The sequence below is a fragment of the Pituophis catenifer genome, unplaced genomic scaffold, assembly GCF_029215685.1.
Source record: "Pituophis catenifer annectens isolate HBS135680 unplaced genomic scaffold, rPitCat1.0.hap2 SCAF_2, whole genome shotgun sequence".
Classification (NCBI taxonomy): domain Eukaryota; kingdom Metazoa; phylum Chordata; class Lepidosauria; order Squamata; family Colubridae; genus Pituophis; species Pituophis catenifer.
In genome coordinates this window covers 272,031,588-272,319,945 of record NW_027256882.1, presented here as the reverse complement: position 1 = coordinate 272,319,945, position 288,358 = coordinate 272,031,588, and the positions used below count along the sequence as shown (strand labels likewise).

Here is a 288,358-nt window from a genome sequence, read left to right as displayed (position 1 = left end):
ACCCCACTTCAGGGGAAGGATACTGCAAAATCTCCATTCCCACCCCACTCTGGGGCCAGCCAGAGGTGGTATTTGCCGGTTCCCCAAACTACTCAAAATTTCCACTACCGGTTCTCCAGAACCTGCTGGATTTCACCCCTGTATAGTTCCCTTTAAATGGTTTTGGAAGCATGCGGTTGCTGAGCTGAACAGAGTTGCTCCTAGTTTAATGGTCAGCTCCTTTTAAGCAGCTACTCATTCATTCAGATGAGCAAGGTGCTTTCAAGGTACATGAGTCAACATTGACTCATTCATGACATTTATGGGAGATAATAATGGAGGAATTTCAATCCAGAAGATGCTATCAGTCTGATGCTATGGCAGAATATCTAGCATTGACAGTGAGAAATGGTGTGTGGTATCAATGTGAGGGGAAAGATAAAAACATCAAAGAGATTCCTATCCTAGGATTATAAATTTTACTGTACCAGACAAGCAGAAGAATACCAGCTTCATTGACCTTAAGGATGAATAATAACAATAATGATACTTGCGACTTGCGACTTGGCTGCCTTCACATGTTACAAATCTGAGTCAATGATCCACTTGCAAGTTGTCTATCATTTTAGCAGTTTGAGGCAATAATAAGTGGATTATTTCACTGATTTCCAAAGAACCATTACAAGGTTACATTACAAGTATATTTTTATACTCAATTTGGTATAAGAAGTTAGTTTGCCTCATGAAGCAGTGCCTCCCTATTCTTACAGGTGATTAACTAGTCCCAACAACTATTCATACATCTTCTGACCTACACAATTCTGACTCGAAATCATTGGTTTAATTTATCTCTACAAATGCAGAAATATGCAGTGTTCTCAGTGGTGGGTTTCAAATTTTTTTACTATCGGTTCTGTGGGTGTGGCTTGGTGGGCATGGCAGGGGAAGGATACTGTAAAATCTCCATTCCCTCCCCAAACCAGGGGAAGGTTACTGCAAAATCCCTATTTCTTCCCAATCAGCTGGGACTTGGGAGGCAGAGAATAGATGGGCGGGGCCAGTCAGAATTTTTACTACCGGTTCTCCAAACTACTCAAAATTTCCGCTACCGGTTCTCCAGAACTGGTCAGAACCTCCTGAACCCACCTCTGAGTGTTCTGTTCAGGTGAAGATTATATCAAAAGAAGGACCTATAGACCACTGATAACCTCAATGCTATATTCACACAAACCCTAACAGCAATGTGAAATAAGTTGCAGTATTTTTATACTCAAGTATAGTATTTAATGTATAGTGTAAGTGTTTAAGATAAGGTTTAATAAAATCCATTATGATGAAAGAAATTTCCCTGTAGCCAGAATGTCCCTGACATCTTAGCACATGCATTTCTTCATTCTCGCTATCTCTTCTACTGGAGCTACTGGCATACTGTACAGTGATGAAATCCAATTTTTTTTACTACCAGTACTGTGGGCATGGCTTGGTGGGTGTGGCAGGAGAAAGATATTGCAAAATCTCCATTCCCACCCCACTCCAGGGGAAGGATACTGCAAAATCCCCATTCCCTCCCCACTCCTGGGGGAAGGATATTGCAAAAACTTCAGTCCCACCCCACTCTGGGGCCAGCCAGAGGTGGTATTTGCTGCTTCTTCAAACTACTCAAAATTTCCGCTATCGGTTCTCCAGAACCTGTCAGAACCTGCTGGATTTCACCCCTGATACTGTACCTATAGCAATTCCTGGTAAAGATCAAGCTTTCATTAAGGGAGATATTGCTTATTTTCTACACTCAGACTGGAACCCTACTGTTAGAATCAGGATTACATTTTGGACCCCAAATGTGGCATAATCTTTCTATAATTACGTTTATCTACCTCTGCTTGAACTGTGATCTCGCTATAGGTCCAACAGATTGGAATAGGTCTACACCAGGGGTGGGTTCTAACTGGCTTTACTACCGGTTCTCTTTGTGCATGCGCTTTGCGCGTGATCACCTCTTTGGTTGCACGCTTTGCGCAAGCGCGTTGCGAATCTGCCCAGCTGAGGTGCAGCAATCCGCTCTGCCGCACCTCTCAGCTGGGCGAAAAAAGAAGAAATATAAGGTCGGAATAACGTGGGGGCGGGTGGGAGGGCCCAGCTCCCGAAGAAAGAGAACCGGTTCGGTGACGTAATAGCATTACAGTTACCGGCTCGGCCAAACCGGGCCGAACCGGGAGCAACCCACCACTGGTCTACACAACTCTTAAAGGGAAAGGACCACAGTGATCAATTAAAAATAAATATTGACTCTTGTTGGAAGAAAAATCTGGTCCAATTCCAAGCCAGGAGAAAGACGCTGGAAATAAAATGGAGAAGGGCTGCAGGAAAGGAAGTCTTTGTTTATTTGGTAACCAGAAACTAGTGATGGCACCATGTTTCTGGGTGGCTGACAAAATGGGGTTGAGAGTAGGTGGGTTTTTATACATTCTTTATACATTTATGATTAAAATGCCTGTTCCTGTGTAAGAATGTCCTTTAATATTTTAATGGCTGTTGCCAGATTACTATGGTGTCATGTAGGGGTCATGGCTGGCTCTTCAAGCAAAAGGTGAAATGCAAATCCTAGATGTTTGTCTGAGCTAATCTTGTCAGTTTTGTCTTACCTAATTGTGTTGCTTATTTGGAGTCTCTTTGCTTATGAACAGATTGGCCCAATCTTTCTGAATGGATACAAAATCTTCATTCCTAAAGACCAGCCTCGTCAAGCTTCCGCTTCAGGTTGTTTTCCTATGGCGGGAAGACTGGGGTTGCTTTCTGCCTTTGTTAAGATCTTCTCCTTTGGGGGAAATATTCTCTCCTGTCTCTTTTTAATATTAAGAATAAATAATATTTTAATTTGGGGAGGGGGCGGTTCCTACAATTCTAATAGAATATTTGGTGTGCTGATCAACTGTTTGGCAGTTAGCAGAACAGAGGTAACATTGGAGTTAATGGCACTGGTAAGGCCTGGATATATTGGTGGAATTGCAGAGTATCCTTCAGGGCTTATCCTTAAATGGTGGTAGCAACATTTGGTGACAGTGAATTTACCACACAAGGCTGTTTGATGAGCATCATGTTGTCCAGGCCTGGTGCTCAGCTAAGTACAGCTGGCCTTTGAAAATTCTACAGCAAGTATTTGGGGAAAGGAGCATTTCTCAAGGACAATTTATCTTCCATAGCAGCAATAGAAAGAATTGATTCTGGGAAGGGGTGGGGGTGGGGGTGGGGGTGGGGAAGAAGAAGCTTTCAGGTGAAGTCTTTCCTCATGATAGGAGGCACAGAGAAGCTAGAGAAGCTGAGAACTATTGGAGAAATTACTGACAAGTGAAAAATAGGACATCCACAAGCAGTCCTTGGCTGTGCTTCAACTAAAGTGCAAGGACAACATTCTCCACTCAAGCACATTTCTGCTAAATTCTCTTCATAATTAAGGTCTAAGAAAAACATTTCTCTTAGGATCTCTGTTCCATTCTCTGTTTATATTGAACATAAAAAGAAGGATTAGTTTAAGTTCGAATATGTAAAGCAAGAAATGAATCCTTGATGTTCTCCTTACACTGAAACAAGATAATTGTGACTGCTTTAACTATTACTTCCTTCTATTTCACAATCTTTTTCTCTCCTGCCTTTCACATGGGATTTTACCATCATCTTAGTCTTATAAATTCTACAGCCTCTTAAGGCTTGTCTTATAAATTCCCTATCATTTCAACATTTCTTTGTTTGGCAAATATTAATCTCTATATTTCCATCTTTTTGTATCCAAGTTATTGTAGGATAATGCAAGTTATCCTACAAGAAGTAGGACATTGGCCCATGTGGAATGGGACAACTTGCCACAATCAGCTTGCCATGGCCAACATGTAGCAGCCAATTTACTGCAGGACAACTTGCCATAGCCAATTCGCCACCAGAGAACTCTCCATTAAAATAAATTAAAGCAAATAAGCAGAGGCCCTGAAGACATGATCAAATGATAAGTGATAAAGTCTAATAAAAACAGAAATTACAGTGGCAATAAAGTAAAGAAAACAACGCTTCAATGGAATGTGGAATCAACGCAAGGCAATCTGGAATTTCTTTCACATGGTTTCCTATTTTGTCAGGTTACACTAATGTTTTACTAACAGTTTGCACACATTTTTTTCTAGGCCTTCTGTGTAGTCTTCTACAGAAACAGAAATAACAGCAGCTGTGAAAGAGATGTGAACTTCTAAGACAGGGACCAATTAAGATTCTCTTTACATGAATTTTAAGAAAATATGGTTTCAAAGATTTAGGTCAATATTTATCAACCTTGATAGGATTTAAAATGTGTGAACTTTAAGATGTTGGCCTTCAATTCCCAGAATTCTCCAGTCAGTCAAGTTGACTGGCACATTCTTGAAGTCTACACGTCTTAAAGTTTCCAAAGTTGAGAAATATTGATTAGAATGTGCATTTGCCCATCAAACATCTTTCTGCCTTAATGTTAGCCAAATATTCCTGAAACAACACAATAGTAGCTGTAAAACATTTCAGTTTAATTTTTTCAAACACATTTATAGTTGGTGTTCATGCATCTACATCCATAAAATAAATTATATTCAAATGAATGCATAGTAGAATGGCTTCATTTGATAGCCTACTTCACACAACCCACTGAAAAAGAACTAGCCAATCCCATTTTAACCTAGCCCTTTGTATTGTATAAACCTAGGGTTAGAATGGCTTTGGATGGAATGTGATTATATCCAAAGTTATGCATGCTTTTTCCTCTTCATATTTTTCTGTCAAATGAACTTTTGATTTGATTCTTCTTGTGAAAAGTATCTTCCCTTCCTTATATAGACAGAAACAAATGGTGAGAGAAATTAGAATACAGAATAACAAGAGTTGGAAGGGATTTTGGAGGTCTTTCAATCCAACCCCCTGCTCAAGCAGGAGACCCTATATCCGTGATGGTGAACCTATGGCACGTGTGCCACCGGTGGCAAACGAAGCCATAGCGGTGGGCAAGCAAGCATTGCCCTAGCTCAGCTCCAACATGTGCATCTGATTTTCGTGCCTTCCGGGCCCACTGGAAGTAGGCAAATGGGCCATTTCCAGCCCCTGTGGGGGTGGAGAAGGCCCATTTTTGCCCTTCTCAGGCTCCTAGAAAGCCTCTGGAGCCCGGGGAGGGAAAAAACCGGGGCTTCTGGTCCCACCGGAAGTCGGCAAATGGGCTGTTTCCGACCTCTGGAGGGCCTCCGGGGGGCATTGGGAAGGCTGTTTTTGCCCTCCCCAGGCTCCAAGAAAGCCTCTGGAGCCTGGGGAGGGCAAAAAAACGGGCCGACTGGGCCTATTGTGCCATCGTGTGCCAAAAGTGGGGGAGCGTGGGGGGCATTTTGAATTATGGGTATGGGCACACTTGTACATGACTCCCCCGCCCTCCCCCTGTTTTTGGCACACAATGGCAAAAAGGTTAGCCATCACTGCCCTATATCATGCCAGACAAACGGCTGTCCAATCTCTTCTACTGATTATAATTGTTCTTACTGACAGGACATTTCTCCTAAATTCTAGATTGGATCTTTCTTTGAAGTAACAATATTTTTTACTTCTTATCCTGCCCTCAAGTGCAGGATAGAATAGCTTGACCCCTTCTTCTCTGTGACAGCCCCTCAAATATTGGAAGACTGCTATCATGTCACCCCTAATCCTTCTCTTCATTAGACTGGACATATCCAGTTCCTGCAACTGTTCATTGTATGCCTCTAGTCCCTTAATTATCTTTGTTGGTCTTCTTGGTTCTCTTTCTAGAGTCTCAACATCTTTTTTTTTTTTTTTTTTGGTAAACTCAACAAATCCTGAAAATCCAGCTAGAATGTTAGCTGAATGTCTAATGTTATGACATGAGGCAGATCCAAACTTTCTGCTTGACCGGTTCAGGTTACTCATTACTGCAGTGATATTTTTTCCATCATTACATGAATAAAGTCCTTGGTCTCCGTTTTTCGGCCCATTACAAGCGTACTCCATGCCTGTGCATTTCAGCTTTGATTCAAAAATGCTGTTTTCTGTCTCAATTGTCTTAAGCATTTCAGAATGGATTGTATTTCATTCTGTTTTAGTAGCAGTTCCAACTCTGATTGATTTGCAGTCTGTGACATGCTCCCGTCTCACCAGGGCTGCCCACAACAGCCATTTCATCCTGGGCTGCCAAGCCACTATGCTGTCTGCTGTTGCTCTTTGCTGTTTTTAAAATTAATCTTGCTGTAAATCCAGCAGGCTGGTGGCCTCTTAGTCAGCTATCTTCAACCCTAGAAGCTAACTACTCAACTCAGGCATCTTCCAGTGGGCACCTTTTCTTTTCTTCTGCCCAGACTGGATAGTCCATGCTCATCTTCTTCATCTGTGTAAAAGGTAAAGGTAAAGGTTCCCTTCGCACATAGTCCTAGTCGTTTCCAACTCTAGGGAGCGGTGCTCATCTCCATTTCAAAGCTGAAGAGCCAGCGCTGTCCAAAGATGTCTCCATGGTCATGTGGCCAGGATGACTAAATGCCGAAAGCACACAGGACGCTGTTTCTTTCCCACCAAAGGTGGTCCCTATTTTTCTACTTGAATTTTTTTAGATGCTTTTGAACTGCTAGGTTGGCAGAAGCTGGGACAAGTAATGGGAGCTCACCCCGTTACGCGGCACTAGAGATTCGAACCATTGAACTGCCGATCTTTTGATTGACAAGTTCAGCATCTTAGCCACTGAGCCATATTCTGTATAGAATATGGCAAAAGCTTCTTTTCCCTCTTCCTTTGTCTATGTTACTTTATTTTCAACTTCTTCATTTGCAATGTAGCAGGATATATATTTAAAAAAAAAACAAACCCAACCACTTCCCAAATCAACTTCTCTGCTTTAGGGACTGAAAGAAATGACATTTTCAAACATTAAATTAGTCCAGTACGGAAAATGGTATGGGATGCAAGCTAAGTAAATTAAATGAAATGAACCTAAAATGAAATCTAAAATGTCCCACTTGAAATAGCTGAAAGGGAAGATTCACCCTGCAAGAATAGTTAAAGATGCAGACTGGAGAGCAATTCTGTATACTTTCGGGATCAAATGTCCCCGCATTTGATCTTAAATGAACTGATCTCTTACTCATAGCTGCATAACTAAAGTTTGTGCAGTTTTATTTTCATTTTTAAAATGCTGCAGCTTGGGCAATGGCTAAAAGAGCCTGTGCTATGGTCTGATGAGGCAGAGTTGGCCACTATGGTGGTTCCTGTCTAGTAGGAAATAATGAATCATACTGTGGGTGCATGTTAAACACACTGTTAAGAAGAAAGTCAGGAAAAAAAGGACTGTGGAAAATTTAGAAGAATGGTGAAAGGCAAAGTTTTCAGCTACACATCATCTTTCAAGAATATGGTAGTATCAAGCCTTGATAGTACAGTGGTTTGGTGCACCCTGTCATTAACACAGCTGCCTGCAATTTCTGCTGGTTCGAATCTCTCAAAGGCTCAAGGTTGACTCAGCCTTCCATCCTTTCTAAGGTAGGTGAAATGAGGATGAGGACCCAGTTTGTGGGGGCAATAAGCTGACTTTGTATAAAATATACAAAAGAATGAAGGCTATTGCTTAATGCATTGTAAGCCGCCCTGAGTCTCCGGAGAAGGGCGGCATATAAATCAAATTAATCAAATTAAATTAAATCAAATTAATCAAATCAAATTAAAAAAAAAAAGAATATACCAGTCTTTCTCAACAATTTATTTATTTGGCTGCCTATCTCAGCAAAGTCATTCTAGGCAGCAAACAAAGGGAGAAGAGAAAAAGAAGGACTAGGGCTGTCACAATACCAGCATTCCAGTATTTGAGGGGCTGCCACAAAGAAGAGGATGGTCATCCTATTTTCCAAAGCACCAGAAGGCAGGACAAGAAACAATAGATGGAAACTGATCAAGGAGAGAATCAACTTGAAATTAAGGAGAAACTTCCTAACAGTGAGAATAATTAACTAGTGGAACAACTTGCCTTCAGAAGTTGTGGGTGCTTTATCACTGGATATTTTTAAGGAAAGACTGGACAGTCACTTGTCTGAAATGGTATAGGGCTGTGATGGCGAACCTATGGCGTGCGTGCCACAGGTGGCATGCGTAGCCATATCAGTGGGCACGCGAGCTCAGCTCGCCAGCTGATTTTCAGGTGTTCTGGGCCCACCAGAAGTAGGGAAATTGGCTGTTTTCAGCCTCTGGAGGACCTCCGGGGTGTGGGGAAGGCCATTTCGCCCTCCCTAGACTCCTAGAGAGGCCCTGGAGCCAGGTGAGAAAGAAAAACGGGCTTACTGGGCCATCACGTGCCAGGAGCGGGGGGAGGGGGGTCGTGCGCGCATGTGCGAGGGTGAGGCATATAGAATTAGGGTTGACAGGTCTGCTTCCAAAAAATAGCGGACAAGCGGGAGGGGGGGTTAAGTAGTAAAAAAATAAAAAAAATTTTTACAATTAAATTATATATTTTCTTACAAACATTTTAACACGTATTAAAATAATCACTTCAAAACTTTACTTAAAATTCAAAACATCAAATATATTATAATAATATGTAAAATATTAAATTACATTTTACTTTGCTGTCATGTGTATTTTTTATTTGACTGCGCAGCTTTGATCAATTCTTTGTGTTTAAGGAATAATTCTTTAATTTCAGTACAAGGTTGAGAAATATTAAAAAATATACAAAGTTCACTTCGAACTGATGGTACAAGCAGTTGATTACGTTCATCAGTCCACAAATTTCCCATGATGCTGAAAATTCGTTCAACGTTTGCATTTGATACCAGAATTGATGCACAATACTGGAACAGTTTCAGTAAACTCGGAGCTGGCTCTTTCTTGAAAAAGTACATCCACTTATCAAGGGATGAATCGCCCTGCAGATGAACATAAACTTCTTCTAAGGTAGAAATTTCATCGAAGACAGTGTTGGGTGGAAGTTCTTCTCGCCATGGTGATAATAACCAGATGTTCGTCATTTCTTCTAAAGTTGGAGAATTATTGCGATCAATTAGATTGAAACAACTTAGCATCTCATATACTGAATCGGTGAAATTATAACACTTTTCTAGGTACGCAATGGCTCTTTGATACACGTTGATGGCTTCTTTCTTGAACTTTTGCACGGCATTCTCAGGCCAATGTTTTTTACATAAGGCAAATAAAACTTTCATTCCAAAAAACTGCATATTTTTTTTTGCAAAGAATCACGCAACTTACACATGATAATGTGAAGATCACATGCAAGAATTTTCTTGCTTTCCAGCTTCAGTAGAGTGTCTTGCATTATTGACATGAAGAAGTGCATGAAATATAAATACAATTCTGAAATTGTTGGTTCATCGTCCTTTGCGAGTTCATTTTCCTGATCTGAAATAAGGTTCCAGATAACCTTATGGCACTCATCAGATCCAAGAGAAATAAAATATGATTTTAGAGGTATCCAGTTTAAAAGAAGTCTTTCGACTGCTTTAAACAAACTTAACCAACGTGTTGGAACATGGCGCAAAACTTCATGGAATTCTGACTCGCAAAACTCAAAAAATGATTTCAACTCTTCTCGTTTCTTTGCAGAATTTGAAAATTCGGCAAAAACCTTCAGCACTACATTTTCGATATCAAAAGATAACTGCTTTAATGCATTTTTTGCGCTGTTGTGTATGCACACGACCCCTCTCCCCACTCCCTCCTGGCTTGCAATGGCAAAAAGGTTAGCCATCACTGGTAAAGGGTCTCCTGCTTGAGGAGAATCCCAAGATTCCTTCCAGCTCTATTCTGACACAGAAGGCAACAGTGTTCCAATACTGTTTTTGTGACTTCCAGAAGCATTTGTGGGTCGAATCAAAAAATTCAAGATGGCAACTGCAATCATGCAATGTTTGTGTTGGAGCTTTAATCATGCAACCACACCCACTTCTTCAGGTTGTTGTTTTTTTTGTTATTTTCGTTGTTGTTATTGCTGTTTAATACCATCACCTCCACCCTGCAGAATCCAGAACTTCCAGTGCAGTGTTTCTCAACTTTGACAACTTTTAAGATGTGTGGATTTCATCTCCCAGAATTCCTCAGCCAGCCAGGGAATGTAAGCAATGCTGAAGATTTGAGTGGATTAAGGGGTAAAACAGCTACTTTAATCCTTGCAGAGATATTTGGGCCACTTGTTCTATTCTTAAAACTCCTGAGCTTTTTTCTTCAAATAGGAACAGTTTTCCTATTTGAAGTGGCAAATTGGATACCTCCCTGCAAGGCCTTAGGCACTCACTACTCAGAAAACGGTAAGTAGACAAAAAGAAAAGAGCAGGGATAAACTATTTATGCCTCATCCATTCTGGTGATGTCATGACACTATTTCACCCTCCCATGTATTTACAAACTTTCAATGCTTAATTGCATTTTCTCTTCTTGGTACCATGACTCTTGGATGATCCTTAAGAAGCTTCACATTCATTGTCCAGCAAAGAGATAAACAAGGTTGAGAAAAAGAGGATGGCTCCAGCAGAACTTCCAGTTTCTCTTCATATGAGGTGAAGGAGAAGTCCAACGACTAAAACATTTGCAGGCATACTCCTAGTGCCCCCAAAATACCAATGTAATTCTAAAAACTGAAATATGCAAAGTAGCTTGTGCCCATTCGAAAGATTCCATACCAATGTATCACATGCTTGTGGTACATGAATGGGTGTGTGAATGCATTTGAGTCAGTTTTGACTCCTGGCAACTGTCTGAATTGATCCCAGCAGTTTTCTTGGCAAGAGTTCAGAAATGATTTGCCCCTGCCTGCTTCACAGGGCTAAAAGAGAGGAACTGGCCTAAGGTTGCCCATCTGGCTTTGTGGCCAAAACAGAAATCAGTTTCCCAAGTTTTAGCTTAATGCCTTAACCACCACACTAAACTATCTCTCTTAGTTTACTCCTGTTTTCTTCCTAGGGCTGAGAGAGGGGACTGGCCCAAGAACACCCAACTAGCTTTGTGCCTAAAGCAGGACTGGAATTCATGGATTTCCAGTTTCTAGCCTGATGCCTTAACCAGTATACCAAGCTGGCTCTCAGTATGTAAATAGTACAATAAGAGTGTGTATGTAAATGTGGGAGCTGGTGAAAGGACATAGATTTTGTCTGTTACCTAACTGCTGACTGGCAGGCACAAAGTTCAAGAAAGTTTCTGGCATGTATTCCCATATTTATTCTAGTTCCTGGGTCAAAACCTTTTCTTTATTATGGGTTTTTTTAAAATACAGTGTTGGACCAGTAGTGGGTTGCCCCCAGTTTGGACCGGTTCGCAAGAACCGGTAGTAAAACCGGCGGGAGGCTCCGCCCACCAATACCGACGTCATCAGGAAGCTTCTGCGCATGCGCAGCCCATTGCGAACCGGTAGTAAAGTACAATCCACCCCTGTGTTGGACATAGGCTGAAGCAATAGATACATGATGGGTACTCCGGCCTCATTTAAGTGGTGGGGTTTTTTTTGTTCTTCTATTTGGATTGGTGCCTTCCAGATGTGCTCTGAAGATGTGGTCTTCAGAGAATAGAAGGGGAAATTTAGGTCTTGATTCTAATCTTCTGCTCAGTGCAGGTATCCAAAGCAAACCAATCCAATCCAATCCTCCTTGATAGAGGATTGCCTAGCCTATGTTTGAACATATAGGGTGAAGAACAATTCCCTACTTTATTCTAAGAGGTTCCCTAGTTGGGAAGATTTTATTAACATTCAAGTGGAATCCAAGTTCAACATTCCCAAAAAGAAAACCATTATTTTCTGTTCTGCTTTGGAGCACCAGACCAGAATCCTTGAATCCTTTGTTACTTGAAAGTTATATACATATATTAAGCTTAAATATGTTAAAGATTTAGCAGCTAAATGCACATCAAATGCCAAGCTTTATTTGTATTAACCTTAGTGTGTTGTGCAAACTAAGCCCATCTAGTTAATTTATGGTTCAATGATTTATATAAAGAATATGGCTTAACTGAACGACCAGATTAAGCCTATGATGTGATCAGAATTAAAGACTGATTTCCTATCTCCCACTCTCTACTTTCCTGAGCACTAACATTCCCTCAATCTCTTATAAAAATTATTTCCAGTTCCTGACTCATCTGCAATGCTTTTTTCCCTCTGTCTGAATCTTCTTAACGTGACAGAGGAGTGATAGTGAAATCTGACTAATGCAGAATATAATAGAATTATTGCTTCTAAGATTGCAAATGGAATTTTATTAAATTTGCATTTGCTTTCTTGGCAACCACATCACTTTGCAAGTTCTTTTCCTGACTTTCTGTTGAAACCATCGTGACTGTAACTTGCCATTATTCCATATCCTATAATCTGGGGGGATAAAGAATAGCTAGTGATCTATATAAACTTCCCTCAGGTTTTTGAACAGGGCCACTTCAAACTCAAACTCTCCTAGTAGATACATAATGTGGGAAGTCTCATAGATGATTGTGTTTGTTTTAATTATAAATTAGAATAAATTGGGTTGGATTATTCTTCCTTCTCCCCTTGTGTATTTTGAAACAAGACTTGCAGAGAAATATTAAAGTGTCTTCAGCAGCATATTCAGTACATATTTGTCCAAATCCTAATATGGTGGTTTTTCTTGTATCTGCCTTGTTGTAAAAATAATGAGCAGCTATATAAATTAGACAAATAAATAAAATAAGCTTTTTTAAATAAAACCTATAGGTCGTGAAGGCATACCACAAGAAAACAAGGACTCTTACTCCACAGAAAAAAACATTTAGGAAACTTTGGGGTTTAGTTGGTAATCAAAGTTGGTAACCCTTCTGGAATAATTCCAACAAGCCATAGTGGAATCATCTACACACTCAGTCCATCTTGAACACTTAGTATTTAGTATTTATTAGTTTGTCAAACATGTACAAGATAGCAGGTACAAATATAAACATGGATATGAACGAAAGAAATGAATACAAATAAATGCGACCAGTAGGACAGGAATGGTAGGCACGCTGGTGCGCTTATGCACGCCCCTCTACGGACCTCTTAGGAATGGGTGTAAGGTGCACGGTAGACAGTTTAAGGTTGAAGCTGTGACTTAGCCACAGCAGGAACTCATGTTTGAGGCAGATGTTGATAGCAAGGTTTTCAGTTTTCACATAGCACTTCTCTGTTTGAATTGTATTCTTGGAGGTCCAGCTGGGACAGGAAGGTTGCTAGAGGCACAGATGGTACTAGGACAAAGACCATCTTTGATGGCAAGACATAGAGTTTCAAGAGGGGCAGAGTACAGGATCCCACTATATTACTTACTGAAACATTGTGGTCTATTATCCATGAAAAGTGGTCACTGCCTATTGGAGAAATGGACCTGGCGTATGAACCCCAACCTTTGGCCTCTTTGCTGGCTATGGCTTTTGGCATAAACTGCTTTAGGTTATTGTCTTCCAGTAATGTAAGCCATTCAAATTTTTTTCCTGGAATAATGGACTGTTAAATCTCTAAATTAATGAGTAGATACAGTATTTATGTAATACATTGGTGCATTACAGCATTAAAAAGGCAGGAATAATTTATTAATTCTTGGCAAGGTAGATCAAAAAGAGAAAAATAAAAAAGAATGATGCATATAGTGATTTATTCCTGTTTCACCTTTCTCATTCTACATCTTATGGTCTGAGATTCACATTTTTCCTCCCTGCATAGAAAAACAGGTTTAGCTAGGAGTCTTCAAACTTTTGCAAGAATACTGTGGACCAAGGTATCCAAAGATTTCCATTTCCATTTCCCGAGAACAAACATGATCCCCATACAGTAATCTCTGGACACAAGAAAGGGAAACAACATCTAATCTTTTCATGGTATCATTCTTTCAGCAAGCTCTGGATGTTCTAGTAATGCAAAAGCTGTGGTGTACCTGAGGATGTGATGAGGTAAGATCCATTCCATACCATCAACCTGGGCTCTTCTGATGGATAGGAACATGGATAAAAAAAAAAATCAAGATGGCAGCTGCACATAAAAAGGATAAGTTTTCATAGTGTAGTTGTGGTTGCCATCTCAATTTTTTTTTTTTGATCCATCCTCAACTAACTAATTTGGAGATAGCATTGGGTGGCAATCCTAAATTGCATTAACAGAGGGATACAATCAAGATCAAGTGAGGTACTAATACCACTCTATAAAGCCTTAGTAAGACCACACCTAGAATACTGCATCCAGTTTTGGTCACCACACTATAAAAAAAGATGTTGAGACTCTAGAAAAAGTGCAGAGAAGAGCAACAAAGATTAGGGGACTAGAGGCTAAAACATATGAAGAACGGTTGCAGGAACTGGGCATGGCTAGTCTAGCGAAGAGAAGGACCAGGGAAGACATGGTAGCAATGTTCCAATAGTTGAGAGGCTGCCACAGGGAGGAGGGGGGATCAAGCTATTTTCCAAAGCACCTGAAGGCCAGACAAGGAATAATGGATAGAAACTGATCAAGGAGAAATTCAACCTAGAAATAAGGAGAAATTTTCTGACAGTGAGAGAAATCAACCAATGGAACAGAAGTTGCCTTTGGAAGTTGTGGGAGCTTCATCACTGGAGGCTTTCAAGAAGAGATTGGATTGCCATTTGTCAGAAATGGTGTAGGGTCTCCTACATGGATGGCGGGTTGGAGTAGATAACCTACAAGATCCCTTCCAACTTCAATGCTGTTAATCTGTTAGCCTGTTAATCTTCCAGCAGGCATAAGGTGATCCTCACTTTGCCATCTATAACTACAGCAAGTATAAAATTAATCAGGACATAGATGTAAAGGTACATACTTTTTAAAAATAAAACTGTTATGCAAGTTAATAAGAAATGTATAAAATGCATATATTCACAGTAAAAGATTGGGATAATCACAATTAATTAGCATTCCAATAATAAAATAAAAAGATGCAGGAAAGGGGGTAGGGATGATCATGAAATTATTTTATTTTTAGGGCTTATAACCCTAACATAGAAAAATAATACTGGAACATACAAGACGGGCCATTGTTGTCTCATGTATACAGAAGGGACGATGGGTATGTTTGAACTGAATGCTAATATGATTCGCGTAGTGGAGTTGGAGGAAAGGAAAAATGAAAAGTGGAGCTTTGTGGCGGCCTTTACATGTAGTCCTCAACTTACAACAGTTTGTTTAGTGACCATTCAACGTTACAACAGCACTAAAAAAAATGACTTATCACCATTTTTCATACCTACGACCGTTGCAGCATCCCCTGGGTCATGTGATCAAAACTCAGACGCTTGGCAATGGACTCATAATTATCACAGTTGCAGTTTCTCAGGGCCAGGTGATTACAATTTGCAACCTTCTGACAAGCAAAGTCAATGGGGAAGCCAGATTCACTTAACATGTGAAAGTCGTAAAATGGGATAAAACTCACTTAACAAATGTCTCATTTAGCAACAGAAATTTTGGGTTCAGTTGTGGTCGTAAGTAGGTCCTCTGTGGAATGAATGCCTGATTTCTTGAATCATTGTCCCACCACTTTATTCTGCTCATTAATAAGATTACAGAAATATCAAAGTTTACACATAAGTACAGCACATTGCCAGTGCTGAATCCATCACTTAGATCTGTCACAACCACTCTATGTTTTAAAATTATTGACCACCATAACACAGCTTAGAAACTCTTAGACCTGAAATTGTTGAATAATGCTTCAAAGTAGCAGGGATTCTTTAATGTTGGATTTATTTGGGATACAGTGTAATTTAACCTGTATTTATGTCCTGGCCATAAATCTTTTCTTATTGTTTGTATTTCTCTTCACTTGCAAACTCAATAGAATTAAAGTATGAGAAATAAATGTACACTGCAGTTCTTAATCTTTGTAAATGCTTGTCTAAGAAGAAATCCATCTGTGTTGTAACTCCTCTTCTAGCTCCAAGCTGAAATAATGTTTTTTAAAAAATATTCTTTAAATTAGACCTACACATTTCAGTTCTTCATTTTCTTTTTAATACTAAAGCACTAACTTTTCAGGAATTACACTTCTCTGATCTAGCAACAACACAATCATGTTTACCCACTTTGGCAGAATGGGGACAATTTGCAGTTTCTAACAACCAAACACAGATAACAAAATATCAAACTTTCTGGTATGCATAGAACACTTAGTGTTTTCCCATCCAAATAGTTATCTCTCTTTATGTACTTAAATAACTCGTGCACAATTACAATCCCCTGCAGTCAGTATTGTACAATTGCCACACTGATACTCTTTAGGTATTAAAACAAAATATGTGTGCACGCAATAAAAACAAAGATTGGGTTGAAATGTGTTGACCAATCAGCTCTGACCAAATCCGTGAAGTAAACTCAAAGGAAGTAAAGCATGAATAAGAATAAATGAAGCTAAACATACAGTAATTAGTTTTACGTTCCCTTTTTGCTCAATACTGTATCATTTCATTTATTCTTATTCATGCTTTACTTCCTTTGAGTTTACTTCACGGATTTGGTCAGAGCTGATTGGTCAACACATTTCAACCCAATCTTTGTTTTTATTGCGTGCACACATATTTTGTTTTAATACCTAAAGAGTATCAGTGTGGCAATTGTACAATACTGACTGCAGGGGATTGTAATTGTGCACGAGTTATTTAAGTACATAAAGAGAGATAACTATTTGGATGGGAAAACACTAAGTGTTCTATGCATACCAGAAAGTTTGATATTTTGTTATCTGTGTTTGGTTGTTAGAAACTGCAAATTGTCCCCATTCTGCCAAAGTGGGTAAACATGATTGTGTTGTTGCTAGACCAGAGAAGTGTAATTCCTGAAAAGTTAGTGCTTTAGTATTAAAAAGAAAATGAAGAACTGAAATGTGTAGGTCTAATTTAAAGAATATTTTTTTAAAAAACATTATTTCAGCTTGGAGCTAGAAGAGGAGTTACAACACAGATGGATTTCTTCTTAGACAAGCATTTACAAAGATTAAGAACTGCAGTGTACATTTATTTCTCATACTTTAATTTATATTCAGATAAATGTAAAGAATTGTTGTGATGTTAGAAAGGGGGATAATAGGTCAAGAATGGATTGGCATTGTATGAATGTGCATTGAATATAAAAGGTGAATGATTAGAACAAACAAAGTATGTTAGTGGTTGATCATGTAGAAAAAATGCACAAGGATGAAATCAGTATGTATGTGTGTGCATGTGTGTATGCATGTACTGTAAGTTTTAAGAGTAAATGAGTTGAGAAGAAGACCAAGTAAATCATGGCTAGTTGGAAGTGATGAGATCATCCAAAGAAAGGATACTAGAAGCTGAACAAGCAAAAGACAATAAATGAATCAGAGTGAAGGGATGTAAGGAGGATTGTTCACAAGGATCAAAAGACACAAAGAAGGTCTATAGAGTGGTGTTAAGGTAAATTAGAATTAGTTACTTTCATTTTATTTTCTCTTTTTTTTATTACTGCATGCCTTAAATGTTTAAGTCTTGCCATTGCTTATCTTATTAATAGCCTTTCATAGCTCCCACCTCCCGCCCCCAGCTTAGAAAAATTTGATAAGCATATAATGATGCCAACTGGTGTTTTGGTACCCCAAAGGCTAAAGAGTGACTTCAAGCGTGCCTAATTTCTATGCTTTGTCTTGTGAAGAACTGATGAGTAGCAGATCCAGGGGTGAAATCCAGCAGGTTCTGACAGGTTCTGGAGAACCAGTAGCGGAAATTTTGAGTAGTTTGGAGAACCGGCAAATACCACCTCTGACTGGCCCCAGAGTGGGGTGGGAGATTTGCAGGATCCTTCAGGATGGTAATGGAGATTTTTTTTTTTGGTTTGATTTATATGCCGCCTTCTCTGGAGCTCAGGGCGGCTTATAATGCATTAAGCAATAGCCTTTTTGCAGTATCCTTCCCCTGCCACACCCACCAAGCCACACCATGCCCACCAAGCCACGCCCACAGAACTGTAGTACCTGTTTTACCGGTAGTAAAAAAATTTGAATTTCACCACTGAGCAGATCAATACCTGATCAATATTTTGGGTCGGGTAATACCAGACCAATTCCAGCTCTTTTCATTACCTTAATGCTTCTTGCTTGACATGGCTCTAGTTAAGCAGCTTAATTCAGGCTTGCTAATATTTTCCAGGGCAAGGATTGATTAATTAATTGATTGGTGAATGAATCCCATCTAGTCTGAAGTTTAGAAACAAATCTTCAGTGGACAATATTTCTTGTCTAATTGTCTTTTTTCAGTTTGGTTTGAGTCTAACCACAGACATACAAAAGAATATCCAGACATTATGCCATGCTTATCATGGGATCTTTTAATTAGTGGAAAGAATGAGCTATGAAAAATGTAATTTCGCTAAATCCCATCAGCTTCCAAAGCTTTTCCTGTTTAATTACATGAATGAAGCTTGAATTTGGTCGTATAACTCAGTGCGGTAAGGGAACTAAGTTTTTGTTTTGATAACTATAAGTACATATATCAGTATTTTTTTTAATAGTGTGACTGTTGTGTAATCTATTTTGTTATTTTTTGTCACTGTCTAGGGGATGGGTGGCTGTATAAATCTTTTAAACAAACGAACTTTGCTACATCCTACTGACCAGTGCACCGAAATGCTTTTTATTTCAAATGAAGAATAGAGTTTTCATTAGAAGGCTGAGCATCTTGTTTGCCTCTGAATTGAAAATGTTTGCACATCATTTCTCAGATGGAAAGTTTTCAGAGTCATTTACAAGGAAAGCAAACCAATCTGCCTCTGAACAAAGATTTGCCACAAGGAAAGGCGGATGTGGAAGGGAAGTGAGTTGTTCAGGATAATTCCAAATTTCCTTGCTGCATTAAGCACACTTTTAAGAATTGTCACTTCCATGTTCGTGTGTAGTTACTTGCCTTATAGAAGCTAATAGCAATTAAATCCAACTATAACATTTAAAGCCTGTAAGCAACATAATAAAAATAAGAGCTGGTACAGCCAAAAAACAGTCATCCATCTAAAAAAACCCCCTACCTGTAATTAAATAAATACCCAGACAGATTTTTAATATATGGTACAATGTCATAAAATAGGAGAAGGCAATTCTAAGCTTTTGGTTTGGTGACATCTTCATTGTCATACTCAGGAATCAGAGGAACCCATGTTCAAAGAAATTAAATTTGCCTCTTTTTTAAGGGTGGCATTAGGGTGGCACTTCAAAATTTTATCTGCCTTTTAACTGGTATGCATCATGTCAGATGGATAAATTCTCCCACCCATTTGCTTCTGAAAGTTCTCTTTTGTATTGCTTGCAGTTTGCTTTGCTTTATCTGCATGCAGATATAGCACGCAGCCTTAGTATATAGCACTTAAGTGCGACATATTTTTCCTTGGTAGACATGTTTCTTTTTCTTTTCTTGCCACATTTCCAGTGACAGCAGGAACCCCTTGCCCCTCTCTGTGGCACAAATATGGGCCTGCATAGCAGAAGTTAAATCCTGCTTCTCCCTCAGTTCCATTCTTTGGCAATCCTTTGGAAAGCAATACAATTTATAAAAGTTCTTAACCGAGGCTGACACTATTGTCCGATTTGATTTTTCATTTCTGTTGGGCAGAAAATTTCTCTTGATTTTCTTCCCTAGCAGTTCTCATTACATCTGATGAAAAAACATATTGGAAAACATTCTCATGGATCGAGGGTACTGTTCTAGTATTTATCTTAAGCAAGCATTGTATGATTTCACTGTACAATCTTTTCTTAGGGTTCCTGATTGTTCAAACTCTGACTTCCAGGGGAACATATCATGAGGGAATTAATGCTGAATAGCAATGTTTTTTTCCAGATGTCCTTCCTGGAAATCCTTCTAGAATGAACTAGGAAGATCTGGAACCTTCTGGGTCTTGCTTCAGGTCTACCTGCCTGCCTGCCTGCCTGCCTGCCTGAATGACTTTCAAAATGCAGACTTAGGCTTTATCCTCTTTTACAGTTGCACAATGGTTATATTTTGGCCTCCAATTGTTTCTTTATTTATTTAAAACATTTATATGGTCACCCATTTTATAACTAACTCTGAGCAGCTCCCAATCAAAAGTTAAAACAACATAAAAACCATATTAGAATATGTATATTAAAAAACAAAAACCTGGTGCCAAGACAAACTTCTGATGGACATTCATCTAATCTTATCCTAGTATTTGGGATAAAACCCAGGTGTTTGAAGCTTTCTGGAAGGTTTAGAAGATTAGAGGCTCACTGAACTTCAGGAGAAAGAATGTTCCATAGGGCAGGGACTGCAATGGAAAAGGCACTTTTTCTAGTTACTATTAAATGGTTATATTTAGGGGAAGGGTCTAAGAGCATGCCTATCCTACTTGGTAGGATGAATAGATGTCCTTGGGGAAAGGCAGTCTTGCAGATAACTTGGCCCATATTACTTCATCTGTTTGTTTGTTTTTAATGCATTGACATTCCATTCATCTTAGTTTAGTTTAGTTTATTGTCATTGCACATGGTACAACAAAATTAAATGACTACACTACAAGCTTCTGCTGTGCAGGAGGAAAACACCAACCAAAAATTATTATTTAATTTTAGTTATATTGTTCATCTACCAAGATTCAATTGTCATAAGGCTAGTAAGAATCTCAGGCTTTTATTCACCTGTGATCTCAATGGACCCACCAGTCAATGGAGAAGCAGAGAAACGCCTAACTCCATCTCTGCTGTTTTTCTTCCAGATAGTTGCTGATGAAGTTCCAATTATACTCACTGGAGTCTGTCACATCTAGTCACATTCATGCACCAAAGATGGGTAGTTGCTTCAGCTCTTGATCTTTGGTATATCCTACTGTTCATGACATCTGCTCTGTTTCCCACACTCTTAATGGCTATGTGGCACAAAACATGTTTAATCAGTTCCATTAAAGAACTCAGAGATATTTTTATTCACACAACTCACTCTTAACTTTAGGGTTTTTTTTCTGCCTTGGTGTCAGCAAGTCTGTAAATGAAGTCTGTATGGTTACTTTAGGGTATTAAATATTGTGTGAGCCAGAAAATAGATTAGTGTCTTTTACTGATGTTATTTTAGAAGCCTTATGCCCAGACCTTATTTGTCTGCTTCTGCCCACTTTCGCTGTCAGATCCATAGACATATTCATTACCACAACAAACTGAAGTAAATATATTCATCACTATTAATAACACTTGGAATCACCCATAATTCAAGGCCAGAGTGGGCATGCTGAGATTTCTATTTGCAAAAGAATTCTTCCACATGACATACTCAGTAATGGGGGAAAACAATATGTAAGTATGGATTTGTTAGAAAGGACTACGAAATGCTTCTGGGCTGGTGTTTGTTGTTGTTGTTGTTGTTGTTGTTGTTGTTGTTGTTGTTGTTTTGCATTTGTATCAACATTAGACACTTATTTTACAGCACTGACAGGTTATCCCTCCTCAAATAAAAGCATTAACCAAATCCCATATTATTAATTAAGTAATTTTTAATTAAGTAATTAATTAAGTAATATTATTATTAAGTAATGCAGTTTCTTAACATAAAATATGTTCCCACCCAAACTTTTTAAAGTGAAGGATCCTTTGCCAGCATGATTATATTTTTAAGTATACATAGCATGCAAGCTAATAATAGAATAATAGATTTGGATGGGATCTTAGCGGTGATCCTTTGCTCAACCCAAGATATATTAAAGCACCTCTGATTGATTATCATTCAGGCCCTCTTTGAAGTCCTCTAGTAAAGGACTCACTATTCATGACCGGACTCACAGCTCATAGTGTTATTAAGTTTTATTTGATGTCTAGCTTGAAATGTTGTCATCCGTGTAATTTTACCCCATTAACTCTGGTTATGTCCTTTGGGGCCACAGAGAATCAGTTTACTCTTCTGTGGACTGAAGTTTGTTATCGTATATCTACTCAATCATCTTCCTTATACCCAGATCCTTCATGTAGCCTGTTTTCATAACTTCTTCAGTTTTACTGTACACAGCAAAGGATCCCTAAACATCCTTTCCTGACTGTTCAATGGGACATCATCACAAGCCAAACTCCACACTTTCAAGGTTGCTTTGATGTGTCATACACAAGTCCATAAGAGGTGGAATTTATATCGCAATATTGCAATATGTGTTTGTGTTTGTCACTGGCTCTGCTGGCTCTGCTTTATGTACATTATGTACACTTTTATTTACATGATTTATATGGCTGTCCATTTCACAGTTGTGACTTGCCCTCCAAGGTTCTTCCTAGCGTATTCCTGCAAGTGCAGGGTCTACATTTCGGAACATTGAGTGCCACTTTCCACGGTCAGTTGTGTCTCCAGGGTGCAGGCTCGCAGCTTGCATATCTTTGTTGATGGTGTCTTGCCATCTCTGTTTTCGGCGCCTGCGAAGTCGCTGGCCATTGACATCTAGTTGGTAGGCGGTCTTGAACGGTGGAAGGTGCTGCTCTCATCATGCTTATGATGGCTAAATCAATATAATTTGTGACATCCATATGTGGGTGAGAGCAAGAATGAATGAGGAGTTTTGACTCAAAATGCAGTAAAACAGCATCATGGTGGGCCAACTGGACTTTACTACTGAACTACTGAAGGAGGATAAGATAAACATGAGGACACCTATTTGATCCTTCTGGAGAACGAAATGCATCTTAGAGGGTGAGCATAAATCATATTTGAAGACAATCTGGTTCTTCCAAATTCTGAAATCCTTTGATTTGAATTATGTTGTTTTCCTTAAATGGCAAGATGGGAACCCAGCATCAATGAGTCACATCATTAAAAATATATGCAAAAGAATGAAAGGAAGGCACAGATGAGGAGAACATTCTGAATGACTTGCATACATATAAAGAGGAAAAATACTGTCACTTGATACTTCTGAAGTTTAAAGTAATAAAATGCAGAGCAATGATGCCCCCCCCCAAAAAACCCACCAATTTCCATATCAAAGAGATTACCAGTATTTTATCTACTTTTATCTGGCATCCAGTTTTGGGTTATGACAATATTAAACCTGCAAAATGTGCTAAATTTTCTACTTTCATGTAGTCTATCCTGCCTGCTGATTGAGCTTATTATTTAGAAGGAGTTTAGAAGCAACCGACAGTAAGTATGGCTAATGTTTTGTATGACCTGGCCACAAAATCAGATTCTGGTAATTTATTGATTTGAATTTCAGAGGCTATCCAGTTTAAGGCCTGTTGCGAGCTGGGAGCTTATTTCAAAAGCTTGATCCACATCCGAAATCTTCATGCCTCATAGAATTTCATAGTTAAGACAGATTAACAGAGTTGGATGGGAGCTTGTAGGTCATTTAGTCCAACCTCCCACCAAAGCAGGAGATCCTACATCATTTCTGACAAATGGCAGTCCAGTCACTTCTTGAAAGCCTCCAGTGATGAAGCTCCCACAACTTCTTGAAGCTGTTCCCTTGGTTGATTGTTCTCACCGTCAGAAAATAGCTCCTTATTTTTATGTTGAATCGCTCCTTGATCAGTTTCCATTCATTGTCTGGCCTTGTCTGGCCTTTGGGTGCTTTGGAAAATAGCTTGATCCCCTCCTCTCTGTGGCAGTCCCTCAAATATTGGAATACTGCTGTCATGTCTCCCCTGGTCCTCCTCTTCACTAGACTACCCAGTTCCTGTAACCGTTCTTCATATGTTTTAGTTCAAACCTGCTTGCCCAGTTGGTACTTAATGCCAATTTTCAGACACTTTTAGAATATGAAGGTTTCCTTTAAAAAAAACAAAACCTAACAGATCTACCCTGTTTCCCCGAAAATAACACATCCCCTGATAATAAGCCCAATTGGGCTTTTGAGCACATGTGCTAAAATAAGCCTCCCCCCAAAAATAAGCCCTCCCTGAAAATATTTAAATGCAGAGATGGAAATCAAGTAATACGACAAGAGGAGCCCCATTTTGCGCCCCAAAATAATAAGACCTCCTCAAAAATAAGGCCAAGCGCTTATTTCAGGGTTCAAAAAAATATAACACAGGGTCTTATTTTGGGGGAAACACAGGTATGTAGACTCATTTTTGCTTTTATTTTCCCCCGATATAATTAGATGTCATATCCCAGCACAGGGCTTCATTCCACATGAATGAAGCTGCTGAAATCTAGTAAAATTGAGCAGATGTCTTTGTGCTGTGGTTGTTACAGCTTTGGGGTAAGAAAAAAATATTCTAGAACAACTTCCTGGACTCAAACATGCTTAATTATAGAAAGATAAGGTTTGTGCAGTGGCTTTTGTGCTAGGCAGCAACAAAAAAAGTTCACCTTGTAATGGGGAAGGAGGAAATTGGCTTTGGGAGGCAGAGTGCCAATGAAATACAAAATGCACATTTTCATTGAACTGTACCACAGAAAAGAAAGGTGTTTGATAACAAACACTAAGCTGAGTAGATAGAAATCATTTTCTCTTACCAACACTGAAAACTTGTTAAATGTGACGAATGAACAGTTCTCTTGAGCCTGTTGGATGCATTTTGTTGCAAAGTGTTTGTGTTTCAGATGGGTAGAATTTTATGTTGGCTAGAAACTACTGTACTGGGTTTTAAATGTGTGGGTTTTTTTTTTTGGTGGGGGGATAGGAATCTGCATATGCAAATTCCATAGCTCACTCACCGATTTCTTTTTATGCTGTAATCAGAAATGTTATTTAGGATGAAAGCCTTTGCGTAAACATGCAAGAAAATGTGGCACTATTAAAAGCAATCTATATTTACTTTATGATCTCTTCCTAACATCCCCCAGAGTCATATTTTCTCTCCAGAAAAAGGAAAGACCATTGATTAAAGGCTAGAAAGCATTTATCAGAAATAAAAAACATTCCCATGCTACCCAAGCCTTTAAAATGCTAGTGCTAAGTGCTAAAATGGTCTTATCCGGTGTCTGTAGAAGTCTATTTGCTTTGAAGAAATATTTTTGGTGTATGTGTGTGTATGCGTGTATGTATGTGTCTATATATACACAGATATTTGTGTGTGTGTAACCACACACACACATACACCAAATTGAATTATAATTGAAGATTATAATTTTGTCACATTATTTAGCCAAATGTTCATCTGGCATTTTTTTATTCACCTATCAAGCCCTTCCAGGGTGCTATTCAGTAGGTTCTGACAGGTTCTGGAGAACTGGTAGCGGACATTTTGAGTAGTTTGGAGAACCAGCAAATACCATCTCTGACTGGCCCCAGCGTGGGGTGGAAATGGAGATTTTACAATATCCTTCTCCTGCCACGCCCATCAAGCCACGCCCACCAAGCCACACCACACCCACTAAACCACGCCCACAGAACCAGTAGTAAAAAAAAATGAATTCCACCACTGAGCCCTTCCCAAGGACCTGTGATAGACAGATGTCAATGTTTTGTAGTGTTACAGCAATTGTTGCAGAATGTAAGCTGTTCCAAATAAAGCTACCTTTTGCAATGGATTGATGGGGATTTTGTCAATGCTGATGTTGTTTAAGTGGTGCTCCAGATGTTTTTGAATTGTACACAAGGCCCCTATTATTTTTGGCACTATCTTTGCTTTCTTTTGCCACAGTCATTCTATTTTCATTCACAGATCCCCCCCCCAATTTTGTGATTGTCTTCAGTTCTTTCTCTTCTCTTCTGCTGTCTCCAGGTTCTGCCATGTTCACTCTTCAGACTATTTTGTTTTTCTTATCAACAATGGTTAGGTCTGGGTATTACAGGTGGTATAATATCACAGTATAGGTGGTACCTCGCTCAATAGTAGTAATTGTAAGAGAGATCTTGGAGTCCTAGTGGACAATCACTTAAATATGAGACAGCAGTGTGCTACAGTTGCCAAAAAAGCCAACACAGTTCTGGGCTGCATTAACAGGAGGATAGAATCAAGATCACGTGAAGTGTTAATACCACTTTATAATGCCTTGGTAAGGCCACACTTGGAATACTGCATCCAAGTTGCCATGATGTAAAAAAGATGTGGAGACTCTAGAAAGAGTACAGAGAAGAACAGCAAAGATGATTAGGGGACTGGAGACTAAAACATATAAAGAACGGTTGCAGGAACTGGGTCTGTCTAGTTTAATGAAAAGAAGGACTAGGGGAGACATGATAGCTGTGTTCTAATATCTCAGGGGCTGCCACAAAGAATAGCTATTCTCCAAAGCACCTGAGGACAGTGGGTGGAAACTAATCAAGAAGCAGTGGGTGGAAACTAATCAAGGAGAGAAGCAATCTAGAACTAAGGAGAAATTTTCTGACAGTTAGAACAATTAATCAATTGAACAACTTTCCTCCAGAAGTTGTAAATGCTCCAACACTGGAAGTTTTTAAGAAGATATTGGATAACCATTTGTCTGAAGCGGTGTAGGGTTTCCTGCCTAGGCAGGGGGTTGGACCAGAAGATCTCCAAGATCCCTTCCAACTCTGTTATTCTGCATTCTGTATTTATATGGAAACAATATAGAGAAATGTTAACCTTAGGGGGAAAGAGTGATGCATTTTTTCCCCTTATATCTGTAAAAATCTGAAGAAAGTTGGACAATCTTTTTTTCATGTTCAACTTTTAATTATTAAAATCGCTACTTGAGAGCGATTGCACGCCCCGGTCCTCAAGGCTCCCCTTGGATACTAGGTGGCTCAGATACTCAGGACCTGGGCCTCCGGCTGATGCTGTGCAACGCCAGGTCCGTGGTAAATAAGGGCCCCCTCATTTACGATCTTATTCAAGAGGGGGGAGCGGACCTGGCGGGTATTACGGAGACCTGGTTGGGCCCGGAGGGAGGGGTCCCTCTGGTTGAGATGTGTCCACCAGGCTTCAGAGCATTCCATCAGCCGAGGGCCCAGGGGAGGGGCGGGGGGGGTGGCGGTTATTATTAACGAAGGTCTGGGTCCGAGGGAGACCACTGTGCCACAGATTGCCGGGTGTGAGTCCCTCTTTGTGAGATGGGGTCATGGGGTTCAGATGGGCTTGCTGCTTACGTACCTGGCTCCCTGCCGCGTGGCAACGGCCCTGCCCGAGCTACTCGACGTGATAGCCACGGTGGCAGTTGATACACCCAGGCTTATGGTCATGGGTGATTTCAATCTGCCGTCCGTTGGTGAAACGTCAGAGATGGCTCGGGAGTTCATGGCTTCCATGACGGCCATGGACCTGACCCAGTTAGTTCATGGCCCCACTCACAGGGGGGGACACACGCTGGACCTGATTTTTGTCTCTGGCCAGTGGTTGAGTGGTCTTATTATAGGGGATATAGACATGAAACCCTTGTCATGGTCAGATCACTCACTCCTTCGTCTGGACCTTCGAACCGCTACACCCCGCCGCAGGGAGGCGGACCCAATTAGATGGATCCGCCCCAGGCGCCTGATGGATCCCGATAGGTTCCAGATGGAGCTTGGGCCAATTCCTGAAGATCTGGCACACGACTCGGCCGAGGACCTGGTAGCTGCCTGGGATCGGGCGGCTGGTGGGGCCTTGGATCGAGTCGTGCCTTTGCGGCCTCTGACCCGGTGTCGATCCCTCGCGGCTCCTTGGTTCACCGAGGAGCTGAGGGAGATGAAACGCCGGAAAAGACGCCTAGAGAGTGGTTGGAGGGCCAGTCTCGCTGAATCTGACCGAACACTGGTAAGGTCGCATATTAAGACCTACCTAGTGGCGATAAAGACGGCAAAGTTTAACTACTTTTCCGCCTCTATTGCGTCATCAGGGAATCGTCTGGCCGCCCTGTTCAGGGTAACCCGCTCCCTGCTCCATCCGGGAGCGCGGGAGGATCCCTTGGAAGGCAGGGCGGAGGATTTCGGACAATACCTGTATGACAAAATCGCTCAGATCCGGGGGGATTTGGACTCTGACTGGGTAGATCAGGGCAGGGTGACGAGGAATAGTCTTGAGAATGTTACCTGGGAGGAGTTTGATGCTGTGACTCCGGATGATGTGGACAGGATTTTGGGGAGACTTAGTGCGGCCACATGTTTACTGGACCCGTGTCCCTCCTGGTTGGTACTGGCCTCCCGGGAGGTTACACGAGGCTGGCTCCAGGGTGTTATCAACGCTTCGTTGAGTGAGGGTCACCTCCCCGCCGCTTTGAAAGAAGCGGTGGTGAGGCCTCTCCTCAAGAAGCCGTCCCTGGATCCGGCAATATTGGCCAACTATCGTCCTGTCTCCAACCTTCGCTTCCTGGCGAAGGTTGTTGAGAGTGTGGTCGCGCGACAGTTTCCACAATTCTTGGAGGAAACATCCTATCTAGATCCGTTCCAGTCTGGTTTCAGGCCTGGGCACAGCACGGAAACGGCATTGGTCGCGTTGGTTGATGATCTCTGGAGGGCTCGGGACAGGGGTTGTTCCTCTGTTCTGGTCCTGTTAGACCTCTCAGCGGCTTTTGATACCATCGACCATGGTATCATGCTGCACCGGCTGGAAGAGTTGGGGATGGGGGGCACCGTATTACGGTGGTTCTCCTCCTTTCTCTCCGACCGGTCGCAGTTCGTGTTGGCAGGTGGGCAGAGGTCGACCTCAAGGCCTCTTATATGTGGAGTGCCTCAGGGGTCGGTCCTCTCGCCCCTCCTGTTCAACATTTATGTGAAGCCGCTGGGCGAGATCATCCGTGGCTTTGGGGTGAGATACCACCAGTACGCTGATGACACCCAGCTGTACATCTCCACCCCAGGCCACCCCAACGATGCCCTTGAAGTGATGTCCCAGTGCCTGGAGGCTGTGCGGATCTGGATGGGGAGGAACAGGCTCAGGCTCAACCCTTCCAAGACTGAGTGGCTGTGGCTCCCGGCATCCCGATATAGTCAGTTGACTCCATCACTGACTATTGGGGGCGAGTCGTTGGCCCCCACAGAGAGGGCTCGCAATCTGGGAGTCCTCCTGGATAGGCAGCTGTCCTTGGAGGAACATCTGACAGCTGTAACCAGGGGGACCTTTTGTCAGGTTCGCCTGATCCGCCAGTTGCGGCCCTTTCTTGATCGGGATTCCCTGTGCACAGTCACTCATGCCCTCGTCACCTCTCGCCTTGACTACTGCAATGCTCTCTACATGGGGCTCCCCTTGAGGAGCACCCGGAGGCTCCAACTGGTCCAGAATGCAGCAGCGCGGGTAGTGACGGGAGCAGCCTGGCGCTCCCATGTAACACCGCTCCTGCGCGAGCTGCACTGGCTCCCAGTGGTCTTCCGGGTGCGCTTCAAGGTGTTGGTTATCACCTTTAAAGCGCTCCATGGCATAGGGCCTAGCTATCTTCGAGACCGCCTGCTGCCACCGACAATCTCCCATCGACCCGTGCGCTCCCACAGAGAGGGCCTCCTCGGGGTGCCATCAGCCAAACAGTGCAGGCTGGTGACCCCCAGGGGGAGGGCCTTCTCTGTGGGGGCACCTACCCTCTGGAATCAATTGCCTCCAGAGATAAGGAGAATCCAAGACCTCGGTGCCTTCCGCCGTGCCCTTAAAACCTTCCTTTTCCAGCAAGCCGGGCTGGCCTAATTTTTTTAAGTGTTTTTAAGTGTTTTGTTTATTGTTTTTAATTAATGGGGCCAAATTTATATATGTATATTTTAACTGTATTTTAATATTTGTACTTGATGTTTTTACTTGGCTGTTCACCGCCCTGAGTCCTCAGGGAGAAGGGCGGTATACAAATTCAAAATAAAATAAAATAAAAATAAAATAAAATAAATAAAATTATACAGAAAAAAGGAAATTTTTCCAATGCACATATTTTCTAAGTACTGTCCAAGATTGGTTTGTATGGCACCCAGTGTGCCGATAACCACTGGGATCACCATGACTGGTTATGACATTTTTATCAGATCTTGATACTTTGTGATCTTCTCCAATTGTTCATCTTCTATTCTACTATTTCCTGGTATTGTCACATCAATTATCCACACTTTCTTTTTTTCAAGCACAGTTAAATATGGAGTGTTATGAGCCAAGTCTCTATCAGTTTGTATTTGGAAATAGTTTAACTTGTATTCCTTTTCAGCTATTTTTTTTTTCAACTCTATTTTCCTACCAATTTTTCATTTCTGGCACATAATAGTTTGGATAGAACTTCCAGTGAACATTATTGTTATTATTATTTTAAATATATCCATTGCTTTCTGCTTATTTGAAGTAGCAGAAGTCGATTATAACAATCAAATAAGACAGAAGATAGAACATACAAAATTTAAATAATATGTATGTTATCAAAATGGTTAAACTTAATGAACAAGCTTGGCGAAAGAAATTAGGGTTAGCCATTTTCTTAAAGACTTGGAGCATGGAGGACAAATGCAGTAGCCTTGGGATACATTGAGTACCACCAAGGGATAAAATATTTTTGTTTCAGTATGCCTGAGGGTTTTCAAATGTAGGTAGCCAGATGTTATTCTACAGTGTTTAAACCTATGGGGAATTGAAATCATGGACCCTTGCATTTTAAATAACTATATATAGTGCATTAGCTGTAAGAACTGTTCAGATCCTAGCATTTAGGAGTGTTGAAGAAAAAGCTATAAAGTCTCTATCCAGATTTCTTAAGCTGTCAGAGCAGAGAGACACAAAGGTTATGTTATGTCATAGTTCCATATATGGGGTTTGACACAATTTCCTTCTTTTGGAAGATGGAGAACTTCTCTGGTTTTGCACAGTGCCTATCCTGAGTGATGTTTTTAGTTATGTAGACAATCAGGATGAACTATGTGACTGCCAATTTTATCCTGTTTTGGAACTTAGGCTGGACAGGTATCAAGAGTTTCTTTTGGGGGGATCCGATGAGGAACTGTTCGCGGCCCATACCTAGGCATTCCAGCTGAAGTATTGCAGCGAATAACAACAGCGCCTCAGAGGGACCCCGGCCAGCATTTCTGCACAGCCAGGGCTGAGCCTCTGGGCTCCGCCTCATTGCGGAAACGAGATGGCAGCCAAGAAATCAGCAGGTTGAATGGAGGGTGGAGGGTGGTTGGCAATGCCTGGACCATCACCCACACTGCTGAAGTTACCTCGGGGGGGGGGGGGGGTTGATGATGGGCTGGGCACCCCTCATCCACCTGCAGCCTCTCTTGGGGATTGAACCCCTCAAGACACCATCAGGTTCCTCCTCCCTTCATTCAGGGATGAAAGGGCTTCCATCCACCTCTGACCTCTTTCAGGGTTGGAGGGTGAAGGGAAAAAAAAGAGTTTCTTTTGGGAAACCGCAGATGCAAGTTTTTTTTAGGCTCGGCCTTATAGGAAGTTCTATCAAATATTGTCCTAAAATCCTGGTTATCTGAGTGGATGTGTGGCTCCTGACCCTGGAGACAACTTGGCTCATGTGTCAACATAGATCCACCATTCCTTCTATAGAGTAAACAGGAATGCGGTCGTTCTTTCCCAACATTTATTGTCCTGACCAGAGTATGCTATATTATCATAACAGGCAAAGGAATAAAAAGATTAAAGAATGTTCTTTTTTTAATCAATCAGAATCTTTTGAAAGAGGGGAAAGCAAGATTTATTACTGCGGAACCAGTTTCTGGAAAGTTATACCGAGTGATCACATGGTTTATCTGAGTTAGTGAAATAGGAAGGTTCCATTAGGACAGGCTAAATTACCACTATTGAGAACTATGACAGTGACTGTAGAGCAATTAGCATTTTTCTAATTTGTGAATGATTGTCATCAGAAGTTGGAAGACATGCCAGAGATCAACAAAAACGGGCAACATTTCCATAAATATGAACTGTAGATGGCCTGGTGCCCAATGGCTTCCCTCATGTTTGCATCTGTCTTCATTAGTTATTCTTTTCTCTTCCTCCCTCTCTAAAGTTTTACTGGAGTTGCTCTAATGCAGTGATGGCTAACCTTTTTGCCATCGCGTGCCAGGAAGGGGGGGCGGGGGAGGTTCGTGCATGCGCATGCCCACACCCATAATTCTATGTGCCCTGCCCTGCGCACGCACGCTGAATCCCCCCTCCCCCCCACTCCTGGCACGTGATGGCCCGGTAGGCCCATTTTTCTTTCTCACCTGGCTCCAGATCCTCTCTATGCATCTGGGGAGGGCGAAAACAGCCTTCCCCATCCTCTTGGAGGCCCTCCGGAGGCCTGAAACGGCCCAGTTCCCAAATCCCAGTTGGACAAGAAGTGACATTTTTTGCTATCCCCAGCCTCCAGCCTGTCTGGAGGCTGGGACAGCAAAAAATGTCACTTCCTGTCTAACTGGGAGTTGAGAAATGGGCCGTTTCAGGCCTCGAGAGGACCTCTGAAGGGGTGAGGAAGGCTGTTTTCGCCCTCCCCAGATGCATAGAGAGGATCTGGAGCCAGGTGAGAAAGAAAAACAGGCGTTCTCCACCCACCCCAGGCCCTCCGGAGGCAGGAAAGAGCCTGTTTCTGGTGGGCCCAGAAGGCCCAAAAATCAGCTGGCTGGTGCGCACATGCGCACCAGAGCTGAGCTGGCATGCCCACTGATATGCCTACACATGCCACCTGTGGGACACGTGCCATAGGTTTGCCATCACAGCTCTAATGTATTCACTTGAAGTGCTTCAATAAAATCAGAGATGCTTTGCTTGAGATCATGAACTTTTTAATCATTCAAAAGCCCAACCGTTGGCTGGGAGAAAAGAAAAAGGGTAAGGCCGGGTCTTCTCTGCTCATTTTTATTTTCACAGAACACAACATAAATGCTTACACATCACTAACATTGAGCTGAATGGGGATATAAGCCTCAGAAACGTTTTGTCATTTTCATTAAATCTGGCTTTTCCCCCAAGTAATTTCACCGCCCCCCACCTCCCCACCCCGCTCACCATTATACAAAAGACCCTACAAAGCCATGTTGAGGATAGAAATGTTTTCCCTAACAGTTCTCAATCAATTTGATATAAGGGAATTTGCTGTAACAATCTGTTTCAGCGGAGAAGACAATTTCTGGGAAATTATGAGGTTCTTAACCTTATTTCGTAAGACATTGGCCAAGGACTGTGCATAAATCTCACGTCTTTCATGGCACAATCATTTCCATTGTGATTTGCAGTCTACATGACTTCCTACATTTTAATTCAATTTCAATCTTACCTTAGGCTATTTCAGACCCAAGTATGAAAAGCCTGGAATGATGCAAACTAATTAAAAGATCTGTGATTGAAAACAAAAGACCCTCCGTGGCACCTTTCACACTGCCAAAAGAATTTGAAAAATATTGAGCACTTCGAACATAAAATGTTCTTTCAGAGAAGAAAATGTTTGAGGAATTGTAAGCCTTGGATATCTTAAGTGACCAGGCAAGCCAAGTCTTTTTAACATGTCTTGGCTCTCTATAAAAAAAGGGCCGGAGCCAGTGGTGGAAACCTACCGGCTTAACAACTTCGTGCGCGCCCACACCAGAAACGTGGCACAATCTGCTCTGCCACGCTAATCAGCTGTGAAGATATAGGTAAATAAAGCGCAGGGGCGGGCAGGCAGGCCCAGCTGATCGTTGGAGCTACCGGTTCGCACGAACCGGTCCGAACTGGTACAATCCCACCGCTGGCCGGAGCTACAGTTGCTTGTTAATACCTGTCATTTTGAAGCCAGTGACCATTTTTGTGGACACCCCCCAGCAAGAAAACTTTTAGAACACAATAAATGAGATGAATACAGGTAGTCCTCAACTTACAGCTGTTCATTTAGTGACCATTCAAAGTTACAAAGGCACTGAAAAAAGTGATTTACGCCCTTCTGGTATCCCCATGATCATGTGATCAAAATTAAGTTTCTTGGCAACTAAGAAACTGGCAACTGGTTCGTATTTATGACCGTTGCTGTATCCCAATCCTGCGATCCTGTCACAGATCTTGTGATCTCCATTTGTGACCTTCTGACAAGCAAAGTCAATGGGGAAGCCAGATTCACTCAACAACCGTGTTACTAACTTATCAACTGCAGTGATTCACTTACAGTAACAACTGAGACAAGAAAGAGGCAAAATTCACTTAGGAAATGTCTCATTTAACAGCAGAAATTTTGGGCTCGATTGTTATCGCAAGTCTGTACTCTGTATAATAATGTTTAGAACAGAGGTCCTCAAACTTGGCAGCTTTAAGACTTGTGGACTTCAACTCCCAGAATTCTCCAGCCAGCTCTGCTCCCAGCTCTGCTGGCTGGAGAATTCTGGGAGTTGAAGTCCAGAAGTCTTAAAACTGTCAAGTTTGAAGACATCTGGTTTAGAATAATGCACTTATATTTCTCTTCATGTACCGAACATATACTTTGGTTTGGCCTTAGGCAATCAACTGTTGGGATCTCTTTTAAAGGGATCTTCACACATATTCTCTAGAGAGACAGTGATCTTGCAAAAGCTAGACTGTGTGTCTGATGTGAAAGCCAGCATTAAGGACAAATGGTAGCTTGGCCATTCTGAATATTCCCATTATAAAAGAGAATAAAAAAATTTCCCATCAATATCCCAAATTCACACAAGCAAAAACTATTTTTCCCACTTTGCTATCCTTAGCACACAAGAAAAATGCTTATTCTATTGACAATTACCAAACCAAGAATAATTAGCATCCCTTCCATCCCCGATTGGATAAATGCAAAATCTGGTAACATAACTTTCCTGTGTTAAACCAACCAATTTGCCAATCCCTTCACAGATTCTATCTAAGCTTCAGTAGTGGGTTGCCCCTGGTTCACACCGGTTCTATAGAACCGGTAGTAAAACCGGCGGGAGGCTCCGCCCACCAACCCTGATGCTATCAACATCTTCTGCGGATACGCAGAAGAGCGCATGCGCGAGTGAGCAAAGCGAGCACGCATACACGGCCCCATTGCAAACTGGTAATAAAGGTAAGTAGAACCCACCCCTGCTAAGCTTGCAATTAAAAATGTCTGCTAATGTCTTTTAGAACTAACAGTTTCACCGGGAAGACTCTGTGCAAAACCATTTCCTGGAAAAAGGAAGGATTTTTCTAAGAATTGCCAAAACAGCAGTCAGTCAACACAAAGCTCACAAAACGAGCAACCCATTGTGCTACCAGGAATCTAATTTTCGATATAAATTTTCTTGTCACTTTAAGAGTGTTCCATTTTTCTCACAAATTGGAACCAGATAATCATTCCTATAATAAATTCACAGGTTTCCTTTTATCATTGATTGCCTTTTTACTTTTCCCATAGCACCATCCTGCTTGCATAAGCCCATGATAGCACACCCTTATCCATACTATCATACTGCTGGATTGTGACTGGCATATTTTTGTGCAGCACAAAAAGCAAGCAACTCTTTGTGATTCAAGTTTCTATATATAGAGACACTTCTTAGCTCTCTTTATATTTCCAGCTGTAGATATGGAGAACAGATGCTGGATGACAATAGTAATCCTGTTTTTATTTCTCTTGTGAATTTATTGAACCAAACGATGAATAACATCTTTGCTAGATGAAAGCCTCTCTCCATTACATCCTAAAAGTACTGCTCTGTCATAAATGTGACTGTATATTTGGCTCCAATCAATAAGTTTGGAACAGAAATGGCATATTTGTGTGAAAGCAGTATACATATCTGACAATGCATACAGGGGGAAAAAATCGTTCTTTAAAAAGGGATATGAAAAAGAGATATATTGAATGGAAGTTTGAAGAAATGACAGATTAAAAACAACCAATAATCATGGATTCAGCCATTGCCAGTGGTGGGATTCAGTCAGTTCGCACCACTTCGGGAGAACTGGTTGTTAACTTTCTGAGCAGTTTGGTGAACTGGTTGATGAAAGAAATCACTAGGGCAGAGAACCAGTTGTTAATCATCATCATCATCATCATCATCATCATCATCATCATCATCATCATCATAATTTTATTTCTATACCGCCCTTCTCCCGAAGGACTCAGGGCGGTGTACAGCCTACTTAAAAACACAAGACAAAACATCGATTAAAAATTTAAAATAATTAAATAAATTTGGCTCAATTTAAAACCCCACAGATTTAAAATACCCCAATTTAAATTATTATGTTGATAACCCAGCCTGGAGGAACAACAGGGTCTTCAGTGCACAGCGAAACACCCGGAGGTTGGAGATCTTACATATTTCTGGGGGCAGTTCATTCCACAGGACTGGAGCTCCCACAGAGAAGGCCCTCCCCTGGGTGTCGCCAGCTGACATAACTTGGCTGATGGCACCCTGAGGAGACCCTCTCTGTGGGAGCGAACTGGCCGGTGGGAGGCTATTGGTGGCAGAAGTCGGTCTCGAAGGTACCCGGGTCCTGTGCCATGGAGCGCTTTAAAGGTGGTGACCAACACCTTGAATCGCACCCGGAAGACCACTGGGAGCCAGTGCAGCTCGCGCAGGAGGGGTGTCACGCAGGCACAATGAGTTGCGCCCATAACCACCCGCGCGGCCGCATTCTGGACCAGTTGGAGCCTCCAAGTGCTTTTCAAGGGGAGCCCCATGTAGAGAGCATTACAATAGTCCAGCTGGGAGGTGACAAGGGCGTGAGTGACCATGCACATGGCGTCCCGGTCCAGAAAGGGCTGCAACTGGCGAATCAGGTGAACCTGATAAAAGGCCCCCCTGGCCACAGCCGTCATATGCTCTTCTAAAGACATCCGTGCATCCAGGAGGACACCCAGATTGCGAGCCCTCTCTGTTGGGGGCAAAGATTCACCCCCAATAGTCAGCGATGGCACCTGCTGACTATATCGGGACACCGGTAGCCACAGCCACTCAATCTTGGACGGATTGAGTCTGAGCCTGTTCCTCCCCATGCAGACCCGCACAGCCTCCAGGCAGTAGTAAATTACTTGAATCCCACCACTGGCCATTGCTAATTGTAACTTCTCTGTTCAATACAAACAGGACCTTAGAATTCATACCTATGAAATTACCTGGTTGAGCCGTGAAATGAAAGACATTGAATTTCTCTTTCCCCAATGGACCATCATCTTTGATAGTGTAGGTAGGTAGGCGGGCCATGACAGTGCAGTTGAGAGGGGGTGCCTGTTACACACAACTACAAAATTTTGTTGCACAAAGGTAAGTAAATGTAAAAAGCATTTGCTCTAGTAGCTGTGTGTGCTGTGAGTGCATGCTTTTCAATTCTGTGACGTTGAGGTTCAGGAAGCCTTTATATTGTAGGAAGTTAGCACCCACCACTCCTCTCCTACTAGGAAAATGAGATATTTTAGGAAATATTAAAAGAGCAGAATATTTTCCCCAAAAGGGAGGCAGAAACTCAGCCCCCCTCCACCTTTGTCAATGGGCCATTAAGGCCTGAGCCAGTCCATTCTACATAATCATAATCATAATCATAAGTTTATTTGTCAAGCATATATAAGACAACAGGTAAAAGTATAAACATAATTTGAACACATGAAAAGAGTAAGTAAAAAGAAATATTAGGACAGGGATGGTAGGCATGGTAAGCGCTTATGCGCGCCCCTTACAGACCTCTTAGGAATGGGGTGAGGTCAACAGTAGACAGTTTAAGGTTAAAGTTTTGAGGGTTTGGGGAAGAAACTACAGAGTCAGGTAGTGCATTCCAGGCATTGACCACTCTGTTGCTGAAGTCGTATTTTCTGCAATCGAGTTTGGAACGGTTTACCTTGAGTTTGTATCTATTATTTGCTCGTGTATTGTGGAAGCTGGATTCATGGAAGTTGCTTGGAAAGAAGGTTTATTGATGAACAAATAACAAAAAAACAAAGATAGGATTAGCGCTCTACCCATCTAGCAACACCACATGGCACCTGGGGAGATTGCATCATCCAGCAAGGCGCAACCAAGCTTGGGACTCAGGACAGTTGCCCCTGCATGGCCCCATGGGAGTCTGACAACCAATCAGAATACAAGCTCAAATTCAAAGCCCAACAGAGGGGATAAAACCAAAACACTCTCAGCATCTGCCCTTTTCTTTCTTTCTTTCTTTCTTTCTTTCTTTCTTTCTTTCTTTCTTTCTTTCTTTCTTTCTTTCTTTCTTTCTTTCTTCTTTCTTTCTTTCTTTCTTTCTTTCTTTCTCTTTCTTTCTTTCTTTCTTTCTTTTTATAAAATTTGTAATTTTATTATAACACATATATGACATTCACATAACATACAACATATAAATATCTTATCGTTTTTAAGCATCGTTTCATCATGGTCTTCCTTCTGTTATTTTGTGACTTCATTTCATTCCTCTCTTCCCCCCCCCATTATCCTTTCCCCCCCTTTTCCTTCCCCTCTATACAGATCTATATATTTTACTTATATCTTTAGTATTATACATTTCTACATTCTTGTTATATACATTTTATTTCACTCCATACATTTGTTATATATATATTTTATTAGTCATACTCTTCTCTTCTAATAATCTTTATTCTTTGTTTCTAGTCTTAAGCCATTTATACCATTTATTCCATATTCTATAATAGTCTGTCTCTTCTTTTTCTTTAATTTCTTTTGTTAATTTGTCCATTTCAGCACACTGCCCTTTTCTGCTCAGGAACTCAAGCCATGTGATCCTGTTCATCAATAAATCTTCTTTCCAGGCAGCTTCCACCAATCCAGTGTCTTTTTCCTCACTTGGAACTGAACCCAGAAGGATATTTCTTCCGACTATATGTACAGTGTATATAATGTATATAAAGTGTGTGTCTACGTCTTTAAAGGAATGCCACAATCAGAAGGGCAGAAAAGCACACAAATAGGATATAAAGAAACAGTAATCCAATAAACCATCATCAACAAAGTTGATCCCCCCCAACCCCCAGTATCAGTTCTATGCTGATGACTTCCTTTGATTTCATTGTATGCTTAGGAACATCTTACTTTGATGTCATTCATTCATCCTTCAGTTATTTTAACACTTTAAATGTAAAAAAAGAAGAATCTTTTTGCCAAACACACACACACACAATGTGTGCCTGATTCATGATAGTTCTTTTGTTCTTTGTGCTGTAAAGTACTGAGGATATAAACAGACTTTATGGGGAAATTCTGACATCATGCTAGTCTAGTACGATGTGGCTTGGTTTTGCCTCAGTAAGGCACTTCATCAAGGGAAGGACTGATGTCAAGAAGATGTTTTACATTTCCTCACAGTCTCCTTGTTACTCCCTCTAAGATTTGCAAAAGTCAGACAAGACTTCCGTGCATGTGCTATCCATGTATAGAAGCCTTTTCTGATTGGCAGTATCAGAAGAGTCCAAACCAGGGGTGAAATCCAGCAGGTTCTGACAGGCTCCAGCAGGTTCTGACAGGTTTCCAGTAGCGGAAATTTTGAGTAGTTCAGAAAACCGGTAGCTGAAATTTTGAGTAGTTTGGAGAACAGGCAAATACCATCTCTGGCTGGTTCCAGAGTGGGGTGGGAATGGAGATTTTGCAGTATCCTTCCCCTGCCATGCCCACCAAGCCACACCATGCCCACCAAGCCACACCCACAGAACCGGTTGTAAAAAAATTTGGATTTCACCAATGGTCCAAACTATAACCCTAACACATCCTAATTGTTGCTATGGTGCACTCCTAAAAGCTTTTTGCTGATGCACTCCGAGAAATAAGGTGGTGAACTAGGATTAACATTGGATTAACAGAGGGATACAATCAAGATCAAGTGAGTTATTAATACCACTCTATAAAGCCCTAGTAAGACCACACCTAGAATATTGCATCCAGTTTTGATCACCACATTATAAAAAAGATGTTGAGACTCTAGACAGAGTGCAGAGAAGAGCAACCAGGATGATTAGGGGACTGGAGGCTAAAACATATGATGAATGGTTGCAGGAACTGGGCATGGCTAATCTAGTGAAGAGAAGGACAAGGGGAAATATGATAGCAGTGTTCCAGTATTTGAGGGGCTGCCACAGAGAGGAGGGGGTCAAGCTATTTTCCAAAGTACCTGAAGGCCAGACAAGGAATAATGGATGGGAACTGAACAAGGAGAAATTCAACCTGGAAATAAGGAGAAATTTTCTGACAGTGAGAACAATCAATCAATGGAAGTTGTGGGAGCCTCATCATTGGAAGCTTCCAAGAAGCGACTGGACTGCCATCTGTCAGAAATGGTATAGGGTCTCCTGCTTGGGTGGAGGGTTGGCCTAGATGACCTACAAGGTCCCTTCCAATTCTGTTCATCTGTTAAGGTTACAATATGTTCCTTGATCTTTCTGAGCTGTTCTTATATTTTCCAAAACACTATGAAAACAAACAAAATAGCCCTAATATCTTGTTTTCAACACTTCATTCAACACTTCATCTGCCTACTGGTAAGAGTTAATGTGGCATGAATAACCAGAGCAAAAAACGATTTTCAGCTCCCTGAAACGATGTAAAGCTCCCTGGAAAATCTTTGCCAAATAATAATGCTTTAGTTCCATCTTCTTTACAGGAGACAAGAAAACACAAGAGGACTTTCTTTGGGGGAAGGCAAAACTACCAAGCATAAAGTAGAAAACAAAGTCATGTAACCTATAGACAATCTGCATGCCTGTCCACAGAGAGATAAGTGCTGTAATGAATACCACGTCACTACAGAAATGATACATAATCTGTATCATTTGCACAGTTACATCAGTATCACAATCTATCATAGTTTTTGTTGAAATGCCCATGGTTTCTAGCATCCCCAGCCAATTTTTTACAGCTCTGACAAAAGGTTGGAAAATCAAAGGTATGCCCATTGAAAGTGGATCAAAAAAAGTCCATTTCAGTCTAATAATTCTAAAAAGCTGTCACTGAGTCTATTGCAGTTCAGCCCAGAGGGAATTTTCTGTACCTCAAATATAATCGTCTGAAAAATGGATAACGGGAAGGATAACGGAACTATCCGTTATTAGAAATAACATCGTTTCCTAGATTTGTATGTCTCTTAAAGACTGCAGCTTATAAGTCTCATAGCAGAGGAGACAAGCTGAAAAGAATTAAACATGGAATAAAAATTGTAACAAGGTTTGAAATCTGAGCAGTAGCCCTTTACTGAGGGCAGGTGTACTTTAATAGGCTTTTTAATGGTCCCTTATTCATAGTTTGCTGTAATCCATCCATTCAGATAAAGAAGGATTCCCACTTGGCCAATGTAAAGTAGAATATTCCATGAATTGGTTACATACACAAAGCGATTCTATCTCTAAAGGCACAAGATCAAAAGTCTTCTAAAAAACATTCCTATCTTAATCCATGCCAGGCACATGCCAGCTGATTAGAAGGAACAGAGGAACACTTTTCTCCCCTATTCATGTTTTTCTTTGATGATTTTTTTCCTCCAAGTGGAATTCAATTCTCACCACATCAGAACAAACCTGATAGCCAACAAGCCCTTTAGTTGCCCTTCTTGGGTTGTCCTCCTCCAAGAGCAGATCTCTCTCTGCCCTTGATCCATATAATTGTTCTCTCCCTGTGATGCTTTCTCAAGAGTTACAACTGAAGTGAAGCTAAATTCTGTTAAATGTATGCACATAAAGAACAGATTAAGGGATGTGGTGGCTCAGTGGCTAAGATGCTGAGCTTGTCGATTGAAGGTCAGCAGTTCAGCGGTTCAAATCCCTAGTGCTGTGTAATGGGGTGAGTTCCCATTACTTGTCCCAGTTTCTGCCAACCTAGCAGTTCGAAAGCACGTAAAAAATGCAAGTAGAAAAATAGGCTTAACAACTTAACAATAGACCACCTTTGGTGAGAAGGTAACAGCGTTCCATGCGCCTTTGGCCTTTAGTCATGCTGGCCACATGACCACGGAGACGTCTTTGGACAGTGCTGGCTCTTCGGCTTTGAAACGGAGATGAGCACCGCCCCCTAAAAAGACAGAATATTATATTTTCCCTAAAGGAGAAACACTTCTAAAGACAAACTCAGAACCTCAGCTCCCTGCAGATATTTTGGTGCCAACCTATCTACAAGACAAAGACTGGGCCAGCTTATCTATAAAACAAAAGACGTGGCCCTCAGGACATGATAGGATTAGCCCTCACTCAAGATCCAAACCAGAACGAAGTCATTAAACCATAACAGGAATTGCCCAAAGCCCCTTCATTACATCATCACCCAGCAAGATTCAACCAGGCCTGGGATTCAAGTTACCCCTGCATAGCCCCATGCAAGTCTGACAACCAATCAGAATACATTTCTTACACAGGAACAGGAAGCTCCAAGGCGGGGTATAAATCTCTCTCTCTGTCTCACCCATGTGCTCTTTTTGCCCAGGACCTCAAACCATGTGGTCCTGTCCACCATTAAACCATCTTTCCAAGCAGTCTCCATGTTTCCAGTGTCTTTTTTTCCGCTTGGAATGGAACCCAGATAGACATTTCTTCCAACAGAGCTAATTTAATATCAGAAGGGAGGGAATGTACCATAAGGCGACACATCCACTGGGGCTCCCCAAATGCTGATGGTGCACACATGAAAGACCAAATATCTCAATCATATCAAAACCAATCAAATCTCAAGCATATCCAGGGGCTTGATTGTTGACGCCGAATTGTATTTATTATTTACCCATTTAAAGTGATCAGATTCGCTTTGTTCAATATAAATTATGCATAAAAAGAAAGGCCAACTGCTGCATTATTTTTTTCCTTTAAAACATCCCACTGTAAAATTAAAATACTGCAATCAAAAAGACATTAAACTTCAAGAAATAATTCAATTCAGTTAAAACCATTTCTGTTTGACAGCTCATAAAGCATTTTAAAGCCTGGTCTAAAGCTCTGTGGTGGGAGGAGCTATGAATTCTCATTGGTAGTATATTCTGTGAGCTGAGCCCTCTTTCCCCCTTTCCTTCCTCATGGGAACTTCTCCTCCGGAGCCGCGCAAGCTGGTACACCCATATTACACCAATTCTCCGCGAGCTGCACTGGTTCCCTATTGGTCTCCGGTCATAATTCAAGGCGTTGGTTATTACCTTTAAAGCCCTACATGGCTCAGGGCCAGGTTATCTTTGAGATCGCCTTCTGACGCATAGCTCCCAGCGACCGGTAAGATCCCACAGAGTTGGTCTCCTCCGGGTCCCGTCAGATAAACAATGTTGGCTGGCGGGCCCGCGGTGGAGGGCCTTCTCTGTGGCTGTCCCAGCTCTCTGGAACCAGTTACCTCCTGAGGTCCGGACCATCCCCACCCTATTGGCCTTCCGAAAAGCAGTGAAGACCTGGCTTTTCCGGCAGGCCTGGAGCCGTTGATCTCACTCTTGTGATCTGGCAAGATCTGGCCATGAATGGTATGAATGAGTTTTTAATGTTTTTAATGTTTTTAATTTTTCAATGTCTTTTTATAATGATTTTTAAAAATGTATTGTGAGCTGCCCTGAGTCTTCGGAGAGGGGCAGCATATAAATTTAATTAATTAAATTAAATTAAATCTGGTTCCCCCCACTTTGGAGCAGAGGGCATCATCTCACCCTCTGTATGTGTATGTAATGTGTGTGTGTGTGTGTGTGTGTGTGTGTCTGTCTGTCTGTCTGTCTGTCTGTGTATATGTGTATGTGTATGTGTATGTGTATGTGTATGTGTATGTGTATGTGTATGTGTATGTATATGTATATGTATATGTATATGTATATGTATATGTATATGTATATGTATATGTATATGTATATGTATATGCAAGTTTTGGTGTATTCGGGTCTTTTCCCGTGAAAGATTGAGAGTATCTTGGCGACGTTTCAACGAGATCCCACTTGTCATCTTCAGGCTGGTGGGACCTCGTCGAAACGTCGCCAAGATACTCTCAATCTTACATGGGAAAAGACCCGACTACACCAAAACTTGCATACCTCTACCCATGAAAATCTACGAAAACAAGTATATGTATATACTTTTATATATATGTAATAACAATACAAAAACTATCAGGAAAAAGCAAAAACACATGATACTACATCTTTTTTTTTTTTTAATGTGCTGCCCAATTTTTAAACAAATCATTAAACTTTGTCACAGAGAATAATATTGCTCCTTATTTCCATTATAGTTTAACTGGGGTCAGTTTATAAACAGAAAGTGATCCAGGAGTGTATATTTGAGAATCTTTTGTCTAATACTGAAAAGTAATGCTGTATTTTTTTTCATGGTCCCCATACAAATAAATCAGGCAAATAATCTGGCTTAATAGATGGTCTGATCTGTGGCTGGGTTTTCCACAAAACATGCTGAACCATAGACCAGGGATTCACAACCCCTAGGCCATGGCCTACTATCTAGCTGTGACCTATTCGCAACTTGGCCATGTGAATGGTGGAACCGGCATGCATGCACGCAACTTGATTTGCATGAGCAGCATACTGGTGCACATACACACGCACAGACAGCTCAACTTGTGCAAGTTGAACTGTGCGTGTGCACCGGCTCGTTGCTCGTGTGGCCCAGTTCCCCTCTCTCCCTGCTCCGCAGGCCCTCCAAGCCTGAAAGTTTGGGGACCGCTGCCATAAACTATTGTATCCCATTTGAGCCTATATTTCACTACGTTCGGTTGAATCACACATGTCCCAGGTTAAGGATGAAGTCATTCTGTTTGTATTCTCGTTGCAAAAAGTTCAGGGGATGGTAACTGTGTCATTAATGGTGGGAGAGATCTGTTTTTTTAAGGGATGAATCTTTCATCAGCAGAGCTATTAGGAATAAAATGTACTTAGGCAGTTCATGGACATCATTTCCTCTTCCTAATGCTGACTTCCTAATAGCATCTAGACTCTATTTGGGCTTCTCTTAATGTCTATTAGAAATCTTTCCACAGTGATATTTTCCCATAACGCAGCAAATGCATTCCCTCAAGGTTAATCTATTAAAGCAGGATACAAGTTGATTGTGATTAAAGTCAGTTGCGGATAAAATCAGGGTCTTTATTCGGTGAAGCCATAAGCATAGTACATAAAACTATCTGCTACAATGTCCTACCTGTCAATGACTACTTCAGCTTCAACCACAACAATACACGAGCAAATACTAGATATTAACTCAAGGTAAACCGCTCCAAATTCGATTGCAGAAAATATGACTTCAGTAATAGAGTGGTCAATGCCTGGAATGCCCTACCTGACTCTGTAGTTTCTTCCCCAAACCCCCAAAACTTTAACCTTAAACTGTCTACTGTTGACCTCACCCAGTGGTGGGATTCAAGTAATTTAACAACCGGTTCTCTGCCCTAATGATTTCTTCCAACAACCACTTTGCCAAACTGCTCAGAAAGTTAACAACCGGTTCTCCTGAAGTGGTGCGAACTGGTTGAATCTCACCACTGACCTCACCCCATTCCTAAGAGGTCTGTAAGGGGCGTGCATAAGGGCACCAGCATGCCTACCATCCCTGTCCTAATGTTCCTTTTTACTTACTCTTTTCATGTATTCAAATTATGTTTATACTTTTACCTGTTATTTTATATATGCTTGACAAATAAACTTATGATTATGATTATATTCTCTCCATCCTCTTCTTCCCTGTCTTTTAATTCCTTGGGAATGTGATAGATTGTAGAACTCTGAATGGATCGAAACTTTTTGAAATTAGTCTTTCTGTCTTACTGTTACAGTTTAAACTCCCCCTTTTTAAAAAATAATTTTCAAACAACAATAGTTCTGCCCAAACAATTACAAAAGGCTGGAAATACAATGGTCAGCTTCCTATATGCCCAGAATTGATACCATTTTTGGGTTGTTTATTTAATAGAGTAATGAATTATATATCTTGTGTCTGGTCTATACACAGTAAAACAATAATAACAGATATTTCTATCTGTTCGTTACATTGCTGTGTGGTTGTAGGTGTAAGTGTAGATAGCAAAATTAGGACTTGCACTGATTTAATAACATTTCCAACAATCCAACATCTTCAGAAGCAATCATTTCATTAATCCATATTAGGTTTTTTTAAAACTGCTGGAAACATTTTTGCATTTTTTTTGTGTTAGGAAAATAAATTTGGGGAAAAGAAAACGTGGGTGAACTGTTGCAGTCTCATAACTATGGTATATTATGTTTTGAAGTGATAGGTGGCAGGACAAAAAGTGTGAAGTTGTGATAAATGTTGCTGAAAAGAAGCAAAAAAAAAAAAGTTTGCATATCTAATTTTCTCAATTCTTTCATAATATTCCCTAAAAATGCTTGATTAAGCTCTCCACGGAACTATATTCTTTATGACTGAAAAATCTTGAGATGCCATCTTCTATTCCAAACAAAGACCAAGACAATGTGAGTGCATTCAAAATATTCAGTCTGACTCATAGCTTACATCAACTGATATCTAATGATACTGCAGAGATTAAAAAACAAAACAAAACAGGGATATTTCTGCAGATTCCCTTCGTCCATGAGTTAACAGTAATGCCAAAAAGTGTCACTGCATTCAACTACCAAAGCTGCCAGTGATGAATCATCATCTGTGGAAACCAGAGCTTAAGCTCAGAATGTTCGAAATGCAAATGGGAAAAGAAGACAAAAGTTAAAAATAACTATTCCATGCATGGTTCAGTTTTGCATTTCTGTAGAATAAGCCAAGGAAGATTTTCATTTACTATACATGTATAAGTCTGATTATTCATTAACATTTGTTACTTACTAACGTGTGTTATAGTAATTGAGATGTTGGTCTAGGATCAGGAAGACCGAAATTCAAGTCCACCATTAGCCATGGAACCAGTGGTGGGTTTCAATTTTTTTTACTACCGGTTCTGTGGGTGTGGCTTGGTGGGTGTGGCATGGCTTGGTGGGTGTGGCTTGGTGGGCCAGGAAGAATCTTGTAAAATTTCCATTCCCACCCACTCCATGGGAAGGTTACTGCAAAATTCCCATTTCCTCCCAATCAGCTGAGACTTGGGAGACAGAGAATAAATGGGGGCGGGGCCAGTCAGAATTTTTACCACCGATTCTTCGAACTACTCAAAATTTCCACTACCGGTTCTCCAGAACTGGTCAGAACCTGCTGAAACCCACATCTGCATGGAACCTGATTGGATTATTTTGGCCAGTTGCACTTTCTCAGCCTAATCTACCAAGCAGGATTCTTATTGGAAAAATGGAATTAATTCCTCTGTTCCCAACAAAAAAAAAAAAAAAAAAAGGCAGCAGATAAGTATAAAAACTTACCAAAATGTCTAACCTCTTTGTTAACAACTAATAGCAATCACAATAGCACTTAGACTCTATATACTGCTTCATAGTGCTTTAAGCCTCTCTAAGAGGTTTACAGAGCTAGCATATTGCTCACAACAATCTGGATCTGCATTTTACTGACCTCAGAAGGATGGAAGGCTGAGTCAATCTTGAGTCGTTCAGGATCAAACTGCTGGCTGTGGGCAGAGTTAGCTTGCAATAGTGCATTTTAATCACTGCGCCACCACGGCTGCTGATTGCAATAATATGAACAGAACTGCATTGTTTTACATAATTTCATTTTGCTACTTTTAATTTTTTAAAAATATTCTTAATCCCCAGGCACTCCAATCACATGCAAATTTAATGGGAAGCAAAAAGGTTGTTTATATCAGTCAGTTCTACCAACCAAATTCAATTTCCCATTTTCTGGAATAAGTGATGGAACATCATAGGAGCTAAGGTGATCATTGAATTGTAATTTAATATAATTTACTGAATGAGACTGGATGGTTACATGGTAAAAGCTTCATGCTGAAATCCCATAGAGTTCAATATATATCAGAATAGAATCCTACCTGAAAAATCAGAAGGAAGTTTAGCTTGGACACTATTTATTATAGTTAGTTATATTTGCTACTTCATGTATTTCAGTACATTACAATCAAGACAACGAAGGTTTCTTTGCAAATGGATTATGCAAAAGCATTCCGCCTACGCAACAGGATAATTAGCTGAAGGGATATGATGATGCAAACATACTAAAGTTCAGTTTGAGTTAATGGTTGCTATCCTGGGAATGTTAAGAATGCCACCCAGATCTCCTGGAACAAAGGCAAAATATCAAGGAATCAAACTTTAATCTATGAATATATATATTTAGTATTAGACTTCTATGCCACCCATCTCACCAAGGTGACCCTAAATGCCATAGTAATTTTCCAGGATTTTATCTGCTTACTTATGCCCACTTTTTCAAAAATGTTCCTCTGTTAAAATTGTTAGCTATAATTAAAGGAATGACCTATGCAGAAAGGAGGTCTACGTTTTCAATCGACTCATTTGTGAGACTAGACCAGGAATCTGCAACCTTAAATACTCAAAGAGCCATTTGGACCCGTTTCCCACCGAAAAGAAAACACCGGGAGCCACAAAACCTGGGTGGGTTTGGCCAACTCGATGTCACTTACTTCCACCAGTCACATGACCCCCCCCTAGCCACGCCTACCCAGCCGGTCATTAGGGCAGAGAACCACAAAATCCTTTTGACATATCTCTCCCCTTCCTCCCTCTCTCCCTCCCTCTCTCCCTCCCTCTCTGTATCTCTGTATCTCTCTCTCTCTCTCCCCCTCTCTCTGTATCTCTCTGTCTCTGCCCTGGCCGCTTCTCCATCTCCTGCCGTCGCCCTTACCTTCTCAGGCCAGGTGAGGAGTGACTGGGAGGAGAGGGCAAGGGGTAGGGCCAGCTAAGGGTGAGATTACCTGACAGGGAGCCACAGCAGAGGGCCCAAAGAGCCGCATGCGGCTCCAGAGCCACAGGTTGCTGACCCCTGGACTAGACCATGTAAGATATCTCACTTTGTGATCAAGGTGAAGACATTACACAAGATGACACTGGGGCCTTCCCAAAACACTGAGATTTCATGGTTGTTCTTTATTCACCAGAAGGTTTAGCCTGCTAATTATTTTGCCATGCAGTTTGTAATGCTACCAAAGATAGAGAGACAGACAGATAGAAGAGCATTCGGAATTACAGAATAACAGAGTTGAAAAGGAACTTTGAGATCTTTTAGTCCAATCTCCTGCTTAAGTAGGAAATCCTATATCAGTGATGGCTAACCTTTTTGCCATCGCGTGCCAAAAGTGGGGGTCACGCGGGGGGGTGCACTTTCATGCCCACACTCATAATTCAATGCGCCCCGCTCCCCCGCGACCCCCGCTTTTGGCACATGATGGCATGGTGGGCCCATTTCTCACCCTCCCTAGGCTCCAGAGGTTTTCTAGGAGCCTGGAGAGGGCAAAACAGCCTTTCCCACCCACCATCAGAGGCCGGAAATTGCCCGTTTCCTGACTTCCGGTGGGCCCAGAAGGCCCAAAAATTAGCTGGCCAGCGTGCGCATGTGTGCTGGAACTCAGCTAGGGCAATGCATGCGTGCCCACCGATATGGCTCCACGTGCCATCTGTGGCACATGTGCCATAGGTTCACCACCACGGTCCTATATCATTCCAGACAAATGGCTGTCTAATCTCTCCTTAAAAGCTCCAGTGATGGAGCACCCACAACTTCTGGAGGCAAGCCATTCCACGGATTAATTGTTCTCACAACAGAACATTTCTCCTTAAATCTAGGTTGGATCTCTGTTTGATAAGTTTGCATCTGTTGTTTCTTGTTCTGCCCACAGATGCTTTGGAGAATAGGTTGACCCCCTCATCTCTGATACAGCCTCTCAAATATTGGAAGACTGCTATCGTGTCATCCCTAGTCCTTCTCTTTGCTAGACTAGACATATCCAATTCCCGCAACTGTTCATCATATGCTTTAGCCTCTAATCCCCTAAATATCTTTGCTGCTCTTCTCTGCACTCTTTCTAGCGTCTCAACACCTTTTTTGTGTCTCTGCTTTTTTTCTTATTTTCTGCTCCTCCATTAAGGAAGTGGAATCAGGCAATAGATCGGAGATGTATATACCATACATTGTTTTGGGCACTTGAAACATGATGATGGTAAATTAAATCTTTTAAATTACATTAATATGCATTTTCTTTAAAATGCATATTACAAGAGCCTTGGTAGTACCGTGGTCTAAAGCACCCTGTTATTAAGACCAGCTGCCTGCAATTACTGCAGGTTCGAATCTCGCCAGGCTCAAGGTTGACTCAGCCTTCCATCCTTTCTAAGGTAGGTAAAATGAGGACCCAGATTGTGGGGGCAATAAGCTGACTTTGTATAAATATACAAAAGGATGAAGGCTATTGCTTAGCGCATTGTAAGCCTTGATAAAGCTATAGTATTCAAAACAAAGTTTGCAATAATAGTATATGATATGATAAATATATGTATATTAATTCCCCTAAAATGATCAGTAAAGTTATTAATGAAGCACAGTGTCTGTTAGTATACATTTTTGTGAGTAAGTTTCTGTTTCTTTCAAACCAGGCTATAAATAAATAAAAGACTTAATAGAACACAAATTACTTCATCAGGCTACTATGATTGTTCTTTATGACTTGTGATATGATACAGTATTTCAATGTGTATGATAAAGCTAACTTTTCACTAAGTTAATGTATTTCAGTGTAAATCCGCATAATGTAGAATGATTTTTCCATCCTATTGCTGTTAAGATGTGACACTTTTAGTGTATTCTGAATTTATATCTGGATATTAAAAATAAAAAGGAGGCAGGAAGGAAGAAGGATTTTCATTGCTTTCTCCCCTTCTCCATTCCCTTCCCTATCCTTGATACTCCTTTAGCTTCTCATATTAAATATGTATAACTTTCATTCAGTTATCATAAACGGTCATGGTATCAGTAAAGCCAAGACAGTTTAAAAATCCTAATCAGAAAATGAATGAAATGAAACATTACAATATTAAATATTAAAATGAAGATTTTAAAAATCTAGAATACTATAGGATGGACATGGGATCATCTTCCTAGTTCATTAATCTTCAACATGACACACCCTCACATTACATCACAGCTGTCAAACTTGTGGCCATCAAATTTGAGAGCCATCAATATGCCAAGAAAGCCATCAGTAACAATGGCCAGTGTTATGCAATTAATGTTGCAGACACATGCTTTAGTAGGATAATGTATCAAATAGAAGGTAAGTTGTGTGAGTTGAAACAAGCTATGAACCTGAGTATATAATCCTCTAGGACAGTGATGGCTAACCTTTTTGCCATCGCATGCCAGGAGAGGGGGGGTTGTGTGGGTGCGAGCCCACATCCATAATTCTATGTGCCTTGCCCCTGCACATGCACGTGTCACCCTCCCATGGGATGGCACCCCTACCGTGCCATTACGTGTGACCCCCTGGCACGTGATGGCATGGTAGGCCTGTTTTGCTGTCCCCAGGCTCCAGAGCCTTTCTAGGAGTCTGGGGAGGATGAAAATGGCCTTCCCCACCCCTCCCGGAGGCCCTCCGGAGGCCAGAAACAGCCTGTTTCCCTATTTCTGGTGAGCCCAGAAGGCCCGAAAATCAGCTGGCCAGTGCGCATATGCACGCCAGAGCTGAGCTCATGTGCCCACTGATATGGCTACACATGTCACCTATGGCACATGTGCCATAGGTTCGCCATCACGGCTCTAGGAGCTAATTAGCAGTGCTGGAATAATATTCTAACAAATCTGACTGTCAGATGATGTGATGCAAGGGTGTCAAACTCGCATCATCACGGTGTTGTCACATGATGTATCACAACTTTCCCCCTCTTTGCTAAATGGGGAGTGAGTGTGGCCAGTGGGCCACAAGTTTGACAGCCGTGATGCAATGTGAGGGTGTGTCATGTTGGAGATTAGTGAACTAGGAAGATGATCCCATGTCCATCCTATAGTATTCTAGATTTTTAAAATCTTCATTTTAATATTTAATATTTTAATGTTTTGTATCTTTGTTTTTATGATGTTTGTAAGCTTTCCAGAGTTTCTTGATAGTGAGGTGGGTGGCAAATAAATTTAATTAGCAAAGAAAGGGAGAGAGGCAGACAGACAGATAGACAGATGTCAGAGATTGAGAAGCTGTCATAAAATTTTTGCAGCTATGATCAACATTTGGGGTCTTCTCACAAATTTAGGGGCAAATTTCATTTGTGCACAACTTTCATCTGGATATCTACAATTCTCCAATGATAATTCCTAAGAATGTAAGAATATTGTCTTAAAAAGTCACAGGAACTACTGCAAGAAGCCTCTGACTCAGAACCTCCATTCCATAAAAAATACTGACAATTCCACTGCATATTTTGAGCGAGTAACTTTTTAAAAAGAGACACTTTATTAATGTTAAATGTTGAATCTATCAAATAGATAGTAAAACCATCTTCTAAAAATATTGTCTGTTACATATTTTTTTTGTTTATGTATAGTACTGCCCAGTGATGAAATCCATTTTCTTTTACTACCAGGGTGGGCGTGGTGTAGCTTGGTGGGCGTGGCAGGGGAAGGATAGTGAAAAATGCCCATTCCCACCCCACTCTGGGGCCAGCCAGAGGTGGTATTTGCCGGTTCTCTGAACTACTCTAAATTTCCACTACCGATTCCCTGAACTGCTCAAAGGTTCCGCTACTGGCTCTCCAGAACCTGTTAGAACCTTCTGGATTTCACCCCTGGTACTGCCCATTGTAATGCCATGGCTTGAACATAAGAGCCCTTTGAAGGTGAAGGAGTGAATAAACCTCCGAAGAAAAACTCTGTTGCCAGGTCCAAGCAGGGAGCTGAGCCAGCAACTATCCCATCATTCATGTTTGGGGCTCAGCAGACCTTAAACTAGGCTAGAAGTCACATCTACCCTGTCCTCAAGAATGCTGAAGTCTGAAGATAGCACAAAAATCACATAGATATACAGTTGATGTGTTTGGCCATATCAGAAGATTACTGGATCTATCAGAAGGTACTCTAGATAAGCCATCTGAAGAAAGCCAGTCCTGCTTTCTTCCTACTTTTCTGCTCCAAATTTCCTTTGGAAATTCCCTACAGTAACTTCTGGGGGGTACTACCATGATAACTATTTGCAAGCTGTTTAAAGCAGCTGCATCTTTATCCAGGTTCATGTGTCTTCCCTCACATTTTTCAAAGCATGTTTGGCCTTTGAATCCAAAGCTATGACAACCATAATAAGCACAGCCATTGATATGGCCTGGACATGTAATCATGTCCCAATTTACATGTCCCAAAACAAATAAATAAATTAAGAGACACCCAAATATCCCAATAGCTCATACTAATTGGAAAATATTTTGTTTTACTGACTAATAAGATGGCATTTTGCTTTCCCACTGGAATGGAACCTACAGCTGTTGTGTGGGTTGTGATTAACCGATGATTGGATACACAGATGCCTTGAAGAATGTAATTTCATGTCTGTCTCAGAGCTTACGGTGGTAGGTAAATTAATGAGCATACATTAGAGGCAGGAACAAGATTTTACCAATTTACTGCTGGAGCTACCTTTGTTTTATGGAATCTCAGGATTACCTTTACCAGAAATGGATGCACTTTTTAACCATTGTTTTGTGAAGTTTGTATTGCATGCTCACATTCATTTTTAAAGTTCTGGCAGCATATAATAACAGTAAAAACTCATAATAACTAAGCCCAAATCAATATTAAACACACAAAGTATGCCACCCCAAGACGAAGGTAAAACCTCAGATAAATATGAGTCACAGTCAGTCAGCTGAATGTAAACCTTTCTCTCAGTCTGGGAGAAGGAGCAGTTTCAGAAGAAGATCGCATTTATGATGTTTTGTCTACACAAAGAAGCATTCCATTGGCTTCTTCTGGAACTGCCCGTCTCCCAGACTGAGAGAAGGATTGACATTCAGTGCATGAAACAATGCATGATGGTACACACTATTATGGTGCACAGTCCCTATCCAACAAATTGTTTCCTCCTTGGGGCAAAATAGATGGGGAGTCACCTACTATCCTACTTTCCATCTCTAGTCTGCTGCAATTGTGTACATCCTGCAAAACTTCACATATTATTTCCTTGAAATGTCATGATATATTAGACATGCAAACCATAAATGCTTCCTGCTAGGAATCCACTTAGCAAGAGAAGTGACAAGAATGCCAACCATCTTTTGTTATATTCAACATATGGCAAAATCTGTGCGAATTAATAACGAAGCCTTCACCAATTAAAATCAGACCAATTTTGAGCACACAATATCAGGAAGTTTTCAAATAAGTATATCAAAGCTTTGGGCTGGGGGTTGGGATATGACACTGTAGATGTAATAGCTGGGATTAAATGCCCCCTACCCCTTTGTATACAGATCAATATGAAGGGGTTTCACTTCAAACTGAAAACTCTATGTGGGAGATATTTGTGTATTTATTGTTTTGGCTACCCTATCTCTAATGATTTCTAACTCCAGCTCATATATTATAATATGCAAGATAGGAAACCATAGATTTCTTTCCTGGTGTCACGCATGCATACATTCAATTTCAGGGTTCTAGGAAAGGATCAAGCATGTTTAATCTGTGGAAGGAAGGAAGGAAGGAAGGAAGGAAGGAAGGAAGGAAGGAAGGAAGGAAGGAAGGAAGGAAGGAAGGAAGGAAGGAAGGAAGGAAAGAGAAAAAAGAAAGAAAGAATGAAAGAAGAAAGAAGGGAGGGAGGGAGGGAAGAGTAAGAGAGAGAGAAAGAAGGAAGGAAGGAAGGAAGGAAGGAAGGAAGGAAGGACGGATGGACAATATTTTGGTGAAATAATTCTAATTAGTTAAACTACAAGAAGAAAGAAAATGCAAGTCTCAAGATCATACAGATGGGGAAAAAACCCTCTGCTTGCTTGATCTTTATATACTATGAAACTACATCCATCACTTTTATTATCTATTTGCATATTGGGTCTATTTGTGACATTCTTGGAAACAAAGTGTTATAAGCTGGTACTTTTTTTTTTTTAATTTGATTTATATGCCACCCTTCTCCAGAGACTCAGGGCGGCTTACAATGCGTTAAGCAATAGCCTTTATACTTTCGTATATTTATACAAAGTCAGCTTATTGCCCCCACAAATGGGTCCTCATTTTACCTACCTTAGAAAGGATGGAAGGCTGAGTCAACCTTAAGCCTGGTGAGATTTAAACTTGCAGTAATTGCAGGCAGCAGATGTAAGTGGATGTTAATTAGTCTGCTGAGCCACCAGAGCTCCTTGGTTTTGCAGCATCACTGCTTCTCATTTATTTATTTTTAAAACTAAAATAAATCGCAAGTATAAAGGCATAAAGTATCAAGAGTCTCCCAACTGGGACTGTCTAAAATAGAAATGCGATTATATGACTAGTTAAAATATACTCAAATGTATCAGTTTATTTCCATGAGAGGCGTTAATGGGCAATTAATATACCCTTCCATAATATATATGATTGCTTTCATTTATTTGCTATAAAGTTTAAAATAGCTTTATAGCAAATACAATTCACGTCTAGAACCATACCTGGCAGTCATAAACACTGATAGAAGCCACATATATCTTAAGTGATTTGAGGATTTAAAACAAAGTTGTGCTCATGGGCCAGATTACAATTCTTTATCTACAAGGGGAGAGAGAGAGAGGGAAGGAGAGAGGGAGAGACATAGAGATAGAAAGAGAGAGAGATCAAAATAATGGCTGCATTGTATAATTGAAGCCTACTCTCTTTTTTACAGGTATCACAGCTGTTGGTCATGACATTTTTGCACTCTCTCCTGTGGACCCCTGGGAAGTAGGAAAATTAAAACATTGAAAAGCCTGATTTATTGGCCTCTGTAGGGTCTGATCCAATCATTTCACCTTTTGAATGTGAAAAAGCATCCAGATACCATGACTAAGATATATGTATTTTAAATAGCTGTCTCACAGTAAACTGCACAGGTTCTCACTGTTTTTCTACCTAAGAGAGAAATACAACAAAATTAACAGTGACATTGCCTGAGGGTTTTTAATTTTATTTTATGACCACTTTTGATTCTATTCATGGGATCGATGGTTTTTTTGTTCCATCAGGGCCCAATTTTGTTCCACGTTCTGGTCCCAATAAAAGTTAGCCTGGCTACCATACCATCCTGCACCAAATATATATATATGTTTTCTCAGGTTTTATATATATTTGGCTCCCATCACACAGTACAGATAAGAAGGGGTGTGATTCAGCTGGAAATTATTGCAGGACAGAATGGTTAAAATGCCAGGATCCCACCAATATTTTCCAAGCCTGCAATTGGCTTTCTGGGGGGGGGGGGGAAAGTCACTAATTTTAATTGTGTGCAATGAGCCTGACTGAAAATTTGACCTTGACTTTGACTGTTGCCTCGGTGAACAATCTCTAAGGATTCCTTCTGTCAAAACCTTTTTCAATGAAGTTGTCTTATGAAGATTCACGTCTCCTCTGGGAAGGAGGAAAAAAAAATCTAAATATAGATCAGGTATTTATTACATAGGGTATGCTAGCATTCAAATTTTGTACATATTCCGAGGCATCATGCGGAAAAAGCCAAAATGGTTGCTTTTTATCCATCCAATTGCTGTGCTTTCCCAATAACCTTGTTTAGAATAACATTGGCCCTAAAGACTTCCATATAATTAATTTTCATATAAGAAATTTCCCTAATGTGATTATTTGCTCCTGCAGCGATAAGCTTTATTCTCCAACAAATTTGTGTGACATCTTGCACTTATTTCTTCTCCTGCTGTTTCACACGGAAGAAAAGGCATATGTTTAGTCAGAAGGACCAGCTGCTAGATTGCTCCCCAAGCCATGGATGTTAAAAACCACCTTTAAAAAGACGCATATATAATCTTTAGCAGATTTTGAAACATCTTTCCAATCTAGACCAGCCTGGAGAGAGAAAAGTTGAAAATCAAAATTAATAGCAGATTCTTATAATTCTTCTGGCTCCAGGGGTATCCATAGGATGGATGGGGACAAAAAGTTCAGGATAGCAGATTTACAACCATGTGTTAGTGTCCCATCCTTTTTAAATGTATGTTATGATATAAAAAAAAGGGGGCCAGTCCATGAGCTGCTGGGCAGCTCAGCAATGAAAAGAAACCTCCTGATAATCCTTTTCATTTACCATAATAAGGAAGTTAGTATTTACCAAAAATTGAAGTTATCCATTGTATGGGAAGTTTGGCAGAGAGGATGAATGTATTGTTATGACAGATCAACTATTTTACCTTGGACTGCTGATATAAGTTGGTTAGACAGCAGAAGTCACTGTGGGGAAATAAGATGCCCTACAGTTTTTAATATCTTTATCTGTATAGATTTTACTATAGTTTAGGGAGCAGACATATTCTCTATTGCCCCAGAAGACAAGATCTGAAACCAGTTGTCTAAAATTACAAGAAGTGAAGGTTAAGGCACCATACTAAAAACCAGGACTTCTGTGAGTTCTATTTCTGTCTTAGGTACAAAGCCAGCTGGGTAACATTTTGTCCAGCCACTCTCTCTCAGCCCCAGAAAGGAAGCAATGGCAAACCACTTCTGAAAAACCTTGCCAAGAAAACTGCAGGGATCTGTCCAGGTAGTCACAAAGAATAAAAACTGACTCGAAGGCATGAAAACAAAACAAAGAGAAAACAATAAACGATAGACTGTGTTTAGAGGGAAGATTTATATTTATGATATATTACACTTATAATATTCACTATTTAGGTCCTTCTCAGAATAAAATAAAATGATAAAATACAGAATACAGATAATAAAAACGTCATCTTTGGGCTGAGCTGTTACACGTTTAATCTTTTCATCCTTACATAACACAAAAGCTGTTTTGTGTTGTACTGTCTGGCCAACTAGCAATTGCATTTTAATGCATTTCTTTTTCTTCTTCTTTTTCCTGTAAAGTAAATAGGGAGGAGTGACTCCCTCCTTCTGCAGTAGACTGAGATCCTGATGGAAGAAGATGATCATGGCTTTAAATTTTGCCCCTGTAGTCACCTGGGTCTGCACTGAGTATTGAAAATCTCTATATGCCTTAGACAGGGTTGCTATTCAACAGCTTCTGACAGGTTCTGGAGAACTGGTAGCGGAAATTTTGAGTAGTTTGGAGAAATGACAAATACTACCTCTGGCTGGCCCCAGATTGGGGTGGGAATGGAGATTTTGCAATATCCTTCCCCCAGTGGTGAAATCCAATTTTTTTTTACTACCGGTTCTGTGGGTGCAGCTTGGTGGGCGTGGCGGGGAAGGATACTGCAAAATCTCCATTCTGACTCCAGGGGAAATCTCCATTCCCATTCCAGGGGAAGGATATTGCAAAATCTCCATTCCCATCCCACTCTGGGGCCAGCCAGAGGTGGTATTTGCCGGTTCTCTGAACTACTTAAAATCTCCGCTACCAGTTTTCCAAACTGCTCAAAATGTCCGCTGTCAGAACCTGCTGGATTTTACTTCCCCAGGGGTGGGGAGGGAATGGGGATTTTGCAGTATCCTTCCCCTGCCATGCCCACCAAACCACACTCACAGAACTGGTAGTAAAAAAATTTGAATTCCACCACTGGTAGAAGGAAAAGTTCCATTGACATAAAAAGAAACCTTGTTTCAATCCATGAAACTGTGATCTAGATTAGTCCCTCTGCAGGGAGCAAAAGGTGAAAGTTCTTCACACTTATAGTAGGGTTCTTATCTCATTTTAAACCCAAACCCTATTTATTAATTGCATGACACATGCTATTTTTAATTTTCCTCTGAAATACAAAGACATGCACAGCAGTACATTCGACCAACAAACATGTTTTTCTTTCTCCCCTCATAAATTCTATCACTATCATGACAATGTATAGAGCCTCAGAGGTTTTGTTTCCCCCATCACTTGCTACCTGAGATTTAAACTGTGGCCCAACCAAAAAACCCACCTCTTTTCTATTCAACCCTCATGTAACTCTTGTTTTGTTTTTGAAGGACTGTTGCCTTCTCACCCCTTTTCTTCCATCTGAAGCAGTGGTGAAATCCAAATTTTTTTACTACCGGTTCTGTGGGCATGGCTTGGTGGGTGTGGCAGGGGAAGGATACTCTAAAATCTCCATTCCCACCCCACTCCAGGGGAAGGATACTGCAAAATCCCCATTCCCACACCACTCTGGGGCCAGCCAGAGGTGGTATTTGCCAGTTCTCTGAACTGCTCAAAATTTCCGCTACCGGTTCTCCAGAACCTGTCAGAACCTGTTGGATTTCACCCCTAGTCTGAAGTGAGAAACGGAAGGTGACTGCAAGGTAAACAATCAACTGAGTGCTAAACATTTCTGTCCCAACCCTTGATGGGGGGAAAGTGCCAATATGCCCATGTGACGACTCAACAATTGTGGTTTCTGCCCTTTCCAAAGAAAATCGCTTGGGATTATAAAAGGCTTCCCAAGCTGTCATCTCCAGGGAGATCAGAATTACATTTAACTTAAATTGCTGAGAATTCATTTATTTTTCCCCAGTTATATCCATCTGGAATGACAAGCTGCATTCAATGCACTTGCAAGGGGCGAGAATGGGGGAGGCTACATTAGAAAGGTGATGTAGGAAAGGGCCAAGTGGAGCCTGAGGGAGGGGTCAGACACATCATCAGTCACGAATCCCTTCATGTCCACAAGAGATCTAAGATCAACCCACCTTGAATTCCATTAACTCTTATCTATCGGAAATTTGCTTGTACAGTTAGTAGTTCATATTCTTGGAGAGAGCGTTAGCTAGCAATAAATCTTTATACCCATTTGAACTTCCTGGATCTTCTGATTAATGATTGCAGGAACTGGGCATGGCTTGTCTAGTGAAGAGAAGGACCAGGGGAGACATGATAGCCATCTTCCAATACTCAAGGGGCTGCCACAGAGAGGAGGGGGTCAAGCTGTTCTTCAAAGCACCTGAAGGTCAGACAAGGAATAATGGATGGAAACTGACCAAGGAGAGATTCAACTTAGAAATGAGGAGGAACTTTCTGACAGTGAGAACAATCAACCAATGGAACAGCTTGCCTTGGGAAGTTGTGGGAGCTTCATCACTTGAGACTTTCAAGAAAAGATTGGACTGCCATTTTTCAGAAATGGTGTAGGGTCTCCTGCTTGAGTGGGAGGTTGGATTAGATGACCTATAAGGTCCCTTCCAACTCTGTTAAAAAGGTTACAACTTCCAGACTTGGAGCTCAAGTTCCAATAAGTGTATTCAGTTACACAAAACCAGCTGTTCACCAAGCTTAATACCTTCAGAAGCATTACCAGTGGAATGATTATGCCCTTTTTAATGCATGCCCACAGGCTGAAGTTCTTTAATAATACAATATCTAGTTCTGATATAAACTCTCCTTTCATTTAATTGATTAATTGGGGCTTTCTGCCAACATGTAAATGTCGGAATCCCTCTATCTTTTTCCTCCCGAGATCTGAGCAGCTAATAGTGGAACAATAGCTAAAAAAATGTGTGGAACAAAAGAGGACTATGAACTCTAAACTGTCCTTCAATTTTTTTAAATTATAATAATATGATGGTATCATTCCATTTAGAATGTGGATAAAAAGGCCTACTGTTCTAAATTTTTATCTACTTCAGAAAGAATTATAGAAAAAAAATCAGAACATTTCACTTGGCAGCAAACACGACAGATATAAGAGCAAAAATTACCTATCCATTATATCAATTAATGTAATTGTACATATAGTTGAACATTGATGAGAAGTGTGTGCCAGAATATGAAGATAGTGGACAAGCAATGAATTTATTTTTAGTAGACATAGGTCATTTAAGGGAAAGGACATCTGTAAGATGGAGGAAGATAGCTAAAAAGGTACAAATTCAGGAACTGAGGCTAGGATCACATAGTAGAGGGACTTTTTAGGTGGAACTATAAAGTCAAATTCAAAGAATATTTAACCCAAGGGAACAATTGGTGATAGACAACTTTTCAAAGGTAAGAGAAAATTAACCCAATTCTCATTTTCAGCCATTACACTGAAATTCTAAGCAATTCATACATTAAGAAGGATCATTTAATTCAATCTCTTGGTGAAAAGAAAACATCTAAACTGAAGTATCTCCAACAAAACCCACCATTCTTGTAGACATTAAGAAAACCAGCAATACCAATTTCATAGTCATACTATTTAATTTTTGGGAAAAAAAATTAATTGGACTTTATATCTTGCAATTCAGGACTGTTAATCTGGTCCTTCACTTATTTATTTATTTATTTATTTATTTATTTATTTATTTATTTATTTATTTATTTATTTATTTAGTCGCATTTCTATGCTGCCCAACTCCCAAGGGACTCTGGGCGGCTCACAGAATAAAACAATGCAACAATACCCCATACAAAAGTTAAAAGAAGACATTAAAACGTTAAAACACATATACTCCAATTTGTGGCCAGGTCTTGCAAGATCACTATAATGAGATCAACGGCCCCAGGCCTGCCGGAACAGGTCTTCACCGCTTTCCGGAAGGCCAATAGGGTGGGGGCGGTCCAGACTTCAGAAGGTAATTGGTTCCAGAGAGCCGGGGCAGCCACAGAGAAGGCCCTCCCCCGCGGGCCCGCCAGCCAACATTGTTTAGCTGATGGGACCCGGAGGAGACTGACTCTGTGGGATGTTACCGGTCACTGGGAGCTATGTGGTAGAAGGCGGTCTTGAAGATAGCCTGGTCCTGAGCCATGTAGGACTTTAAAGGTAATAACCAACACCTTGAATTGTGCCCAGAGATCGATAGGGAGCCAGTGCAGCTCGTGGAGAATTGGTGTAATGTGGGTGTATCTAGGTGCACCCACTATAACTCGCGCGGCTGCATTCTGAACCAACTGTAGTCTCCTGTACATTCTGGACCAACTGTAGTCTCCTGATAGAAAACTGTAGTTTTCTATCACTTCAATGTGATAGAAAATAGGTTTTCTGATATGTTATATTTGGGTGGGGAATATTTGAAGACCGCTATCCAATTTCTCCCTCCCATCTTCTCTTCCCAGCTAAACCTATCCCATGTCTCCAGACTATCCTTACAGCAAGTCTACGTTTAACTTGTACTTCTATGAAAAACTGACTTAGAATCTCAGTTTCCATTGTAAAAGAAATAGGCAACCGATACAATCACTTCTCACAGAATCACTTATATCTCCCCTTAGGGGGTGGGGAAAGAGTTGCCCATTGTATGCTTTCCTGAGTGACGAATTACAAATATGACAGGACAGCAAACTGCAGAAAGCAGCAGGCATGTGTACATAATACATAAGAGTAATTCCACCATGAATACTTATATTTATATTAAGAAAGACAGAAGGACAGATGGGAGGAAAATCTCCTTTTGAACATTACTGATTCAACAAGAAAACTTGTCATAGGCAAACACAACTAGTCAATTCACAAAAGAACATTTTTCACTAGAGACTTTTAAAGGACTCCCCTAGTTTTATCTAGCCGATGAAAAGTAATCATAAAATCAATACATTTTAGTGTACTATACAAATTAGGTGCTATATCCAAAACATGTATTCTCCAAATGAATATAAAAGTCATCAAGATACAGGAGAAGAGGGAAACATTCTAATGAAATTTTTAATCCTTGCTGCTACTTTAGAGACAGCTCAGCAATGTAGCTGTTGTAAATGTTGCCTAATTATTAATAATAGACAACAGAAAACATTCTCTAAGACAAGGTTTCTTTGATGACCGTGATGAGAAGTAGGATAAGAACAAAATGAGTGTACCCTTGGTAAATAGTAAATTTTGCAGAAATAAACTGTACTCTCTTGGGAAATATTCTTGGGAAATGATTCTCAGCCTATCAAAGGTACAATATTTTAGTATAGCAATATAAACAAACTCTTGAACTAATTTAGGAATAGCTTTCCATCACAGCTAGTTAGACATTTTCTCCTTATCACAAAGGAGGAAACCTTCGTGAAATTTACGCGTCATGAATTATGAAATGAAAATGGAAGTACATTTTGATGAATTGTGTGGTGAGCTGTGTTCTACCTTCTGTTTTTGTAACAAAAGATCACCTGATTTTCAAAAATGCTGCCAACAGCTTAATGAGTTCACCAACTAACATAAGCCAGTGAATAAATGCCAACTGAGCAAAAGGAGGAAAAAAGAAAAGCTATTTTTTCTCCTTACTTACCTACCTATTTTGGGAGTTCTTTGATCCCCAGAGATCATGGGCTATTTCTGTTTCTAGCTTTGCAAGTGTGGCTTTTTGAAAAGCTCACCGTTTATATGATACATAGATCATCCAGGTTGTGGAGTCCCAAATGTGTCTTATTTTAAGTACTAAAATATATTTGCAGCATTGCAGTTTATTATTGCTGAGTGGCCTAAGACCATCAAAGGTAAAAGTTCAATGAGACTTATTAAACTATTGTATAATTTAGTTCTGGCATTATGTTTTATTTATTTTAAAAAAAATTATGGGAATACTTAATGGGGAATTCTGTGAGTTGGGAGTCCACATATTTTAAAGTTGCTGAGTCGCTGGTCTACAGCCATTGAGGAGGGATCTGAACTGGGAGGAAAGTATCAATAACATTTCTTCTTGTTTTCAGCTACTGAAACCTCTGATGGATCATGGTTTCATTTGCTTCATCCTTTTCTGTGAAGCAAATCTTTGCTTTCTAAAAAGCTGTGCAAAACATTTGAAAAGGCCTCATGTTCAGGCATGAGGAGAACATTGTCAAGGATAAACACATTTTGCCTACCCCTTTTCCCTTATCACACGATGAAGGGTTTGAAATTCATAAAAAAGATATTCAAATATGTAAGCACCCAATTCTCATGTATATTTTAGATTTTTTTTTTCTAAATACCGTGCTTCCCCGAAAATAAGACCGGGTCTTATATTAATTTTTACTCCAAAAGATGCATTAGGCCTTATTTTCTGGTTAGGTCTTATTTTGGGGGAAATACAGTACTAAATGCATCCATCTGGCTGACAATCTTAACTGGGGCTTATTTTGGGGTAGGGTTTATATTATGAGCATCCTGAAAAATCATGGTAGGACTGATTGGGTCTTATTTTCGGGGAAACAGGGTATTTTGTATTAATTTTCAGTATGTCCTTAGACATACAGTAACCAACCCTTGGTTCATTTTCCCCACGTGGCTAAGAGACGTATTCAAAAGTAATTTTAAAAAGCTATTGGAAATATATACTTGGGTTAAACCTGTGTGTTTTCCGTACCAGGTATTATTGTTTAGGCATATGGAGAAGCTGTTATTCCCTATATTTCCCATTCCACCTGTTTAAACACAAGAATCAAAGCCTTTTCCTTTTTTAATGTGGGTTTTGTGGGTGCACATAACAAAGACCATTTTGATGACATGGTCACGGCCACCATCTTGATTTTTTTTAATTCCTTGCAGATGTTCCTCAAATAATTCCTCTGTAAATGTGATATCCTTACCTTATCCTTACCTATACCTTTCCGGTCAGTCTGTTTCCCTCTCAGGATAAATGCATGCTGTATCAGTGCAGAAAAGGAAATAGAAAGTATAAGAAATTAATGTCATGAAAAATACTGGATAGCAATACCCTTCGCTATACTTCTCCATAATTTTGTACCCTTCCAAAGCATGCATGATTCTACCACTAGTATACACAGTGGCACAGCAGACTAAAGCACTGTTAAGTAACACCAGCTGCCTGCAATTACTGCAAGTTCAAATCTCACCAGGCTCAAGGTTGACTCAGCCTTCCATTCTTTCGAGATAGGTAAAATGAGAACCCGGTTTGCGGGGGCAATAAGCTGACTTTGTATAAAAAAGAACACCGCTTTGGGGGGGGGGCGAAAGCCCTACTAAGCAGGTATATACAAAAGTATGAAAGCTATTGCTTAACGCATTGTAAGCCGCCCTGAGTCTCCGGAAAAGGGCGGCATATAAATCGAACCAATAAATAAATAAATAAATAAATAAATAAATAAATAAATAAATAAATAAATAAATAAATAAATACAGTGTACATTACTTTATACAAAATTATACATTACTTTTAGTTTTATAAATTTATCATGTTTTCTTGATCTTCTTATTCCTTCTTATTTATTTTGTCTCAACCATAAAATATACTTTTATTTTATAAGAAAAAAAAAAGGCTTTCAAAAAGAGATTGGACAACCATTTGTAGGATCTCCTATTTGACCTTAACTAGAAGACCTCCAGGGTCCTTCCAACTCTATTATTCTATGTATTTCTTTACATGAGGCGCTCACATTTGCATTAATTCCACAACATTCATTAGCAGCCATTCATTTTCTTCTTGTTTTATTGCTCATACTTCCTAAATAATTTATTTCTAACTGCATTCTATGTACTTTGATGTTTCTCTTAACATATCTCACTTCCATATAATAAAATGGACAGAAGTACCACTTAAACACAGCCATTTCCACTTCTTTCAGTAAACACTGATTCCTTATAAAAGACCAGAAACTATGCATTACACTATAATATTTTTTCATCTTTAGCAAGTATTCCATCCTGGATAACTGAGACTCTCTACAGACATTCCGTCAACTAGCTCATTTTTTTTGCCCTTTATATATATCTTAAACTATGCTGTCTAATAGTGGTCTCTGTGGATTGTGTATTTGGCTTGTATCAAAATTAACAAAATGGCAGACAAAATATCATCATGACAATTCTGCCCCATTTGAATTTATGTATTAGGAAGTATATATTTAAGGCCAGTCAAAATAGGGTTGAACTAGCTTCCTACTTCTGAATTTAAAATAGGGTCATTATTGTGCTGAACTAGCTTCTAACTTTGCATCTAAAAGAATTACTTTTTTTCTAATACCAGTTGAGCCACTATCCACATATTGAATGCGCTGTCACAATGTCATGAACCAGGTATTTCAAGAAACCTGGAGAGCCAAATTTGTAGCATATTATTCATGGATTAAGGAGGTGTGCTTAATTCTGGCTTAATCAACCACATAATAAAATAAAATAACCTAAATTTCTAGATATTCCATTGAGAAACTGTGGAAGGACACTTCTACACTGCATAAAAATACTGGAAATCTATTGACACATAGTAGATGGTTTCAATAAAAACAGGAAGGTGGGTAAGGAGGACCAGAATACCTATCTCACAAAGATATTGTTTGTTCTTCTCAAAACAAACAAGTTGCAAATGGATTGAATACTTATTTTGCAAGTCTTATGAAGCTTATATTTTTCAATATATGACTTGGGCTTTCTTTGTTCAGAGATATCATTGTTTCAGAATAGAAATGCTAAATCTTCTGACTTCCACCTTGTTAGTCTCCCATAACAGTACCCTCTTTTTAATGAAAGGTTATCTGAATAGATTTATTAAATGTTAAGGTGCTACCACATCTTTGTGGTTTTTCATCTTTCTTGCATGTGGAGATGAGACAAGCATTTTGTCACTTATGCACACAAGTATGAGTTATATTTTAATTGAACCTACCAATCTATTTCTTGGATGCAATTCAAGAAATGAACCTCTGTTTATCTGATTAAGATCATCAAATACCATGTACTTCCAAGAGGAAAGATTGGATCAAGGCAGAACATTCAGTCACATATTTGGATTTGGTATTTGGATCATAAAATGTCCAGGTTCACATTAAAATAATATGGTACGTTGGGATGAAAACATTACAAATGAAATAAAATATTCACATTTTATTGTTTTATATTTTTGTTAAATTTACTAATAACCATATATATATTTATTTATTTATATATATATATATTTATGGCTTGAGCAAAGACAAAAGAAAAAAAGTTTAACTTATCCCTGATTGTGCAATTATCGTAAGAATCAGTTTGATGTATTGTGGTTTTTTTTTTTCAGCAGCAACATAATCCAACATTATTGTAAATACATTTCATCCTATACAGATGTAAGGTTCCATATTTCAGGGCTTATTTATATTCAGAGAAAAATAGGTCAATTCTCAAAATAGCAATGCATAGTCTTTATATTACAGAAATGAGTGGACTGTTTTGTATACATATATGTATAATATGTATAAATACACACACACATTCTTATATACATAATTTCAGTTTTATACCCTGTACCATTTTTATTAACTTACAAATCTTAAGATTTTGCCCATTCTATTATAAAGTCATTAAAAAGTTTTTTAATGGTATTACTGAAAGATCATGTATGTTAAGTTTTTGTATAGTACATAAAATAAAATAAACATATGTATAAAAATAGTTCACTACCAACTCCATTATACTCCTATCAAATGTAAACCTTGAACAATTTTAAAGACCAGGATAGGATCATCATTGTTTGGATAAAATTTGTCATCAGTATTAATATATAGTCAGGGATTTAGTGTACTAAAAATAAATGGACTTGCTGTTTACCTAGAATACTTTAAATATTATATCCCTTACACGGGATTCATGACCATTCTATTTTAACTGTCGGCAGCATCATATTCATGGAATAAATGACCACATTCGCTTGATTTGGGTTGGGAAGTGGAATTATTAAAATAATATGTACTGTACTTTTCATTAATAATTATGTCTAATTCACATAGTCTTTTACAATAGCATTGGAGGGGGAAAATGTTAACAGGCAGCAGTTTGTTCTGGGTTTCAGCTGCAGGGCAAAATCCAAAGTAGGGAAGGAGTGCCTTAAAAAATAATAAGCTATCATGAGATGTAGGTTCAAAAGGTACTCTGTTGAACTCTGCTGTAGACATTACATATTAAAGTAGTGCTACATTATGGATTAGAGAAAATCAGTACATTACTGGAAGGGGTTAAGGTAATCCACGCTTTATATATTACCAACAGCTGCATGACCATTCTCCTGCTTCGATAGCTGCTCCCATTAATGCCTACAAGATGGCTTTAGTTGAATTTCATGTCTCTCTCAATCTAACTTCCAAGTTCCTTGGAAGTCACTAGTTCTGACTATGGATAAGAGTAAACTTTGACACAGGAGTGTCAAAAGGGGGAAAAAACCCAACCCAAATTACAATTTCAATTCAATGACTAAGGGAAAATGTCATATAGATATGTTCCATGATGACAACATGCCCCTAAGAGCACTGGCAACATAGTAGGCCATGAATGAATGGCCCTAAATCAGTACATTGAGCATTTGAAAAATACTCCTTTTGGAGGTATCTGAAGTCATAAGATGACATGACAAAGCAACTGAAAGAAAAGATTTACAAAATACCCATACCCACACTCGATTACAATCTCCCTTTCTTTTGTGTAGACATTAGAAGTCAAAAAGAAAGAAAAATATTGTTTCTATTGTCAATGCTACATGGTGTAATAGAGTATGTTGTTGTCCAAATTATTACACTATACACTGGAATATGTGCTTTCCTAACAAACAGGATGCTATAATATACTTCTTCTTTAAAAAAAAAAAAAGATTGCTACAATCAACTATAGAGTTATAGTGAGGACACAGTACACATATGAAAGACTAACTGAAGCATTGTTAAAACAATTCATTCAATCAATTGAAATAAAACACTTCTAATCTTTAACTCTAGATTCAAAATCAGCATAAAAAGGAAATGAATTGTAAAAACCATACATTCACATTTCTTTTCTCCACTTCTTGTAATATTGCTGACTGAATCTTTTAGTTGTATTGAGGGCACAGGATATTTCTGGTTCATCTTTTGGTTAATTTTCTGTCCCCGGCTTTCCCCATCTATTATGTCCGAGCATGCATGGAATATTTCTTACAGTGTCCAAGACAAAGAAGAAAAAGATAATAGCGTTGCTGAAATACACATAGCAGGATCAAACATACAAATTTGCATAAAAACACTGCATGTAAAAGTAGCATTTTAGAATGCAAGCCATTGCATTACAATTATATTGTATTTTATATCTTGTAAAAATGTTTAAATGTTTACATTTTGGCATGAGTAGCTGAAACTAAATTTCTAAACAAATACTTTTCAATGATACATCACACAGGAGCTATTTTTTTTTCTTATTATTACTTGGGTCTAAAAAGTTATTTACAACAAGATGAGTGAGTCTTCACTATTTACTGTTCTTACTAGTTTTTGTAGACAGTAAAAATTTCATTGACCCTTCAATCTAAGCCTTAACGTAAAAGCACCAAAAAAATTAATCTGGACCTCTAAAATAGGAATTACATCTCAATTATAGTTGACTAAGAAAGGTTAAAAATCACTGTTTTAGAGGCGCTATTCCAAGCTAGCATGTATTCTGAGAAAGCTGTTCTTATTTTCTGGCTTAGTTCCTGGAATTCATAATACTGTCATTTCTTAAAAAATATAGATTCAAATCAGGAAACTTTATATTTTTAACTAAGTTAAAAATAAATATTACAACTGTTTTTAGACTCTGAATTGTTTATAAGAAACAAAGACAAGAGACGCCATTTGGATTTCTCTCTTTTTTTCCCCCCTTCTGACTGTCTGTCTTTACATTGTACATTCAATTTTGTGGGTTAAGTTTGTCTACAATTTTCTTTTCTTTTCTTTTTTCTTTTTGTAGACAGCTGGGAACTATGCAAAATTAAGTTCTAACAAGTGTCCTTGAATAACTTCAGTCTGTTTCAATGCTTCAGCTTTATTCAGTCCACATGAATCATAAGTTTGAAGCAAACCGTGGTTTATCTCCCTCTAGTTCAGGGTTTAAGACTGTGGACGTATCTCTTTGTGGCCCAGCTGTGGGTGGCATCGGTCCTCGTGTTGGTGGAATTGCTCCTGAAGACATTTGTCGGAAGAGGGACACTCTCTGGGGGACTGTGCCTTTACTCCCACTCTGGATTCCTGTGCTTTGAAGAGCAGACACTGGTTGTGGAATGGAAGCTAAAGATTCTCCCACAGTTGGATGTGGCCTTGTAATCATAGTAGAGACCTCGTGGGGCAAAGAAGGCTGTGAGGCTGACAGGGGCCGTACTTCTCTTGTCAGGCTAGTATTGTGAAGAGTTTGTGTACTCTTATGGATGTCGCTCTTCTGTGACCCACTGGGCATTTGCTGTAGCTGCTGTGGTTGTTGCAGCTGCTGTGGTGGTTGCAGCTGCTGCTGCTGTAACAGTGACAACTGTGAAGCAGTAGGAGTTGCATATTGAAAAGTTCGGCCAGCTAAAGGACTCTGTACTGAAGGACTACAGACCGCAGAAGGGTAGGAGCATGGTGAGAAAACTACACCCTGTTGAGGTGTCTGTGTGCTCGGTGTTGATGAATTCAAGCTCCCATGGGAGAGGTTGGTCACAGCATAGACAGGTGTTGTCTGTGTCCTCATTTGCATTGATGAAGTGGTAGTTGAAGGGCTTGAATTCAAAGCAGGTGTCTGTGAATAATTTGCTGTCCCAACAGTCTGTACCATCTCTCGGTCATACTTCACTATCTGTTTCAAAATTTCACTCTCTTGATTGTTGAAAACGCCGGTATTGAGGTCTTTTTGGAATTTCTGGAGTAGAATTGAATTCTTCTTTCCTTTAGGGAGTGACACACCATGCAAGTTAGCAGCTATTCAGCACAGGAATACATTTCTGCTTCTCTATCTCTAAAATGCATCTTTGCATCACGGTAATGATAATTTGTAATGGTTATAAGAACAAAAGAGAAGCAATCATTTAGTTCTAGCTCTATTCTCCATATAAGGTTAATAACCTTCATTTTCAAGAACACATACTGAAAAGCCCTCCTGGCTTGAGAAAGGTCCACCCAGGATCTTGTTTCCCACACTGGCCACCAATGTAACTCAATATCTACAGGACTGCATTCTGCCACCGATTGCCTCCCACCGACCAATACGCTCCCACAGAGAGGGCCTCCTCAGGGTGCTATTGGCCAAACAATGTAGGCTGGCGACCCCCAGGGGGAGAGCCTTCTCGGTGGGGGCCCCGGCCCTATGGAATGAACTGCCCCCGGACATACGAAGGATCCCCGACCTCCGCGCCTTCCGTCGTGCTCTGAAGACCCTATTATTCCAGCAAGCTGCTCTGACAGGATAAAGGATTTTAAATTGGGTTTTGATAGGGGTTTTAAAATGATTTTAGTTGGGTGTTTTAAATTTGGCCAATGATTGAATTATTTTAATTAAGTTTTTAAATTTTTGTTGTATATTGTTTTTACCATGGCTGTTCACCGCCCTGAGTCCTTTGGGAGAAGGGCAGTATATAAATATAATAAACTAAACTAAACTAAACTAATAAAGCATAGGATCTAGCCATGAATATTGTTCTACTTATGGATCCAATAGTGTTCAGTGACAAGAGAGTTTTTATTTAGCTATCAAGACTAGAAGCAAAATTTGTCAATCCCTCTGTCTTCTCTTTAGCTTCAATTAATTCAATTTTTTTTTAAAAAATAAAATACTTAAATGTATTAGCCACCCAACTCCATGGACATTTTAAGGGGAAGAAGAACATGGCTGTGGAGAAAGCATCATATCCATAAGAATATTGTAATTGTATCACTGAGTGACCTTGCTCTCAATCATAAGAGCTACATACACATTTTTTTGTATGCGGACAATGTTGCTTTGTGTGCAATATGCAGAAATATACTGCAAATGCCCTCTGGAATAATTTGGTTGCACCCAATGAACTTGAAGAAGACTCCTGAATAATTAACTAATAAAGACTAATGTGAAGAAATACTTGGGAGATTTTGCATTTGTAATTTATTTATTTATTTATTTATTTATTTAGGAAATTTATATTGCCACCTATTCACACAATTGTGTGTGCATGCTTGCTTGTTTGTTAGTTAGTATCCAAATATATTCTACAAGCCAATAATGGTATGTTACCAAAAGGCATGCAAATGGAATAACTAGATTTTATAGATTTTTTTTCACTTGTTTTGTCAAGCTATCCTAAATTCTGAAATGCTAAACATGTTAAGTAGGTTATGAATGCATGTGCCCATTTAACATGTTTCTTGAAAGCAGCTATTCAACACTGGTAATGAATAACCAACAGATTGCAAGGAGTAATCTTTCTAAATGTATGTGAATAATATGAAAATAGAACATATTATGTAACACCTGACTATAATTTCACTAGTATTAAGTGTTATAGGCCTGTGTTATGAATTTAATCCACCGCCCAAAAATAAATGTCCCACTTCAGAAATAACTGGATTGTTTCTTGTAACTAACATTTTCTGCAAAGCCACAAGCATAACAATTGAACATAAATTCATATACTTATATGAATTAGTGGCAATTCCTAACCTTGAAATAACCTAAATAAAGACTACTGCTCTGTAACAGCACAGAGCTGAAAATATTTAGAAAGGATTACGTTTATGTAAACTTGGTCAACTGGTTTGATAAGGGATCATGAAATGGAGACTTGAAACTGAGTACTAGATCCTCTCTGTTTTGTTGGGATTCCATTTTGTAATGGAAATAGGGAAGTCTAACTTTATTAGAGATTGGAACAGGAATTTGTATATATGCTTCCTCATAACATAGATATATACATATATCCTTATCTGGATTAGCCCTGATTAATACTTGGATAAAAGACTACTAAGAATTCTAGGACCATAACTTAGACGGAGAAATCAGAAGAAGTGTCAGGAAGACAATAGGAAATCTCTTCTCTTCTATGGTCAAGAAAATGGTATGAATGTCCTCATATAGTCACCAGGAGTTGAGCTTCATTAATAGGCATCCTTACCATTCTCGCCCCTATCCATACCTCGATCTACATAGACATCATGTCCAAAAGAACACAACAATATTATGATCATGGTGATGATGATGATGATGATGATGATGATGATGATCATCATCATCATCATCATCATCATCATCATCTCAGATATAGTTATTTATACCCAATCATTCAAACAAATCAAAATGGAAAACTATGGCCTATTCGGTTTCTTGACCTTAAAGAGAAAAAAAGCTTGATGAAAAATTGAATACCTACCTATCCTGTCTAATCTGTCAATGGCCACTGTTTCAAACGCTCGCCTCATCATTGGATATTCTTCCAAAACTTCATTGAAGTTGTCCACAGAGAGAGAATATAGGCGGCAATATGTGTCTGCTCTCACGCTGGCAGTGCGACGGCCCTTTGTCAAAAGGCAGATCTCTGCAAGAGGTTAAAAAAAACATACAGGAAAGAAGGCAGAGGAAATATGTCAGAACAAATTCAAATCTAGTTAAGAAAAATTCTTTTCCAGTCTACTCAGTGTCAATCCAGGATTCCTGGGAGTGTGGGAATAAAACCTGGGTGATAGAAGGAAATGAGCAAACCTCTTTAACCTTTTTTAAGGTTCCAGATTATGCATTTCAGACAGAACAAGAGCTATGGGATATTCTTGTGCTGTAAGAACAAAAGTTCAGTCTTTGAGAAAAAATTTTTTAAAAAAGTGCTTAGCTAATACCCAACAGTTTTCTCATCAAACCTTAATTTGAGATGTGATGTAAGAAAGGAAATTGATAAGGCATGTTTCTAGTAACTGGGAAGATAACAGAGATGCTCTGGAAACCAGATTATCAAAATTCAGAAATTGTATCACTGTCTTACTATAAAGCTTAGGGTCTCCCAAGTTTTTTTTCTTTTTAATTCTTACAGCAGAATACAGTTCTCTGATCCCTTTAAAAGGATCAGCCTTTACAGAAGCCTATTTTTAGGACCTTCAATAACCAGACATAAAAACCAATAACAAAGGGATGAATATTGGCATGATTTTACTGTATAACATTTTTCCCTTGAAACTCAACTAAAAGATAAAAACATATAGATACGTTCTGTTTATAATTATGCATCAATAGCATTCATATCTAGAGATTTCTGTAATTACTTGGTCTTTCTGAAAAATTATTCCCTTTATGATTTTTTTTTAAAGGAAGGCTAATTATCGTTGTAATGAGAGCAACCAATCTAAAGTCATTCCAGAAATACTAAAACCCTGTAAGCCAAGCTTCACAAAATAGACTTAGAAGATAAAGTTAAACGGAACAGGCTTGATTGGTGCCTCTCTTAAAATAGATGGCAATTATGAGATGTAGCATTCGGAAAGCAAATAATCATGTGTAGTCATTAAACTATTCATGTTTGAGAAGATTCAATAAGAAGACTTACATATCTGCAGTCTTCTTAATTCACAAATGAAAATTTTCTAAAGTGAGAACCCAGGAAACAAATAGACTCTATCCAGAGGTGGGCTGCTGTTGGGTTGGACCAGTTCAGACGAACCAGTTGTTACCATTCTGCGCAGTTTGGCAAACTGGCAAATCCCACCACTGGCTGGCCCCGCCCGCTCTGTCCCACCCCACCATATCTCACCTCACCCATCTTGGCTGGTGGCTAGAGTCACACCCGAGCCCAGCTACTCTGACTCACTCGCCCAGGCCCAGCTGATCTCTGTGCCTCGCGCACTTGCCTGCCTTTGCTGCGGTCTACCATGCCGACCACGCAGCCCAGCTGATCTCCGTGCCTCGCCTCGCCCAATTGCCTGCCTTTGCCACTGCCTACCATGCCGGCCATCCAGCCCAGGCATCTCGCCCACTCTACTCGCTGCAACTGTCCAAGAAGGTAAGCCACCTTGGGATGGACATGGCAAGGCTCGGACACCTTTCGGGCCTTTATTTTTTTTATTTGATTTATATGCCGCCCTTCTCCGGAGACTCAGGGCGACTTACAATGCGTTAAGCATTCCTCTTGCCATCCTTCTGTCTGCATGCCACTCGCTTGCCCTTTGCTTCAGGTCAGGGCCTGGGGGATGCACTAGTCCCTCGCTCTGGCCTTCCCCGGGGCCTCTGCCCTCAAGCCGCCCACTCACCCTTTGCCTTGGTTCAGAGGATGCACCAGTCCCTGGCTCTGGCCTTCCCCAGGACCTCCACCCACATGCTGCCCGCATGGCCCCTCTGACTTCAAACTATGGCCCCTGGCCAAAGCAATTTATCTGGCCTGTGGTCTGCCACAGTTGGCTGAAGGGCCATGGGGGGGGGAGCATAGCACAGGGGGGATGGTGTGGGTGCAGGGGGGCTGAAGCGGTTTTGGGTGAAACTTCTTACTTGTAAGAAGTCCCATCCGGAATGCGCTGCAGCGGAGAGAAGCAGCCGGGTTGAATCTCCAGCGTCACTCAGTTCTTGCAGCTGCTTTTTCTGGCCCTTAGTGTTGGGTGAGCCTCGGTTGCTCGCGGAGCCGCTCCACACACTCTCAGGGTTGGTGGCTGCTTCTCTTCACTGCTGTTCTTGCTGTGAGAGTGCAGCACAGCGAAATTTAGCAGCCATGAGCCACCGCTTTGAGTCCTATAAGTCCTATCCAGAAAGCGCTGTGGTGCCGCAGCACTTTCTAGGTGGGACTTACAGGACCCAAAGTGGTAGCTCACGACTGCTAAATTTCGCTGTGTTGTGCAAAATGCTCTCACAGCAAGAGCTGCTCTTTCTGTTCATGTGGCAAGTAAGTATCCTAATGGCTGTCAGTGTTGAGTTGAGCATGCCCATCCAGTCACATGACCATCCAGCCATGCCCACCTAGCCACGCCCACCCAGCCATTCATTAGAGCAGAGAATCGGTTGATAAAAAATTTGCAGCCCACCACTGGCTCTATCCAAGTAAATAATTCAACACCCAGAAAAATTTAATGGATTCCAATTCTAGCACACTTCACAGAATTGCATGATTTCATGTGATAAATTTCCCACCATGCAAAATTCTAATTTACTTACCTATTCAACAATCAACAGTACAAATTCCACTGCCTGAGAAACATCTTTAGTTAATCTAAAAGCTCTTTAGATAATAATGCTCAATACTTGCTATAGCAAAATTTTGGGTAAATCTTCTTTCAGTTAATATAAGTTTAAAAATTGACTCAGGACCATCAGCAGCATACAATCTGGTATGCAAAATTTTAACTAAACAGGCCATTTGGGACTTGGGGCCAGAGAATGCAACTTGATTGGGAATATATTGGTCTCTGTAATCCAGTACCATCTCCTCTGTCTGGTGGAAGATTTTTGAGTTAGTGAGTTTGGTTTCGAATTATTCATCTGAAATAAATTTTTCAATAAAGATATGTAACTTTATTTTTTTAACTTTCAATTAATACAACTTGATAGTCAACTGCAATTCTTTTCCAAGTCAGATCATGAAGAGAGGAAAGGATACCATATTATATTGCACAGCTGTCTCCTAAAGACCAAGATGCTTGTGTGTTTTCCTGATGCAGATAAGTTAAGTGAAATTATGAAACTATCCTAGATCAGATGAAACATTAGATTCCTTTATTTAAAATTGTCTGCATTCAGTTGAAGGAGATTTCAAAATCCATGCTGCCACAAATTACATTCATACAGCTGGGGACAGAAATAGACACTGTGGTTCCCAAGATTATTCTTTAGTGTCCACCAGGCTCAATGTTTGTTCTGAGTTCTTAAAATATATAAAATATATAAACAGGAACCCAGCATGCTGCAAAGTATAGAACTAGGTTTGAGTGTTCAATGTACATAAAAGAATATCATAGGCTTGTAAAAATCCCAACTGAATGGTAAAGAACCTTTTTGGATGGGTACAGTTTATTTTGGTAAATGAGTATCTTTTGACTGGCCATGCTCACCATGGTAATTACTTTGCAACTAACCAAAACTCTCCTAGCAACCATTTTGTAAAATGCCCCCAACCTGCTCTCAGAGTTCCAATATATACCTAAGAGGCTGTCTAGTCTGGAAATGAGTCAGCTGAGATAATGCTAAGGAAATCAAAAGGAGATATGAGCTAAAAGAGTAGTTAGAGTGTAAGGCAGAGGTGGGTTTCAGCAGGTTCTGACCAGTTCTGGAGAACCGGTAGCGGAAATTTTGAGTAGTTTGGAGAACCGGTAGTAAAAATTCTGACTGCCCTGCCCCCATCTATTCTCTGCCTCCCAAGTGCCAGCTGATTGGGAGGAAATGGGGATTTTGCAATAACCTTCCCCTGGATTGGGCAGGGAATGGAGATTTTACAGTCCTTCCCCTGCCATGCCCACCAAGCCATGCCACACCCACCAAGCCACACCCAGAGAACCGGTAGTAAAATATTTTTGAAACCCACCACTGGTGTAAGGATAATGTAAGGGGCCATTACACTAAAAATTGCTTTACATTCTAAGATGTCCATATCATTTTTCAGATGAGATTTGAAATATCAGGGTCAGATTCTAAACAAATTCTACATTTGTTGTAATTTTACTGACTGTATCTTTAAGTTGAATACATCTTTGATATGATTATTGCCCATGAACTTAATACAAAAATCGCAAGTTGTAGCATATTTGGGGGTGTCCAGATGCCACTTCTAATGTTTAGGGGAGCTGCTTCTTGTGCTTCCTCAATATAAGGCAATAAGACGATAAGTTGTCCTTGGCACCAGAAGTCTTACTAGTCGTATTTGCATATTATATCCTCTCCAAAACTGTTTTGAAATTGGTTCCACTCTATGTAAAGCATATTTAATTGATTTTGCTCCACAAAGTGGAGTAAAATCTGACACAGTAGTCTGAACCAGGTATGAGAGAATTTCTCCTTCATTCCCAATTGCTGTTGTTTTTCTAATAAGCTGAAATAAAAAATGTTCACTCTTGGAGCAATATAATGCCTAGCTGGCAATGCAACATTGATCCAATTGTTGCCAGATAATTGTCCACATAAAACTACACCTCACAATGTAATTAGTTATCGTGTAATGTCACATCAATATTTGATTAAAAATGGAAAATAAATGCTCAGTGAAGAAACATGAAGTCATTTCGAGGCAATGATCTGCCAAACCTTCTGAGCCTTGGCAGATCTGCATTTCCCTGATCTACTGATAACTGGCATCAAGCCTCCAAAGTAATAAAGTTTCATTTCTCCACTTTGAATGGGAAATGGATGTTGAAATAGTTTTATGAGCAAATAGCAACATTCTAAGTGTATCCCTTTCGCCTCCAATTAAACATTTAACTTTTCATTCAATTAAAAGCCTAATCTCAGATAGGCTCCTTTTTTAAGTAAGATAGCTAGCTGGACTTGATTTCTCTTTAATGATGTTTCTAAAATAAATTACAGGTAATCAGTACAAATTCTAAAGGAGTATTCTAAACTACAAACTAATAAGTCTATAACAATATTGAAGAACTGCTTGACCATTGGATACAGATCACATGTTTTTATTACAGTTCTGGATAAAAATTGTCTACTCTCCATCATTCCATTTTTGTAGAAAGTTAATGAAGCTAGGATGTAGCTTCTACAGGAAGCACCATAATTGGATGCTTTTTCAGTCAGATTTCAGGTTCCATTTTTGAATGGAGATTACATTGATTGCAATTGATGATTTCTAGGAGACCTGGGATTGGAATACTGTGAGTATCCTTGTTCCCCTTGATTTCTTGAGGGCTTTCTGTACCGACAATCATGCTATTCTTTTTGCCTGATTGTAGAGATTGGAGAGTACAGTATTCTGGTGGTTCTATGGCTGTTTCCAGATAGCGTTGACAGAAAGGAAGAGATTAAAACCAAAACCAATGGTATGTGAGTTGCCAAAGTGTTTAATCACTTTCCTTCTACCAACTTGGAGTAGAAACTGCTCAAGCATCTAAACTTCCATGTGTAACATTTGTTATTTTAAAATATTGCAGAAATCATTGTGAAAAGTTAATAAAATGCTGTCACTTTACTGCTTTTTATTGTGTTTACTTTTTTGAATAAGCACCTTATCAAATAAATTGATTAATGCTGTTGATCACCATTTCTAGTGTTTTGTTGCCCAACCAGAGTGGGTAACTTATATGAAATCAGTCTGATTCATATGTTATTATGCTTGTTTACTTACATTTTAATAGCCCAAAGTACTCCAGATTGAATCAGGTCTGAGAGTTTTAGAGTAAATTGATTTGAAAGTTTGGACTTAGTCAAATCCAGGGGTGAAATCCAGCAGGTTCTGACTGGTTCTGGAGAACTAGTAGCGGAAATTTTGAGGAGTTCGGAGAACCGGTAGCAGAAATTTTGAATAGTTTGGACAACCGACAAATACCAACTCCGGCTGGCCCCAGAGTGGGGTGGGAGTGGAGATTTTGCAATATCCTTCCCCCAGGAGTGGGGAGGGAATGGGGATTTTGCAGTATACTTCCCCTGCCACGCCCACCAAGCCACACTATGCCCAGCAAGCTACGCCCACAGAACCGGTAGTAAAAAAAAATTAGATTTCACCACTGGTCAAATCAATCTTCTGAACTGATTAAAATGTTTGAAACAATGTTGGATCCATTTCTCAAATCATTTTGGCTGCTCAGATTAAGCATAATACATACATGCCACCTTCAGCTATTCTGTTCTGGGTGGGAGAAATATATAGATGTCTCTGTGTATGTGTGAGAGAGAATGAACTGACAGAAAAACAGTCCTATTTCCTCTTTAAATTCCCACCCTTTGAGGATGTTTTCTGCTGTAAAAAAAAGTGGTCAGGTGAAAGATACATGTAACTACGTATCCTATACCTGTAAATGAAACAGCAGGAAATGTAATAGAAAAATTGCAGGCTGTATCTGAAGCACTTTGTAGTTGCAAAAATAGAACCTATTGCTTGTTTGACTATAAAAATTGCTATTCTACAGAGTCCCAAATTAATGTGTTTAAAATTACACATCTTTTAGTTAATGAACGCAAGAGGATATCCTCAAATAAAAATATCAGGAATTCAAACTAGCAGGAAGTAAATGGCTCTGATAAAGGATAAGCATGAGAGGAATCAAAATGTGCTTCCATGGTGTTATTATCACCATTTCCCTTATACAAATCCCCATTACTCTAATTTACTCTAATCCTGAAGGTCCTATAACTTCTCAGAGATACTGAGCATCTATGGAGAAATGGAATTACAGTTTCTTGTTTCACTAACTGAAGCAATTGTTAGTGAAATGACTCACTTCAATTCTGTTTGACAAGCAAAAATATTGCATCATCCATTTTGATAGGTTCTGTGAGATGTTGATAAATTACTTTTTAATGGGAGGAGAAGTGTGCTCACTCTTGTATCATATCCAGGGTTAAATTAGGCAGTTGGATATAAGGAAATATGGATATGGGAATACAGATTCCTCTACATGAGATAATGTTGAAAACCATGAAGAAATATGTAGCCATTACAGGCTGAATACAATAGAGATAACCATGTCGTTTTATATGGAGATTCTCAGTCATCCAGGTCATGGTTGTTCCAAGTTTCTTTTTAAGAGGCACTGGACTTTCTGGTTTTTCTTTGAAAACATTTTGCTTCTCATCCAAGAAGCTTTTTCTGCTCTGGCTGGATGGCGGACAATGGAAGGATTTATACTCCTTGCAGACAGCTGGTCATTTGCATTCTTTTAGCGAGTTATTAAGGCCACCTGATAGGACACAGGTAAACCTCCAGGTGGCCTTAATGACTCGCTAAAAGAATGCAAATGACCAGCTGTCTGCAAGGAGTATAAATCCTTCCATTCTCCACCATACAGCCAGAGTTGAAGAACCTTCTTAGATGAGAAGCAAAACATCTTCAAAGAAAAAACAAAAAGTCCAGTTGCCTCTTGAAAAAGCAACTTTGAGACAACCATGTCAGTTAAAGAAGTTTATTGTATACACATGCAGATCTGTGTCTATCCATATGCTTTTTAATGACATTAATTATACATTCAGCTATGAGTTTTCAATTGATGGGAAATCAAAGACTATACATGCTTAGTTTATCTGGCTCTAGGATAGTGGCTGATTAGGAGGCAAGACAACATGGGGCATGAATGGGAGCTGGGTGACAGATAATGACATATTCCTGGTTATCAAAACAGTGTATCAAAGAATCCTAGCAAAAACTGCTTATGATAATTTTTTTAATTACTGTATGCTGCTATCACCATACTCTGTGGTGAAAGAAAAAGAAGAAATGCCAAAAAGACATCTCATAGTGTCTTCATAGCCTTTGTAAAGCAATTCATGTTCAATAAATTCAGTCTCTGCATCTTTACCAACCAAAAATTTCCATTGTACTCACCTCCAAAGTAGGAGCCATCAGTCAACTTCATCTCTTTACTGGATTTAGTGATAACACCAGCGACCCCATGTTGAATGAAATACATCTTTTTTCCCACAGCCCCTTCTCGGATAATGTAATCTCCAGGTTGAAACACTTCAAAACGCAGCTTGCTTAGCATGGCTGTTACAAAATTCGGGTCAGCATTGGCAAACAGAGGCATGGTGGCAACAAGTTTACGACAGTTAAAGTTGACAATCTCCTAAAATGGAAAAAAGGATAATTGGTATGATGACAAAGGCATCTTGGTAGAATCTAAGGAAGGTAGAAATGAAATATTACCCTACTCATGGATGCGGATGACCTTGGGGAAAAGGGGAAAGAGAATTGCCTTAGAAATTCTTAGTATTTTTATTTGGTAACAAGCAATATGTATTTAGTAAGTTATAGATAGATGTTGTTTATTTAATGGGAATATTTATTGAAGTATTAATTTTAAATAGAAGTAAAAGAAATAGCACTTCTTTTACACAGAAACATTAATTGAATTACTCAGTATAAATCTTTAGTTAAATATACTAGTCGTGTGCCAAATTTTTACCTCTGTAACAGTTCCAAGATCATGAAATCAGTGGTAAGTATAAGACCTGTACTTACCACTGTTCTAAAAACAGTCTTTCCCCAGAGCTACATATTCTGGTGGGAGTGGGACGCATATAACATCAAGAGGCTTCAAAAAATATTCAGATGAAGCATACACGAGTCTGGCTAATTTACATGCCAACAGTTTGACATGGATTTAATGGAGAATCCCATTTCTTCTTTAATTATTTCACTTTTTTAAAAAAAAAATGATTCAAAAATGATCTCCATGAGAAATAGACTTCAGAGTCATAGCCAAAAATGGTCTGAATTTTAAAGAAATGTCTCAATCACTGCTGCAATGAATATATTTCAGTCTTCTTGATTTGAAAGCACTTAAGCAATTGCTGACAGCAGCATACTGGGAATTATCCCTTTAAATGTGTGGCTCAGATATGCTGAAGAAGAACTGAGAAAACATTGGAGCTGGTAGGGAGATTTATGGAGAACCTGAGGAAGTTGCTGTCCAAAGCACTGATATTATGTGAAGATTGTGTAGATTTAGCAGTTCATGGTCGAACAGACAGCTGTTCTATCCAAATAGAATCTTACAGAACAACAATAGCCCAGTGGTTAGCAGACAATGTGCCTACTTAGAGGCATTAGACTAACGTCTCCAGCTTGTGCTGCAGATATCATGAATTACAATTCTCAGAATTCCAAGCCAGCATGCTGTTTAAGTTCTGAGAACTGAAAGTAAGATAGCTGAAATATACTGAATGTATACTTGTTAAAACAATCAGTTAAAATTGTACAACAGGGAAAAACTTGAATTCAACTCCCAAACTTGAATTCAACTCCCAAACTTGTTTAGAAAAACTACATTTCAAGATTCCACCTCATTGTTATCCTGTTGTATTGTAAGGGCCCACACAAAATGTGTGTCTTTTGTAGAAATATCTCTCTCTCTCTCTCTCTCTCTTTTTTTTTTTGCAAAGGTTTGAGAGCACAGTGGTTATATCCCAAATACCAATTATGTTCTCTGAAAATGAAGTGTCTCAATGTTCTATATTCTACAAGGAGACATGATCTGTATCTATTTTCAGCCAACCTCTTCTCACACTACTGTCTAAAAATAGATCAGTGCTGAACTTTAAATAATAGCTCGGAAAGGGTATTAACCTCTTTCTCAGAAGTTAGCTTTGCCGTAATGCATAATTTTCAGGGTTGCAATCTACACTCCAAGTCTGCCTGCTGAATTCTGCTTTTAAATATCAACAAAATTATAATTTGCATTGGATTGATCTACTTTGCATATGTAGTCTGGAGCAGGAAGTAAATGTCAACACAATGCACAGGTATCTTTTGCAACGCAAAATATTATGCTACATGTTCAACCTATCCAGGAAAATATTTTGCAGAGAATGTTAACACCTGTTTCCTGTTGCTCTTCAGGGCAGGATACTGAATTATGGGTTTATTTTGCATCAAGGCAATTTTTTTTTAAACATTTAGAAAAAAATAACAAATACAGGTAGTGCAGACACTTTGAGGAAAGAATAAATGAATAAGTTAGGCAAGTGGCAGTCCTCGTCACTGAATATGTTCAAGTTCTGGTGGAATACCAGCCAAAGGGGAGGGCCGCCCACCTCAGAGAGTAAAGAGACATTATAATTTAGAGTACATTTGGGGAAGGAAACGTCTGAGATCAAATCCTTAGGTTTCCGTTTCCCAAGAGAAGGCAGTTACTCTGGTGGGATTCTTGTAAGATAGGCAATCAACAATAAAATATCTGCTTGGGCCTGTCCATGAGAGGTTCTGATTGCTTGTGCCTGACAAAGTATACCTTTGTCAAAGATGCTAAATCTAATTGAAAGATGGACTCAAGTTCCCAAATCTTTGTTTCAATGCTTTTTTTAAAAAAAATAAAGCCCCTGCTAGATCAAATGTAACCTTTTGTGTGTCCAAGCCTTCATGTCAGAATTACTCCATGCAGTTTTCCTGGCAAGATCTTCAGAAATGGTTTACCCTCACCCTCTTTAATAGGGTGGAGAGAGAGAATGAGTGGCTCTGGGTGCCAAGGTGGGACTAGAATTTGTGCCTAAGGTGGGATTCGAATTCAGAGTCTTCTGGTTTCTAGCCTGGTACTTTGTGCTAGCTTCATGCCTAAGGTGGGACTAGAATTCAGAGTCTTCAGGTTTCTAGCCTGGTACTTTGTGCTAGCTTCATGCCTAAGGTGGGACTAGAATTCAGAGTCTTCAGGTTTCTAGCCTGGTACTACTCCAAATTGGCCCTTTCAGATGTACCATAATTAGTCCAGTCCTGTTTCTTAAATCAATTAGCCTGGATGTTACATGAAGACTAATTCCTTTTGACTGTTAAGAAAAAACACCAAATGGCCATAAGGAAGATGCAAAAGACATGCCAAGGGCCCTAAGGATGATTCATCAGGCAACAGCTTTGCCTAAAGAAACCTAGATTGAAGTAAACTACCTTTGAACATTGCTATTTGAAAAGATGAATAATGTTTCTAACATTTCTAGTTAAAAAACATGGCAGAAAATATTGTAGCAAATATTTGGACAAATATTTGTAAATTTCATATTAAGATAATTCTGGGAGTCTTTCTACCTTCTTTTCCTGGACAACCTTAAGCTTTTTTTTTCTTTTAAAAGAGATAAAGAAGCATAGCCTTTGTGTAAGATTCAAGGGAGAGGGCTAGCATTCCCTTGAACATGGAGACTATAGAATTGCAGAATTGAGGCCATTCATGTCTTCAAATCCAACATTCTGTTCAGTGCAAGAATCCAAATTAAAGTATTACTGAAAGATGGCTATCTAGCTTCCATTGGAGCACTTACAATGAAGGGAATCCCATCACTTATCTGAGCAATTGATTCCACTGTCAAACTGCTCTTATTATAAGGACATTTCTTCTAACATTCAACTGGAATCTTATCTTCCTCTAACTGAAATCTATTATTCCAAGTCCTGCCCTCCAGACTGAAATATTGGGTCTTGATATATATCTTTTACATAACATCCTTTCAGGCATTTGAAAAGCATCAGTTATCTTTTCTTTAAAGTAAACTTAACCAGTTGCTTCAAATACTTTTGGTTTATATTTTTTATCTCACCTTTATTATTTTTATAAATAACTCAAGGCAGTGACCATACCTAATAATCCTTCCTTCTCCTATTTCCCTACAACAACAATCCTGTGTGGTGAGTTGGGCTGAGAGTGTGTGACTGGGCCACGGTCACCCATGCTTAAGGTAGTACTAGAACTTACAGTCTCCTGATTTTTAGCCTAGTGCCTAACCAACTGGCTCTCTTAATTAAACTGTGCTTAATTACTACTTCAATCCTTTCCTGTCCTTCCAGTGTTGATTTAATTTTACAAAAGTTGTATGTCTTTGGTTTTATTGTATTTTTTTCTTTTAATGTTGTTTTAATGAATACTATCATTTGATTAATAAATATCTGTGCTCATGTTGTAATTTTTACCTGTTTTTATATTACACAAATATTAGATTCAGTGGTGAAATCCTGCCAGTTCTGTCTGGCTTGCACAAACTGGTAGCGTCGTCATTGTATGGTTCGGCGAACCAGTAGTGGCAGCAGCGTGAGGCTCCGCCCACCCGCCTGGACGTCATTACTTCCTGGTTTTAACCAGGAAGTAACCCATTTTTGACCCTCTTTGTATGCGCAGAAGGCTTTGTGCATGCGTAGAGGGTCAAAAATCGGATGTGATGATGGGGCGCTCACTTCCAAACCAGTAGGGAAGGTAAGTAGATTTCACCCATGATTAGATTAGATTACATGTTGATTCAGTTGTCATTTCACACTTCACTGCAGCACGAAGCAAAATTCAATAAAGATTTGCACTTGGATATTTTCAGAGATTTTACAAAGTAGAAAAAGCATTTATTTTTATTCTTTCTTAAATCTCGAACAATATCTAAGACATCTTGTTTTTCAAAATGAAACAACATTGTTCCTTTGGCCCTTTTAAATGTAATAATAGCCAATCTGACACCAAGACAGCTGAAAACAGTGATTAACTGGACAATCGTCACAGGGTGCCTGAAACCCAAGCTATGGAGGCCTTGCCCTTTCTAAAGCAGGTCCTGTAAAAGAACTCTTTTGCAATAGCTCCGGGACTAAGATCAATATATTTCTGCTCCACACATGATTCTTTAGACATAGGAGAGGGAGGAGAGGATATACAATGGTGAGTAACGAAAAGGTCAATGTTTCCTACAAGACATTTTTTTCTAAATTGGAGACTGCAATTTAAGATTTGCATTGCGATGGCTCAGTGGTTAAAGATGCCGAGCTTGTCAGCTGGAAATTTAACAGCCCGGGTTCAAAGACCTGAGTGCTGTGCAATGGGGTGAGTTTCCATTACTTGCTCACCTCTGCCCACCTAGTAGTTCAAAAGCATGCAAATGCAAGTAGGTAAATAGGTACCACTTCAGTGGGAAGGTAACAGTGTTTCATGTGCCTCAGTGTATAGTCATGCTGTCTACATGATCATAAAAAAAAAACAGATGAGTACCTTCAGTCGGGCACAACTGGACAGGGGAAATCTTTACCTTAATTGATCATGTCAGAAAGGAATGCTGGGATTTCCCTTTTTAATTTGTCTGGAAGACCTCAGTAAAATGGGCTCAGAAATGGTACATCTGTGATTAAAACTACACTATACCACACACCAGCACAGGTTCTACTTTTGCTTCTATTCCCTGGTCTGAATTTTAAGTCCTAACTGAATGGCACTTTTGTGTAACTTACAAACTTGCTCATAATTAGAATTGCTTATATAATCAGGTACTTGCTTATATAATTAGAAAATTGTATCTAATATCCATACATATAATGGCAGTAAGATAAAATTCTGGAGATGGGGACGGTGTGGCTTCATGTGGTTGGGGACCCAGCCACTGCAGTTTATAAACCGTGGTTGACAGCTAAGCGGCTGCATGGACATTGCCAGTTAACCATGTTTAAACAACTTCACATGATGCCAACTAGGCCTACTGAATTTCAGCTTCAAAAATAAAGATGGCAACAAAGACGCAGAGATCTCTAGGTCTCAGCTGCCATTTAGTGTTCATCCAAATGCTTACAGCCAGGATTTGCAATCTTAGTACAAACTGATTCATGTTGCTCCCTACTTTACAATGGATGTGCATATTATTAAAAGGAAGGCTGGTCATTATTATGAGAAATTAAATTATGACGATTTCACTAAGAAGGCTACTGAAATGAATGTGTTTTCAAGCACTGTCTCTAAAAAGTACGGGGCAAATAGAATCTATTTTAGTATTTATACTCAATGCATATTTCTGTATGCTTATGGTTGCATATTTCTGAAAACCTACAAGAAATGCATTTGCAATATATTCATACATTATAACAAATTGATGAAATAAAAAAATGATAGCTGAAGTCATTTGAGAAATCCTGCAGACTGATTTAAAAGCTGTCCATCCATGCAGAACCAGCATCTGCCAGCAGTGTCTTACCTAATTGGTGTTGTGATTACAGAACAAAAGATCTGCTTGACTGAGTTGGTTTGTGTGGTTCTGAGATCGAAAGAAGCCAGGCTTAGGGTCAACACTAAGATATCTAATGTTTCATGTATCTGAATGAAATAATTAGTACAATAATGTCTTGTGTATTTAATAACTGTTCCCTTCTGATACTTTATCATATTAAAAATTTCAATTTAATCTAGTTTTTGTTATGGCATTATTTTGTGTGGTCCCCAGGACTCTGGTCAAAGACTTCCTTCTCCTCCTCTTATATTCCTCCTCTTATATACTATTCCAGCGATCCCCAACCTTTGCATCTTGGCGGCCTGGCAGAGGTGAGAGGAGAGGAGACCTGGCCATGTGAGTGGTGGGCTGGCGCGTATGTGCATGTGCACACAGCTTGACTTGTGCAAGTTGTGCTGCTTGTGCATGTGCATGCATGCAGCCTGCCGCTTCTCACGCAAATTGAGCTGTCCACACATGTGTGTACACCAGCCTCCCACTCATGCAACCTGGTTGCAAAAGGGCCACAGCCCAGTAGTGGGCCATAGTCCAGGGGTTGGGGATTCCTATACTACACAACTCCCAGCAAATCTAAGATGCTTTATAGAACTGTGATGGTGAACCTATGGCACACTCCGTTGCACCAGTTCAGCTCCGCCATGCATGCGTGTGCACCTCCCACCAGCCAGCTGGTACTTGGGTCTCTGCCGCGCATGCGCGGAGGGTGGGGCATGTGTGGGGGTGAGTGCACATGTGAAGGGGGTGGGGTGTGTGCAGGGGGGCACATGTATATGCAGGTGGCACGGGGACTGTGTGCACATTGCATTTTGGGGGTTTGGGCACTCACATGAGTATTCGCGCATGCACGCACTTTGGGCACTTGGTCCGGAAAAGATTAGCTATCACTGTTCTAGAGTATTAAGCAAGCAGATACAACTATCCACCAAAGGCTCCACCAAAAATATTTGCAATGGTTGGTTTTCTTTTTTTTTTCTCTCCCAATACTTTTTTTTTAATTCCACAAAGTCATAAATATGCAATGACATCTCCACTGAATGAAATATTTGATGAAGTCCAACTGAATGAATTTACTGAGTATACACATTTAGATCACTTGAAAACACAATTAACGAAAGAGTTGCAACGACCAACTATAATTAATGGTGCATGATAATATCCACTCTTTTGCTAATATTTCCAGCTGCCCCCTTTTTGTGCAAAGCAGTCCATCATTTTCATGTTTGTTTGTTTTTTAATGTTTTCTTCAGTGACTGTTAGCTCAGTGGCATTTTTCTAAGTGCAACTCTAATTAATTGAATTGCCCGCCCTCATCTGAAAGGGAAATAAAATTCATTATCTGATAAATAGAAAACGGAGTTTGAAAAGGTTAAAAATTGTGGAAGTTGTAACATTTGTCATTCTTTTATTAGAACTTTAAAATTAATGAGCGTGGTATTTCAATAATGCTAATAGAAAATTATTCTTGCAAGCGAAAAAGAAATTTCCTTAGCATTCAACATTAGTCAAGTGAGAAAAACTGAACTTGTCCAAGTTGCACAGTCCATCAGTTCTTAGATGAGTTAAGGTGGCCTAGTTTCACTTTATACTCTGTGCTTAATGATTTCACAGGTTACTGCTTAGGTGACTGCAAGTCTAAATACAAAGGCAGAACCTCTTTTTATGAGAAGCATGCTTCCCATTCTATATTATGAGACTGAGCCTTTAAGGTGCTTTTTACCATATTACCTAGAAAGAAGATGAGAAGGTTGAAATTGCCTGGATTACTATAGATTTTCTTCCTGGACACTGGAGCTACACCAATAATTTTCCAATTCAATGGCTTAGCATATAATTTTATTGACCATAGCAATCTTCCTACAGAAGAAGCACCAAACTCATCTCAAACTTGCCAGTTCACAGCTAGGCTAAGTAGGTGATCTTGCTGGATTTAATACTTGCTGAATATTTTAGAACTATTTCTCCACTGATGGTGGTGGCTGATAGAAATATGCTCACTCCAGAATTGATGTGAATGACTAACCTAGGCTAAAATTATCAGGGCCAATGAAACAGCTCTTGTAAACGGTTTATTCTGTCCTGCTGGCTTCTCCTTATGAAGGAACTGACGAAAAGTTTCTACCAACAATATCAGAACCATTCCAATGATGGTCTTCTTTACCGATCTCCAGCAAATAATACTGGAGTGGAATTTGAATGGTCCTCTGTAATTTAAATTCTTCTGCTATGGAGCTGTTTTTAAAAAAATAAAACTAAGGCATATAAGAGAGCCACTATGGTATTGCAATTAAGGCATCAGGTTAGAAACCAAGTAACTATGATTCTGCTAGGTGGTCTTGGGCCAATCACTCTTTCTCACTCCTAGTAAAAAGACAATGGCAAATCTTGTCCAGAAACTCCAGTGATTTGTCCAGGCAGTCATTGGTAGTCAAAAACTAACTTAAAGACAAATGTGTATGCGTGTGCACACCAGTGGTGGGTTTCAAATTTTTTTACAACCAGTTCTGTGAGTGGGCGTGGCATGGCTCGGTGGGCGTGGCAGGGGAAGGGTACTGTAAAATTTCCATTCCCTCCCCACTCCAGGGGAAGGTTACTGCAAAACCCCCATTTCCTCCCGATCAGCTGGGACTTGGGAGGCAGAGAATAGATGGAGGCGGAGCCAGTCAGAATTTGTACTACCGGTTCTCCAAACTACTCAAAATTTCCGCTACCGGTTCTCCAGAACTGATCAGAACCTGCTGAAACCCACCTCTGGTGCAGACGCACACAGTGGTTACTTTAGGATCTGTTTATATAAAAGATCCAATTTTATTTGGAAATAAGATTTCATAGGAACGCAGTTCTAGTTCTACCTGCACGTTCCAGGAATCAAATATGAGACATTCTACATGTTATCCAAGTTCGATAAGTAGTTTGATACAATAGTGGCACCAGGTTGTAAGCCTAGGAGGATCCTTGAATTCTAGTTTTGCCTTAGGCACACAGCCAAGTGAATGGCGTTAGAAAGAAGGCAGTGCTGATCTACTTCTAAAACTTTTGTCAAGAAACCTGCTCAAAGGCACAAAACAAAAACAAAACAAAAACCTTAAGAAAAGATGAACTTTCTGAATTCTCCTGCAGTTCAAATTGAGAAAGAATTTTCTTTCCTAGGACATCATCAACACCATTTTCTTACCTCCCGAAGAGGGTCATTGAGTTCATTAAGAATGCTGTCTTCATCAAAGATCTTGCCTTGGTAACGGTGCTCATAATAATCATGGATTTTTTGACGCATATCTGCAGGTAGCTTGTGAAAGGACATGTACTGTTCGACTTGTTTGTACTAAAAGAAAAAAAAATACAAACAATTACTGCAAAGCATCTAATAATAATATGAAGACCCATATATAATGCATTCATATATTTTTAAATTATGGTTATTAAAAGAAAAATGAAAGCATAATAGCTTTAACATTCAGAGTCCTTAGGATTGTGAATGGAAATTATTTTTCCTAACACACTGTGCTAGAAATATATTTATTTTGCTTTTATTACTTTTTTTGTTTATGAAAGTTGGACTCAATGGTTATGGGCGCAACCCGTTGTGCCCACGTGACACCCCTCCTGCGTGAGCTGCACTGGCTCCCAGTGGTCTTCCGGGTGCGATTCAAGGTGTTGGTCACCATCTTTAAAGTGCTCCAAGGCATAGGACCCGGGTACCTTTGAGACCGACTTCTGCCACCAATATCCTCCCACCGGCCAGTCTGCTCCCACAGAGAGGGTCTCCTCAGGGTGCCATCGGCCAAGTTATGTCGGCTGGCGACACCCAGGGGGAGGGCTTTCTCTGTGGGAGCCCCTGCCCTTTGGAATGAACTGCCCCCGGAAATGCGTAAGATCTCCGACCTCCGTGTATTTCGCTGTGCCCTCAAGACCCTGCTGTTCCACCAGGCCGGGCTATCAATGTAATGATTTTAAATTGGGTGTTTTAAATTTTTGGGGTTTTAAATCTGAGCCGAAATTATTTAATAATTTTAATAATTTTTAATTGATGTCTGTCTTTGTGCTTTTAATAGGCTGTACACCGCCCTGAGTCCTTTGGGAGAAGGGCGGTATAGAAATAAAATTATTTATTTATTTATTTATTATTTATTTAATCATGACATTTTTCCAGTCATGGATTGAGGTTTGTTTTTTTAATGGAAAAATGTGAAATTGTTTTCTTTATACTTATCAAAAATATTTTTGATTGCCATGTTGATCCATGAGAAACAGCACTACAATGGGGGGTTTCTAAGCACAATTTTGAAAGAAGACATGTGGAAGACATGTAATAGCCTTAATGGATTAAATCAAGTTCCATTATGTATACCATTTTGTTTCTAATAGTGACTAACCAGATACCTCCGAGGTGCTAGCCAGTGGGAGATGTAGGCAGAGTCTCCCCCACTTGTTGCAATTGGTGTTCCCATCATGGAGATGACATTCAATCAAGACATAATAAACTTGTCCTCCATGACTTTATCCAATCCTCTTTTCAAGCCATCAAATTAATGGCTATCACTATCTCCTGTAGCAATGGATTCTATGAGTTAATTATGTGCTGTTTGAAGAAGGATGTATGGGATTCTTGCTGAATCAGAAGATCAGCTGATCTTCTGAATCATTCATCAGCTGAATGAAGAACAAATGCATTAAGTAGTTTCCTGCAGCTGCATTTGTTGCAGCAGAAAATTGTTAGTGGAAAACAAGCTATCTAGAGGCATAGTAGCACCAGCACTTGAATTTCAGATGGCTGATTCATAGGAAGATAAGAATCCCTATCTTTCTTCTCAGACAATTTTTATTACATCTAATCAAATTTCATCTTGCAATAAATGGCTAAAAGCAACAACAATCTTCTGATACTTTCCATAAAGGCTTGGAGGTAAACTTATTTCATTCACTTATTATTCTATATAGCTGATTTTTTCATATTTATAATTATTGACAATATCATTGTCAAATGACAACTACCACAAGGAAGCAGCAATAAACATACTACTGTGCTTAGTTCGTCATGTCGTTTCTGACCCTTGCTCTTGATATTATTTTTGCCAGACTGGATTAATTTCACTCTTCCCCTCAACTCAGCACGAAATTCCACCAGATTTACAAAACTATTTACCACCAATTTTTGGTTTAAGATAACTTGCTAAGACAATTTTAAAGAACCCCAGCATCTGGGATTCATTCTCCCCTCAACTCAGCACCAGATTCCACTATAGAAATTCATTGTTGTTAGTTGCAAAGTCATATCTGACCCATTGCAACCCCATGGACAATGTTCCTCCAGGCCTTCCTGTCCTCTACCATCCTCTAGAGTTCATTTAAGCTCATGTTGACTGCTTTAGTGACTCTATCCAGCCACTTCATTCTCTGTCATCCCCTTCTTTTGCCCTCAATCGTTCCCAGCATTAGGCTCTTCTCCAGTGAGTCCTTCCTTCTCATTAGGTGGCCAAAGTATTTGAGTTTCATCTTCAGGATCTGGCCTTCTAAAGAGCAGTCAGGGTTGATCTCCTCTAGGACTGACCAGTTTGATCGCCTTGCAGTCCAAGGGACTCGCAGGAGTCTTCTCCAGCATAGTAATTCATATGTTGTTTTTCATAATTTCATAAATATGTCTTTTTCTGATTATAATAATTTATTCAAAAATTCTTGAGAAATTAGGTCATATACTGAAATAGCAATGCTTTATTCTTCCACTTGCATTACGTCCACTTACTGTCACAAATAGTTGCAAACACATAAAGATGGTGCTTGAGTTATGACTGCATGGGACTGGAATTACTGTTACTAAGTGATGCATTCCTAAACTGTTGTGTCAACTGACCACATCATTTAGTGTCAGCAGTCCAGGCAGTCTCAGTTGTGTTGTAATGCAAAATGTGTGGGTTATAAAGCAGGAAACAGAGAAAGTTCCAAATAAGAAGTGGGGGTGATGCCACACAAATGGTGAAGGAGTTCCTTTGAGGCCTAGTGCAGGCTCTATGTCTGGCTCTATGTCTGGCTCTATGTCCAGGTTCTATGGAGAGGGGGTGCTCTATGTCCAGGTTCTATGGAGAGTGTGGTGTGCACTCAGAAAGGCTAGTGAATGAGGGCGTGTGGTGCATGGAATCATAGGCAGGCCATAGAAAGGCCTATGTGTGTGCAATTGCAGAGAGACTGTGGAAAAGAGGGTGCAGGATGTGTGTGATATGAGGGAGACCAGGGAAGAGGGCACAGAGTGTGTACACGTTTCTGATTGAAGGGAGGTCATAAAAAGAGAGTGTGGGGTGAGCAAGGGGGAGGGGGAAGAGGGACCAATTTAAGTGAGTGAACAAAGGCTGTGGGATGATGGGGGGGTGGAGACATATCCCCTATTTTTGACTTCCCTTGCCAATTTCCCATTGACTTTGCTTGGGGGTAGAGAAGTTGCAATTGGTGATCATGTGACTGTGGAGTATAGCTATTGGCAGCATGTGTGAGTTGGTTGCTAGGTTCATGTGACCACAGGAGTAGTGCAAGGACTGGAACTTTCCTTCATTTTGCACTGTCATAACTTCCAATGAACATTGAATTTGTAGCTATGCAACTGCAGAAAACACATTCCACTCTAAAAATAAGATTTCCTGCACCTGATCGATCGCTCACTCATTCATTTGTCCTGTCCACTTGAACATTTTGGTCCCCTACTAATTTTACACATGTATGTGTAGGATGTATGATACACACATTTATACCCATATACCCCCCACTTTTTTTTAAAAAAAAATCCATCTGATACCACAAATTCCTTGTTATGTCACTAAACAAGAACTATCAGCAAGGCATATCCTAAGACTACCAATATACCTCTGTGATAGCATTCTCTTCCTATGCAGACATGAGAGAGAGAGAGAGAGAGAGAGAGAGAGAGAGAGAGAGAGAGAGAGAGAGAGAGAACACATATATTATGTGTGTACACACACATGCTTTTAACAATTTTGGAAACTTTCAATGTTTCCAATTAAAGAATTATTTCTATAGATGTTGGGTTTTTGTCCCTTATAGTCAACACCCCACCAAAACCAATGATGAAGGTGACCTTGTCAACCAGTTATATGCTCATACCTCTGGGGGAAAAAACAGTAATCAGAGGGAATTAAATCTATCATCCCACTTTGGAAAATTAGGGATCAATCTTTAATGTCAAGCCAGCTTGACATCCCAGAAAAGTAAGTGGAAAAATGAAGGCTTTATTTTTTAGAAGACTTTTTGAACAATTGTTGTTTTTAAATTGGGGTAGACCCCATGCTGTGCTGGTTAAACACAATTAGGCTTTGAGTTATACAAGTTGGAGGCTGTTGAGCTACTTGTCCTAAGCCTTGATCTCTACCTTAAAAGAAGGAAAGGGCAGAGGAATATTTGAAAATAAATATTGCACTGAAATCCTTGAAATTATACAGCTAAAAGTAGGCAGGGGTTAATGCCCCGCAAGGGATATATTATCCCTGCCAAAAAGATCCCATTTCTAAAAACCTCAATGCTTTCCAATTCTAACCTGTGGGCAGGTTTTTCTAATTGACTCTAAAATCTCAAAGAAGCTTGAACTGAATGATTTGCCCAGGAATCTCAAACTGTAAAGTCAAATCAAATCATGCTGGCTCTGAATCTTGAATTTCCAATTCAAATTGATTCAGGGTTGATTAGCACACGGCTATTTTTATGGTCTGCCTATAGCTAACTGGAGCACGAAAGCAGTGGCCTTCTCTTTTTGTTGCCTCCGCAACTTATGTGCACGTTGGCTTTTTTTTTTTTTGGTATTACTTTAATTTTCTTTAATGTTATGTATGCTGCCCTGGGATCCTTTCTGGAGAAGAAGCTGCTAATACAATAGAAAATGCATGTATACGCACCTTATGTGGAAATTCCACTTAAGTATCTGTCACTGAGTTTATCCTTAAGTCACTGATGGTCAGTGAAGAGTCAAATGGAGACCATGGCCTAGATGAGTAGACTAATTAACTCTTCCCCATTCCCCCCAAAATGTCTGAGTTGGATCTCCTTCCTATCCACAATGGAGAAAAAGCACCCATTAGCTGGGGGGATGGAGGCTAAAACAGAACGGTTGCAGGAACTGGGTATGTCTAGTTTAATGAAAAGAAGGATTAGGGGAGATATGATAGCAGCGTTGCAATATCTCAGGGGCTGCCACAAAGAAGAGGGAGTCAAACTATTCTCCAAAGCACCTGAGGGCAGGCCAAGAAGCAGTGGGTGGAAACTAATAAAGGAGAGAAGCAACCTAGAACTAAGGAGAAATTTCCTGACAGTTAGAACAATTAATCAGTGGAACAACTTGCCTCCAGAAGTTGTGAATGCTCCAACACTGGAAGTTTTTAAGAAGATACTGGATAACCATTTGTCTGAAGCGGTGTAGGGTTTCCTGCCTAGGCAGGGGGTTGGACTAGAAGACCTCCAAGGTCCCTTCCAACTCTGTTATTCTATTCTATTCTATTCTATTCTATTCTATTCTATTCTATTCTATTCTATTCTATTCTATTCTATTCTATTCTATTCTATTCTATTCTATTTTTATTGTAGCAAAATTGTTCATCTACAAAAATTTACACGTCCTAATTTTTGCAATGCTTCATTGTATTGTGTTACTCGGTGGCGCTAACCAAATCCAGCATATCCATAGACATCCATTGTTAACTATGATGATGGCAAGAAGATAAAACATGCATTGTCAGTGACATTACAATGCAAGCTCCACCCTCTCACACCATTACATCTAAATCCATCAATAGCTGAGTTTGTGTTGTTAAGTAGTGGTTTTTTTTTTCATTTGCCCTGCCTTGACCCTCTTCTGCAGACACCTCTAAGAATAAGTTTTCAGATAACTACCTACCAAGTAGCCTAATTTTTCTATTTTGCAAATTCTAAATTATTTAATTTTTGCACTGTTTAATCCTATTACAACTACTTCAGATTTTTATTACTATACTGCTAGGTCCATACTCCTTGAAGCAGTGTGGCTCAACCTTGGCTGCTTGAAAATGTTTGGATTTCCCCAGCCATCATGGTTGAGAACTTTAGCTTAGAATAAAATTCTGATGAAGTAAGTATCTGGGGACTTTGACTCATCTGTTTTAAAATCATTGGAAGCCACAGTTGCATTAGAACCTTGAAGTCTCCACATGTCTGGCAATAAGAAATACAAATACAAATTAACTATATGGTTAAACTTATAACCACTGGAAAGAAAATCAACAGCTACTTTGTATCTTTTTTCTTAATTTTTTTTCTATTTTTTCTTTTTATTGCATTTTTAATTTCTTTTGTTTTCTCTTTTCTTTTTCTTATTTTATATTAATTTTAGGTTTTACATTCTGTTTGAAAATATTTAATACAATTTTCTTATGCTTAACACATAGAAAGACTTTTAAGTTGGAAAAGAAGAATTATGAATTTCAAAAGTGTAAAACTTAATTTGATGTAGATCTCTGTACAAATGAGGACCATATTACTGCTAAGGTGTATAATTTCTAATTTAAAATGGAAACGAGAATGAACAAGTTAAAGACTATATGATGAAATTAGCAAAAACTGCTAGATATAAATAATACAGATATAAATGTAGATATAGATATACTGTATAGTTGGATGAAAGGGAAATATGTGGGAGAAAGGGATAAAATTCACATTGAACTATAGTCTTAAAATATTTGTTGAATATGTAGTCAAACTGAGGAACAATTTTTCATCTTTGTGGACATGTAATAAAGCTAGAAAATATTACAATCAAGTATTTAGTTTGATACAGAAGGTTTTAAAAGGGAATATACAATTGGAACAAAATATTTTTCTTTTGGGCTTAATGGGTAATCAAATGGAAACATCTTATGGAACTTTGCTGTTATATGTGATAATGTCAGTATGTTTTTTACATTCTCAAAGGCAGAAAGACTTACAAATACCTACAATGGAGGAATGGATAGTGAAGTTGGAATTGGAGGAGGTAGTAAAATTGACATAAAAGACTTTGGCAAATTTTATTTCTATTTAGAAACCATTATTGGATCTATTTGCAAGAAACTGAAAAAAAATGAAAAGAGGACTTATGGATTTGATGATTAGTATTATATGGCATTATCAATATAATGTAGACAAACGTTAATCTTAGAATAAAGTCTGATGCATTCTTATATCCATATCTGTACCCAAAGAATGTTGGAAGTCATTTTTTTTCTATTATCTTTATGAATAGATAGAATAGAACATTCTAAATTTTTCTTCTTTATCTTTTCTCCACTTTTACTTTTGTTCCTTTCTGAGCCTTTTTCTTTTTAAAAAATTTCTATTTGTTTATTTAGCTTTTAGCTTTTAGCTTTATGAAAACCAATACAGTTATTTAAAAAAAAACTTTAATAAAATTATTACAATTGGTACAGATTGCATTGGTGCAGACAGTTTTGTCTGACTCTAAGATGACGCAAGCAACATCACTGTTGTGTGAGCTGCACTAGTTGCTGTATTGCTTCCGGGTCCACTTTAAAATGTTGGTTATCATCTTTAAATCCCTTTATGGCATGGGACAAGGTTATCTGAGGCACCGTCTCAACCCAATGGGATTGTCCGACCCCATTCATCCACCAGAAGGAGATTGTTGTGGTCTCCCATCAATCAAAGTGTTTCAGCTGGCAGGATCTAAAAGAAGAATCTTTTCTGCTAGTCTTTGGAACCTTAAATTAGTTCTGTCCCCACCCTTTGGACCTATTGGAAGAGTCTTTGCCGGTGGGCTTGGGATCCTGGCAATCTGGGATGTGTGTTGGAAGAGGCTGGTGAACTAATAGGAAAGATACTGCCACTATATCATTTTTGTTTCTGGTTGTTGTTTTTTTTTTTTTTTTTAGTTTTGTATCTAGTGTTGTTAATTTTTTAACATTGATGATTTTAATTTGTAAAATGTAAGCCTCCCAAAGTTGCTTTGCAGAGTAAGATGGGCGGCATGTAAATAAATAGTAAAGGAAAAAAAGAGAGAAGAATTTTCTTCTACCCATATTTTGTAATTTTGTGTTTGTTTTATCAGCAATTGAGCCATGGTAGCACAGTGATTAGAGTGCCCTACTGCAGGGTACTTCTACTGCTGGCCGGCTGCCTGCAATTTGGCAGTTCAAATCTCACTAGGCTCAAGGTTGACTCAGCCTTCCATCCTTCCGAGGTCGGTAAAAGGAGGACCCAAATTGTTGGGGATAATATGCTGACTCTGTAAACCTCTTAGAGAGGGCCATAAAGCACTGTGAAGTGGTATATAAGTCTAAGTGTTATTGCTTAAGTCTAAGTGCTAATTTTGCTATTGTTAAATTAACAAAAGTAAAACCCCCATAGAAGAATCATTGGGTTATGAAAGAATGACAAATTTACCTAGGAATCTTTTTTTTTGTGCTGCCTGAAAAATGTATTCTGTAAACATGAGAGAGCCATCTGCTGAGTCATCATTAATAAGACCTATTTTTGAAAGGGATTATAGGTTGTTATGGGGGAAGGTCACTGTTTAGACTTCAATACCAGATGTTATAAAAGAGATGGATTTACTGTGAGAGTATTGTGACTAATATTGCCCTAATTACTGGAAACTGAGTCGGCTGATCTTGATTTGTTCATAGGAGCCATGCTTGGAAAGAGACAGATTCAGAGAGCTAAGCCCAATTGCTCTGCAGAGTGCATTAGAAATATTACAAAGGTTATGTAATGGATACTGACATACGGGAAGTCATAAGTCACCTAACAGCCAGTCTTCGCATCATAATGTTTCCATTATAAAAATACATATCTCTTGAACAGCTCCCAGTCTATAGAAGTAGGGAACAAGATAGTAATTGATCTCGTTTCATTTTCATTCATTTATTTATTTGTCAAGTACTTATTAGATAATATATATAAGCATGAATTGAAAACATAAAATGAATACAAATAAAGGGAATATTAGGACAGGGATGGTGGGCACACTGGTGCTCTTATGCACGCCCCTTACAGACCTCTTAGGAATGGGGTGTGATCAACAGTAGACAGTCTTAGGCTAAAATTTTGTGGATTTTGGAATGAAACCACAGAGTCATGTAGAGCATTCCAGGCATTGATCACTCTGTTGCTGAAGTCATATTTTCTGCAATCGAGTTTGGAGAGGTTACTTTAAGTTTGTATCTATTGTGTGCTCATGTATTGTTGTGGTTAAAGCTGAAATAGTGATCTGTTTAAAACATGCAAAGATTTAGTAGCCAGGAGATGGCTGGAGAGTTCTGATAAATGTTTTGGGTTAGAAAAATGTAAAACGAACAAACAAAGAAACAAAAAAAACCTCCAACTTAAATCCACCTCAATATGGGTCAGAAAAAGAGGAAAAGGGAGAGTAAGATTGTCAGCTCCTGAAACTGCAGCCTAGAATGAGTTAGATGAAATTTTACAGCCATTTTTCAGAAACAGCCATGCATAGCCTAATCTGGGTATAAAAGGTCTACCTTCTTAAGGAGGGGATAATAAATCAATCAGTGTATCACAGACTTGATTTTCCTGAATGAATTCTAAGTATTTCTTTCAGTAAATCAACTTGCAAAACCCATCTATAACCATTGTAGATGATTGAACTGTACAGAAATTAACCAATATTTTTAAAAAGTAAAATAATCTGGGAGTTTAGTTTAATTGGAAAAGCTGTAAATTACCAAAAACTTTTAAAATTATGCTAAAATCTAGTCACAATCTACAATTCAGTTTAAATATTAAAAATACTATTCATATTAGTCTAACTATATATTCTATTATTCTAATTGACTTTCAACCTCATCCTGCATCTAAAAAAACTCATCCTGCATCTTGCAATATTCAATTTATGTGAAGTCAGCAATAAAATGAAAATTGGTTGAGATAATTTCTTGATTTAAAACTCAGTCCTTCCTTCCTTCTTCTTATAAATTTTCAGAATGAAATTACCCAAATTCATAACTCTTTCCAGAAAAAAAAATGATAATGGAGTTTGATGTTGTTTTTGCAACTTCATTCAGAATTGTCTTTCCTAGCTCCTGTTACTCTTATTTCTGGACTAACCCGGTAATTCTATTCAACCAGTATTGAATATGAACACAATGCTCTGAAGCTGGAATTGGATACTTGAATGCATAACTGAGGACAAGCAAAGGCAATAAAATGAATCATTTTCATCTAGAGAATAGGTAGCCAGCCAGACAAACAGAAACTTTATTTTGGTCACTGACCAGTAAAAATACATTGAATAAAACAAATAACACAAAACCATATCCTACTAACAAGACCTATTGGCAATCATTTGTTGGTAAAGCGTACAATACTATAGCAACACTTTGCTACTTTTAGAGAAATAAATTTATCTCGATTATTGAGCAGATAGTGCAAATAAAAATTATAGGGTGTTGAGAAAATTTGGAATAATAGTGGGGTAATCAACAGATGGTGAATCATTTATTTATTTATTTATTTTGTCAAGAACATATTATGTAATAAGTATAAGCATGGATTGGATACATAAAATAAATACAAGTAGAAGAAATATTAGGACAGGGATGGTAGGCACGCTGGTGCTCTTAGGCATGCCCCTTACAGACCTCTTAAGAATGGGGTGAGGTCAACAATAGAAAGTCTTAGGTTTGGGATGAAACCACAGAGTCAGGTAGTGAATTCCAGGCATTGACCACTCTGTTGCTGAAGTCATATTTTCTGCAATCGAGTTTGGTGCGGTTTACCTTAAGTTTGTATCTATTGTTTGCTCGTGTATTGTTGAAGCTGAAGTAATGCAGAAGAACATGAGATGTTGATTCTACGGTACTCCTAGCACAGGGCAGTATTGGGTTTCATATGGATTTTTCCTATGTTTCCCTTCCAGGATAGCTTTCTGGAGAGTAGACAATGGTTCAAAAAAAAAGAGGTTTTGTTGGGGCGGATCTCTCCTATTCCCTATTGCCTTTTTGATATTAACAGCTAAAACCCTTGTGGCTCTCCAAGTTGTCATCATTAATGTAAGGTGAGCCAATCCTTTGAAGTAAATGAAGTTACACTCATTGTACTGTTTAGAAGAAGAAAGATAATAAAGGAGAAAGCAACTTTATAGGAAGAGAGCAAGACTCTAAATTTTCTTCAGAAGATTCACTCAGACTTAATTGATTTCTCAGTCATTGAATTGTAAAGGAAAGCTGTGAAAAACTTATGTATATTGATTATTGAAATGTAACTTTTCATTACCAAGCATCAGTTAAATGACATTACGGAGAGTAATTAACGGGGAAGAAGTAGACTAGGCATGACAGGAAGAAGATCATGTACAGACTTAAACATAATTATTGCATTTCTTTTCTAATGTAATGGAAGTAAGATGATCCAAGAATCTTCGACAAAAAGAAACATTTATTATTAACTTGTCACTTTCCAACAGCCTTTCTGATAGAGAGAAGACTAAGTGAAGTGAAAAAAACCCCAGCAACATGCTGTTCTGTGTAATTGGTTTACAAAGCAGCAGATTAAATTTCTGTTAGAAAGAGCCTTGAGATGCTTCAAAATCTTTAGAATTAGTAAAAAGAAAAGTTTGCTCTGCTAGGGTCCAGTTAGAAAGGACTATAAAGTCTATCAGTGAAATGCTACCGGTTCAGGCCGGTTCACCCGAACCGGTAGTAAAAAATGCTACTGGTTCGCTGAACCGGTAGTAACTTTTTAAGCATTTTTTTACTACCAATTCGGGCGAATAGGTAGTAAAAAATGCTTTAAAAAAGTAAAAAAAGAGGCTCCGACAATCACAGCTCTGCCGCGCGATCTCTGGAGCCTTTTTTTTTACTTTTTAAAAACATTTTTTACTACCTATTCACCCGAGCCGGTAGTAAAAAATGCTTTTAAAAAGTTTTTTCAAAAGTTCCCACGTGTGCCACAGCTGATCATCCCCCCCCCCGCGCTGTTCCCAAGCCTCCCTCGCGTTTGGTGCACACTTTGCATGCGCTCACACAGCGTGCATTTGGCGCATGGCGCGCATGCACAGCTAGCGAACCGGTAGTAAACCGGTTCAGATTTCACCACTGTAGCTAATCCTTTGAAGACCATATAAATACTTGAAAGGTTATTTATTTAATGTTTCGCCTTTGTTCTTTCTGCGAAACAGAAGGTTAGACGCTTTCATTTCTATGTTTGATTAAACACAGTTAATAATTATGAATTAGTCAATTCAATGTCCAAATATGGATATTTAAACTATGCTTTGGCTTAAAACAATGTATTTTTGAAATTTTGGTTCACAAAATCAGTTTATTTTATAACCCGCATTAAAATTAAATTAAGAAGACTGAAACATAAATGTGTTAAACACATGAATGGTAAATATTAAAGAAATTCTGGCTTACTGAATTTGTTGAACCAGTTTAGCCATGGTTTTATTATCCCTTGACTGTCTATCTGTCTATCTCTCTCTCCGCCCCTCACCCCTTCAAAGAAGATACTTTCTCTTCCAGGAAGCTCTGACTCTATTCTATAATCACACATGTGCACCATATTAGGTATTAAGTGCTCCTCTCATCTTGTCACTTTCTCCTACTTATTAATGAGACATTCTCTTTACAGTTGGAGATTTTACATAAGAACTGCCTGCAGTAATTTATCTAAACTAAGCTGACACAAAGAACTCATTTGCCTTTCACTTTCTCACCTTCTTTGTGTTTTCTCCTTGCATCCCATGTAATTAGAAAGTATTGTGCAAAAGTCCTTAAATAATGTATTGCTTCCTACAGTCTTTGGTATGTGATAATGTCGGCTAGCTTTGCAAGTCCCATCTGGGAGATTCCACTCAAAAATTCTTCCATCTTTTTCGGGGTTTTACATTTGTCCTAATTCTGAACTGCTAATCACTTCTAGGTACATCCACTAAATAATTGCTTTTATGCAAAATTCAAACCAGATCTGTCAGAAACAGAGTAGGGGTCTAACACTGTTAAAGATATGAGACATTATCTGCCAATGAAATTAATGGGACTGAAAGCAGTTTAAAAATCCACAACTTTTGCTGGACAGTGCTCAATCTGGGCATGGCAATATTCTAAACAGCTTACATAACATAGTCTTATACTATAAGATTCACTGCAGGGAATAGGGAGATCGATTTAGGAAGGAGATCCAAAAGCAGTGACTAAATTTGGGGCGCTTTCATCTCTGTTTTCAACATATGCTGCGGAAAAATAACATTATTAGAAAAATAAGTGAAATCATTAAAACTACTCAGAGGGAGGCTGGGAGAATGAGAGAGAATATAAAAGTAAATAACTAAAGCTGACTCTTTTTTAGAATTCACTTCTGTGAATTAAGTCATAGAAGCTTGTCAAGCAAGCTTACCCAAGAAGAGGGAAGAGCTGGACTCAATGTTGCCATGAAATTGGCATGAGACCCCAGGGAGGATATGTCTTCACACTTCTCTCTTGTTCACATCAACCTGTTGGAAATTCCCATGGCAATTTTGTGGGTTTCTTTTCTAATTGCTATTTCACTGTTGCTGGGCTCCTTCAGATATCTTGCACTTTCAAATGTTGAAAGTTAAAGAAGCATTCTGTTTTGATTTTTAAAAAGTGTTGTCTCTTTTCCTTACATTTTTAAAGAGTCACACTTTGGAAACGCTTGAGTAACATCTAGAGATCTGGAAAGGCAGAAATGAATCAATCTGTCTCTCCCAGGAATAAATTCCTGAGGAGCCAACCCCCACTTTTTAGGCTGGAAAGATACTTCAACTGAACAACCCCAAAATTTAAAAAAGCACTAGCTTAGCACATTTCAGTGTCCTATCAATAGCTGTACTTGAGAGCAAATGTAAACACATTATTTATGAGCTAGGGTTATGTCCTTGTGAAGCAACCACTGAATCCATAACCTGGTACATTGTGCCTTCTAATATGATGCTTTATAACTCCCTATTGGGTGAAGCATCCCAACAATTTTGCTCAATTTTTATGTATGATCCCTTTTATTAGATCAGTATGATTGTTTCTTTGAATGTAGCTCTTCTTTGTATACTGCCCATAAAACACATCCTGACTTATTTTATATTTATTTAATTTGAAAAGTAACCTTTTAATTATCTTGTTAACTCACATTGTTATGGACGGTGACCATAATAAAGATTATTATAACTATGTGGACCAATTTGATCTTCACATGAATCAAGTTTAACAAACCTTGGATTTATCATTTTGTTTTTTAATTTTATGTTGAATTTAATTTTCAGAAAATGAACAAAAGCTCTACTCAGGTGACAAAAAAAAGCGATGCATTAACATTTTAGATTTGATTTTGCAAAAAAAAATACTTTGGAATACATGGGTATGTGAATATAGCATTGGTCTGCAGCAGAGGTGGGTTTCAGCAGGTTCTGACCAGTTCTGGAGAATGGTAGCGGAAATTTTGAGTAGTTCAGAGAACCGGTAGTAAAAATTCTGACTGGCCCCGCCCCCATCTATTCTCTGCCTCCCAAGTCCCAGCTCATCGGGAGGAAATGGGGATTTTGCATTAACCTTCCCCTGGATTGGGAAGGGAATGGAGATTTTACAGTATCCTTCCCCTGCTACGCCCACCAAGCCACACCCACAGAATCGGTAGTAAAAAAAAAAAAATGAAACCTACCACTGGTCTGCAGCCTTCAAAGCACTCGCACATGACAATATTCAATATTTCACAATATTGTGAAAACTGGTGCTGTGTGAAATCTGCTTCACAATTTCTTCCAAAAATTTTCATTGACAAAATTTTCTAAGCGATTGCCTTACTGGCACCATGTTTGACAATTTCTTCCAAATTTTTGTTGGTAGCATTTCAGAGTTAACGTATTGTTAAAGGTAGCACTGCCAACTATGTTTTTATACAGGAAACGTCCCAATTTGGTGGTGGGAAAGAATAACATGGGTGGAATTCCTTCCTGATGCTTTGGGAACCCTGTGAAGCTCTAGAGCAGTGTTGGCAATTTTGGCCAAGAATGCATGAATGTCAACCGTGTGGAGTTCATATCCACATATCTTAACATTACCGAGATTGACAAACACTGTTCTAGATCTTTGAAAGAATAATTGTAGAGTGAAACATTGGAGACCCATGCACATAAATTCCTTGGCTGCTTTGGAACTAATTGCAAGAACATCTTATTATTTTCATGTAAATTGCAACAGAATCCTCTTCCTTTTCCCAGGAAATACACTGCTTTCCAAAATCTCTAGGGTACTACTCATATATTTTTGTAAAGTAAGAAAGGCTTGGGTCCAGGAGTGAAATCCAACAGGTTCTGACAGGTTCTGGAGAACCGGTAGCGGAAATTTTGAGTAGTTTGGAGAACCAGCAAATACCACCTCTGGCTGGCCCCAGAGTGGGGTGGGAATGGATATTTTGCAATATCCTTCCCCAGAAGTGAGGTGGGAATGGAGATTTTGCAGTATCCTTCCCCTGCCACACCCACCAAGCCAAACCATGCCCACCAAGCCACGCCCACAGAACTGGTAGTAAAAAAAATTGGATTTCACCACTGCTTGGGTCTTTACGAGAGCATTTGGAGACATAAATCCATGTGGTAGATTGTTTTTTAACTTTCCTATATCTTTTTCCTCCTATTTTTCCCTTTATATTATTATCACAACTTAATTTTTTTATTTATTTGTATCCTGCTTTTATTATTTTTACAAATAACTCAAGGCAGCGCCCATATCCAAGACACTTTCCTCTTCCTATTTTCCTCACAACTACCTTGTGAGTTGAGTTGGACGGAGAAAGAGTAAATGGCCCAAAGACACCCAGTTAGCGTTTGTAGCTAAGTCAGGACTGGAACTCATGATCTCTGGCTTTCTAACTTGATGCCTTAACCACTAGACCAAACTGGCTCACATTATTATTATTATTATTATTATTATTATTATTATTATTATTATTATTATTATTATTATTATTATTATTATTATTATTATTATTATTATTATGAGTTTCATTTGGATTTCAGCTACCCAGATGCTGGAATTGAGCAGAATATATCTGTGGGCTTGTGTGTATGTAAATAAAAGAAATACAAAATAAAAATCTAAATACATTATAGAAGAAACTTCTCTTTCAATTGACACTGAATGAGAACTGATGAAAAACAGTTTTTTTAAAAAATAAAAGCTCTACTTAAATATTTGCTAATTATTCTGTGCTGCCTGAAACTATTCAAATTAGATATTTATATCAGGAGGTAACAGTAGGTAAATTCAGCTGTTACTATTCCCCTGCTTTTACCTAAAATATAAATTAAAATGTTAGAATATCAACTAGCATAATAGGTACTGACATGTGTGAAACATCGTACGTCAATTAGTTTTTGCATCTAGAATCTAACTGCATAATGAGCCAGGATACCAGGCACCAGAAGACAAAATTTGTAGATTTAAATTTCCACAAAACTTCTTACCTATTGATTTTATTTTGCTTTGAAAGAAGGTACAGTGGCCCTGAGCTTACCATGCATTTTTCTATAGAAAACTATGAGAAAATCAATTTATAATGCAAGCAGACAGGGTATTTAAGTCTAAGAAAGAACAGTTTGCCTATGCCCCAAAATCAGGGTTCTAAAGATCAAATTCCAATAGGATTTAATTTAACTGAAAACCACAATTCTGTTCTGCCCCAGCTACGGACCACAAAGAACGCAGCACAGACAAAGTCTGTACAAACCTTAGTTTATTAATTAAGGACTACTAATGAGCTTTCTTAGTAGTTGTTCAAACACAAGTACAGTTTAAATCAGTCTTTTCTGAACAAAGGCTGTTAATTTAACTTCATTAACAGCCGACAAGAGTCCAAGGAATAATAACTCAATTCTGAGGCACAGCCTTTCAGATAACCGTAAGCTTACTGTGGTTGGCAGAATGCCCAGAAGCAATTTGCAGGAAAAATGACAAGAGAGAAGCAAGAGCCGATCAGACATTTCTGGGATCAATATGCGAAGGAATATGAACGAAGTTGTTTTCTGCAAATTGCCTCAGTCGTCGTCATTCCTTAAATAGGCTAGGGGAGTGGCCAATTAGCCCCAAGCCTTACTCTCGAGGAGACCTCCTCCTGAGGAGCCATTCCTGCCTTTTGGCAGCTCTGTGCGCTGGTGCATTGAGAAGAGGCTCCTCCTCTTCTTCCTCTTCACTTATGGGAGCTTCTGGAGGTTCTGAAGGCTCTGGCTGAATCCCTGCCTCTGGCACCACATCTTCTCCAGTCTCCTCATTGTCTGACTCGGGTGCCAGCTGCACAGGCTGCTGGCGAATCACCACACTAGCCTCCTCACTGTCGGAATCAGCTACCAGCTACACAGGCTGCTGGTGGGTCACAACAAATTCAACTGCATATTGCACAAAGATCCACATTGCTTTAGAGATTTTATATTAATTTGCAGAAAGTTTATATTCAGAAACATGCTAACCTGAATGTTTAGATTCAGAAACATTACCTAGAAATCCAGATTTGAATAGCTATCAACTATGTTTGAGATGACAACTCCCATAATTCCCTTCCAGTATAGGTGATGGGCAGTGGTGGGTTGCCCCCGGTTCGTAAGAACCGGTAGTAAAACCGGTGGAAGGCTCCGCCCACTGACCCGGACGTCATCCTAGGTGATCTGCGCATGCGCAATGCAAACCGGTAGTAAAGGTAAGTACAACCCACCCCTGGTGATGGGTCTGTTGGCCCTAAGAGAGTATAACTCCAAGGCATAGGAAAGGTAACAAGCTGAAGACATGTTTTGTAAAACTTAAAACAGTCTGCATAAAAGAAGGGCATTTTGCTAGATGATAAAATATATACTTTGCACACAAATAACTCCAGACACAATACTGTTGTCTGTTATAAAGATTAATAGCACCCATGCTTGACTAGTGTAATGCATTCTATGTATTACTTTCTGACTGGTCTTGAATTTCAATTAGCACAGACTTCAGCATTAGGCAGTCTAAGGAAGAACCAGAAAAGACCATATATGCATTCTCTTAGCTGCTGGTATTTCTCTGGATAAAGCACATAATATTGACTTTGAAATCCTAAATGGTATGACTGCAGGCTACTTCAGGCTTTTTCTTCATGGTTACCCCTGCCCACCGACCCAAGTCCAATCTCCAAGGTTCACTGAGGACATCTAAGGTTTAGCAACAGGGGCTTGTCTCTGGTGAGATCTTGGGGTCAAGCTTTCTCTGTAGTTGTCCCAATTTTTAAAAGGCAATCTTAGTTGAATTGAAAAGGCTGACCTCATTCTTGGTTTTCCAAAAAGTCTTCAAAACATCTCTTTTGGAAGAGTTTTTTTTTTTTTTTACTTATGAAGATTTTAATTCTTTTTTTTAATATTCTTCATTTAATTTGGCTTAATGTTTTTTGTTTGTAAGTGGCTGTAAATAACTGATACATCAAAATACAAACAGTCCAAGTGAGTAAGATAATAAGTAAATAAGCAATGAAACAGAACCCACAACTTCTATTGCAATAATAATTATTTCATTATTTCAACTATTTCAATAAATTTATCATTCAGTTGCTTAGTTGTGCCTGACTCATTGTGACCCTACGGATCACAACAACTCTCTTTGCTTGTCTCCTGGAGTTTGCCCCCCAAAACAGCAGTTTTCATTTGGGGTAGGAGTAAGTAATTTTATTTATGACAGTGCTTTGGGAAAGTTCCTCTCCTTGAATGATGTGGTCCAGTGGTGGGTTGTCCCCGGTTCAGACCAGTTCACAAGAACCGGTAGTAAAACCAGCGGGAGATTCTGCCCACTGACCCAGACGTCATCATAGGTGATCTGCGCATGCGCAGAAGAATGTGCGTGGCTGCGATGCGAACCGGTAGTAAAGGTAAGTAGAACCCACCCCTGATGTGGTCCAATTTTGATTCCTTGCTGGGCTACTATTTAACAAACTACAAAGCAAAATAACACGTTTTCAATTCAAATCTGCTTAAAGAAAGCCATGCTTTCTACAGCAGAAGTGTTTTTGTGAATAATCACAGGAAATATGTTTTTTTAAAAAATGGCACGATTATGAAAACTGTGAACAACAATATAAATAGTTGATGCTGATGCTATTTTCTGTCACACAAAATTTGTTTTTCCATAGTTGGCAAGATACTCAAAAGATACGCAAAATGTTGTTCACTCATGGAACAGAGAAATAAATAAGTACCAAATTTGTTATTTAACTTTTTAAAATTACAATTGAACTGTGAATTAACATATTATTTCATGCCTCCTGATCTGCACATTCTAAAAATTGGCCATATTTCAGTTTGCCTTTTCAACCTAGCTATTGTCTAGCTAAATAGGCATTTATTGGCTATTATTTTGTCAAGAATGCTCCTAGGCCTAGGTTGGCCACAGAAGCATTATTGGAAAAGTATGTTAGACTCAGATATTTTGCTTGTAGTCATGTTTCCATTTTTTAATTTTTAACTAAAATAATCTTTGTAATTATGTTAAAGGCCAGTGGAGGAACACATGGCAGACACTGAGAGGAACAAGTTCTATTAAAATCCCCGAGTACCCAATTTGTTTGTTGAATTTATAAGCTGTTCCAATTGTTGCTAATTCTTCGGAGCATACATAATTGAAACAATGCATAAGAACAAATAAGAAAAGAATCAAATACCGGTAGTTACAACAACTGAAATAAATCATAACTACACACCCATGACTATTCATAATTTATTAGCCAAGGAACAATAACAATCCATTAATGACAAACATATCACCACTTAAAGAAGAAACAACTTCATAAAATATCCACCTCCAGTGCCTTTTGGGATGGACAGGTTTAATAGTCCTCTGACTATCTAGCAGGACCATATGAATCTTGGGGCAATGCTATTCCAGAGAAAGGAAGTAGCAACTAAAAAAAAAACCTATGGATAGCATTGATTGAGTTCTCCCAACCCTTCAGGTACAAATATGCAATTAAACCTGAACACCTGTTGCATGGTAGAAAACCAAGTTTGGAAGAAGAAGAAATCGATATAAATGTTTCCATAAGCACTACCTATCTACAAGAAAATCTAGCTTCCTTCTTCTCCTGCCAATGGCTCTTAATGCATATTTGAAGGCAAACAAACTGGGAACACAACTCTTCAATGGCTACCAGGAAGATGGAAAAAAGGAGAGAATATAGCTATTACAGGCTGGAGAAATAGATAATGAGAACCAATTTCTCCTCTTAGGCAGTGGAAAAAGCACATATGTAACATCAGTTATGAGAGTTTGCGATTCTTCTAACTGTAAAATACTTTAAGTTGGAAAGAGATTATAATTGGTATGCTTAACATGCATAGCTAATATCCTAGTATAATTTTTCCAAGTAGCATACTTCAGAATCTCATAGCTCAAAACAGAGTAAAACATTATGTCCCTTAAATATGCAATTTTGAAGTGACATTTGGAAAAACTGCTAGCACAGAAAGGTTGATTTCTTGGAAATCTGGTACAAATTATAATATGGGTGAAAAATAAAAGTTAATCTTTTGAACGGCTGCATAAGTCTATTAAGATAGCTTTTTTAAAAAAGCATATTGTTCAATGGAAAGTTTGCAACACAGCAGGAAAACATGATGAAATCCAACATTTACTTTATTTATATTATTACTTTCATGCACAGGCTTAATGACAATTTAATTTAAAGCCTTAACACACTGTGTGTGTGTGTCTGATAAAACTATATAATGCTACTTGAGTTAGAATTTAAAATTATTTCATTTTAATACTGGCTTAATTCATTTCATATGCCATTCCTTTACTGAGAAACTTTGGGAGATGAAGTATCAGAAGACACATCTCAAACATTATTAGAAGAAGGCTGAGGCCCTTGTGAATGGTTTAGTGCAGTATGGCTAACCTTTTTGCCATTGTCTGCCAAAAACAGGGGGAGTGCGGAGAGTCGTGTGTGTGTGTGTCCACACCCATAATTCTATGCGCCCTGCCCCATCGCGCATGCATGCACGACCTCATGCTCCCCCCCGCTTTTGGCATGCAATGGCCAGGTGGGTCTGGTAGACCCATTTTTTGCTCTCCCCAGGCTCCAGAGCCTTTCTAGGAGCCTGGGGAGGAGCAAAACAGCCTTGCCCACCCTCTTGGAGGTCCTCCAGAGACCGGAAATGGCCCATTTGCCGACTTCCAGTCCCACCGTTTTTCGCTCTCCCCAGGCTCCAGAGCCTTTCTAGGAGAGACTGGAAGTCAGCAAATGGGCCATTTCTGGCTTTCGGGGGGGGAGGAGGCCATTTTTACCCTCCCCAGGCTCCTAGAAAGGCTCTGGAGCCTGGGGAGAGCGAACTTGTAACTAACAAGATCTGAAACTAAAAGAGTAATGTTGCTAAAAATTACCTTCTCTTGATACTGACGTCGGGATGAATCCAAAGATTGAATCAGGGCTGTGGCATGTCCAACAAACATGGCATAACAAGTGGCCCCCACAATCATGCTCAGCATGGTTATCCAGAGATCTGACATGCTCACAGGGGCTCTGGCTCCATATCCAATGCAAAGCATATGGCTCATAGCTTTGAAGAGTGCATAGGAATACTGCTTCCCCCAGGAATTATTCTGTAAAAGAGGAGGGGAAGGGTGAACAGAAAGAAATGCTTGAGAACACAGAACAAAGGAAACTAGATTTAGGAGGATAACAGCCTTCTTATCCAGAAGAAGCGACCCTGTATTACAGCTTTCATGAATAAAGAAAGATCTTGGAGAAGTGGGTTGAGATTCATATGATCACAAATCAAAGCAGGTATCCGAGGGCCTCAGAATTTATAATGCATTTTCATATATGAAAGATAAATGCCACATATGTATTATAAAAGTATTATATGATTATTTGCTCACACACATGTACATGGGTGTATGTGTCATCCATGTATGTGTGTATATGTATGCATATGTGTGTGTAAACACACAAACACATAGACATGCACATGCATACTAAGGTATTAAAATCTTTAGATAGAGTTGACTGCAATTAGAACAACTGCTTGTAGCTTTAGCTCTTTCAGGTAGTATGTAGCAAATGTTGATAGCATAACATCTGTTTGCTACAGAACTTGTAAAATTATAGGAATATATCCTGCTTTAGGATTCTAATTTGATGGACACATTATAGTTATTCTGAATTCTTTCACGGGACACAAATATCTATGAAGTGAAATTAGATAGCCTAACTTTATCAAATCCAAGATAATTGACCTACTTGAATTATCATAGTTTTTCCTGAAATGTTCACTTTGGTTCAAGGCACATGAATAAGAAACCTAAAATAAAATATTTGAAAGGAAATCCTGAAATCTCAAATGCTCAGATTAGTGCTCTCCTTTATGCATCTCTTTCTACCAGTTGTATATCATATTCTTTAATTCAGGGGTGAAATCCAGCAGGTTCTGGAGAACCTGTAGCGGAATTTTTGAGCCGTTTGGAGAACCAGCAAATACCACCTCTGGCTGGCCCCAGAGTGGGATGGGAATGGAGATTTTGCAGTATCCTTCCGCTGGAGTGGGGTGGGAATGGAGATTTTGCAGTATCCTTCCCCTGGAATGAGGTGGGAATGGAGATTTTGCAGTATCCTTCCCCTGCCATGCCCACCAAGCCACACCCACTAAGCCACACCCACAGAACCAGTAGTAAAAAAATTTGGATTTCACCACTGCTTTAATTCCAGTGCTGTTAATTCTTGGGGGGAGGGGGAAGAGACTATTCAGAACCTTCATTTAAGCACTGCCATATCATAAATATATTTTCTTGGGGGGGGGGTTGATGGGGGTGCGATAGGCACCCGTTTCATTCCCAACCTGGTGGCATTTTGAAGTCCGCTCTATACCTCTAAAGGCCTCCATATCTTCTATGAATTGTTTCAGAGGCTGAACTACAACCTCTGAACTAGAAATATATGCATTTAATTGAGATAGTTTGGAAGGTTTTTTTCCACACTGGGAGCAATGACATTGGTTGAATACATAGAAACACAGATATTTCCTTGCTATTTCCCCTTCTTCTTTATCCCTCCAGATCAGTCATGAGAATTTAAAGGCCTAGCACAATTGTTCATTCCAGTTACTGAAATCGGCAAAGTCTAAACTAGAAATACAGATTTCCAGCTGCTTAATGCCTCTTTCAATAATAGTTCACAAAGGAAGAATTGTTTTTTTTTTTTAATGAGATAATTACAACCAAATTTATATTGGATCGCATGGGTTCAAACATGAACATAAGATCTGAGCATTAAAAATTTTCAGTATTGGGCTGCATGCAATATATTATGTCTATTTTCATAACCAGGTTTATAGGACATTTTTCTTAGTATTAATAACTTTTAAAAGCTTCTGAAACATTGATAAATTTAATAAACATTTTCTGTTACTCAAAATCCTACTTTTTTCTTCTCAGAGGGGAAAAACAATACACTATAAACGCCATAAAGAAGGCATTTAATTTCTTACCTTACAGTTATCACTGCCTTCAGATTAGTAGTAATCCATTTTAACTGAATTAAACAGAGAAACATTAATCCAAGGAGGGAAATAAACTATTAAAGACAGTAATTGTGACAAATACCAGAGCTGTTTATCCGAGGATTGATTATATAATCAAGCCTGAGGGTACCAGAAAATCTTCACATTTGTAAAAAGCAGTGATCACTGATTATTTGCAATTAGTCTACCAAGTCTAAGCCTTAATTTAGAAGTCTTCTTCAGCAAACTCTATTTAAATACAGACCTGTTCTATGTTTAAAGGTCTGTTGTACTCTTCTTAATCAGGAAGATGCTTCCTTCTAAATATTGGCCTCATGCTGCTAAAGAACAACTAAAGGAACAATCCTACTTTTTCTGGGAAATCGTATGTGGGAAGATAAGACGTCCACTGCCAGCAGAGAAAGACTTATAGCTATTTCACAATAACTTCTACTGAAGTATTCATGACAGCCTATAGTACTGTTGATGTCCAGAAGTTCAGCAGTTGTAAACTCCAAGACTCAGTCCATTCGTTCTTCTAAAACTGGTCTGAAATAATGACAGTTGTGGGATCAGTACTGTTACTATTTTTCCTTTGAATCCAATGGGAATAAAAATAATGATGAGATTGGGCCCAGTTTTTGCTAAATCAGTGAGGCTGCAGACCAAGAATACAACTCTTTCATTATTTAATTTAATTTAATTTAATTTATTGCATTTCTATGCAAGGGACTCTTCTATCCCAAGGGACTCTGTATTATCATACAGTCTCTGCCAACATCACTACATGATGCAGGTCTGAAAATAAGATTTAGATTTTTTGACTGCTATATCCGACTGGCTTTTCTGTCAGTTCAGTTCAATAGATTTTACTGTGAAAAAGTTCAATTAATTTGAGGCCACAACAAATATATGAATCTTGATTCAGGTATTGTTTTATATGCCTGGTTTAGAGAAGGTTTTTGATAATCACGATTAACCATGATCAAGTTAGTGTCAATCCTGGAGCCATCTTGGAACGTCTTCAGGGTTGTAACAGCGAGGCTGTGGGAAAGGGAGGGGGGAGTAGCGATAGCTGGGGAAATATGTAGCCAAAATAACATTCTTTCTCCTGGGAGCCAAGGACACTCTCACCAGCATCTGGCTGGGCGTGGATGGGTGTCATCCGGGTCTGGGACTGGGACCTGATTGGGGCATGTGATGGTTGTGTGTAGTGGGGGGATTTTGATTTGGGGGGAAAACCTGGAGAGCTTCAGAGTCCGGTTTTCACCAGCTGTAGCAATATAAAGGTAAAGGTTCCCCTCGCACATATGTGCTAATCATTCCTGACTCTAGGGGGTGGTGCTCATCTCCGTTTCAAAGCCGAAAAGCCAGCGCTGTCCAAAGTCGTTTCCGTGGTCATGTGGCCGGCATGACTAAACGCCAAAGGCGTTTATGGAACGCTGTTACCTTCCCACCAAAGTTTTCTACTTGCATTTTTTTCGAACTGCTAAGTTGGCAGAAGCTGGGACAAGTAACGTGAGCTCACCCCATTATGCAGCACTAGGGATTCGAACTGCTGAACTGCCGACCTTTCGATTGACAAGCTCAGCGTCTTAGCCACTGAGCCACTGCGTCCCTGTGGCAATATGACATGCCTAATAAATCTATACTTTGAAGAAACCTCTGGCCTTGGAGTTTTGATTTCATCTAGGCTGTTACTTGGAACCTTGACGGTTAGGTTCTTTCTTCCTCAAAAAGAGGAAAAAAAATCTGCACATGTACTGTGTAGTACATGATAACATGATAACAGCATCTGTTATAAAACAGTGTTATAACTTGAGTTGGGTGGGGTTACTCCTAGGGAAGCCTCCTGTTGTTAAGCAGATCAGTTCTATTGCCACATGGCAGCTTTATTCATTATCACCATTCATCCATACTTTTGACATTCAAAGACAAATTGATTTTCAAGGTTGAAGGTTGTTGCCTAACTGAGGCTATCCTTTCTTTCCTTCCGCTCTTTGTTACAGCTGGATAGCTCCAGCTGCTACAATCTGGTAGCAAAGATCTGCAGAATTGCTATTGCTTCAGAGCAGCTGCTTCTGCTATGCTGAAAAGAGAAAGCAGATTTATAGCAGTTTCTTGGGATATTTTGAGCCTAAATACTTAGACTGTTCATTTGTTGTACACTGGTATCTTCACTGGGAAACTCATGCTATTTGCAGCATTTGTGAACAAAATGATCTTTTACAGGGTTTTAGCTCAAAACAATCAAAACTAGCTGCAAGGGAATGGAAAGGTATTTCTGGCTCCTGTATTTCAAACACTACGTAATTATTTAGAGCATCCAGCTATAAAAATATCTACTTCTAATTATCGTATTTCATTCATGCATTAAGTTATATGACCATAAACATAATTTTTCTTCTGTTTTCTCAAGAATTAAGTATGCATTTAAGCATAAAAACTAGCTGAGCCAGTCATTCTCTTTCAACCCAACCTATTCACATGGTTGTTATTGTGGGGAAATTGGAGGAGAAAAGGGTATGTTTGCTGCCTTGAGTTATTTATAAAAATAATAAAGGCAGTATAAAAATTAATTTGTTGATTAGTTAATTAATTAATTAATACTGGCAAATAAAAAGACACATCAATATTCTGGATTTCTGTTCTACTTTCTAATCTAGACTACAATCCTGGTGATTTCTCATGTAAATACTAACCTGGTTTGAGCCTCCTTAACTTTTTTTTATAATTTTTACTTTCACATTAATCTAAAGTTATTAGATATATCCACCTAGCTAGACAATAATTAAAACAGACACCCAACCAAATAAATCGGCATAAAAACACAATGTAAGGAAAATAACATATCCCAAAAACAATTAAAAGGATGAACAACATCCTTTGCATAACATTGATCTTTATAGAATTTAAAATTTAAATTTCAGCCCCCTAAGAATTTATTCCAATAAGATTTGAGCTTTAAATGTCAAAGTTTGAACTAGTGGATCAAATAATCATACTGATGATGTCAATAGCCACCGATGGAATATCTTTTACTGGTTTGTCTAATCCTCATCAAAAGCTATTTGTGTGAATAAATATTTCTCGTCCATCATCTTGTTTAGTTAACTTTCATTAGCTAAATACAGGCTCTAGTAACATGAGGGAGGGAGAAAAGCTGCACATAACTGCATAACCCATTTTAATGCTCTTACTGATATATTATGAAGAAAATCAACAGCAAAAGGCCTAAAAGTGTGGGTACGTATACAAAAACATATCCCACTTTTCTTGAATTTATAGTCAAAAGAGATAATAACTATGATGATTAAAGAACCAGTAAAATAGAGGCACGAAAAAGAAATGGATCATTAATGAAATCTGCAGGGCAGGTTTTGCAGTTCTGTTCATAGCTACATCAAAATAAAGACCAACTGAATTCAGTGGTGCTTTCTTCTGACTAAAGTCATTCAACTTATGACATATACCCGTGATGGTGAACCTATGGCACGCGTGACAGAGGTGGCATGCAGAGCAGGGGTGAAATCTAAAATTTGTTACTCCTGGTTCTGTGGGCGTGGCTTGGTGGTGGTGGGGTAATGTGACTGGGTGTGTGTGGCCAACTTTTTTTTTTTTTTTTACTTTTAAAAGCATTTTTTCTACAACCTTAAGAGGTTGCAGAAAAAAAATGTTTTTAGAAGCCTCTGATGATCAGGCAAGTCAGCTGGGATCTCCAGAGGCTTTTAAAGGCATTTTTTTCCCTGCAATCTCTTCGGCCAAAGGGGTTGCAGAAAAAAATGCTTTGAAAAGCCTCTGATGATCCCAGCTGAGCCACACGATCATCAGAGGCTTTTTTTTTTTTTAACTTTTAAAAACATTTTTTCGGCTGAAGAGGTTGTAGAAAAAATGCTTTTAGAAGTAAAAAAAACAGCCTCTGATGATTGCATGGCTCAGCTGGGCATGGGGTGGGGGGGGGCAGGTATTTTTGCTACCGGTTCTCTGAACCACCTGCTGCCATCACTACCAGATCGGGCGATCCGGTCTGAACCAGAAGCATTTCACCCCTGACGCAGAGCCCTCTCTCTGGGAACGCGAGCCATTGCCAGCTGCTCTTCTGGGTTCCGTCGCATTCATGCATGCCGGACAGTTGGCCGGTGAGCATGTACATGCCGGAACCTGGAAGAGAGCAACAGGCCAGTGCGCATGCATGCCAGACCAGCTTGCCAGTGCACGTGCATGAGATGGAACCCAGAAGTGCAGCTGGCCGCCACACGCATGAGCACCAGCCAGCTGCTCTCTTCTGGATTCTGATGCTCCGGCGTGCGCACTCCAGTTTTGGCACTCGGTGCCGAAAAGGTTAACCATCACTGACATATACTGATCAATGGAATATAAAACGAGAGCACAGCCCACTCCCTACTAGCACTGATGCTACCTACATTTCAAGAAAACAACCAATCTCAGCGAATAGAAAGGATTCCTCATTTCTAGTAATCAACTCAATCCTGAGTTACAAATATTCTCCTTTATCAGTAGTGACCTTCAACAAAAGATCTTTGTCAGCTGAAATGCAACTTTTCATTAAACTTAGAAATGCACATTATCCTTACAAAAGTATAACCACTTCACCTGTTATTATGAGCTAGAACTTTCATTAAAAATAATAATCACAGTCTTCAGCCTCTATTTGATAACTTGTCTTTTTCTCTGGCTTCCTCTATGCTGTTTTGTCTTGGGAATTCTGTTGCTACCACAAACCCTATCGAAGTCACTGCCAAAATTAATTTTTAATGAAAAGAAACTGTATTCAGTCAGTTTAATTAATTCAGTTTCTGACATGACGTTGTTCAGGTTTTGTCTTGTTCTTTTCCATTTTTAGAAGTATTGGCCCAGTGACATATCCATCAAAACCTTAGTTAGCTCCTCTCTAAAATTAGACTGTTTGGCCTAGTACTTTCCTTCACTTACACCTTTCAATTCAACTCCCTACAATTCTCTTTTAGCACATGACATCAGGCTCAATTCCTATCACAGCCAATGGGTCCACACTTTTGTCGATTTTTTTTTTTAAAAACCCAGACGCTATACTTGCAGCAAAACACTAGGAGGGGAAAAAAAAAAAAAGAACAATGCAAATGTTAGATGATGAAGTTTAGTTTATGGAATCTTAGGCTGTTGTTAGGACTTCCAGAAAGCTCCAGTTCAGTTTTTACAACATGTGGAGAGTCAATAAAAATTTCTTTGCTGTTAAGACTTGTCAGCCTTACTAGGTAGGCCAGACCAGAAACATGGCCAGATAAGCTAATTCTACTTTATTGTAAAGCTGTCTTAAGAAAATCCTGCAAGTCCGAAAGTACAATTCTCCTGCTTTCACCTTCACAGTCTCAATGGTCCAAGCCCCCCACTCCCCAGGTATGGTAAACCTCCGCCAGAGTTTGACACACAGTTCAATAATGTAAGGAACATTCTTCCCGAGTCTCTTGCTCTGCCCGCTATGCAGCTCTGGATTACGATTCCTCTTATCTGACTATTGTCTAGAAAGCATCGCTACACTTTTTCTCCCAAGGTTATTCCCACATACCATTACAGAGTACGGATGCAACTAGCACCGTGATGGCGAACCTATGGCACGCGTGCCAGAGGTGGCATGCAAAGTCCTCTCTGTGGGCACGCGCACCATCGCCAGCTGCTCTTCCAGATTTTGTCGCACGCATGCACACCTGACAGCTGGTCTGGCATGCATGCGCACCGGCCAGATGCTCTCTTTTGGGTTCTGGTGCACTCATGTGCACCAGCCAGCTGGTCCTCATGAAGACCAGCTGGCGGATGTGCATGCGTGCGCCGGAACCTGGAAGAGAGCAACAGGTTAGTGCACATGCATACTGGACCAACTGCACAAGATGGAACCTGGAAGTGCAGCTGGACGCCACATATATGCACACTGGCCAGCTACTCTCTTCTGGATTCTGGAGCTCTGGTGCGTGCACTCCAGTTTTGGCACTCGATGCTGAAAAGGTTAACCACCACCGAACTAGCATGTTGAAAACCCAAAGATGACTGGAGATATAGTTCAATAATATCTGGAGGGTTTGATTCTTCAGATTTCCTTACAGCAGAATTTTTTCACTTCTGTTCAATTAGAGACTGTCTGGACAAGTCCCTGCAGTTTCCTTGGCAAAGTTTTTCAGATGCAGTTGCCTCCTTTCTACAGCTTGTCTCCTTCCCATTGCCTCCTTCCTACAGGTGAGCGAAAGTGACTGCTCATGGTCCCCAATCAGGCTTTGTGTCCAAGGTAGAACTCATGGTCTCCCAATTTCCCAAAAGAACTACTACCATCAATATCATCAAAAGACTCAGTGTTAGAACATTTGGTAACTCCCACTCATATGTCATACTGGTACCAGTATATTGGTAACAATGATAATTTTGTTTATTTCATTTTCCCATTCTTAAAGTAATTTTTTAAATTTCATCTATAGATGTTATTCATAGCTATTATTTTATCTATCAATGTTTTGTTTTTAAACTGCTTTCTTGGGACTAAAGTATTGTTAAAAAAGAAAAACATTTTTATGTGAACACAGAGAATATATAAAGCATTTCCCCAGTTATTGCATGCAGCCCAGTGTTTTCTGAAATAGAACTGCAACGGATTTGATGAAAAGAATGAATTATTCAAAAGGACAAGTCCAAAATTATCAAGCTCAAACACAGATGCATTGTTTTAACATTTTCCTGATTCATTCTAGTTTCATTTTATACCTTCCTTTGGAATAGAAAACAAATTAACATCCACAAAGAGGGAACTCCGCTCAGACCAATTGTCAGCAGCATCAGGTCAGTCACCTACAACATTGCAAGACATTTAACCACTTTATTAACTCCTCTGGTCAGCAAGCAACACCATCATTCTCATCATTGTTTTTCAAAAGGCAACAGGACTTTCTTAATTTTTTTTCATGAAAATATTTTGCCTCTCCATCCAAAAGTCTCCCTGGATCTGACTGAATGGTGGGGAGTGGAAGGATTTATTTATTTGTTTTTTCAAGAAATAACCAAGAAAGTCCAGTTGCCTTTTGAAAAGCATCTTTGGGACAACCTTGACCTTGGATGGTTGAGAATTTCCATAGACAAAACAAGTTAAAGTTTCATAAATTCGAAACCTTTTTTAGTATTTCAAATAGAAGAGAACTCTTACAAAACACCGGAGCATCTTGTGTTGATGTGCTAAAGTGGAGTGTCATGGATCTTTTTGACTGAAAATCCTCTTTGAACCCTTAGATCTCATAACTGGGTCAAATTTATATTAGATTTATAGAGCCGGCTCTATAAATTTCTATAAATGTAAAGAGTCATGGTGGCACAGTGATTAGAATGCAATATTGCAGGTTAAGTCTGCCCACTGCCAGGAATTCAGTTCTGACTGGCTCAAGGCTGACTCAGCCTTCCATCCTTCTGAGGTGAGTAAAATGAGGACCCAGATTGTTGGAGGCAAGATGCTGACTCTGTAAACTGCTTAGAGAGGGCTGTAAAGCACTGGGAAGCAGTATATAAGTCTAAGTGCTATTGCTATTGCTATATATTTTTATGGAAGTAAAAATGGTTTCAGTTTCTTCTATTTTATCCTAATTATTAATAGTATTTTCATTTTAGGGGAATACTATGGCTTTCCTTAAAATATAGCTGCCTGATCCTTCTTTTCAACAATGAGTTCAGTACAACAGTGCAACAAAATTGGTCATAATTAAAACAAGCCAAGTCTTGTTTTTACAGAAATATATAGAACTGTGAAACTGAAAAGAAATGTATGTTATTTTAATATGCCAGTTGTAGAGAAGGACTGAAGAAATACTAAATGGAATCCCTAAGTACCAGTGGAGATGTCTGTCTGCTTGCTTTTCTGACTTGCAGATTTAATGTGGAAATAAATCCCAGTAGTTTCTTTGGAACTCCCTCCTACACAACCACGCACAGAGTTACTCTATGTAACGTAGGCAACTAATTCTCCCTGAGTTTCAAAGGTGATTGCGCTGGGATTGCTTTTCGCTGTCTTTTATGAAACTCTCTACATGACACAATACAAAATCTTTCTTTCAGTCTGACTAGCTCATTGAGGAGTGCTTTTGTTCCTTTCATTCAACACCTGGCTTACAAAATTCTGTAGAAAATGTGCATTTTTTAGTTTCCTGTGTAAGGGCTGGGGAAGGGAGCTATAAAAAAAGTTAAACACCAAGGGCACGGGGAAGATCAAGACACACCACTCAGCAACTTGCTGACCTACTTTTTTATTAGGGTAATTACATTTTTGAAGTCACCATTTTGTTTGAAAAGCTGCACTTGCAGGATGTCAGCAAATGTACAGCTGATCAGCTTAGAGGTTTCTGAATGTCTTCAAAGATTGGCAGAAACATGTAAGAGACTCTGACCACAATAGTCAAAAAAAAAAAATCAAAACTAAGAAAAAGAGAAAGGGGAACGATACAAATAAGTCAAAGAAAATATAACTGGCTAAGAAAATAATATTTATGTCAAATAAAAATAACTCAGAATGGATAAATAGAATAATGACATGGAATAGCTGAAGCAATAATAACAATGATAGTGGTTCAGTATCAATAGTGATAATAACAGCAATAAAGAAAACAAAGGGAGCACCAATAGTAATAGGCATCTTGGGTCCAGTCACAAAGCAACTAGAGCACCACTTGAACACAATCGGCATTAACAAAATCACCATCAGTCAACTACAAAAGGCAGCTGTACTTAGGTCAGCTTACATCCTCCGATGATACCTTTAACATCATCAAACAGCCACAACTGCCTATCCCAGGACCTTGGGAAGGATACGACAGAGGGACAAAAAACATCAAATCCAGTCTGATATCAGGCTGATGGTGTGATGAACCATGGAATAAGTTAAAAGTTGTTAAAATTTTTGAAAGCAGTGGGGTTCAGTTTTAGAATCTATCAATTTCTGGGGTCACCAGTGGCAAAAAGTAGGTTAGTGGCTTAGGTGTTGGGCTGAGACTAGGCAACCCAGCTTTAGGTTCCTAGCTAGAATGCACCCAGTGATTTTGCTTCAATGCCATGCTTCCGTTCAGTCTACCTTGTAAGTGTCTACAGCTGTCTCAGGAATTCTGGGAGTTGAAGTCCACAGGTTGTAAAAGGGCCACATTTGCCCACCCCTGTTTAATGTAACAATAATGATGAAAACTGCAATATTAATAAGATTGCTTTATTTTATATGATAGAATTTCCAGTTAGAGTGGGGGAAAGATGTATAGATGGGGCTGAACTTTCTGCACATCAGAAAGCTACACAAGCCTTATCTCCCTGAAGGCTTATCTGGTTGTTCCTAAGAAAATGCAGTCAGTCTGGTGAGATTCTTGTAAACAGGCATTGCTTCAAAGAAGTAAATTTGATTAACTGAGTATGGGCCAGCTTCTCTATGCCTGACAATCAATTAGCTACTGTTTGGTGAAAGAGAAAGCTGTTCTAAACAGGAAGCATGTTCTTAAAATGTCAAACAGCTCTTTGAATTATGTTCGAGAGTTTCTGTCTTGTTGTTTTGCTAAGTGTCCTGCAGGAAAAAAAAATCTCATGCAATTTTCTGGCAATTTATGCAAGAGAGTTTGCTTCTGAAATTTCTTTCAAAGATGGAGAGAATCTTAATGAATTTCTCACATGTGGATGGAGTTTGGTGTTCTCGCACTTATTTATGTTATTGTTGTGGTCCGCTGGTGGCCAGTGGATCTGGCAGCAGAGTTGGACAGTGAGGAGGTTGGGGAAGAACTTGGGCCAGTCCTGGGGGCTGGGCAAAACTTGGCGAGGGCTCTGCATTGGAGGCAGAAAGGGAGTTAGACAGCAGTGAGGCAGAGGAACAGCTGGAGCCCATTCCCAGTGTGTGCATGCACAGAGCTGCCAGAAGACACGAACAATTAAGAAAGCAAGGTGGACTCAGGAGTAAGGCCACACCTTGGAGATGATTGGCCCATCCCATAGGATATAAAAGAGGAGCGAACAGGATGCGGGCTTTTGCAGGAAGCAATTAGTTCACCTTGTTTAAAGATTGGAAGGTCCTGTTCGTGACTCTAATAGAATAGGTTCCAAGTTTGGCCTTGCTCTGCATTTGGAAATTGGTTCTGTGGCAGCGTTCCAAGTGAGATAAGGTGGGGGTTGATAAACATTCCTCTGAAAGACTGTTTGCCAAAGCCTTGTTGACTGTGAATGAACAGAATTCACAGTCGTGTTAATAAAAGAGGTTTTACCAGGATTAAGACTTTGCTTCATGCTTTCTAAGGAAGCCTAGGTCAGAACAATTATGAATGAGAGAATAAGAGAGAATTATGAATGTTATTAGAGAGAATTATGAATGTTATGAATGAGGGAGAGAACATCATGTCTTTTGTTATCCAATCATCTTTCCAGTAGTCTGCAACTTTGCTTCCCATGCCCCATTTCAAAGTAAGACACAATGAAATCTCTTGATGTTCTGTTCCCGTCTCACATACGCACACAAACAGTCAGCCAGGAGTTAAATAAAACTTGCAGACAATAAATTCCTTTGATAACAGGATTGGCAGCAACCCAGTAGCTGCTTGCCAAGAACTTTACTCACAGAGGGAGGTGTTCCTCCTCCGTCAGATAAACCAAAACAAATACACAAAGCCACAGAATTGTCAAGTCCAGTCCGTATTTAATCCAAGGCAGGCAGATAACGTAGTTTCAGAGATACAATGCGACTCGCTAGTTGTTTAGTTTTGTCCGTCACAGAGTATGAATGGCCACCACACCCCTTTTATCCCCTGTGGGGTGTGGTCCAGTGATTCAGCTTAATCTCTGGCACGCCTCCTTTTCTGCTGCGTGCGCTTGTCTCTCCGACGCTGGCGTGGATCCAGCCAAGACTTATCTCCGTCTCTGTCCAACTGTGACTGTTTGGAGATACCTGGCTCCTGGCCAATCTCTTCTCCTTCGGGAGACACGTGAGGCATTGCCAGAGAGGAGGGTCCTGGAGAGGGAGGCCTGGCCAACTCCTCTCCTTCACCTTCGGAGTCTTCTGCCTCTGATAAGACGGGCTTGGGGGTCGGAGTCACAACACTTATATAGTTTTTCAAATTGGGAAGTAAGTTTTTAAAAAATCTAAAGCACTCTGAGAATGAGAGCCTCTTTCAGCTAAAAATATATATGAATATTTATTAAGATTTCAGCATACTTTTTGTTTTGCCTCAATGTATTGATCCCTAATTCTTTTGATCCCAATACTTTTCCTTCATATTTCCTAGATTTGCTTGTGAATTTCCTTTGGACTCAGTCAGAAATCTGGACTGATTATTGAAAGTCATGGAATCATTACACTTAATTTGCTAACTCCATGGAATACCATGTAGAGCTAGCATCAAGTTTGCAATTGGAAAAAAATTGGCTGCACAAGCTATTCCAGAAGTACCATATTGATTCTTCATCTTAATTGCACAACATAGAAGAGACTACATGGAAAAGTAATGGTAGAAAAGCTTCTCTGCATTTAGTTGCTGAGTCTCAGGTTTTGTAGATATATTCCCAGAGCAATTGAAACAATCACATTGTATATCTTCTATGGTATATTTAAAGCCATGGGCATTTCTTTAGAATGTCAAACTTTTTGTAACAATGTCGGTGATTAAAAGGTTAAGAAGTTACTTTTGGGCGGGTGAGAATATAATTAAGAAGCTACCTAAGCTATACTAAGCCAGTTAACGGCAACTCCAGTTCTCCTTAATTTTAATTTTATTGAGTATGTGTTACTAGACAATATTCAGTTCTATACCATCGTTTTCTTAAACGATTTTTTTTAATCCAACTGCCTACTTTATCAGTCAGCTTCTTGTGAGTGTGAAGAACCATTTCTGTCCAAAAAATAAGCAGAATTTAAGCAAAAAATAAGAAAATTACTGTTTATTTTTTATACCTTTTTATTTTTAAATAAATGTTTAAGTTATTACAAAATATAAACATTTGATATTGGACAAAAAATGTCAGTTTTAGTGAAGAAAGTTTAAAGCTTTTCAGCTATGGAAGAAGGGGGCTTTTCATTTAAATGGAAAATTATGTTTTTTATGCTACGGTTCTTCTACAGTACTTTCTCCATTTGCTCAATATATTCAGAAGATGGTTTGAATTATTCTCCAACAGTATGTTATTGGAATGAGTATCATGTTGTTCTAAATGTGATGATGGTAGATGTTAGCAGTTTATAGAGACTATTAGTGACTTAAATTATGTTCACTTCATAGTGTAAGAGCAACAACTCTAATTAATTTTCTAGTAAGTTTTTAATGTTTGCCATCTTTAGAAAATGAACAATTTGGTATCGCATCCAGCAAATACCCAAATATTGTCTTTGGAGATCCTATTTAATCTATTATACTGATCATATTCTATCCATAGATGCAAAAATGGTGGCATGATGTCTATATGTAATTCATTAGCATCTTTTTTTATAGCCTGACTTTATACTGTGAGAATTGAGAAATACAGAGCAAAATTTCTTCCTTCTCCCTAGAAAATACCTGAAATCCCTTCCTGAAATAAACAAATCCTTGACTCAATGAAATTATGTTTTATTGTTCTAGTCCTTCGATTTATTTTCACATTCCTCTCTGAGGCAGATTTGAAATTCAGCCATTGACAGTATTTCCATCGCTAAAGACAATAAGTTCTTAATTAACTTCCTTCCTTTCACAAGCTTAAAAGAACGTCTGAAAAAACACAATGAAAAATGAACAATACTTACAACCATACCATTTAGGGACACCCAGCAATCTTCTGGGAAATCTTGAAGCAATGGGACCAAGAACTGAAGACAACCGTCCCAATGGCAAAGAAGCAACATCATTCCAATGAGATTGAAGATTCTCACCACAGCACTGGCTAGATCATAGGTCATGTGGAAAATCTGCAGGTAAAATTACAGACAATACGCGGTCATCAAAACCAAGATTTTACCATTGAGTTATGCCTCATTAAGGAAAACCAACAGTGGACTGAATAAAGTCCTTAGAAGCTGAGCAGAACTGAGAATGAAAGACAATCATTTTGGAAAGGCAACAGAAGACTGGGCAAATTTTGTTCCAAAATTCCATTTTGTTTATATGAGTTTATCCTAACATATAGTAGTCTCCAGCTACATTAAATTAACATATAACTTCAGACAAATGTCAGTAAATAATCATTAAACCGTTATTGCTTTTCTTTTTCCTTCACTTGATTCACTTTTTAGTTTACATTTTTTTAAATTAAAGACGTTGATAATTTATGATATGGATTTCTTCATGATTTGTTGAAGGATTACAATCTACCACCCTGAAGTAGTTGAAGCATGCCCTGGGTTACACTAAATACAAAAAATATCAGAAGGAAAACTCTCAATTCAAATAGTAACAATGTCTTTTATCACAATGAAATATAATTACTAGAGGCTCCTCTCATCATTCATGAGAAAATATTTTTGCAGGCATCATTGATTATGAGAATGTTATTTTACTGGAATGGTGTGATCAAGATTTGTTTGATCAGAATTATCAGAATGTATGTTTTCCCAGTGATGTCTCTCTGTAAATTTAGATGGCCAAATAATGCTAAGTATAATGGAGAAAACCATGCTGTTGTATTCTACGATGGAATATGCATGTTGCAAATCCGTGTTGATGATATTTACTTAAAAGTGTTACTCAAATTATTCATTTCAAAAAGCACTTCAACCAATATCACTGTAATATGGAGAGCAACAATAGATCTGAAAAGTTCACATCCCTTTCCTATCCTCCAAACAAATGTAACCACCCATTTTTATAGCTAAGGAAAAAAGCAAAGTTATTGGAGAACAATAATCTGTAATATATAAAGAGCCTGTAGTACAGTGGACTAAAGCACCGTTATTAACATCTGGTGCTTGCAATTACTGCAAGTTCAAATCTCACCAGGCTCAAGGTTGACTCAGCCTTTCATCCTTTCTAAGGTAGGTGAAATGAGGACCCAAATTGTGGGGGCAATAAGCTGACTTTGTATAAATATACAAAAGTATGAAGGCTATTGTTTAATGCATTGTAAGCCGCCCCGAGTCTCAGGAGAAGGGTGGCATATAAATTAAAGCAAAAAATAAATAAACAAAGTAATAAAGTAATAATGTAATTTCTCACTCAATGAGAGGAAAAACATGAGTCTTAAACATAGTAACAAAGAAAAAGAAGAAGAGAGAGAATTGAGTGATTGCCCCAAGTTGGTGTAAATTTAAAACTGAGCTTAGTGTGGAAGAGCCATTTAGAGGGGACTTGGAGAATCAGTTATAACCAGGGGTGAAATGCTCTGAAGTCTGCTACCGCTTCGCTTTGCTACCGGTTTGCTTCGCACGTGCATGCATAATGCACGCCAAACGTGCGCTTCACATGCATGCGCACCGCAGGCACTACCACACAGCGCTGAGAAAGGACAATTAAGAAGCCTTTTCTGAGCCTGCAAAGGTGAGTAGAACAGCAAGGAGGGGAGAGCTATGCCGCATGATTTAAGATTCGCTAGAAAGCAGGATTTCCGTCTTTCTAGCGAATATAAATCACATGGCACAGCTGATCGTCAGAAATACCGGTTCCCCAAAACTGGTAGCATTTTGTTTACTAGCATTTTTTTACTACCAGTTCTCCTGAACCAGTCCAAACTGGTAACATTTCACTCCTAGTTATAACCCCCTGGGGTCAAAGCATAAGAAAGAAACTCAGTATATGACTTTGTTAAAATAAGGAGGTCAGAGAGAAATGTAGGCAGGCTTTCAAGCTTTTGTTATAATGCCCTATTACAATAATAGGGTATACCATTCCTAGTTTTCCTCTAGACATAAGACATGAATGAATTGCTGCCTATGCCACCCTCAATTTTATAAATTATTATTAGCACTCTAAGGATTCTTCACTACCACCACAATTTTCATCAGTTTGAAAAATAGATTATTTTTGAAATGACTTTCAAAGGAGAATTTTAGTTTAGTTTAGTTTAGATCATGTGTATTCTTAGACATAATTTCTTAGACATAATTCTTAGACATAATTTAGATCATGTGTATTCTTAGACATAAATTGAGATAGCAATAGCACTTAGACTTATATTCTCCTTTACAATGCTTTACAGCCCTCTCTAAGCGATTTACAGTGTCAGCATATTGAGGAGTTGAAATTAGTGCCCTGTCTTTTATAGTACACAGGTAATCCTTGCTTACCATGATTGTTCAAGGTTATGATGGCACTGAAAAAGGGCATTTACGACTGGTCCTTGAAGTTATGGTTGTCACAGCACCCATGTGATTGCGATCTGGGTACTTGGCAACTGGCTCACACGACAGTTGCAGGGTTCCATAGGCACGTGATCATCTTTTGCAACCTTTCCTGCCAGCTTCCCACAAGCAAAGGCAATAGGGAAGCCATCTGAGAAGGTTGTATTTTGCTCTGCTAAGTGGCTTGCAACTGGCCCTACCTTTGTGGGCCACTTGCCACACTATCCTGCCCAGCAACAGCCATCCTTTGTGCTTGCACCATGCTTTATCTGCCTGCAAGTCTGCTTGTAAACTACCTGGGACTCACTTAACGACTTGTGATCCTTACTTAACAATGGCAATATAGAATGTTGGAATTGCCGTTGCTAAGCAATGCAATCATGTGACAACATGCTTTATGCCCACATTGTTTATGGAAATTCTGGTCCCAATAGCTGAGGACTACCTGTAATTTTCTCATTAGGTGACTGCAGCCTTCCTAGCTTACTACATTTCAGTTGTGTCTAAAAAAAGAAGGAGAAATATAATATTAACTCCTCCCATGGGGAAGACTTCAGAGTAATGGAAAGTTATATAACAGAAAGTGTTAGCAGCACACTCTTTCTATTCTAACAATACAAAAACGTAGCAAAATTCAAAAGAAATTACTAAGCACCCTGACAATAATATAAAAAGACAGGAGATTTGTTGTAGGGGAATATTTTGGCATAGTTATAAACTATCATCTACAAACATTAACACTATTCTTAAATGAAATATAATACAGTTTGAGCAAAACTGATCTTTTCAATGTTTTGATATTTCCGACTATTCGGAATTTGACATTTCCGAAGTTTAGTTTAATTTTTTTTTAAAGTAGCCTAGAGAAATTAACAATGAACAACTGTTTTTATATTGCCTATAATTATTTGGGGGTTTGGAGAATATGCAGTATTTAATAGTAAGGAGAAGGCAATCTACCAGCCTTGAGAAAAATTAAATATTTATGTAGATTTTTCTTGATTACCCACTACTTTAGCATACCATTAACTTAGAGTAACTACAAATATTCTAAACTGGCTGGGTAACTTTGGTTATTCTCTCTCAGCCAAACCAGTGGTGAAATCCATTTTTTTTTACTACCGGCTTGGTGGGCGTGGCAGGGGAAAGATACTGCAAAATCCCCATTCCCACCCCACTCTGGGGCCAGCCAGAGGTGGTATTTGCTGATTCTCTGAACTGCTCAAAATTTCCACTATCGGTTCACCAGAACCTGTCAGAACCTGCTGGATTTCACCCCTGAGCCAAACCCACCTCTTTCTGTTGTTGAGAAGAAAATAGGAGAAGGAGTATTTGCTATGCTTATCATCTTGAGTTATCTAAAAAATAATAAAAGTGGCATAAAAAATAAATTTGTTGATGTGACGGTTGAATGATAAAATGAATAAACCTGACTTAATAATTTGCTAAAAACTGAACCTTTTTTAAATTAAGTCTTTAAGAACTGAATCTGTCATCCATCTACAGACATGTAGTTATTTTCTGAAATATGAGATATTTTTCCTTTAAAATTACAGAATTGATACATTTTTTGCTTGGAAAACTACAGAATACAGCAATATACTTTTTTTAAAACTGTAAGTATATATGCTTCATTCCCATGAGTAAATCTGAAAAGCTGCAATTTATACTGCAACTTTGATGATGATGATGATGATATGGATGGAAAAACATAATTGAATTATAAAACACTTTTGAAATTTGCATAGTTGAAATGAGAAATTTGTTTTAGTGTATTTGAAAGCATAAAACAACTTGTCGTGCAACTTGAACCCTGGAGATTTACAGTATGTTAGCCTGTCATCCCTGCAAATTCTGAATGGTGGGCCAGTCAAATCTGGAGGGTACCAGGCAGTGGTGGGTTGCCCCCGGTTTGCACCGGTTCTATAGAACTTGCAGTAAAACCGGCGGGAGGCTCCACCCACTGACCCCAACATCATCAAAACGCTTCTGTGCATGCCTTGCTGCGAACCGGTAGTAAAAATAAATAGAACCCACCCCTGGTACCAGGTAGAAGAAGCTGTCTATATGTATCACTGATATAAGCTTCGAGATAATGTTAAATATAAATCGTACCTCAGTTTATAATCTCTGTCATAACCTTTTAAACTGAGACTTTAAAATAAATCTACAAATTTTAGACGCCATAAAGCTGCCAATATGCTTCTGTGCACAGTAACATCTTTTCCTAGCTGTTTGTCGCCTTAAGGGGAAATCAAGCCTTCGTAAATCTTCCCAGTGATTATTCTCTGGGACATACAGGTGATGACTCATTCAGTACAAACCAACAAATTAATCCAACCAAGGGGGGATTAATACATTTCCCATGAAATGTATTACATTTCATACATACATTTCCCATGACCCCTTGCTGTTACCTCAGGGGAAAGGCCAGACATGGAGTCCTGAAAAGCGGGGAGAAGACTCCTGACAGGCTTTCGTTTCAAACCGGGGCCTTCCAGAGCAGCGGGGACTACAGTAGGTATATAAAAACACGTGCGTATTCGAATGCAACGTTGTGTCAAAATTTCAAAGCAATCGGTGAAGAACTTTCGGAGATTTAAGATTTTGAACAAACGAACATTTATATTTTTATTTATTTAGATTTCCAACATTAAGGTGCAAACTGTCCTTCCCCTGCACATACATTACAAAAATAGGGCATATTTTATTTTTATATTCACTTCTGTTACTTTCTAATGCATACTGTGACGCATGGATATGAACTGGAGCAACAAATGCTGTAAAACACAGTGCAGATGTGACTGCATGCACAACTGTATTGAGTTCATTTGTGCAATTTCATGTGTCATCTATCGTTGAATACTGAACTGAATTTGGAACACCGATTGGGGATTTGGGTAGCATGTATCAATGCACAGATGTTTGTGGTAGTATAAAGACAGGTACCTCCAGTACCAAGGAGGAACAGAAACTAAAGAAACTGAAACCAGTTGCAAATAATTACATCACCTATTCCAAATGTATTGCAAAAATTATCTTTGTTACAATTGGAATCCTGAGCAGAGTGAATTAGAGAATCGGCAAGGAACAACAGAAAGAAACAATCCCAATTTACCGTAACTAAGGATCACACTGAACAAAATTAAATCCAAACATTTTAATGCCAATAGAAAGGATAGATTAAGTTATGAATAGGAATAGAATTCATGTCACCAATACATCTTTTAAAATATTACTGTTACTTGGATGAGATTTTAGATGGATTATTGTCAAACAATGATTAAAAACAGGACATCTTTTATCTAAGATCTAAAATGATATTTTAAAGCAACTGATGTAATAACAGGCAAAAAGAAACAGAAAAAGATGAAAAGAAATTGAATAAATAAGATAAAGCTGAGTGTATGTGACAGTATTCTCAGCAATGGAAAGATGCCAGATTATTATTTATTATTAAAGTAACCTATAATTGGAGAAGTTGTGGCCTAAATGGCTGAAATCTACTCTCTATTTTTGGTAACTTAAGGGTAATATAACTGGTCCAATCACAAGTCTCTCTCTCATATGCTTCATGTATTTAAAAATCAGGCCACATATTCAGACTTTATAAATTATTCTAGAATCAATTGTGATGAAGAGCTGTAAGGGAATGTTTCAAATAAATTGATTCAGCAACATGGATTAAGGGAGCTATAACTTTAGCTTGAATTAATGAGTTGTCATTCCCCAATACAGATTTGTCATCAGTACCCAAACACAGAGATACTCAAATTATAAAATATGATTCTCTGGGGACTGCCAGCAAAGTGGAGGTGGAGGTGTGTGTGTGTGTGTGTGTGTGTGTGTTACTTGCTTCCACTATGCATAAATAAAAGTGACCTTCACTATGCTATTGTTGCTGGACTAGACTGGACTAAGTATCTTCTTCAGTAACCTCTGTGCTTAACCTGTAACAACTTCAACCTGTTCTTGAACACCATCCAGTGGTGAGTTGCCCCCAGTTCGGACCAGTTCGCAAGAACCGGTAATAAAATCGGTAAGAGGCCCTGCCCACTGCCCCGGATGTCATCATCAGTGATCTGCACATGCGCAGAAGCATGCACGATCCCATTGCGAACCGGTAGTAAAGGTAAGTAGAACCCACCTCTGGCACCATCCAATATATCTCAGGCAGGTTCAAGGTACTCTTCCCTGGTTTTGCCTTCTTCCTACTCTAAGGTTGGCTGTTCTTGACTTCTTTTTAGGAAGCATTAAGCCTCAAGGCTTTTTGTTTTTTACTTCTTGCAGGAAAAGAATGCATCATACTGGAAAATCCAGCAATGATCTAGCTGGAGCACATTCCATTCTTGTTGGACTCTTTCAACTTGGTTGTTGTGAAGCATAGAAGCATCCTTTCCTTGACAACTGTATCTCAGTTAGGTGCATCCATAAATTTGCTTTCTTTCTTTAGGATTTGTGTGTCTATTTATGGAGAGGGTCTCACAATTCATTTATTTATGATGTGTGATCATGTGTGATATGCATTATGTGAAGAGGCCATAACACCACGTTTGAGAATACTTGCCCCAACATCAGGATTAAAATCAACCTCAGTATCATGTTTAATAGTATTGACCAATTACTATTTTTACTAATGGAAAATTAAAATAAATTCAGAAGATTCAAAATTTTTAAGGAAATAAATAAAACTTGTAAGAAAATAAATAAGTAGGGGAAAAGCATCTAGACAATATATTTAGGAAATGTTATTAAATGTATCTCTTATATAATTTATATATTGAATTAATGCAGTATCTAATTATGTACTTAATGCTTTTCAATTAAGTTAATTTAGTAAGAACCAACATTTGTTAATTGTTAGACAGTTTTAAGTACAGCCTTGGCATAGCAGATTTACTATTCACAATTAAGATAAGCAAATATAGTGTTTCTATTTACTTATAAATGGAAGTGTGCTGATAATATATTTTCCTGTGGAAAATAGTGTTTCCTGGTATTGCAATCTTCCTCATTTCCACATTAAAATGTATAATCTTTTTATATCTTACAGAGAAAAATAGAGTAAAATATCCAAGAATGGATCACAAAAATTGTGTTGGTCTTGTAACTGGATTGGCTATATATTTAAAAATGTATTACATATGCACTGGGTTAGCCTAATGCATAACATATGCATTGGGATTTAACCCAAACTGGTTAATGATCTCTTTTTATCCACATATATTAGAAAGCAGACAAGTACTTTCTTATGTCTAGAATACTTTGAATTTTATAAAGTATATGCTGTTAATTTGAATGAATGATTTATTTGTATTAGTTATGTCTCTTAATGACACTCACGGTAATTGCTCAAGTCAAACGTTTGGGGCTAATAGGTGAAAAATGTTCTTTCTTTCACAGAAGCCAATTTAATTGTTCTCAGAGATAGGCACGTGGTATGGCCTCAACTACTAGAAAGTGCAATTAGAATTTGCAACCTAAATTGGGTGCAAAATATCCCAGTGTAATTACTGACAACAAGGGACGTGGTGGCTCAGTGGCTGAGCTTGTTGATCGAAAGGTCGGCAGGTCAGCGGTTCGAATACCTAGTGCCGCGTAACAGGGTGAGCTCCCGTTACTTTTCCCAGTTTCTGCTAACCTAGCAGTCTGAAAGCACGTAAAAAATGCAAGTGGAAAAATAGGGCCCACCATTGGTGGGAAGGTAACAGCATTCCGTGCACCTTTGGCATTTAGTTATGCTGGCCACATGACCACGGAGATGTCTCTGGATAGCGCTGGCTCTTTGGTTTTGAAATGGAGATGAGCACTGCCCCCTAGAGTCAGGAACGACTAGCACATATGTGCGAGGGGAACGTTTACCTTTACCTTTAATTACTGACAAGGAAGGAGGAAAGGAGGGAAGCTACAAGTGGCACAAAGAGCCACAGAAAGATACATGCTCGGCATTACAAGACAAAATAGAAAGACCTGCACATGGATTAGAAAACAGATGAAAGTGTACGATATCATCAAGACAGTAAAAGAATTTGAATAAAAGAATTTAAATAGAAATGGGCTGATCACATAGGAAGAACTAATGGCAGATAGACCAAAGCAGTCATAGAATGGATCCCACTTGATAAAAAGCTTCCATGAAAGAGACCTAAAACAAGTTGGATCAACAACATCAGCAAGTATTGTGGACCCAATTGACATAAGAAAGCTTAACACCGTATTGGTTGGAAACATGCAGAAGATAGACAAATGATGGTGATGATGATGATGAATTACTGACAAAGGTTTCATATGAAATAATCACCTACTAATATTTAGGTGGTACATTTTATCCTACTGAAAAATTTCAAAACCCTATTTAAATAATACACAGCACATTGCAGAATTCTATCAATCAGGATATTCTTTCTCCCCAATCTCGAGATTGCTGACCACTTCTCATATGCACGTACTTATTTAATATTATTACCTTTAAAAGGATCATCACTTGAGAGGTATGCACTAATAAAATCAGAAAGTTTTAAAAGATAATTATAAATCAATTCAGTTGCATAAAAATATAATTCAAGAAAAACAAAGAATAAAAGCAATTTCAGAGATTTCCTGAAGGTCCATAAAAAGAAGGGCTACAGGTCCTGCTGCTACTGCTTTTGAACACCCAATGGAAGCTAATCTAAGATTTCTTAGTCTGTGTTCTGTGAGACTACAGGGTCCCACAAAAGCTGGAGATGGTTCCTTGGAGACTAAAAGGAACAGAGGGAAAACTAACTTCTATCAGAAGAGATCTGACACTTTATTAAGAATTCCAGAATTATTTTTAACTAACAGGTTCTACAGTCTGAAAAAGTTTGAATGTCCTTGTGCTAACCTAACCATTCTTAATAGAAAGCAATGAGGTGGCCTCTATTGACAAACAAATTCAATGTCCCTCACTCCTATAAACTTTTAAGAGCTGTCATCTTTCCAAGTTCTTTCAGACAAATGAACCACATCAGTTCACCTATCAACCTCATTTGTTGTTGGTCCATGATCTATTATGTTCCTTAGATAACTTAATCAGTTGACTTTTATATATGACTTCCAGCATATAGTCCTCTTTTTCACTATGGCAGACAAAGAAAGAATATTTTTTAAAAAAAATAAAATAAATAATAAAGATATCTAGAACTCAGCCTCAACTCCTGTGATTTTCTAGATAATGTTCATGTCATTTTCTTGGAGCAAAACAGAGTGGTTTGCTATTTCCTTCATTCATCTTATTTTTTTAAAACCACCCAGTTGAAGCTATCATTCTGGAATTGTAATGGTTTGTGCGAATGACCTTGGAAGACCAGGCAAAGAATTGCTGCCAAGGGAATGGTCAGATAAAAGGAAGCATAGCCTACATATGCCACATAGTAGGAAGAATAAGAACGGACACTCCCTAAATTGTGGGATGTAAAGATGACAGTAGAAAAATTGTATTTTCAGATTTGCAAGATTCTGATAATGTATCTTTTCAATAAAGTAGAATGATCTCATTTGGCCATGTTTCATGTCTGGTCTATGGGATAAGTCTGACAGGAATTCTCAAGTGCTATCCAAGTCTGATCCTGCTTAGTTACTGGCCCAAACAAAACCACTTTCTTATGAAAAGAGTTAAAATTCAGCTAAATACAAAGATTAAAATATAATGCTCTCCAAAGACATATCTAAAAGCTTATCTCATTTCTCAAAGACCCCCACCCCAAAAAAGTAACTATAACTCTGAAGGACTCTGAAGGACATAGCCTTAGGAAAACATGGCATAGCATAGACATCACCATCACTTAATCTTTCTCCTAAACTTTGAAGGAGAAATGATAATACTAATGATAATGAATCATTAGCATTACCATGTCTTGGCTTTGTCTCCAAGATCCTGGTGAGAAGACAACAAAATACAGAACACCATCCATTCTTATAACTCTTGCAACCTATCCATTTCTTTCATTGCACTTGATGTGAAAATACAGATGGCTCAGGAATCATGGTTTTTAATGACTCCTGCTCTGCTGGTGTCCTTCAAAAGCAATGCTCGTTATCTATTTTTCTAAGTGAGAGAGGCAGATTGGAAAAGAAACCTGAAATTTGGCTTCATTCCTTGTCTGTTTTTATGTAAACTACAAACCCATCATAACAACAAAGAGAATATTTCCTGTGAAACTCAACCAATTCGCTTTTCTCAAATCTATACCCTACAGCAAGGTAATTTCAGGCCAATTTTTGCACCCTGGTATGCTGATCAAATGTCTTCTTGACATGACTAATTCTCAGAAGCATTATGTTCGTTCTCTCTCTCTCTCTCCCTCTCTCCCTCTCTCTCTCTCTCTCTCTCTCTCTCTCTCTTTCTTTCACTGCACCCCAGGTTGTCTTTGGGAATGGGAATGGAAATCTGAAATTCAGCTCTCTTTGCTCTTTGAGTAATTTTGGAGCATTTTCATATTTTTTCAAAGATGGAAAAAGAAGCTATTTGCACTCCAGAATTATCCTGCTGTGATTCCCACTCTTCCCCTCTCAAGGAAGAAATAGGCTAAAAAAATTAGGCCCTAGCCTTTCCAGGGATGTCACCTACAAACCTTTGGCTGTGGGTGCAAGCGCTAAAGCCCACAAGTCAAGAAAAGTCCCCCATTCATGCTATACACAAAAAGTAGGGGAGAAGTAGTCATAAATGTCTGCAAAAGGAAAGTGAGCTAGAATAAATTTAAATTGGAAAAATGAAAGAACTAAAGAGTAAAAGAACTAAAGAGATTTGCTCAGCCCTAGGTGAGAGTGATTATTACATCTCATATAGTACAAGTTGCTGCCCCATTTGCCAGAACACATAAAAAACTAATGAGGAGAGCTTTTGAGCGTTGCCAATCAATCCAGCTTCTATGATAGAGAGGCATAACTATTGTTGATAGTGGCGTTCTCGGCAAAAAGATCAATATCAAACTGTTCGCTTGATTCAGTGCCTGCGGAAAATAAATGGAGCTTTCTTATTGATGTCAGTATAGTTAAAGTGTGTGGTCCCAATGCCCTACATAGTTTGTAACACTTAGTAGTGCTCAAACCGAAAGCTGTGTCTGAGACAGAACATGTGAAAAAGCTGCTGAGTGTAATTTTTTTGGTTACGCCTGGAAGGCAGTGTTACTTAATGAAGTCCTAGTGCATACTTAATTCTTAGTGTATTTGAGGACAGTAATAGTTCAGCACAAAATAAAAATAGATATGTATTTAACGTTTAAAATGTGGGGCATTTTGTAATGCAGATACAAAGCCTGAATTCAGATAAACTAGCCTTGGGTGGGGGCCAGGAGACAGAAATACCAGTGATTTAATAACATATTTAATATATTTTAATATATTTAATATATCATTAAAGTTGCTTTTATCATTGATTCAAGTTTATCCTTCCCTCCATCCCTCTCTGTATCCATCCATCCATCCATCCATCCATCCAATTCTTAAATGACTTTCCAGAAATATAGCTAATATGGATTTAATTAAAATGCAATAAACAAGGACGAATACTAAACTTCCTCAGAAAATTCTTGTCCATTTTCCCACCTCCGGGAATCACTAATTCAATAGTCCAAACTCACCTATTCATCAAAGGATTGCTTATATAAAAGCAGAGATGGCCTCAACTCTTTCAGCCTTTTGTAAGGCACTGAAGACCTGGCTGTCGAGTTTTAAGTCCAGGAGTTAGACCTGCTATTGTTGTGCTTTGTTTCTTCTATGGCTGGGATTATTGTTCATTTTTGGGCTCTAATAGTTAGTTTGTTTGGTGTTTAGGAGGTTGTGTAGGTTTATAATCCTTCTGTGCTGCCTAAAATTACTCATTTGATAAGAATAGCAATATGAATCATATAAATAAATGTTTGTGCAGTCATGTGAGTTTTTGTGGTATCTGCCTGTCTGTCCACAGAACAATAACGCAGAGCTTTATTTCTTATGATGGAAATTTCAAGTTTGGAAGCAGAAACCAAAAAGGCTTTCTTGATTTATTAGCATATCAAATTCTACTGGTAGAATCAAGAAAATAATTTCTCATAGTAATTTACAAACCAGGCAGCTTGCAGAGGAGAATATCATACCAAATATAATTTTCTAGCTCTTGAATTTTTCACAAAACTTGACTAGTTTCTTTATAAAAGGTTGAGATACTCTGCTGCAAAAACTGATTGGCAAAAGTGAGGTGAAAAGTGCTGAAAAAGGAAGGTTAGCCTCAGCACATATACCCAATCTTTGATTACAATTCTCAATCTATAATGTTACTTCCAGCCTTCTCAGCAAAATGTTTTGCTCTTCTCTTTCTTTAAAAGGAAGATGCAAGGCTCACATAAATTATCCATGAAAAGAGGAAGCAGATGGCTGCACAAAAAAGCAACACATTTACCCAAATTATGTTGCTTTGGAGACTGGTGTTTCTGCTGTCCTGTCCATCATGATTGGGTTTAGCCACTTTTTCTGATGGTCTCATTAACATAATCCAATGATTTTCTAAATTTTCCCTTTCTTTCAAATATACTCCTGTATTTGTTTTGCAATTTGATCTTCATTCATTTTGTTTCTATAACCTAACTACACTGGTTCCTTATTTTTCTATTCCGTCTACATTCTTTCAGCACCCATTCATTCTTGACTTCATCTCTTTTTTAATATATGTTGTTCATAGGTCACTTATTTATAACTGCATTCAACTTATTTTTGTGTTTCTCTTGACATACTCAAGCCACACTTCCCTAAAACGAAGTGAACAGATGCATGTTCTTATACTGATTTAATGCAACAGATCACATAGTGCTCCGTAAAATTCCCCCATGATTTACATGTCTGAAAATTCTTGATCCATTTCTCTTCATTAACAGAAATTCTAATTACATGCCTAAGTATTTACTGTTCACATATAATTTTTCATCTATTACTTTTAATGCATAAACAATCAGCCTTCAACTTTTGCTCACACACGAGCGAAACACCCCATAATTCAAGTTTATCATACAATTTCTTAAGACCTACAGATGTACAATGGTACATTTCTAATTTTTTCAATTCTGCAATGATCTGCTGAAGAGCAAAGATTTGGCCTGCAAATTCCATGCCCTTAATAAAGTTGCATTGAACTTCCCAAATTTTGGTCATTGTTATTTCAGTGCCATTTCAGTTAAGAGTTCTGCAAAAAAAAAAAAAAAAAAACAACAACCACCCTTCCCATGTACACTTAACAAACCAATTTCTCTATAGTGTTTGTATTCATTCTTGCTGCCTTTCCCTTTGCATAAAGTAACATCAATAAACAATTCTGTTTACACACAGAAACAGATCACACATATCACACATTAAACAAGTTACACAAGCATTTAATAAGCAAGCCATATCCACAGTTATACCCTCTCCAGTTATATATATACAGTATACCTGCATTCAACATTCTGTAGCATTTATGACTTCCATTTTATTCATTTATTTATGCACTAATACTTATAAAATTCGCACAGAAATCTCTGAAATATGTTTTCCTGAACTCTTTTCCATAATTTACATCCTATATTACTTCATCACTTTTATTCTTAATTCCATTCACCCTAGTGAAGTTCCTTGCTTAACTCTTTACTCCGTTACCTTTTTTTAAAGTTCCAACTCTTTGATTTTTTTCAATTTTAAAAATTCCTTTCAGAGTTTCCTCAATATCCCAATTTTCCCTGGAGCATAACATACAACTACAACAGATGCTATGGCTCCGTTCTTTCATAGGCATCAAAAGATTTCTAGCTTAAATTCATATTTTTTTCAGATACTGTATAGTTCTTTCATTGAGCTTCTACACTTTCCTCCATGTATTCATCAAATTCACCTTATAAAATCAAGGCATTCAAATTGCTTTTTATTATTCATCTCCTTTCTCCATTTCACAGATGCACAATATATCTATTTTTTTTTTCATTTCATTCATGCTCTTTACTATTTCTATTGTTATGCCTCATAGGCTCTATTTTTGTTTTTTGCTATTACTGAATAAATTTTCCCAAAGAAACACTAAATAAAATTATTATTCATGTTAAAGAAGCCAAAAGAACATATGATAATGCCATCTCATTGGGAAAGTGTTACGGATTTCTGATATCATGCAAATATAACATAACATAGCCAGCATGCTATTGGGATAACATCACATACTGGAGAGATCTGATTCACAAATTCACAATATACATTATTTTTTAAAAGATAAATATTATTTTATTTGTATTTTTATTTTATTTGTATCTTTATTTTATCTGCCGATTATGTTAGAGAGATTTTTAATCTCCTTCTATAGACATTTTTTTTTAATTTGATTTATATGCCGCCCTTCTCCGGGGACTCAGGGAGGCTTACAATGCGTTAAGCAATAGCCTTCATACTTTTGTATATTTTTATACAAAGTCAGCTTATTGCCCCCACAAACTGGGTCCTCAATTTACCTACCTTAGAAAGGATGGAAGGCTGAGTCAACCTTGAGCCTGGCACGATTCGAACTTACTTTAATTGCAGACAGCTGGTGTTAATCACAATGCTATCAGTCTGCTGAGCCACCAGGCCCTTCTGTGCCACCTGAGCCACCAGGCCCTATATTTATAGCAAAGTAGATCTTCCAATGCTTCAATTGTGTTTGATCTTATTTTTAAATAAACATATTTACTCTAGAAGTAAAGTCCCATTTAATACAGAATACTTATTTATAAGAAAACAAACATGGATTTTAGAATTTGTTGTTATTGTGAATAATAATTTGGTGGATTCTTTGTGCAAATCAGGTTTTGTTATCTAAAGGGGAATATTAAATACTTCCTCAAGTCAAGATGGATGTCTAATCCAGAGTCACTTGGTTGAGTTGGGTGGATATAGAAATTGAATAAATTTTATTTATTTTATTTTTATTTTATTTATTTGATTTGTATACCGCCCTACTCCCGAAGGACTCAGGGCGGTGAACAGCCAACAATAAAATACATAAATACACAAAATTTAAAAACCCGATAAAATCAAATTAAACTTTTTGGCCCAGACAAATTAAAATACCCCAATAATTTAAAAACAGATTAAAATTTACATATTTAAAAAGGGAAGAGATCAGGCCAAGCCCGCTTGATGGAATAAAAAGGTCTTCACAGCACGGCGGAAGGAGCGCAGATCCGGGATCCTCCGTATCTCCGGGGGGAGCTCATTCCAGATGGTAGGTGCCCCCACAGAGAAGGCTCTCCCCCTAGGGAGAGCAAATTTGTTGGTAAAAGTCTATAGAGATTCTCAGTTATCTAGGTCGTGTTGCCCCAAAAGTGCTTTTTTCTGGAGGCAACTGGACTTTCTTGTTTTTTCTTTGAAGATGTTTTGCTTCTCGTCTAAGAAGCTTCTTCAGCTCTGATAGGATAGTGGGGAATAGAAAGACAGCTGGTCATTTGTATCCTTTTAGAGGGTCATTGAAACACTTGGAGGTTTATCTGTGTCCTCAGGGTCACTTCAGGTCATGGTTGTAGCAAAGGTGGAGCACTACTCAGGTGATCCTGAGGACACAGATAAACCTCCAAGTGCTTCAACAGCCCTCTAAAAGGATGCAAACAACCAGCTGTCTGCAAGGAATATAAATCCTTCCATTCCCCACTATCCTGTCAGAGCTGAAGAAGCTTCTTGGATGAGAAATGAAACGTCTTCAAAAGAAAAAACAAGAAAGTCCAGTTGTTTCCAGAAAAAAAGCACCTTTAGAACAGATTTGTTGGTACTTTTGAAAGTCTTCCCTGGTGATAACAAAAGGCAAGAAAATCTGAATAGCATAGTAGTTAATATGTTGTAATTAGACCAGAGAAAACCATGTTCAAGTTCCCATTCAACCACTGGATGATTTTGTGCCAATCACTTTCTCTTGCCTTACTAGCTTACAAAATTATTGAGAAGAATCTCACAAATACCACTTTGAGATTTAGCAAAAAGGCAGAATATAAATGGAATAACTAACCAATTTAGGAAAGGCTGCTTTGAATTGTGTGTGTGTGTGTGTGTGTGTGTGTGTGTGTGTGTGTGTGTGTGTGTCGTGATACATCTTTTTCTTTTCTATAGATCCATAAATATTAAAAATTGTCTGAGAAGAACTTTTGACTGACTATAACTAAGTAACAATATTAGATAGTTCAACCAATGTATTAAAAATTGACAGCATTGTCATGTGCACTGTCATATTTCATACATATGCACAGAAGAATCAAATCAGGAATACTCTGCACAATCTGTCTCATAAAAAGATGTTTTACATAAGGTGATAATTTGTCAGGAAAACATGATATGGCAATCCTTTTCAGTTTTTATCAGGTGAGCACAAAATAGCCCTCCAGACAATATACTGGATGAGATACCCTTTCTGTAAACCAGCACAGATTTTATTTTCCTATGCAAGGTTTTTCCTAAGCTGTCAGATGCTATAACTTTTCATGGTGGAGTGGCCTGGAGAAATGTTTTGAAGGTGACCTTAACTGAAGGTACATTCACCTAGGAAGAGTCTTTCTTTTAGAGATATACTGTATTTAAACAGTCCTGAATCCTACTATTAAAAGAATTGTATTTTGATAGTTTTCATGTGAAAGGGAATTGATATAATTTTGCATTTTGAACTGACACACAGAAGAAACTCAGTTATTCTATGAAACTTACCGTTGTTGGGCTCTGCAACCCAACAAGACAGACACAGACTTCAGAGGATAATTAGAACTGCAGAAAAAACAATTACTACCAACCTGCCTTCTATCAAGGACCTATATACTGCATGAGTCAAAAAGAGGGCTGTGAAAATATTTACAGACCTCTCGCATCCTGGACATAAACTGTTTCAACTCCTACTCTCAAAACTATGCTATAGAGCACTGCACACCAGAACAACTAGACACAAGAACAGTTTTTTCCTGAACACCATCACTCTGCTAAACAAATAATTCCCTCAACACTGTCAAACTAGTTACCAAATCTGCATTACTAGTAATCTTCTCATCTTCTCATCGTTTCCATCACCCATCTCCTCCCACTTATGACTGTATGACTGTAACCTTATTGCTGGTATCCTTACAATTTATATTGTTTCCTGATTGCTTATTTGTAACCTATGACTATCATTAAGTGTTGTACCTTATGATTCTTGATGAACGTATCTTTTATGTACACTGAGAGCATATGCACGAAGACAAATTCCTTGTGTGTCCAATCACATATGGCCAATAAAAAATTCTATTCTATTCTATTCTATTCTATTATAAATATTTAGCTCCCTGATCAAAAACATAATATTTACAAATGTATATATATTTGTGAAAACAATGTACAAATAGATATTTGTTTTATATTTTAAGTTAAATTGCATACTAAGAAAACCTGAATGCAGGAGGTAAATTTAGCAACAATTTTCTTTTTTTAAAAAAAAGAGAGAGATCTGGGGAAATATGAAGAAAAAATAAAATTTCGTAGAAACTTAAAAAGTGTACAGAATGTTATTAATGGAGGAAGATGAAGTATGAGAAAGCCATACTGATAAGACTTTTGTATTTTAATTTCCAGGAATATAATCAGAAAATGCATGTATTGGACTATGATTCCCAGAACTATCATTTACATTTGTTTTGAATCCCAGGATTCAGAATCTTTGGTGCACCAATTTTCGGAAGTCAAAAATAGACATTAGTTATTGATCATCCTCCATAGTCCTGTTCCGATACAGTAGTGAAATTCAATTTTTTTTTACTACCGGTTCTGTGGGTGTGGCTTGGTGGGTGTGGGCATGGCTTGGTGGGCGTGGCAACAGGATACTGCAAAATCCCCATTCCCACCCCACTCCAGGGGAAGGATATTGCAAAATCCCCATTCCCACCCCATTCTGGGACCAGCTAGAGGTGGTATTTGCCGGTCCTCTGAACTACTCAAAATTTCCTCTACCAACCGGTTCTCCAAACTACTCAAAATTTCCACTACTGTTCTCCAGAACCTGTCAGAACCTGCTGGATTTCACCCCTGCTCCGATAAGAAAGTCCAAATATCAAGGCCTGCAGTGCAATCTAATAAAAATAGATTGTGAATGTAGAAACAGAAAAAAAGAGGACTAACAATAAACTGTATGACAGTTAAGTCTATGTTTGGCTCTTGTGTAAAGCGTTGCCAGAGACGAAGATGAAGGCATGGCTTGATAGAAGTCTTGCCATTCTTGGTTAAGTCCTAATGATAGCACTAAAATTACCCCATTTCATATACAACTTAAAATGGCTCCAATTTAAAGCAATTATATTTTAAGTTTAAAAAAGAAAAAGAACATAGAGAACAAAAGAGAATTAATGATAGTTTATCTTTAAATCAGTTTTTCATAAATGAAGTATTATTTGTTTGTTTGTTTATCAAATTTGTACAGCTATCCATCTCACAAGAAGTTTATTCTGGGCTTTTATAAAAGTGGGACTGAATTATTGCCCCTGCAAATTACTAGAAATGGAACAAAGCTAATTTGGGCTTTTTTTTTTTTTTTTTTGGAATAGGTAACTTTAGGAAGGCTAAGTAATAGATTCAAAGTAATTCAAATCTGATCTATTAATTTGTCTGATAAAACTGTGCCCATAATTCTGCTGTCCTTAGGTTACTTTCCTTATTGAACTTTCTGTTCATTTTTATTCCAGTATAACAATACAAAGAACTAATACTGAAAAAAAATATTCATTTTTAGTGCTTAATCCATTTTTATTACTTTGAGACCTAATAACATACATTCTGTTTGGTTATACTTTTTGTGTTCAGCTTAAGACACACTATTTAACAATATTAGCACGGACTTTTTTTTTTTTTAAAGAAAATGGGTATGGAATCCTTCATTAAAGGCAGATCTGTTCATGGTACTATTTTATATTTCATTTTTCAAATAATGTTGCTAAAGCATTTTAGCTATCATAGACAGCCATTTATTAAGAATCAAATCAGCTTTTAATATATTTTTTCTTATATGTAGATTGTTAATATTATCTTTTTAAAAATGCAGCAATTAATTTTAACAAGCTGATGGGTCTTGCAAATAATGCATCTGAGTACCTGAAGAAGTCCAACCCTATTGCCCAAGCTCCAACTAAATTTTCATAGAAGAATTGCTGACATGGCAATAGGTTGACAGCTATGGAATACTTTCACAAAACTTTATTATTCATATTCAGACCCGGTCATGAGATGGAAACTTAACTGGTAGCTTCATTCTGGATATGGAGAGTGTTTCCCCTCCTGTATATTTCAGATTTATGAGCAGCTTTTGATACCACTAACCAGACTTCTAACTTCTGACACTGTATCAAAAGCAGAAGGATAGCTAAGATTATACTGGATTGATAACACTTAGGCCCCTGTTATCATTGATATCAAGTATAAGAATACATGTTATGTTCCATTTATATGGCAAGTATGAAGAATAAGTATAGCACATTGTAATACCATCCAGCACATGACATAGAAAAAGAGAAAGACCTGTGTTATGTTTTATTTGGAAGTTCAAAGGTAGAAGCTTAACAGAGATCCAAACTAGAAATAAGGAGGAAGCTATTAAATAGTGAAACAGCCTGGCTTCTGAGAGCATGAATGATTCTACACCGGAGATCCAAGATACTGTAAGGATTTTTGAAATGGACAATAGTTTAGATGACCTTCGAGGTCTGTTCCAAATCTATGAATCTAGTTCTTTTTTTTTTTAAGGTTGATGCCTTTTTTTTTTTGCATTTGTCTCCACGTTGTCTGTCTTTTTTAATAGTTTGGTTGACTGTTTAAAAAGTAAATCTGCCTTCACTAACTGAGATGATAGATAGATGATAGATAGATAGATAGATAGATAGATAGATAGATAGATGATAGATAGATAGATAGATAGATAGATAGATAGATAGATAGATAGATGATATAGAAACAGACAGACAGACAGACAGACAGACAGACATAAGGCTGTACAGTTAAGGAGAGACAATTACATTTAAATATTTAAATACCTGACATTTGTAATCTTAATCAGGAATCAGGTTTTGTGTCCAGGACCATCCAATGTGTGTGGAGAAGGGGGACAAGGTGTGGGTTAGGCGGTGTTAAGAGTGATAAAAGTAATATTGCAGCATTGAAATGCAAGCACATCCTTTTCTTTGTGTGCTGCAACTTCGTATACATGCCCAAAAGTAATGGAACTTACTTACACAATGCCTTAGTCATTCAGATGAAAGCTGTAAAAGCTGGTGGACATCACTGAATGACTCTGTGGGTGTAGATTTATATGAGCCTAAATATTTTAACATTCCAGAGGTGGGAAATTCATTGTTAGGGGATAGTATTTCTTCAGGACTATACTTTTGTGAGCATGCTGCTACTGAAAGAAGTAGAACTGGAATTGTCAGTCATCTCGTTTTAAAATGTTTTTTTTTAAAGAAAGATAAAACAAGTGCCCAGCCTATTAGAGAGTTCTATTCCTTTTTAAAGTAAAAATAATAATTACACATAAATTGTAATTTATGGGTTTCTATTGAATTTCACTGATTTATTGGTGGTGTTAAAATTCTCAGTGACTCCACAGGGAACAAAATGGAGCTGGGATAAAAGAAGAAAAGCAGTAAGTTAAAGAAAATGAAATGTCATGGAACCTAATGATTTATATAACATATAAAGCTACATCCCTATTTGTTGGTTGTACGTCAACTCCAATTACATGGAGCAACTCCATAAAGCAGGTTAAAATCATAACAAATTGCAATAATGAAGTAAAAAGAAATACAATACAAAATTATGATTCTAATTCACCAGGGAACATAGTAACAATGTTAGACAAATGAACACCATATTACTGGAAGAAACCAGTAGTGGGTTGCCCCCAGTTTGGACCAGTTCGCAAGAACCAGTAGTAAAACCGGTGGGAGGCTCCGCCCACCATCTCGGATGTCATCCTAGGCGATCTGTGCATGCGCAGAAGCTTGGCGTGCAGGGGATCCCGTTGCGAAACAGTAGTAAACATAAGTAGAACCCACCCCTGGAAGAAACATTACATTATCAAGGCCCTCACAGTTAGTTAAAACAGCTATAATTTATGGCTTCTCCAAATGTCAATGGATTGGGACCATTCAAATTCTTGAGTGAATTCTATTTCATACAGGGAACAGCAGTTGCAAATATTATACCACATAGACTCCTTGAGAAGACATTCCTTGAGAAAAAGGGTATGGAGATGACATTCCTTGAGAAAAAGGGTATGGAGGAAGCCCAGCTTTCCAGATCCAACTGGATAGGCAGAAACAATGAGGAGTAGGCCACCACAAATATATCCAATTTCTGAGCACCTCATTCAGCAGCCAACTAGTCACTAGTGATGCTCTTGTAGTGAATAACATGGAAAAACTAAGATTTGCCTCTCAGTACTGGAGGCTCAACAGTCTGGATCAAATATACCTTCCAAGTAGTGGGTATAGTGCATTACGACAGTCCAAGCAGGAGGTGATTAAGGGGACTGTGACCATGACTGTGAGGTGAGCCTCCCATTCCAAGAGGAATCAGAACTGGTGCACCACGTTATGGTCCTTCAACCACAACTATAAGCTGCTCCTGCAGCAGAAATTGTGAGTTCAGGATAACTCCTAGATTAGAAGTCAGTTCCATATGGGGAACAGAGACCCCACCCAGATCTAAATATCAGATCTTCATAGAATGAGATGATTCTATCAGATGATATACAGAAACCTTTCTCTGGTTTTTTAAAGTGATCACTTTTAAAGTGCGTATAGTCAAGGCTATGGTTTTCCCAGTTGCAATGTATGGCTGTGAAAGTTGGACCATAAGAAGGCTGAGCGCCAAAGAATTGAGGCCTTTGAACTATGGTGCTGGAGAAGGCTCCTGCAAGTCCCTTGGGCTGCAAGGCGATCAAACCGGTCAGTCCCAGGAGATCAACCCTGACTGCTCTTTAGAAGGCCTCGTCCTGAAGATGAAACTCAAATACTTTGGCCACCGAATGAGAAGGAAGGACTCACTGAAGAAGACCCTAATGCTGGGAAAGATTGAGGGCAAAAGAAGAAGGGGACGACAGAGAAGGAGGTGGCTGGATGGAGTCACTGAAGCAGTAGGCATGAACTTAAATGGACTCCAGAGGATGGTAGAGGACCGGAAGGCCTGGAGGAAAGTGTCCATGGGATCGCGATGGGTCGGACACGACTTCGCAACTAACAACAACAACACCTCTGATCTTGAGAAGGGGTAGGAGAAATGAAACAATTGCTCAGCTCTATGGGGAAAGTGGACTCTGAAGAGCCCTATCTTGTTTACCTAAAAAGATGCAGTGAAGAATTTGAATATTAAGAGCATGTTAACATATCCTATAACAATAAAGTGCAATTTCTGGAATACCTACGGTCTCTCTTTCTTGACCTCAAAAGGCGTCCTAATCTAAAGCCTCCTCCATCTAAGGCTGTTGTGATGATGACTAAGCTTATTCAGAGTTTCATGTACATATTAAATAGTCAAGGAGAGAGGGTTGAGCCCTGTGACATTGTACGATAGTGATGCCTCTGGCTGGCTCTCTTCCTCCCACCAATTTTTATAGTATATCCAGTAGCATCAAATGTACTGCACACTGCTTATCCTGGTCATATTTTTTGCTCGGTACAAGAATATAACTCTATTTTTAGTCATAAAAGGATAAAAACTGAAATTATCAGGGATATTTTGGGATATATAATTGGTGCCACTGCAATTTCATTTTTTTACCTAATTTGTATTTAAAAGGCTGTAACTACATATATCAATTTTTCCCCTCCACCATTAAGAGGTTTACTTCATAGCTATATTTTGACAGAAAATGGAACATGCCTGAGCTAAATAGTAAGATATTTTCTGAGTCTCTAATCTTCACAATAAGTGTAATATCAACCTCGATTTCACTGAATATTCAGCACACCATTTGCATATTTGGGTTTTTTTTTTTTTTTTTTTTTTTTTTTTTTTGCAATTGTGAATTTAGACTAGTTACTTGCTTAGGAAAATGTTATTGTTCTTCTCTTCTCAAATGCTTGAGTTTCTCCAGTACATGGTCTCGCTTAGTTATATAAGAGATATCAACACTACATTCATTTTCTATAAAGCTGAGGAGAAGGGGCAACCAAGCTGTGGTGGTGCAGTGGTTAGCATGCAATACTAATCAGCTAACTCTGCCCACTGCCAGGAGTTCGATCCTGATTGGCTCGAGATTGACTCAGCCTTCCATCCTTCCAAGGTCACTAAAATGAGGATCCAGATTATGGGGGCAATATGCTGACTCTGTTAAACTGCTTAGAGAGGGCTGTAAAGCACTATGAAGCGGTATATATAAGTCTAAGCGCTATTGCTAATGCTAATCTGCATTTTAATGACCTTACTTTAGCAATAAGGCATTTGGCTTGTAAAACTCTGTATCCCTTGGCAGATTTCTGTCGCTGTGTCTGCCTCTTAAAAGAAGCTGATTTTTTTTTAAAAAAAATATTCCTTGTTCATCAAATGCAATATCTTATTTTGATTGTCTAGAATGATCACTTAACTATTTGTCGATCTGTATGTAAAGTATAGCACATCCAAACCCTCCAAATAAGCATTAAGTTTGGAAGAGTTAGAAGATCTCTGACAGTGCTGCTGCTGTTGTTGTTAGTTGCAAAGTTGTGTCCGACCCATCGCGACCTCATGGGGAACGTTTCTCCAGGCCTTTCTGTCCTCTACCATCCTCTGGAGTCCATTTAAGATCACGCCAACTGCTTCAGTAACTCCATCCAGCCACCTCATTCTCTGTCATCCCATTTTTCTTTTGCCCTCAATCTTTCCCAGCATTAGGCTCTTCGCCAGTGAGTCCTTCCTTCTCATTAGGTGGCCAAAGTATTTGAGTTTCATCTTCAGGAGTTGGCCTTCTAAAGAGCAGTCAGGGTTGATCTCCTCTAGGACTGACTGATTTGATCGCCTTGCAGTCCAAGGGATTCACAGGAGTCTTCTCCAGCACCATAGTTCAAAGGTCTCAATTCTTTGGCACTCAGCCTTTTTTATGGTCCAACTTTCACAGCCATACATTGCAACTGGGAAAACCATAGCCTTGACTATACACACTTTTGTTGGCAGGGTGATGTCTCTGCTTTTTAGTATGCTGTCTAGATTTGCCATAGTTTTCCTCCCCAGGAGCAACCATCTTTTAATTTCTTGGCTGCAGTCCCCATCTGCGGTGATCTTGGAGCCCAGGAAAATATAATCTGTCACTACCTCCATTTCTTCCCCATCTATTTGCCAAGAATTGAGAGGACTGGATGTCATGATCTTAGTTTTCTTAATGTTGAGTTTCAAGCCAACTTTTGCACTCTCCTCCTTCACCCGCATCAAGAGGCTCTTTAGTTCCTCTTCGCTTTCTGCCATTAGAGTGGTATCATCTGCATATCTGAGGTTGTTGATATTTCTCCTGGCAATTTTAATTCCAACTTTTGATTCATCTAGCCCTACCTTTCTCATAAAGCTTTCTCATTTCTCAGTGCTAGCTAATGTAAACACCTTCTATACCCATTATGATATTTATGAGTGTAGCAATTCTTGCTTTTCTAAGTGCTGGAAAGTATGAAGGGTTGTAATGTTTGCATTTACAGTACCTACAAGCACTACTCCACCACTTTTCTCTCCATCTCCTCTTTCTTCAGTTATATTTTTATTGTTTTTCTTATTTTTATTTAGTACTTTTATTAAAGATTAATAGCTAATTAATAAGAAAATTTTCTTACTAGCATCATATAATTTCCCTTTCCCTTTAAACCTGATGGCAGAGACAGGAGAAGAAATAAACTGAAGATCTGAAAACTGGTATTGGGGGAACCAATATTTACAATTCACCAAGGATCCTTGTCCTCAAATTCCTGGGTCACGTCCTCTCCTTAGCAGTAGAAATCTTACAACTTTACAGGGTTGTTTTGACAGATAACCACTGCATAGGAGATAAAACAGCATGAAACCCTAAAAGTTAATACTTTGCTCCCTAGTAATACTTTTCTTGGCCTGCAGAAAGTGAAGCTGCCAGGGTCAAACAACATTTGTGTGTAAGTTTTTAAGAGCTGGACAGTTATATGAGCCAAAAGAGCTTTACAGGTTAGTGGTCCAATTTTCAGTTTGAAGGAAAACAGTTGAGACAGTTTCTGAGTGAAAACTGTAAAAGTTTACCAAAACCTCACAACATCGCCCTAGGGAAGGATTTCACAGTTTTAAGATTATGTATAGTCTTAGAAGTGCAATCTACAGCCTTCAAAAGTTGTCATGAAATTGCAAATGTTGTTACAGAAGGAGAAAATGGTTAAATCCATAGAGAGTTGTTGATTGCAAATTTTGTCACAATCTACTTCTTGATAAAATAGAAAAATATGAGATAGACAGCATCACCACTGGAAGGATTTGTAATTGCTGATGAACCGCACTCAGTATGAAGTCCTCCATGGAACTACATCTACATGGAGGGAAGCATGCAGTGGGACACCTCAAGTTTCTATCTTAAGCATTCAATATCTTCATAAATAGATATCATTTTAGATGAGGGATAGAAGTGAAATTCATCAAATCTGCAGAGAATACCAAGCTGGGGGGAATGGCCAACACTTTAGAAGATAGGCTCAAGATCCAGAACTATCTAGACAGGTTCTAACCAACAAAATGCAATACAATGGTGAGAAAAGTAAGCTCTTACATTTAGGCAAGAAAAACCAAATGCACAGGTGTAGAATAAGTAGTACCTGGCTCAACAGCAAAAACTGAGAGGAGTCCTAGTGGGCAAGCACTTAAATATGAGCCAGCAGGGTGCAGCAAGCTGATGCAGTCTTAAATTGCAACAACATAGTGTCAATGTTACATGAAGTGTTAGTATGCCTTGGTAAGACCATGCTTTGAATGCTTGGACCAAAACTGGAATGTGTCCAGTTTTGGTCACTATGATAAAAAAAAAAGATATTGAGACTCTAGAATGTAGAGAAGAGCAACAAAGATGATTAGTGGGCTGGAGGTCAAAATAGATGATGAATGGCTGCAGGAACTGTCTAGACTAATGAAAAGGATTAGGGGTGACACAATAGCAATCTTCCAATATTTGAGGGGCTGTCACAGAGAAGAGGGGATCAACCTATTCTCCAAAGGATCTGAGGGTAGGTCAAGAATTAATGCATGGAAACTTATCAAAGAGAGATCCAACCTAGAGCTAAGGAGTAATTTCCTGACAGTGAAAACAATTAATGAAATAGAAAGGCTTGCCTCCAGAAGTTATGGGTGCTTCATCACTGGAAGTTTTAAAGAAGATATTGAACAGCCATTTGTCCGGAGTGGTATAGGGCAACTTTTAGGTCCTCAACTTTTATGGCTTGGCAGCCTGGAGTGAAGAGGAAAACAAACCAGCCTGGCGCTCGCACAAGTTGAGCTGCATGTGTACTTGCTGGCCCACTGCTCACGCAAGTTGAGCTGTGTGTGCGCAGGGGTACACCAGCCCAGCTGCTCACACATCCCAGTTCCGAATGGTCCAAGGCCTTTTAGTGGGCCACAGCCTGGGGTTTGATCTGTCCCCGTCCACACACACACACAAACACAGCCAGCCGAGGGTTAAGAAAGTACTTGGCACGCACACAGGTCGTTATCTCAAACTTGGCAGCAATATAATCACCGTCTGCCAAGAGCTTTTACTGCAACAGATAACATAAAATTACATACGCATTGCAAATAGTCCAGCAAAACAATATTCCTTTCGGCAGCTTCAGACGTTGTTCAAGTGACTAGCCAAAGTTCGTTTTTGTTCGTCACGGAGTTTTACCAGCCACCACCCTCTCTTATATAGTCTCTGGGGTGTGGTCCAGTGACTCAGTTCTAATCCCTAACACACCTCCTTAACTGCTGCAACTGTTTATCACGCCTTCGTTGGCGTGCATCCAGGAATGACGGCTCTCCTTTGCTCTCATCCGAGACACCTGGCTCCTGGCTAATCTCCTCTCCCTCGACCGGCACCTGAGACAGTGCCAGAGGGGAGGGGCCTGGAGAGGGAGGCCTGGCTGACTCCTCTTCCTCATGTTCGGAGCTTTCTTCCTCCGATGAGATAGGCTCAGAGGGCGGGGCCACAACAGGGTTTCTTGAGCAGGGGGTTGAACTAGAAGACTTGAGCCTTGGTGGCGCAGCAGACTAAAGTGCTGTTAAATAGCACCAGCTGCCTGCAATTACTGAAGTTCAAATCTCACCAGGCTCAAGGTTAACTCAGCCATCCATCCTTTCGAGGTAGGTAAAATGAGGACCCGGTTTGTAGGGGCAATAAGCTGACTTTGTATAAAAAAGAACACCGCTTGTGGGGGGGGCGCGAAAGCCCTACTAAACAGGTATATACAAAAGTATGAAGGCTATTGCTTAACGCATTGTAAGCCGCCCTGAGTCTCCGGAGAAGGGCGGCATATAAATCGAACCAATAAATAAATAAAATAAACTTCCAAGATCCCGTCTAACTCTGCTAATCTGTATTCTATTTTTTAATCCATGTAGCCACTCAGCATGGAACTCAAAAACTAAACAAAAACTCTTAACTGAAAAAGTTGCATTCTAACACTGTCATTTGATAGATACTTTATCCTCAGATTCATATCCTGTGACTTCTGCATCCAATCCAGAAACCATTCAAAGGAGAAATGTTGGTCGAGTGGTTAAGATACCAGGCTAGAAACTAGGTAGCTGTGAATTCTAGTCCTGCTTTAAGCATGAGAGTCAGCTGAATAACTTTGGGCTAGCCGCACTCTCCTCCCAAATAACTTCATAGGGTTGTTGCGGTGGGGAAAATAGGAGGAAGAAAAAGTATTAGGAATATTCATCACCTTGAGTAATTTAAAAAATAATAATAATGACAGGATAAAAAATAATAACATTTTAAAAAGTAGTATTTTATTTTATGACTTGTCTTTATATATCCAGCATGGTTGCATGGAATTCCATTAACCAATAGGTTTAATAGGTTTAATGGACACCACTTTGTACAAACTTAAGATTTCTGAGATAGTGTTAATTTTATACCATGAATAACATAATGTGCAAAGCGTACTTTAATTAAATATCTTTCTAAAAACAACAGGCTGACAGCAATTTTTTCATTTCACAGAAAATGTCAGCATTTATTGAAATGCCATAATTTGCATACTGCTTTGTTAAATGCCACATATATGCTTGGAGCTTGTAGGTCTCTCTTAGGTAGCCTATGTTCAAAACATTTATTATCCTTGCAAGAAATGCTTTATCAAAAAGAAAAATAGCAACAAAGACAATATTGCAGGAGGCAATTTGAGAAACCATAAGTGAATACATGAATGAAGGCAAATATATGTGTCCCAGGATAATGTTGCAGTCTCTGGGATCAGAGTTTTAGTTTTCCAAGCTTTTGAACTCTCGAATGTTTCCACATTTCTAGAAAGAAAAAAGTTCCCTGAGGCTGGGCTCCAGCACGAGTCCAAAAATGTATAAGACCCAAAACTCTGGTCCAGGTAACAGTAACAGAGTTGGAAGGGACCTTGGAGGTCATCTAGTCCAACCCCCTGCTCACGCAGGAGACCTGTACTAGGGATTCGAACCGCCGAACTGCCAACCTTTCTGATCAACAAGCTCAGTGTCTTAGCCACTGAGCCACCTCAGCCACTAAGTCAGATTGACAGACTCAGATTGGATCCTGAAATCTACATTATTACAACCTATTACAAGTCACTGTTGGGCTTCCTTGGTTGAAGGCCATTCTGCATGTAGTCAATGACAACTTTCAGAATTCACAATGATTGAATTCTTACTGATTTTGGAGTTCTGCAAGTTATAACCCACTATACTGGATGATGCCAGTTTGAGAAGGTTGCAGCAGGTCACTGAGTTATCTTTATTCTCCTATGAAATTTACTCTGTCAAGTAAAATCTTACTTCAGGGCCACTGAAAAGCATTCAAGTATTCAATAGTCGTCTTCCTTTAAATTGTCTTCCTTTAAAAATAAAATCTCCCAAACTATCCTTTCCAAATTGTCTTTAGTTTCAAAAAACCTAGTCAACGTAGCTATGGTGCAGTCTTAAAAAACAAATCTAAAATAATTTGGCTGCATGAAACTAATAACACATTTATTTGCATTCTTCTAAAAATGCATCATTTCAGGGAAAGAACCAGCATGCAATAGTATTAATAGATTAGCTACTTGATTGAGAAACGTATGATCTCTAGCTCTGTCAATATATTAAACTTGCAAAATGCAGTTTATTAACTTTCTGCACAAAAGGATATTTCTGTGACTTTCTAATATTAAGCAATGTCTATAATATCTTCACAGAATGAAGATATTCAAAAGCATTTCATGAATCTGATATGAAAAAACAAAAACTGCCAACTAAAACCCTGCCTATCAAATGAGAAAAAGAAAACGTAGAAATCAGAAGACCAGCCTCTATTTTGCATATAGAAGACTCTTAATTAATCTCAAACAGGTTTTGGAAGCATTTGTCTGTGAAATCCTGGAGAATCGTATCCAGAATACTATTCAGTCTAGATTAGCATTAGAATACTCAGGTTTTTCAAACGTTTTAGATGACAATGCCATTTCATAGCTTCAACATCTGAATCAAAACTTTGCTTTAGGGAGAATTTGGTGAAGAAAAATAAAAGCTCTACTAGACATTAAAACAAGAAAAAAAAAATCCTATGGCCATAAGAAATCTGTTTAGCAGTATTATTTATACTATGTGACAATCTTTTTTTCCTGCATACTCCTTCCTGTTGAAGGAGTAAAAACAAATACGTGGACCAAGATCTTCAAAATATCAAGGCCTCTGAACTCAAACAGGCTTCAGTAATAGCTTGCTTAGGCATTTGCAGATGCTGGCTCATGAGTTGTCTTAATCAGCACTTGTATTTTTACATGGGAACTAGGAAGTAACTAACAACAAAAGATGTATTAGACTGACATCGGCTGTGTTAACTGTTATTCTCACTATTAGCAGAAAATATAACCCATGTTATCAAAAATAAGATGATTGGCATTTGACATCATTACTTGTTAGCATTTATTATACAACTATATAATGGTTATTTGTAGCCTCCTTTAAGTGGGCAAACTCTTGTATTCTATTCCCAGCCTTGTTCAGATAGATTTGGCTCAAACACATCATGCAGTCTCTACTTATAAATTGGGTCATGGATAATTTTCTTCTGCAAAGTACATTTCCAACCACAAAAATGGTTTGTAGACATCCCATTTTTATTTTCTCAAAGTGCTAAAAGCGAGAGTGATGTACATTGAATGTGCATTTAATGCTCAACAATTTAGCCAGAAACCTTATCAAAGTATTTTAAATAGGAAAGCACAAACCAAGTAGAAAATGGTTGTATAGAATGCGAGCAAAAAGGACATAAATATCCCAAAATTTTGGGACATGTCCCAAACAAGCACACCAGCTTTGGAGTCTTTCATGCTCCTTGAGCTTGGTTCTTGGTTTGCAACAACCAAGCAACAAGCAGTCCACAGTTCAACCCTGAGTTACAGTTTGTATATTATTTTCTGTTGGTTCATGAGCGACTTGTTATCTACATGAAAACTATTCAAGAAAAGCTAATAAATAGTAAATATTACAATGATGGGTTCTACAACGACATATGTTCTGTGCGGAAAGCAAAATTGTTTTGCTTTTTCCTATCTTGTTTATTCTTTTTTATAATTTAGTCTTATAAATAAACGGTGACAAATAGAAACAAAAGGGAAAGAGATTTAAATGGATTTTTCATGAATTATTAGAAAGGACATAATTCTTCATCTTCTCACCACTATTCTTGGTCCTCCTGCCATGATGGTGCCTTAATAATTGCATAGGGCTTTTATGTATTTCTAGCATTGCACAGTTTGATCCAATTTTGGAACAGAGTGAAAAGATGTTTTTTCTGACTTGGTTGTCATTTTTAGCAGTGGCTTGCAGCATTAAACTTTAATAGGGTTTAAATGTTGGTCTACAGCTTTCTTTTTCAAAGCTTACATTCTATTTTTTCATTTGCGAACAGATGTTTGTGACCTAAATTGAAGTTCTGTTCCAACTTCCGCTTAATCTTCCACAATTTCATTCTGTCAACAGCTTGGATGGATGCTAAACTTCAGTTGACCTAGAACTGCAGAATATTACAGCTTTACCAGTATATAGATAGATAGATAGATAGATAGATAGATAGATAGATAGATAGATAGATAGAGATATATTTTACTAACACCATGTAAAGTACTGGAATTAGTTGAAAGCAGAGGACAACTGCATGGGCAAATCTCACATTTTATTCTGCATTATTTGAAAGATATGACAGAATTGCTTGAAAGCCTAACTGAAGATCTTCTTCCTGTTAAGTTATATTCCACTTTTAGTTAATATTGTCCTCTGTGAAGTAAATGAAAATGTGACATATGTAACAAAAGGAAAGTCTTGAGCCATTTGCTACACAGTTTAAAGAGATCATTATACTGTGAGTTTTCAATTTTCAATTTTTCATATCACAAATGACTGCAGCAAAACAGAAAGAGGGGAAAAAACCTTATATCCATCTACCCATATTCTCAAATTTTCCAGTTCAGTTTTTCTGTTGATTATAGAAATTAAAGTGCTTTGATAGCCACTGTAATTGACCATACACTAGGGTTATATTTGTGTTATTTAAATTATAAAACAATTAAACAATTACCATATCTTTTGGTGTATAAGATGCACTCCCCCCCAAAAAAAGTGGGTGGAAATGTCTATGCAACTTATACAGCGAATGTTGCCGAAGCCCCGCCGCCCGCCAGCCCCTACCCTTCCGCCTCTGCCTCCCAGCAATTTACCTCCTTGCAGCTAACAGCAAACAGTCTGGTCAGCTTCAGCACAGCCTGATTTAGCATGAGCAGCTGATTGGCAGTTGGATTGGCCTCCCGGAATACCACCTTATCAGCTGTTCCAGGCTGCAGGGATCGCCACTGCCTGTCACCGATGTCGCCGCCCATCGCTGCTTCTGCCTATTGCCACCTCCGCACACCCTGTTTTCAGCCTCTGCATGCCCCATTTTTGGCCTCCACATGTCCAGTTTTTGGCCCTTTCCAGATGGCGGAGATAGGCGGCAGCGGCGAAGATACCTGTCCCCTGGAACGGGCTAAAAATGAGACACGTGAAGGCCGAAAATGGGATGCAACAGGGGGCACATGGAGGCAGTGATAGGTGGCAGCAGTGATGGGTGGTGATGATCCCCACAGCCTGGAAAAGCTGATAGGCAGTATTCCGGGAGCCCGATCCAACCGCCAATCAGCTACTCGTGCTAAATAAGGCTGTGCTGAAGCTGACCAGGCTGTTTGCTGCAAGGAGGTAAATTGCTGGGAGGCAGAGGCAGTTTTTCCCTTGTTTTCCTCCCCAAAAGCTAGGTGTGTCTTATACTTCGGAGCAACTTATAGTCCAAAAAATATGGTATCTATTTGGTTTCAATTCTTTGTAAGCTCCAATCTGTTGCTGCAAAGTCAACTCTCCCAATTTTGCAACTTTTGCAGTGAAATATTATCAGCCTTACCGGATAGATTAGATCAGACAGGACACATGACCAGGTAAATTAATTCTACTTTTCTTTAAAGCAACTTTAACAGAATCTTGCAAGTCTGAACGTACAATTTTCCCACTATCACCTTTATAGCCTGAGAACTTAGGAAGGGTTCCTTCTAAGTCTCTTCCTTTACCTACTATGCAGCTACTGTATGTTGTCTAGGCAGCATCTCTTTGCCTGACTCCCAAAGTCTTTCCCAGGTACTGTTCTGACCCAGCCTTAGCAGAAACAAGAAACAGACTCGTCACGAAAACCCCCTCTTTATTTTTCTCTTGTGAATTAATTGCATTCACCCACTGAAAAGTCCAGGCATTAGTCCTTCAAGGATTAACTGCAGTACAGACATTATCAGTTCCTTGCAATAATTTCAAGGCCGTGAGCTCCCAGACGAAAGGCTGCAAAGTAAGTTCTGGCAAGCAGTCTTTGTGGCACAAAACACAATGAGCCAAAATCTTCAGAATATGAACTGTTGTCTCCTATGACAACCACTCCCCTTTTCTTCTATTCATTCCCCAGCCAGGGAAGGGCCATTCAGCATCCACGTGTGCTTTCCTTCCCAAGTCGACTCCTTGTCCTCCATTGTCCTCCTCTCCTAACTGCTCTGCTCATACGTGTATCTGGAATAGGCCCCGGCTGTTCTTCCTCCTTACTTATCTCAGCCTCCAAAGGCAGCTGTCTCTCCGGTGGCTGGGAAATGTCAGATGGACTCTATCTCTGCATACGATGCAGAGCATCCATCAGAGACTCCAGAACTGGCCCACGTTCCTCCCCAACCTGCTCATTGACCGAGTCTGCTGCCAGCTCTGCTGGCAGCTGGCAGTCCACAACAGGTACCATTACAAGCATTTAGTACATAGCAACAACATTGAAGGAAAAGGACAGATTCATAAACTACTGAACTGTTTGCTTTGCATATTTTGCTATCATTCTTGTTTCTCAGAATTACATCTTTTCACTTAGCTCAGAGTTGGGGACTTTCAGGTCCTGCAAAGTGTACTGAAATACAGTTTTCAACGTTTCAACAAGAGCCATGGTGGCACAGTGGTTAGAATGCAGTATTGCGGTTGAAGTTTGCCCACAGCCAGCAGTTCAATCCTTACCGGCTTAAGGTTGTCTTAGACTTCCATCCTTTCAAGGTCGGTAAAATGAGGACCTAGATTGTTGGGGGCAATATACTGATTCTGTAAACCACTTAGAGAGGGCTGTAAAGCACTAGGAAACTATATTCAATAGCACTATTGCTATTTATTAAGGAAGACTCACAGAAATCAGAAGACCAAGCTAACTGCTACTTCTAAAGAGCATTATGGTCAGTTTCACTTATACCAGGTATAAAGACTGCTTTCACCTACCTGAATTGACCCATCTAATACATTATGTCCAGGAAAGGTTTTGGAATGTAGCTCATTTTCCTGAGAAAAGGGAATGGAAGCCAGGACAAACTCAGCCATTAGGCTGATGGAATAACCTCCCTTTGTGATTCACCTCCATTATCTCTCTTTACATTCTGGAAAGTTCTTGAGAACCCTTCTTTAGAACTTTTTGTGATTAGTTACTTTTACTCATTTTTAATTTTAAGTTAAATATGCAGTTACATTGGAAAGCTGAGGGAAAGGCAAATATTAACATGATGATGTTAAGTTAGTTATAGTCAGTTGACATAGTCAGTTGACTCCATCACTGACTATTGGGGGTGAGTCTTTGGCCCCTTCGGAGAGGGCTCACAATCTGGGAGTCCTCCTGGATATGCAGCTGTCCTTGGAGGAACATCTGACGGCTGTTGCCAGGGGGACTTTTCGTCAGGTTTGCCTGATCCGCCAGTTGCGGCCCTTTCTTAATTGGGATGCCCTGTGCACAGTCACTCATGCCCTCGTCACCTCTCGCCTGGACTACTGCAATGCTCTCTACATGGGGCTCCCCTTGAAGGGCACCCGGAGGCTCCAACTGGTCCAGAATGCGGCCGCGCGGGTAGTCACGGGAGCTACCTGGCGTTCCCATATAACACCTCTCCTGCGTGAGCTGCACTGGCTCCCAGTGGTCTTCTGGGTGCGCTTCAAGGTGTTGGTTATCACCTTTAAAGCACTCCATGGCATAGGACCTAGTTATCTTCGAGACCACCTGCTGCCACCGACGGCCTCCCATCGACCTGTGCGCTCCCACAGAGAGGGCGTCCTCGGGATGCCATCAGCCAAACAATGCAGGCTGGTGACCCCCAGGGGGGAGGGCCTTCTCTGTGGGGGCACCTACCCTCTGGAATCAGCTGCCCCCAGAGATAAGGAGAATCCAAGACTTCGTTGCCTTCCGCCGTGCCCTTAAAACTTTCTTTTTCCAGCAAGCTGGGCTGGCCTAACACTTTTTAAATGTGTTAATTGGTTTGTTACTGTTTTTAATTATGGGGCCAAATTTATATATATCTTTTAATGGTATTTTAATATTTGTACTCTGTGTTTTTATGTGGCTGTACACCGCCCTGAGTCCTTAGGGAGAAGGGCGGTATACAAATTCAAAAATAAAATAAAATAAATAAATAAGTAAACAATTGTTACCTCAGTTGTAAGTAGCCATTCCCAGCTTCACTTGTCCTAAATTAATGTTTTCACATTAAACATTCATTTAGTATTAATGTAGCCAGTGAATGACTTGCTTCATTCAACTCATTTAAACTCAGCTTGTTTGTCACCTACCATCATATTTCTGATCACAGACTCTATGTCACCTTCATTTAAGACTAGTAACATCAGTAAGGAAATATCAACTCTATTGCATCCAATAATTCAATAATTCAGAGGCTTTGTTCATATAACACACTAACATTTTATTTGCTGTAGAACCCTGTCCAAATGGTTAATTTATGAGTGTTGTGCAAACCCCCAAATGAGCTTCAATGAGTAAACCGTGATTTAATTTAACACAAATAAATTGGTTGTGTACAAGCAGAAACAGTATTTGAGCATGGAAGAAATATAAATCAATAGCGTCCCCATGACAAAGGCAAAATAGGGCTGTGAATTTTCATTCTGGCTGCTTTAAAATAAAATAAACATTGAGGTAGAGTTATGAAAACTATGGAAAAAAGATTAGATCAGAGGAGCCCTTGAAGCTGTGATTTTATAAATTCATTTTATATGTTAGGTAAATTATGGACTCATAATTTTTGGGGCTTCTCCCTTTTGGGATTTTCAAACTAGTTTACTGAAAAAGGCTGCAGTGAGAGTCAGTAAGAAAAGAAACCGCACCCAATCTTCTATACAGTATTGCTCAGAAAAGAGTTTTAGTGTTAACACTAGAAGATTAAGGCAAGGGGGTGTAAAGCATAATGTATCTAGAATGAATCTATATAATAATCTAGAATGAATCTAGATTCTATAAGGAAGAATAAAGAGTTTGTATCCAACAGGCTCCAGCTTCCTTGGATTCTTATCCTTCAAATTAGATGCTCAGTGAAAATATTGTGGGCTCACCCTACCCTCCCTATTTTATCACTGGCCTTTTTCTGATTGGCAAACAGTCAATAACAGTATAGACCCTTTGGTATGATAGGACAATGTCTTATATTGTTGTTGTTGTTGTTGTTGTTGTTGTTGTTGTTGTTGTTGTTGTTATTATTATTATTATTATTTATTAGATTTCTATACCGCCCTACTCCCGAAGGACTCAGGGCGGTGCACAGCCAAACAATAAAAACACATACAATACAAAATTTAAAAATAGAATAAAATCAAATTAAATAATTTTGGCCCCGACAAATTTAAAACCCCAAACTTTTAAAACCAATTTAAAATTGAATATATAAAATACTAAAAGATATTTAAAATTTTAAAAATCTTTTATAAAAGAGGGGGAAAATTAGGCCAGGCCGGCCTGGTGAAATAGTAAAGTCTTTAAGGCACGGCGGAAGGTGCGCAGATCCGGGATCCTCCCTATCTCTGGGGGGAGCTTGTTCCAGACAGTAGGTGCCCCCACAGAGAAGGCTCTCCTCCTGGGGGCCGCCAGTCGGCATTCTTTGGCTGACGGCACCCGGAGGAGCCCCTCTCTATGGGAGCGTACCGGCCGGTGGGAGGCTATTGGTGGTAGTAGGCGGTCCCGCAAGTACCCGGGTCCTAAGCCATGGAGCGCTTTAAAGGTGGTAACCAGAACCTTGAAGCGCACCCGGAAGACCACCGGGAGCCAGTGCAGCTCGCGCAGGAGGGGTGTTACATGGGAATGCCATGTCGCTCCCATTACCACCCACGCAGCCGCACTCTGCGCCAGTTGGAGCCTCCGGGTGCTCCTCAAGGGGAGCCCCATGTAGAGAGCGTTGCAGGCGGACTATTACATTCTCTTTTATTCATTAAAAATGAAACTTAGTCAACTGGACATTTAAAAATGTGTTACAAATACCATTGACTAGAGCTAATGGTTGATACAGGTTGCTGCCAGCATCCTAGATATCAGCCAAGTACCTTCTTAAAATATATGATGTTCTGAGTAGCGCAGTTTTTTGCGCTAGTGTTATTGCAGGAAGCTGCAATTTCTTGATGTGTTTTGTAAAATTCTTGGACATGGTACCAAGTGCCCCAATGACAATGGTTATTACTGTGACATGTTTCATCCATAGACGTGTAGTTTCGATGGCCAGGTCACAATATTTCATGATTTTTTCCAGTTCTTTTTCTTTGATTCTGGGGTCTCCTGGTACAGCGATGTCAATAAACTGCACGCTTTGGCCCTCAACAACCATGATATCTGGTGTGTTATGTTCCAATTATGATCTGTCTGTATTCGAAAGTCCCACAAGATCTTCACTGTCTCATTTTCGATAACTTTTCCCACTTTGTGCTCCCATGACTTTTTGGAAACAGGTATGTCATATTTTTTATATAATGACCAGTGGACTAATTTAGCAACTCGATCATGTCAAGCTTTGTAATCAGTTTATACGATTTTGCTGCACTCACATATTAAGTGTGAAACAGTTTCAACTTTGCTGTTGCAAAGTCGGCAGTTTGGATTGTCAGTGGATTTTTGTATCTTCGCTTTCATGGAATTAGCTTGTAGTGCTTGTTCTTGAGCAGCAAGTATTAAACCTTCCATTACTACTACTACTACTACTACTACTACTACTATTATTATTATTATTATTATTATTATTATTATTATTATTATTATTTAATCTTTAATGAGATTCACAGCCTTTGAGACTGGTTAATAGCTCAGCAGCTCGAGTCCTAACCAAAGACCTAGGAACTGTTAAGGTATCGTCGGAGGATGTAAGCTGTTCCAAGTAAGGTGGTTTTTTGTAGAGTCAAAATGTTCAAGTCCAGTAAATTTAGAATTTCTAAATAGCGAGGTAGCCCTTTGGGTATTGCTCCAAGGGCTCCAATTACAATCGGGACCACGCACGATTTCTTTTTCCATAGTTGCTCAACTTCAATTTGCAAGTCCCGGTACTTTGTGATTTTTTTCTTGCTGCTTATCTTCAATCCGTGCATCACCAGGTATTGCAATGTCAATGAACCATACTTTTTTCTTTCCACTATTGTTATGTCAGGTGTGTTCTGGACCAAGTGCCTGTCAGTCTGAATCCTGAAGTCCCACAAGATCTTGAGTTTCTCATTCTCTAAAACTTTGTCAACCTGATGTTCCCAGTGGTTTTTGCTGTACTCAAATCCAAACTTCTGGCATAATTTCCAGTGAATGATCTTAGCAACATGGTCATGGCGTTGTAGGTAGTCAGTTTGTGAAATTTTGCTGCATCCACTGATCATAATAATATTATTAATATAACATCATCATCATCATCATCATCATCATCATCATCATTATTATTATTATTATTATTATTATTATTAACACAAGTCAGCCAGATGTTCAGACTGGGTTTGGCATTTTTGTCTACTTATCGAGTCCTTACCAAGGACCTGGGATAGGCAGATCTGGATGTTTGACAGTGTTAGAGATATCGTCACAGGATGGAAGCTGTTCCAAGTAAAGCCACATTCTGCAACTGACTGATGGCAAATTTGTCAATGCCTATGGTGTTCAAGTGATGCTCCAATTGTTTTAGGATTCTACCCAAGGCGCTTACTACTACTACCGTGTTTCCCCGAAAATAAGACCATGTCTTATTTTTTTTGAACCCCAAAACAAGCGCTTGGCCTTATTTTTGGGGAGGTCTTATTATTTTGGGGCACATGGAGGAAACCAGAGGAAATGGCAGGGACCGGCTGCACATGCATTTAAATATTTTCAGGGAGAGCTTATTTTCAGGGGGGCTTATTTTAGTGCATGCACTCAAAAGCCCAATTGGGCTTATTATCAGAGGATGTCTTATTTTAGGGGAAACAGGGTACTACTACTACTACTACTACTACTACTACTACTACTATATTGTTATTATAAACTTTTATTCATTAAACATGAAACTCTGTCAACTGAACATTTAAAAATGTATCACAAATATTATTGACTAGTGCTGATGGTTGATATGGGTTGCTGCCAGCATCCTAGGTATCAACCAATTATTATTATTATTATTATTATTATTATTATTATTATTATTATTATCATCATCATCATCATTATCATCATCATTATCATCATCATTATTATCTGTTATAGATAATAATAGAAGAGAACAGTAGAAGCTGTAGCAACCACTTCCAACAATCAAAAACCAGCATCAAGAAAAATTTGAAAGAAATTCTCAATGACCCTGAGAATCAGAGAAAAAAAAGCACAATCCTCTCGTATTAGAAAAAACTTCCAAAAAAAAATTAGGTATATTTTGACACAGGACTATTGTCACCATTTAGAAAGAAGATTCCAATAACGAAAAGTTTATTGCAAACATACTTCTTTGGAAAAAAGAAAAATCTGGAGTTTAGAATTTCACCCAAATATTGGAAGCTTATAATCATATATGGAAAAAAACAATAGGTTATTAACCAAGCACAATCTTTGCCCTCAGAAGTCCTTGGTATCTATGATAAAGCAAGGAGAATGAACCCCATTTGAGATCTTGGAAGATCTAACGGCAGTCAGTGTTGACAGTACTGGCTTTAATAGATCAGCCACTTGGCTCAGAGAAGGTAGCTTCCTACATTCTTGTGTCAGGCAATCCGATGAATTCACTTGGCTGAGCTGGGATTCAAGCCAGATGTGTCCAGGCATATTAGCTGCAATACATCACTAGCACTCATTTTAGGATAGATAGGGAAAGATGAGGGACTTTCCACTAGTACATATCCCAAGTTGTATAAAGCTCGGGCATTTAGGAAGCAGAATACATGTCAAGATACAGTTACTGTAAGAACTTTAATGCATTTTCTTGATAGATGCTTTAAAAAAATCCATTTTTAATGCCTTCCTATTATTCTAGTTGTTTGAAATGCAAATCCAGTAGCATTACCACTTAAGCACCTCAGAACTGAAGAAGCTTCTTGGATGAGAAACAAAATATCTTCAAGGAAAAACGAAGTCCAGTTTCCTTTGCAACTTTGTCTAAGAGATTGCTAATTTGAGTTTACTGCTTTTTGACTTTCTTCCTAGGGATTGCTAATTGAGGCTTCTGCTCTTTGACTTCCTTTGTAGGTACACATACACAGAACCCATGCTTGCTGACTGTTATGCTGATAAGATGCAGTTAGAAAAGCATTACCTACCCTTTCCATTCCTCTCTTCTAAATAAATCTCCTTTCTATTATAGTTTTTATTTATTTTATTTTATTTCATCAAGCATGTATTTGATAACAGATACAAGTGTAAACATAATTATGAATACATGAAATGGATATGAATAAAAGGAAACATTAGGACAGGGATGGTAGGTACACTGGTGCGCTTAAGCACGCCCCTTAAAGATCTCATAGGAATGGGGTGAGGTCTACAGTAGACAGTCTAAGGTTAAAGTTTTGGGGTTTGGGGAAGAAACCAGAGTCAGGTAGTGCATTCCAAGCATTGACAACTCTGTATTTTCTGCAATCAAGTTTGGATCGGTTTACTATGAGTTTGTATTTATTGTATGCTCTTGTATTATTTTGATTGAAGCTGAAGTATTCATTGACAGGTAGGACATTATAGCAGATGATTTTATGTACTACGCTTAGGTCAGACCAAAGACGGCAAAGTTCTAAGTTGTCTAAGCCCAAAATTTCAAGCCTGGGGCATAAGATATTCTGTTGCGAGCGGAAGAAAGGAGGACTCTTGTCATGAAATATCTCTGGACTCTCTCAATTGTATTAATGTCCGATATGCAGTGCGGGTTCCAGACAGATGAGCTGTATTCAAGAATTGGTCTGGCAAAAGTTTTGTATGCCCTAGTTTGCAGTTCAATATTACCGGAGAAGAAGCTAAGCAAGATTAGGTTAACAACTCTTAATGCCTTTTTGGCAATGCTGTTACAGTGAGCTCTGTATATATCCTCTTCACTGGTCCTTGCTATACCACTCTTAGGAATCCTCATATGTACACAGAGCACTTCACTTTCCAACACTAGTGAGTTTAGAATCCAAGTAAAAATAGAGTTTGGCAGGAAATTTAATAAGATTTTGGATATGTACCGTAACTGCTGTGTAGCACAAATTATGTACAGAATTCTATCTTTTTAGGCTTCAGAAAAATGCTTCTCTCATAGGCTAGGAATGCACAAAATACATCAAGAAAATGCATCCTAAAACACTCAGAGCTGGGAAGAGTGTGTAGTTTTTGCAGTGTAGAACGACGATTGCTCTATTTGTTGTTATAATGTAGAGTAACTTGTATCATCAGAGCAAACTGTTTAACAACAAGGTATATTTAAAATGCAAAACAATATAAAACACAATCTGTTGAACCAAACTGCTGTGTGTCATATGCATATTTGTTTGTTTTTCTTTATTTCGTCTGTTTAGACACATTATCTTATTTTAGAATATGCATTTCTCTAACCAATTATCCTGGAAGCAAATTCAATAATATCTAATTGACAAATTAATCAGCTTTCCTCATCATAGTATCCTTCAGGTATATTAAGTTACAGCTTACATCATCTCTGACCAGCAACACTTGAGATTCTGAAGTTCTGTTGTAAAACAACTGTAGATAATGACATAGAGTAATTTATTTTTATCTGACTGTTCTAACTGGAGGGTCCTAAAAGAGATTTATTGTAATACAAAACTGCGAAATTTTAATACACTAAAAAGAAAACAAAATGTGAGTGATATATTTTGGGATTCAGAAAGCAAAAATTAAATTCTGATTAAAGAAAAAGGGTTTTTTTGCACTCAATGCCTTATTAGGAATAAATACATTTTAAAAATCCAGAAAGAAAGAAAGAAATATTCTGCATTGTTTTCTATCTGATAGGCTGTCTTTGGAATTTTTCAGAGAAAGAAGGAGAACGAGAAGGAGAACGAAAAGGAGAGAGAATTTTATAAAAAATGTCATAGTGACATATTATTTAGTTATGGGTAGCCAAGGCATGAATCTTTGCTTTTACTGGTCTGCAGTCTCCCTGTCTTTTCACATTTCCAAAGGAAGACCTGATGAGACTATTCCTCACATTGGACTTATTCAGATCTCCTGCCCTTGAGAGTTTGCTATGAGAATTCACCTTTCTTTTGAAGAAATCATTCACCCCATCTCTCTACCCCAACTAAAGAATTTCAAAATGCCATTTTTGCTCATCCCCGATCAAAACAACATTCTTGTTTCTCAATTGGGCGGGGGGGGGGGGCAAGAAAATCTGAAAGCTCCTATGCTTTTGAACAAAACTCAAGCTATTCTGATAATTCTATTTATCATTAAAATGTTTTGAAGGACTCTGACATATATCTTAGCTACAAAAGTGTCTTATCTTCTTTGTGCTGCAATCGTCTCGCTGTCTCACACACTCACCACTAATAGGTACAGAACCCTGGAAGGATCACCAAAGACCCAGTGAAATGTTGAGTTTTGTGGTCTTCAAGTATATTTGCTTAATGTGTTATACTGACAAGGAGAAGACAGTTGATTTGCATCAATTGAGGAAAATAGGATCAGAAAAGTGGGGGAGAGGGAGGGAAGGGGAAAGTAAAGAGGAGAAAGAATTACTGGCAGATCTTGACACAAAGACACATGATTCATGATTAATTGATGTTTTCTTTTAAATATATGGCAAAGATATATTTCCTTTCTTAGTTATTTGTTTTATGCATGTGAATGATCCGATTGTCACATTGCTTTAAACTCAAGTCATGCTTTGGTGGATTAAGCCACAACTGATTGCTTTTGCTCATCATGTTAAACTGTAAGCCATGTTTTGTAAAATACAGTGAATAGTTAGTTTCATAGAATATACTAAATCTAAATCAAATTTAATGTATGGACCCATGACCTTTTAAGGTGGTAGATAGCACTGTGCTATTTTGTGCAATGGAGCTCCAAATTCAAGAGACAAGATGTGACTTAAAGGCACTGCCAGAAACACCTTAAATCACATATAACTTTTCCCTTGATTTACCTGTTGAGAGCAGTTGTTTAAACTCAGAAAGTTTCTGGGCTTTGGTTATGCCGAAACAAGGGGTACTACGCTGCCTTGTGGTATTCCTCACATGTGCCACATACAGTATGTGCCACTTCAACCTCTGAATCATGTTTGGCTTTTCTGATCTAAATCTCTGCCGAGCCCTATTATTTAAAATAAATATATAAGAAAAAAATGAAAATGTCTAAAATTTGGTTTATTTGTTTATCTTTGAAGATGTTGTTGTGATATAGTATAATGTAATAATATCCTAATGTCTTTTAAAATTTGGGCACCACCTAATGGTACCATTGATGCTACAGCACCATAAGTTCTATATTCTTGACACCCAAATTAACATACCAAAATAGACATGTATCTTCAGAACAAATGCAGCGCTGCCCCAACAGCCATATTATATTTGGCATGGCATAATTCCCAATAGGTAGGACCAAATTTAATTCCACTACATTATACGATGACTGTGTCTCATCCAGGGGCCCTGCACATAATTTTCAGGTCACATTTTTGGCACTCAGGTTTTAAATAGAAATGATTTTACTCTTTGTGTGTGTTTGTGTTTGTGCATGTGTGTGAGAGAAGCATCCAAAGTTGAAATATCCAGCTGCATAAATTGTTGTGCAAAATAAAATTTTATTATTTTATTTAATATAAAATGCTGCAAATCATTCAAATTTTTACAGAGAAACAAACATGAGATGTTTAAGAGATATTATACTATCACTAGGGATTATAGTTTGTGTTGCAAGTTAGCCATGATATCAATGCAGTCTTTTGGCAAGGTTTTTTGGAAGTGTTTGTTGCCCTTGTGTCCTTCCTAGGACTGAGAGCTAGGCCCCAACTGGCTTCAGGCCTAAGACAAGAAAAGCTCATAATCTCCTGATTTCTAAGTGGAGATTTTTTTTAAAAAAACCACTACACCAAAATCTGCCTCACAAACAATCCTATCAGCTGCAAAATACAAATTACTCCGACTATATACTTCATTTAAAGCTAATGACAACCAATCAGGGTGGATAAAAATCAGTGATTTTTTTAAAAAAAATTAAAAAAAATCAGATTTTTTTTATTTAAATCGGATTTTTTTTTATTTAAATCGGATTTTTTTGATTTTTATCGAATTTATTTTAATAAAAAACTTTTGGGGTAAAAATCTATCGTAAGATAGTTTTCTATTTAAGATACATAAATAATTTAGTTTATTCAGCATGAAATGGAGCTTAGTTATGTAGCATAAGGCTGTATATTCTGCAACACTGGGACTATCGGTGAGTCAACAGTGGGTCAAAGGAGTAGCAGAGATGACAGTTGCTCTTTAAAAATTATGATTTAAATCCAGTTGATTTAAATCAAGACTTTTTACTAGTGATTTAAATCTTGATTTAAATTGTGATTTAAATCAACTCGATTTAAATCAAATCCACCCTGCAACCAATCATATTTAGTAACATCATTGTGTTCTCTGTTTTTAAAAAGTCATCTAATGGTAGGTCACAATTTAGCAAACCTGAACACAAAGTCACGATAGGGACACTTGCTTGGACAGAGAAAGGAATTCTAGGTGGCTGCTTTGAAAATACTAATGTTAAATTACTGGGCTTTTGTTTTTTTCCAAGATAGCATCTCAATTAGACATCTCAAATTGCTAATATCCTTTTTGTTGCAGATAAAACGAAACATGGAAGCCAGCCAGCGTCTGCAAGCATGAAAAGGTGGGTCATACCGGATATAGCTGACACAATAAACACAGTTTGCAAAAGCGTTCTGTTTGGCAAGTAAACTCTGTTCTTAATTAAACAGAGGGAAAGACACCATTAACGACAAAAAGTATTATTATTGTTGTTGTTAAGTAAATAGAGTGTTTACATTGCTTTGTATGCAGCAATTATTTTCTTTCACAGACATTAAGGAGAAAGTGGCCACATAGCGAGCAAACAAATGTGAAACTACGAAAAGTTTTAATTTAGCAGCTCCTTACACAACAGCATCATGCAAATCGGTCTTCTCAACAGTATAGCCCTAATGCAGCTCTTTGATTGTAGAAGATGCAAAGTTCAAACCTCCAAATGAGGCTGGAAAGAAAAGAAAAGTTTGCTATGATGGACAACTAATGGCCCCAAAGTTGCTTGTAACCCTCCAAACCATTGGATGGGACCCCAGGAAACTCTTCAAAAACAAACACTGAACTGTCATTTTTTTTTTTAATTTGATTTATATGCCGCCCTTCTCCGGAGACTCAGGGCGGCTTACAATGCGTTAAGCAATAGCCTTCATCCTTTTGTATATTTATACAAAGTCAGCTTATTGCCCCCACAAACTGGGTCCTCATTTCACCTACCTTAGAAAGGATGGAAGGCTGAGTCGACCTTGAGCCTTGGCGAGATTCAAACCCTGCAGTAATTGCAGGCAGCTGGTCTTAATAAGCTTAATAACAGGGTGCCTTAAACCCCTGTACTACCAAGGCTCTTTCCATTGTAAAAGGAGGAAAGGGGCTATTAAACATGTGTTTTCTGTGGGAAATGGGTCATGTGACTGGGTGGGTGTGGCCAACTTGATTGGTCTCACCCTTAGGAAATTTCTTCTTAGTCCAACTCACAATAAAATAGCACAATAAAATAGCACTGTTCCAATATTTAAAATAGAATAGAATAACAGGGTTGGAAAGGACCTTGGAGGTCTTCTAGTCCAACCCCCTGCTTAGACAGGACACCCTACACCACTTCAGACAAATGGTTATCCAATCTCTTCTTAAAAACTTCCAGTGTTGGAGCATTTACAACTTCTGGAGGCAAGTTGTTCCACTGAATAACTGTTCTTTCAGGAAATTTGAGGGGCTCCTACTAAAATGAGGGAGTCAATCTATTTTCCAAAGCACCAAAAGGCACAAGAAACAATGGATGGAAACTAACTGAAGAAAGATGCAACCTGTGACTACGGAGAAATTTCCTAAGGGTGAGACCAATCAACCAATGGAATAGCTTGCCATCACTAGAGGCTTTCAAAAAGAGTGATGGAAGTACACCCCAAAAGGACAGTGCCAGAAACCACTAAAATAATGCAGAAAATTTAAAACAGCCATTCCCCTTTTTAAAAAAAGTCAACCCCAAAGCAAACGCAGCAGCTGAGAGGGAAACTAGAGCCGAGGTGGCGCAGTGGTTAGAGTGCAGTACTGCAGCTACTTCAGCTGACTGCTAGTTCAGCAGATCAAATCTCACCGGCTCAAGGTTGACTCAGCCTTCCATCCCTCCGAGGTGGGTAAAATGAGGACCCAGATTGTTGGGGCCAATATGCTTTTTAGTATACTGTCTTTGGTGTGAGCCGCCCAGAGTCCTCGGAGAGTGGGCGGCATAGAAATATGAATAATAAATAAATAAATAAACTAAGAGCAGCTACTCAGGCTAATTGAAAGCCTTGGTATGCTGCCAAAAGCCATCAACCGTTCCAACTCTATTATTCTATGTTCTCTATGTTCTAAATTAGGTGCTTCATAGCAGAAGCAATACAGTTGGCTGGACCACACATTCACGGCCTGTATGATTAAGCTGCATCATTGTCTTGTATCTTTTCCCCCAGAAAGAAACAAAAAGTAGTCAACACTGCAGCAGCTATAAAAGGTCTTGGGACACTCCAGGGAGTGTCAGCTGATCACAGAAGTGTTACTTAATACTCTTTATAATGAAAATGTTTGTAATCTTGTCCTTCTTCCTGAATGGGTTTCCCTACCCTAATCCTGTCTGTTGTTTATTGATTCAGCTGTGTATCGGCTGCATTCCAGCTGCAACTGTTAAGTGGAGCTATTAACTGAAGGGAGAGAGAGAGAGAAAAAAAAACACCTTTCTTGCACTTTATTTTTAACCGGTTCTCCGAACTGCCTAAGCAATTTACTAACGGTTCAGGTGAACCGGTGAGAACCGGCTGGATTTCACCTGTGGTTCAAAGGAAATTAAATTGTTTCTTTCCTTTCAATATACTCTTTTTTGTCATGATTACTGTTGTCCTGATCTCATATTGTAGCACCCAAGCCCATGGCAAATTAAAGCCCAGCACAAAGCATTCTGTAACACCTGTATACAAAAAGGCCCAGTATAGAATATCAGGGGCTTGCAAGATGATATCCCAATTCCCATAATCCCTGTCACTGTCCCATGCTAGACAAGAGAGATGGAAACTGCAGTTAAAATTATCTGATTCACTACAAGGTAATGTTTCCAATGTTTCATTTGTTCTCCTACAAATCAATATGTCTACTGGTTCCAGCAAATCTGAGTCTCAAATGGCATTTTCTAGCACTCACAGACAATTAATTACCCAAGTGAGGCAGCAAATTTAATAGGATGACTAAGCTATAAAGACATCATTCTTTTCTCTTTCTCTGTCTCACTTCTTTTCTTACGGCATCATGATCAGAGATGCTCATGTGTTCTATAATTGAGAAAAATGGCAACTGACACTTACTAAAAAGCACAGCCAATGAAAGCTATCATCTTTTCCCATAATGCACTGCAACACTTCAATATCCAGGCAATTGGGAGAAAATATTGGATGTTCATTGGCAGCAGTTAAAACAAGTTCTGCTTCGGCTCTTATAAATAATAAGTATGAAAGTAGAATCAATAAGACAGTTGGCTATACACCATTAAGTCTCCAACATTATGGCCTCACAACCATGCTACACCTTCTATTTTTCAGCAGAAAATTATGAAATAGTTTCCTTCTTCCAGCAGATTCGGGCCCCATTCTCATGCCATTATAGAAGGAAATGAGAATATTCTACTTCTGGAGGAACTTTGGGGTTTTACTAAATTAACCAAGTTTATAATTTGCAAACACTTTTTTTTTTAAAAAAAAAACTATTTTAATCATTTCATTCTCATTTTTAATATGCAAATTTTATAAGCTACCTAAATTCTGGCCCATTTAAGGCATCCAGACAAATTTTATTTAATCAATTCCAAACTTTCATCTCAGCTATAACTATTTTATTTACTTCAACTTCAGTATTCACTTCAATGATAGAGATATTACTAATAAAATATAAATCAAAGCATCTGAGATATAGACTTCAAGTTATACAACGCAAAGACTGGAATGTAAAGTTACATTCAGTTTTACAGTGATTATATACCTTCTACTCTGGCCAGGATTTAGGTGTTACTTATTCTTTAAGTAGCAAATAAATTGTTTTTAATCTCCAATGCATGTTGATTTAAGATAATGAAGATTTATATTACTGAGAGAACCAAACTCAAAACTGTATAAATTGTTTTACATGCATTAAAAGTGAAGTATTGTAGCCTTTAGGTTTTTATAGGTTATGGTCCTATCTTCAAATACGTTAATAAAAAAAAATACCCTAAAAGACAATGCTTACAACATAAATGATATTTAAAAGACAAGCTACCAATTTAATGCTCATATTGAGAGTTTGAACATAATGCAAGAAATACAGAAAGAGCTTTAAGTCCCATGAAATGCTGGACCTGAAATATGTTCAATAAAAAACTATGAGATAAATCACTTTTACCCAGCAGCTGCTGATAATTTAATGCCACCCATCATTTAATGCAGTATGTTTAAATTTCTAAAGCTTCTCCTTCCTTGGAAGGTTAATTACTCTAATATGCTTATCTAGTTATCTTAACCACATGGTTAATATTGCTTCAAAAATAGAGGAGATTAAACAAATCCCTTTACTTATTGTATAAAAATAGTGATCGTGCATTTTCATAAATATGTGTTTAATAGATTTTATATTGAAAACTAAAGGCAAAGTATTTACAAATTGTTCTATACCATCAGAGGAATTTTAGTTGAAAAATTAAAAACAGCACCCTGACTTGCAATTACAAAAATACATCAAAATACCAACATTTTCAATTGTGACAATACCAAAGAACAGGAAACGGATTCAAAGTTACCAAATGTTTCCTTGTCATTTATTGTATTTCTCATTACTAATAGAAAAACTGGAGAACATTTCCGAGAAGCTGTAAAAAATAGAATAAAATTAAGGGGAAAATCCCCCCCCCAAGTTGAAATACTGAAGATCCAGAAATACAAATCCTAAAGTATTCCTTGGGAAACATATTACATAAACCTGGGAGTAGAAAAGGCTGTCTCCCATTTTCAGATAGTCAAATGCCACCAATGGTGGCATTTTTAAAAGAGTCTCTTCTGATGATCAAAGTTCTTGGAGAGATTCAAAGTCGAGGAAGTGATTTCTAGCTAATTAGAGCCTTAAAAATTGGCATCAACGTTTTAAACAATGTCACAGTCAATTAATGCAAATGTTTTGATGCTGACACTATGAGAACCCTTTTCGTTATACTGTTAATCTACCTAGCTACAGCATTTTTACTTGTTACATTTTCTGGATACAACTGCAATGCAGAAGATGGGCTGCCACCAATATATGGATGCCCATCACCAGCTCAGGAAAGGTTGCAGCTGGCACACTCGCTTTAATGATGCAAAAAACACCAATTGTGACTTTAATGACACCAGAAGGACCATCTCTGTCAGAGAAGCTTCCTTATGTGACACTCTCACTTCTGATATCTGGAGAGCTGTGACTCTTTTGGCATATATGGGTGAGTGACGTTCACCCACACATATGTAATGATGTGAGTGGGAGGATGGGTGTACTTGCAATATATTTAAACAACCTCATTACCAACAGCATTTCAATCTTCTCTGGGTTTAACTTCGGCACTCCACTTCAGAGGTCTAAATGACCTTCCCCAATGGTTTCATGTCAGAGAGTCTTCTAGGCTACAACTAGTTAGCCAGTGGTGCACTCTGACAGGAAGGACTAACATAGCTGCAAAATACGCTCAACCAGTGGTGGGTTGCCCCCGGTTCGGACCGGTTCGCAAGAACCGGTAGTAAAACCGGCGGGAGGCCCCGCCCACCACCCCAGATGTCATCATCGGCGATCCCATTGCGAACCGGTAGTAAAGGTAAGTAGAACCCACCTCTGCGCTCAACCCTATCAGATGGTCCATAAGAATATTCTGGCTCATTGTATCAAAACCCATCAAGATGTCCGTAGCAAGGCTGTAGACAATACTTCTACTGAAATGCATCCCAACAATCTGTTTTGCCCAAATATAACTGGTATAGTGAGGCCATTATTTTCTCAATCTGATTATCCAGGAATGGTCTATTTGAGACTGGGCAATCATTACAAATATCTTCAGCCAAAGAGAGCATGTTTCCAATAAAAGCCTTTGAATAGTCTGCTTTAAAAAGGTGCTGACACATCCCAGGCTGAAGGAGCCATTAATCACCTGCTCTAACTATGGGTTCTTCCTATCTTGGTTGATTAAATCAGCCAGAAGCAACAAGGTCAAACAAGCAGACATTGGCTCTCATCTCTCCACACATTCTGACTATTCTCTCAAGATCTATAAGCTATGAAGAACACAAATATGAACAGAACATGGCATTGCCAAGTTTCCTGCTTATGATCTGTCCCAATACTGGAGCAGTATTTTCCTTTTTTTTTTCAAACATACATTGATACCCGAAATTGCTTGCAGCAAACATTTGACTATTTTGGCTCCCCACATTTAATATCTTTTTTTTTTTTTTTTTAATTTGATTTATATGCCGCCCTTCTCCGGAGACTCAGGGCGGCTTACAGTGCGTTAAGCAATAGCCTTCATACTTTTGTATATTTATACAAAGTCAGCTTATTGCCCCCACAAACTGGGTCCTCATTTAACCTACCTTAGAAAGGATGGAAGGCTGAGTCAACCTTGAGCCTTGGAGAGATTCGAACCAGCAGTAAATTGCAGGCAGCTGTGTTAATAACAGGGTGCTTTAAACCACTGTAGTACCAAGGCTCTTGATGGAAGAGACACTATAAAAATACTTTCTAGTTTCATGCAGACACAATGGTGATGGAGAAATAAAGATCTTTGCTGCATTGAGAGCATGCTGCCATGGGACTTTAAATGTGCTCTAGGATGGGCCCTACTTCGTATATGTTCTGATGTGTAAAAAGAGTTCCTTTCCAGTACTTGCATTCCTCCAAACTTCCCTTTCAGCAGCAGTGAAAAGAGACAATAGCCAACTTCAATTACTCCTAAAGGATACTGAGTCAAAGTAAATCTCTTAGAACACAATACGGAGCAATAATTATTATCTAACTTGTTCTCTTTCTCCTGTGACTCTAAAATGAAACAATTTTGTCTTAACTATATTCTTCTTTGAAAGCCCACATTTTTTGATTTTATTGAACCTGATCATTTTCATACTGATTATTACAATTAAGAAGAGGAAAACGTTAAGTGATCTGAATGTCGGATACAAAGTGTTAAATTAAAAAGGGCAAAGAATGCACAGAAACAATTGATAATTTTCTGTTGCAGGTTGGCTTCTCTTTCTGACCAAAGGTCATGCTTTTGTTCCTATTTTAATCTTTATCCTTCTGCACCTACTATGGAACTTGGGATATGTATATTTCAAAGAGATTTGTTATCAAAGCAGAATATAAAATAACATCTGGTCCCTTTTATTGCTTGAACCAGGGTTCTATATACTGTATACCTTCATGGCTTTTTCTTCTGTGACAAAGAATGCAACCAAATAAGTCTATTAACTTGAAAGAAGTCGATGTAGGTATGATACATGCTTAGCTACATTGTTAGTAATAAAATACTGTCACCACCATCCCCATCATTATCACTATTATCATTATGATTGCGATTCATCACTGTTTATTTGGTATAAAATGTTGTGAGGAAAAAAATACGTTTATAATTACAAATCCATCCACCCAACGATCAGTGTCAAAATATTTCTTGAAAGAGAAGCATTTGCAAATAGACAGGACAGCTGGCTTCCATTTCTCTCCTCCCCCCACCTCTTTCAAATTATTTTGATTTGCAGCAAACAATAAAATGCAGCAACACACAACTCTGGCAAGGTCTACTGGCAAGGCAATTTCAATCCTGGGATTTGTTTTGTTATAACAACTTGAACACATAAACCGTATGTATTATTGCATTGAGACATCGTAGGACCGCTAAAGGAATATTTCAATCAATAGGAATTGTTAACTCTGACAAATTAGAGTCCCATTACAGTATTTCAGAGCATCTGTGACTTAGACTGGATGCAAATCTAGACTGATTTATTATGATATTGTAAACTGTCTAGAGTCACTTAGGTGAGGTGGGCAGTGTAAAAATGTAATAAATCTATACATTTGTAATATATTTGTATTACAGTTATTTGTAAACCAGCTTTCCTGAAGTTGACACCCTCTTGATATCCTGGGATAGTAACTCTCAGTGTAACCACTCAATATAGCTATGCTAATATAGTAAGGAAAACATCTGAGGGGGTTTCTTTAAAACCTGAGACCTGGACACATGAGGGCAGTATTTTTCAACCTGAACAATTTGAAGATGCATGGATTTAATCTCCTGTCATGTTGGCTGTAGTACTCTGGGTGTTGAAGACATTTTCAAACTGCCAAGGTTGAGAAGAACTGCATTAGAGTAAGTCCATCTTAATATGCTATTCCTGGTATGTGATGTTTTGTATACATGCAGAGAAAGAAGCACTCTTGTAATCTTTGACTTTTAGATTTGCTGTCAAACATCAGCCATAATTCTAATGACTGTTTTGAACAATATGCAGGTTGTACTACACAAATGGCTATTTTATATGTGAAATTATGACTGAAATATTTCTGCACCTATATTGGTTCACACTGTCAGGAAATTTCTCTTTAGTTCTAAGTTGCTTCTCTCTTTATTCAGTTTTCATCCATTGCTTCTTGTTTTGCTTTCTGGTGCTTTGAAAAATACATTGCCCCCCCTTCTTTCTGGCAGCCCCTTAAAAGTCTGTTGCCTATCACATTCTTGGGCAAAGCACGTGAGCCATTTCCTCCTTTCAGTGGTCCATGAAAGTGCATCTATAGTATGTAGATAATAAAGTTGAAAAAAGGTGAACAACATTTTTACAGAACTATAGATACATTGAGGCTGGGTGTGACAAGGAATGGCTGGGGAGGGAGGGGCCAGGCGAAGCACCCCTTGACGTGAGTGACATTGAGTTGGCCACACCTACCCAGTCACATGACCATCAAGCCACGCCCACTGTCACATGACCATCAAGCCACGCCCACAGAACCGGTAGTAAAAAAAATTAGAACCCACTCCTGGAGTAAAGCATACATTGTTACTGACAGGCTGGAAGGAAAGACAGTCCTCAAGAGGGAAGGCATTACAACTGTCTTTATAGACTTCTGCAAATTAGGATATATGTGTGATTAGATATAGAAGCAAGATTGGATATAACATCATGCACCAAGTGGGACCTTTAAGGGATAATCATGAGTTAATGAGTTCCCCCACCCTCAAAGAAATCTCCTTCACTTAAGATCTAGCTATTCTAAATCAAATTAGGTTAGGGCGGATTCTGGGTACATCATATCAAATACTCTACTTTGAATTCAGATTTTGGATGTTCTTTTGCCTAACATCTTTGGATATTTTGGATATTTTCTTAAGATTTGCAACTGCTAATTGAAATTGCTTGTATGTTCTAAAAGGTTAAATGAGATAAGACTATGCTTGCTGTTTTAGTCACACATAGCTTACATTGTCTAGATAGTTAGAAAAAAAATAATTTCTGTGCCTCTACATTTCTGAATAAAATGTGTATACATGGAAAAAAAAACAGGCAGAGCTTTGATTGCACTATCATTGCTTCCATCTTGATCAGTGGTGGGTTTCAATTTTTTTTACTACCGGTTGTGTGGGCGTGGCTTGGTGGGCGTGGCAGGGGAAGAATACTGTAAAATCTCCATTCCCACCCCACTCCAGGGGAAGGATAGTGTAAAATCTCCATTCCCTCCCCAATCCAGGGGAAAGTTACTGCAAAATCCCCATTTCTTCCTGATCAGCTGGGACTTGGGAAGCAGAGGATAGATGGGGGTGGGGCCAGTCAGAGGTGGTATTTACCAATTCTCCGAACTACTCAAAATTTCCGCTACCGGTTCTCTTGAACTGGTCAGAACCTGCTGAAACCCACCTCTGATCTTGATGTTTTTGACTACTCCCCAGTTGAAATGCCAGCACAAATCAATTTGCACTTTCTGTTTAACTCAAAGCAACTTGTATCTCTATATTCAAAAGACTCCTTTAGTTTACACAATTTGTTTAGTACTTCCTGGAGATATTCAGAGTTTTTCAAGCATTAAACTTCCCTGAATTTATGTGCTTTCAAGGGTCTTAGACAACAATATTTATCCTCAAATTATTATTTGAAAATCTGAGCTATACAGATATAAACCAGAAAAAAAAAAGTGGTTTTCATTTTGGATAGTTGATGTGGCAATATTTTATTTCATAATTTTCCTTTGATACTTTCTTATGTTTGAAAAGTATTAAATGCATGGTGATAATACCATATTCTCTGTCAAACTGTATAAAAATATGTCAAAATTCTATATCAATGCAGGAATTCCTGAGGTAAATTCACATAGGTAAATTATAGTTCAGAATATTTCTGTGGTATCTTTTTTTACAACATTCATCTCATTTTCTAGAGGTTTGTCATCTAAGAATCAAACAAGGAATGTATGATTTCTAAACCCTCATTTCCCAGTCCTTTCTGAACCTGTAATAAGGAACAGAGATACCTTTTCTAAAACATTGATCTGTGTTTCATTCATTTGCATGACCAAATGTGTTTTTTCTGACATTCTGTATATTAGTTCACTAATGTTTTGATCCAAATTAAACTGTGCAGATGGTGTTTATTCTGTCATAATATGTGTAAAAATATTTGTAATAATTGTGGGAACTAAGCAGGGATTCAATAATATAGTTTTTAAACACATACATTTGAACAAAAATATTAATAAATAAGTACACTTGTCCTTTTCACATACGAATCATACTACTTTATCAAGGATTTCAAAATGTAATGATGGAAAAAAATTAAAACAAAGACTCATCCTCCTCATTTACTGTCATCAATCTGGTATAAACTAGGCTTTCATTTTTCTTGTTAGTATCATGATCCTTCTTGGCGTTTACAATTTTATTTCCCCACAGGCACATATTTCTGCCTGCCTGGGAAAACAGCCAGGATACCACTTCATATCTGTTGAAAAAGAAACTGGTTAGTTTGTGGTTGATTTCATTCTCAGGAAAAAGGGAGATGGGCAGTTAAGAAATATGAAATTAGAAAGAAAGAAAGAAAGAAAGAAAGAAAGAAAGAAAGAGAGAGAGAGAGAGAGAGAGAGAGAGAGAGAGAGAGAGAGAGAAAGAAAGAAAGAAAGAAAGAAAGAAAGAAAGAAAGAAAGAAAGAAAGAAAGAAAGAAAGAAAGAAAGAAAGAGGCGGAGGGACGGAGAGAGGGAGGAGAAGAAAGAAAGAAGACAGAAAGAAAGAAAGAAAGAAAGAAAGAAAGAAAGGGAGGAGAGTGAGAGAGAGAGAGAGAGAGAAAGAAAGAAAGAAAGAAAGAAAGAAAGAAAGAAAGAAAGAAAGAGAGGGAGAGAGGGAGGAGGGAGGAGAAAGAAAGGAAGGAAGGAAGGAAGGAGAAAGAAAGAAAGAAAGAAAGAAAGAAAGAAAGAAAGAAAGAAAGAAAGAAAGAAAGAAAGAAAGAAAGAAAGAGAATGAATGACTAAGAGTCCTTTGGAATAGACAGACATGCTAACTGGAAATGCCTTTTGTTTTGTGGTAGGCCTCATTCCTCTTTACACACAAAATCTTCAATGGTTGGGATCACCATCAGGACTGGAAAAAGCTCTGAAATCTAATTTTGCCAATCTTGGGTAGACACTATTGAGTCAATGAGTGAGTAGTTTATCAAGTTTCAAAGGCATGTAAAATCCAAGAGGTTTGAGATTGAGAATTCAAATAGGTTGGGATTTTATTGTCATTTTGCAGTGGATTTTTCATAAACAGTCACTTGCCAAGAACTGATATTCCTTTAATTATATGAGTCAGTGTGCAAATTCAAACATATTCTCTGTTATTTATCTTTAATTAAACATCATGGGAGAAAAAAGAATAAAAATAATTCAACCTTATTTTACTTTATTTTTTATTCAGCTATATCGGTTTTCTAGGAAGTTAGTAGTTAGTTAGCCTTAAAAATATGAATAAACTAAAGATTGATATTTTTAATTAGTAAATTCCATGCTCATAATAATAGCATGACACCAGCTAGGAAAAACAGTGTAATGAAATACAGTAAGCATATTAGGAATATTATCCAATATTGTACTTTCAAATGTCTAAATCTAATTAACATCAATGATATCAACATTTATATTCTGATCAACCGAATAATATTTGTGACTTTTAAACATGCCGAGTGGATGTACATGTATGAGTATATCAATAGCAGCCTATATTTTAAAAAAAGAAAAAAGAAAAAAACAGCAGCAAAAATGTCAAAAGGTAAGTATAAGGAAAGTACAAGAATATATTAATATGTAGATTTAAGAGAATTATGGAATAAATCAGTAGACTATTCTCTGGACTATGAATGTCATTAAGTCAGATGATGACTTGCAAAACACAAATGGCATCTTTTGGAAAAGATAATTACATCTTTCCACAAGCCTGTGCACAGTATTAGATTAATATTTTTTTTCATCAACTCTTGATACTTGTTTGTAATTTTATATCAAAAGCAAAAAATGGTGGGAAAATTGCTAGCCTGGAAACCAGATTTCCACCATGGGAATTGCAGCTTTCCATTTCAGGTCTTCTCTTAAAGGTCTCTTAAAAGACCTGTTTTTTTAGAACAAGGAAGGGTCAAGGAACATGTCTATTTGCATAAACAAGAGAAGGTCTACGTAAAAGTAATATTTATCTTTCTTTCTCACCCAGCAGATCAATACAGCCATTTTTAAAGATGATGTTCTGCATTCTATTTAAATGGTTTTAAAATCTGTTTTGTTTTAAATAGATTAACTAACAACTGACTTTGATTAGATATCAATTCTATTAGAACACATCAGTGGTGGGTTGCTACCAGTTCACCCCGGTTCGGGCGAAGTGGTAGCAGCGGTGGCAGGAGGCTCCGCCCACCTTCCCAGACGTCATCAAATACGCTCTGCGCGTATGCGTGAGCAAATCGGTAGCAAAGATAAGTGAAACCCAACACTGGAACACATGATTTGTCATGAATTATTTGCTTTTCCAAGTTTCCTGGATATATCCTGGATATATGGTTTCTTCCTACCTCTTACCTGTAATACATTGAAAAGTGACCTGATTTCAAGATTTATTAAAGACAAGGTAAAGATAGTGGGACAATGTTAATTTAAAGATTAAACCTACATTTTTAATACATGCAACTCATAAATGTTTTCCATCTACAAATTATCCTTAAAACATATTCCTGAAAAGTCAGTTATTACATGCTTTTTAAGACCTGAAAACTCCTGACCTAATTTGATGATGTAAAACCTGGCACAAATGAAAGAGAGAGAGAGAGAGAGAGAGAGAGAGAGAGAGAGAGAGAGAGAGAGAGAGGCACAAGGATGGGAGAGACCTGGCTTGAGTGTATGCTTTGGCCTTTAGTACTGCAGATGATAAATTGAGCATAAGGTAAGTGTGATGCTGCTATTAGAAAAGCAAATGCTTTTGGGGTGCATTAGCAGAAGCATATAATGCAGATCACAGAAATAATTTTCCTAATTGCTCTGCTCTATTAAGATGCCTTTGGAATACCGTGTTCAGTTCTAGGCACCATCTTTCGAAAGAATAGTGACAAATAAGTGAGTTCAAAAGTGAGTTGTTGAGAGAGTGAAAAAACTGGAAACCAAGTCCTATGGAAAATGGTTAAAAGTAAGGTTCTACATTTAGGAAAGAAAAACAAAATGCAAGGTACAGTATATGTGGTACCTTGCTCAGTAGTAGTAACTGTGAGACGGATCTTGGAGTTCTAGTGGACAACCATTTAAATATGAGCCAGCAGTGTGCAGCAGCTGCCAAAAAAGCCAACACAGTTCTCGGCTGCATAAACAGAGGGATAGAATCAAGTTCACGTGAAGTGTTAATACCACTTTATAATGCCTTGGTAAGGCCACACTTGGAATATTGCATTCAGTTTCGGTCGCCACAATGTAAAAAAGATGTGGAGACTCAAGAAAGAGTGCAGAGAAGAGCAACAAAGATGATTAGGGGACTGGAGGCTATGAAGAACAGTTGCAGGAACTGGGTATGTCTAGTTTAATGAAGAGAAGGACTAGGGGAGACATGATAGCAGTGTTCCAATATCTCAGGGGTTGCCACAAAGAAGAGGGAGTCAAACTATTCTCCAAAGTACCTTAGAGTAGAACAAGAAGCAATGGGTGGAGACTAATCAAGGAGAGAAGCAACCTAGAACTAAGGAGAAATTTCCTGACAGTTAGAACAATTAATAAGTGGAATAACTTGCCTGCAGAAATTGTGAATGTTGCAACACTGGAAATTTTTAAGATGATGTTGGATAACCATTTGTCTGAAGTGGTGAAGGGTTTCCTGCCCTAAGCAGGGAGTTGGACTAGAAGACCTCCAAGGTTCCTTCCAACTCTGTTATTCTATTCTATTCTAACTAGGTATGGTTAGCCTACACAAGAAAAAACTGGAGAGATATGGTATCAGTCTTAAGATATCTAATGGTTGTTGCACACGGTAGCTTTCTCTTGCCCTAGAAAAGATTCTATGCATCTTAAAGTTCTGAGGCTGAGAAACACTGGTTTCAACTAGTGTTTCCAGAGTCTTTCCTCAAGCCTCCGGGAGGGCAAAAACTGCTTCCCCTGGGGTCCGGAGGCCCTCCGGAGGCCAGAAACAGACCCATTTCCAGACTTCTGGAACTTCTGGAAGGCCCATTTTTCGCCCTCCCCCACACACTGGAGGCTTCCCTCGAGCCTCCAGGAAGGTGAAAACAGCTTCCCTCGGGGTCCAGAGGCCCTCCAGAGGCTAGAAACAGGCCTGTTTCTGGACTTCCAGAATCTCCAGTAGGCCTGTTTTTTGCCCTCCCAGACCCCTCCGCATGGCCCTGCACTTACCTGGAATGATGAACAGGCCACATGGAGATTCCTGGGCAGGGTGGGGTGGGCGGGGCAGGGTGGGCAGGGCGAAGTGGGCGTGGCCAGCCGGGGTGGCATTGGGGGGGTTTGTCGAACCCCAGCGATTCTTGGCTAGAGGATCGCCCGAACCCTGCCAAACCCCCAGGAACCCACCCCTGTCCTTATGCCTATAATTAGTGATAATATCTGGTCAAGAGCCAATTTAGTGTAATGGTTAAGGCAACAGGCCAGAAGTCAGGAGACTATGAGTTCTAGTCCCTCCTTTGGCACAAAGCCAGCTGGATGACCTTGGGCCAGTCTCTCCCTCTCTCTCAGTCCGCAGTGGCAAATCATTCCTGAAATCTTGCCAAGAAAACTGCAAGGACCTGTCCAGGCAGTTTCCAAGAGTCAACGCCGACTCAAAGAGGCCAAAAAAGAAAAAAGAAAAAGCCATTTGTTTTTTGAAATGAGAACACCATTAAGAACCACATGCAGAGACTACAACCTAAAAGCTCTAACAGCTTAATTATTCTTGAAATACCTTATTACAGAGAGGCTGTGCTCACCAAATTTAGCATGTACAGAACAAGTGATTCTTCAAGTTATTATTTGGGTTTTTTTTTTCCCCTACTTCAGATAAAAAATCTGAGATGATTCAGCAAATTGTTTTAATAGCTGCAAGCACAGTTATTAAAAACCAGTTATTAAAAATGCTCTCTGTCTACTCCAATCAATGTCAGTAGGAAATTGAATTTGTCTATTTAAATCAGTTTCACAGGAAATCTCATTCAAAGACAAGAGAACGGTGTATGCAGAATTATAAGATCGGTGAAAGTGTTTTAGGTAATCTTGTCTATCCTCTGCTTGATGTGGAAAATCCAGAATCTCTAAAAATGTTTCAATATCCACTCAGGGACTGCCCATTGCCTGACGAGTTAAATGTTGTCTACTCTTCCATAAATTTCCATCCCAAGAGAATAACCTGCACATTTAGAGATACCTGCCTAATTTCATGCAGTACTCATTTTATTCTCAAAAGCCCTTTGTGTACAAGAAGGTCAAACCTCTGCCTGAAATGATCTGTCTGTCCCCAACAGGACCAAAGAACAGAACATATCAAGAAGAGAGAAAAAGAGAGAAAGGAGATGCCAGGATAAAAGAAAACGAAAAAGGGGCCCCAGAAAAACAAAGAATGAGTGTCACAGTTCCTTTCTCAGATCTAGTATGTCCACCATAGATAATAGTGCGCCCTATAACCAGTGATGGGTTTCAAATTTTTTTACTACTGGTTCTGTGGGTGTGGTTTGGTGGGCGTGGCTTGGTGGGTGTGGCAGGGGAAGGATACTGTAAAATCTCCATTCCCTCCCCACTCCAGGGGAAGGTTACTGCAAAATCCCCATTTCCTCCTGATCAGCTGGGATTGGGAGACAGAGAATAGATGGGGGCGGGGCCAGTCAGAATTTTTTCTACCGGTTCTCTGAACTACTCAAAATTTCTGCTACCGGTTCTCCAGAACTGGTCAGAACCTGCTGAAACCCACCTCTGCCTATAACAGAAAAGCGCTCTGGAAAAGAATTTTTTCCATTCTGTTCCAGACTCAGAATTCTAATCCTAAATTTGAACAGCACTGCCATCCCTTGTCCTTTTGCTACTTTCAGGAAAATATTCCCATGCTGTCTGGCAAAAGAATTAATTAATTATAAATAATTAAAATGTCTCATACTTGGTCTGCATTCACGTTTAAATAGACATCCCATCTCTATACCATAGTCATTTAAACAGTTAAAAATGTAGTAGCATACTGTAAAAGAAGGTTGAATAAATGACTGTTTCTCTTACTGTATTTATGGCATGATATCTGCCAAAGCAGTTCTTTGGAAGAATTCTTTTTAAATGCCTGTTTAAAATAAATGATCCTTTCACTAATTTAAAATCCTTCATCTAGGAAACAAAATGGGGGCAACCAGTAGTAAGAACAGAAGCAGTCTTATATATTCCCTTAAGTGGAATTAAAGAGGAGCTTTGGATATGTAGTTCTCAATCCCCAAATTTACTTAAAGCAGAGAAAATATTCTGTCACTTTCATTATTTATGAGCTGTTTTGAGGGGCATAAATGAGCATCTTTCATTATATTATCATCTTTCTAAGCCTCTTTGAGTTTTTTAATTAAACTGCAAGGGAAAACATTTTTGGAACAAGAAACTAGATAAAGACTCCTTTGAGTTGGCCTGAATTCCAGATTATTTCATGAACATACCCATGTATTTTTGCTGGAAGTGATGAATAATTAGTCTTATCTTCTTCTGAGAATCCTTCCTTCCTTCCTTCCTTCCTTCCTTCCTTCCTTCCTTCCTTCCTTCCCTCCCTCCCTCCTTCCTTCTTTCCTTCCTTCACTCCTTCACTCATTCATTTTCTTTAAATGAAACAGCTTGTGATTGAATCTTGAGAATTAATTATCTGGCCAAAAGGGCAAAACAGAAAAGAGCAAAATCCTTTCAGGTTTTAGATAGTACCGTAAATTCTGTAGGTGATTCCGTGCAAGTATTTCTTCTCAGATTCATTACTATATTCTTATTTTATCAAATAAGATAATCAAGACAGAATTGTTGTTCCTAATGTTAAAATATGATTTAATTCAAAATAAAAAGATGTCATAAATCATTTGTGTTTTTAATTCATGCATAAATTTTATATTGGTAAGATTAATCACTAAATGGAAGAACATTTTTGGCCTTGAATGCTGAAGGAGGCACACTGAACGTCAAATAGACATGAAAGACTTCCGGCTTGGAAAGCTTTACTGGTCAGTGTTGTCAATATAGGCAGTTGGTTGATGCTATGATTTAACATGCCTTCCTTCGGCCAATTGAAAAGTTCATCATAGACTGTGATAAATATAAGTGTTTTAGCATCAATCTTCTTAATAATCTAACCAGGAATGTTGTTTCTGTTTGTGCAGCAACATATCATAGTTGCAAGTCCCTAGACATCTAGGTAACTCCAGGACTGCATTCTCTATCTAGAATTGTTCTAACTGGCAAGATAATTTCAAGACAAACACAATGCTGGAACTATGGCCAGGAGCCAGTATTTTCTGTTGCAGCAATGATCTCCTGAAACATCTGAAACACCCTTGACAGCAGACTCACCCACTTCCCTGTCAACATTGAAGAATCGATTAAAATAGAGATTTTCCATAAGGTTTTCTCTAATGTATGAATATCATCAGGACATTTTTGTTGTTGTTTCAAACCTTGAAAAACGTTTGATTCTAAAATATACCGTAGATGTTTAAATGCAGTATCTCAGCCCTGTTATTCTGGGTGTTATTTGTTCCTCATCCTGGAGTTATACAGTAAATTTTTGCTATAAACTGCAGTGATTTAGTTACTGAAATTAGTATACGCAGGACAAGCAGACCAACTGACCAACAGATTTAAGCTGTAGCATTCAAGGCCATTCCACATTCAGCATTTGTGTTGAATCCGGAATGGTATCATGCTGATGAGTTCACACAAAGTCATCCTCCTTAGCCAGCTAAGCTGATTATCTTTCAGCTTGGCTGCATGCAGTTTAATTTTAAACATTTGAAACACAAATTTGTGTCTTGCGATTTGTGATGGTAAAGCCGCATGGACCTTGGGGGCAGGTCTTTTTCTCATAACAAGAATTTTTGCATCACCCAGCTGAATTTTGAGCTCCCTAGTAGATTTCATAGCAAATGTGTTAGACATCTGAGCTAAGTTGTTCTAATGAGCATTACAATCCCTATACAAAAACAACAAAAGCTACCAAGCATGATTTCCCCATTTTTATATAGCATGACTTACTTATTCCACTTTGAGCCTCTGGGCTCCAAACCATTGCTTTCTCTCTCCACAAACATATTGACAGTGACTACATATTGAAATCTATTACCATGGTTGCCATTTTTGGAAAAAGTACCTATCTTGGGGGGGGGGGAAGGTTATGCCATCATTACAACTTTCAGGGGAAATTTGTATGCAAAAAATATGATGTCTTGACCATCAAAAAACATTTGCATCATACCAACAACTCAATTTGTTTTGTTGCAAAATGTACAGAAACACTTAGCTAGCTTCAAAATAGTTTGGAGAGGCTGGAGAAATGAAACAATATTGTGTAAAATGTTTTCACCGTTTAAGAGATAATTACTGCATCTTTCTTGCTATTGGAGTCTTGTTCCTTGAAGAAATTGGCCTATATTATCAAGATGATTCAAATTCCTTCTTGGCTTGCCTCTACTAATAACCCTCCTAATGACTGTCCTCTTCTCAGTTAAACACACCAATAGCAATTGTGTTTGGGTCAACAAGAATGAAGTAGAACTTCCGCCTTGGCTGAAATGTGTAGCAAATGGTGTGAGAAGAAAAATTATAAGAAACCCAATGAAATAAAGTTAGCAAGCATTAGCTATATTTGTTTTTCACCATTTTTGCCTTTAAGATTAAAGACTTTATGCTGTTCAAAATACTTCTGATTACTGGAACAAAGAGAAAAAGGTATTCTGATTGCATAATTGGATTTCTGTGTCATCCATCTTATTAGACATTGTAGTATCTAATGCTAAAGTCTCCTACGCTAGATGCACATGTAACTATTATATTGTCAATTGAGTCATCTAGATGTTTGAAGTTCAGCTTACCTCCATTCAGAAAGCATTTAATACTATATCTTTTTTGTATCTCATTCTAAGGAATCTACAATTAATGATGGACTGGTATGGACCTAGCTGACCATGCAACTGAAGTTCAGAACAATTAGACCGGGTTGCATTGAAGTTTGCATTGAACCAACCATTAGTTGGTTCCTGGATCCCACTTGACTCTGAATGCCTGGGTAAATGTTACTGAAGCTGATGCACCAAATTATAAATGTTCCTGGAAAATGCTACTTTGGTCATACTAGTATATATTCCCGCTACATGAAACAAATACATATTTTAATGAAGAGTGTCTGGAAACTATAATGAGTTCTAAATGCATTGGATAGGGAAAAGAGGTAGACATGTACCGTCTCGTTAATCTGTTTACATGGTAAGGGAAAATGGGTCTTTCTCCAGTCTTTTCAGAGTTCATGCGGCCAAGTTCTGAAGTGAGTCAACACTGATATGAATGTGCACTAGATCAGATTAAAAACTTTTCTTGGATTCAAACAAATATAGCTTCCCTTTTTACACATTATCTAGTTGAATGTGTGGAGTCTAGAGAAAAGAATGCTGTGTGCATAGCCTACATTCTCAACTGTTTTAGCACTAACTATTTCAGGTGCTAACCTGAAACAGATTGTTTAAGAAGCTGCATTGGAGCCTAATATGCAATTTGGTGTTTTGTTCATCACGATAAAGCCCTGAAATTTTCGTGTTTTCCTGAAAGTAAGACCCTGTCTTATATTTTTTTGAACCCTGAAATAAGCGCTTGGCCTTATTGCCATGAGCTCAAAAGCCCGATTGGGCTTATTATCAGGGGATGCCTTATTTTCGGGGAAACACGATATAACCAGAATCTGAAGAACTTCAGCCATTCTACCTTTTCAAAGTCCTTCCTCTGGGTTCTAACATCCCCAGTAGTACATTGGCTAGGACCATGAAGGAAAGTCTTTTATGGGGCTGGGTGAGCTCCCCTGCTCATCTTTTTGGCCTTCCAGAACTTAGCAAAAAAAGAACAATCCAAACATTTTCCAAAATGACTTGGATGGCTGTTTTCATTTTAAAAAACACATACCTTACTACTGTACCACTACTATTAATGTTTGTGATGATATACTGTGCTCCTTTTAAATAAGTGTTTCAATATTTCAAAGATTTCTGGAATTATTTCAATTGCTAATGTATAGTTTTATTATTACTGGCTTTCACCTTAACGTTTTTTATTTTCAGGAGACATAAGAATATAATAAATGGATTGAGTCACTTCTATGAATGGCAGCTTGCAAAGCAGACTCAAAAAGGGCAATCAATAGCTTTTGAGCCACACACTGTATTTGGTTGCAAAATGTACAGCCAATCAACTCCCTGTCCATTTCCTGGCCAGCAAGAAACTGACTTAAATTAATTAAAGAATAATTTATTTTAAATATGCCCAAGCCTCATTTTTAAAGCATTGATAATGTATACCTTATTCACATATTTCTGGTGGAAAGGACAAGATTACTGTATATTACATAAATGGAAAGAAAGGAACCTATCTTAAATCAGGAATAAACAATCAGGTGCATCTATAAGCATCAACATTTCCACAGTCACCTCCCTAGGCAATTTCAGGCTCTCTGTCCACCTTTTTTTTTTTAAGCATGTTTTTTATTTTAAAAATTAAACAAGAAGCTTGCATGTTGCAAAGCAGAGTCAGCAATCCACACAGACCCTATAGGTGTTCTGAGAACTAAAAATGGTAACTGTATCGTTTACTAACCTATATACTTGCTAAGGAGACCAACAACATAAGGAAAGATAGGGAACAAATGTTGACAACCACAGTGAATGAACATTTTATTTCCTAAAGACCATTACTTTGTGCTCCTAAATTTCTAACACCCAAAAAGATTATTTACCCCTGTACTAAAGCAATCCTGTGCTTCAGTAGTAGGTTTCAATTTAGTTTGTTATCGGTTCGCTCATGCGTGTGACGCTACTGGGCATGCGCAGAAGTCTCTGGGCGAGTGGGTGGAGCCTCCCGCCGCCACCACTACTCGTTTGCCCAATCCGGAGCGAACCGGTAGCAACCCACCACTGCTGTACTTACTAAACTGACCTGGTCAATTTGGGACTCTTAACAGCTGTATCAGCAACGTCTTATGCCTTAGCCATATTTGCTTTCTATCTGTTCCCTTCTCTTTGTATATATTTAGTACACAATAATTGGGACACAATTAACAAAAGTACATCCCATTCCATGTTATATAGTTTATCTTTAAATGGTATTGATTTATTAATCTAGAAATGTACTCATTTTGTATCCCTCCATTTTGCTTCCTGCCTAATGTAAATGGCCTCTGAAAGGAAATGCTGCACTGAAATGAACTAATACAGGAAAAATGGGGTCACCAAGGAAAGGACACTCAGTTGTGCTTAATGGGCCCATGATAAACCATGCATTTCTTTAAAGAGAAAAACATTTAGGTTTGGGAGCCACAGGACCTCATCTTTTCACCTTAATTTACCTCCCAGATCAATATGTGAATGTCTTGATTAAAGAGAAGATGGTTCATAGGAAAAAATGCTGCTGTTTTAAAAGAAATATCCATGCCTCATGCATAACATTACTCTTAAACTCACCTGGGCCTCAATAATTTATCTCCTCTGTTTATTTTACCTACATCAAAATCAAATCCACCATCAAAGATATTTGCATCCTTTCTGCTTATATAGTATCACAGCCAAATGAAAGAATGACTGTGCATTCTTTGTCTTATCCATTTCTGCTACATCTCAACAACTTTTCTTTTCTAAAGCATTCTCTAAATATATCTTGCAGCTTATGCTTCCATCTGCCACTACAAAAGCCTTGTTTCCCCAGTCCAGAAAAATTCAGAATTGTTATAACTTTAGTATTCCATCTCTGTCTTGACTTGACTTATAATGACATCCTGCAAGCTTTGAAGAGATCTCTTGACAAGGCATTTTTCCACCTGGGAAACTGGACTACTTGCAGATTCTTTCTCTTTCTGACTGCAAGAGTCATAGATAAAGTTCCTGAGAGCAAAGAGATGGCAGCCATATTCACTCCCAAGTTCTTAATTATTGCTCCTATTGAAACAATTACAGCTCAATGGTGAAATACACATTGCTATGAATTTAGCAATTTTTCAGTGGGAAAAAAAGTCATATTTAGTTCCAACCAGCCAATCAGTTGAGTGTATTAGATACAATGACAACAGTTCAGTTCCTAGAACATTTCCAAAAAACATTGATCTACTAATCAGCATTTACTAATGTTGATTACAACAAATCCACTAATTTGGGATCATTTTTGCAACCCTATTTTCATGGGAAAATATGCATGTATGAAAATACAATATACATTTTAAAAATCAGTATGAATATTACTAGAGTTTCTTTTTAACGAACTTTTACAAAACAAGGTCAAATTGTAGCTAATAAAATATGAAATCCAGAAAATGCAAATATGACATTGTCAATTATCCCTCCTATAATACCGCTGTTTTCTTTGGGGATATATGATCCCTTAACAGCAATCAGGACCAGAGGACAAAGCAGATTTTAGGATCAAACCAAAGAGAGGGTTACATAGGGACACTTGAACAAAATTCTACTAAGATAGGATGCCCTCTTGTCACCTTTATGCCTGCCTACACTCCTTCTAGAATGCTAGAAGCTACAAAGAACATTGATTGGATGTTGTTGACATCATTTTCATCATCATATACTGATATCTTATTTTCATTATTTGAAACTCAAACATTTAGATCACTTTTGCTCACAAGGTACATACTTTAAGCCACCTGATGTTCCTCAGCATCCATCAATATTCAACAAAGGAAAACAGTGTGCTTATTTTGTGAACATAGAGTTAAACTCTAAAAGGAAGCCAGGTGTGCAACCTGCTTCAATCTCTGGAGGCAAGCCTCTGGCATTATCAAAGCATGCCACTACAAAATACCAAATTCTAAGAATGTCAACTTTCCACATATATTACCCACAGGTGAGATATTCTGTTCCACCATCAAATAGATACTCTTAGTAAATATACCAGGGTTGGGATAAAATATGCTACATCAAGTCAATGAGAACGAATATCCCCAAACATATATATGTCATCCCTCTTGCACTGCAATTATTCTGGTATTGAGAAAAGAGAATTCTACATACAGTAGTGTCCAAAATTATGGAAACCTTTTGAGAAAAGTGTATTTTCTAAAACTAGCTAATAACGCCACTTTTTGGCGGGGAGTAGTACCATAATATTATATATCAATGGAAAGATAATTTAATGAAGAATGTAATGCAATAACTTTTATGAAGGATTTGCTATTAGAATAGCAGTTATACCGTAGTATAAAGAAAAAATGTGTAACACGTAGAAAAAAAGAGATATTCAAAAATTATCACCATAGAAAAAACAAGATATGCAAAAATTATCACGTCAGTTATTACTTAGTAGGGTAACTTTTAGCATGAATTACGGCCTTACAATGTCTTCCATAGAGTGAAACAAGTCTTTTAGTTCTGCAGCTGTTATAATGTGAAACCAAGATTGAATGATTGCTTCTATTAACTGGGTTTTATTGCTGGGCCGTTGACTAACAAGTTTCTTTAGTCGGTGTTATTAGCCATCAAACCTCAAAAATACACTTTTCCCAAAAGGTTTCCATAATTTTGGCCACTACTGTACATACTTTTCAATGTGAATATTGCTCCTCGGTCAAATTTGGAATCTTAGCTGCTTCCTTATAACATGTCATGATCCTATATTGCTATAACAAGTACGTGGATACCAGCAAGCAATTGAGAAGGACCTTTAATCAAGGCTGATGTTGTTTTTGCCTCCCTGATTATCATTTGACTTTTTAAATTTAGATATTATATTTATATTGAAATTACAGCATAACATTTGGAAACACTACTTCAAATGTTTGAAAAAATGAGTTGCCCATTAGGAAGACTAATGGCAGAGGCCATGTTGGTTTGTTCTTTGGTTGTTAGAATTTTTACCTCAGCTGCCTACATATTGCTATGGCTTTTATTATTACTGGCATATGGTGTTGTTAAAACACCCAGAATTATGAATTTGAGATGGGAAGACTTATAAATTGAAATAAATAAACATAAGAATAAATATAAATATAAAGAATGAATGAATGAATAAATATAAACCACATAGCAGAGGCTTGGATGAGAACCTAATAGCATGAAAGTGATTGTACTTTTTATTATATTTGGCTTTATTTTGAAAATATAAGTAACTAGGTTTCCAGACTCGAGAGGACTTTCTTCCCCTTAAACAGACAGAGAGGGATGGAGGGAAGGAGCAGAGAAAGAACATCCACCTATAGCAATTTGGGATTTACATGCTTAATGTACCACATTTTGTTATAGCTCTTAGCTATAATATTAAAAATAAATAATCACCCAAAATGCCATTTATTTCATTTATTTCAACAGCTCAGAGGTAGTAAAACCCTAATTTTAATCTACTTAGAATCCCTCTGGAACACTAATGAGATACTATATCATTTTTTTTTTATTTTATTCTCTATGTTTCATACTAAACAGGGTTATTTCTAAGAAGCACCCCTTGTTATCGTAGAGCATAAAACAGTAATAATAAATACTGTTCACTTGCAAAAGGGCAACACCATTTTACTGAATCACAGCACTGATCTTTTACATTTTATAATCCTGTGGAGTTTCCTTCCGCTTTGTAATTCATTTCCAATGAATTACACTATTTTAAAAATAGAAAGGTTTGCTATAATATGAAGCAGCTAGTCAATGACCTTCTAACATCTGGAAATGCTGCCAGAATAGAACTGGTGGTTTAGTAAAACAGGCAATTCTCTGAAGCTTTTGGAACAATTTAGCTGTTCTTTCTTTCTTTCTTTCTTTCTTTCTTTCTTTCTTTCTTTCTTTCTTTCTTTTCTTTTCTTTTCTTTTCTTTCTTTCTTTTATTGGTTCGATTTATATGCCGCCTTTCTCCGGAGACTCAGGGCGGCTTACAATGCTTTAAGCAATAGCCTTCATACTTTTGTATATACCTGCTTAGTAGGGCTTTTGCCCCCCTACCCCCAAGTGGTGTTCTTTTTTATACAAAGTCATCTTACTGCCCCCACAATTCGGGTCCTCATTTTACCTGCCTCGGAAGGATGGAAGGCTGAGTCAACCTTGAGCCTGGTGAGATTTGAACTTGCAGTAATTGCAGGCAGCTGGTGTTACTTAACAGCACTTTAGTCTGCTGCGCCACCAAGGCTCTTAATTAATTAATTAATCAATCAATTAATTTTATTAATTTTATTTTATTAGATTTTATCACCTCTTCCTCATATTTCCTCATATTTAAAAACTAAAAGTGACCAGACTTGAATTGTTTAATTTGCAAATTTACAATTTTTTGCCATTGTGAAATAGCATCAACAATTGGCAAAAGAAAGCTCATGACCATGATTGGAAAGATGTGGAAGAGGCCTTCATCCTGCAGTGGATATACAATGGCTAGAATGATGAATTTGCCATAGAAATTAAGAGATTATGAAGGATTTGGATGTTAAAAAAAAAAGGAAGCAGAACTGTTACTTCCTGGCTTTACCCAGACTTCTCAGGAGCCCTGTACTTCTCTTCTCCCAACATTTTCTTCTGATGAGGGAGAAAATCTCTGATGGGTATGTGGTGGTGGTGGGGGATTGTGGTGGATTAAAATGTGATGGAGAATTTGTGTCACTTTAGTAGAGCTGTCTTGTAGAGCAAAGAGATACATTCCTGCTTATGCAAGGTAGCTTTGAAAATTAAATTTAAATAATGTATAGTTAATAACAGGATAAAAATCACTGAGACAGTATGCAGGCAGCCCCAGAGAAATGAAATAACTATATTAATTCTCTTTCCCCACCCCTCCATTCTGGGGGGGGGGGAATCTACAAGTGGGTACTGAATTATTTAGGCTGCAGTTATGAAGAGGTGGGGGAATCAAGTCTAATTAATAGCACTTTGGTTATATGAGTAAGTTGAAGAGAACACTTGCAGTCCTTTCTGCTCTTTTGCTCAACTGTTTCTCTTGGCGTGTTTGTCAAGCTTTGTTTATGTTCCATACAGCAAGAAAATAAACTCTCTTACACTCTGTATTCTTCCCAAAATGAACTGTAGAAGTACTCCCAAGCTCCTGTACAACAGCATGGAGGATCGAGTGGAACCAGTGAGACAACTGTGCACTACTGTATTTCACATCTTTCCAAATCCTATTTCCTGATGTTAAAATGACACCATGACTCATCCCCTCAAGAAGATGAGTTTGAAAATAGCTGTACGGCTGTACTTTCTACTGACTTTTGGTTGCTACTGCAATAAAAACAAGATAAAGTACAGTTCATTATTGATTACGAAAAAGTTGAAGCCATTATATACAAAACAATAAGAACATTTAAAATTACTAGCATTACAAACAAGCCAGTACAAAAAGTGGGATGATAAGCTTACAAATAAGCTCTGAAGTACTATATTATTATAGAGTCATGTATGAATGCACCACTGGTCAAACTAATCAGGTTATTGTGTTGATTTGTCCTCTTTTAAGAGCTGGTTTCGAGATTCACATGGAAAGCTCATTTGCATGTCCCACTATTATGAAATCACTTTTGGAAAAAATATGACAGATTTGGCTGCTTCTAAACTCCTTTTTGAGATCAGGCTAAGCCATCTTTTCATTGACAAGCAAGGGTGTTTTTATTAATAGTTTCTGGTGTAGAAACTGACATGGATTTTAATCTGTTTAGTGCTTTTATTTATTTAATCTAGCAAATGCTGTTAGGCATTAAATTAATTTGAAATAGATCACGTTTAAACTTCAGTTATAATGTCTTTTAATTATGTTGTTATTATTTTGCCTGTATTTTATTCTAAGGTTGATTAAATATTTTTTAATGGGAATGCATGTTATAAATGTAGCAAGCTTCTCATTGTTAATTTTTCTTAAAAAAAATTCTCATAGGATCAATATTATGCTGAATCTCTAACAATTTTTTACAGTTTTCTATAAAATAATTCATACACCATAATAGAAAGAACTAAACAACAATTGATAGAATTAAAAAATAATTAATAAGAGAAGGTGCAGTTCATGCAAATACTAAGAATTCTCACTTGTCTTGATGTAGTACCACTATTATCATTTTAAAGCAATGGAAGGCTGAGTAAATATCTAGAAGAGAAACTTACCTCTTCCCACTGATGGATATATCTTATTAATCTTGAAAGTCGTAGCAAACGTAGCAGACTGAGGATTTTTGTGAACCTCACAATACGAAGTGCTCTAGCAGTTTTATAGACTTCTGAGTCCATTCCTTTTTCTACAATAAGAAAGATATAATCCACTGGTATGGATGAGATGAAGTCAACCACAAACCAGCTCTTTAAATAATTCATCTTGATTACTTTGGGGTCTAGTATTATTTCAGAGCTATCCTCATTAACTGTGCCAGTTCTAAAGTTCATAATCAAGTCCAACAGAAACACAGTATCCGATGCTACGTTGAAAATAATCCATGGTGTGGTTGTCTGTTCTGTGAAGAATGTGATACCAACAGGTATTATTACAAGATTTCCAACCATCATGATAAGCATGATTAAGTCCCAGTAAAACCTAAGAGAAATAGAGAATGCAATTGTTAATCAAAGCAACATGTAAACGGCCACTTATTGTCTTCTGTTCATATGTTTTGTGGAGAGAGCTTTAAAACGGAAAGAAACTAGATTGCACTCAATATTTGCTTCATCAAATATACAAAACAGAAATTGAAATCACCCCTTCCCAATTATTCATGTGCCTATGATTCCAGGTCATATCTTCAAAATAACGTTTTCCCCCAGAGGTTTGATGGTACATTTTTCTGAGAGTCAATTTTCATTGGTATCTTCAACAGAAATATTTCCCGTTCACCAAACACTAACTTGAATAACATTAATTTGTTTGGAACTAAACCTTTAAAATATTTTTTTCATTGTAATTACATTGAAAGCATTGATAAGTGCAAGAAAATATTTTTCTAAAAGAAAAAATCTGAATGCCTAAACCTTCAGAAGCAAAATAAAGGCTTCAGATAGCAATCAGGAGCATTAGTATTAAAATAGTAAGCTATGAGAGAAGCATTACATTTTTAAAGTTTACTGTTTTTTTAAAAAAAATCTTCTAGAAAAAATGGAATTTAAAAGGGCAGTAGAATATTGGGATCTGCTCCATTTTATTCACAATAAAGTATATAATACGAGTGTCAACAAATGATTCGCCTGGTTAATCAATCTGGGTTTAGAATTGAGCTGATTTAGATTTGGAATTTCACAGAATTATAGTCCAAATCAAAAAGTTGAAAAAAAAGTTCCATAAGAAGTGTCAAATCACTTCCACGTTATTATCAAGAAAGTTGGATGGACCATCAATGAATCACTTGTAGGTAACCTTGGCTCAAAAGAGTAGCAATACCCCTTAGACTCATATACTGCACTCTCTAAGACAGGGGTCTCCAACCGTGGCAACTTTAAGACTTGTGGACTTCAACTCCCAGAGTTCCTCAGCCAGCAAAGCTTGAAGTCTACAAGTCTTAAAGTTGCCAAGGTTGGAGACCCCTGCTCTAATAAGTTTACAGAATCAGCATATTGCCCACAACAATCTGGGTTCTCATTTTATTGACCTTGAAAGGATGGAAGGCTGAGTCAACCTTGAGTCGGTCAGAATTGAATTCCTGGCAGTGGGGAGTCAGCCTGCAATTCTGCATTCTAACCACTGTGCCACAACAGCACAATAAAGAAGCTTTATTCCATGGGAGAACTGCACAAATAGCATCTATCAAAGCAATAGAGTCAGATTCCATTTTGTTTTTATTCTGTTACATAAATATATTCATGTATCTGGCTAAAGTAGCTAAGGTTATAATCCTTTTCCCACTAACCTGATCAGCTTCACTGAACTGCATGAAATGTATTATTGAGTAAGTACATGTCCTGGAAAAGGAATAAAGTTCTCTTCGCACCTTCTCTGAAGTGGTGCTTGTTTTTTTACCTTATTTTTGTGTTAGTGTATAACAGTAGCCCTCTGTTTCAAAAGGCCATGGAATAAACTTCTCTGTTGTTGACTTTTACTTTATAGGTAGTTTCTGAATAATTATGATTTAGGTCCCTTACATCCAGTGGTGGGATTCAAATAATTTAACAACGGGTTCCCTGCCCTAATGACCGGATGGGTGGGCGTGGCCATGGTAAGCATGACAGGCAGCACTCGGCCTCCTGCACCCCTCTGGGAGCAAAAATGAGACGCGGGGGGATGCGCTGCCCCCTGCGCCCCATTTTGGGCCTAGGAGGCCTCCCTGAAGCCTCCTGGGAGCAATAATGGGCCATGGGGGGCACACCCCACTCCCCCACGCACCCCATTTTGGGCCTAGAAGGCCTCCCTGCACTTACCTGGGAGCCAAATGGGGCATGTGGGGACTCCTGGAAGGGGCAGGGTGGGGAGGGGTGGAGCAATTTAACTACCAGTTTGGCCAAACCGGCTGAATCCCACCACTGCTTACATCTCTTATTGCTGCCCTATAATGCAATGTTTGTAATGGATTTAATTTTCTTCCTCAAGCAAGTAATATTTTCAAATAATTTTATTAAGATTAAAATTCAAAAAGTAAAAACTTTTACTTTTACTTTTTAAAAATTATCACCATCTCTACAATCAATACACTCTTCTTCCCATAACTCATCTCTTAAGTCTTAACTAAACCTTAAGGCCTTATCATTCATTCCTAGTCAGCAAACATCTATTAAGGGCTATCAGAAATCACTACATAAGTATTTTAACCTTGATCAAATAAGTCAATTCTGTACTCCCTCTCCACACTTTTAACAAGTTTTAATCCCTTAAAATAATGATCTTGGGCTTGATTTATTTTGTTCTTCTCTTTCTCTCCTCCCAGAAAATCTTCTAAAGGACATTTAAAATTACTATTATTACAAACAAGCCAGTACAAAAAGTGGGATGATGCTATCATTACAAATAAGCTCTGAAGTACTATATTATTATAGAGTCATGTATGAATGCACCGTTGGTCAAACTAATCAAGTTATTATGTTGATTTGTCCTCTGTAAGAATTGGTTTTAAGATCGACATGGAAAGCTTATTTGCATTATCTCCAGCAAATCTTCCAAAGTTTTTACAGATCTCTTTTGAAAATTCAGTAAGAAGAATTATACAAATCACTCTTATGAATTAATACTTGCATGTCCTTTTCAAATATCAAGACTTTGATTACCCTGTTTCCCCCAGAATAGTTTCATTTTTATATCCAGTGTGTTATCTTTTTGCATATCAGGGAGAAAGCAGGAGTGTTTGTGTATATGCATGTTTGTGAAATAAAGGTAGATGCTCTAGCCTGATAAAAATATAAACCCACCTTGCTACTTTAAATGAATTCAAATCTCCAGGAACAATTGGATTACAGCTAAGCACTAGAAGGACCGCTTGTCTAAAGTGACACAAGTACTGCTGACTGCAATCTTTGAAATCTCTTACAATATGACAGCCCTATTGGACTTCTGATGAGAAGGTTGAGGAAAAAGTGAAGACAGGAGCATATGCAGTAGTAACAATAGTTTTGCTATATGTGATTACAGCAGTTGTGAAGCCATTCCATTCTAGTTGAAGCAGATCCAGTAAGCAGATCTTTGACTCTGAAGTCCAGCCATCTAGACCTAATCACAGGCATTGATAAGGATTCTGTCAACGTTCCGACTGATGGACCCAACCAAAGCAACATGGCCGAGATAATCCAATCTCTTAATGCAAAACTTTATTGAGTACATCATTTTGGCACAGATGAGGGCAAAACCAGATCTGGCTGATTCCCACGCAAACCCACATAATCAAAGTATAGATTCTCCCTCCCCCATTAGACCTGGTCACATTGTCCAATTGAGTCTCATTGTATTGTTATGAGAAAGTCTTTGGTTCTGGCAAACACCTGCCGAAGTGTCCTTGGTTCTCACAGCTGTCGTCTTGATATCTGGAGCCTACATTCCATCTCCCCCTTCCCTCCCCCCTGCTTCGTTGGCAAGCTGAGAAGCAATAATGGTTGCAACAGCAAAAGCGCACTTCGAAACTTGACAGATTCCACAACAGACAGAATTCTGTGGATGATTGCCAAGAAGCAATCTTAAAAATAAACAACAACAAAGAAAAACCCAATGCTGAAGAGTAAACTATCACAGTTGTGTATTGGGTAGAGACGTCTGATTTATTGGCCCCAATCTCTGAGAACAAGTTATTTTGAGGCCTCAACTTTGATGTGTATATCCTGTTGTGCTCTGGATTCAACCTTAGCATGTGTCCTGTCTTTTCCTTTGAGTTTGTCATTTGCTGATTGGATTCAGGGTTTCAACCTGTGCCAAGTCTGTGATTATGTTTACAGCTGTTATCCGATTATGCTGACAAAAGGGGCCCTTTTCCTGTAGGAAAGCTTTGCCTATCACTAGGCTGTAGCACAGGGGTGAAATTCAGAGGTTCTGACAGGTTCTAGAGAACCGGTAGCGGAAATTTTGAGTAGTTCGGAGAACCGGCAAACACCACCACTGGCTGACCCCAGAGTAGGGTGAGAAAGGAGATTTTACAATATCCTTCCCCCAGGAGTGGAGTGGGAATGGAGATTTTGCAATATCCTTCCCCTACCACGCCCACCAAGCCATGCCCACCAAGCCATGCCCACAGAACCGGCAGTAAAAAATTTTGAATTTGAATTTCACCACTCCTGTGGCAGATATTCAGCTTGCCATCTCGTGGACTAATAGACAGCAGTGTCAGTACCAAAAGTAGAAAACTGATGAGGTACCAGAAAATTGAATAAGAGTGACATATTCAAGACAGAGAAGAAAGAAAACTTGGGAAACACTATAAGATAGATGATAGACGATAGACGACAATAGACGATAGACAACGATAGACAACGATAAATGACAATAGATGAGAGACGAGAGACAATAGACGATAGGTGGGTGGGTGGGTGGGTGAGTGGGTAGGTGGATGGAATACACACACCTGTACACATGCACCTACCAGGATGCTTATTGTCAAGCAACAAGCCGTTTACCAGGAATTACACTGGATTTGTCCCGAACAAATTATATCAAAATATCTTTTTTACAATCAGAGACTAATTTAACAGATCAGAGATGCTATAGATGTAATGTATTTAAATTTGACCACAGCTGGAACCAGATTTTCCATTACTAAGCAAGACAGTTGTTAATGAGTTATCTCATTAAAACCTTTTCTGTTGCTGTTGTTAAGTGTATCATGCAGTCTTTAAGCAAATTCGGTTTCCTCCATTGACTTTGCTTGTCGGAAGCCATCTGGGGAGGTCACAAATAGCGATCACACAATCCCAGGATTATAATTGACAAATGCCTGAATTTTGATCAAGTGACTATGGGAATGCTGGGACAGTTGTAAATGCAAGGAATGGTCATAAGTCACATTTTTCAGTGTTGTTAAACTTCAAACAATTGTTAGAGGAATGGTTTAAGACGAGGACTACCTGCAATCTATAGCAGATGATATTGGAGTTCAGTCAATTTGCAATTGGTTGAATAACTGCACTCTGCAGCTGAAGAGATGTGCTTCACAGTATTCAGCATTTCTTTGACTGTTATTGGGCAACTGTCTATTCTATACAGTTCTGGCGATCAAAATTTAAAAAGGCATGATAAAGCTAAAGCAGTATCAGACTGGAAGAGAATCTGGAAACCAAGACTTCTGAAAAATGGTTCAAAGATGTGGGCATATATAGCTTGCAAAAAATATCAGGCAATCTATAAAGAACCTAACATTTTGTCACATGTGAGAGTTTGGGGATCTGTTTTGCACTGAAGCTGACAAGCACTAACATGTTGTACTTAAAAGGAAGGAGATTCAACCTAAGTATGAAGAGGACCTTTCTCATGACAGGAAATGTTAAGCATTGGAGCCATTTTCTTAAACCTGTGATATGTTCCTCACAGGTAAAAGTAAAAGCTTTTCCTCACAGAAAAGTAAAAGCTTTTCAAATGAGGGTTGGATGGCCACTTTTTAGTGATAGGTTTGTGGCACACTATATGAGGCAACTTGAAGGACTAGATAATTTATGAAGTTCCTTTCAACTCGTACATTCTTAGTTTATAATTCATTCCTTGTAGTGACAAAATTACACAGATTAAAAGACACTCCGTATGATATCTTACATACTTTTTGCAAAATTGTTGATTTGCTCAGCAGAACTGCAAACACACACTTCTTGGTTACGTTGGTGAAAAGTTTTGTAGTTTTTTAATTGACCAAGTTTCGGTAGTTTTTGTGATGTAGGATACATGAAGAGTTACAAAACCTATTCAGGTTCTGTTCTTTCTTCCTATCAATGATTGGCATATGGAATGAATTTGTCATTGCACCACAGAATTACCTTATTATCCCATGTCATATTTGAAGGGTTAGATGGCATTTTTCTCAGCCTTCCTGTCATAACCTATTAAGGTGTCGACATTAAAACAGAAATTCCTGCTGTTAACCATGGACTTTATGGTAGACAAAAACAATTCATTCTTGGACATCCTCAAATAAGTGCAAGTCTCAAATATGGTACAATATTTGAGGAAGAATGGACAATGTACATCACATATATTGTACAAATAAGGCAAGTTTCTTATTTTGCAAAACAGATATCTGTTTTGTATATGTAGCATTCCCCCCCCCCACAATATACAGAAAAATTATATGTAGTGTTTACTATAAATGTGATATGTAGAAATTTAGTTTTCATTATATATCATAATATCATTATATTTGTATAATCATGATTTGGCAGTATATCAGAGCTACTGGAGATGATTCTCATCCTTAGAAAACACAATGTAGATATACTAACATGGGGATCTGATAAGCAAACCTGAGGGTGATTGGTGGCTTGAAGGAACTCCGTGTTTCTTTTAACTTTTTAACATCTTCATTTTAACCTTATTTTAGTTCTGCTTTTCTTATGTTTTTAACTATGTATGTCTTAATTTAAACCACCCAGATTCACTAAGATGAGATGGGCAGTGTAGAAATTTGATAAATGAATAAGCAAATAATTCATGAAATAGGGCCATGTTATTTTACTTTAAATATTCTTGTCCCGTTTTTGTGTATTTAAGTAAATTAGTTAAGATAATTCCGAATCAACAAATAAAACAAATATTATAACCTAAAGTCATACATAAAGCATCAGAGAAAATATAAAAATTATAAATTTGGGGGGGGGGGGACACAGGGATGCCAAACTGGTAAAATATTTGGTTGTCTAAGACAACAAACAATGGACAGAAACAATGAAACTTCTGCAATGAAATAAAATCCATAAAATTTTAGAAGAATATTTCAACCATGTGTTTATAGATATGATGTTAATAACAACAGGCTACCCTCTAAAACTTTTTGGAGTTTACCAGTCATCCTTATCATTTTATTATTATTGTTCCTCACACAGCCAGATGTTCAGACTGGATTTGGCATTTTTGTCCACCTATCAAGTCCTTCCCAAGGACCTCGGACAGTCAAATGTTGATGTTAAAGGTATCATCAGAAGATGTAAGAGTGTTCCATGTAAAGCTGCCTTTTGCAATTGACTAATGCTAATTTTGTCAATGCTGATGGTGTTCAAGTGGTGCTCAAGTTGTCTTGATATTGAACCCAAGGTGCCTATTACTGTTGGTACCAGTGGTGAAATCCAAATTTTTTTACTACTGGTTCTGTGGGCGTGGCTCGACGGGCATGTTGTGGCGTGGTGGGCGTGGCGTGGTGGGCATGGCAGGGGAAGAATACTGCCAAATCCCCTTTTCCTCCCCACTCCAGGGGAGAGGATATTGCAAAATCTCCATTCCCACCCTACTCTGGGGCCAGTCAGAGGTGGTATTTGCCAGTTCTCTGAACTACTCAAAATTTCTGCTACCTGTTCTCCAGAACCTGTCAGAACCTGCTGGATTTCACCCCTGGTTGGTACTATTTTTGCTTTCTTTTGCCTCATTCTATTTCTGTTTTCAGGTCTTGGCATTTTATTGTCTTTCTCTTCTATTCTGTTTCATCATGGTTGCTGCTGTTGCTTTAGTTTTAAATTTTTAAGTGAATAGAAAGCTGCAAAAGTAAAGCATTATCCTCAAGCATAACCTGTAACCTCTTTGAATTCCACATTGACCCTAAAGACTTTGTAGAACTTAAATACGATAGCGGTTTGTAGTTGAGGAAGTGCCTACTGCCCGGATAAAAGATAAAGGCAAGCTAATAGGCAAGAACCTGAAAGTAAAAAAAAAAAAATGTAGTTTGAAGTGACTTAAAATATCTCTGTTACAATTCTTTTAACCCACAAGCACAAATGATGAAAGACATATATTTAAAATAATTTAAAGATATTGATAAATTCTAATCTTTTAAAAATCATGAAATCAGTTTTAATAGTAATAGTTGTTGTCCTAGAACAGCAATTTAAGATTTTTTTTTTTTGAGAAAAGTATCCAGACTTGTTCCCATGATATTAAAATACTATTTTTAGCAATATCTAGCACAATTCTGTGCCACAATTCAAGTTATCTGAGCACATCACTTATCTTTCCAAATAATGGGAAGTAACTGTTTTATTTTATTCTGCACTATTCAGAGTCCAATTGAAGGACTGTGGTACACACTGTTGGATTCAGAGAAACTGGAACGCATTCAGAGAACAGCAACAATCAAGGGACTTGACATGACCTTTATCTCTAAAAGGACAGGGCCCTTTGAGGATATGATAGTAACTCTTTAAATGTTTGAAGATGGCCAAGTTCTCTTTCCCATTATGTCAGAGAGCAGAACATGACTTAATGGCTCTCTGTTATGGAGAGATTCTGATGGAGTATTTTGTATAAAATTCTAAGGACGGTTATGGACCATAACTAATAAATGTTCAGGTGCCTAAACCTGTCTGTATTCTTATAAGCAACACCAACTTTAGGTGCTGGAAAAAGAATTCCTACTTAAAAAACATTCAAGGACTTTTCAACATCAAGTAATTAATGCTGTCAAGTTCCCTGCAGTGTGAAATGTTACACAACTCCAAGCAGCATTATATTAATTCAGAACAATTCATATTAGTGAAGGTTATAAATGCTTGTGTGTATTTAAAACACCAGTAGCAAAGTTTTCAGATCAGTTTCCTACAATAAGCTTTTCCATCCTAGTTCTCTCCAGTTTGAGATGTGCTGGATGGGTTCCAAGTCCCAGATTTCCAGTAAGCCTTTCCCTTACTAAGTATTTCAGAACTTGGTATCACACACATCTGAAAGTGATCAGGTTGGGGAATTCCATCCTATAGTTTCCTTCCTTGCCCAGATCACAATTTTACATTTCAAATCTGAAATATATTAATAAATGAATGTTTTCTTATTACACAAAGGGGAATCATGCAATCATAATAATAATGGTAAGATGCCCTATGGTCTGTGATACAGGTTTTTTTTAAACCTTATGTCAGTAATGTCTTTCCATTATCATCATCCACATTTCATAAAATTTCAAATGAGGCGGATATGCCATAGGATGTTTGCCATTTAAAAATTATTTTATTATTTTATTTTTGGTATTTGTATCTTCAAAGATAATAGTAGTTTCCCTACCGCACCCCCAAACATAAATTCATTGCTCTGTAAGTATAGTGAGCTTTACAAATACTGAATTTAGGATATTTGTGAGGGGTGTAATGAGCTGCTTGGCTCCAAAAATGAACAACAAAGTAATTATCTCATTCTCAGTTATATCTCTGGTATAACTAAAGACTATCCAACATTCTATAGCAGGGGCCTCCAACTTTGGCAACTTTAAGACTTGTGGACTTCAACTCCCAGAATTCTTCTCTGGGAGTTGAAGTCCACAAGTCTTAAATTGCTAAGGTTGGAGACCCCTGTTCTATAGGCTTCTAAAGATGCCTAGTTGTAAAACAACTGGTGACTTATCAAAGTTCATGGTCACTTATCAAAGCTTATGGTGAAGTTGAGCAGGTTCACTCTTTTGGAAATACTGCACACTTTCAATAGTTCCTAATCTGCATTCAGAGATTCCTTGGAACTGAAATGGTTATAATGAGGTGCCATGAGATTAGGTCAAGCCCTGTCACAGGAAAGTAAAGATTCATGAGGTGGCTAATTAAAATGAATGGGTATGGAGGATATTTGCATAAAACTGCAAGATGAGCTTATGAACTCAAAACTCATAGGCCGCCAAAAGAGTATATTGCTATTTTTACAATTGCTTAATAACACAGATCAGCAGAAATTTTATTTCCAGATATATGTGTTATATTTTATGGCAAACCCTCCTGAGACAATTCATAATATATTTAAGACATTAAAATAAATCAGCTGTGTATCATTAAATCCCCAAGCCATCTGAAATATTAACATGTTTAGAATATTGTTGTGCAGTAGATTTAAAAAAAAAACACAAAATATTATAAAAAGTAAATCAGTAACAAGGCAGTTTTGACATTTCTTGCTGTGAATCTGTAACAAAACATTCGTGGATTATAACTGCATTACAAATATTTACTGTTTTCTTTTTTCCAGCTTGAAAGTTTGTGATAAACAACAGCAGTTCTCTGGGAATCTGTTTAGTCAGAATTTCAGTATCATTCCCTACTGATCAAATTCATATTTGAGTGCATATGGCCTGGCACAACAATTCGAAAACATATAGTTTTCACTCTAGAATTCTGTGTATTACATTTTCCCTTGGCTGTGATTGTCTACTTAAGGAGTTAGAAGAATTCTCATTCTATACCCATGTAAAGACAGATATTTACTTGTACTGAAATGATAACATGAAAAAAATAAACGTTTGGCAAATTTTTCCATGTGGCCAAGCACAAATCTTTTTTTTCTTTTGTATAAGTGAATCATTGTGGACGATTTCTTCAAATTGGTTTAGGGAAAAATTACTCCTTCTGAATCCAACCTATGGGCAGAAATTATTTCAGAAGACCAGCAACAATTTTTTTCTTTACTTCTTCTGTATCTCTAACAGAAACTATAATAGATTCCAAAGCATCTACAGATAGTCCTTGAGTTATAAACACTAATTCAGCAACTATCCAAAGTTACAATAGTACTAAACTAGGGAAATTTACAAGTGGTCGATGAAATTGTGTCTGTTGCAGCATTTCCTTGGTCATGTGATTGCAATACAGGTGTTTAATCTTGCAATTATGATGTTGAAGCGAGCCTTAATCATATCATCACGATTTTTGATATTCCCTTCCCACTGGCAAAACCCATTGGCAAGAAGCCAAAAATCCTTCCCAATCCCACTGTTTTTTCACCTGCCTATCCTAACTTTAATAATAATAATAATAATAATAATAATAATAATAATAATAATAATAATAATAATAATTTTATTTATATACCGCCCTCCTCCCGAAGGACTCGGGGCGGTGTACAGCCAAAATTAAAACATAAATATACAATATCATAGTTAAAATTAATTAAAATCATTAAATAGTTTTGGCCGAATTTTAAAACCCATAGTTAAAACCCAATTTAAAATTATTCAATTAGACAGCCCTACTGTCGGAACAGTAGGGTCTTGAGGGCACAGCGAAAGACCCAGAGAACAGAGATGTTATGAATATCCGGGGGCAATTCATTCCAAAGGGCAGGGGCTCCAACAGAGAAGGCTCTCCACCTGGGTGTCGCCAGCTGGAATAACTTGGCCGATGGCACCCTGAGGAATCCCTCTCTGTGGGAGCAAACTGTTCGGTGGGAGGCTATTGGTGGCAGAAGGCGGTCCCGTAGATATCCTGGTCCTATGCCATGGAACGCTTTAAAGGTGGTAACCAACACCTTGAATTGCATTCGGAAGATCACTTGGAGCCAGTGCAGCTTGCGCAGGAGAGGTGTTACATAGGCATAACAAGGTGCGCCCATAACCACCTGCGTTGCCGCATTCTGGACCAGTTGGAGCCTCCGAGTGCTCTTCAAGGGGAGCCCCATGTAGAGAGCATTACAGTAGTCCAGATGGGAGGTGACGAGGGTGTGAGTAACTGTGCGCAAGGCATCCTGGTCCAGAAAGGGACGCAACTGGTGGATCAGGCGAACCTGATAAAAAGCCCCCCTGGCTACGGCCATCATGTGCTCTTCTAAAGACAGCCGTGAGTCCAGGAGGACGCCCAGATTGCAAGCCCTCTCTGTGGGGGGCAGAAATTCACCCCCAATAGTCAGCGATGGCACCAGCTGACTATACTGGGATGCCGGAAGCCACAGCCACTGAGTCTTGGAAGGGTTGAGCTTGAGCCTATATCTCCCCATCCAGACCCACACGGCCTCCAGGCAGTGGGACATCACATCAAGGGCATCATTGGGGTGGTTTGGGGTGGAGATGTACAGCTGGGTGTCATCAGCGTACTGGTGGACTCTCACCCCAAAACCACAGATGATCTCACCCAGCGGCTTCACATAAATGTTGAACAAAAGGGGCAAGAGAACCGATCCCTGCGGCACCCCCCAAGCGAGGCGCCTCGAGGTCGACCTCTGCCCCCCTGCCAACACAAACTGTGATTGGTCAGAGAGGTAGGAGAACCACCGTAACACGGTGCCTCCAATTCCTAATCCCCTCAACCGCAACTTATTAGTACCAACCCACTGCACCTCCTCTTTATCTACCCACAATCCAAAACACCTACTTGTAGAAACCCACCCACACCCTAATGTACCCACCCACACTCTGGAATGCATGCCCACAACACCTGCCAGCCCCTTTGTGGCCAATGTTCCTTAGAAATTAATTTCAGGTCTTTCTGTATTTATGAACTCACCAGTGAATTGTATTTATGGTAATCTTACTAGATGTTTACTGCCTGGAAAATCCATTTAAAAATTTATTTTTCTCCATTTTGGTTGCTTAATTACTTGTTTGGAAGAGGAGCAAAACACAGTGCCTTGTTCAGTTCTAACAATATAAAATATAAAGATGATCAAATATTTCTCAATAAAGGCAAATATTTTTCTATGGAAGGTGGTAGTAGAATCTGATTTGCTAAATTATTAAGCAGCATTCATATGCAAAAGAGTACCGTTTTTACATCTTACTAAAGTCACAGTTTGTAATGTGATTTTTTTTGCTAGTTGGTAAAGAAGAACTAAAGAAAAGAGAATACAAATAGATCCAGTGCTCAGGCAATCACCAGATTAGCTGCAGATTTCAAATGCCCTTGTAGATTAATCTTATCCATGCTTACTTGGCAGTTTGAGTTGACTTGTCTAAATGTAATAGGATTTAACTTTTTACATAAGCATCTGGCCACTCAGTAATATTTTATAAACTACATACTTTCAAAATATTGGTGTGGTTAGAACCAGCTTCCAATTATGCCTTTTGGGAATGGCAAGGTATTTGTGTCTTTCATAAGATGAAAAGCTCTAAAAACCAAGAGTCACTAAATTACTGCTGAGCTACTGTTCTAAGCTCTCCAGTCTTCTGAAATAAAACACAGAAGTTCTACGAACATTAAATTCTATAAAATACCCCAAAGAATTCCCAGTAGATCAGAAACTGTTGTGAGAGCTTTCAACCATCTCTTTCAATCATCCTTAATTCTGGTGAGCCTCCTGGTTTTCTTTTTTCAACTGCAGCATCTCAGAGCACTTGAGATAAACCTGGGAGGAGGTTTAGGACATTCAGAGAAACTCTGTGAGCTGAGAGTTGAGAGGAATACAAAGGGGAAGACCTAGCTGTGCATAATGAACTATCAGAGGAACATAGTTGAGGAAGAACTGCCATAGTCCTTAATGAGTTCCTTAGGCCCAATTCATAGCCACTTCAGGACCTTATTCAGCAAGTGCTTAAGGTGTGCTTCATTTGGAGACCAAATTACTTTTCCAGTTAGTTTCTGTGCAGAATTTGAGTTTCCTCCATGAGGAACTAAGAAGAAAAAAAACATTTTCAAATGCAGTAGTTTTGAATGCATACCCAGTCATCCTATTTACTTCCCAGTGGTGAAATCCAATTTTTTTTACTACCGGTTCTGTGGGCGTGGCTTGGTGGGCATGGTATGGCTTGGTGGGGGTGGCTTGGTGGGGGTGGCAGGGGAAGGATACTGCAAAATCTCCATTCCCACCCCATTCTGGGGCCAGCCAGAGGTGGTATTTGCCGGTTCTCCGAACTGCTCAAAATTTCCACTACCAGTTCTCCAGAACCTGTCAGAACCTGCTGGATTTCACCCCTGCTACTTCCTACCTTGACACTGTCTCTTTGCATCTCACTAGTTGTGTGTCTCCAATATTTGTTATCCCTCAGTATTTGCAAAAGGTCCACAGAGGAGAAGCTGGCTGCTTTACCCCTAAGTCCCTTAAGATTCACATCTTCCATCTTCTCTTGAATACAAACAAAATCCAATTTTCTGCCTGCCCCCAAACTCTGACAAACATTTCCCCAGCCATTAAACAATCGAAGTCTTCTAAAGGGCAGCTAAGGAAGCTAAAAGCAGAGACAATAGAAATCTGGCAGGAGGCAGGAGCTTCTAATTTGCTTAGTAGCACAGGAGCGATTCCCATAAGTCCTTCCCTCCCTCTTCACTTTCCAATTATATGCATGCATGTATGAGTCGTGAAGAGGTATGCCAAGTTAAGATGGCATCCTGTGCACACCTATTAGGAATAAGTCCTACACAGCTGTGTGGGAATTAAAGAAATTTAGGATTGCACTGCTTAGCTGCATTACACATAACCACGGTGTGAATACATGTTCATGACAAGTTCGCAAAAGCAGGTGGACTGGAGGATAAGAACATAGGAACTTAAGTGGATTCCACCAGGCATTCACAATAGAAAACATCCATGCCATCAATTTTCCATTCCTAAGTGGAATTCTAAGTGAGAAAAAAATGGTGATTCTCATGCATAATTTTCAGTCATACAATATTGAACTGTCACACCCAGCCTAGATATGTATTCCTCTGTATATGCATGTTATTTTTAGTTTATTGTTTATTATTCACCTTATTTATTACGTTTCATTTTATTGCTAACTTTCCATCACTTAGAATTTTCTTCTTGAACAGAGTTTCAGGATTTTTTGAAACAGGTTCTATAGCCTGAAAAAGTTTGAAATTCCCCGATTTGCTGAACAAATCTCAATTTTATCCTAAAATCCTAAAGCAAGCTTATTTTGTTGTTGTTCATTAGCTCATTAGAGCTACACAGGTCTATTGTTGTCTTTTTACTGGAAAGTAAAAAGAGGTGGGGTTTTGGTCATATAGACATTGCTGCTGTCATGGCTGTTTTTTATTTTTATTTTTTTAATTTTATTTTATTTTTTTGTGTGTGTGTTTATTTTTTTTTATTTTATTGAAAAAGTTTTTCAAATACAGATTTTTCCCCCTTTTTTCTCCCCCCCTCCTCCCTAACCCCCCCTCGCCACCCCTCCCCCTGTGACTTCTTCAAAGTAAGATCCAAATTCATAACAGATTATATAATACTTTACCATCCCCTTTAATTTTTAATATTTTTTAGTATTTTATATATTCAAATTTTAAAATTTGAATTGATCGGGGTTTTAATTTGTCTGGGCCAAAACTATTTAATTTGATTTTAATTCCACTTTTAAATTTTGTATGTATGTATTTTATTGTTTGGCTGTGCACCGCCCTGAGTCCTTCGGGAGTAGGGCAGTATAGAAATAAAATAAAATAAATAAATAAATAAATAAATAAGAGTTGGAAGGGACCTTGGAGGTCTTTTAGCCCACCCCCCTGCTTAGGCAGGAAACCCTACACTACTTCAGAGAAATGGTTATCCAACATCTTCTTAAAAACTTCCAGTGTTGCGACATTCACAACTTCTGGAGGCAAGTTTTTCCACTGATTCATTGTTCTAACTGTCAGGAAATTTGATCCTGCCTTTACAAATCACTGAAGCTGAAATAATGTGTATGTATGCCAAATACACAGAATCAATTCTTAGAGGAAAAGCTTTTCTCAGATGAATTGATGAATTTATTTCCCAAAATATTTTTAAAAGTATAACTGAAAAGATATTGTAATCTATGGACTGAAATGTTATTTTTGTGTGTGTGCTTTTTGTACTTTGTGTATGTGTACATGTGTTTGTGTTTTACAAGTCAATGAAATCAGGAGTGGACTATTTCTGATTGAATGTGTTCAGAAAACCCAGTTATTATTTTAGGAGATAGTATGACCTGGGCATTCACGCTTAGGTTTATGGTCATTCTACACAGCACAGTAGCACAGCAATTGTATTTTCTTAAGACATCTGTAGGTTTTAGTGTAATGAATAAACTCATCCTCCCTGTATTGTATAGAGGAATATTAATTTGGGAACAGAACAGCCTTTAAAATGAATATAAAAACCAACAAGAAACTGAACATGTGTGTCTCTAGTTGACAGTTTCATAAATATTACACAACAAATGCAGATAGAATGGGGTTTTTTGGGGGGAGGTAGGTTGATCACAGTGAGGTGAACAGTGGCATCCATAGGGGTAAAGGGGAATTCATAATCATGACAAAAGCCCTGTTCCTTTTGTACACTCATTTATCATTCTGATGCAAACAGGAAGATCCTCCAGTTGTCTTTGAAGGTGTTATACCAGTAGTGAAATCTATATTTTTTTACTACCGGTTCTCTGGGCATGGCTTGGTGGGCATGGTGTGGCTTGGTGGGAGTAGCTTGGTGGGCGTGGCAGGGGAAGGATACTGCAAATCTCCATTACCACCCCACTCTGGGGCCAGCCAGAGGTGGCATTTGCTGGTTCTCCGAACTGCTCAAAATGTCCACTACCAGTTCTCCAGAACCTGTCAGAACCTGCTGGATTTCACCCCTGTGTTATACCACCCAGAAAGTCAATCAAACTACTACACATTTGAAACCTGGGAAACCTATTAGAAAAGGTTCAGTTAAGCCCTGTTGCTCCCCCAGGTGATCTCTCTTGCCTTGGCTATGAACTCAAACTATTGAAAAGCATGACCTGATAGAAAACCTGGAGCCCAGTATTATAAAGATCAGGTAGCTGCAGGATTTAGGTAGGTGACAGGAGGTTAGAGCAGCTTTGTGCTGTCTAAAGCTCCAAATAATGCTGTACCAAGGAGACGTTATGCCTGAATTTTAAGTGCAAAGACTTTTAAGGTCTTATCTATAGCTTTGTTGCTGATTACAAGGTATATAGAAAAGGAAAACCTTATTTTTAAAATCAGCCAAAGTCAGGTCAAATCATGGTTAAGTATTATTTGATAGCTAGATATTTCAAGCTAATTACAAGGACAGAACTAAACGGTCCTATTTATCTCAAATTCTTTAAAAAAATCATCCATCAATGTTGGATTTATCTATGTTCAGTTGTTTATAAGACATAGTAGTCCTTTTCATCAGAAGCACAGGTGGGTTCTACTTACCTTTACTACCGGTTCACAACGGGATTGCGCACGCGTGCAAGCAAAGCAAGCACGTGCGCTTTGCTTCAGCACATGTGATTACCATTGACAACATCCGGGGCGGTGGGCGGGGCCTCCCACCAGTTTTACTACCAGTTCTTGCAAACCGGTGAGAACCGAGGGCAATCCCACTACTGATCAGAAGGGGGTTTTTTTTCAGTTATGTTGCTAAGTGCCATATTTATTTATTTATTATTTATTTTATGCAATTTATATGCCGCCCTATCTCCGAGGACTCAGAGCGGCTCACAACGGTAAAATGCACAAGTCCTCATAAAAGCCAATATAAAATTAAAATTCCAATTTAAAACAATTTAAAATTCATTTAAAAAAAAACCATTTTAAAATATTGATTTTAAAATGTCTGTTCATGTGCAAAGTTGGGCAGGTGGTTCCTGTAACATCGTATGAAAGCCATAACTTATAGACAGGCAATAAATGTTGCTGTGTAGCATCCCTTCCTTGAAATCTCTGGAGCAAACATTCTCTCTGATTCTTGAATGCCGAGTAGACCCAGTTGTGCAATTATTTATTCAGCAGTTCTGTGGCTGTTTCTTTATATCAGTACATAGAACACAACCTAAGGTGACAGTGAAACGTCTTTCCAGTTGAGCAAGTTGTTCATGATAAATTGCTCTTAAAACAAGCACTTGAGAAATTTAGGTCATTTTTTAGTCCCACCACTGTTCTTTCTATTTATGTTTGTCAAAAAACAACGATATGCCTTAAAAAATTTCCTTTTGGTCTCAGAACTAAAGCTCACTGCATTTTTAAACCATCGTGATTAATAATTTAATTGGTTAAATAAAAAGAAAAGTTAATTGAAAGAAAAATCATTTCAATTTTTCTTTCTAAATTGCCATGCTTATGGCCCAAGAAAAAAAAGCCAATGGGAGCTCATAATGTAATAGAAAACATTTTATAGATAACAGTAAAAAAAAATCTTTATTAACACTGAATTTAATAGAAGACTTAATGGGAAATTATGCAGATGGGAATACACTGAATGCATTTATAGTATTTACTTACGACATAAAGCTTAAGTATTCCCAAAATGCAGTTTTTAAATTGATTTATATTTTACAGCATATTAAGAAGTATTTATTTTCAGAAATCTTGATAAGTTTACTCTCAGGTAATAATGTATAACATTACATCTTTAATTCTTTATATGAATTGGTTAAGTACATTCTTGGGCTTCATGTTGGATTTTTTTTTAATTAAAATAATCAGGATTGGGAGAAATAGGTATAGCTGGCTTGGGATATTTTTTTCAAGAAATACTACTTCTAAGTCAAGATGCTACTTCAAATCTTAACTTTGTAGAATGTTAAGTATTGTTTTAAACATTTTTTTTCTTCCTAGCATTTTCACAAAAGTGGAAGGTCTGCTTTTTTCAGATCAACTGACTGTTGATCCATTGGTTGCAATAGGAAGTGACTGAGTAGACTTGTCACCAGAGCCTGATATTGTAAATTGAGAGACTCTGGCCCAAAGTCACCCAGCCAGCTTTCATGCCTAAGGCAGAACATCATCTCATAGTCTCCTGGTTTTTAGCCTGCTGTATACATTTTTCAGTAATTTGGGTCTTAGATTCAAGTTGAGAGCCTTGTATTTAGCTATTTTTGTCAAGTACAAAAATGTTTTGACCTCCTTCTCTACTTTTGGAATATCATAGATTATCTATACTTTACTTTTAAAGCACCAGAAACATATGGTAACTACATCTCAAAGGCTTCCTCCTTTCCTTCTTTCCTCCTTTCCTTTCCTTTCCTTTCCTTTCCTTTCCTTTCCTTTCCTCTCCTCTCCTCTTTCCTTTCCTTTTTCCTTTCCTGCCTTCCTTCCACAACAATCTTGAGACATGCAATTAGGCCTTAACCTTCTTAAATTCAGGACCTGAAATATTACATTTTTTTCTCAGGAGGCCTTTGAACCTTAGAAATGACTACTCATACATGACTGTTTGTCATTTGGCTTCCATTATTGTTGTGCTATTATTTTTATATTGATATGTTGTTTGTGATTGTGTTTCATTACTAAGATATTCAGTATTGTTATTGATTTGCTGGTGAACTCTGCCCAGGTAACCAAGGCAGCAATTTTAGAATTGTGTTACATCGCAATGCTATGGTTGACCATCAACAGTTTGGCTGCTATGTTCTGCACCCACTATAACTTCTGAATTTTCTTCATAAACAGCCTGCCCCACTTAAGAGATGTTACAGTAATCTATGTAGTGATTAAGGCATGAGTGACCATTGCCAGGAATCACAATGAAGATTTCAACAAAACATAAACAATCTATTTCTAACACCAAAGCACTTTGACAGACTTTGACCCTAAAATAACAAATGCAATAAATGCAGTTGTGTGGCAATCTTAAGAAAAAAGCTAAGAATGAACTATTGTTTATCAAAAATTCACCCCCCTTATGCAGGAGTCAAAACTTTGGTATTGTCAAACTTTGGTATTGTCAAATAAACCCCATTTTAATCCTCATTTGTTTTACACTTGTAACACAAGAGACTGAAAAGCAGCTCTTATGAGTTCACCAGCTGTTTTAAATTTAAATTTACTATGCAATATATTCATGCAATTTCATGCAAATCTCACCCCTCCTCCAAATTAAAAAATATAGACTTAGATCATTATAACACAGCAATCAAAATGCTAAACACTGTGCAGGATTATGCAGAAATACGCATAATTGGACTTTTTTTAAAAAAAAGATGGTTATGTCAGAATAGCATCTTGAATCCTTAGCAAACTGATTAAAATTCCCTGATTGACAGCTAGTAATTCTGTCAATGACTTGATAAGCAAGGCATGCTTTATCCTCACACGAATCTAGAAAATCAACTCTGCAGATAAGAAATTATTCTTCTGCTTCATTTTAATAGGAACACCTAAGTCTACATCCTGTTCATTAAGTTTTATTTATTTTTATCCCGCCTTTATTATTTTTACAAACAACTCAAGGTAGAAAACATATCCAACACACCTTTCTCTTCCTATTTTCCCCACAACAACAGAAGTCCAAAAGTCACCCAGATGGCTTTCATGGCTATGACAGGACTTGAATTCAGTCTCCAACCATTTCCATACCTTTGGTAAGAAAGCTGTGTGGATATGTCTATAGAATTACCAGATATCCAGCTGAGTTCAAGGGCATCTTTACCAGTCCAAGAAAGACTAAAATTGGAATAGTGTACTAAATAATTGCAGGGAAGGAATTACAGCATCAGAGTGGATGGCATTATGGGAAATAAACCTATAAATAACTTTGAACAGTGATGGTTATATGGTAGAAGACAAGGCACTTCAGGACTGCTGAGACCATGGGTGATTTCATGGTAATGGTAGACACCTTAGGAGCAAGACATTCATTTACCAGCAGGTAAACTGATGAAGTTCTATCCTTTTACGTAGCCTCAAGGTACAGCTTTCCTTTGTATGTTTGTGTGAGGCAGGTGGTTTTAAATAAAGCTCTTGGATTCAGCAACACACCATTTTTATTTTCTAAAAATGAACATGGGGCCTATCTGGGTTTCTGCAGCATTTCAAGAAATAATGCTGCAGGTAAAATAATGCTTTGCAATTTCAGTCATCATAGATAAAGTCTCTATTGATGACTGTAATTTCAAAATCGTCCATGTTAAAAAAAAAAGGTCTTTACTTGTTTACTTTAACTAAGAATCTTTTCTAAAAATTGCAGAAAACACAAGTTTTACATTCACATTTTGCCAACAAACTTTCTATTGCCATCCATTCTCCACTTTGTCAACACAACATGAACGAAGTAGGCACTTTGTCTAATCTAATCCAGCAGCATTTAAAATGTAAATTTGGGTCAATTATTGCATCATTTTGTCTGCATTTCCTGCATTGGGTGAGGAGAGCATATCTTTCTCCTTCCGTCCTGTCCTTTTTACAGAGGCACAATTGAGTGTGTTTTAACAAATTGCATTATTGTTTGGTTTGGTGGCAGCAGTACCTCAGATAGAAAGTCCATACAGAGAGCAATAAGGACAGCCGAGAAGATTATAGGAAGCTTGCTTCCTGTTATTCAGGATATTGCTTATAAGCGCTATGTGCTTAGAGCTCAAAGCATTGTTAGAAACCCCACACACCCACTTCACAGTCTGTTTCTGTTGCTCCCCTCTGGGAAGAGGTTTCAAAGTATTTCCAGCAGGACTACCAGATTCTGTAACAGTTTTGTTTCCTATGCCATTTATCTGGTAAATCCGCAGAGTTCATTTTTCTTGCCATATACATGTATACATCCAGACTAGATTGTGCTGTTTCTGTGTCATATAATATATGTGGGTATGTGCATAATTTCGTATTTATTTATTTATTCTATCATGGTTATGAAGTGTATATTAGAGGTGGTGACCCTTTGAGAGCTTGAGATATTTCATTTTATTTCATTTTAATGTATGCCAATTAGAATACATTCCAAGTGACAAAATTTTATAAACTTAAAGTTAAAAAAGTTAAAATACTGTGTGATAGTTTATTGACTGGTTGAGGTTTATGATAATATGTCAACTATTCAATAAGATATTGAATAGATATCAATAGAAATAAATGATCCTATTTGACTTGGACTTACCAACAGAAAGCACCACAAATCAACAGTTTAAAAATATATGGACAATTATGAAATCATCAATACAAACTTTATCTATGATGACTGAAATGACCTTTAAAATGTTTCTTCGTTATTGATACAGCTTTTCATAAAATTAGGCAAATATTCAATTCATGTAATTCAAGTAGGTTTCTTTCAATGTAATGATTATAAATTTCTGAATGAAATGTAAGTTGTTCAGAGTGTTAAACTAAATCATGTGTCATTGTGTCATTGAATCAACTTGAAAATTTCAGATAAGATTTAAAGTGCTTGAATGTTCACATATCCTTTTAATTCAAAAATCCATATCAATTGATTTCATTTGAAATTCTGAATTAAATAAATGTAGCTTTTCCAATTGATTCAGAAATTTGAATTGAAACTAGACTTATTCATATACCCTTACCTTATGAAGCCTTGCTTCATGGAATCTGAGGGTCCCTTAATGAACAGGAATGGTTCCTTCCTGCATTGCATGGCATTAGCTGAGATCACTTGGATGGATTACCTGAGATCACAGGGGAAAAATCTATATTCTGATAGCTTGATTATATATCCAAGAATAATGCCATAATAGCTTGATTATCCTATGCAAGAATAATGCCATAATAACTTGATTATCCTATGCAAGAATAATGCCAGGAAGAAGTCACGGTGTGGCTTCCTTCCAGTAATCTTGTTCTTACAACATTAATGGGCAATATGAATCATAGCTATTCCATAGAAGCTCACATTCAACTATGGAAGTATCTAGATCCAGAAAGGAATCCATCCCTTTTTTCCCCTCAGAAATATGTCTGATGCTTTTTTTAAAAGGAGGCAAAGTCCCACTGGCATCAAGTCACAATTCTAATACTAAATATTTATATTTTGTTTTTAATATAGGTTTAACTTTTTTATAAAACATAACGATAAAAAAGTAACTAAAACAAATGGTCAAAGAGAAAAAATAGAAAAGAAAGAGATAAGAGACAGAATTGGAAAAAATAAAAATTATAAAAAGAAACAAAAACATAAAACTTCCTTTACAAAAGATATAGTAAAACATAAATTCAACCCTTCCTTTAGCAATGAACAATAGCTTCCATTTTCTAGATAATCAATACATTTTACTAATCTTTTCAAAGGAAATTTATTATCAAAACTCAAAAAAGGAGAATGGAAAAAATATTCACTTTCCCTTTGACATATTTCTGCAACTTACTATTTGCAATTTAAAAACTTTATTTAATTTAATTTAATATTTAAATTTATATACCGCCCTTCTCCCGAAGGACTCAGGGCGGTGAACAGCCAGAAGTAAAAAAATCAAATACCAAATATAAAAACAATTTAAAAATGAATTAAACAATTTGGCCCGACAGTTAAAATCCCCCATTAAAAATCCAAATTAAAATACACAATTGGAGAGATTAGGCCAGCCCGACTTGATGAAATAAAAAGGTTTTAAGGGCCCGACGGAAAGTACGTAAGTCTGGAATTGTCCGTATCTCCGGGGGGAGCTCGTTCCAGAGGGCAGGTGCTCCCACAGAGAAAGCTCTCCCCCTTTATGCATTGGATTGGCTCTAAAATATGCCACAATAGCATATAAACATCTATGATATTTTAATTTGATACGAAAAACCTTTATTCAAGCATAAAAACTGCAGAAGCCAGTTTCTGATGGACCTATATCTTCATATGCAGAAAATTTACTTATTCTTATCTCTACTTAAAATCATGCCCATTAACGTATCTTTAAGAAAGCTTACTGACACTTTAGTGTCACCAATGACAATATGAATGTACATGTGTGAATGTGTTTTTGTGTGCCATTAACCTGATTTGATATGTCTAGAATAAATCCTCTAGGAATTAGCACTTCATGGGCCATGAATTTCAAAATTGAAATACCACCTCTGGGGAAAATAGAATTAGAGAAATAGACTGCCGAAAAGCTTTTTGACAATTAGCAAGTTGTCTCCTTTACTCATTTTTCTTTAAATCAAAAGTAGGTTAAGCATTTATCTCAAAAATCTTAGGCAGTCAAATAGGTATGATTCAGCAATGAGTGGATAAGTCTTATTATTGAATTCATTAGTATTTTCTCATGGTCTTCAGTGGATTTTTGTGAATTTTGATTCATTTATATGTAATATGGCAACTCAGAAATACTATCTATAGAGAGAGAGCCATAATCTGTAAAATCCATTTTAGTGTATAAATTGAGAAATGAGAGAAGACTTTATGAAATGGCTGCAAGAAGATTGGAATAAGGTTGAGAACATTACTATATTATATTACTAAGGTACTGCTGTGAATAACAAAGCCCAGGCTACATAGGAACCACAAAACACCAATAATGGAAAAAGATTTGCATGTAGATGGAAAGGGAGTCAGACAGAATGACTACCAGATATCGTCCTATAATTAATGTGAGAAACTGGTGTTACCTAAAATAGACAATGGAAAATTTGTTCTCATAACAAATTGAGAAATTCTCATAAAATTGCATTGCTCTCCTGTCCTCTCAGTAGTTTTATTGCTATCAATGTGGTATTATTTTGTACCACTTTGTTATATGGGATTTTGAGGTATTCTTTGGCAGTAGTTTCTGAATTGTGTGCTAGGGGATTACTGTCCATCACTTAGGTTGTTGTCCTCCTTTTCTCCTATGCTGTTTAACCTGCACATCAAATCATTGAATGAAGTCATGTAGAATTTTGGAGTTGAGCTATGTCAATATATTGATTACATTCAGTCCTACTAATAACATAATAATTCCAAAAAAAGAAATCATGAGAAATTAACTTAATAATGGACTGAATAAGAAATTAAATGGACTTTGACAAAGAACAATCTGTATTCTGTGATTGAGATAAAGCTTGGTCTAGATTCCCTAGAAGTAGCACTTTAACATTTTGGGAGTAGGATACCAGCTATTGCTGGACTTGCAAGCATTTGCACAATTACAGGTAGAATTCTCCATACCCTAATCGTATGACAACCTACTTTAGCTGTTAAGAGCTGTACATGAGGATACTTTTGAAACAGTTCCAGGATCTGCAAGGAGATTGCTGACTTGCATTATTGTACAACTCTTAAAAACTATATTCTGAGTCCATTCTTATATTAAATTGGGCATACATGTCTTGATATATAATGTTAATTTTGCCATTGTGCATATTCTCTAAATAGAGTTTCTCAGTCTGATATTGTCAACAAAATATCTCTTTTCCAATTTTGGGACAAAGTTGTCCTTATTTGTATAACAGTGTATCAGAATATACTTTAGTGAGTTGTGATATTTAAAAATTTATTTATTCTAGAAAGGTTCCTAGTAGAAAGAAGTGAAGTTTCCATCCAAGCTTTGTTTTTACTTTTTCTGATCAATGCTGCCCATTTGAGTACTTTTTGAATCTTCTTACATGACCACCATATGACAAAATGTTCCTTCTATATCACATTTCCAATATTTACAGTATTATTTTATGACTTATTTAATTTTGAAATTATGGATGGAAGTACATACTATCTTAAATCATGTACCAGTTTTCAGCTTGGGACAATACTTGGACTTTAATTGTATTGGTTGTATTTTGTTTTTTCTATCTGTGGAAGGAAGGAAGGAAGGAAGGAAGGAAGGAAGGAAGGAAGGAAGGAAGGAAGGAAGGAAGGAAGGAAAAAAGGAAAGGAAAAAAGGAAAGGAAGGAAGGAAGGAAGGAAGGAAGGAAGGAAGGAAGGAAGGAAGGAAGGAAGGGTTTTCTGAAACACAGATATATATTATTTTGCAAATTCATTCTCATAAATGAATAGGATATTTTTGTGTAGATTTTACTTAGAAGATGCTAATGTGTTCCATTCAAACCTGTTTGTTTATACCACAGTAGAGCCATTTTTTGTGAATCCTGAAAATTGTTCCAACAGAAAGTTCTGATATGCCTATCCTTCTTCTTACTTGAAGAATTAGTTTTTGATATCCACATTTTTTAAAAAAAAACAGATAACAGATGACAAGAGACGTCTCAGTCCAAGTTCTTGAGGAACCATATTAGCCAATATAGAAATGAGAAAATGAACAGGCACAGCAAATGAACAAGAAGTCTGAGCTAATACAAGGCAGATTTCTATGTTGCTAAAGATAAATACAATGGCGATTTCTTTTTCCCCCCCAAATGTAACCTTTATTTGTTCTGTCACTAGAAGCACTAATTTTACAGATTAAACAAATTTGACAATAGAAAAACTAGTACACTCTCAGTTTGTTGTCTTTAAATTTGCAAAGTGCCTTTACTTTGATGTGTTATTAATGCCACATAGAGGATGCTCGTATTCTAATATACATAGTATGCAGTACCATTTATTCAGTCACCAAATTCTTTCTCTTCACTTTTAATCCATTCTTCATATATACATTACATGATTGTCTTTCAGAGATTTGAGGCGCTGTCAAGTTAACTATGTTAAATACAGTCTGGAAGGCTCGCTAGGAAGTTTACTGCATATCTAAGAAAATATTTTTTTGCACATAAGAAATACAGCCTTGTTTTTAGTAGAATGTTCTTTCTTTTGCACTTATATCTTGGTGTCATAGTATTAGAAGAGATTCAATACATGCTCTCAACAGAAGTATCTTCTATTTATAAATAATAAAGTGGCTAATACAATTATTCTTATTGTCACTGTAATTCCCATTTAAGTTATTGAGACATCTATATCTGTAAATTTTCAAGATTAAGTCAGGGTCACTTTGGTAGCAGAATAGCAATCAATGTTTTCTACAAATGTTAATTGCAGGTGATTTCTTGAAAACAATTACTTCTTGAAAAATAAAGAAGGGCAGACAGATGGAAGAAAGATTCTCTAAATTAAATTGCAACATACAAAGAAAACTTTGTTCTTAAATCTTTAGCTTCCTAAGTACTGCATTATATCAACCTTTCTCAACTTGCTGCAGTCTAAGTAATCCAGACATTTATTTCCAGAATGTCCTGCTAATGGCATGTTGATTGAAAATTCTGGGCTAGTCAGATAGTTTATTTAACTATGGCTCACTTTTGTTATTTGCTTCTCTCCTCTTTTTCCAGCACAAATGAAAGGAGCTCCAAAGGTTTAATGTAGTAAAGAGATAATGCTCCCTTTATTATTGTCAGAGAGGAAAAACAATATGTTTTTTTCTTTTCTTTCATGAAATGTTTATTCTATTTATACAATCACAAAGTGATTTGCCTTATGAAATGGTTTAAGGTTCTTTTGCGCTGCACAGCATAAACTACAGGATGCCTTATGCCTTGATTTAATGGACATTTTTCCCTAGAACAATTATACCAGTATACTTACAGTAATTAATGCAAGATTTAGCAATTATGAATGGAAATGCCATCTTACAAATAATTATGTCGCTCAGAGGTGACAAAAACAGAATACTAAAAATGAGCATTAGTTTAACAAGGTTATTCTTAAATAACATAAACTATTAGAAATGGAAACTTCTAGAAAATAAACTGAAAATTATGGATGAAAGAATTTATTTTATTTTATTTTTTTCTTCCAAGCCTGAGTAAATTGTACAAAAGAACTTGGAAAAGAAAAAAAAAACAGAAAAAGTTAGCAAGGGAAAATGCTTTCTTTGACCCCTGAATTCTTAAATTTCTCTTCCAAATTATCACATTGTTCCTTATTATGTATTTTGAAGTTTTCTGAAGTTTGCACAACATTTTTTGTGTGTGTGCCTTCGAGTCAGCATTGCCTTCTGGTGACTATGTGGACCAGCCCCTGCAGTTTTCTTGGCAAGGTTTTTCAGAAGTGCTTTGCTATTGTCTGCTTCCTAGGTCAGAGAATGACTGGCCCAAAGTCTGATTTCATGCTTAAAATGGGATTAGAACTCAGGGTTTCTCAGTTTCTACCCCGATGCCTCATCACACCAATCTGGATCGCTTGCATAACATTGCTTGGTCTGAAAAGAAACAATTTGATGAGTATGTAAGGTATAATAGCTCTTGCAACTATTTTTAAAATATTGGCCACCAAGATTAAGAAATGCTTTCATATTCTGCATATGACACTGTCCCAAGCCTAAAACATTTATTTTATTTTCTACAGATTGAGAGTATAGATAGCCATTTGCCTTAGTGAATGGCCCTCCAGTATAAGAGCCCTGCCTACCACATTTCAAAGACAGTACAAGACATATCAGTTTGACTACTCAACTCTCCATCTGAAACTAAAATACCTTTAGAGGTTACAAGGGCAACACTGCTGCTGTGGAGAAGGAAGCTTCAGGTATATCATATCAGTACCACAAGTGGAGTATGAAGAAATAAAAGCTGTCAGTAAGAAATCTCAAGTGCATAGCCTGAATGTCACAACCAGGATTATAAAGACAAAGGTTTATCATGTTGCTTGCATAATGGTTTGCTAATTAGAGCTTAAGTCCCACCAGAGTAGCCAATTCTCCTTGTTCTAATGACCACATACCATTATTAAAGAAAATATCTCCTCTCTGCTCTGTGTGTATGTGTGTTGTGTGTATTAAGTGCATCTTCAAGGCTTTTCAATTATACATCTATCCATTTAGCATTCAGAACCTTATGCATGAATTACATAATGTTTGTATCACATTTTTTTTTCTTTTTTATTGTTTTAAATTTAAGTGCATACTACAATTAGCTAAATGTTGTTTTTATACAATGGAACTTCCAAGTATGTTAAAGATAGTAATCAACAAAAGTATAGAATAATGCATTGCTCAGTGGTTCTTTTAAAACTAATGAATATCTGACCATATACTTTGTTTTTAGAAGGAGTATATAAACTTTCTCAATAAATCTATACCAAACTCTTGAAAAATCGTCTTTGGCTATTTTCTCTCTCTCTCTCCCTCCCTCCCTTCCTCTTCCCCTCTCTCATTTTGTTGTTGCTGCTTTAGGCCAACTCATCTATTAGAGCTATTTGCCAACATCCCTGAATTCAGGCTGGCCTTGAAAGATTATTCCCTGTCTTCTATAAACTAATTGTCTAGTAACTACTGATGAAAGGTATTGTTAAATTTAATGCAGAATGTATCTCACAGTTGCCATCTAATGGCCAGCCACACTTTTTCAACTCAGATCTGGTAGCACAATCCAGTCTAAAAATGGTAGGTCCAATCTAGAAAGCCAATCTGAAATTTTCTGCATGAAAAGCATGTACTCTGAACTATACCATGTCAGGAGTAAGAAGCTCAATAATATATTCATAAAAACAGGTATTAATGTCTTTTTTAATTTCATTTCCAGAGACAGACCAATTCTTTCTTATGTTCTGGCTTCCTCACTTCTTAGATGCACTATGATTTCCTCAGTCTTTCATTATTCCCTCTGTCTTTCCTGCTGTCCCCCCCAAATGTTTTGGCATTCCACCCCAATGGCTTCAGCTAGTGAGGCAAGTATTAATTGAAAATGTAGTCTAAAACATCCAGATGATTTTAGGATATGTGTGCCTCTCTTAACCCACTATCCTTCTCTGTTTTGGAGATAAATTAAAACGTAAATTAAAGGTAATAGAAAACTAGTTAAGAGCTGGAAAAAAATAATAAATGGGTCAGAACTAATTATATAGGATAATTAGAGTCAATTTGGTCTAGTGGTTAAGGCACCTTGTTAGGAGACCCTGAGTTCATGTTCTGCCTAGTCATGAAAGCCAGCTGAGTGACTTTGAGACAATCACACTCTCTCAGTCCAACCCATCTCACAGGATTGTTGTGGGGAAAATAGGAGAAGGAAAGTTGGATATGTTTGCCACTTTAGGTTATTTGTAAAAATAATGAAGGTGGGGTATAAATGAGAACAAATTATATATTATCAGCACTTAATTCATTTACTGCCAACTAAAAAAAAACACCAATTACTCGTTATAAATAGTTAGCATAATAGTACTGAACATATTGATAATAGATAGCACTTTATACTATAGTATATACTATACAATTTAATGCAGCAGTATTTCTCAACCTTGGCAAATTCAAGCTATATGAACTTCCAGAATTTTCAAGTAACTGGCTTGTGTATTCTGGAAATTGAAGTCCACACATCTTAAAGTTGCCAAGGTTGAGAAATATATATATATATATATATATATATATATATATATATATATATATATATATATATCTTTGGTTATTCAGGTTTTCTCCCGCGTAAAATTGGCTCCAATTTTATGCGGGAGAAAACCCGAATAACCAAAGACCTACATACAAACACCCGCGAAACCTCAGAAAACAAACAAATATATATATATATATATCTTGCTTAATAATATTAATTTTATCCTCAAATAATTACTTATTAATTTGAAAAATTGACATCTTATGTCTGCTGATAACAATCACTGTTGAAAACAAAAGAATTAATCTGAGCTGCAAAATGCGTCTGAAAAGCTTTGGAAATTAATTCCTACTTGGATGGCAATGTTTGCTTCAGAATTTAACTCTTTGTTCAGAATGCAAAAAGGCTTATCTTTATTTTATTTTTCCTACTCCCATGGTCTCTTCTCCATGCCCATCTACCTTTTTTCCCCTTTCTTCTTCTTGTCTTTTTCAAAGCAGCAACCCTTTCCTCCTACCCCATCTCTATTGAGTATTTTTCTTCCTCTCTTCTGTTGCTTGTTCTGGAAGGAAAGAGTGGAAAGTGTTCATATTTGCTTGTGTATTTTCTGCGTGTGACATTAATTTATATATTTGAGACAGAATGGATAGGCCATGCAAATAAGAATATCACTGCATCTTGTAAAAAGTGTGTTATTTCATAGGATTCATTTTACTTAACAGTAATTAATTCAATTAATGAAGGACTCAGAGAGATTGATGATAGGTGCATCATTTGTAGACTTGAAAGAGGCTAGGGACATATCATCGGAGAAAATTTATCTATGTGATCGCTAAGAGTTGACAACAACTTGATGGTATATAATTGATCCATCAATCAATTTTAGGCTCTGCTTCTGGTAGACACACACGCATACAAACTCACAAATGCACACATGGATTTCTGAGTTGAGTTCCAAAAAAAATTGTAGAGCATTGCATCTAATATAACATTATGTCCATGTATGTGTCCAATAGTTTCCTAAATATTTGTATACACAGCAAAAAAAAAATATTTTAAAATCTCAATCTCAATGTAATACTCATGGTGTATATGTATGTGTGTTTCTATGTGTACTTGAGTTTATTTTGTTGTTTATAACAGCAGAATAAATGCAAGTTCTGATCAACACAATTTAAAAAGGACATTATAAAGCTAGGAGTACAAAATATGTAACCAAATTAGAGAGGCGAAGTTCTTCTTTTGGTAGGAGAAACTACAGAACCAACAGAAGAGAATATTTGTAGTTCAGGACTGCGGGATTCTTGGTGCTTTATGAGCTTGGTGATTTTCTTGCAGATGTTTCACTACCAAACTAGTTAACATCATCTGATGATGTGACCGAGTTTGGTAATGAAATGTTGCAAGAAAACCAACAAGACCAGAGAGCTTCAAGGATCCTACAGAATTTACAGTAATTGGAGCTCCCTTGCATGGAATTAATGAGGGCATTGGAAGGTATGACAAAAAATATCAAAAATCAAGATAGATAATTTGAGTAGTGAGTGTCATGTTTTCACAAAGTGAAATGTTCAACAAATGCAAGGATATTCATGTAGAAAAAGGACTATACATAATATCTGGATTCGACAGGAATCTTTTTATGTGATGTATTACCTAAACTCATGTATAAATATAACCGAGCTAACAATCATTGATCAGAAAAAGTTTGGGGATGATTGCTGAATCCACATTTATTACAAGGAAAAGTGGATATTTTAATCTGTATTTAAAGTTAATTGGCTTTGAAATGAAAAACTGAGTCATTTGTTATCCTCTTTCTTCCAGATATTTTACTTTGAGGCAGTTCTCCAATGATGGAACAGCTCTTTGGAATAGTCAGATTCTACTAGCATTCAATTATAACAACCATCCATAAGAGCCACTGCTTGTGTTTATGCTTGTGAATAAAGCTTTTTCTTGTATTTATTTAAAACATGAATTTCAAATACACTTTTCCTTATAGGGTCCCTTGGTGTTCTCTGAACTTGTTTGTACACATTTTATTTCTCAAATTAAAGGACTCCACAGTTCAACCCTCAGTTTCATATATTCTATTCTATTGAAAGCTTTTCCTTCAAACAGAGAAAACTAATTTATATTGTATGAATTGACAGCACTGTCAAAGATTTCTAAAAGTTTGAAATAACCAGCGAGAAATTATACAAATATACATTTTATAGTATCCACAAACAACCCAGGACTTACTACAAAATGTTTTAAATAAATTAAGTTCAAATTATTCTGCACCAATGCTACAATGTTCTTTCCAAATATATCTGCATTAGAGTCATTTTAGGATACTAAGATATATAATCTTTACCTCACATTTAGTGCTTATAAGAATTAGCATCAATAAATAGAATTAGCATTCTCTTTATATGGTTGAATAAAGTAACATTAATGAAAGATATACTGTTTATTCTGTAATTTGCTAAAATGCTACTTGGTCTATATAGCTTTTAAATAAATATGGAAGATCCTGCTAATCTGTTAACGGTTGATCTCAGAAGGTCACCACTATTTAATTTTCTTTTTCCCTTCTCTCTTCCATATGCCTGGAGAGGAAAATTAATATATTATGCACAGCAACAAATACAATGGTTGAAAGGACAAGGCAGGCATTCCAAGGTTAAAGATGGGATTTCCAAAAGCCCTATTATTCAATACCTTGGATAGCTCCCAGTTAAAGATTCTAATATTTCTCCCCTCTAACAGACCTCTATGCAAACTAATGCTGTGTATCTTAAAAGATATTACTCTCTGGTTTGCAAGCAGCAGATAAATTAATAAGGACAAAATCCATTCTATCCAAAAATTATTATTCAAAATCCCAATTGCCCTCAATCCATGCTCTTCATCTTCCCTGCAAAATCCTAATTTTCTATCAAGCTGATAATAGCCTGTACCCAAAGTATTGAGGAAGACAGCTAAACATGCATGTATTATCATACAAAAGCAATTTTTTGCACAGATCAGCATAAGCTATTCAATGGTGCATGATTCAATCAAGACTGTCTTTCCAAATTTCTCACAAAGCAGTGGGACTCGGGCATAGAGCTTTGATTTTTCAGAGCAAAAACAGCATTTCTAAACTAAAGAAAAATAAAATCTTAATCTGATTTCATGAGATATTTCTGGTTTCCTAATATTGATACCTTCTTTTGTCATGTATCAGAAAAAGAAGGTTCAAAGATTAATAAAGAACTCAGAGATATGTTGCTTAAATATTACATTTATTAGATGACCATAGCCTCTTGATGTGGCTGATAACCACAATTCACTTAAACCCTGGATCCCCAGACTGATGACTATAACCACTGGCATTTTCTTCGGTGCCCACCATTACTGCCAGACAACTGATTTAACTTCTTTTAATTAAAAATAAGAAGCTAGCATATCAAAAAGAAAAATATTCTCATCAAGGATAGCATCTTTTTTTTCCCAACAATACTTTTGAGTCCAAGAGGCATTCTTAAAAAATAATGTAGCTAAATATGATAGATATGAGAATGATAGCTATAGACCAAAATTTTGGAAGGGTGTTCACCTTTCCAGAAAACAGAGTATGCTGAGGAGCTATACAACATCTTGAAAAGAGATTATGATAGATTATTTTACCAGTTTTACCTCATGGTATTTTTTTAAAAAATTGGTTATCTGTAGCATCACAGCCATTTTGTTAGTGTCCCAAATATGTTCTGTGTCTACCAACTTATGCTGATTAGAGATTCACGTCTTTCACACTGGCCTATATATGTGGAGCCTAATTGTATGTGTAAAATTGTACTCTATAAAACACAGAATACTGTATGTGTTTGCCTATATATGTTGAAGAAGATTGGATTATTTGTACAATTTTAACTGTTGCACTCTATCCCATTCTTGCTTTTTTTTTAAGCAGAGAACCTATGTTGATATAAAGAAATGAATGACTAAATAAACAGTAAAATAAACAGTCAGTTAATGTTCTAGGTGTTTACCCATGTAAAACACTTTTCAGATATTACGTTTAATATATGTATTTGAGGTATACAGATCAACCCCAATCCAAACAAAATGATTAATTTAATTCAAATAACCAATCTAATTATTTTAATCTATTCAGAAAACTGAGTCAATTTCATTTGATTTTCTGAATTGATTAGGAGAGAAACGACTTAAATGGCTTTGAATCAATCCCTAATGCAAATGTTAAATGCACCAAAGTGGCTTCTCCCCCAATTTTCTGTGCTTAGAAAAGAGCATTTTGCACAGGACTCTAGTCAAGGTCAATCACATTGTTCTAATTTTGGCACCACCCAAAGAGTTACATGTAAATATTTTTTTCCTCACCTTTCAAAAGAAAGCTTGTATATTTGTTTGTCCTCTTTGGTCAGCTGGAGGGGAAATGATTACTTGCTACAACAATGAATGAAAGGAAGGGATATGTACAGTTTTTAGACATTAGTGGTTCTTGGTTTGTTGAAAAACAGTACCTATCAACTTTCAACAGATTCCACACAATAAGTGTGCCAGCTTTTCACTTCAGAGAATGAATACTTTTTGCAGAAGATAAAGTAAGGAACAGTCCTATTATTATAAAATGGGAATGACAGTAAAGTCATATTTCACATTGCTTACTTTTTCTGTGAAAGGTTTTTTTTAATGCAAGGTCTAATATCAATATTGGATGAATGAATGGAATGGATTAAAATGTGTATAAAAATATATTGTAAAAAATCAGTGAAATATTTTTACTTGTTAAGGAAAAAAAGGGGAGATTTTTAAAACTCCAACCTGTCTATCCTTCAAAACTGAAGGTCATAAGAAAAAAATATTATACAATGGTTACATTAGCAGACCGAGACTAGTGCATCCTGGGGTCAAATACTGTCTCAGGAATGAAGCTCCTAGGATGACCTTGGACAAGTCATCACCTGTCAGTTTAATCAACTTTGTGGGCTTCTTGTGAAAGTAAAATGGTGGGAAGCAATACATACTTTTGCTTCAATTCTTCAATTGAAGGCAAGATATCAAATGAAATAAATACATGGGATTTTTTAAAAAGAGGTATTGTTTTTTTTTTCCCTTTAAAGCAAGGCTAGGTGAATCAGATTATCTGTTTAAGCAACATATTCTGAAGCTGACAGGAAGAAAAAATTAGCTTCTTGTCAGGTGTTTAAGAATAATCTGTTCCATTGGGACTGAAAGCCATGCAAATGAGCCAGCTTGCCAGTTCAAATCCCAAAGGTTATGATAGCATTCTGAAAGCCAGTGTTATCTCTGCTTAAGGACTTGAATCGGAATCGGAGAAATCCAGGTTCAAGTCTCCATTCAGCAAGGAATTCAGTGGTTATATGCCCCCAACTTGCTTAACCAAATCAGCTAACAATTCAATTTTCTGCTTTTACATGGTCTATGCTTGGTTAATGATAAAGTTGATTTTGAAATTTATTTATTTGTAGATTAGGGGCTATATGTGAACCTAACCTGTTCAGTTACATTCATGGATCAACGTATTCCCATGTAAACCCAGGAATGAATAAATAAATGAATAAACTTAGTTTCCAAGTAAAGCAATTTGTGTGAGGAAAAAGCCACTACTGTACGATTTGTGGCCAAACAAATATTCAGTATCCTACATCAGAGAATTATCGTGGACAGGAAATGACAGAGAACCTTCTTCATTTCCATCACCTTAATGTCTCAGAGGAAAGATGAGATCTAATTTTAAAATAACCAAATAAGTGTACCCAGGAGCGTATTTAGATTTATGGACAAGACTGGCATGTGTTTTCCAAATGGAATTTGATTCTTGTTTTTTGCAGGAAGACAGAAGAAACGGAAAAGGGAGGAAGAAGCTCTGTAATTTCTATGGCCCTCATCCTCGCTTCTAGTTTCTTGGATGGTCTTTCTTGAGACAGGAATGACTTCTGGTGAAGAAAACTTTGTCAGGGAAGAAGACTAAAGTAGCTCTCTGAGATTAAAAATAAAAATAGGATGTGCCTTTAAGCAGAAGTCCCGGCATTTATTTATTTTTTTCCCACAATTCTCGTCAGCAGCAGATATCAAATTATTGGAGTGGGCTGAAGAGAGACAGACAATGCTGACTAAGGCGACAGACAGAAACATTTCATCCTATCCCTCCTCCTCCTCCTCTCTCCTCTGAGTTATCAACTCAGAGAGTGCAACACACTTCTAGGTTTAACATCCAGAGATATTTTGTACAGCACCGAACATCCGGCTGGCACTTTCAAAACGAGCAATAAATACGCCCCTTGCAGTTGGGACAGAGTTGGCCCACGCCTGCTCAACCTCACCAGTTGCAAACCGGCTCTCTTTTCCTGCCGCCCAACCAAGCGCCCCTCACCTGAAGTCGCTGTACGGATGGATGATCCAGAATCCTGCAGTTTTAACCCTTTCCTGCTCCTTCTCCACCGCTCTCTGGCTGCCGAACATGCGGAGGGAGAATTTGTTAACCCCGGGCTGCAGCATGGACGTGAACTGCCGCTGCATGAAGCCGTACTGGCGCCGGGCGCCTTCGGCGTTGTCGAAACCCCCCGCCGGTTCTTCGGCGCCGCCGTTGCCTTCCAGTTTGAAACAGACCGAATTGCCATGCTCCTTAAGGCTCCCGCCGGCGCTCGGGCTGCTCAGCCCTTTCTCCGCTGCCGTCTTTGCCTGGGAGCAGGCGTTGGTGCTGGGACTGCCTTCGTCCCGGCTGCCGGGCGAGGAACCCGGCTTGTTGCCCTCCATGGCAAGGTCCGGCGACCAGGAGAGCGCTCCAGCCTGTCCGGCTCCACTTGAGCCGCCGGCGGAAGAAAAAGAGAGAGAGAGCCAGCTAGGCGAGCCGGGCTCCCTCTGAGCACTGAGGAGAGGAGGAGGAAGAGGAGGCGGCGGCGCTGCTGGCTGGTCCTACCCGCCCTTCAGCAGCGCTTCACTGCCCTGTGCCGCTCCTGGCATTGGCCAAGCCGGCAAAAGCCGCTTCTCGCTCTGGCACCGACCGACAGGGGCGGAGAGAGAGTGAGAGAGAGAGAGAAAAAAAAGAGAGAGAGAGAGAGAGAAAAGCCGGATTTTACCGCTCCGCGCCCTCTGCTGGTGGAACGCCCCGCCTGGCTCCGCCCCTTCGCCCCCCTTCCCTCGTCTCGACATTGAGCGACCCGGCGGAGCCCTTGAGAGAGAGGTGGGGGGGGGTAGGAGGAGGAGGGATGGGCCTTTTCCTTCAGCTTGGCTGAACCGGCGTTTTTTTTCCCCAAAAACCGCCTCCCGCTCGGTGAGGTGTGGGCGCTCCAAACCTGACCTGCCGGTGGCTTTTGATTTGGAGTTTCGTCTATGAGTTTTCACACTCGGTCTGTCGCTTAAAGAGAAAGAGTTACGGATGCAGGGGTCTCCAACCTTGGCTACTTTAAGCCTGGTGGACTTCAACTCCCAGAATTCCCCAGCCAGCAGCTGGCTGGGGAATTCTGGGAGTTGAAGTCCACCAGGCTTAAAGTAGCCAAGGTTGGAGACCTGGTCTACAGAACCAGCGGGAAGATGTCCCCCACTCCTGCTCACTTGCCAAGCAGTCCCTCAGCCGGTTCTTTCAAAAGAGGGTGGCAGATTCAGAAGGTGGCGTTAGGCTGCGCGCTGCAACGGGGCACAGCTGCCTTTTGCAAAGGCAGGTTGGCTGATTCATAGGTGCTAGTTCATACACACACACACACACACACACACACACACACACACACACAGTCGAGTTGTAACTGCTGGTGAGATGGAGTCCTTACAGAGGTGTTGAAAACACTGGGGGCTGGAGAGAAACCTGGTTTCAGTTGCTGGCAATGCTTCTCAACAATTGGCAATTTGAAGATGTGCGTGGACCGCAATCCTTGAGAATTCCCCAGCTATCACTGGGCATCTTCAAGCTGCTAAGAAACACTGTCCGAAAGAGAAAGGACTAGAAATATCTGTTAAGAAAGTCAATGTCAAGTTTTCCCAGAAAAAATTCTTAAGGCTGAGATCCGTTGTATCTGGGACGCATTTGCCTGGGTGAGCTTTTCTTCATGGCTGATGTTGAAGGAATGTCTAGACACTCTTATATTTACAAAGTTCCTGCATCAACAAGATGACCTCCAAGGTCTTTTGCCAATTGTGCAGTTTCATATCACTCTGGTCATCTCAGGTACAGTGCTTTTGCTTGAGGTCTTGAAGATCACAATAATTGGAAAACTCCAAAAGAAATCTTCCAATTCTTTTATTCAGTGGTGAAATCCAAGATTTTTTACTACCGGTTCTGTGGGCATGGCTTGGGCGTGGTGTGGCTTGGCTTGGTGGGTGTAGCTTGGTGGGCATGGCAGGGGAAGGATATTGCAAAATCTCCATTCCCACCCCACTCTGAGGCCAGCCAGAGGTGGTATTTGCCAGTTCTCCGAACTGCTCAAAATTTCCGCTACCGGTTCTCCAGAACCTGTTAGAACCTGTTGGGTTTCACCCCTGTTTTGATGGTTTACAGGGGGTGTTCTTTCATTCATTGTGATCTTGAGCATCACAAGAGAAGAAATGGGAAGCATGTTTAACATTGTGTATCCTTTTTAAAGTTCTGCTTCACCTTACTGGTGAGATACCCAGAATCACATAAATGCCTATGACTGAATATGGATTTAAACCATCTGGCAGCAAGTAGCCAATCTTCCTATTGCCAACAAATTAAGAAGAATCAGACACTGAAGCTAGAAAAAATCTTAAGAGTGGGAAGATGAAAAAGCATTCTGGGGAAAGTCAAAGGAAAACCCTTATTATATTTTTTCCCAACCCAAAAAAGTGGTGTAGCTTTCAGAAGTCAGTGGAGTCTTTACTATAACTCTCCTGTAATTTAAACCATCATGATGTATTTCGCACAACTTGGCATCAGTGGTGGGTTTCAAAAAATTTTACTACCAGTTCTGTGAATGTGGCTTGCTGGGCATGGCATGGCTTGCTGGGTGTGGCTTGTTGGGCGGGTCAGGGGAAGGATACTGTAAAATCTCCATTCCCACCCCAATCCAGGAGAAAGTTACTGCAAAATCCCCATTTCCTCCCAATCATCTGGGACCGATGATTTGAAAACCTGGTTATTTCATAGCCTGGACTGATGAGGGGGGGGGGGGTTTCTTAATAGTTTTTAAACTGATTTTAAACTGTTTTAATTTGGACTTTTAATTTGATATTGCATTAATGTCATTGTGTATTTTACTGTTGTGAGCCGCCCTGAGTCCATTGGAGGTAGGGCGGCATATAAATCGCATTAAACTTAAACTTAAATTTAAAACTTGGGAGGCAGAGAATAGATGGGGGTGGGGCCAGTCAGAATTTTTACTACCGGTTCTCCGAACTACTTACAATTTCTGCTACCGGTTCTCCAGAACTGGTCAGAACCTGCTGAAACCCACCTCTGCTTGGCATATAGAGTGGGAAAATTGGAGAAAGGTCAGGCCAGGTTTTGCTTTTAGAAGAAAAAGGGCCACACAGCTTCAAAAGATATCCTCAGGGTGTGATGAAAAAAAAAATCAAGATAGTGACTACAACAGTGAGATCAAAGTTCCACAACACACATGATTTATGCAACACATTAATGATGTATGCAACGCATACAAAAAGAAGACAAAAGCTTTGTTTGCAGTCTGGTGGTACCTATCATGACTTTTTATCATGCCCTCCTGTGGGCACCCCTGCTTCTCAAAGTAGATTTGAAGTAAGTGCTTTTTTTTTTTTTGAGTATTCTTTCAGAATTTTAAATAAGTCTTATTTCTAGTCTACCTTTTTTTTTTTTTTGCAAAGAAGAGCACTTTTTTTTTCTTTCTAAATTATGTCCACAGAGATTTACCCAAAATCATCCTGGAAATTGTGTAATTTAGTGAGGATTTCAGCATAGCTTTGCCCAGTTCTGATCCTCTAATCCAACAATTGATAGGCAAACAGAAAACCTGTGAGCAGCACTATTTTACAATAATCTGCCAGAACATTGTGTACCTCTCTCATTGCAATATTTTTTTGCTATCCTATGAAGGAGTAAAATCAGGATGGTAACAAACTCTGCCAGGTTCCAAAATTCACAGTCATATTTCCTTTTCTCCTCATTTGCTTTTCAAGAATGACATTACAACAGTATACATAGAAAACAGTGGTGAAATCCAAATTTTTTTACTACTGGTTCTTTGGGCATGGTTTGGTGGGCGTAGTGTGGCTTGGTGGGCGTGGCTTGGTGGGCGTGGCAGGGGAAGGATACTGCAAAATCTCCATTCCCACCCCATTCCGGGGGGAAGGATACTGCAAAATCTCCATTCCCACCCCACTCCAGGGGAAGGATACTGCAAAATCCCCATTCCCTCCCCACTCTGCGGCCAGCCAGAGGTGGTATTTGCCATTTCTCCGAACTGCTCGAAATTTCCTCTACCGGTTCTCCAGAACCTGTAAGAACCTGCTGGATTTCACCCCGATAGAAAAGAAGATACAGAAAGAGAAGCAAAACACAACTCTATTGCATAATGCATATCCCATTCTGAAAAGTGTCATTTAAAAATAATTGCTAACATATGAACATTGATCTTTAACAAAAGTTAAAGAACCGTTACAAACCATTCCAATATTCAGATTTTGCTATACCGGGTCTTTCACGATTTTCTGTTTTCCATTGTATCTGTTTAAAAATGACTGTTGCTTTAAATCTATAGGCTCCATAATGGGAGATTTTGCTCTTAGACTATTTCTGAAAAGAAGAAAAGAGATGCTTCATGATGTGTACATCCACATGCTTTACAAGTATTATCTGTGCAGTTCTGTTAAAAGGGTTAGACGTGATATAATTTTGGAACACATCACTGAAATCTGTTTTAGAAGCCTGGTTACAAAACATTCTGTCTCATTAGAGTTTGCAGTGATTGTCCTATGTTTTGTATGAACCTAGGAATAACAGTGCTGAATCATTAGGATTACAGGGAGACACAGACAGAGACACATATTCCTAATTCCACATGACACATGGAGATTCCTTCTTCAATACTAATCTGTGCTTGTGCCATTTAATGTTACTAATTGCTTTAGGGTGAGTACGGACAGCTGGAAAATGACAGTTGTTCCTTAAGCAGAGATCATCTACTTTAATGTTCAATGGAAAGGTTGAAATAATTTTAATTGCCACAATCCTGAAGCCACACTGTACCCATGTAGGAATGTGCCTGGGAAAAATACATTAAGCTGTCCAGGGTGGATTTTATCTACCTCCAAAGCAGGGGTGAAATCCAGCAGGTCCTGACAGGTTCTGGAGAACCGGTAGCAGAAATTTTGAGTAGTTCGGAAAACCGGTAGCGGAAATTTTGAGCAGTTCGGAAAACCGGTAGCGGAAATTTTGAGTAGTTCGGAGAACTGGCAAATACCACCTCTGGCTGGCCCCAGAGCGGGATGGGAATGGAGATTTTGCAATATCCTTCCCCTGGAGTGCGGTGGGAATGGAGATTTTGCAGTATCCTTTCCCTGCCACGCCCACCAAGCCATGCCCACAGAACCGGTAGTAAAAAAAATTGGATTTCACCACTGCTCCAAAGGAAAAGGATATTTTATATGTCTGAAAATATCTAGTTCATTGCAAACACAACTGATTTAAAAAATGATTGTGCAAGCTTTAAACATGATTCAGAAGAAATGTATCAAACTTATGCAATCAGCAATGAGCCCCACTGCCACTCATTAAAGTAGCTATGTCTTTTGTCAGGATTTTGTGTGAGTCTGGAAGAAGATGCAGTTGCTTTAATAGTTGGATTAGGCATTGCATTAAAACAGATTTACAAATAAATCTGAAAAAGGATGTAGTTGCTTTAAATAATAGAGGTCCTGCTTTCTGGAAAAAAATTTCTTCTATATTTTTTTGCTGCATCTACTGACCAAAATTTCATTTTTACTTATTTTATTTTGTTTAAATTTAATTTATTACTCTATTTATTCATTGCTTACCCTCTTTCTGAAACTAAGGATCTTGTATACATGACCTAAATATTTTGATTTTTCTTTTTTGGCTGGGAAGAACATCCCTTCCCCCCATGCCTCCAAATACCAGGAGCAACTATTAATATCAAGCAGCAGCTATGAATTCAGTCTGTAAATTACATCTTGAAGCTCACTTTCTAGTCTTAATGGTGTTTCATAAAGAGGTTGGCAGCTATGGATTATGGATTAAAATGCTAATTGAATCAAGAAACTTGGTTGAATGTAGGATCATAAAGAATGATGTGCAAATACTTTCTAAATGAAGCTCACTAGATGATGTTGGATCAGTTACTGTCTTTTAATTCAAGCTTCTGCATAAAGTTGTTCTGAAGAAAAATGGGAAGAAGTATTTTTGAGTTCCTGGAGAAAAAGTTAAGTATGAGAAATAAATAAATAAATAAATAAATAAATAAATAAATAAATAAATAAATAAATAAATAAAGAGCCTTGGTAGTACAGGGGTTTAAGGCACCCTGTTATTAAGCTGGTTATTAAGACCAGCTGCCTGCAATTACTGCAGGGTTCGAATCTCGCCAAGGCTCAAGGTTGACTCAGCCTTCCATCCTTTCTAAGGTAGGTGAAATGAGGACCCAGTTGTGGGGGCAATAAGCTGACTTTGTATAAATATACAAAAGGATGAAGGCTATTGCTGAGCACATTGTAAGCCACCCTGAGTCTTCGGAGAAGGGCGGCATATAAATCAAATAAAAAAAAAATATTGAATAGCATTTTACAGCAGGAATTATGACACAGAAAGGGTTTTCTTTTAATATTTCTATTTGCCATTATACTGGATGTATATAACAAATCTGAATTTTAATACTTTAAAAATAAAAGGTTATTTCTGCAACATAATAGCAATAGCAATAACATTTAGACTTATATACTGCTTCATAGTGCTTTACAGCCCTCTCTAAGCAGTTTACAGAGTCAGCATATTGCCCCCAACAATCTGGATCCTCATTTTATCAACCTTGGAAGGATGAAAAGCTTGAGCCTGGTGAGATTCGAACTGCCAAATTGCAGGTAGCTGGCAGTCAGCAGAAGTAGCCTGCAGTACTGCGCCACCATGGCTCAATATCTTATTAGTTACCTTGGTCCAATCCTACTTTGGTGACTAGGTGCCTCCTAGGTAAGAAGAAGTTGGGAGACCCTTTGCAGGCCTGCTGTGAAGTGTACTACCAATGTTTGTTAGACAAAGTTGTTTGATTTTGCTTAGAATTGGATTCCAACTGGATCTGTTATCCTAAGGATATAGATGGGGTCAGGGGTGAAATACAGCAGGTTCTGATAGGTTCTGGAGAACCAGTAGCAGAAATTTTGAGCAGTTCGGAGAACCGGCAAATACCACCTCTGGCTGGCCCTAGAGTGGGGTGGGAATGGGGATTTTGCAGTATCCTTCCTCTGGAGTGGGGTGGGAATCGAGATTCTGCAGTATCCTTCCCCTGGAGTGTGGTGGGAATGGAGATTTTGCAGTATCCTTCCCCTGCCACACCTACCAAGCCACGCCACGCCCACAGAACCAGTAGTAAAAAAAATTGGATTTCACCACTGGATGGGGTCCTTACACTTGTGGGTTTGGCCATTTGCCTTCCTGATTGGTTAAGGTCTCCCTGGAGTGGGCTTGTGGATGGGTCCAAGCAATGGTAAATGCCTCTTTGTAGGAGGGGATAATACTGCTTGCTTTGAAGGAAGTGGTTGTGTGCTCCCTTATCAAGAGAGCATTCTTGGGCGTACACTGTTGGACAACCTCTGTCAAGTCTCAAGAGGATGGTTGGTGTTCAGTTACAGAGCACCCTGGGTGAAGCATATTAACTGGACCTTTTTCAGCCTGGATTTAGGCCATGTTACAGTACTGAGGCAGATTGATTGCTCTTGCTGACAACAATTTGGGTGGGAGGGTTCAGGATGAAGATGCTGTCCTGACCTTCTTGGACATTTTGATGGATTTCAATACCATTGACTGTAATATCCTTCTGGACTGGTATACTGATGACATTCAATTACACATTCCCACCTTGAGCCAGGCAGTTGATGTTTGCTGTGAGCTGGTCCAGTGTCTGATGCTATGAGAATATGGATGGAAGGGACTGATTCCAACTCAACTCTGACAAGCTTTGAGGTTTGGTTCCCACAGTCTGGTGATGTGTCATCTTTGACTCTAAACAGGGTGGCCCTCCCTCTGATTGAACTGGTGGACAATTTTGGAGACCTAGACTCAAAATTGCAGCTCAAGCAGGAGGTGGCAGCATTGACTATTGTGGCTCTTACACAGATTCATCTGTGCAACAATTTTGCCCTTTCCTGGATGTGGAGATCTTGCTCATAGTCACTTATGCCTTGGTCACTTCCTGATTAGATTTTAGCTTTGTGCTTTGCATGGACAGGCTTTGAAGACCACTCAGAAGTTACAGTTGGTTCCCAATGCGGTGGTGTACACAGTGTTGGATGCATTTAGGTTCACCCTTGTTACATCTCCGTTGTGTGAGCTGCATTAGCTTCTTCCAGATGCAATTCAAGGTTACCACCAGGGGTGGGTTCTACTTACCTTTACTACTGGTTCGCATCATGCCTGCATGCGCAAATCACCTATGATGATGTCCAGATAAGTGGGCGGAGCCTCCCGCCAGTTTTACTACCGGTTCTTGCGAACCGGTCCGAACTGAGGGCAACCCACCACTGGTTACCACCTTTAAAGCCTTCATGACATAGGACCAGGTTACTTTTTGCTGCCATTTAATCTAGACTTTGCAGCCCAATTAGTCCATAGTACTTGCTGATTTTGAGTTAGAGTATGAAAAATGATGAATAAAAATGACAGTCGATCAAAAAGTGCTATAATATCTACAGGCATCTAACCTGCCTGCTTCAATTTCAAGAAAGATGTCTGTGATTTGTATTTTATTGCAGCAATAATCATTTATGCCTTCTGACCTGATGGGAAATAGCAGACTGGACTGTAGAAATTCCAGATGTGGCAGAGATGGTAATAAAATGCATTTAAACTTGGAAAGAAGCTGATTTTTTGTGAGCTGAAATTAGAGAACTTCTTTGAGAGCAGCTCAGCAGGGAAAGCCATCTGGCTTGGACTATCTAGTTGGTTCTTGAATATAATTTATAGTGCTGGTTTTGACCTATAAAGCCTTTTACGGTTTGGCACCTGCATGTATGCAGGTCCACCTGCTCCAACCTGAATTGGCCCAATCTACTAAATCATCTAAGGAGAAGCTGCTAGTAATTATGCACAAAGGTGGAAAGATTAAACATTACCCAGAATGGAGGAATGGATTATGAAGATTAATGTTCAGATGGCAAAATTGCCATCTATGGTAAAAAAAAAAAAAAGACATTACCAAAGTTTATTGCTTACTCAAATCCTATTTTGGGCTTTTTGTGTGAAACAGAAAAAATGTATTTCTGATATATGGCAGAATTTTCCAACCTTGGCAACTTTAAGACCTTGGGAGTTAAAGTCCACAAATCTTGAAGTTGTCAAGGCTGGGAAACTTTGATGTATGGTTTTGATTATTTGGGGGGGGTGGGGGGGAGTAGATTATAGAAAAAACAAAATTCCTGTTGTAACCATAGAGTAAGATAACTACCTCTAAAGAAAACCAAAAGTGATTTATTTATTTTTCTTTCCTTTCTTTCCTACATTTTCAGCTTTTTCTTTTTCTCTTGCTTTCCTTCCTTTTTTCTTTATTCTAAATATTAGTTTGTGTTAGTTTTATACATCTCTATTAAAATATTAATAAAATTATACATATATAATTTTATATTATATATATATATATATATATATAATATATTTTATATATATATATATAAGTGAAGGCAATAATTCAAAGTTACTTGTGAACTTGGAACTAGCAGCAACAACTTCAGTCTTATCTCTTAAGTTTTATCTTGGGCAAGGTTTTCTCTTCAGTCTAATAAAATTCCACAAGAATGTGAGATTTTGAGGAGAATTTCAGCATTTAGTTCTTCTAGACCAGTGATGGCTAACCCTTTTGCCATCGTGTGCCAAAAGCAGGGGGAGTGTGAGGGATCACGCACACGAGTGCCCATACCCATAATTCTATGCACCCCACCCCACCCGGTGCATGTGCACACAACCCCCCCTGAGCGCCCCCCCACTTTTGGCACGCGATGGCACGGTGGGCCCAGTAGGCCCGTTTTTCACCCTCCCCAGGCTCCAGAGCCTTTTTGGAGCCTGGGGAGGGCAAAAACGGCCTTCCCAACCCCCCCCCCCAGAGGCCCTCTGGAGGCCAGAAACAGCCTATTTCCCAACTTCCGGTAGGCCTAGAAGGCCTGAAAATTTGTTGCCATGTGCGCTCATGCACGCTGAACTCACGTGCCCACTGATATGGCTCCGCGTGCCACCTGTGCCATAGGTTCACCATCACCATTCTAGACAATTCCAGGGTTTTTTCTGTTGGTTTAGTTTCTGTTTTGTCACTCTCCGTTTATTTATGACATTTCAAAAGTTTACTATCTCCAGGAGTTCACACACAGAATGTTACGATGCTCCAGTACATTCAGAATGACTCTTGATGGTTTATACTGACTATAAAGAGAACAAGCTAAAACATCCTTGGTCTCATTTCAAACAGACAGAAATGAACAAATAACAACCATAAAATAAACCTTCACCCCAAAAGAAAACTAAAAGCAACATAAGTAATCAAAAAGATGATATCAAGAAAAGCTCAAGGGAAAGCCCACCAAAACAATTCCATGTTCAAAAATTTATGGATCGTCAGCAAGGAAGGTACTAGGCTACCTCCACAGGGAGTCTGGGAGCAGTATCTTCTCACTTGAGGTTCTAAAACTTTTATAAAATGTAGGATTTGCAACAGTTTCTCACTGGTTTGCTAGATAATTCAAACGGCTATTGTTAGAGTAAATGTCCTCCAATATAACTCAGTGTAGAGATTGTCCAATTTCAAGCAAAGGTGATCTACTGTATTCCTCTTTTGACTTTCTAAAAGAAGAAATAACATGGAGCATTCAAATACACAAAGTTGCTTTTTGCTTGCTGTCACCTATATAACTTTGCTCTTAGTATCCCCAGATGTCATCCATGTATGTGATGCTATATAATTCTGCTATTGTAAACCATGTTGTAGAACAAGCAGGATATTGGTACATTCAAGCTGTTCATTTGTACTTCACATCTCCATTCACCTTATGGTATAAATACATCAGGAAGGTAAGTTTATGTGATATTCAAACCATAGAATTACAATGTGACCAAATACTGTCATTCTAAGCCTATTTTGAATTTTGAAGGAAACAGCCATGAATATAATTTGAAAAGAGTTCTTCAGCAGCTGGTATACTGTCTTATCTTAAAAATTAGATTCTGTCAGAGCAAATGTTAAGATTAAAAATACAAAATATGAACAGCAGAAAGTCTCAGTTTACATTCATCAAAGGTAGTGCAACCGCTAGTTATAGCTCAGCCATTCCAAAGCTAATCCTATAGATTTAAATTACATTTTCAAAATCTTCAGCTGGAGTATTATTGTTTATTTCTATACCACTATTCACTTCTAGAAAAAAAAGTGATTCCATGCCCTTCCTCTAATTAAGATAAAATTATCAGGAACAGCTGCAAATTATGCATTTAATAGATCATAGGTTTAACCTCCCTTTTGGGAGCTGTATATTGCTCTGTGCACTATAACTGGAGTGAGGAATTAGCATTTATATTCTAGAGCAGCAATACACAATTTTCATTGGCTCAAGAGCTGTACCAAAGTTTGAGTGGCAAGTTGAAGTCAAAATGTGAACAGTGGGTGGGTCCAAGGACTTTTCTGGGATGTTGATTCAGAACTTTGTATCTTTAGAGAGGGCTGTAAAAGCACTGTGAAGCATCAGGAAGGATTAAGGGTAGTTGATTGCAATCTTTCCTTTAAGGGAAGGGAGGGAGTTGGGTAGTTCTATACACACACATGAATATATACAGTATATATGTATGTGTGTGTGTATCTGTGTGTATATAACTGCATATGTTTAAATGCCTATGGAGATTCTTAGTCATCCAAGTCATAGTTGTCCCAAAGGTGCTTTTTCAAAAGGTAAGTGAACTTTGTTTTTTATTTGAAGACATTTCCTTTCTCATCCAAGAAGCTTCTTCAGTTCTGAATGATGGTGGAGAATGGAAAAGATTTATATTCCTTGCAGTCATCTGGTCATTGACATTCTTTATGAGAGTCATTGAGGCCACTTAGAGATTTATCTGTGCCCTCAAGGTCACCTGAATGGTGCAAATGGGTGTGGAATATATATGTTTCATCATAATTTGATGAAAGCTGTCATTTGTCCATATCTTGGTGTCATTGGTATATGTTTAAGGCTGGTCTTTGGGAAAATTAATTTAGTCACAGAGGATCTAAAACCTTTGAAGAGTTTACATGACGAACTTCTATTGTTCTGCTGTCTGTTTAGAACTGTCTCTGTGTTTGTGTCCATCTGTGCCTATTTTGGTGGCTCTGCTTGAATCTTTGGCTCAAAATCTATATGACTGTGTTCACCTCAATGAGCCACTGTGTTCTGCAGAAGCAACAAAATTTGCATTGTGGAGAATTAACAATGAAATCTGCCACTTTGGGTCACTTCTGGGGCCTTCTTCAGCATACCCAGTAAGAAGGTTTATGCACATGCATAGCTGCTAAAGAAGGCAGTCAAAAGTGTACAAAGTAAAGAAACATGGCAACTTCACTTTGTAGAAGTACAAGGATTTGTTATTCTAGCAAGCAGTTTCAAACTGACAGCTGCCCTTCAAAGCTTTGCAAGGCTGTCCTTATTAAATAGATTTCTCCGTTAGGAGCATAGCACCCAGAAAAGGAATTAAGAATAGTTATGAGTGAGCCTTCAGCAAAGGGGAGTCAATAATGAAAAAGCAATATTTGGGAATTCATGGAGAAAGATGGAATTCTGAATGGGGAAAAGGATTAAATAGGGAAGAAAGTTAGAAAGAAATATTTAAAAGTCATAATCAACCACAATCCATATTTTATACATCTCTCCAATGTTGACTGACAACCAATGTGTCCCATTTTCACTCTTGGCCTTTATGTATTGATCCAGTTTTACAGAGAAATTATTGAGTCTGTCATCTGCACCTCTATAACTGTCTGGTTTGGTTTTGTAACCCAACAAGACAGACACAGACTTCAGAGGATAATTAGAACTGCAGAAAAAGCAATTGCTACCAACCTGCCTTCCATTGAGGACCTGTATAATGCACAAGTCAAAAAGAGGGCTGTGAAAATATTTACAGACCCCTCACATCCTGGACATAAACTGTTTCAACTCCTACCCTCAAAACGACACTATAGAGCATTGAACACAGAACAACTAGACACAAGGACAGTTTTTTCCCGAACACCATCACTCTGCTAAACAAATAATTCCCTCAACACTGTCAAACTATTTACTAAGTCTGCACTACTATTACTATTAATCTTCCAATCGTTCCCATCACCCATCTCCTCCCACTTATGACTGTACGACTGTAACTTTGTTGCTGGTATTCTTACGATTTATATTGATATTGTTTCCTGATTGCTTATTTGTAACCTATGACTGTCATTAAGTGTTGTACCTTATGATTCTTGATGAACGTATCTTTTATTTTATGTACACTGAGAGCATATGCACTAAGACAAATTCCTTATGTGTCCAATCACACTTGGCCAATAAAGAAATCTATTCTATTCTATGTATTGTTTCACCATTATTCTATACTCATACCTACAGAATTTTGTTTAAAAAAATGATATTTGGCACACTAGAAACTACCGTATTTTGTTAACAAGAGCAATATTTTATTGTCTTAAAATAACAGAAAAAGACAAAAACAAATGGAACAAAACACAAAGATGCATACATTATCCAAAACAATATGTAAGTAGTTAAAATAAGTAAAGAAAAAGACAACAGAAAGAGCTAATACAGAGAATATGTTACTATAATACAATGACAATTTTATATATTATTTAATGCAAAGAGTGTACAAATATATACACAGATACATACAGCCTCTAAATCACTTATATAACTCTCATCCATATTTTAACCTACTGTATTTTGTATAAATCAGCCCCATATTTTATTATACAAAGTCTTTATTATTCTTTATGATGATTCATAGAGTCAAAGCAAAGGTTTTTTAAAAGAGCAAGCCAAGAAGGTATCAATCAGTTTGACAAAATATTACATTGCTGCATGGTAGCCAAATTTTGTGAAGCTGATTTTCTCATAGCACAGAATGGCTTTGTTAAAAAGTCATTTTTGCTGCTATGTGGGCAGGTCTATTAAATGTCAGAATACTATGGGGTCATACCTGTATGACAAGGTAGACAACTATGGCCTCTTTATCACCTATGGACTCCTGGCTGGCTCAGGAATTCTGGGAGTTGAAGTCCACAGGTCATAAAAGGGCCATAGTTGCCCACTCCTATTCCATGATATCTGGAAGTTATAGCAATTTGAGGAATCTTGTTGTTGGGGCATATACAGGGGTGGGCTTCAAAAATTTTAGCAGGGGGTTCTCTGCCTGGTTGCTGTGTCGACATGGCCATAGTGGGCGTGGCCTAGTTGCCCTCCTGCACCATGGGGGGGGGGCGTTTTTGCCCTCCCTGGACTCCAGAGGCTTTCCTCGAGCCTCCAGGAGGGCGAAAACAGCCTCCCCAGGTTCCGGAGGCCCTCTGGAGTCCAGAAACAGGCCCATTTCCAGCCTTTCCAACTTCCAGTAGACTCATTTTTCACTCTTCCCAAGCCTCCGTGTGTGCCCAGCACTTACCTACATCCCCAGCCTCATGGGGACTCCTGGGAGGGGTGGGGTAGGGTGGGAGGGGCCAGCCAGGAGTGGGATTTGGGGGTTCTCCGAACTGCACAGAATCTTAGCTAGAGGTTTTCCCAAACCCCTGCGAACCCTCAGCAGCCCACCCCTGGGCACATTATCTGTCAAATGGGTGGGAGACTTTTATAAATATCATGAGCTGAGGACATCATGTGACAAGAATGTCACATGCTTTCTTAAAATGAACACAATATGAAAGAATGTGGCCTCTAAGAGAAACATGACCAAGTCTCCAGCTGTTTTAACACTGTAGTTTCGTCAGCCCAAGGCAGCAACATGGTCAGAATTAAGGATATGTGGGAGCTGCATTTCTGAAGATCAGTTGCTAAGAATCTGATTCAGCTTTCGCATTTCATGTGTTCCAAAGTATTTGCAAGCATCCATTGGTTTTGCACGTTGGTTAATGTCCATCTGACTATCATACAACATTTAAAAATGTTTTTTTTTTTAAAAAAAAAAAAAGCTTCTGGACAGAAAGCAGCATGGCCCCTGCAACCAATCTCTCTGCAGCAGACAGAAAACACAATAAATCTTCAAGGAGTCTCTGCCCTCTCCCTTACTGTAAAGCTTTCCAGCTGTTCTAAAGCTTCAGTCCAGCTGTTTTGTAGAAGTACATTATTATAGAGATTGCACTGGAAACAAATACACATTGATGAGATTCACTTGAAAAATCACATGCAAGGAAACAATAGAAGCTACTAAATACAATAAAGGTGAATGAAATGAAGTATTTCTCCTTTTACTATGGAAACAACTTTATTATAGACAGCTTCCACTACTGTGGCATTCAAAAGGGCATCTCCAACTGAAACAGCTTTTAAAAAGGAGTAAATAGAGCCAGATACAGCATTTTTGTCTCTGTTATCAACATAACTATTATCCTCGGTCCATCTTCCAGTTTTCTAAAAAAAAAAAAAAAAAAAAAAAAAATCTTTCTCTGTGTAAAGCAAGTCTATCTTGTTCCACATCTTTAAAATGTAATTCAGTTCCTTTTGATAGTATTTATGAGCTTATTTTATTCTTATATAGCACAAAGTGCTATGGATTCCTCTTCCTCTTCTTCTTCCTCCTCCTCCTCCTCCTCCTCCTCTTCTTTCTCTTTCTCTTCCTCATCATTCTCCAAAATTCCTACCAGCCCTCAAATCTTTCTTTGAAACTAAAGGACAGCATGAAAGCTAAGAAGTCCTGAGACCACTGGGAAAAAAATATTGTAGAAGGGCATTCAACCCAACCTTTGGCCACTTTATGGCTAGCAATAAATCAGGCAAAACCTTCCATTCAAGCTGACCAAAACTGATACATTAAAATAGAAACTTCTTAAATACCTCGGTTTCAGTATCATTTCACCTTTCCAGAATCCAGAAGAGTACAGAAAAGATCAACAAAAATAATTAGAGGACTGGAAGCTAAAATATATGAAGAACAATTTCAGGAATTGGGTAAAAAAAAGGACTAGGTGGGACATAGCACTGTTCCAATATTTAAGGGACTACTGCAAAGATGAGGGGGTCAGCCTATTTTCCGAAGCACCAGAAGGCAAGACAAAAAAGCAATGGATGGAAACTAATCAAGGAGACAAGCAACCTAGAACTAAGGAGAAATTTCCTAACAGCAAAAACAATTAACCAGTGGAACAGCTTGCCTTCAGAAATTGTGGGTGGTCCACCACTGGAGGCTTTTAAAAAGAGACTGGACAGCCACTTGTCTGGAATAGTATAGGATCTCCTGTTTGAGAAGTGGGGGAACTAGAAAACCTCCAAGGTCCTTTCCCACTCTGTTATTCTGTTCTATTTAAAGTTTTCTACTTAAGCCGAATTAACCAACCCCTAGCTTCAGCAAGAAAAAAGAATGTACAGAAAAAAAAATCAATAAGCAAAGGATGCAGTGAGAAGAAAGATGAGAGTTCATTCTGTCTCCTAGTCCTCTGAGATTCATTTATATTAAGCCACAGTGTGGGTTGTTTAACCCATTTGTTGAAAATGCCATGGTCGGTTTGTGTGTGTATACCTATCCAATTGGTATGAAACTCCCTTTCTTCTCCTATCCATATCAGAATTCTTTTCCAGTTCTGTTTGCCAGGAAGTCATCATTCATCTTTTTTTTATTGCTGACTCACAGTGGTATCTTCTTCATATTTCCTGCAGCTCTTCATTATTTTCTCCATCTCACTGGTAAGCTTCCTCAGCCATCTGTGTAGCTCCATTTAGCATTCAAGAGTGGTTTGTGAGCTGTTCGTGTGACAAAATCTTTGATTAGCCATATTTTCTTCCTTGCTCTAATTTACTAAGACATGAGTTGAAGGATAATCATTCTCGCTGCTACCACTATGTGAAGGAGAAAAAATACAGTGTGGGGAAAATTAAGCAATGCCTTTTTATTTTTAAAACACAGCATGCATGCCTGCTGTTTCTTCTAAGTCGGGGAAAGCAGGAAGCGAATGATTTCTTGACTTTTTTCCAACCCTTAGCAACATTGACCATAGAAAGCACCTGTACTTTCCTCTGTGTAATTAAGTCATATGTTGTGACTCTGTGGGAAAATGTCTGCTTTCTCCTGCTATTATTGTAACTGTGTCTGGTGTTTGCATGTGTAATTAGGAAGTACATGGAGGAAGCAAGTATCCTGGTTTGTGATTAGGAGGGAAAGTTAGAATGGAGGCTTCTCGGTGGACTGAACACAGCTATGCTTTTTGCAAAGCAGACAATCATGGTGGAAATGGATCAGCATCAATGTTGGATCCCTCTATCAAGGATCATGGAGTACTCATCTCTAATGATCTAAGTGCCAGAACCTACTGTAACAACATTGCCAAAAAGGCATTAAGAGTTGTTAACCTAATCTTGCGTAGTTTCTTCTCTGGTAATATTGTACTGCTAACTAGAGCATACAAAACCTTTGCTAGACCAATTCTCGAATACAGCTCATCTGTCTGGAACCTGCACTGCATATCGGACATTAATACAATTGAGAGAGTCCATCACTCCTCTGCTTGCAACAGACTCTTCACGAGAAGAGTCCTCCACTCCTCTGCTTGCAACAGAATACCTTATGCTACCAGGTTTGAAATTTTGGGCTTAGACAATTTGGAACTATGCCACCTTCGGTCTGACAATACCCGAGCACACAATAGATACAAACTTAAGGAAAACCGATCCAAGCTTGATTGCAGAAAATACGACTTCAGCAACAGAGTGGTTAATGCCTGGAATATACTACCTGACTCTATGGTTTCTTCCCCAAACCCCCAAAACTTTAACCTTAGACCAGGGGTGAAATCTACTTACCTTCCTTACCGGTTTGGAAGCACATGCAGCGCATGTGCTGCCGAATGACACCTGAGCGGCGATCGCTACCGGATCGCCGAACCAAAGGAAAAAATCGCTACTGGATCAGGTGATCCGGTCCAATCTGGGAGCATTTCACCCCTGCCTTAGACTGTCTACTGTTGATCTCACCCCATTCCTAAGAGGTCTGTAAGGGGCGGGCATAAGCGCACCAACGTGCCTACCGTCCCTGTCCTAATGTTTCCCTTTTATTCGTATCAATTTCATGTATTCATAATCATATTTATACTTATATCTGTTATCTTATACATGCTTGACAAAATAAATAAATAAATAGAATGGATCAGAATTCATATCTGGATCAAGGAGAGGACAAGGATTGCCCATAGGTTTTCCCTACATAGAGATTGTAAAATAGCAGTCCCCAGCAGGTTTGAGAGCTCTCGGAACTGAGGGGAAATCATCCTGCTTAAATTGGTGTTTGGCATCTTTCAAAGAGATATTTGGTTCACCTTTGTTTCTTAACTACTTTAAGGTAAAGGTTTCCTTTGCACATATGTGCTAGTCGTTCCTGACTCTAGGAGGCGGTGCTCATCTCCGTTTCAAAGCCAAAGAGCCAGCGCTGTCCGAAGACGTCTCCGTGGTCATGTGGCTGGCATGGCTAAATGCCAAAGGTGCATGGAACAGTGTTACCTTCCCACCAAAGGTGGTCCCTATTTTTCTACTTGCATTTTTTACGTGCTTTTGAACTGCTAGGTTGGCAGAAGCTGGGAGAAGTAACGGGAGCTCACCCCATTACGCAGCACTAGGGATTCGAACCGCTGAACTGCCGACCTTTCGATTGACAACTCAGTGTCTTAGCCACTGAGCCACTGCGTCCCTTGTAACTACTTTAGGAAGCTGTTTATCATCTATGGGGATTCTCAGTCATCCAGATCATGGTTGTCCCACGATGCTTTTTCAAAAGGCCCCTGAAATTTGTTTTTTTTCCTTGAATTTCTGAACTGAAGAAGCATCTTGGATGACAAGCGAAACGTCTTTGAGAAAGTCTAGTTGCCTTTTGAAAAAGCACCTTTGGGAAACTGTTTCTTATTGACTTCTTTGAGAAACCTTCCCAAGGGCAAGCTTTTCTACGTTGCTGGAAAAAAAAAAAAACCTTCCTCCTACCCTGGATGAAAGAAGCTCTGATGTAAATTTAAGGATTAAAAAAGATTAAGAATTTGCTCTTTACTTTTAGAAAAAACAGCAAAAGTGAAATTGTAATGGAAAATTAAGGAGCCAAATGAACTTGAAAGAATATGTCCATGTATAAGAGAGATATGAAAAAAGATGCCGAAATGGATTTATAAATGGAACCTGCTGAGGTCTTAATAATTAAGGTAACATACAAATAATTAATCAGAAGAGTGACTTGGAATGGCTTCTTATCTTGGATTTACAAAAGGAACATGTGAAACCAAGGAAATTGTTACTGAGAGAAGACAGAGAGGAATTACTGAAGCTGTTCCTGAAAGGAGAAAATGATAAGAAACCAACTTGGAGAACATTATTTTTTTTCCAAGTTTTATTTATTTTATTTATATAACATTCAATTTTCATCAAACAGCATATAGCCTGGGTACAATTATGTTTAAGTAGTCATAATACAAAATTTTGTTGTGGTATTCATCACCATAATATTAATAATATACTAACATAATAATATAACAATAATACTTAACATCATCTTCTTTAACAACTCTCCACTTTAACATTTTCTCTTTTTATATCTCTTCCTTTCTAACTTCTGTTTCTGTTGTCTAGCCATTGATAGAATATGTCCCATATCAAATAATCCTTAATCATAAGCGTTAATCTATCCTTTTTTTGCACATTCTAATATTTTCTTAATAACATTCCCCTTGGATGGGATCTCATCACTTTTCCATTGTTGCACAAACACAATTCTAGCTGTGGTTAGTATATGCAAGATCAAATATGTAGTATTTGTATCATATTTTCTGGTAAAATGCACAACAAAAATATCTCTGGTTTCAGGTCTATATGTTGTTTTGTCATTTTTTCCAACCACGTATGTATTTTCGTCCTGTATTTTTTTGCTTTTGGACATGTCCACCACATATGATAATATGAACCAGATGATTGGTTACAGCATTTAGCCGATTTAACTTTATACATTTTTGCCAATCTTGCCGGTGCAAAATGCCATCTATAAAACATTTTATTCAAATTTTCCTTATACGCAGTCGACACCTTTAAAGCGCTCCATGGCATAGGACCCGGGTACCTTCGAGACCGTCTTCTGCCACCAATAGCCTCCCACAGGCCAGTTCGCTCCCACAGAGAGGGTCTCCTCAGGGTGCCATCGGCCAAGTCATGTCGGCTGGCGACACCCAGGGGGAGGGCCTTCTCTGTGGGAGCCCCAGCCCTGTGGAATGAACTGCCCCCGGAAATTCGTAAGATTTCTGACCTCCGGGTATTTCGCTGCGCACTCAAGACCCTATTGTTCCGCCAGGCTGGGTTAGCAACATAATTTTTAATTGGATGTTTTAAATTTTTGGGGTTTTTAAATTAAGCCAAATTTATTTAATACTTTTAAATTATTTTAAATTGATGTTTATTCTGTTTTTAAATAGGCTGTACACCGTCCTGAGTCCTTCGAGAGAAGGGCGGTATAGAAATAAAATTATTATTATTATTATTATTATTATTGCCAATTTAATATTTCTATCCCATAGTTTCTGCCACTTATCTAGTTCTATTGCATATCCAAAATTTTTAGCCCAGGCAATCATTGTCTTGGAGAACATTATTTGATGGGACTGAAGATCAAGTCTTCCGAACTGAAAGTCTACCTAGTGAATGTATACGATCAGGGTTAAAATATATACATTATGGTTTGTGGTAGCTATTAATTTCTTCTTGACTAGGACTGAATGACAAGACTTTAATATGTTTATAAGTGGGGGAAGAATTCTTTTGGTTCATTTCTTAGAAAAAATGATAAATTTGGATTACAAAATGGATTTTTTAATTATTTTTATATTACATTTATATTTATAAATCACAACATAATTTATATATGTTAATATATAGCTCTTAATAGACTTTTGATGATTAGAGTTGAATGATGATTTTTTACAATCTGATTATAAATAAGGGATGAGATATAGGAAGAAAAGATTTTTTTTAATTGAAATTCTAGAGAAGGTGTTCAGTTACTGAAATAACTAAAATAACATATTTAATCTGGAGGGAACAGGAGTCATCTTTTATATATTTATTTTTTTCTTTTTCTTTTTTCTATCTCTGCACTTTTTTCTTTCCCTTTTATATTTGCCTTAGTCTCCATCTTTGCATTTTTAAATTCTAATAAAATTATTGTAAAAAAAAGGGGAGGGATGGAAATAATGGTAAAGTTGGCAGCATTTTGATCTGTTCATCTCTTCACATAGACATGAGTTGGGGAAATTGGAGGAGATGTTTTCCTTTACCTCTGTTCTGGTTTTTTGGCCACTGACCAGATTTGGTTTAAACTTGAACTTTCTTCAGTTGACTTGTTTCCACATACCAAATTTGGTCCAGCTGTGTTTAGTTGTTGGAGAATTATCCTGCTAGTAGACAAATAGTCAAAAACTTAATCCTATTTCTATACCTTCTTTCCAGCGTTCAATTGAATTGCAATGAATAAATGGGTTTGGTTACAATTTTATATTTGGTATTTATATACTGCAATGTCTATTGTTATGTGGGTAGTTCTTTGATTGATGGACTGTTTTTATGCAGTATGCTACCCACAGTCACACTGCTTGGGTTGGGTGGCCTTACAAATCTAATCAATCAATCAATCAATCAATGTTAAGGTATATATATTGTGTAGTTCAGAACTTATTTCACTTTCACTCCTTCTCTGAATTATTAGGACAATCTTAAGGAATCACTCCTTTTTTTGTGGGTTTTTTTTAGAATTTAATATCCAGGCTTTCTCCAAAGGGAATCAAAAGTACCATATTTCCCAATCTTATTGAAATGTAGCAATAGCAGTAGACTTATATACCACTTCACTGTGCTTTACAGCCCTCTCTAAGCGGTTTACAGAGTCAGTCTATTGCCCCCAACAATCTGGGTCCTCATTTTACCAACCTCGGAAGGAAGGAAGTCTGAGTCAACCTTGAGCCTGGTGATATTTGAACTGCCAAATTGTAGGCAGCTGGCAGTCAGCAGAAGTAGCCTGCAATATTGCATTCTAACCATTGCACCACCGCAGCTCTGTAATGTAACCAATTAAAGCATTCCTGGATTTGTTGCTTGCACCATGAATGAAAGATTTGTTTATATCTTAGTTGATGAAACTGTACTATAGAAACAGTTTATGTTCTCCAGTGAATCTTTCAACATATTGCATGATGCAAGACTGGAAAGGAGAAGAATATTTTTGCATTTCCAAAAAAGACACATTTGAAGCATACACTTTTCCAAATTTCACAGTGCACTTTTAAGTGTTAAACATGTACTAGTTGAAATGTAATGTAAATTGTTCCTGTTATTACTGGTGGATTTAACCAGTAATACTTTACTTTATTACCTTGGGTTATATGTGTTATAATTCTTACAGACTTACTTGAATTAGTTCTTTTAGAAGTTTCAGTAATGCAAGCAGCTGAAAAACTTACTCTTGAGCCTGAATTCATCAATAGAAAAGTCATGACAGTGGTGAATAGAATAGAATTGTTTAAATAGGCTCTCCAACCTCACTTTATCTCTAGACAGGGGGTAAAAGATGGTACAAGAAACAAAGAAAGAAAAGGATAACATTAAATTGGTGAGTAAAGTGAAAACAGCACAGTAGGGTAGATAGTTATATTGGGAAGATTAGTCTGCTTGATAGTGCCACAGTAGATTGAACATTATATATTGAAGAACTTGAACAGTTTTATAAGAGATGAAGGTTTTAATGAATGCTATGGGAGGCATGGTGCTGAGGTATATCAATATATTTTATCACAATTTATATTTATTGGTTTTCCTTTTTTAAATTAAGTGCTGTATGACACCTAGTCATTCTCTTGTGAGACAGAGGGCCATATAAACATGATGAATAAATTGAAAATAATGCAGAAATGCTTGGGATTAAAACCATGATTATTAGCAGAGAAATTTGGTTTCATAAAGCAAACAGAAAAAGGAAGAATATATTGTAGCATATGCAGCTAAACTCAAAAAGCATCTGAACGTTGCAAATTTACGGAAGGCCTAAAGCTAAACAGTGCATTGAGAGATTTATTTATTTATTTATTTATTTATTTATTTATTTATTTATTTATTTATTTATTTATTTATTGGTTCGATTTATATGCCGCCCTTCTCCGGAGACTCAGGGCTGTTTACAATGCGTTAAGCAATAGCCTTCATACTTTTGTTTATACCAGCTTAGTAGGGCTTTCGGCCCGCCCTAAGCGGTGTTCTTTTTTATACAAAGTCAGCTTATTGCCCCCACAATCCGGGTCCTCATTTTACCTACCTTGAAAGGATGGAAGGCTGAGTCAACCTTGAGCCTGGTGAGATTTGAATTTGCAGTAATTGCAGGCAGCTGGTGCTACTTAACAGCACTTTAGTCTGCTGCGCCACTAAGATCAACTAGACTGTGAAATTCTGAAATCAAGAGATTCATAACGGATAGATTTAACATTTAAGAATGCATTTGAAATTGTTCTTCCCATGAAAACTACTGCAAAATATGTAATAAAGCTCCAATCAGGAATAAAAACATACGCAAACAAACTTGCAATAGCATACTGTGAATAACAATTCAAAATTCACACTCATCAGTTCATGCAGATTTAAAAGAGAAACTTGTACAAACTGCAATAAAATGAGAGATATTTACAGAGCCTGTTGCTTAGGGAAAAGCAAACCATTTCTTAAAACTAAGAACACATCACTACTTCAGAAAGAGTACAATCCTAGAGTTGAAGTCTTTGATAATGAAAGTGAAATACAAATAGCTAATAAGGAAATCTACAGTGTAGCATAACCCTGCTCAGAGTAGCCTTTCAAAATGGAATGGGTGACATATAAATTGAATGAATGAATGAATGAATGAATGAATGAATGAATGAATGAATGTTGAAATGAACTAGCTAATATGGTTCAGTTCCAGAGTGAAATAGCCAAACCACACCAATGTGATGCAGCTATCTTCAAAAATGGCATCAGCATTCTCAAGTCCCCTAAAGGTAAAATAATAATGCTGGAAAATGCCAACCTTTGTTTCATAAGGCAATTTCAGTTCTGTATGCTCTATAAAAACAAGTAGAAGGTGAGCTAGGTGAGACTGAATCAAATAGCTTTCTTTCAAACATTGGTTGGAGGTCATGGGCTTTATAATAGAATAACACAGACCTTGGAAGTCTTCTAGTCCAACCCCCTGCTCAGGCAGGAAACCCTATACCACTTCAGACAAATGGTTATCCAATGTCTTCTTAAAAACCTCCAGTGTTGGAGCATCCAAAACTTCAGGAGGCATGTTGTTCCAGTAGTTAATTATTCTATCCAGCAGCTAAAAGAAGAAAACTATCAGAATCTGAAGTTAATGGTAATCTAAAATTACCGTTAATCCAGTGGTGAAATCCAAATTTTTTTACTACCGGTTCTGTGGATGTGGCTTGGTGGGCATGGCAGGGGAAGGATACCGCAAAATCTCCATTCCCACCCCACTCCAGGGGAAGAATACTGCAAAACTCCCATTCCCACCCCACTCGGGGGCCAGCCAGAGGTGGTATTTGCCGGTTCTCCGAACTACTCAAAATTTCCGCTACCAGTTCTGCAGAACCTGCTAGATTTCACCCCTGCATTATTCTACTAAACTGAGCAATTCCCTGTGGCTGGAACTGAAAACATTTTACCACCTCACCAGCGGTGGGAAGATAATATTTTAGCAAATACAAACAGAGGCTTTTTTACAAGTAGAAATCAAGGCATTTTGCATGCTATTTCACATCATAATGCACTTGAAGGGTTGTATCATTGTAACAGGATTGTCTAGTAACATCAGCATTAGTGTCTGGGCAGAAAGCCATGGCCCAAATATTACAAGGCTGTTCAGAAACCCATTGCTATTCAGATGACGTCACTGTCACTAGAGAAAATGGTGACTGCATCTGCAAAACCTCAAGATAGTACCGCAGAGACTGGTGGACAATGACCTCAAAATACTCTAGGGCAAGCGTGAGCTATTTAAATCTAGTATTGCATATTAGGTTTGTGTAGAAGTACAACATCAAGGCAAGTGTCCAGGGAAAATTGTAGCAGTTGTGAATGTCCCAGGCCACAAGATGTATCAAGGTTACAATATTTTTTAGGATTAATTAATTCTGACAGATTATGTCCATATTCTGTCCCTTCGACACTTTCTTAGCAGGAGGGAAGATGATGAAGTGGACAAAATACATATTTCAACCCATCCTGACCTGAAGTTGGTGTATCATGTCTCACAATATGGTGTTGGCACAGTTAGCTCAGATATCATGAAAGTTGGTGAAGTGAACAACCAGTACCTTTCCCATTGCATTCTCTTAAAATTGCACAAGAAAATTATTCAGAAATAGACAAAGACTGCTGAATTACATTTGAGGAGTTAATCATTTCAACCAGTCCTTGTACAAAAGCTAGTTACTCTCCTTATTAATTATCAGCTACTATGTTCAATGTTTGATCCAAGAAAAGAAATTCCACTAACAGCAGCTTCTTGAATGGAGTATTGAGAGATTTTTTCCCCCATAGGTTATCTGAGGGACTGTCTCTTGCCGGTCACATCTATCCGAACCATCAGAGCAGTGGTGAAATGTAAAATTTGTTACTACAGGTTCTGTGGGCATGGCTTGGTGGGAGGGGTAATGTGACTGGGTGGACATGGCCAACATTTTTTAAATTTTTTTTTACTTTTAAAAGTATTTTTTCTACAAAAAATGCTTTTAAAAGCCTCTGATGATCAGGCAACTCAGCTGGGATCATCAGAGGCATTTAAAAGCATTTTTTTTCTACAACCCCTTTGGCTGAAGAGGTTGTAGAAAAAATGCTTTTAAAAGCCTCTGGCGATCCCAGCTGAGCCACACTATCATCAGAGGCTTTTTTTTTTCTTTTAAAAGCATTTTTTCGGCCGAAGAGTGATCTGGTCTGAACTGGGAGCATTTCACCCCTGCATCAGAGCGGGGAGGCAGGGAATGTTGTGGGTTCCATCCCCGAGGGAGATACACCTGGTGGGACCCAGAAGAAGGGCCTTCTCCGTGGTGGCTCCCTCTCTCTGGAACATCACTCCCCCAGAGATTAGAATGGCCCCCACTCTAACCCTCTTCCAGAAGGCACTGAAGACCTGGTTCTGCCAGTGGGCCTGGAGAACCCAGAGTGAGATGGAACCCATGGTTCGTGGGATCTGCTGTTGCCGGGGCGGTGGGGGGGGGCAGTGGGGGTAATTTTGTTATATTGTACTATATTAATTTATTTTTGTAGATTCTTTTTGTTAGTTTTATTATTTTAAATGTGGTTTTATATTCTGTAAGCCGCCTTGAGTCTCCATGGGAGAATAGACGGCAATATAAATTCAATAAATTTATAAGGACATGGATACAAAATAGAAATCACAATTCTACAAACAATTATGTAGGGAATGAGTGCTCATCATCTTATCCAAACTGGGAGCTCAAGGATTGAGATAGTGTTGGACATCCTTGAGTAGTAAAAACAAAGACACTACTTTGCAGTTTGGTGACAGGGAATAGATCAACAAATTTAACATCTTACAGCTAATTGGCCAGGTTGCCACCATATCCAAAAGATGCCAAAAATATCCTGTGGAAATGGCCTGCCTTGCTAGAATGCATACAAGCTTTGCAGGAAAATTTATAGGCACATTTTTTAATTGTGATGAATCCATGTTCAAAGTGCCAAGAATATTTCCATTGACTTCAGCAATAACTATACAAATGATTTGAGAAAATTCTTTAGGAGAACAACTAATTCCAGAACAATTAGTGAGTGACAATGGACAATTTGTAACCAAACAGCTTTCAGGCGTTTTCCTGAAAAAGAAGGGAATCAGACTTGTGAGATTGACACCATATCCCTCTGCTGCAGATGGATTGGCTGAAAAGTTTATTCAAACTCCCAGGAGTGCTTTGTGAGCAATGTCTGAGAAAACATTCATCAAAAGCTTGCAAATTTTCAATTTATATATTGTAATGTAATGCACTTAGTTACAGATGAACCATTGGACCTCCTCAAATCTAAACTGACAAATGTTTGGACAAACAAATGAAACAAGTTGGTCATCTTCTCATACTGAAACATGGAAATCCTCCATTGGACAATTTGCACAAATGAGACCATAGAGAGGACTTATTGTGGACGTATGTCCACAATATATATATGAAAATATATATTTTTTAAATTGCAACTAGTCATAGTCACCAATAAATCATCATTTTAAGAGGTTAGAAGTTTTGACTATCTCTTAACATTTTCCTTCATTCTCTCTCTCTCTCTCTGACATATCTATATCTCAAGATAGATAGATGGTAGAAGATAGATAGATAGATAGATAGATAGATAGATAGATAGATAGATAGATAGATGGGTGGGTAGATGGATGGATGGATGGATGGATGGATAGATGATAGATAGATAGATAGATAGATAGATAGATAGATAGATAGATAGATAGATGGATGATAGATGGGTGGGTGGGTGGACAGATGGATGTAGGGAGGGAGGGAGGGAGAGAGATTGTGCCTTCAATTCATAGTTGACTCCTGGAAACTGTGTGGAATAAACCCTATATTTTTTTTTAAAGTGAATCTTGTTCTTAAACTGTAGACATTATTCCTGATAACATTCAAAAATGACAAATTCACCACCCAAAGAGATCAATACATATTATTTAGGTTGATTGTTTCTCAGAATTAGGATTTTAACAAGAAACCCCCTTTTCTTTTAATAATTCGTGTAATCTAAAGCAATCAGTTATAATACTAGAGTTAGGATGAGGTTCATGTTGTTTTTAATAATTATTATAAGCTGCCTGGCAAAGTCCTGTTATTGGACAGCATACAAATCCTATAATGAAAGAAGAAAGTGTATGTGCATTCATTTAAATGAAAAAGCAAATAAAACAATGGATGTTTTTCTCTGCTGTGCCTACATCTACTCTTATTTCTATCACACCTGAATTCTTGATGAATTGGCAAGAAATCTAATTGATTCCAGGGAACATGCATATAAATGAGGCCTCCGTACTTAAGAAAATTACATACTAATAATTAATGCAAGAGAGAGTAATGCTAAACAAGTTTCCCTGCTGCAGACAAGTGGATCAGTTCAACTAATAAATGAGGTGAGTGTAATTACTTAGAATATATGAAACACAGAGATATTTTTATTGTGTTTCAAGTAGGAGTTTCAGCTTGGAAAAACTGAGATTGCTCCTTGGCAAAGTAAAAGAACAGGTGCTGAATGGGCAGGGTTCCTCTTACAGAGGTTTCAAATGATTTGTTTTTCAGCCAGGAGCTCACCTTTTGTCAACACCATTCAGGGAATCTCTCTGAGACACAATCCATGTTCTTGGCATCCTCTCCAATGGAGGGGAGTCATTCAGAGACACAGCAGTAGAAATTGAGTTTGAGTTGGCCGAACCTTTTTCCAAAAATCCCACACCACTTCCAGGCTTTGAGTTTGCTGAATGTTTTAATAAATATTATTAAATTTTAATTTTTAATAAATATTAAGAAATATCAACATAATGACTCCAAACTAATCATAGTAAAAGGGGGGGATATAGTATATTTGATTACTTCCAGATTGTCTTTTGATGAGCTGAGCATGGGGTGCAAAAAACTGGACAATCGTTAGATGGCAGTAAAGAGATATAGAAAATTCTTTGCGGTCATCTATGATTGCTAAGGATTTCTTGTAGCCAAATTATGGTAGCTTTGAGGAGGACTTACCCTATTATGATTAACCTTTAGCTGTAGCAGTAGCCAATTCTAAGCTGCCCTCTTTGGGGAATTACTGTGACCCACACACTGAAGTAGGGGTGAAATCCAGCAGGTTCTGACAGGTTCTGGAGAACCAGTAGCGGAGATTTTGAGCAGTTTGGAGAACTGGCAAATACCACCTCTGGCTGGTCCCAGAGTGGGGTGGGAATGGAGATTTTGCAATATCGTTCCCTGCCACGCCCATCAAGCCATGTCCATCAAGCCACACCATGCCTATTAAGCCACGCCCATAGAACCGGTAGAAAAAAATTTGGATTTCACCACTGCACTGAAGAGTGGGGGAAGCTGACACCACTTCTGTTTGCCACTAGAAATGGCAAACTGCTCAAGGAAGAAAGTCTCACCCAGTAAGAGGCTAAGATGTGCTCCTATAATGGCCATCACTTTCAAAGTCTACACTGTCTCCGTTCACCATACATCTAGTTTGCCTAGGAATGTCCTGGTTTTGTGATCCAGGCTGGTTGTTCCTGCCAATTTACAAAAAGATCCAAGAAAGTAGGGCAACACAGACTCACACAGAAGGAAGGTGGATTTAGCCAGCTGTTACAGTTCAGCACTCAATTGCTTGCACAAGCTAGCTGACTTGGGAAGGGAAAGGAAGGGATTTAATTTGCAGAATCTGAGCTCTCTCTCTCTGCTGGAGCGAGTGAGAGTTTAGCGATCTGAGAAAAGTCACTCCTCATTTGGAAGATGCTTTAAAAGACCACTAAAGCCCACATTAATTAGTGTTGCCTGATCAATCATGGAGCATGAACTTTGTCCCAAGTTAATGGGTTAAAATTATGGCAAATTTACAATTGCTAGAGATGAAGAACTAGCAGATGAAACACCTGAAGTGGACTCTCTTTTTTTACTTGGTTCCCCCCCCCCCAGTTACATTTTATGTGAAGCTGCCTCTCTCAAGGCCTTTAGTTAGGTAGGATAGAGACTTTATCAATCCAGTAATGAAAAATAAAGTCTGTAGTGGACTGCAGTGGACATATTCATTTTTCATTTCCCATTGTACGTGAATAATAAAAGAGTAACTTCATGAATAACCTATGAGCTTACATATGCCTTTTATTCAATTAACCATTTAAACAACTTATTCATCTGCTTAGGAGGCTTAGAATGGCTTTCAGAGGGAGCATGTACAGTTCATAGGAAGCTTCTGTTTTTTTCATGACTTCACTCAACAGCTGGTGGGGGAAAGAACTATGGTTTCTGTTCCAGAATCTAAGTCCTACATGGCTAAAGATCTCTGTGGAACAGAAAGAAAACTCTAGTTGTATATAGCTTTACAGAGCAGGGTCTTTGGAATAGACCAGCTTATGTGAGCCATGGTGGCGCAGTGTTAGAATGCAATACTGCAGGCTACTTCTGCTGACTGCCAGCTGACTGCAATTTGGCAGTTTGAATCTTACCAGGCTTAAGGTTGACTCAGCCTTCCATCCTTCCGAGGTGAGTAAAATGAGGACCCAGATTGTTGGGGGCAAGATGCTGACCATAAACCGCTTACAGAGGGCTGTAAAGCACTGTGAAGCACATTTAAGTGCTATTGCTATTGCTATTGCTATATATCCAGGGCAGTAAGAGGAAACAGGAGTGTCATGTCCATTCAACATTCAGCAAGAGAAGAGCTAGTGATTTCTCCTCTGCAGAAAAAAAAAGTCAGTTGTTCTCTCTTGTATCTGTGGAGATTCTCAGTCATCCAGGTCATAGTTGTCTGAAAAGTACTTTCTTTTTTCTTCAAAAGGCAACGGGACTGTTTTTTGTTTGAGGAAGAAGAAAACGCTTTGCTTCTCATCCAAGAAGCTTCATCAGTTCTGATGGAGGGGGATGGAAGGATTGGTACTAATAGTTGAGACTGGATGGTGGGAGGTTGAAAAGATAGGTTCTGATAGGGTGTTGGGGGTAGGATGAGAAGATTGTATTTCTTTGCAGTCATCTGGTCATTAGCACTCTCTGAGAGCTGTTGAGGCCACATTGAAGATTATCTGTGTGCTCAGGGTGCAATTGGTTGTGGAATCTTCTTGGATCTTACTCCGCAGGCACTTGAATGGGAGAATTTGTTTCATGTTTGTTTGGAATTTTCCTTTGTGCTTGTTTGCTTGTTTAGCTTATTTTATTGTAGTAAATGGTAAAGGTGGTTCTGAAGTTGTTGTTGTTATTTTCTTTTACACATTCTTTTATCACTCTGAAGCTTCCCTGATTGACCAAATTTCTCAGTCTAAACAAACACGATGGCAGTGGCTCTTTTCATGATGTCTTCTCTTTGGCAGTGGACTTTGACACTAGAGGGAACTAAAGATTACAATTAAAGGAGAAGAACTCATAAACTCAATTTACAATTACAGAATGAAGCTAAATATTGTAACATTTTGTGCTAACATTAAAGCAGTTTTCCCTGGGAAGATTGTAAATGGATTTACAAATCACAGGCTACAAGAATGACATGGAAAATATGTTAAACTGGACATAAAAGAGCAAAAACAAAAAACCCAAAAATGGACAATGTTTTAATAAATAAAAGGAATATACAAACAGCAAACCAAGCAAGTGAACTGAATAATTTTCCTACTTTGCAAAAGAGACTTGTTAAAGTTTTGAAGCCTCTTATGAGAAGCGACAAAGAAAAAAATAAAAAGAAATAAAGTTCTAAGACATTATATCAATGGACTAAATATTAAGATTGTTAGAACTAAAAAGAAGGAATATAAAATTGGTTTATTTGATCAAGGTTAATATTGATGTGTTGTTATTTTTTGCAATACTTAATATACTTTTGCTAATATCAGGACTAAAATGACAATGCTTTATAGATTTTTTTTTTTGTACAGACAGACATGAGATATGAGAAGAAGAGATCATTTTTTGTATTTTAAGAGTAGATGATAAATTACTAAAAGATTACACCTATTATAATGAATGCAGGAAGTTACATCCTTATGTATTTTTTTTCTTTTTCTTTACTATATTCTTATTTTTATTTTTTTTCCATTTCCATTTTTTCCTTTTTTTCTATCTTCTATTAGAAAAAAACTCTTTTTTTTTGTTTATTAGGTTTTACTATTGTAATTATAATATCAATAACATTATTATATATAAAAAACTAGCATACTCTAGGACAGTGATGGCTAACCTTTTTGCCATTGCGTGCCAGAAAGGGGGGGGGGCAGGGGAGGTTCGCATGTGTGCATGCCCATACCCATAATTCTATGTGCCCTGCACATGCATTCGCAACCCCCCTCCCCCCCACACTCCTGGCACGTGATGGCCTCTCTAGGAGTCTCTGGAGGCTGGGGACAGCAAAAAACGTCACTTCCTGTTCAACCGGGAGTTGGGAAATGGGTCCTTTCAGGCCTCCGGAGGGCCTCCGAGAGGGTGGGGAAGGCTGTTTTCGCCCTCCCCAGATGCATAGAGAGGATCTGGAGCCAAGTGAGAAAGAAAAACGGGCCTTCTCCCACCCAGGCCGTCCGGAGGCAGGAAACAGCCTGTTTCCCTACTTCTGGTGGGCCCAGAAGGCCCAAAACTCAGCTGGCCGGTGTGCACATGCATGCCAGAGCTGAGCTGGCATGCCCACTGACATGGCTATGCGTGCCACCTGTGGCACCCGTGCCATAGGTTCACCATCACGGCTCTAGGATTACCCAACAAAGCAGAATGATTGGAGATTTCAGTCAGATACCAATAACTCCTTAATACAACAGTTTGTTAAACATTGAAATTTACAGCTAGAAGGTACAGCAATGGCAACTAACTTGAATGGTTTTAAAGAGGAGGAGACAAGTGTATGGAAGATTCATTGAGCTTTCAATGGCTCGTAATAGTTATTCATCTATGTGCTATATGTTACTTCCAATATCAAGCCTGGTAATATGACTTTTACCTGTTATTGGCAGACTCAAACAAGCTAGTTGTTCTGTGTTCACTTTTGCCTGTCCAGATTGGCAGCTGAATGATCCCTGATCTGATCCTATGTTTGTACATTCATGAGCATTAAATTTACAGTGCATGTAAGATATTTATTTGTTTATTTATTTCTTGTTCACACAGTATTATCTGGCAGTGGTTCACACACTCAGGCATTTCTTTCTGGGTTGCTGTAAGCAAACAAAGCTTCTATTTCTTACATTTAAAAATAGCAAGCATGCAGTAACTCTTCAAGAAGTTTAAGTTAACCCTACTTCAAAAAAGATCTGCAGATGAGGTCAAGATGGGGCAAAGCCATTATAAACCGAGCACTACTACATTCTTCATTCTTGTACATGAAGTTGCATGCATAAATGAAAGGGGTAGAACTGGCATTGTGTGTCTGCTTCTTTGATCATTTGAACAGAAGCAATAGATTCTGCTGACATTTCTGTCCTGATAGGTTGCCTTGAGCAAACATTGACCCACCCAATGGGTCATTAGTAACCAGTAGTAGTATTAGTAACCCCTCAGAAATCATTGTTGAAGGTGTAGTTTTAGAAACATTGACTCCTTTGAGTTAAAATCTTAACTCTAAGTGGAATAGGAGCAGAGATAGCAAGTAAGAGATGACTTTTTTTCTTTCTCTTATTGTGATTTATGGCTGTTATTGCTAGAAAATATTTATAATTGGGTGGCAAAAGCCTTATCCAATCCAAAGAGAGGCAAGAAGAGTACGTCACAAGTTGGCTCTGGTATACTGAACAGAATTTATAATAGACATTCATGCAATGCTCAGGGTAGAACCTCTTTTGTAAATTACACGAAATATGGTAAGGGGCTGTGGGAGTAGAACCCCATTCCTTTAAAATATGTGTGCTTATGAAAATAAGTGGGGTGTTGAACATGCAATCACAGCCACCATCTTCATTTTGTTTTTGTTTTTGACATCCCCTTCCAGCAAATGCCTCTTTCATTTTACCTGTTGTCTTTTATCTTGGCAGATGGGTATTTATCCAAATACTGAGCTTTGGGACAGAGAATTATTTCCAAATGAAGTGCTTTAAAAAAACAGAAGGGGTATCTGACCTGTATTGTAGCCTAAATGAAGCCAGAGGGAACCTTGGATAGAAAGTTGATATTGTGAGTGATACTTTGCTTTCCAACTAGCAATAGCACTTAGACTTATATACCATTTCATAGTGCTTTACAGCCTTCTCTAAGTGGTTTACAGAGTCAGCATATTTGGGTCCTCATTTTACCCACCTCGGAAAGATGGAAGGCTGAGTCAATCTTGAGCCTGGTGAAATTTGAACTGCCAAATTGTAGACAGTCAGCAGTCAGCAGAAGTAGCCTGCAGTACTGCACTCCAACCACTGCGCCACTAGTCAGTTTCTCATTGGGAAAGAAAGTCAGGAGGTCAGACTGTTGGTTGAATGTCAAAGGAGACACCACAATGTCATATTCCTGACATTGTATAATATCATTTGTGTATTGCATTGCATTGCATCGTATTGCATATTGACTTTGACCTTTTTATAATATCATTTAGAGAGCCAGTTTGGTCCAGTGGTTAGGGCACTGGACTGGAAACTAGGAGTCTGTGAGTTCTAGTGCTGCCTTAACCATGAAAGTCAGCTGGGTGATTTTGGGACAGTCACTCTTTTTCAGCCCAACCCACCTCAAAGAGTTGTTGCTGAGGGAAAATAGGAAGAGGAAGGAATATTATATGTGTTCATCGTTCTGAGTTACTTATAAAGTAATAAATGTGTGATTTTTTTTAAAAAAAATCTAATAAATAAAAAGGCAGCCAAAGTCCTGCAGAGAATCAGGATGCCTGGTTACCAGAGCTATAAGTTGCACAGTAACATTATTATGCCAGTCAAATACAGAGGTGAGGCAATCAGCACATTCTTGGAATGGCAACGAACAGAAATAGAAGCAAAGTATTTAACACACTCATTAGAGGAAGAGATGGGTATGAATGCCAATTGTCAGACAGCTGAATCTGGACTTCATAGTGGAAAGTAGATCTGAATGGTCTGCTCTGAGACAAATGAATAATTTTCCAGCCTTTAGAGTTGGCAGTCACTTGCATGTGAATGATTTAAAGGAACCATCTGTCAAAAATTCGTCTCATTGAAACACTGATGAAATAATCCAGCTTGGAAAAGCATCTGCTCTTTTAAAACAAAAACAAAAAACCATGGACAGAGATCAATGTTGTCGATCAACCCTTGACCATTCGCTGTTGGTCTTTATTTCAAATCATGGAAACAGTGGTGAGGATGGTACAGATTCCTTGATAGATACTGTAGCTGTGTTATGAATTGTTACATAGGGCATATTTGTTTGATTGTTTGAAAAATATTTTATTTTTTTAAAATTACTTATAAATATACATACTACCCTTTACACATAAGGTATCTCAGGTACCTTCCATAAAATGAGATAACAGGCTAAAACATCCACACCTGAAACTATATCAAATAGTTAAAATATCACCTGGGAATATGATTGATATTAGATATAATGTGTTTAATCATTTAAGATAAATTTGGAATACTTTTTTTCTCTTCTATAAAGTCTATATTGTTTCATATTTGTTGTTGAACTAATGTCTCTGATTCTGAAATGGCTATTTCTCCACTTCAGGGAGAACATATAATCTGTAATATGGATATCAGATATGAATCACTTAGCAGGAGTTTCCTCAGCAAAGCAAAAGACATTAAATGCTTGTGTTGAAGTTAAGTGGGGTGCCATTGCCAAATCATGGAAGGGGAGGGTGAAAGCAGATCCTTTAACTGAAATTATAATATATACAAGAAACATACTTTCTTGTTTTATTACCTTTCATTGGGAGACACTTTAGTTAGAAAATATAAACAGTTAACCCTCTGACTGCAATCCTAGTTACATTCAGACTAACTGTTCACATGAATCTATTGTATACAATATTGTATACAATAGTGCAATATTCTATTCCATCCAGCCACCTCACTCTCTGTCGTCCCCTTCTTCTTTTGCCCTCAATCTTTCCCAGCATTAGGCTCTTCTCCAGTGAGTCCTTCCTTCTCATTAGGTAGCCAAAGTATTTGAGTTTCATCTTCAGGATCTGGCCTTCTAAAGAACAGTCAGAGTTGATCTCCCCTAGGACTGACCGGTTTGATCGCCTTGCAGTCCAAGGGACTCGCAGGAGTCTCCTCCAGCACCGTAGTTCAAAGGCCTCAATTCTTTGGCGCTCAGCCTTTCTTATGGTCCAACTTTCATAGCCATATATTGCAACTGGGAAAACCATAGCCTTGACTATACACACTTTTGTTGGCAGGGTGATGTCTCTGCTTTTTAGTATGCTGTCTAGATTTGCCATAGTTTTCCTCCCCAGGAGCAAGCATCTTTTAAGTTCTTGGCTACAGATATAAGAACACAAATGAAAGTTGTTAGAATGGTGGCCCAGCATCTTCAAAACAAGCAAAATTCAGTTCTGCTTTGTCCTTGATTTTATCACTTCTCTGGAAATGGGGAGCAAGGGGTAACAAGATTTTGATATCAAGCTTGTTTTGTTACAATGCTTTATCAGCATGTAGGGTTAATGAGAGGTGGTAGAGAAGAGTTGTTAATTAATCGAATAGGTTTCCACCAAACTATATACCACTGAGTTCTTCTAGAAAAACATTTTATGGCTCCTATTAAAACTGGAATTCAGGAAGAAGAGAGCTCAAGTAGAGCACATTAAAGGACAAAATTGGATTTACTTATCCCTAGGGGTATTCATTGCTTGAGATTAACTAATTCAACATTTGGAGGCATGAGATAGAGATCAATTGCAAGATGCATTATTAAGGTGGCCTATAGTCTGCACAATGTGCAGGAAACCAACCAACAAACAAAAAATGCCCATTTTGCTAAACAGATGGCTTTTCAGTTGCTTCTGGCTAAGAACATGTGGATGCCTGCAGACTTCTTTTTCCTTCAATGTGCAGCTGTATCAAACAGAGAGCACCCAAAACTTGGCAGAATTCAGTGCAGCTTTCTCTCACTTGTTCTTCCACTCAGTTGTGCCAAAGATAGCAAGTGCATTTTTGGTGGAAGCATTTTCAGTCTGTTCTCCCTGGAGAAACAACAGCTTCATTCAGTTATTCAAAGGGAACAGGCAGCTGATTTTGGCTCTGTTTTCTTTATATGCAGTGACTCCAGTCCACTGCTCCTACCAGCTTCTAAAATGATGATTGATTGAAGACCTTGTCTTACTTCTTGTGCACACTCCAAAATCTATCAAATGTTGGGGAAGTAATGCATATTTCTTGGGTTAGACTAGGCCTGTGATGGTGAACCTATGGAACACGTGTCACAGGTGGCACGAGGAGCCATATCTCTGGGCACGAAAGCATTGCCCTAGTTCAGCTCCAATGTGCATGTGCGCACCAGCCACCTGACTTTCTGGCCTCATGGGGGTGGGGTGGGGTGGGGAGGGAAGGCTGTTTTTGCCCTCCCCAGGCTCCAAGAAAGCCTCTGGAGCTTGGGGAGAGCGAAAAACAGGCCTACCGGGCCCACTGTGCCATCATGTGCCAGAAGAGGGGAAATTTGGGGGGGCTCGCGTGTGCATGCACGGTGGGGGCAGGGCACATTGAATTATGGGTGTGGGCACACACGCATGCGACTCCCCTGCGTGACTCCCCGCTTTTGGCATGCGATGGCAAAAAGGTTAGCCATCACTGGTCTAGGCTCTCTATGAAATTCTTTGTGGGGAAATCCATTCATACCAAAATTCAACACAGTAATGAATGGAAAATGGCTGTTTACTCAGGCAATGTACAGCAACCTCTTCCTTCCCCACATTCAGGGGAATTCTGGGAGTTGAAGTCCATTTATTTTTATGTGGTGAAGTTGAGAAACCCTGTATTAGACAGCCAAAGGACATATCGCAGGTGCCTAAGCAAACAGCAAGATAATTAATAATAGCTTCAAATGCAAGCATGTACACAGGTCAAAACGTTCATTGGCCAATTCACATAGAAGAGAGAGGGAGGAGGAGGAGACAGAGAGGGAGAGAGGGAGGGGGATGGGATGATGGGTAGGGATGGAGGGAGGAAGAAAGCGAGAGAGGGAGGGAGGGGGGAGGGAGAGAGAAATGGGGAGGGGGGAGGGAGAGAGAGAGATTCCTGATAGTAAAACCCTCAAGCACCAAAGAAAGTGGAAGGAAAAATTTGCCTGAGCATCCCCATGAGATATTCCCCAACCCAAATCTTTGCACCAAAAGAAAGCAATTAAAATACTTGGGAGAAGGAAAAGGAAATAGATCAACCAAGAGGGAAAAATGAGGAAGAACGTCTAAAAGAGAGAGAAAGTGAAATTGCTTAAAGCTGTACTCAAAAATGAAGAATAGATACACATTATTAATTTCCAGCAAAACAGAGAACTAAGCAATGTTGATGGAGGGTTAGGAGCAATGTTGAACTTCTCTGGGACTGGAGGTGAGATAGAGTGTAACACAGAACCAAGAAAACATTCAGGAAACAGGCAATAAGACCAGGCAATAAGAGCTTTAGGCAGGACAGAGAGACTATAGGTGGGCAGAGTTGACAGTAAGGGCAGGGTTGATGGTAAAGGGAGACGTAAATGCTTCCTGGCTGAAAGCAGAAAGAGTTGAAGGAAGGAGCTGAACCATGTGCAGGAAATCTCTTGAGAGTCAATGGAAGTCGCAGTCTGTGTTGACAGGGGGACAGAGGTCGACCCCGAGACCCCTTATATGTGGGGTGCCGCAAGGGTCGGTCCTCTCGCCTCTCCTGTTCAACATTTATGTGAAGCCGCTGGGCGAGATCATCCGTGGTTTCGGGGTGGAGTACCATCAGTACGCTGACGACACCCAGCTGTACATCTCCACCCCGGATCACCCCAACGATGCCTTTGAAGTGATGTCCCGGTGCCTGGAGGCCGTACGGATCTGGATGGGGAGGAACAGGCTCAGGCTCAACCCATCCAAGACTGAGTGGCTGTGGTTTCCGACGTCCCGATATAGTTGACGCCATCACTGACTATTGGGGGCGAATCATTGGCCTCCACGGAGAGGGCTCGCAACTTGGGCGTCCTCCTGGATTCACGGCTGTCTTTAGAAGAGCACTTGACGGCCGTGACCGGGAGGATTTTTCATCAGGTTTGCCTGATTCGCCAGTTGCGTCCCTTTCTGGATCGGGACTCATTACGCACAATCACTCATGCCCTTGTCACCTCCCGCCTGGACTATTGCAACGCTCTCTACATGGGGCTCCCCTTGAGGAGCACCTGGAGGCTCCAACTGGCGCAGAGTGCGGCCGCGCGGGTGGTAATGGGAGCGACATGGCGTTCCCATGTAACACCCCTCCTGCGCGAGCTGCACTGGTTCCCGGTGGTCTTCCGGGTGCGCTTCAAGGTTCTGGTTACCACCTTTAAAGCGCTCCATGGCTTAGGACCCGGGTACTTGCGGGACTGCCTACTACCACCAATAGCCTCCCACCGGCCGGTACGCTCCCATAGAGAGGGGCTCCTCCGGGTGCCGTCAGCCAAACAATGCCGACTGGCAGCCCCCAGGGGGAGAGCCTTCTCTGTGGGGGCACCTACTGTCTGGAACAAGCTCCCCCCAGAGATACGGAGGATCCCGGATCTGCGCACCTTCCGCCGCGCCTTAAAGACCTTACTATTTCACCAGGCCGGCCTGGCCTAATTTTCCCCCTCTTTTATAAAAGATTTTTAAAATTTTAAATATCTTTTAGTATTTTATATATTCAATTTTAAATTGGTTTTAAAAGTTTGGGGTTTTAAATTTGTCGGGGCCAAAATTATTTAATTTGATTTTATTCTATTTTTAAATTTTGTATTGTATGTGTTTTTATTGTTTGGCTGTGCACCGCCCTGAGTCCTTCGGGAGTAGGGCGGTATAGAAATCTAATAAATAAATAAAAATAAAGTTAAAAGGAAGTGTTCCTAAAGCTTCAATGGAAATTTGTGGTCTGCAAGAATTAATCAGGATCAGTGAACTGGATCAGAAATGATTCCTCTAGGAGGTAAAATTAGTGTTCTAGGCCAGAATCGGATTCTTTGTGTTCAGGTGTGCTGGTTGAGCAACATTCTCAAGGAATCCTAGGCAAAAACAACAAGGAAATAAATAAAGTGCCTTTCCCCCACCCTTTTAATAAATATTCTTATTTATTATGTTAAAAATTACAGTCTAGTGACAATTTATGGAGCTCTAGAGACATATGCAGTAGTATACCATTTCATTTTCCCTTTTCCTATTTTGAGTTGGAAACAAATTTAAAAACCTTCAGGATGGCCATTTAATTTGAAATAAGAAAAGATTTACAACACCCTTGGCTGTCCGTTAAAGGTCCTTTATATCTGGTGCTGACTAACTGCTGCAGCGGTCCCCAAGAGACATCTTAAGGCCTATATTACAGTGATCGATAAGATCTTTTTAAATGGATGAGATCTTTCTAATTCACTTCATTTCTTAGAAACTGTGGAGGTAAGCTAAGAGATCTGCTCCCTTATTCTATGATGAACAATACGGTTTTATCTTCATCATCATTGTATTTTTTCTACCTGAGCTTCCAGCTTTCAGAACAGTATTTTATATATATCAGCTATATCTAAAATGTTCTCTATGTTACCTATCTATCATCTATCTATCTATCTATCTATCTATCTATCTATCTATCTATCTATCTATCTAATCTCTGGAAAAAACAATAATAGGGCTCATTACAGTTTCTAGGTAAGTTCCTGTGAGATTATTCTGCTTTTTCTTTAACTCAATTATTTATTTATTATTATTTATTATTTATTAATTCAATTTGTATGCCGCCCCTCTCCAAAGACTCAGGGCGGCTCACAATGCATTTAAAATCATTATAAAAACATTTAAAAATTAAAAACATTAAAAACATTAAAACTCATTCACACCATTCATGGCCGGATCTCGCCGGATCACAAGAGCGAGATCAATAGCCCACTTCTTTCCAATCTGAATCAGGAAAGACAAATATTTGAGTCAAAGACCTAACAGAATAAAATTGAATTCATTTATCCCTCAATATTATTTTTATCCTTCCATTCCACTTCATTCTCTTCCATTCTAGTTTCTTGACATTTATTTCTCTATACACTATACTTGTTGGCTGAAAAGTCGACAGCCTGCGGTCAAGACTTGAGTGCTGCATGATGGGGTGAGCTCCCGTTACTTGCCCCAACTTCTGCCCACCTAGCAGTTTGAAAGCATTCAAATGAGAGTGGATAAATAGGTACCACTTTGGTGGAAAGGTAACAGTGTTCCGTGCACCTTAGCATATAGTCATGCCAGCCACATGACCAGAGAAGTATCTTTGGACAACGCTGGCTCCCTCAGCTAAGAAATGAGATGAGCTTCCTTTGGATCTTCAGGGCTGCCACACTTAGTGTTTAGTGGGAAACTGGGAGGGGGGATTGCATGGAGTGTAGAGATATCTAGCCATAACAACATTGTTTTCTCTGGGAGTCAAGCCTGCACCTGGAGTGGCGTGATAGGAGGCGTCTCCAGTTGGGACAGTGCATTGATTGGACCATGTGATGGTCATGTGGGTGCAGGGGAAGGGACTTGGACTTTCCTTTGGGTGGGAAAAACCTGGAAGCTTTCAGATTTGGGTTTTCCCAATTGTGCCAATATGACATCTCTAATAAAATGGAACTTTGATGAACTTCTAGCCTCGGAGTCTTCTTTTGTTGGGGGTGTTACTTGGAATCCTGACACTTGCACCCTAGAGTCAGACATGACTGGACAGAGGAAACATTTGCTATACTTTTATATTATTATATACTACTATGCACTGTTTATTTAATGATTTATTGATTTATTTATCAAATTTCCACACTGCTCATCTCATCAACGCAGTTTACAAACAGTTTACAATAAAATAACATGGTAATATAAAAAGCATAGTTAGAAAATAATGATTAAAAAACAAGTTTAGGAGCCATGATGGCGCAGTGGTTGGAATGCAGTACTACAGCCTATTTCTGCTGCCTGCCGGCTGCCAGCAATTTTTCCCTTTTTCCCTTTCCTTTCTTTTTCCCAACCCACTTTGGCTTCCTGCTTCCCTTTCCACCTCCGTTTCCCTTTGACTGTTTCCCTTCCCATCCAGAGGACGCAGAGTTAGTGCAAATGCTCCGTTCATTGGGATCAGCATTGAGGCGATGAGGATCGCACAAAAACAGTGCCTTCTTCTCCTGCCCCTCCCAGCTTCCCTCTCGCCTTCCCCATATATATAGCCTTCGTGCCCACCCCGCTCCCTTGCGCCGGAGGGGGGGGGGGCAGCAGGAAGAAGCTGCACCATTTAGATCAAATCTCAATGGCTCAAGGTTGACTTAGCCTTCCATCCTTCCAAGGTGGGTAAAATGAGGACCCAGATTGTTGGGGGCAATAGACTGACTTTGTAAACACTTAGAGAGGGCTGTAAAGCACTGTGAAGTGGTATATAAGTCTAAGTGCTATTGCTGTTGCTATTAAAATGAAGATGTTTAAAAAGTTAAATAGACAGAAGGAGCCTCTTCATTATAATATATAGTAAATCAATTCAATAATACAGAAGTCAACTTTTGTTGCTATGGTCCTAGAAAATATAAAAAGAAAACTGAACAAAGAACAATGCATGCATTCATAAGTATCTATACATTAGATTTCTGTAAACTTCAGATGTTTTGAGCAAAGCAGCCTTTTAAAGTTGTTTCATAAAGCAATATGTTAACCTGTTTCTAAATAATACTTCTCTTAATTATAAAACCTCTTGTACAGTGTTTCTCAACTTCAGCGACTTTACGATATGTGCCATGCTGGCTGGAGAATTCTGAGAGTTGAAGTCTACATATCTTAAATTTGTTGAGATTGAGAATACTGCTCTAGTGTAGGGGTCCCCAACCTTTCGGACCTCAGGGACTACTAAATTCATAATTTTAAATTCCATGGACCACTAATATGACCTGCCTAATGACCGGCTGGGTGGGAGCCGCTAGGTGGTCATGTGACTGGGTGGGCGTGGCCAACTCAATGGCTGACTTGATGTCACTCACATTGAGGGGTGCCTCACTGACCTCTACTCACCTCTACTCCTGCCAGCCACTCCTTGCCTTCCCGTCCGGGCTCCTTAGTGCCCCAACAGGAAGCAGTTGTTGGAGCTAGGCAGCCACCACAAGAAAGAGTTGGCAAAACAGCTGGTTCAGTTCAAATGGGATCTGAGAAGGAAGCTCAGCAGAAGCACCTCACTCAGGACTACGAGCATAGGCTTTCCAAGCAAAGAGAAGACCTGCCGGAGTGCAAGGGCAGATATCGGTGCCTGGAGACTCAGAGGGCTGAGATGGTCAGCCAGTTTCAGGCCATGATGCAGTCCCACTGGAACAAGGCTCTCTGCCTCTTTGCTACCAGCGGCACTTCCCTCCAGCCTTTGCCCAAAGCCACACCAGGCGGCTGAAGCAGACCCCAAGTCGGAATTTCTGCCCCCCTCTGACCTGCACAAAAAGACCCCGAAGGGGGAGACTCTCTGCAGCAACACAAACGTTCATTGCACATATCCAGCCCAGGGGCCATAGTTTCAGGACCCCGATTTAATGCAATATTAAAAAATGCAAATAATTTTTCTGTGGACCACCAAAATTTTCTTGCTGACCACCAGTGGTCCACAGACCACCAGTTGGTGACCACTGCTCTAGTATGTCAGTAGTCAGAAGAACATGCAAAGAAGTATTTTCTGTCTTGAGGACATGCCAGCAGCTAAGTGGTGATATGCCTTCCGAAGATAAATATATCACTTCTGTGGTTCAAAGCACATCCTTTAAGACTTCCAGAGTTGCTTTTATAAAGCTATTTTGTAATTCCAGACACAGGCCTTCTAAATGTAGCAGGAAGAGTGTATAATCTCAAAAGTATTACTATTAGGCAAGAAGTGGATCACAAATTACTATTAAAATAATCAATTCTACATGGAAAATCCTTTTGATTCAATGCTTCCAAAAGATTTGATTCTCATGAGCAAATAATTGGATCTAATAGGATTTCTCGTTGATTCAAGAAAAGCAATTTCCATGTCCAAACCAATTTAGAGATCCCCATTTGTCTAACAAGTCAAGATTCTGAGTTGAATTCCCAAATCACACAGCATTAGCTATTAGCATGTACCTTAGTATATTTCATTGAGTTGTTGTTCAGAATAAATAGAGATGGGATTATCCTTTGTATCATTTCTTCCATGCAGAAAGTGAAGAAACAATCACATGTATGCTCTCATTTTAATAAGCAGAAATGCTTTTTAAGTATTTGGAATTCAAGAATACATGGGAATTAAAGGCAATACAAAGAATGTATGTATTAGAAGTCCCTCTGATACATTGCAATATGACAGACAATAAATAATCATAAAATACAGGGCAAAAATCCAACATGTCATTTTCAATCACATTCATACTCGCAGCAAAATCTCAGTTTACAAAATAATTCACCACCTGACTTTTTTTGTAAGCATTTTGGAACAAACAAACAAAATCAAGATTTTTGCACTTCCTGCTTTTGGATGAGCAGAGAGAAAAAATGTTATGTGATACTTGGTTTACATTTCAGTCATTTGCGTATGAAAAGGAAATATGTTTCTAAAGGATTTTTGGCAAGGGCATCTTAAAAAACAATTGAAATTAATTTTAAAGGGGAGTGGATAAATTCATGAAAGACTAGGCTTTTAATAGTAAAAATCTATTGGAGTTGGATAGCTATAATACATTCAAATAAATATATAAATAAATAAGATTTTATGACTATTTAAAATGTAATGTCTCTTTTGAGTCACACTTAATTCTTGTTGCCTATAAGGATGGTAAAAATAAAGAGGTGGTTTGCCGTTTCTTTCTTTCTTTGAGATTTTTTCTTAAAAAATATTCTCACGCATTCCGGTAGACAGAAGTTCCCTGAGGAAGGGCTCTAGCCAGGGATGGGATTCAGCCGGTTCAGACAGGTTCAGGGGAACCAGTAGCTCCGATGATCAGTTGGGAGCGAACCATTTCGCTCCGATGGTCAGGTGGGCCCGCCCACCCCTGCGCTTTACTTACCTTTATCTTCTCAGCTGATTCGCTCAGCAGAACAGATTGCTGCGCCTCAGCTTTGTTACTCCCCAGGAGTAACATGGAAGATTAGTTTTGTTAAAACTGTGCACGCGTGCAAAACACATGATCACCGATCCCATCACTGGCTCCAGCACAAATCCAAAAGCTCAAAAAATGAAATCTCTGGTACTAATGACCAACTCAGATTGGATCTTGCAACATTATCCTGGGACATGTATATTTGCCTTCACTCATAATTGTTTTTAACTTCCCAATTTAGCTTGAGAAGGGACTATTTCTCAGTAGTCTCTCATATAATTACTACCCAAGCCTCAAACAGCATATCTTTTGAGATCTTCCAAAGTCCTCTAGAAACAGTGAGTTGCCTCCTGTTTACAAACAGCATATGACCTACATACCAGCAACTGGGGAAAACAAGTGAAGTTTTGTCCATGTTTACCAATTTCTCAAATCATTGGATTTGCCACAAGATAACACAGAATGCAAGACCTGATGGACCTTCAATCTAATATTATAGCTAGTCTTCTTCTATTCCTAAAATCAAATCTGTGTTTCATTTTACATACTTGGACAAATGTTCAAATATTGAAATTCATGCATACATTTTCAGCTATCAGGCATCACTATGCAAAATCTACAAATACAAATATAAAATACTTCGGCTAAAGTAATTTCAGACAATGAAATGATGGCTGAAATAAAAAAGTAAAGGAAATAAAGCTAAATCTTGTTCACATCCACACCCTTCACTACATTTCTATATACCTTTTAGTTCTTGCAAACCATTTATGATGCTACCGTGTCCATATACTGCTTCATGAATTAGCTTTTGTTCTTTAAATTTCTCACCTTCCATCAGTTCCAACCAGTCCCACTTTCTTAATCCCCTCTTCCTCTTGACTCATTCAGTCTCACTTCATATATTTTTCTTTTTTGCACTTCACTATTTTATTCAGTCAGCATTCATTTGGCATGTATTTGCTATGAGATAGGTGGCAAATAAATTCAGTAAATAAATAAATAAGATAAAACCCATTTATTCTTGATTCCATCTTTATTTGGCTACACTGAGTTTTAAGTAACCCATTTCCCACCGACTCCAACTGGCCTTTATGTTTTTCTCTCTTTCTTACCTCTCACTTCCATATAATAGGATCTGATTGCTTATTTGTTCCCTATAACTATCATTAAGCGTTGAACATTATGATTCTTGACGAATGTATCTTTTCTTTTATGTACTCTGAGAGCGTGTGCACCAAGACAAATTCCTTGTGTGTCCAATCACACCTGGCCAATAAAGAATTCTATTTGATTCTATTCTATAACAAAATGAGGAAAAGTACACTCTTATTAGGATGGTAAAAGATATACTCCGATAAACACGTGAGTTGCATTCACTACCAAACCTAAGAGATGCCCCTCCATACATGTGAAATGCTTAAAAATGCCCTTGTGAGAAAACATTCACAGCAAGCAAAACTGACCCTGTGTGGCAACAGGAGGAGGACTCAAATAAAAACTAAAGGCTTAGTAAACCAAATTTTTATACTTACTCATCATATCTCAAAGAGAATATAGCTAGCATGCTGTTCTGGTAGGAAGGAATAAGATCACCAGATGAATTTATCCAAAACATCCCAATGCCATGCTCTAATTTATTTTAAAATCAGCAAACTTAACCATTAATTTTCTTTCTCATCATGATCTACTGAAGAGGACATATCTGGTTGACACATCTCCTGCCCAGCATAATGCTGTGCTGAATTTTCTAGATTTTGCTATAATGACTTTTTGTACCTTTTCAATAAAAATTTTGAATACTTTAACATAAAGGTACATACAGCTTGTTAAGCACTTCTTTAGTCTGTATTATTCTTTGCTGTTTGACGACATTGTTTGCGAATATCTGCTTCTGTAGATGAACATTATGCAATCATTTTCCTGAGTGTATTTTTCTCATTCACAGCTTCTTTCACTTCATCCTTTTCATGTTTCCCATTCACTTAATTTTAGATACTTCTATGGCACTTTCTGTCCTGTGCCAATTCTCTTCCTTCATCCAGCATTCTGTGCCACTGAAGAAGAATCTATGATGATGATAATGCTATCTTTTCAATAGTATCTGATTCACAATGATTCCATGGACCAACAATCTCCACATTTTCTGATGTATGGCGTCTTTCAGTTGTTTTGTGCTCTGGCTGGTGTCCGTGTTGAATGGTTTCTAAGCACCATGATTTTGGCACCCTCATTTCCTTTTACTGCTACCCATTCCAAGCATTACTGCCTTTTCCAGTGATTTTAATTGCATGACATGGCTAAAATAAGTCAGACAGAATTTTGTGAGTTTGCCTTCCAGCGAATTGTCTGGTTTTATATGCTCCAGTATTTGATTGTTTGTCAACTTTGCTGTCCAAAGAATACTCGGGAGACGTCTCTAACACCACAGCTCAATTGAGTTCATTTTCCCCTCTGTCTATTTTTTTCATGGTTCAACTTTCACAACTCTCTACATAATAGTGTAGACTACTCTGAATTGAGTTGCCAAGCTAATGTCCTTGTATGTCCATACTTGATTCAGGTTCATTTCTCCAGCGTAACACAGTGCAATTCAATGCTCTAGGTCTGGACTGCATTCATTACTTTTAATCCTAGAAAAGTTAATCTATGCATTATCCTGATATGTTATATTTTTCAGTCTTGGTTTAGTATGTTGTACTGAATCAGTCATTTTGGTTTATAAACCATGTTTTATGCCTGAAAAAATTTGTATATATTTGCATAAAGTCACTTGTGGACTACAGTTAACAAACCTGGTTTAATGCAATTTAATGGAATGAGTATTTATTCCAACAGATTCTTGCATGGAGGGGAAATTTTTTCCTTTGGACATTTTCTTTACTCCATCAGCAGAAGAAAATGGTTGCACTGTATACCAGCCTAATTTGTAAACAGGCAGATATGAAAGAATCTTAGCTGGTCACATGGCTGGCCTTTATCATTTCATTGTTAACATATTCATTGTTTATCATTTCATTATTAGGCTGGTATACAGTGCAACCATTTTCTTCTGCTGATGGAGTAAAGAAAATGTCCAAAGGGAACAATTTCCCCTTCACGCAAGAATCTGTTGGAATAAATACTCATTCCATTAAATTGCATTAAACCAGGTTTGTTAACTGTAGTCTACTGAACCATCCACAAGTGGCTTCATGCAAATATATACAAATTTTTTCAGGCATAAAACATAATGACTGATTCAGTACAACATACTAAACCAAGACTGAAAAATATAACATATCAGGATAATGATATGTTATACCTTGATATTTATTCTAAAGAATTCTGATTTGTACTAAGCCTGGGTGAATTGGTTTGCCCTAATTCTCTAAATGGATTCAAATATAATAGTAGAGCGATTTAAATTGAACTGTTTAATTAAATGAAAGTTATTCAGTTCAAATCACTGGTTCAAATAAAAGGGTCAGATCAATTTGAAAGGGTCAGGTTGAAATTCTGATTTGGACACACACAAAAAAATCTTCACCTTACTAGAAGACTTTTGTTGTATTTGAATCCATTTAACATACCAGATTGTTGAAGCATCATTGTACTGAGTTTATAGAACTGAGATCTGGGCACCATGATAGATATGACAGTACAGTTGCACATAATAACTTACACTATTTTGCTTTACTTGTAAAAAGTGAAAATGTGGGTGTTTAGCTTTTGTGTGACCATTTTGTGTGATCCTACTTTGGCTTGTAAATCATGCAATCACCTTATTGCCCATTGCCTCTTTCTACAAATTCTATAAATCAGAGATAAACTAATGATAGTATAAAATACTAAATAAATACATGGAGCCCTTTATAGAACTGTAGTTACCCAATTATTCATTCTTTTTGTCTATTGTCTAGTTTTTATAAAGACAATATTCTCTGTGTATCACAATTTGGTTCTTTTTGTCTGGATAGTAAGAATTAAATATTTATCACTGACATAAACATGTGAAAACATAATCTGCTTTAAATTTGTCCTTGTATTTGAGATAGCTGAAACAATACTTAATCTTTTGTTTGGTGTGTATGTGGGTGTAGGTATGTGTGATAGATGGTAACTTGAACTGACCCTTCTGTACCAAAAACAAGTTATAATATTTTAATACCAGTTGTGACTCAGTGTTGGAATGCAACACAAGGAAGCTGCTGAGTTTCATCTAAGTGCAGATGTTACTGATTTGCTGTAGGCTAAATATAGGACATCTTTTTACTGATGATAGAAAATCCATAATTCTTTTGATATACATAGCCTCTAGATTTCAAAACACTGACAAGAATTCATCAGCTGTACAGAAAAAAATAATTCTGACTTAAAGTTATTCAATGACTGTATGTATGTATATATGTATGTTTGTTTGTGTGTATGTGTGTGTATGTATGTATGACTCCTTCCTTCTACCAATCTGGATGGCTTCATAGTTGTGACAAACATATACTGCATAGTCTTTTTTTTTTAATTTTTTTTATTGGAGTTTAAACAAAGATATAAAGACAATACAAAAAAAATTACAAAGACATTACAAAGACAAACAGATTCCCACCACCAACCTACCCACACCATATTTTACATATATGTTTTGGTCATCATCAGAGTATATGTCAATTTAGGTGTTTTAAATTAGAAATAATCTTGCATCTCCTCTTTGTTCATTTCCAATTTTAGATTTTCTACCCTATTTTCTTTCATCTATATTTGTACTGATTTTCTTTTCCAGCCATTGATACCACTGGTGCCATACAAGATAGAATTCACTTTCTTCCTTATCCTGGAGTTCCAGTGTCAATCTATCCATTTCGGCACACTCTGTTATCTTTGAGATTAATTTGTCTTTGGTTGGGAATTGGTCTGATTTCCAATTTTGCGCGAACAGTAGCCGTGCTGCTGTCAGAATGTGTATGATGAGGTATTTTGTCTCTGTTGTGTTGTGTTGTTATCATTCCAAATAAGAAGAATTCTGGAGTGTTTTCTACTTGTTGATTTATTATTTCTTCAATAGTTTCCTTTATGTCCTTCCAATATTGTTGGGCCTTTATACATTTCCACCAGGCATGGTAGTATGTCCCTTTTTTTGTTTTACACTTCCAACAGTGTGGGGGAGGCGTTCGGGTATATTTTGGCTAATCTGGCTGGTGTTAAGTGCCATCTGTAAAACATTTTTATGAGGTTTTCTTTGTAGGGTATGGCTCTTGTCATTTTGATGTTCTGTTTCCACAATTTCTCCCAGTTTGCCAGTTGAATGTTGTGCCCTATGTCTCTGGCCCACCTTATCATATTTTCTTTTACTGTTTCTTCCAATAATTTATATCTAAGAAGATAGTTATATATTTTGGTTATCATCTTTTGTTCTGGGCCTTGTAAAATCTTGTCCAATTCGTTCAAATTTTTCAAAATTCCATATTGCTTTTTGTCTGCTATGTGTCTTGAGTGTATTTGAGTATAGGGCCACCAGTCGATATTTATGCCAGAGTTTAGAAGTTGCTGTCTTGAGATGAGTTTACCTTCATGATTCAATAAGTCTTGGTACCGCATCATCTTTCCTATTTCGAGAGTATTCGGGTATATCAATGCTTCCATCGGGGACCACCATTTTGGTATTCTAGTATAGTGAGTTCTCTTAATATCCTGCCAGATCTTGAATAGTGAAGCTCGAATTGTATGATGTTGGAAGTACGTGTGTCTTTTGTCCGATCCGTCCCATAGGAAAGCGTGCCATCCTCTTATTAAGTCAAAGCCTTCTAAATATAGGGTTCTTTTGTTGTCCAGTTTCATCCATTCTTTAATCCAGGTCAGTCCTGATGCCTTGTAGTAGAGTTCCCAATCCGGTATTGCTAGGCCTCCTTTGTCTCGTGAATCCTGTAGAGCTTTGATTTTAATTCTGGCCTTCTTTCCCTGCCATATGTAATTCATTGTTGTTTTGTTGAAATTCTTAAAGAAATCTCTTCCGGAGTGTATCAGTATCACTTGATATAAGTATAATACTCTGGGTAATATGTTCATTTTTATTGAGGCAATTCTGCCCATCAATGAGAGTTGTAATCTACTCCAAATTTCCAAGTCTTTTTTAATTTGTTTTAACAATTTGGTATAATTATCTTCTTTAATTGTAGTTGCTTTCGCTGTCAACCAAATACCTAGGTATTTTATTTTCTTTACTATTTGAAGTCCTAATTCTTCTTCTAATTTCAACTTCTGTGTTTGGGTCATATTTTTCGTCAATACTTTCATCTTCTGCTTATTTATTTTGAGGCCCGCAACTTCCCCGTATTCCTCTATCATTGTCATCAACCTGGTTCCAGATCGTATTGGGTTTTCCAATATGAAAATCACATCGTCTGCAAACACAAGTAGTTTATACTCCTCTCCCCGGATCTTAAGGCCTTCTATGTCTTCCTCCTTCCTGATTTCCGTTAATAAAACTTCCAGTGCGATTATAAATAATAGAGGTGACATGGGGCAACCTTGTCGTACTCCTTTCTGAATGTCAAAAGTTTGTGTCATGTCACCATTTATTGCAATTTTGGCTGTTTGACAGGAGTAGATTTTTCTTATCAATTTAAGGAATTTCTCTCCGCAATTCATCGATTCCAATTGTATTGTAAGAAAGGACCAATTTAGGTTGTCAAAGGCCTTCTGGGCGTCGAGAGATATTAAAGCTATTTCCTTGTCTATCTTCTTATCGTAATATTCCAGGATATCTATAATCGTTCTCAAATTATTTTTGATCTGCCTCCTGGGTATAAAGCCGTTTTGGTCTGTGTGTATGTATTTATGAATTATTGTTTTAAGTCTCTGCGCTAATATTGACATAAATAGTTTGTAGTCCACATTGAGTAATGAAATGGGTCTGTAATTTCTAACTTGGGTCGGATCTAAGTCTTCTTTGTGTATTAATGTAATAATGGTTTCTGTCCATGATTTTGGAATTTCAGCTGTCAATAATGCTGCGTTGAAGACTTGTAGCAATATTTCATCTATTTCTTGTTGGGAGTGTTTATAAAATTCAATAGGAATTCCATCTGGTCCTGGGGTTTTATTGTTCTTTTGTTTTTTGCGAGCTTCGGTCAGTTCGATCATTGTTATGGGGCAGTTCAGGATCTCTCTATGTTCTTCTTCGAATTGTGTAATATTTACTTTACTAAGGTATTTTCGAATTTGGTCTTCCGGGACATCTTCCTGTCGATAGAGGTTTTGTCGATAGAGGTTTTGAAAGAATGTTTTGACTATGTTTTTCTTATCTAGGTGTGTGTGGAGTAAAGTTCCTGATTCGTCCTGGAGTTGCTGTATAATTCTTTTGTCTGTTTGTTTTTTTAATTTATGAGCTAACCAGCGTCCAGTTTTGTTTGCATGTTCAAAGTTGGTCTGTTTTGCCATTTTTATTTTTTGTGCCAAATCAACTTTTGTAGTCAAATTCAATTTGTGTTTAGCCAAATTAAGTTTTTGCTGTGCTATCTTGTTATTAGGGTTCTGTTGTAATTTAGTTTCCTCTATCTTAATTTCTTCCAATAAGTCATTCCTGATTTTTTGTTTCTCTTTTTTCCTTTTTGCCACGTATGCAATGGTTAAGCCCCTGATATATGCTTTCGTCGTGTCCCATAAATTTTGTAATGACGTTTGGTCCTTTGTGTTAATTTGGAAAAATATCTTGATCTCCTTTTCTATCATTTGTAGATACTCTTTTTCCTTTATAATACTTGTATCCATTTTCCATCTTTTTTGTTTCTGGGAGCCTTTCCAAATTATTTTAATGGGGTTGTGGTCGGCCCATATGTTAGGCATAATTTCTACATCGTGTGTTTCTTTACTTAGTTGGGGTGTCATCCAAGCCATATCTAGTCTTGACCACGATTGATGTGGGCCTGAAAAGTATGTGTACTGTTTGGTTTTAGTATTTAATTCTCGCCAAGTGTCATGTAGACTCATTTCTTGTACCAAATCCTTGAATGTTTATGGCAGTGTCTTCCTTTTGATTTTATTCTTCCTGTTACTATAGTAGTCTTCTCGTGTGTTAACAATTGCATTAAAATCTCTGACGATGCAGATATTTTCATAATCCAGCTCTTTTAATTTATCATGTAATTTTCTATAGAAATCTATTTGGTTTCCATTTGGAGCGTAAATGGCTACTAACAGTATTATTTTTGTTTCCAGTTTTACTTCTATTATTAAAACTCGACCCTCTTTGTCCACATATATTGGCTTTGTTCTTATATGGTCTCTAACATATATTACCACTCCCCTTTTTTTACAGTCGCCTAAGGATGTGTACATTACTCCTAATTTTTTATTTTCGAGTAATTTTTTCTGTTGTTTTTTTATGTGTACCTCTTGTAACGTGATTATATCTGCTCCTAATTTTTGCAGTTTAGTGAATGTCTGATGTCTTTTGCTTGATGAGTTTAGACCATTTATATTTATAGAAATGAGTTTTAGTTCTTCTTCCATTCCTGCTGTTGTTTATTTGTCTGTTATTTTAAGTTTTGTTGTGTTTCTTGTGACT

The 288,358-nt window shown here is 38.3% G+C and overlaps 1 protein-coding gene across 1 annotated transcript; it reads right to left on the bottom strand.

The window, feature by feature from the left end:
- Positions 1–69,128: 69,128 nt before the first annotated feature.
- Positions 69,129–235,351, bottom strand: HCN1 (hyperpolarization activated cyclic nucleotide gated potassium channel 1). The gene is made up of 8 exons (XM_070935902.1): positions 234,963–235,351; positions 198,578–199,001; positions 126,011–126,172; positions 111,140–111,358; positions 89,935–90,081; positions 80,638–80,878; positions 72,568–72,732; positions 69,129–70,114 (listed from the first exon to the last, which is right to left on the bottom strand). The coding sequence occupies exons 1-8, from the start codon at positions 235,343–235,345 to the stop codon at positions 69,261–69,263; spliced, it is 2,595 nt and encodes an 864-aa protein (XP_070792003.1). The 5' UTR covers positions 235,346–235,351; the 3' UTR covers positions 69,129–69,260.
- Between the last annotated feature and the right edge of the window lie 53,007 nt (positions 235,352–288,358).

What these genes read in the sequence shown, in the direction of transcription:
- HCN1 (XM_070935902.1), bottom strand. Translation starts at nt 235,345, where the DNA reads ATGGAGGGCAACAAGCCGGGTTCCTCGCCCGGCAGCCGGGACGAAGGC. An exon ending in CATCCGTACAGCGACTTCAG is followed by an intron (nt 199,002 to 234,962) that starts GTGAGGGGCGCT and finishes TATTTCTCTTAG; the next exon opens with GTTTTACTGGGACTTAATCA. An exon ending in TGATGGCTCCTACTTTGGAG is followed by an intron (nt 72,733 to 80,637) that starts GTGAGTACAATG and finishes AACCTCTTGCAG; the next exon opens with AGATCTGCCTTTTGACAAAG.